This window comes from Chionomys nivalis, chromosome 5 (assembly GCF_950005125.1).
Source record: "Chionomys nivalis chromosome 5, mChiNiv1.1, whole genome shotgun sequence".
Taxonomy (NCBI): Eukaryota; Metazoa; Chordata; class Mammalia; order Rodentia; family Cricetidae; genus Chionomys; species Chionomys nivalis.
The window spans coordinates 31,844,640-32,104,494 of record NC_080090.1 but is presented as its reverse complement, the minus strand read 5'-3'; the positions used below and the strand labels follow the sequence as shown (position 1 = coordinate 32,104,494).

The window sequence follows — 259,855 nt, the reverse complement described above, 5'->3', positions numbered from 1 at the left end:
AGTCCTTGAATCTCAGTGTTAACTTTCTAGTTTTGCTAGAATAGCAAAAGTGATGTCTTATTATTATTTTAATCTGTACTTCTTTTATTATTAGTGATTTGCAGCTCAAGGTGTTTGTCAGTTTGGGTTTTTTCCTGTTGTAGTTCTGTCTGTTTTGGTTTTTTTGATCGGGTTCGGCTTCATTTATTAGCAGGTGGTCCTGGGGCTGGATTCAAATGCTGTATACCTGTGCCCTGAAACGCCATCAGCTGGACTTTACAGAGCTGTTACTGTAACAGCCCCTCACTGGCTTCTGTGTTCGCGTCCCTGAATCCTAATTCAGCATAGCAGCCATAGATTTCCTTGTAGCGCACAACTTCATGCTACTGCTCAATTCAAAACCCTCCAATGACTCCCCATTTCACTAAGATGAAAGGCCAGAATCCTTACATCAGGCATACTGCCGTGTACCGCTGTCTGGGGAACCAGCCTCCAGCAGCACAGGGCTTTGGCAGGAATCCACAGTGAGGCTAAACTTTTCTCTCTGAGGAGGGCGAGTGAAAGAGGCACTCACAAACTGTCTTGGTAGTTTCCTTCTTGATTCTCTTTTGCCATCTCATGTTGTTTCACAGCTTTTATACCCCAGAAGAATCTTCCAGGCAGTGGAAGAGTCAAAACAGTTGTGTTCCACTTTCCAAGTGAATGATTAGAAGTCAAAACATGTTTTTCATCTCCCTCACATGATTAAACATTTTATGTATTACAGGTGAAAGACAAATTATCCCAAGAACCCACATGCATTCATACCCAAGCAACGTGTTGTAGATTAACTACATGGCAAGCAAGGTGTTCTTGTCAGGTCTTTCACTGGCAGGCTACATTCTGCAGTTACAAAGAGTGGGCCAATTACTTTATTACTTATCTTGAAAGGAATCTTTAAGAAATCACAAACCTAAGCTTCTTTATATGACAAAGAATCAGTCAGTTTTACTTAAATCTTTAGGATACATATCCAGTCGTTAATAGTTTTTTATATTAGGAGATTGAGGACATAAATGGGTATAAAGAATTAATCATCATCTTTGGTCATCAACCAAATCTAGCAAGAAAAGTACATCAGCCAATAATAATTGGGTTGCCTTGTTCTTGTTCCCTGACCTTAAAGAATTTCACATTCAATTATGTTCCTGTCTAAGACTTTAGATTGTCTTCTTGGGTTTTTCACCACAAAGTTACTTAACAAAAACATCTTAGTCTAACTTTGCTATTTCCACAGCTTTGTTTAAGCTGTGATGCACTCTGAGACCTGTGACCATGTCTCCCAACATTTAAGCCAGACTATTGGGACTCAATTGTTAGTCATTAACTTGAGGTCCAATCCATGCAGCTCCTTAGGTGGGACTCACAGACCTTGGCTGTGAAACATCCTTGTATTTATTTTTATTCATCAAAACACTGTATGAGCCAATATTATTATTATCAAAGTAGACAGTACAGCTTAGGGAGAGGTTATCTTTTTGACAAACCACAGGTAAAAATGCCCAATAGAATGGGATGTTTCCAAGAGATAAACAACACTTACAGGCAGTGGGGATCTCCCCACGTCCACTCACACCATGCTAAACACCAGAGAAAGGGAGCCGCAGCAAACATGTAAAGGCACAGCATAAGCAAAAGACATTCTAGGGTCTGCAGTCCCATGGCCTTGCCTAAACGAGATTGGCCCATCGGAGGATTCCCTTCTGGTGTGCTGACACCTGGAACTTCCATTGCAACTCGCAGCTCCTCTGGCATAACCCATGGCAATCATGATTGAAACAAATGTGTGATGTAATTAAAAGCGCATGCCCACAAAACTACAAAATACATTTCATAAAAAAGAATTAAAACACATGTCAAGTACATTCTTATAGCTGCCTATGAAGGAAAATAGGATGAGATGTGCATATAATAGCTCAGTTATGCAGACCGGTGTCTATAAAGTACTATGAGCAGATGAATTTAATTAACTCTTTCTCTATATCCCAGTAATTATTTGGAGAGAACTGGTGTTCATCTGGCCAAAGGCCACACCTGTTTTCACACAGGCCCAACTCAGCATTATTTATTTTGTTTTGTTGTTGGGTTTTGTTGTTGTTGTTGCTGTTTGTTTCCCAAGTCAGGGTTTATATAACATTGGCTGTCCTGGAACTCATGCTGTAGACCAAATTGGCCCTGAACTCACAGAGATCCACCTGCCTCTACCTCCCAAGTGCTGAGATTAAAGTTGTGTGTCACCACTGCCCAGCCCAATTCAGTATCATTTTAGAAAATACTTGTTGACTGAAAAAACCAAGTTAGTAGACACTAGACTTGTGTCTTAGGGTTTGTATTGTTGCAAAGAGACACCATGACCATGGCAACTCTTATAAAGGAAAACATTTCATTGGGGTTGGCTTACAGTTTAGAGATTTAGTCTATTATCATCATGGCAAGAATCATACAGGCATACAGGCAGACACAGTGCTGGAACAGGAGACTGTACCACACTGGCTGTAGTTTGAGCATATAAGACTTCAAGCCCACCCCGGCAGTGACGTATTTCCTCCAACAAGGCTACACCTCCTAATAGTGCCACCCCCTATGGGCCAAGCATTCAAACACATGAGTCTATGGGGCCATACCTATTCAAACCACTACAACTTGGGTTCTTAAAAATAAGCAGAATTTTATTTCGTGTGGATGAGGGTATGTGTCCAGCATTTGTGAGGCTCTGGATTTTGATCTCCAGAAAATTTGACATGGAGAAAGAAACTCTTTGGGAATTCTTTTACTATGCATTCTCACAATAAGCCAGCTTGCTTAAACCCAAAGAGGAGTTGATATAAAGGTCATGTGGAAGTCAATCACGGAATAAGAAAGCTGAAGAAATTCCGGCCAGGACTTAGCCAGAGAAGAACTGTCTCTTCACAGCTCTTAGACTGCTTAAGTTCAAAATCCAGAGCCTCCTGTTTGCTTGTAGCCCCTCTGCAAAGGCGTAAGTGAGACATGAGGGAGAGGAGTCACTCACAGAATGGGATGCTGAAGAGGCTGCCAGGGACAGGAACCACTGCCTAGGGAGCCTGCTGGCGGACCAACCTCCCGGCTTAATTGTTGCTCTGCTAATCATAGCAATTGAAACAATCATTTGGGAGCAATCAAGGCTCCCGTGAAGGTGGCCATCATTCTTAGAAGCCTAAAAACTTGTGGTAAAAGAGGCTGAAGCTTCACAAAAAATAGTGGGAGCAGATGCCTGTCTTTTCTTCATCAGGTTTGGGGTACAGTCACGTGTGTTGATTTTTTTCTGGTAGTAAGAACTAGTTAATTCAGGAAATATGAAGCTAGAGAAGTAAAAGTCTTCCTTTTCTTGTTCTGACCTCCATTTCCCTTCCAGCAGTACCCCTGGCTAGTCTGGTGAACATCTTCCTAAATTGTTTCATATATTTGCATACATGTACGTGCATACATAAACACACAATAAAAACATAATTATCGCCGGGCGGTGGTGGCGCACGCCTTTAATCCCAGCACTCGGGAGGCAGAGGCAGGCGGATCTCTGTGAGTTCGAGACCAGCCTGGTCTACAAGAGCTAGTTCCAGGACAGGCTCCAAAACCACAGAGAAACCCTGTCTTGAAAAACCAAAAAAAAAAAAAAACAAAAAACAAAAAAAAAAAAAAAAAAAAAAAAAAAAAACATAATTATCACTAGAATGTAAGTCAACAAATATTCCTTCTGCCTTTTTTTGAGGATCTTTATTATTTAAATCTTAACACATACAGGACGCCCCCAATTTTTAGTGGATATTGAACTCATTGTATAATGACTGCATTTTACTTCTCATTGACTAAACATTTCCTTTTTTTCCACTTATAAATAGAGAAAAGTGTGTAATATTTAACCGTGTTCTGACAATAAAGCCTGCTTTGAATCAGAGGAAAGAGCTAGCCACGAGCTGATCAGAATTAACCTAAGATGTTTTGGAGGACTGAGGACAGACAGACAGGATGTAGTAAGGTAGGGCTTAGAGAGGATCTCACTCCTTTTAGAAGGAGTGGAAGAGAGAGGAAGTCACTGGTGGCTTCTCCACCACTTCTCTGATCATTCAGGCTCTTACCCTGATATCTGACTCCTGATCTTTTATTGATAAAGAATAATTAGATAATGCATCATCTGGTGTCCAACTTGGGGGCATGACATCACGAGATAGCTGCTTGCCCCTGACTTTGCAGCCACCACAGCAGCCACCTCCGGTTGGCGTTTCTTCCCTTGGCCCAAACCCTCTGAGGAAGTTTGAGATTTTTTTATTGCAATCTCTACAACATCCTCCAGCTACAGCCCAAACTGCAGGGGCACCAAACTCTGCAGGCGCTTGGGCTCCAAATGCGATTGGGGGGGGGGGGGGGGGTTACCAGCCCAATGCCAGCTGACTCTGCCTTCAGGCAGGCAGTGTCCTCACTTCCCAAAACACGTGCTTCTTCTACTCAGTCCCGTGTATGCTTTTCAGGCAACTAACTCCTCACTGCGGGCTGTGGTCTTCCCCTGGTCTCCCTCCTCAGGGCCGTTGAAAATAGACATGTGGTTTTCCGGTCTTCCTTTCCTGTCTCCTCTCTGGGGGTCTGGAAAATCATCCGAGAAGCATTGTATTCTTTAAACCTAGGCTTTTTCTAATTCGATTTGATTTGGTCTGATTTGGATTATGGCATCGGCCGAGAGGCTTATCGGGGCACAGAAACCTCCAGGGCATGCGCTATACCGCCTTCTAAAAGGAAAGCCCTTCTCACCCTCTCTTTCCTTCTGCTCTCGCTCAGAGGAGCCACCTCTGAACCTCTCTCAATAGACCTCCCATGCGAGCTGTGTTGCATGGTGTGGTTTTGTGGTGCCCCTTGGCTCCAACTGCCAAAGATGCCTTCTGCCATTAAACTATTCCATTTATTGGTGCCAAGACTCAATCGGCACTCCTGGCACTTCCTCCTGCCCACCGGCAATCTGAGGCACACCAGGACTCTGTATATAGTCTACCTACAACAGGCTCAATTTCCATGGTCCTACAAGCCTTCCACTGAGTCAGTGGATTCTGTATTCTTCTTTCATACATTCACATAGAGAAATTCATGAGCTCTTGGGTTATTTCATAGTCCTCTGGTATCTAGTTGACCTTGGAGGGCAAGGGACAAAACACCCAGGCACCTACCAGTCCCTTGTTCAGTTTCTAGCTTTTTCTGTGTCTTTTTAATTTTGAAAAAAATCTAATGATCTTTCTCTCTCTCTCTCTCTCTTTTTCTTTTTTTGGTTTTTTGAGACAGGGTCTCTCTGTAGCTTTGGAGCCTGTCCTGGAACTAGCTCTTGTAGACCAGGCTGGCTTCGAACTCACAGAGATCCACCTGCCTCTGCCTCCCAAGTGCTGGGATTAAAGGCGTGCACCACCACCACCCGGGCAAAAAGTCTAGTGATCTTAATTCAGGTCAAAGATATCTTTATTTCTATATCCTTTTAATATTTCCTTCTTTTATTTATTGGTTCCTTTTTGTTCCTAGGAATGACACCTCCACAGTGAACTGGCCCCTCCCACATCAATTAGCAACCAAAAAAAAAAAAATCCCAAAGACAAGTCCACAGGCTAATTTGATGGAGGCGAGGTTTCAATTTTTGTTCCATCTTTATCGGTATGTCTAGGTTTGTGTCAAGTTGACAATAAAACACTAAACAGCACACACACACACACACACACACACACACCTAGACCTGTCTCCTGACATCCAGTACGCTTTTTTAGAGACACATCAGGGTTGTGGTATGTTTGAGTTGTTTATCTGCTTGGTGGATGAGCAATACTTCACAGTATGCGCCACAGATGGTTGGGCATTCACTGATAAAGGACAGCAACATCATTTCCTGCTGTTGACCTAAGGCCTCATTTCACAAAGAATAAATGCATAAGTGATTAATGGCTGGGTCGTATCAGATAATCATATGATTAATTTTTTAAGGAACTTCTCATTTCTTTTCCAGAATCTGTTCCATTTTACATCCTCACGGACCAAATATGTGGGTGACTCAGTTTCTTGGCATCTTTGCCAAGATATATGTGTGTGTGTGTGTGTGTGTGTTTACTACCCATCCTGATGAATGTGTCACAATATTTTATCCTGGCTCTAATTTGACTTTACTGAATGGCTAACAAGTATCTTTTCATACACTTGTTTGTCATCTATATGACCTCTTCAAAAGAATGTCTGTTTGTGTCTTCTAGCCTTTTCTAATCAAATTGCCCTTGTTCCTTGTTTTTCTTTCCGGTGGAGTTGAGAGTTCTGTGGATAACCCAGACATTGTTCCCTGTCAGACACACTTCTCACTTGTCTCTTCGTCCTCTTAAAGGGTCTAATGCGGCTAATTCTAATGTGACCAACTTGTCACTTATTCCATGGTTTGCATTTCTGATGCCTGCAGAAGGTTTCTTTATTAGGGGATTATCAGTGCAAGTGGAGTACCTGGGAGGGAGGAGGATGCACCAAAGAGACCTGTGTCTCTCACCCTAGCATCTAGACTACTGAAACAAGGTACACCCCACCCCGTCCCAGGAAGTGGAACTGGAATTTCCCCTAGGAACATCCTGCTGGGAGAAAGAAAGTATTGAAACCTGGTGCCAGTTTGAGGGCTCCCATCTGCTGGGAAGACCATGATGGATGAGACCACACACAACTCAAGAGCCTAATTATGCATTCAAATGCCTTCTATTTAATCCTCACACTGGGATCCAGAAGATGGACTGGAGTGTGTGGGGGTGTGGGTGTCACTGCATCTATTTTGACCTCTTTCCTCTATCCTGTGTGACCACATTGGCTAAGTCTCCTTTTCACTCTTAATTTGGCTCTTTTATTGGCTTATCAAGGATGGGTGAGCAATCTTGATGTGCCGGAGCAGTCAAAATCCAATAACACCATGTCCTTGTACTTGCTGTGCTAGGCAAATGTTCTGCTACCATGTGCTGGACCCACCCCATCTAGGAAATTTTCACATCACTGTATACTCTGAATGTTTCCTCCCAGTTTTCTCTGGAAGGCTGTATTATTTTACATTTAAACCCCATCATCAATTTTGAGCTAATATTTGTATAGGGAGTGAGCCTCAGGTTGAGCCTTTTCTTGTCTTTCTAGGCATACCAACACTCCATCACCATTTGTGCAAAGAAATAACCGCCTTTCCTGCACTGAGTTACTTTTGTGCCTTATCAATAACTTATCCGGGCATTTTGTATGGTCCTTTTTCTCTGACCACATTATAGAGATATAATTCACATTCTAGTCATGTCATCTGTTTAAAATGTGCCTCTGGTGGTTGTTGTTGTAATAGCCTCAGAATTGTGAGAACACACTAACCCTACTACAACGATTCGAGGGTGCCCAAGACCAGTGGCCACAGGAAATTTGGGGGTGTCTTTGAGTCAGAAAAGGCCTCTCCTCTTGTCTCAGGTAGGTTTGACTGGAGTTAGGGTGTCAGATGTTGACAGTCACACAAAATGTCTATAGAGTCAGTGGCTTCTAGGTGCTTGTGAAAATGTGAGGAGTGAAATTCATGGACCGTAAAAGGCTTGGTTTGGTTTGGTTTCATTTGTTTTTTGTTTTCTTTTTTGGTTTTTCAAGACAGAGTTTCTCTGTGTAACAGTCCTACCCGTCCTAGGTGTTGCTCTATAGACCCGACTGGCCTCAAACTCAAGAGATTCACCTGCCTCTGCTTCCCGAGTGCTGGGATCAAAGGTGTGCGCCACTACACCCAACTATGGGTGAGTTTTATAAGGAGTTTATTAGTTCATTACAGAGTCACAGGCTGGAGTTTAAGGGGTCCAGGGCTCCTGTACAGCAGAAGGAAGTCCCAAGAAATAGGGTATCATGGCATTGCTAGCCTGGGGTCTTTTTAAAGAACTTAGGCAGAAACCGAGGAGAAACACGGGTGGGGGTTTGAGCTGACCAGTCTGGTCGGCACAACCACAGGCATCCGGGTGTCTCCTCTCAGCTTTGGTCACATCCTCATGTAGAGCTTCCAGACAGGGGTGAGAGAAGAGACAGGACCTGGAATCAGAACACTTGTCTGGCACACTGGCTTCCAGCAAGGCATTGTCTCTGCTGCTGCTTTGGGGTCTCTGCCCTACCTGACCAGTGACTATGTCCTGTTCTCACCAGAGTGTGGTCCTCAGCTGACAGGCCTGTGATGTGAGGAGATGAGCTCCACCTGAAGGCTCTAAAGTTCCCTGACAAGTTCTCCAGGCCACCACTGCCATCCACAGGCCTCATCAGCCATTAGCATTGGTCTTGGCCACTAAACTCCAGAGAGCATGTATGAGTTAGGTTTCTGTAAGTCCAAAAATACCCAAGACACTCAGCTCAGAGAGAGAGAATACGTTCTTTGGCTAGTGGCTTCGGTGCTTCTCCATATGGTGGGGCTGTGTGATGGGTCCTGTGGCAGTCCATCTCATGTGCAGGGGCACAGCACACCTCATGGCGAGGAAAGAGAGGAAGAGGCATGGTCAGGGTCCCATTATCCTCTTCACGGGCATCCCCAGCCATCTCTAAGACCTCCAAGTAAGCCCACCATCTCTTAAATTTTTAACTACCTCCCAATAGCACCATGGGAAGGAGGCCAAACAATTCAAAACCATTGTAAGATGGACCAAGGGTCCCCTCCCTAGAAGATGGATGTCCCCTTGCCAGCCCCAATTCTTCGCAGACTTCCAAAGACTAGTCAGTGCTGGGAAACAGTGACTGCCGACCGGGTAGGTATCTGTTCAGAGGCTCAGAGGTTGCTCATCTCCAACAGTTCGCAGATGGATACCAGCATTCCCATTACTTGGGCCCCTGGTGGCTTACCTTACAGGCTTCGGAATTTTCTGGTCCCTCTGAGATAATGTGGGTTCATGACTCCCTGCGTTGCTTTCATGGAAGGAAGCATCCCTGCTTGTAGCCTGGGGGCTAGTCCTGGTCTCTCCGGAGAGGCCCAGTTCTCAGCGGTCTCCTGGTCCTTACCTCTAGCTTTACCGCTTTCCAACACCTAGGAGGTAGGATTCCATGTGGCCGGGCATCTTGTAGGTGATCCCTCTCATTCCAGAACAACTCCTTGACTGCATCTGTACCTGGTCTGGCCTAGGGTGAGGGGTGGGGGTGCCATCATCAGTCTCTCGGACATCCAGGGCTCAGGAGACACTCCGCCGGAAGAGGCGTGGCAACTGTGTAAATTAACGGCCTATGGCCTGGAGTCCTGTAGTGCGAAGGAGAGTTTTCGGGTGGACGTTAGAGTGTGCAGGCAGAAGTAGTCTGAAGGAAGTGCCCTGAGGAGGTTGAAGGGCTGGGCTGCCAGGAGTTTTTTGGAAGAACAGGGCCTGAGGGGCTGTGCGGGTTTTGAGACGTACTGTACCAGGGTTCCCGCCTTGGGCTGCCCTTGGGCCCCCTCTAGCAGGAGTTCCTCAGAGTGCCCTGGGGCGCCCTGTCCCACCTCAGTGCAGAAAGACTCTCCAGGCTCTGCTCCTCCCAGCCCAGGGTGACAGTCAATGCCCAGTGCAGTTAATCCTCCCTCGACACAATTACCCAGCTACAGCTGCACCCATGGGTGGTGGTAGACGGTTGTATGAGAGCGGGTGCTGGCAAGACAGCCATCCTGCTGCATCCTCAGAGTTCGATAACTTTCTAGAATGAAGGTTCTGCAGGCAATGAGAAAAAGCTAACAGGTCTTAGTGGGGTTCCTGAAAAATGGAGAGAAGCCGGAGGAGTCCCATCCTGCACAAGAGCAGCTGGATAGCCAGCCTGACAGCCCACGCCTTTGTCTGATCTCTTCAGCACGGCAAATGGACCAGGCAGGGACTTCCTGGACCAGAGGGAGTGTTGATGACAAAGGCCTGGAGGCAGCAAGAATCTGATATTCTGGGAGGCCGGGAGTCTTACCCAGACATCAGGTGCTCGAGTTAGCCAGGTCCAACCAGGGATCTTGGGAGTGCTCAGAGCTCTAAAGAGCCCCTTCAGGGTTCAAGTGAAGGACCAGTCAGTCTATTTTGGAAAAGTCATTCTGGAAGTTGTTTAAAGACTGGTAGGAGGTCCAATGAAGGTCAAGAAGAGGCTTCCCTCAAGGGAAAAAAGGTATCCGCGGGGCAGGAAGGGGGAATGGGAAGAGTTACAAGGGGGGGTGGTAAGACTGGGAGCACCTTAATGGTGGGTACTGAGAGGGTAAGAGTCAGCATGCCTTCAGGGAGCCTAGAGGTGCATTCAACACCGCTGCCCCTGTATGGGGGGCAGGGTGCAGCGATGAGCCCTATCATGCATTTCAGACCAAAATAACTATTTGCTCAGGACCCTTGGAGTGCAACCCAAGTACTCGGCCAAGGAGGCCTTGCTTTGGGGACTGGTTCAGGGTGTGGCTCACTCACTTGTAGCTAGTTCCAGGAGAGTTTTAAGCCCTGCAGAGGCTCTAAACAACACGAAGACATGGGAAGAGAATTGAAGGAACGCTGAAGTGACCAGCAAAGCAGTCAGAAGCTGGGTCTCTTCTTTTCTCTCTCTCTCTCTCTCTCTCTCTCTCTCTCTCTCTCTCTCTCTCTCTCTCTCTCTCCCCCCCCCCTCGTTGTTGTTGTTGTTATTTGGCTTTTCAAGATAGTGTTTCTCTGTGTAACAGCCCTAGCTGTTCTGGAACTTGGCTCTATAGACCAGGCTGGCCTCAAACTCAGAGATCTGCCTGCCCTGCCTCCCATCTGTTGGGATTAAAGGTGTTCAAGCACCACTGTTCAGCAAGACTTTCTTTTTGTTGTTGTTGCTATTTTGCCTTTTCAAGTCATGGTTTCTCTGTAACAGCCCTGGCTGTCGTGGAACTCACTCTGTAGACCAGGCTGGTCTTGAACTCACAGAGATCTGCCTGCCTCTACTTCCCAAATGCTGGGGTTAAAGGCCTGCGCCACCACCGCCCACGAAGACTTTTTAAATTGCATCAGGACATGTTTGTTATAGAAGTTGAAAGGCACAGGAAACTATAAAAGAAAAATTTTCATCATCTCACTCCAACTCAATCAGTTGAATTTATAATGTAAAATTTTCTGTTGTCTCTGTTGTGCTTTTCAAATGTTTGACAAAACTGTAGATGTTATCTTCACAATTTCAGTTTCCCTTCTCTTACAATGGCCAGAGGCGTTCTCACTGTGTAATGATCTCCTGGGTCAGCTGTACATCAGCACTGAAGAGGTCACTCAACATCTGACCTGCCAGGTTTAATATAGGTCCTGAGCCTCAAATTCCAGTGAATCTACAAACTGCAAATGCAAGTGCCACCTGGTTCACTTGCTGTAACAGAAGCTAAGGCTGGCTCCCTTACACTTAAAACCCTATTCTTTTCTGAAATCTCCTCAGGCAATTGTACACAGAATAACTTAGAAACCCCGGCAGGATAATTAACTTCCAGTAGAAGCAAGGAGGAAGTGTGGGCCGCGGTTAGTTAATAAGACTGGGCTAGGCTCCTGTATTATATGAAGTGTGTGGGCTGGAGATGAGGGCCTTAGGGAATAATCAATGTCATTGTTGTTTGAGCTTAGAGTTTTTCATACACAAGAACTGAGCTCTTGAAATATCAGATAGAGCCACCACCTTGCTGTTTAAGAAAAGACTAATTCATTCTCTATGGTTGTTCCATAAGAGAGGTAAAGACATGTCTGCCATCATTCACATCGGGATGACAGCAAGAAGGACAATCTCTGTGGACCCCTCAGGAGATACTGCCCCAGAGACACAGGAGTGGATTGCCTGGCATCTTCCGTGAGTTCAGCTGCATCGCTGTCTGTATGCTAGCTGTAGAGGAGATGATCCAGAAGCCTGGCACCCTGGCATTACATGGGAGCCTGTCAGCAACACAGGATCTCAGTCTAGACTTACCAAAGTAGAGTCCACATTTCTGTAGCATTCCCATTAATGTACCCATTAGACGCCATATTTCTTTTTTTGTAGACAGTGGTCTGCCTGCATATGCCTGCAGGCCAGAAGAAGGCACCAGATCTCATTATAGATGGTTGCAAGCCCCCCACCATGTGGTTGCTGGGAATTGAACTCAGGACTTCTGAAAGAGTGGCCAGTGCTCTTAGCCGCTGAGCCATCTCTCCAGCCTCATGTGCAGCATTTTGGATCATGACTTTTATGAAAGATCACAGGTGCGAAGGTCTTGCCTGTGTGTGAGTCCCAGGCAAGCCATTTCTTCTTAGGAAGAAACGTGTATTAATGTGATTGTACGTTTTAATTTGAAATGAAGCTTTAGACATAGCTGTGCACATATGTGCAAGTCATCCTGAAAGCCACGGAGGTGACTTCCAGGTTTGGAGTCCTGAAGCCTTACAGACTGTGCAGCATGTCACTTAGAGATTAAATGTGAGGTAAGAGACTCTTGACTTCTGGCTGGGCTGGAACAAGAGTTTCACACTCTAACAACACAATGCGCCTGGATGAATGGAAAGACAATTGAGAAAGGATGAAATTAGAAGGAAACTTCTGGAGTTCTACCAATTCCAGGATCTTTAGATAGATACAACTGGTTGGTAGCAATCTGTCATTATGTCCACTGTTCAAAGGCCCTGTGGCTGGGGTTAACAATTGTCTCCAGTGACAATTTGTGATTAACTTATTGTTTTTGTTTTTTTGAGACAGAGTTTTTCTGTGTAGCCCTGTCTGTTCCAGAACTCACTCTGTAGACCAATCTGGCCTCGAACTCAGAGATCTGCCTGCCTCTGCCTCCTGAGTGCTGGGTGGCATTAAAGGCGTGTGCCACTACCACCCAGTTTGTGATTAATTTTTTTTAAGCTTCCAGTTTTATTCTTTGTTTTTATTGAGCTACACATCTTCCCCCTCCCCTTTACCCCTCTGTCGCGGCCCCCCTCGTCCAGCAAGGATGACGCGACCACCAGAGCTCTTCTCACTGCAGTTTATTCCAGGACTTTATTCACAGCAATCTTTTCCCTTCTCTTTCTCTCCTTCTCTCTTCCTCTCTCCCTGGGCAAACCTCTCCCAGCCCTTAAGTAGGCATGGGCAACCAACCCCGGATTGCCAGGTGGGCACTGCCCATAGGTCCATGCATATGCAAGCAGCTGACAATCATTGCGTGATAATAGCATAAGTCAGGCCTAGTTGATATTAGGAGTTGATTATCACAGAGAGCACTCGCTTTCGGGATTGCGGAGGGCGGGAGCCAGCACCATCATGTGCGACTCCACGCAGCTCTCTACATTGCCATCAGGTGTGGCTTCACGCAGCTCACTACACCCCTCACACTCCCAATTTACTCGGGAGATCTTGTCTTTTTCTCCTTCCTAAGGGAATCCATGTATGTCTCTCTTAGGAGCCTCTTCATTTTCTAGGTTCTCTGGGGTTGTAGACTGTAGTCTGGTTATCCTTTGCTTTATGTCTAATATGTGCTTATGGGTGAGTACATATTATATTTGTCTTTCTAGGTCTAAGTTGCCTTACTCTGTATGTTTATTTTTATTTATTTATTTATTTATTTATTTATTTATTTATTTATTTATTTATTGGATTTTTCGAGACAGGGTTTCTCCGTAGCTTTTGGTTCCTGTCCTGGAACTAGCTCTTGTAGACCAGGCTGGCCTTGAACTCACAGAGATCCGCCTGCCTCTGCCCCCCCCCCCCCCCCCGAGTGCTGGGATTAAAGGCGTGCGCCACCACCGCCCGGCCCCATATGTTTATTTTTATTCTGTCCATTTGCCTGCAAATTTCAAGAAGTCATTATTTATTTTTTTTTACAGCTCAGTGGTACTCCATTGTGCAAATATACCACATTTTCCTTATCCATTCTTTGGTTGAGGGGCATCTACAATGTTTCCAGCTTCTGGCTATTATGGACAATACTGCTATGAACATAGTTGTGGTATGATTGAGCATCCTTTGGGCATATGCCCAAAAGTGGTATTGCTGGATTGAGGTAGATTGATTCCTAATTTTCTGAGAAACCACAATACTGATTTCCAATGTGACTGTACAAAGTTTGCAATCCCACCAGCAATGGAGGAGTGTTCCCCTTGCTCCACATCCTCTCCAGCATAAGCTGTCATCAGTGTTTTTGATCTTGGCCATTCTGACAGGTGTAAGATGGAATCTCAGAGTTGTTTTGATTTGCATTTCCCTCATGAGTAAGTGTTGCGGGAGCACCTACCGCTCCTTCAGTCAATAGCCGCTGAGATACCAGCCTATTGGGGTGTGGTCTCTCTCTAAATCAACCAATTTATTTCAAAGATGTGCTGACCTCTCAATGGAAGCCAGGAGATGTGCTACGTTGGGGAAGGGGTTTTGCTCTTGTTTCCACAGGAGAAAAAAAAAATGTGGAAACCATCAAAATTAATAAAGTTTCAATTTAAAGAGGAAAAACCTCTTGAAAAGGAGAAATGGCAGCTCATCCACAATGATGAAATTCATACAGGTGGTAAGAAAAACATATAGAATGGGGGCAGGGTTCTCTTCTTATCTCTGCAGGAAAACACTCATCTTCAAAAAATTCAAGGGACTCTGGATGTTTGAATACTAACAGATGGAAACTATTTACAACCCAATAAGAATCGGCAAGAAAATCAAATAGGTCCCGTAAGTAAAATTATTCTACACTTATCTTTAAATATGTATTAATGTGAATTTATTTATAAATATATAGAGCTGGTTTTGAAGTTGGACTCTGGCTCAGTCCCTCTCCAATTCCAAGCCTGTTGGTAAGAGAAAAACCCAAAGTTTCTGGAGTTTCTGTCTCATGTCAAGAGCCATGTGATGGGACAAAAAAAAAAAAATATGAGTTTAGAAAACATCTTTGCTTTTCTTCATATCTATCATACCTTTCATTAAATATATCTATCATGCCTTTCATTGAATATATGTATGTCTATATATGTCTATATGATTAATGTTTAAGTTTTTCACAATGAACAATGAGTTTTTCCTGCAGTGACATTTAAAGTTTCCAGGAAAAAGATGGGGCCCCATAACAACAACTCCACCTGGTTGATATGACGTCATGATACTGATAGCGCTACTACAAGACCTGTTTTGGGTACCAGCTGCACAAGATGGTTCCAACTTGGTTAGCTGAAATGGTGCACATCTTGTACAACATTCTGGCCAGACCTCCACAAAATACTCAGAGACTATTTACAATTTTAAAAGACATTGATCTTAAAATTTAACCATCATTTTACTTTCACAGGATCCCCCAGAAAGAATGTTGCCCCCATGACAGCTGGAAGTAATTCTAGAGGACGACGTCCCTTCTCCCAGTAAAGTTTTCCCTTAGGTTTAGGGACATCAATTAGGGGTTTATTATAATTAGTATACGGTTGAGGGTTGGGGGGTTGGGGAGTTGGAGGAGGAATTTTATAAGCTCAGGGATCATTTTTTTTTTAAAAAAAGAGGGATAATTGGATGATGGGATAATAGATTGGTACTTGTTGGTACTTATGAGTTATTGTTTTGAGACAAATATATTGGTATCGATTCTTGTATATTGATACAAAGTTAAATTATATTGACTATTGTATGCATGATGCTTCTACCTATGTTTAAAATATTTTCTATGTATTGATATCTACATTGTATTGATATTGTATATTTACCATATTGCAGTGTTTCTGCACATTTCTACCTCTGATTAAGATACTTATATATTGTTTGTGTATTGATATATATTTATCATATTGCAATGTATATTTGTACATTGTTTATATTTGGAGGTCATTGTCCTCATTTGTTGCACAGTTGTTTACTGTCTTAGTCTTTAAGTTAGATAGGTTATAAGAATTATATAGATCAATAGTCATCTAAGTTTGTCATTTATAATTAGACTAATCAGGTTCTTTAGATACATAGAGATTATACTCAGTATAGATAATCTTCAACCTCTTCAAAGAGCTGTAGAAAATGGCCTTTAATCTAACTCAGAGTTTTGTGGTAGTGAGACACAATTGCTCCTGGCAACACTGATCTATTCCCGTGAGAATGTTGAGCACCAAAGACACTCCACCTGGAGCCTTTCTTTTTGGCAGAACTGGCCTTTGGGCAAAGAAATGCCCATACCTCAACCACTGACAGAGATATAAAGTATCCATGAATGGAAAAAACAGGACTGTCATATCCTGCCAAGACAGGGTAAGATAGTTTTGAGAAGTTTCTTGCCTTTGAAAATGGTATGTCAGTTATGTTAGGCCTTAGCCAAAGTTGGTTGCTTCAACGCTGCATACGTGACCTTGGGTGATTGCCCAGGTGCTAGTTGTCTCTGTGATTTGTTGCATGTTTTGGAAGTTGTTTGATTGCACATCCTAATTACTCAGGTAACATTCTTTCCCTTCTCAGATCTTTGATGGGGTTAAAGACTATATAAATGTAGTTACTTTCCACTCATGACTTGGCCAAGCTATTTATTATATAAGATAGTTAGAATAGGATATTTGTACTTATTGTACATAATTTCATAGTAGGTTTAGAACTCTCTTACTTAAACAAAAGGGGGAGGTGTTGCGGGAGCTCCTTCCACTCCTTCAGCCAATAGCTGCTGAGATACCAGCCCATTGGGGTGTGGTCTCTCTCCCTTTAAAAAAGTGGCCACTTCCCTCTCCTCTCTCTCTTGCTTCCTGCTCCGCTTCCGGCGACTAGACTCCTTTCCTGATTGTGCAGAGGGGTGTTGTCTGGGACGGTGATCTGTAAGTTTTCCCCTTTAAATAAATAACCATTCTATTAATCATAATTCCAAACTGGTGTAGGATTGTTTGTGACTTACGACTTCAAGTAAGGATGTTGAACATGTTCTTAAGTGTCTTTCAGCCATTTGAGATTCTTCTGTTGAGAGCACTCTGTTTATGTCTGTACCATTTTTAAAAAATGGATTATTTGTTCTTTTAATATCTATCTTCTTTAGTTCTTTTTATATTTTGGAGATCAGCCCTCTGTCAGATGTGGGATTGGTGAAGATATTTTCCCACTCTATAGGTTGCCTTTTTGTCTTGTTGACCATGACATTTTCTTTACAGAAGCTTCACAGTTTCAGGAGGTCCCATGTATTAACTGTTTCTCTCAGTGTCTGTGGTACTGGGTTTATATTTTGGAGGTAGTCTCCTGTGCCAATGCATTCAAGTGTACTTCTCACTTTCTCTTCTATCAGGTTCAGTGTGGCTGGTTTTATGCTGAGATCTTTGATCCACTTGGACTTGAGTTGTATGAATGAAGATAGATATGGATCTATTTACATTCTTCTACATGTTGGCATCCAGTTATGCCAGCACTATTTGTTGAAGATGTTTTCTTTTTTTTTCCATTTTAAAATTTTAGCTTCTTTGTCAAAAATCAAGTGTTCATAGGTGTGTAGATTGATATCCAGGTCTTCGATTCGATTCCATTGGTCCACCTGTCTGGTTTTTTTTTTTAAAAAATATTTATTTATTATGTATACAATATTCTGTCTGTGTGTATGCCTACAGGCCAGAAGAGGGCACCAGACCTCATTACAGATGGCTGTGAGCCACCATGTGGTTGCTGGGAATTGAACTCAGGACTTTTGGAAGAGCAGGCAATGCTCTTAACCTCTGAGCCATCTCTCCAGCCCCACCTGTCTGTTTTTATGCCAATACCAAGCTGTTTTCATTACTATAGCTCTATAATAAAGCTTGAAGTCAGGGATGGTGATGCCTCCAGATGTTCCTTTATTATACAGGATTGTTTGGCTATCCTGTTTTATTTCCCCCCACATGAAGTTGAGTATTGTTCCTTCGAGGTCTGTGAAGAACTTTTTCTGGGATTTTGATGAGCATTGCATTGAATCTGTAGATTGCTTTTGGTAAGATTGACATTTTTACTATGTTAATTTTACCTACCCAAGAACTTGTGAGATCTTTCCATTTTCTGGTGTATTCTTCATTTAAAAAAAGATTATTTTTATTTTATGTGTATTAATGTTTGCTTGCATCTATGTATGTGCACCATATTTGTGCTGTGCCCGTGGAGGCCAGAACAGGGTGTTGGATCACCTGGAAACAAGGAGTTAGAGATAGCTATGAACCGCCATGTGGGTGCTGGAAACTGAACTCAGGTCCTCAGCAAAAATGACAAATATTCATAACCATAAATCCACCCCTCTGGCCCCATAATCACTCCTTTAATGATTATTTTCTAACCAAGTTGGCAGAGGGAACCAATGGGCAGAGATAAGATTTGTGTTTGGCTCCTCCTCGCCAGTGTCATGTCTGTGACATGGATTGTTACTCCTCATGTGTCACGTCTATAACATGGATTGTTAGTCCTCGTCAGTGTCACGTCTGTGACATAGATTGTTACTCCTCATGTGTCACGTCTGTAACATGGACTGTGACTCACTGGCAGCAGCCCCTTTTCCCCGTATGTGTGATGCTTTGCAGGAGCATACATTATTTTTTGCCCTTTCTACTCTAGTTGAAATTTTGATTCCATGATATTATAAATAATGGATCTAGAACATTATAGTGCATATCTATTATACTCTAGTATGAGTAATAGACACATTCCCATGAGGTATATCCAAGAGCATGGTAGATGCTGCTAAAGTTTTCTGAAAGTGGTTGTACCAATTTACAATTGTATTCTGCTTCTTTATTTTTGTATACATTTCCTGTTTATTTAAGTGTGTGAGTATATGTGTGTGCGTGCATGCTTGTGTGTGTGCATGCATGCTTGTGTGTGTGCATGGGTGCCTTGTGTGTGCATGCATGCCCATGTGTGTACATATACGTACACATGCAAAAAGAAGTGGAAAGCAGAATAAAATGCTAGCCTTGCCATGGAGTTAGCCATGTATTATCCAGAAAGCAGGAAATCTCTGAATTTCCTTGTCTCACAAAGGGATGAAGGAGGCTGGTGGTCACATGACACCCCACCACATAAAGCTGTCCCCTCTGTAGTGAGACTATATTGTATTGTCACCTCCACACTGCTAGATGCTCACCGTCAATCAATGCCACACTACCTTATCACAGAAGAGAAGCCAGATCTGTCACAGAGTCGCTCTGGTCACCCCTTGTGTGTAAATCACGGGGTGAGCAAGCCCTGCTGTGCCTACGGAGTGGGATGAAGGTGTATAAATGTCCTACAAGCCACTGTTTTCAGTCATTAGGATTAGGATGAGGAGGCGGCAGATGCACAGTGGCTTTCATTTTGATGAATTATGGTTTTCTTTTCCATTTCTGAAACCAGTGTCATGTCACTGACTCTGAACCCCAGCAACGATTTATGACATGTATGCATCATCACGGGAGAGACAGAGAAGAGCAGGGCCTAAGAGAGACACCTCTGGGTCACAGTTCGATAGTGTTCAAAGGGATGAGCTAAGTCTGCAGTGGCTGCCAAAGCAGTCTGGATGCAAATGTGGAGGCCACTCAGATGTCAAAGGCTCTCCTTGTCGTGACCGGTTGATTCTGACTCCACTGAGACTGTGTAACACGCACTCTGCTCAGGATGCGGTGCCTGCTATTAGGAGTCTAACGATCTGCACAACAGACACAGGCGAGTAAATGGGGAAGGAAGGTCAAGTGGATGTCAGGGTTGATGGCAAGTGTAGGGCTTGGGGCTTGAGAAGCAAGAACTCCACCTACCTCCTGGATCTAAAATCCACAGAATGTAAGTTAAAAAGAACAAGAAAGAGGAGCGGTGGGGCTTTGGAGAAAGTAGCAACGATGTCACTGGATCGTTAAAAATGAGCCAACGACTTCAGGCTGGAGTGGAAACCAGCGGTAGAATACTTGCCTCATGTGTGCAGGACCCGATGCCAACAACATCAGAAACTTACTGGGAGGATCTAGTCCTTAAACTTGAAGTTGAAAAGTCTTTCCAAAACCAGGGCTGGCTTCTGATCCTAGCTTAGCTGCTCTCTGCTAGTGGGTCCCTATCTACAGAGAGGGAGGGAGTTTGGAAATATGGATGAGTGGGCTCGAGTGCTTGCTGTTCTTACAGAGGACTCGGGTTTGAGTCCCAGGACCCACATCAGATGACTCACAACTGCCTGTAACTCCAGCTCCCAGGAGTTTGTCGCCCTCTAAGAGCGCGTACACACATGCACACAACATTTTTAAAAAGTCTTTCATTAGAAAAAAGGAAAGAGTTAGGATTTCTGCAAGCTTCTTAACATCTCAGAGTGGTATCAGCTCCATCACGTCGAATGCTTACACAGGTCACCTCCATGATGAGGGTTATCACGCTACAGAGCCCAGGCTGCTCTCTGCACCCCAGGCTGACATCTCCAGACTCACCAACTGTCAATCAAAAGCATCCAGAAAAGCGCTGTTGTTAGCTCTGTGGTCAGAGCTAGAATCAGAGACTAAAAGTTGGTCACTGATGCTGTTGAAGCAGGAAGAGGACACACAGGCGAGGACAGTATGCATCATGTGACCCCAGTGCAGCACCCGCAGAGGTGCATTGGGCAGGAGGTTGTTAGAGATGCAGCCCAGGGCTCCAGGTGAGAGTGGACACACTCTCCACGTGGTGCCAGGCCATGGGCAGCATGAGGTAGGCAGAAGGGCTGTCTGGAGTCAGGAAGGCCTCGCCAGGGAAGCTGCACTTGGAGTCTTGTAAGATGCCAGGGAACTTACTGGTTTGAGACAGACAGGAAGAAATCCTCAGCAGAGGAACGCTGAATACGAAGAGAAGAGCTGACTTTGGCGATATGGATCTACTATATTAAGGAATTTAAGTTTTCTTTCCTTTCCTGAGCACAGGTCAGGCAGTGCATTACAGATGTGCCAGTGACCCTGTTCTGAGTGGAATTTTGTTTGCAAGGGGGGAAAAAGTCAGTGTCCTTCAAGATTGCTCCAGAGGGTGGGAAGGCCCATGACTTTGAAAGGAAACATACAAACATGAATTCCCACCCAAGGCAAGGAAGATCACAAAGGTAAAAGAATTACTAACTGTTCTCAATAGTATGACAAAATAGGGCAGTCATTTTTCTTGGAGGCAAAGTAGCAACTGACCCTTCTCTCTGATCTTCGGGCAAGCTTTTAGGAATGGCAGAAGATAACAGTCCTATTCTGCTATTATAATATTATTGGTTTTTTTTTTTTGAGACAGCGTTTCTTGTAGTGATATTTCAATTGTATTTTAATAAAACTCGTCCAAAGATCAGAGAGTAAAACAGCTGCACTGGTCAGCTTTACAGACCGGGCAGTGGTGACACACACCTTTAATCCCAGTAGCCACACTAGTTGCTATAGAAACTGGGCAGTAGTGGTGCACACCTTAACTCCAGCACTAGAGAGGAATATAAAATGGGAGGAGACAGGGGCTGGAGAGATGGCTCAGAGGTTAAGAGCATTGCCTCCTCTTCCAAAGGTCCTGAGTTCAATTCCCAGCAACCACATGGTGGCTCATAACCATCTGTAATGGGGTCTGGTGCCCTCTTCTGGCCTGCAGGCATACATACAGACAGAATATTGTATACATAATAAATAAATAAATATTTTTAAAAAAATGGGAGGAGACAGTTCCCACACACAGTCTCATTCTAAGATTCCTGGAGGCAGGATCGCCATTTCGGACTGAGATAGAGGTAAGAGCCAGTGACTGGCTGTTTTGCTTTTCTGATCTTCAGGCTGAACCCCAATATCTGTGTCTGGGTTTTTATCAGTCATGCTAAAGTTTCTCTGTGTAACAGCCCTGGCTGTCCTGGAACTCACTCTGTGGACCAGGCTGGCCTCAAACTCATAGATCCACCTGTCACTCACAGAGATCCACCTGTCCTGCCTCCCAAGTGCTGGGATTAAAGGTGTGCATCACCACTGCCTGGGAACATTACTGATTCCTTAAGTGGGTGTATGTGTCTGGAAAATTCAGCCATTCAATCCAGCATGGGTAACTCAGAGACGGCCAGCATCCAAATATGTCTTGCTGCAACACATCCTTGTCAGAGCGAGGAAGCCCAGATAAGTCCTCAAAACGTCACGGCTCCACCTGCTCTTGGTTACTTGCTTTTGGTTGACTTTTCACATCACCCATTTATGTGGCAGACTAATACCTCCGAGGGGCGAGGACAGTGATGGCGAGGACGGCTTGCACATGCAGGAACCCTGTACTACTTCCTGCTCCCCACTCACCTTTCCTACACCTTGGCTCATGAGGATCCCCAAACTCCCTCTGTAGAGAGATGAATTTCGACATATTCTCCTATCTGGGCTTGGAGCCTCCTTGCGAGAAAATTCTCTTCTTCAAAACTGGCCATGTTAGTGACCTGGGCATGTGGCATAACAGGCAAAATGCACCTGTCTCAGTGATACATCAGCCATTGGGAGTGTGAACTTGGAGCAGGGTGCATGAACTTAAAAGTGAAGTATTTGCCATCAGGATGAAAGTACATTTCAGTGTGTACAGGGGCAAAAAGAAAGGGAAAAGGGGAAGGAAAACTGGTGAGAAAAAGGAGGCCTTTAATATTAGTACCTGCTAGATGCTGCACCCTCCCGCCACGCTCATTAATGGTAGTACATGTAGATGCTGCCTTTTAAGGCCCTCTTTGCCCAGGATGCAGGATTTGCATGGTGGTCCCTTTCTCCTTGATATGCTATCCCTTTCTATGGATGGAAAGTATGGATTGGCAGGGCTCTGGGGTACCACACGGCTGTGTATGGCTGCGTACAGTTATGTATGAAATGGAAAGAACTAAGTTTCCTTAGTATATGTTTAAAACAATTGACTAAGAAATAGAAAATAGAGGTCAGAGTGACATCTAAAATGTCCAGAGTTCCAGGAAGGGAATATCCTGGTACAGATTAGTGAAGCAGCAGGGTCAGGAAAGCTAACATACACTGAGCAGAATGGACAGAAACGAAGCCAAATAAGCTGCCGAGAAGCGGGGCGGACGCAGATCTTAGCAGCAGAGAGGAAGGCCTCAAGAACAAGACTGATGCTGCCATAGCCAGGAGTCTGTTCCCCCCTCCCCTACCCTCTGCCCTGTTTCCCTTCTACTGTTGACTCCACGTTTCAGTGTGGCACATTTCTAATGAGCCAGTCTTGATATATTAGGATTCAACAAATACTTACGCCATGAATCTATTATTATAAACTTACATAGAATTATGGTCTCATCAGTTGAAAATCCCCACTATCAGCTTTTTAGCCTTACCCCGTGTCTCTCTCTACCCTAAACCTCTAATGCATAGCTATCAATTATAAATCATCTACCCAATTTATCATCTCTATATTTCACCATTTCCAGAAGTCATATAATTTGAAACACACAGTATAAGCCTTCTCAGACTTGCTTCTTCTACTTAGCAATATGCGTTTTAGATTCTTTCATGGCTTTTAGTGATTTTATAACTTTCTCCCCCCGAATAACATTCTAGTCCGTGGATGTATTACAATTCGTTTGTCATTCACCTAGTGAAGGACACTTACTGTAAGGATAGCATCATACCTATGAACAAAGGTGTTGAGATGAAATGTTCTTTGCCTCTGTTTAATCCATAGGTCAAATCAGGGAAGATGGTACTTCAACAATATTGAGTCATGCTATTCGTGAGCATGGCATAACTCGATAGTGCTCCCCTGCCACCCCTGGCCCTGAGACAGGGTTTCTCTGTGGACCAGGCTGGCCCAAAATCACAGAGATCCACGTGCCTCTGCCTCCCCAGTGCTGAGATTGAAGGCGTGTACCTCCATGTCTGGCAATAGCTCTCCTTTGATAGCACTTTGACTATGTACGGTTTCTCATAGCAATCTTAATACATAATTTGTTAGACTTCTGTTTCGTTTTTAAAGACACTAACATAATGTTCTAATTTTAAATTATACCTGTACATTGTTGGTATATGAGTGATTTGTGTGTGTGTATTAGTATTGCATTCTGCAACTTTACACAACTGTTTATGCTGGTATATGAGTGATGTGTGTGTGTGTGCATATTAGCACTGCATTCTGCAACCTTACACAACTGCTTATTAGTTACAGGTTTGTTTTCAGAGTTTGCAAAATGTACGATTTTCATAACATTTATTTACAGGTGCACACACATGCTGTAGTATGTAAAATTCAGAGGACAGCTTGTGGTGCTAGGTTCTCTTCCTCTGCTGTGGGTTCTAGGGATTAAATTTAGTGTGCTTTAGTTCACGGAGTCATCTTCCTAGCCCATTAACATGCCATTATTATTTTTTAATTTTAATTTAACTTAGATGTGTATTTGCTTGCATGTGCACCATGTGTGTGCTTGGTGCCTGAAGAGGTCAGGACAGGGGTCCGCATCCCCTGCAAGAGCAGCAAGTACTTTTCACTGAGCCATCTCTCCAGCCCTCTAAACATGTGACTTTAAAGTAGTTTTATCTTATTTTCTTTATTCTCATGCAGTAGCTAGAACTAGTATTGAAATGGGGCATACCTGTCTTCTTTCTGATTGTAGCAGAAAGGTTTTTGGCCCCTCCCACTGAACATGATCTAACACTTTTTGTATATAGGTAGGAAGTTCCCTTCCTAGTCCTAGTTTCCCAGAGGTTTTGAACTGCGAACAGAAACTCGATTTTATCAAATGCCTTTTCTTCACCTGTTGATGTGATCGTGTTACCTTCCTTCTTCCTGGCAGTGCTAGGGACCAAACCCAGGACCTGGCATATGGCAAGTCTGTCACAGGAGCTTATATGCCCAACCCCTATTTAGCCTGTTAGTATGATGGATTGATCTATGAATCTAAAAAAAAAAATAATCACCTCAGTCTGATGGAGGAAGGTCATTGGTTAAATAACAAAGAAACTGCTTGGCCCTCATAGGTTAGAACATAAGTGGGTGGAGTAAACAGAACAGAATGCTGGGAGGCAGTGAGCTCAGATGCCATGCAGCTGTTCCCCAGGGCAGACGTGATGAAGCTCCAACCCAGGATGGACGTAGGCTAGAATCTTCCCAGTAAGCGCACCTTGGGGTGCCACACACATTAGAAATGGGCTAAATTAATACGTGAGAATTGGCCTAGAAGAGGCTAGATATAATGGGCCAAGCAGTGTTTAAATGAATACAGTTTGTGTGTTGTTATTTCAGGGTATAAGCTAGCCAGGCAGCCCAGGGAGCTGGGTGGCAGGAACTCAGCCCACAGCTCCTACTACATCAGTCTTACATACCTGGGATGAATTCCATTTGGTAATGATGTCCATCTCAAACTATGCTGCTAGATTCAAGCAGCTAACACTCTCTTCAAAACGCTTGCATCTAAGTCAAGACACACTGGTCTGCAGTCTGTTCTCTTTAAAGGGCTTTGCCTGGCTTTTGTCCTTGAGGGTGGTGTTGCCCTCACAGCATGAGTTGGGTGCATTCCCTTGGCTTTATCCTAGGACACAGACTGTAGATGATTGCTGAGTTCTCCATTTTATAGGATCCATTAGGAACCATGTAGGTGGGAGCTTTCTGTTTGGAAGGCCATTAGCTACTGATTTTTTTTAAAGGTAGGCCCATTTAGATTCTTTCTGTAATTTGTGGCAGATGTTTTTCTTTTTAAAACAATTGGTCTGTTTTTTTTTTTAGTGTATCAAATTTGTGAGCACTAAGTTCAGAATATTATCTGTTATGTCTTAGGATAGACAGTGACACCCCTTTTCCATTTCTGATACTAACATAAATTTACTTTTTTTCTGTAGCTGGATTAAAGGCTTATTAGTTCTATTGATCGTTTTGAACACTGAACTTTTTTCTTTTTTTTTTTTTTTAATTTGCTTTATTTTCTGAGATGTTTATTGAAAAGTGTGTACAACCACCACCTGGCTTTCCTGCCTTCTTATAGGTTAATGCAGCACTCTTCAGAATCCCAGTCACAGAAAGACAGCAGTTGCAAGTGTATCTCTTCTGGTGGTTGCCATATGTTTGCCACCATGCGCCACCCACAGCTTGTCACTGTGTCCCAGCGTTGCGTTTTACCTGTTTGTGTGATACAGAAACTCTCTCTTCATGCTTCTGACCCTCAATATTGACAACTGAGTCATTGCTTCATTTCTACACACAATAAAACCACTTTTAACTTCAATAAACATTTGGGAATCTTGAGGTTTACCATACTCACCCACACTTCAACTTTCTATCCTTCCTTTCTGATCTTCTAATATCTTTTTTTTGAAAACCACTCCATCTCTTTTGAGAGCTTCAGTTAAGCTCTTGGATAAGCTAGGTTTATTAGTCAGTTCAACTAGCTCCCTTGGCTTTCCCACATCTCACACTGTCATGGTGACCTCTATCCCTGAATTATGTTTTTGCTGAATTCTTCTTCTTTTTTTTTTTCTTTTGGCAACCACACAGAATGTAGCATTTACTTCCAGGCTTCATGAATTTTGAAAAGAAATCCAATCAATTGAACTGTTTGTCTTAGAATGTGTCCTTCCTTGCTCATTATTTTCAAGGTTTTTTTTTTCCTTTAGTTTTCAGAAGTTTAACTCTATTAGTTATGGATTTCGGACCCCCCCCATTTCCTTCTGCATTCAGCATTTCCGAGTAGTTGGCTTCCCCAGTAAGAGCATGGCGTCTCGGAAGCAGTAAGAAAACCCACAGGAACCTCTGTGTTGTAGACCCCCAGGCCCCTAGTAGTCCGCCTTCCCTTCTGCTATCTCTCAGTCATCCAGTTGTTGCTGTTGCTTTACTATAATGGCCATGGCTTTACTTGTACTTAACAGGGACACTGGAAAGTATGTCCACTACTAATGCTACCCTTTAGAAGTAGAAGTCCTTCCCTTACTTCAGTGTGTGTGTGTGATATTGTGGGTACATCTTTTTAAGATATACTGGCTACAGATGAAATGTCTTGGGTGAACTTCATAATTCAGAGGTAGGTAATGGGTTGGAATATAGTGAAGGTAAAAAGTACAAATTAATTGTTGAAAATTAATTTAATAAAGAGGGGTGATATACTGAAGTTCATTTTTCTAGTTTTAATGTATGTATAAAATTCTTTTAAAAAACATAATTTCCTAACTACCTAGTCTAAGTAACAGGCAGAACTTTACGAGACTAGTGACCATCTGCATTCTTTCTAGAGCATAACCTTGCTAATGGGGGCTCCACTGCTCAGTTACACTTATAGTACCCAGAGCTTAAGTGACCGGCATATGGTCGCCACTAAGATTACCACAGTTCCTCAAAAATGAGATTCCCTGGATTATAAACTATAAAAGACTCCCTTAATCTTATGTATCATTAAGAAAAAGCACTGTATGCTCAATGTCCTTTATTTATGGCTAGAAACCAATTATGAGTGAGTACATCCCAAGTTCCTCTCTTTGGGTCTGGGATACCTCACTCAGGATAGTATTTTCTATTTCCATCCATTTGCACGCAAAATTCGAGAAGTCATTGTTTTTTACCGCTGAGTAGTACTCTAATATGTATATATTCCACACTTTCTTCATCCATTCCTCCATTGAAGGGCATCTAGGTTGTTTCCAGGTTCTGGCTATTACAAACAATGCTGCTATGAACATAGTTGAACAGATACTTTTGTCATATGATAGGGCGTCTCTTGGGTATATTCCCAAGAGTGGTATTACTGGATCTTGGGGTAGGTTGATCCCAAATTTCCTGAGAAATCGCCACACTGATTTCCAAAGTGGTTGCACTAGTTTGCATTCCCACCAGCAATGGATGGTTGAAACTGGACTCTCTGAACATGGCGGACAATGAAGGCTGATGAGAAGCCAAGGACAATGGCACTAGGTTTCGATCCTAATACATGAACTGGCTATGTGGGAACTTAGCCTGTTTGGACGATCACCTTCATGGACCTAGATAGAAGTGGGAGGACCTTGGTCTTCCCACAGGGCAGGGAATTTGTACTGCTCTTCAGTATCGAGAGGGAGAGGGAATGGAGTGGGGGAAGGAAGAGTGGGGATAGGGAAAGGGGAGTGGGGGGAGGGGCAATATTTGGGAGGAGGGGGAGGGAAATGGGAAAGGGGACAGGTGGAAATTTTATTTAAAAAAAGAATAAAAAAAGGCACTTGAACTGTCAAAATTTTAACACACAATAAAATAAGAGATACTTTTTATTATAAAAAAAAAGAAAAAGCACTGTATACTTTTAAAAAGTATTCTGACGTTAGAGATGCTGTAATATGGAGAAAAAAAGGATGACTGGTTCACGGGAATGAATTCTGTCTTCACACATGCTCAAGACAAGAGGCTGCCAGCTCTAGAAAACACGCTTTGATCGGCACACTGAAATTTTACATCCCAGCTTATAGTGTGTTCTTACAACCTTAACAGAAGACATCTGTCATGCTGGTCTATCTTTTCATCTAGGGTGACCCCCCCTGGTACCTTCTAACCCACAGACCCCCACAATTTGAATACTGTGCTATTACATGAACTTCATCTGTTAATTTTCACCTTTTAATGATGAAATTCATACTGTTTAGATCAACTGAGATGATGTAAATCCAGCCAAAGCAAAAGAAGCTTAACCTTTATCCAGGGTGTTTGGACCCACTCCAGGGAAACGAGCATTCCCAGTAGAAAATTACTTTTAAAAACTAGTTACTTAATTAGCACACAAAGTAGTAGGGTGCATTCGGGCATTTTTAGAAACAACTGAGCTGTTGTTGTACAGCTCCCTGAGCCCCACTGTCCCTTCCACTCCCAGAAGATACCTTCCGGAAGGGTTCCTTCAGACCACGTGCATTCTGTCATCCTCAGTACCTTTCTGTCCTCAGAGCGGCTTCCTTGGCGTTCAGGGCCCACTGAAGGCAGGATGTGAGCCTGCTGAGGCATCCAGACAGCCGGCCTCACGTGACGTCTGAGATCATTTGCTACACAACTCTTCAAATCAGAGCTCTGCTGGGCTCCTATTTAGTTTTCAAGCTGATAGCAAAGAGATTCAACGGGTTCAACTGGAATAAGGCCGTAAAAATAAAATGTCATTTGTGGGTTTCAGGTCATTTAGCCTCACTCTGCCTCAACTTAGAGCTGAATATAGACACAAGTCACTTGTCTTTGCTTCTGAGCAGAATACAACAGCTGGCCCCAAGAAAGCTCTTAGTACCTATGAATTTGTGGATGGCCCAGGCCACGGTCCCTGACTCAAGCTCTCTTACAGGTATGAAAATAACAAGGGATTAAACACTAGGCAATGTGACTCCAAAAGCCTAAGATGGAAGAAAAACAAACGTACCTAGAATGCTTGTCATGTGTGAAATGACACATGTCCACAAAATCTCAGACAGTGAATAATTACTGGAGGGAAAAGAAGGCCACAGCAAACAGGTGCTGGAATTTCATATTACTGTCCTTATAAAAACTCCTAAGACCTCTCCTGTTCCCCAAACTTAGAATCTTCACAACACATTAATCATGTATGTAAGATAAAACATAAATAAATAAAACAAAATAGAAACAGTCATTAGATAAAAATACGCAGTTCCTCTGACCAGTTTGGGAAATCTGCCACCATTAGCTCCAAAGATTCTTGTGGCATCTAGGGAACAGGAACTCGGACACTTTGCTATAGGCAGTAGACTGTGATGGGAAATGGTTTTGAGCAGTTTGGTCAAAGTGCACGGATTATTGTGGGCTCCTATTCTAGCAACAACTGGACTTGTGTCTGTGTCGTTCCCCCTTCCAACACACACACACACACACACACACACACACACGCACGCGCGCGCGCGCACAGTGGTGGGTGGTGTCTACAGGTTTCAGAGTTCAGGCTTTTTTGAGCTTTCTCTTTAAAATGATACTCTAGACCAGGCCTTTCTTTGCATCAGGAAGTCACAAGAGTAAAGTTACAGATACTAGAGAAGGGGAAGGAAGCAGGTAAGGATCTACACAGACCTCACTTTTACTTAAGGTTTCAAGAAACTCTCAGTTCTACCACAGCCCAACCTTTTAAGTATATTCTGGAGTGGGACTGGACATTTGGTTTCTAGACCATTACATATGAGAGATAAATTATCTGTTTGCTACTGTAAACACCAGGCTTCGTTACATTTCCTCTTCAAGTTACAGATGTAACTGTAGCCAGCAAGTATAAATACACCCACGGCAAAGCATAACTGTTTAGTTTCAGCATCCTTCATTTGAAAACGCCATATCTGAATTGGTCCCAAATCAAAACTTTAGGGGTACAACCCTGATGCACCAGTGAAAAATCTCACATCTGAAGTCATGTAATATGCCCTGACTGAAATGGGGCACACCGAACCCACTTTCTAAAAGGAGCCTTAGGTGTGTGGGTAGGCATAGAATGAAACACCAAGGACCTCTGTTGGGAGACTGACCCGGTTGCATCTGGAGGGTGCAGGGCACAAACTCAGTGCTCGAGCACCCGCCGTGCCAAGTTCCACCCTCAGTAGGGGTGATGAGGCAGGTCCCCTTTGTAAGAAAGATGTCAGTGGGGGAAAATGAAAACACAGACTCAGTTTAACCTCAAAATGACAAGAGCAAACTCTGATTGGCTTGAGATGCTGATGCCTCCAAATCTTGTGACTTGGTACTTGAGGGTCCAGGAGAACACATCGTGTACAGCTGAGAAGGGTTTCTGTAGTGCTTAGGGAAGGGCAGGGCATAGCTTTGTTAGACCCAAGAAACTGGTTTTTATTTTTGTTTTAATTGCAGGGTGGGTCAGAGTCTGCCTGTTTTTGTGACCTCCAGGTTTCAGGGCATGAGGTGAGGTGGGCTGCTTTCTGGAATTCTACGGGGGGCAGATTTCTTGAAGCCTTGGGCCTTTTTTCTGGCCCTGGTTGGAGATGGGGGTGGGGTCCTTTACCCTTTCATAATGAACTCCTAAAGGCAGAGCTGGCATCACATCTGCTAGCGCACTCAAGGAGTGCACTACACTGTGTAGAGCAACTAGCAGATGCTAGACACTATACTGCCGGCTTTATGCTTAGTTCCCGGCAGGTTACTAGTTTATTTGCCAGCTCAATGAGGTAAGAGACTCAGAGACAAATTTAAACTGTTAACTCAATTCTCTTGATTTGATGCCCTACCTGTTACTGCACATTGTTTTCTTAAGTGGGTTAGAAATTAAAAATGAGCTTTATTAAAAATTTAAGATTTCCAAACTTGGTAAATTAAAGGAGGAAAGAGTCAACAATACGAAATAAAACAACAAATGCTACATGAAAGAGAATAAGAAGGTGCCATTAAACACAATAGATAAGGATGCTAATTACACCCCTCCCGCTTTAAAAGGCAGAGGCTCTTCAAGGATAGAGTAATAGTGTTCTCTGCATGATACCCCTCCTCAGTCTGCTCAGCTTCATTAACCTGTGCACACTCATCAGGACACGCCGACATCAACATACGCTGATACACACTCATCAGGACACGCCGACATCAACATACGCTGATACACACTCATCAGCCTTAATTCCTGGCACCCCACAAAAGGCAGCTATAGATGGCCACGTCCTGCATCTCCACAGGAGGCAGCTATAGAATGCTGTGCTAACCCTGCACAGCACTAAAGCTGGATCTCAGCTTCTGCACTCTGGGGTACTAGGCTGGGTGGGTGGGCTTTTAGCCTGATCTACAGTTTCCATATCGTCTGACTGCCTAAGAGGGAAAGGTGTGAGAATGGAAAAAGAAGGGAATGAAATATATCCACAAGTCCTCAGGAAAGCACAGAACAGCTGGAAGGGAAAGAGATTTTATTTAGTATCACTGAGGATAAGGTCAGAATCCTCTACATTTGAGATCTGATCAAACAGTCTTAGTTGTTGCAGTAAAGAGCTTCATCACTGACGAGCGGTGGCCTTCATGTGCCAAAGCCCGTTATCCTCCCAATCTCTACACAAAAGGACAGAGCCGAGACACTGGCCCAGGCCCCATGTTCCTACCAGTCAGTGATGGCAAAGGAGTTTAGAGCATGGAACAAGAGCTTCTTAGAAACAGGACTGACTTCAACTGGGCCGGTCCGGCAGCCAGACTGCACACCAGAACCCCAACAGTTTAAGACTACTTAGGAAATCCGGAAAAGTGTTTTTGTCATTAAACTGTAACCAGTCAATGCGAGATTGGCTTTGGTTTCCAAATAAACCTCACAAAAACATCAGTTACCATTTACCCCGTTGGTGGTTTTAAAAATACAAATCTGAATAACACATTTTGAACAGAGCTCTGATAAAGCCCGAATCTAGTTGCCCCCCCCCCCCATAGCTGTTGGATCTTATGTGTTCCCACAGACACAATTAAGAAGCACATGTTTATATGGATAAATAAAATATAGGTGATATGAGATTTTCTGACAAATGATTTATTAATGAAAACGTATTAACTCTAAGCTTTACTGCCAGAGAAACTTCAATATGTACAAATCAGCATGAAGTTTCCAGTCCCCAACCTTTGGTTACATCAATAAGCCGTAAGTGCCACAGAACAAACATCGATCCTAATTGCAAAAGAAAAACAAACAAAAACCCAGTGACTCTCCTGAACCTGGTTTCTTTACACTGTATGAGGAAGACTTTGATTCTACAGCTTCTTTCCTCTTGATTAGCTTCTAAAATAGTGTCAAAAAAATGGAGCTGGGGAAAAGGACGAATAAACCATTGCTATAGAGATGATGTTTCAAAAGAGTAACTGGAAATTAGTCTGTCTTAAATAAAAAACAGATTTAGCCTAAGATCCTGACATTAAGTAACATAAGAAAAACATTAACTCTTAATTTTCAAAATTCAAAATGTAGACAATGCAAGGCTCCCAGGAACTCTGTAGCAGTCTCCACTTTAGTCCAGGGTTTGAACTTCCTCCAGGTGCAATGGCATCTGCTAGCCACCAAAGCAGCCTGGGGAAGATCAGACAAGGAAGTGACCTCAAAGCTGAGTGCAACCTTTCATGGGATTTCACAAGAAATCTGATTGGCAAAATAAAGAAAAGTCAAAGAATAAGGACTGAAGGAGACGATAATGGAAGAAAACATCTAAGCCCACGTCAGTAAGTTGAAAGGGGCTCAGATGTACAAATGACAACTGCATACAGAGAAGGGGTGCATCCTTGATTACAAATGTGGATTATATACACACGTATACCAGCTTAAGTCAGTTCATACATTACATCCCACAGTTCAAACAGGAAGTCTTTGAGACGTGAGAGGAAGGTCCTATTTACTTGGTTCCTCAGGTCTCTGTCTTTTGTCCTGGTTGCTCAGTGGTCTCTGCATTTGACTCAACAGCATGGTATATGAAAGAATAAAGCTTCATGTCTGGTCCAGGAGTGGAACAGTTTCTGCATTCTTCATTGTAGTATCGTAGTAACAACTTATACACTTTTCCTAGAGTGAAAGGCCAGAACAATTTGCATATTAAGTTATATTGATGGGAAAACTTCAAAAACAAAAATAATCAATTAAACAAACAAACAAACAAACAAACACACTGTTATTTTAACTTAGCTTAAATAGTATAAGCTTAGATTTGGCTTCTAAAAATATAGTATGAATTTCTAATGCCTAGAAGGCTTTCCTGGACATAAACTTTAACATTTAAAAAACACTCTAAGGAGCTTAGGCTATGATTATAGGCTGTTCATAATCCATTGTCCATGCATTGTCTATAGAGTTCACTGCAACCCCAGTTACACACCCAGCTCCCAGAGGAGCAACATACTTGATGAGCACACTGCATTCTCATAAATTTGACAGACTGAGGACTTGAGGACTGTCAGGTTTGAATTTATCTCCCCCCTCCTCCACCCCCTTCCATCCCTTCCTTGAATATGTGTTTTTATGCACTATGTATACCCTCATATTCCCTTTTAGATTTTTCTAAAAATAAAAGTAAAAATGGACATTGATTCTAGTTTTCATATATATATATTTAGGTGACAGAGCTCGCTATTATCCTATTATTCCAGATTGGCCTGGAACTAATGAGCCTTTCAATTGGCTGGGATTCTAGGCACATACCACCATGCCTGGCTAGAGACCTCACTCTAAGATGACAAACTTAAGTCAATATCATGACTGAAACTCTTCCAGGAAAAAAAAAACCAAAGCTCTGCAGAACCTGCCTGCTTAAATGCTGTGCTACTTCCCCAGCTCCAGGCAGACCTTTCTTACTATGATGCACCAGACTTAGCAAGTGTTCCCCTGGACCGTACTCATCCATCTAGATACTAAGTGTCAAGACTATCTCCTACTCACCAACATTCAGTTTCCTCTCAGTAAGGAAAGTGTGCATGTTGTAAATGTCTCTCATCAATTCTGCATCCCCAAAGGTGAAATAAACCACATCACGTTCAGCAGCAGCAGCTGCCAGTATCTGTATTAAGGCTGCAGCAAAAAGAACAGGCAGTTATGTCATGGCGCTTCCTATCAATATACCAGTAACTCTTTCAACCAGCTACAGAAGCTGGTATGGCACAGATTTATCCTGGATTAAGGATTTACAAACCCAATGTGTATGTTATCAGGTACAGTGAACACAAGATAACACAAATTATGACTCCTAAGTATGCTTTGAGAATAACATTCAACTGCAGTTATCTTCTTTGGACCATAAAAAAAAGCACACTTGAAGCAGCAAACCAAGGCATAAAGGTAGTATTTATAATTACTTCTATTAATCTTGAATTATTTTTCTTTTTGCACAATTTAATAATTTTGTCACATTACACACTCACTGGTCTTTTGCATCACAGTCCCACTTGGGAGGTTCTGATGAAGTCACTGTTATAGGCTCTTCCCATACAGGCTAAGCATCCTGCATCCCTCCAGCACTCACTCACACCACCCCGCATCCCTCCAGCACTCACTCACACCACCCCGCATCCCTCCAGCACTCACACCACCCCGCATCCCTCCAGCACTCACTCACACCACCCCACATCCCTCCAGCACTCACACCACCCTGCATCCCTCCAGCACTCACTCACACCACCCTGGATCCCTCCAGCACTCACATCCATCTGTCCCACCACAGCAACAGAGTGTTCCTGAAGATGCTGAAATGAGTAGCCCCTGGTGCATTAGAACAAAAAAACAACCGAGAGCCACTACCTCAATCAAGGCTACAAATCTGCTATATTTAAGGAAGAGGAGAAACATTAACTATGCTCAAATGGTCCACTAGGTAAATGCAGTTGCTGCCAAGCCTAACAGTCTGAATTCAATCCCCGCCCAGATGGTAGAAGTAAAAACTGGATTCCCACAAGCTGTTCTCTGTCCTCTACATGTAGTGTATGCACACACACATAATTATTTAAAATTATAAACGAGTGTGCTATTTTTATCTTTTAAAAAAGTAAGGTCTTACTTTGTAGGTTCAGGCAGGCCTTGAACTCACAATCCTCTGCCTCAGTGACTTGCATGAGTGCTGGGATTAGAACAGTGTGCTACTATGCCTACTGCTATTATTTTTGCCAAGGCATGCGAGGTTCTAAAATACCATCCAAATCCTGTCCTGCTTTTTAAACCATATTTACTGAGCATCTACAACCTGGAGATACCATGACTAGGTTTCATTAATCTTATAATGTTGAAAGTAATTAATTTCAAGTTTTAATTAAAATTGCTCAACCAACTTATACATACATTAAAGCTTCAGAAGGCCCAGTTTTAAAAGGTTCTTAATTAACCTTAAAGTACATATAAAAAATGAAAACTAATGAATTGCCATCTTCCTCATGACATGTTTTCCTTTTTAGAGAGAATGAAAAGCTGGCTTAACATGCTAGGAAAGGGCCCATCAGTCGGTCTTGACCGCACAACTGCCTCTGTTCTAGTCATCCTATTGAGCAGACATACGCTGGACCAGACAGGCATCCATGTCAGTCCTCACCTCTGCTAGCTGTACTCAGCCACTTTGGCTTGGCTCTCTTGGTCTTGTTTTCTCAGTTACACAAAGGAGCTGAACTAAATGATCCTTAGAAACTCTCAGTTAGGATTCTCTAATTACTGTTAGAATTTTTCTGCCTGTATCAGATGTTAAGACTGTAACTACACAAATGAAATTTCCAGGAAGATAAATTAATCTCAAATACATCATTAAGTCATTGACAAAGCATTTTAAATCTTTTCATTGTTTATTTAATGTGCATTTAGTGTTGCCTGCATGTATGTCTGTGTGAGAGAGTCGGAGCCTCTGGAACTGGAGTTACAGATAGTTGTAAGCTGCTATGTAAGTGCTGGGAATTGAATTTGTGGTCCTTTGGAAGAGCAGTCAATGCTCTTAACCACTAAGCCATCTCTCCAGTATTTTAAATTACTGCACCCGCTGTCTATGACATCTCTAAGGTCTTTGCAAACCTCTAGAATTAAACATTATGATTTAAGCGAATTCTCTTGCATTAGAAGTTAGATGAGAATAAATTTAATGGGATATGGGACAGATGCCAAGTCTGTTATAAAAGCTGATAATTCTAGCTCAAGCATACATAGGTGCCAAAATAATCACTTAAATTAACCAAGGGAGCTTGGTTTTAATTTTCTTTTTGGCAACCATGTTATACCACGAGGAAAACACAAATATGAATAAGCTTAAAAAGTAATTTACTGCATCCTGTTACAGCAAACGAACCAAGCAAATATGGGTAAGATAGGGCCAGGTGTAGAGGTACATACCTTTAATCCCAGCACTAGGGAGGGAGAGTCAGGTGGTCCTTAGGTTCAAGGCCAGCCTGGTCTACAGAGCAAATTCCCAGACAGCCAGTGCTATAGAGAGAGACCCTGTCTCACTGGAAGGTGTCAGGTAATGAAAACTCGTCCATAGGTGGTGTCTGAGACTATCACATGTAGTATTAGTAGTATGCTCCTACTCATATGGAGCATATAGCAGATGAAGTCTACTAAGGATAAGCTCATTTAATTTTTACAGAATAGAACAAGATAATTAGTATTACTGTCATTTTGAAAAAGGCTAAGAATGTCCAAAGACACCTAGAAAGAATGCAGCAGAGCTGAGATTTGTACCTTGTACTCTGATTCAAAACCCCATGTCTTACCCATTCTGCTTTTTCCAAGCTGCAACACAAAATCATTCTGCATGATATCAAGCAGACTTCACCATACGTCAGACACAAGGTTTCCTTAACCTGCTTATTTGCATTCTGAGTGTACTCTGGCAAGAAGGTTCAACTAGGACAGTGTAGAAGTACTGCCCACGCCTTCCTACTAAACTCAGTCTTCTGAGCTCACACCCTTGGCTGCTCTGACAATCTCCATCCAGCTCTGCTTGTTAAACCCCAAGGCACATATGGTGTTTACACCAAAAAGCACTCTTGTAGACCACCTCTTACCTCCTGAGTCTTCCTGTCCCTGGCTACTACTGTGCTTAGTCTCGCCTTACCCGCCATCTTCCTACAGACATCACCAAGTTCAACCTCTACAGTCCACTGCTTTCAACAGGCCTTCTTCAAGCCCGCCACGCTACGCAGGGCTGCAGCAGTTTCCTCACTCTCGCATAAGACACCTAACAAAAGCAGCTGAAGGACAGAAAGACTCACGTGGCTCCCAGGCTGACAGTACAGCCAGCCCATCACAGTAGGGAAGGCAGGGGAGCGGCTGGTCACTCTGTATACTCGGCTGCTCTCCTTTGTAGTCAGCCCAGCACCCTGGCCCACTGATCAGAACTGCCCATATTTAGGGTAGGTTTTCCACCTTAATTGACCTCAACTAGAAACCCCAAATAGATATGCCTAGAGGCTTCCATGGGGACCCTAAATCCCATCAAGGTTAACCATCACAAATGTCAGCTCTCATATTTAGATCCAAATCCAATGCAGATTAAATAAAAAGTGTACACACTGGTCTTAAATCTGGTTAGAATACGGAACTGGTAAGTTGATAGCTGTGTGATGTCAAGCTTACTACCCACTCTCTATGCCTTAGTATGTCACCTATAAAAACAAAAAGTCTTCCTAATAGGTTGTTGTGGGCTTATACAACAAATGACTAACTTATTGCCAAGTCTGGTGACCCATTAATACACCTAGTACATCTCCTAGCACACAGAATACACTCAATATATCACCTTACCTCACAATAAAAATATAATGATAATGTCTTTGGAGGAAGACAACTTCACCAGTCCTAACATATCCCTGCTGTGTTCCTTTGTGAGTCTGTCTACCAACCATGGCTTCCCAGTTTTACGAAGAGGGTTACAAGAGTAGCTATGCAAACACAAAGAGACAATGCAATGGTTCTTACACCTGACTGATGGATCACCTTCAACTTGGACTATGAAACAGTGTGCAAGCCATTTCCAGACCCAGAAACGCAGTAGCATCTCTTATAACTGATAACAAACACTCCACTCATTCTTGACCTTGCACTATCATATAAAACAATGGGCCACAAAAAGAACAATGCAGGAATGTTACATGTATTCTTACTCAGGGGAAACTGAGACAGAAAAAGAAGTGTGGTCTATTCCCATAGAGGGAGCAAAGTACGAAGGAACCTGAGACGACAAAGCGAGGTGACCTGCTCTACAATATACTTTCAGGATTCATCTTTCTGATGTTTACACCATAATTTCCACAACCCTCAGTTAAAGGGTTTTCAGGACAAGTTAACCATAGCCTAGCAGAAAAAGACTCACTGGCACTATCTCTTTACCATTCTCGATTATTAATTTTTCTAGAGGTTAGCTTTTTGTTGTTGTTTGTGTTTTAAGACAAAGTCTTCTATGTAGCTTAGGCTTACTGATTCACAGGCCATAGCTGCTCGAGTACTGGGATTAGAGACATGTATGTCCCTTCATGACTGTCTTGAGTTTAGCCATATCGATTCTAAAACAGCAAAGAAATTAATAAAGACATTATTAAGGTTTTATTTAAATGGACATAAGGATAGTCAAATAGAAAATAAATGTATACCAAGTTTTTGTATCTCACCAATCTTTCATTTAATATGTCAAGAAGAGACCCACTGGAAATCCCAGCTAATGAATAATATACTGGGTATGTTCACTTGGTCTCATGAGTGGAAGAGTATCCAAGTTGGTCTGATTAGAGTATTTCTATGGGATTTTTTTTTTTTAATCTTGGGCTATTCAACTGCACTGCTTATTAAGTCTGTAACTATTTAGTTCTAGTTCCTGCTGTGTAGACACAACCTGATGAAAACTAGAGGATGTGACTACCACCCTGAGTTCCCTGCAGGAGGGAACCAATACACGTGTTGCAGAGACAGAGAAGCTGATCCCAGGATCTAATCGTTTATAAGGCCAATTCCATGAGGGCTTCAGCAGACAAGTTATTTAATAAGCCCTTCTAGGTGGAAAGAAAGGCCCATGGTCAAATGGAAAGATCCTTCCCTCCTTTCTGGTAGAAGGAATAGCCTCCATTAGAGTCAGGATTCTTTTCTTCTTCACTCTACCACTGATCAACACAGCATTTGTAGAGGAGATGGGATCCTCTGATGTAGCTAAGACTCAAGTGGAGACTGAAAGGGGTGGAAGGAACTAGTCAGGTACAGATAAGCGTTTAGAATGTGCAGAGTCTTAGAGTAAAGACAGGTCCCCAGAGGCTGCTGAGTAATAAACAGCTGTGCAGAAACACTGGTACACATCTTATTTGTGAGTCACTTACTAGGCAAGGCTCAGGGATAGAAAAGAAACTGCACAGGACTATGGCATCAAGACACTCTTTAGTATAGTAAGCTAGCAATGGCATAATCTTTTAGGAGGCAAGTAAATACCTTATGGAGATAGTAAAAAATAAACTAGGAGGGAATCATAAGGAAACATTGACAAAAAAACCACAAGCACGTTTGTTATGAAGCAAACAGAGCAGAAGGATGGGGGTTTCATTGACAGAATCCTTCAGGCATGGGTAAGTTCTATGTTCTTCAGAGATGCCTTTTCAGGTGCCAACGTGTCAGCAATAGTTAAGTCCCACAGAGACGCTAAAATAAACTCTTAAAGTAGACATGTCCTTATTCTTCAATTCTAATGCATTAAGTCTAGGAAGAAACAAACTTACCTTTACTTAGAAATATCTTACAGAGCCCAGGCTCAGTGAACAGATAACTCTCTTCATTTCTCTCCTGCCTTACTTGAGTAAGAATACTCTAACATTCTGGCAATGGTCTTTTTGTGGCCCTCATGTTTAGACAACATCTTAAATGATAATTATGTTCCGAGATGGCTAGAGTATTTGTTATCAGAAACCCACTCAGTCTGTTCTAGTGGGGTATTAAAACAAACAAACAACAACAACAACACACCACCACCAACAACAACAACAAAACCACACCAAAAACAAAACAGCAAAAAAAGTTCTGCATGGTGGCACATACTCAAATCCTAACAGAGGCAGATGGATCTCTGTGAGTTCTGGGCTAGCCTGTTCCACACAGTGAGTTTCAGGTCAGGTAGGGTTTTGAGACCCTATATCAAACCAAAAAGTCACAAAAGGTTTATAAAGCAAACGCACAAAGCTGCTTCAAGATCCAACAAAGATAAAAGACCAAATAATCTACAAAATTATAAAGTGTGACCAGATATACTAATGACACAAAATACACAAACTGTTTTACCTTTGAAAGAGCATTGGTGAAAGACAGGAACACCATACAAGTGGGGACAAATAAATCAGCTAAAACTTTAACAAAAGTGTAACAGCTAAGTGGGCACTCCAAGGTTAGGGGCACTTTAGGATACTGACTATACCCTACTTATGATGGCCTATGTCTCAATAAACTCATTTCTGTTGAAAACATCCTAAAATGCACTTACTCATCCACTCTACTGAACACCCTAGCCTAGTGCCACAGCACTGTGGAGTTTCAGGTGCCACTGCTCATGACCGCAGTGCCTGGCAGCTGTGGCACCCTGCTGTTGTCCAGCACCATGAGATGCTGTGGGACAATGGTTTTATGCTGTAAAGATTTGTTTCTCGTACTTGTTTAATAAAATGCTGATTGGCCAGTAGCCAGGCAGGAAGTAGAGGAAGGCAATGAGAAAAGGAGAATTCTGGAAAGAGGAAAAGTCAGTCTGGAGTTGTTACCCAGCTGCAGAGGAAGCAAGATGAGATGAGAATGCCTTGCTGAAAAAGGTACCAAGCCACGTGGCTAACATAAATAAGAATAATGGGCTAACTTAAGATGTAAGAATTAATTAATAAGAAGCCTGAGCTATTAGGCCAACTGGTTTATGATTAATATAGACCTCTGTGTGTTTGAGACTGAATGGCTGCGAGACCAGACTGAGACAGAAACCTCAAGTCAACAATGAGTACTATTAGATCACATATCCTCAGCCTAGGAAATGATCAGATTCGAGATTTGAAGCCTATTTTCTACTGAATGCCTGAAGAAACACTGTGAGTCAGAGACCATCAGGGGAGTTCAGACTCACAGGCTCTTTCCTGAATCTTCCAGAAAAAGAAAAAAAACAGGCCCCAGCAGGCAGGAGGGCATACAGCCTCACTATTGGGACACAGTACAGCAGGTTATCTGCTGCTTGGGGGTTAGCATAGAGCCCTCTGCTCTCCTAAGTCCTAAGGCCGCTGGTTGCCTGGGGCAGCAGTTGTAATAAATGACAGTGGATGAATTAAGAAATGAAAGTCTTCTCTTTATATTTTTCACAACAGATCAGGTGTGGTGGAGTATGTCTGTAACATCAGCACTTGGAAGCTGAGGCCAGATCCTTAGTTCAAGACCTGCCTGGGCTACACAGTGAATTCAAGATATGCTGCTAGGGTACACAGGAAAACCTTGTCTCAAAAAACAAACAAAAACCCACTGACTAAACAAATAAAAGATTATACTAATGTACAATTAGAAAAGCTAATATTAAGAAGCTTGACAGTAAACAAAAACTTTCACAGTAAACTGTAAAACTTGTGTATTATTAGGCAACATATACCTCAAAAATACTTGCTTCTAGTTTTAAGATATAAAGGCTTAAGGATTTGTATACACCTGTATTCTCCATAAAATGTCTGGTAAGTTTTTGTTTTTACAAAAACAATATAATATATATATAACAACCAAAAAAAAAACCCATACCAAAAAGCAAATATGTTATGTCTCTATTACTGCTTAGAGGAAACTGTGGTTATTTGTTATTGCACATATAGAGATAAACATAAAGAACCACAGAGTATATGTGCACTTTTTTATATGCATACATAATTTAATTTTTAAAATGATTCACATAGTATGTTTGTTCACTTTCCATCTACATATGAATATTCCAAAAACAACTTTCCATTTCAGCAGATGTATTTCTGTAATGGTTTAATGCGTAATATTTTATTTCATAAAAATCAAAGTGTAAGTAGTGATATAGTACTTGCCTAACATGCAAAAGGCCCTGGGTTTGATCCACAGCATGGTAAGCAAACAACACTGAACAAAATCATGGTGTAGGTGACCAATATCCTACTGCAGGGCCTAATGACAAGTATTCTAATGACATTCAAGCAAGTGCACGGGAGAGAGAATAACTCCTAAGACTGAATCTCAGTAACTGAGAAAATGAATCACAAGAGAAACCTCTGCACACTACCCTGAGGGACAAGCAAGGCTGCAGTGAGAGAAAGGATTTTTAAGCCACAAAGAAAAGGAAATAGATGAACACGTTTATAAAGCTTTCTACTGTCCAGCACAAATGACTACGGTTTATGGCAAACCAGGTGTCTGGATTGATGACATGAATCTGGTCATTCATTTTATTTAAGAGAAAAACAGAAAAAAGAAGTATCTGTCACAAGATCAATAAGTCCAGAGTGAAAAACTGGTTTTCTCAAATAAATTCAGGAGGATAAAGAATTTCATAAAATAAATTTCACGAATTCTTTCTTTTGTCAATTTTTAAACATCAGAAAAATATGCCAGGTAATTTGTGTTTGAACTTGAAATGAGAGGACAAGAAAGGGTATTCGAAAGATACCACAAAAACGTGGACACCTAAAATTAACTCAATGTGGCATTTAACCAAAAATATGGGGAAAAAAAAAACCTGAGAAAAATGCCTGTAACATAGGCAATGAACACTTAACATTTTAAATTTATTTTTTGTTTTTTGAGACAGGTTTTTTCGCTGGCTGTCCCAGAACTAACTCTGTAGACCAGACTGGCTTTGAACTCAAGAGAATCGCCTGCCTCTGCCTTCCAAGTGCTGGGATTAAAGGTGTATGCCTTTTTTTAAAGTATCAGAATTGTTACTAACTAGAGGAAGAACAACTATCTCAAGAATATATGAGGAGGCATAAAAAACAATTCACAAAACCAAAAACGTACAATAAACAGGAAAACTGCTGAACAGCAGAGTGGCTGGAGACTGATACACCTCACCTCCTGAGGTTCACAGACCTTCAGGGACAAGCTACATCAAGTACCAAAATATAACGGACACATGTTCTAGGAGGTAATCTTACTTGAAAAAAATTTATCCTGAGAAAGTAATTATGTGCAACTTAAAATAAAATTGTGCACAAACCAATCGTACTGAGTAGAGAATCTCTGATCTATGATATATATGTACACAGAACAGAATAATGTGGGACCATTCAAATAACTGACAATAAGTCTATACTTTTTGGTATTAAAAACTATCAGAGTGCAGGTTTTAAAAAGGGGGCTATTGAGTGAAATTACGGTGTGAATGCACTCATGTCAGATGGATACACCAAATTTTTTCATATTTTCAATTTTTTCCTGTAGACCAGGCTGGCCTGGAACTCACAGATCCGCCTGCCTCTGCCTCCCAAGTGCTGGGATTAAAGGTGTGTGCCACCACCGCCCTCATAAAGCTTTTCAAATGGATGGCCACCAAAATGTTGCTAGTGAGTTTGGCGATGTTTATATACCTGATGGTACTTTTCTGGGTTTCAGAACAGTGACTGTCACTTTTATGAAAATAAGCTTGTCATTGTGGGGATGATTCTGCTGAGACACACCTGTTTCCTTCCTAATAAGCTTGTCATTGTGGGGATGATTCTGCTGCGACACACACCTGTTTCCTTCCTAATAAGTTTGTCATTGTGGGGATGATTCTGCTGCAACACACACATCTGTTTCCTTCCTGATAAGCTGGGTTTTACCTGTGCCTAGTTTGGCTGTCATGGTCGGCTACTCCTTATGTTTGCCATGACTGTTCCTACTGCTTCCTGACGATTCCCAGCTGGCTCTTAGTACTATGTTCCTGGAGGAAGCACAGAAGACACTAAGAACTGCTTTAGGTTAGTTTTTGTGGTACTAATGAGGTGATTCAGATAACCCCAACTGTCTTGATTAGTTCTTTGTCAATTTGAGACAAGCTAGAGTCAAGAAAAGAGGGAACCTCAGTTGAGAAAATGCCTTCACCAAACTGGCCTATGGGCAAGCCTGTTGGGCATTTAAAAAAAAAAAAAAGATTGATGTGTGAGGGTCTAGCTCATTGTGGGCACAACCACTCCTGAGCAGCTGGATGCTATAGGAAATCAGGCTAAGCAAACCATGGGAAACAAGCCAGGAAGCAGCACCCCTCCTTGGCCTCTGCCTCAAGGTTCTTGCCTTGGGTTTCCACCCTGAGTTCCTTCACCAATGGATTGAGATGTGGAAGTGTAAGCTGAAACAAACCTCTCCTCCCCAAGCTGCTTTTGGTCAGTGTTTTATCACAGCATAGAAATCTTAACTAAGACACCAACCCCCTAGAGACACCGAGTTCAGCCATATGGGCAATGATTTAACCAGCACGCCTATGTAATGAAAACCCACTCTAAGCACCAAAAGTGAACAGAATTTTACGGCTGAACACATTGATTTAAGTTGTCAAAGTTCCCAACTGTCTCCCAGGCTTTATCCTAAGCATATCTTTTCTGTTCAAAGTATGGCACTTAACAATTCTGTGTGTTATTCCAGTGAATTTTCAAACTTGAAGGGATCAGGAGGCAAAATGCAGGTAGCCTGGGACCCCCCACCCCCAGCCTATGGCTATGGTCTGAATAAAGGCAGCATGTAGAAGAGGATGCCCTAGCCTGTACTCATTCCAGGGAGGTAAGTGTCAGAACGTAATGTGGAACTTCTAGTTTCTGTCAGACCAGCTGGGATGAATGGAGTAGTGTTCACCCTTAGCTAATGACACGACTACCTGCTACATTTGATGCTTTCAAATCTAGTAGATGTAGACGCTATCACTGTAAAGGGCCAGTAGCTTTGCCAACAGTGTTCTGCAATGTCTCATCCTTCGTGGGTATCCAAATGCCTCCTGGTCTGTGCTACTCATGCAGCTCCCCTAGGCTGTATTCCCACTGTGCTGAATGTATCAGAGTATCAGTCACCACATCCACATTTCCCCTTGCCTTCCTGTTGTAAACTGGGCTGTGACTGTCAAGAAGAAGGACCACGTCTTATTTACCTTGTATTCTCAGTACTCACAGCATGGCAGATGGTCCATCTGGCTAGTGAGTGAGGAAGTTCAGTGAACAGCAATGCCCATACAAATCACCCCAGTGAACAAAGCACTGCAGTGGGCGGGCATTTGGTTTGAAACTTCAGAGTTGGTGTCACAGTTTTCTTTCCCATGACCTTTCTACAATGCAGCTAAACACTATGGGATCTGGTTGACCAAAGAGATAAGCAACCTCTGCATGGAAATAGTAACCGGAGCTAAGAATTCCTTCTAACACAGCAAAAAAAAGAGGATGATGCCAAACATTCTTTTTCATCCTTAGACTTCTATAGTCTCCAGTGACACAACACTAGATTGGGCTTCCGAGACAGATTAACTCCTCTCTCCAGCCCTCTTACTCTAGTCAGCAAGCTGCTGCTTTTGTCTACAGTGACTGACTTACCTTTTAATCGAGCATCACCCCCAAAGGCACCACAACCCCAGTTTCCTGTGGCCACTGCAGAAAGATTCTCGGGAGGAACTCCAGGACGGAGAAATCCACAGTAAGCCTACAGGACAAAGAAATACCACAGTCCATGAGCAACCAGACACCAGCAGCACCCACCACGGGAAGGGCTGCCATCAGCATCCACTGTCAAGTTTTTATTCTCATTCCCACTTTTCTTAGGACCAAAATAAAAGGGAAAAATAGAAAAGGAGTAAGATGGGGAAGACAGTAAAGTGAAAAATTCTAGGTTTTTTTTAATGTAACTGTTTTGATGTTGAGCAAAACAAATCCCTCACACTAATAAAAGTCTTAGTTGCTCTATCCAACTGAAATGAGTAGAAATGGGACTACTAGATATATTTCAAGAACCCCTTGACAAAGCACCAGGAATGAAAACTCCCAACAAGTCCTTATTCCACACTTTTGTCCACTTCTATCGGTGCTTTCGACTTCCATGGAGTCAGAGTTAATTAAGTGCTTCCCTGGCCTTGGAGTATCAGAGTCAGTTTTATAGGTTCCGCCTTTCTACACCCCGCTAAATAGGGTTAGACTAAGACCACAGCTTTAAAAGGGATTCTTATATTCCGAGAAGAGAACAAAATGGCCTTTAAATCTCCCTCAGTCCCAGTCTCCAGTTTCACAGCTCTATTCTAAGCTAGACTACTTAAAAATCTGCCAGTAACCCCCCCACCCACAAAGCACCATGTATCCTAAGGGTGTTGGAAAAGTAGTAATTAAATGAAAAGCTCATTTTGGATACAAGAAGACCCTAGTTTAAGGTCTCTAAGTTTCTGCTTTTTATTTCTTTGCTATCAGTCATGTCAGTCTTCCTACCTCAGATGAGGTAGAGGCTTAACAAAACAAATCTCTAGGTTGTCTCAGGTATCAACCAAAGACAAAAACATTTCAACTGAAAGAATGCTCTGTGACAAATGTCCCTAGAGAAAAAGCAAGGATAAAGAGAGTCGCTTCTGTGAAGCCTGTATGAAGAAATACAGTAAACACTCTCTTAAGTCTCCATGAAGGTAAAAAATGTATCTTACACACTGTCTGGACGGATTAACAAGACTATTCCTTCTGTTCCTTCGAGGCTATAAATCCTGATGGTTATTAACTATACGTTGTTGTTAAAGCGTTATTCAATACCAAGGTACAGAGCCCATAGAAGAACACACACAGATTACATACATAACCAGATGGACTGAATCTCTGAAATCACTTCCAGGTCAACATTATGAGAAAGCACCATTTGTTTTCGGCAGGTTCTTCAAAGATGAAGAATCTGACATTCACTACATGAATGCAAGGGAGAACAACCCTGTCAGACTAAACAGAGCTGCCACTGTTTCCTGTCATTTTGTCCTAACATGCCCAAACAAAGATGAGTTCTCGGTCTCTCAAGTTTTTGTTTTTGTCTTCTTTACTGAGTGGTTTCAGTCTCTTCCCGGCTATAACCATCCTGCAGGAGAGATAACACTAAAGACAGACACTTGTGTTTCTCCCTTTGGCCATTAGAATATTCAAACAATGGACCCTAAAGTCCTCCAACTTCTCCAGGAATCTCATGCTGAAGGAAGGAAAGGGCTAAAGCCCAGTTACAGCTAGAGGAGGAACTTGCCTCCCAGAAGATTTTGCACACTTCTAATAACTTATTGGACAACTCTGAAGGGCAGATGAGCAATGACAATAATGGACAATGATGAGTGGAACCCCCTGCTCTATTTAAAACTAAACCTCGTATCAAAACCCTTATTTATTTCTCTTCCCAACATGGCTACATTCAACACATTTTTTTTTTCCCACTATAATCTTTCTCTCTTTCTTTCTCTTTAGTTTTGTTTTCAAGACAGGGTTTCTCTGGCTACATTCAACACATTTTTTTTTCCACTACAATCTTTCTCTCTTTCTTTCTCTTTAGTTTTGTTTTCAAGACAGGGTTTCTCTGTGTAGCTTTGGTGCCTGTCCTGGCAATCTCTCTGTAGACCAGGCTGGCCTTGAACTCACAGAGATCCTCCCTATCTCTGGCTCCTGAGTGCTAGGATTAAAGGTGGGCACCACCACCGTCTAGCTGAAGCTGTCTTTTTAGAGTACTGGAGATGGAGGTTTGAACCTAGCGTGTCTAGACTGGCAGACAGTGGTTCTCAACCTTCTTAATGCTATGACCCTTTAATACAGTTCCTCATGTTGTGGTGACCCCCAACCATAAAATTATTTTTGTAGCTATTCTTAACTAATTTTGATACTGTTATGAATCATAATGCAAATGTCTGTGCTTTCTGATGGTCTTAGGTGATTCCTGAGAAAGGGTCTTTCAACACCAGAGGCTGCAATCCACAGGTTGACAGCCACTGCCTTAGAAACTCTAAAACTGCCTCTAAATAACTGGGGGTTAAGTCATTTCAATGAGCAAAAATAGCTTAGTTTAGTGATTAACAATGGAGAGTTTAAAACACTTAAATTATTAGAAGTAACAGCTAACATAAAATATTGTATTTTCTTGAAAAGTACTCTTGAAAAAAATGGCCACAACAAAAACTCTGAAACTGAAATTAAAAGGCATTTAATGATTTTTATCAAATACTATCAGATAAAACTTATGAAAAATAATTAGATAGAAACTAGATGATTTAGAATTACATACTGGTATATACAAAGGACTGGTTAGAATGACTAAATGTAAATGCTTTCACTTTGCTAAGTCAAGCATTTGTAAATCCAGTAGTACTGTAGTTTCCCAATAAGAATGCTGCACTGAGAAAAGATATCAAGCCACATAGCTAAACACAGATAAGAATTACGGGTTAAGTTGTAAGAGCTAGTTTGTAATAAGCCTAAGCTAAAAGGTCAAATAGTTTATAATTATTACAAGCCTCGTGTGTTTTCTTTGGGACTAAACGGCTATGGGACAGGGCAGGATAGAAACTTCTGTCTACAGACACATTTTATGTTTCACTATCATCTAAACATATACTTTCCTCTAGATTAATAATTATTGTTCCTGGAGAATTTCTTATTTATATGAAATTAACCTATCATACTACTTTAATCTAAACTAATGAACAGTTGATATAGAGGTTTTTGGTATTCTGTGGTTTTTAAAAAGACTTAATTTTTTGGAAAAGAGAATAAACTTATATTACTAAAGAGCCTTAAAATCATTCTCTCCTCAGTCATAATACACTCTGTAAAGCTCTGAGTATCCGGGTGTATAAAGACACTGATTGGTATGTTACATCACAGAGCAAACTGGGAAGTCAGTAAACTATTTAGAACTAGGAAAGTTTTTAAGCCAGAGCTTATCAACCCGAACAATTATAAACATTTTTTCATGATGATAAGGAAACATGAGAGATTCCAATACAGTCAGATGAAATAGATGATAAAATAGGAGATTATAGGTAATTTTTGGGTACATTTATATGACTACATTTTATGTGGAAAGACCTACTACAAAAAACTGTTAGAAAGGGAGAATTATGGATGGCTTTTTAATCTTTGAAATAACTATATGGTAGCAGACAGTTTATCCTACTTCTCATTTATTTTGTCTATGTGTACATGCCAGTGAGCATCAAGTATGCCTGTGGAGTTTGAGGACAAATGGGGAAAATCAGTTCCCTCATTCTACCATGTGGACTCTAGGGCTCCAACTCAGGCCACTGGAACTGGTGGCCAGTGTCTTTACCTCAAGACTTCTTACCAGTCCAGTTTCTCGTATTTTTTAAATGAATATAAAATGAAAGAAGTCAGTTGAGTTCAGTTTTCTTATTTGTAAAATAATAAAAAAAATGGATCAGATATCTTCATGGTTTTTTGGTTCTACGTACTAAGAAAGCTAAAGGAAAGCTTTCTAGATGATACATTTCAAACTAAGATTCTAAAAAAAGAATATGACATAGACTTTGAGATTATCAATGATCAGATACTAAACTTCTTAGAAATATCAGCAGAAAGTACTGATTAGTTTTGTTAGAAAGCTTTGATTTAGTAATAATCCCACTCTGAATATGGATCCCAATAAGAATCAATAAAATAGGAAATAGTGGCAATCAACTTCTATCCCAGAAGGCTCCAGGAAATGTATTCATAGTGTAACCTCACCTAAACAAGTCTATGAGGACACATACAACATCTCATTGGCATTTCATTCTTCCCTTACAGATATATCTGACATTTTTACAAGCTGGAGTCACAAATCTCTCCATCATCAGTGTCTAAAATGTCAACCAGCTGATCTCTTCCAGAATTAAAAATACCTTCCCAGTATCATCTGGACAAAGTGAGACTGATTCCTGTTTTTCACAGAGCAACTCTTCTTGCGGGTCCTGATATAGGTCTAATAGGACAGGTGGAGCCTGCGTGGAGTGCCCTATTCTAGAGGTTTCTATTTCAGGGATCATCTGCTCAACAACACCTAGTGGCAAACAGGATGCTAGAGGTAGGACGTACACACTGCATTCTGGTTGCAGACTTTGATGCTTGATTAGAAGATGCACTACTCTCCTACCCTATCTTCCATAACGGATGCAAAAGATTTATGCAAATTATCACTATTGTGATCTAATATGTTTGTTCTAAACATAAGTTCACAAAACATAATGAAATATAATACATTATTTCCTCCAACTTTAACCTCCCCCCCCCCTTTTTTTTTTGGTTTTTCAAGACAGGGTTTCTCTGTAGCTTTGGAGCCTGTCCTGGAACTAGCTCTTGTAGACAGGCTGGTCTCGAACTCACAGAGATCTGCCTGCCTCTGCCTCTCGAGTGCTGGTATTAAAGGCGTGCACCACCACCACCCGGTTGTACTTTCCTTTCATGTGATTGTTGATGCTTGTGTCAAAATTCATAAGTCTGTTTAAAATATAAGTGTGATCAATGAGGAACAGAATTTAATTTAGAAAGCCCATAGTTTCTTTTCTTTTCTTTTTTTAATGTGTGTGTATGTGTGAGAGTCTGTGTGTGGTGGCCTGAGGTGCTGCTAGGTGAATTCCTCTATTGATACATTCTATTTTTTGAGACAAGGTATTAACTAACTGTAGAGCTTGCTGTTTTAGCTAGATGGCTGAGCACCAGGAATCCAAGTCTCTGCCTCCCCATCACTAGGGTTACAGGCACATGTCAATTTTTATAAAGGTCTTATGTAGGTACTGGGGATCTAAACTCAGGCTTCATGCTACAAGGCACTGTGCCCACAGAGCCACCTTCGGGTCCCTGTGTTAGTTTTTCAGATTAAAATGTTGGGCTGGTGAGATGGCTCAGTGGGTAAAGGTACTTGCTACCAAGCCTGACAACGTGAAGTCAGTCCCCGGAACCTATATAACAGAAGAGAGGAGTGACTCTTGTAAGCTGTCCTATAACCTCTGCAAATACACTGTGGACACTGTGGCAATACATGTCCTACCACACATATAAAATAAATGAATAAAAATATAACAATATTTCTTTTAAATATGATGACAATGACATTTAACAAAATTATTTGTTGCTTTTCTCTTTTTCAGCGAGAGAAACAATTTTGTTGAAATGACAAATTTTGTGACCATAGTAATTAATAAAAGAACATACATCTAACTCAGGTATGGTGACACAAGCCTGTAATCTCAACACTCAGGCCAGTCTGCACTATAATAAAACCCTGTCTCAAAAGGGGGAAGAAAAAGGAACACACATTTATCAATTGGCTCCCACATGACAGGCCCTGAACCAGGTGCTTTCTCGATATTAGTTTACAAGTCGATCAGCTGTATTAAATCTGCAGTATTTTTCTTGTTGTGTGGTAATTTAATAAATATGTTAGAAGATGACCTTACATTTCCTTTAAAAGTAAATCAGATGGAAAAGAACACTGGGAAGATCCACTGAGTACACCGACGCAGTCCAAGTTTCTGAGAACAGAAAGGGGTAGCTTGGCACATAACTGGAGGACAGCAAGGCAGAGAAGATTCTAAGTCATGAAGACTTAGAATAAGGTGGACAGTCTAGAGCATCAGATCTGCTAACTATTTTTTTGTGGGAAAGATCTACATTTTATGAATTTTGACACAAGCATCAACAATAAAAAAGAAGTACAGCCAGATGGTGGTGGAGCACGCCTTTACTCCTAGCACTTGAGAGGCAGAGGCAGGCGGATCTGAAGGCTTAAGATCTAGGTCAGTGGTAGGATACTTGCCCAGCACATGCAAGGCCCTGTGATCTCCTTAGCACCACGAGACAAAGAAAAAGAAAGGAAGTAGGAAAGGCAAAGGAGGAGAGGGGAAGAGAGAAAAGAGAAAAAACAAAAGTAAGCAGAAGTCAGAAGAACAAGGATTTAAACCCTGGCTCAGTCACTGGCCAGCTCTGGGCATGGAGCAAGTTACTCATGTCCCAGGGCTCCGTCTATCTCTAACTAGAGGTGAGAACAGCACGGCTTGTCTTTTGCAGTGGTTGGGATTGAAGCAGACCATTTGGTCTTGTATGTATAGTAAGATGGAAGGCCACTTGAGCCTGGGAGTTCAAGAACTCCTGTGTGGCACAGCAATACATCTCAAGAGGAGGAAAGAACTCTGACTTCCTGGCAAGTGCTAAGTGGAATGCCTAGTACACAGTAAAGAATCACTTCATTACCTTTACTGCTCTTGGTTATATTAATTGAAAAACAATTGCAATTGACTGAAAAGAATCTTTTTGTAAGTGAAAAGTGAGACTTAACTGCATATTGACATAAATATTTGCAGGTGGAAAACAAATACAAAACTGGGTCACTGTATTTAACAAAGACGGCACATCTGTTTATCAGCTGTCTTCTCTGCTCTACCTGGCACTGGATAACTAGGATTAACTTAGTATTTAAAAATATCTAGAAAGTGGTTAATTTGTAATGTTCTGAGAAAACATATAATTTCTAAGATATTTAATTTATGCTTAATTATTATAAAGTCATCTGAAAAATTCTTTCTGAAATACTTCCATAAGGCAGGCAGTGTGCCAGTCACAACTGACCTGAATGAAACATAACTCCCCTGTTACAAGGTTATTTCAAGATTCATTCTTTGTATATAGGGTGTATCTTATAAGCAGTCTATATTCTATAGAAGCAGTTCTCTGATGTAGGATGTCCTTCTGTATGCTGTGACTATGTGTTTCTCTTATTGGTTGATGACTAAAGCTGTTTCAGCCAATGGTCAGGCAGAATATAGCTAAGCAGGAAATCCAAACAATGATAGGGAGAGAAGTAAGGTGGAGTAAAGGAGACACAATGTAGCTACTGGGAAAGTGAGATACCAGAGCTTCACCAGTAAGCCACAACCACATGGTGATACATAGATTAATAGGAATGGGTTAATTTAAAAGAGAGAGCTAGCCAGTAAGAAGCCCAAGCCATTGGCCAAACAACTGTAACTGATATTAAGCTTCAGAATGATATTAAGCCTCTATCACAAAACATCTTAGACTGGAAGGCAATTGCTTCAAGGTCAAAATTTAGAACAGTAAAAACAAGTTATCTTTGTTGTTGTTGTTTGTTTTTTGCTTTGGAGTATCAGGATGTAATCCAGGGCCTCACACACGCTAGGCAAGTACTACATCATTAAGCTCCATACTAGCCCAGAGCATTTAAAATGTACACAACTACCTTTGAAATAGACTCCTCAGTGCCAGCCTGACCTGCAGTGTCAGGAAAGCAGAGAACTGTTAGCACACAGAAGAATGGGCTTTCTTCACAGCTGTACTCAGGAGACCCATTTTAAACAAATGTCAAAATTGACATCTGCTAGACAGGTTCAACTCTGCTGGCAACATATTATTGAAACACTTTATGAGATTTATTTAAGAACACTAAACAGCTGGGTGGCGCACACTTTTAATCCCAGCACTCGGGAGGCAGAGGCAGGTGGATTTCTATGAGTTCGAGGCCAGCCTGGTCTACAAGAGCTAGTTCCAGGACAGGACAAGACAGGCTCCAAACCCTGTCTCAAAAAACCAAAACCCAAACAAACAATCATCATCAACAACAACAACAACAACAACAAAAAACCCAAAACCCAAAAACCCACTTGTAGATGGAGCGGCGGGCTGCATTCTGCCACCCGGCTAGCTTTACCCGAAATAATTACACGGAAACTGTATTCTTTTAAACACTGCTTGGCCCATTAGTTCTAGCCTCTTACTGGCTAACTCTCTCATCTTGCTTTAACCCATATTTAGTAATCTGTGTAGCACCACGAGATAGTGTCTTACCGGTAATATTCTTAACCTGTGTCTGTCTCGGAGAGGAGAGTCATGGCGATTGCCTGACCCAGCTTCTTTCTCCCAGCATTCTGTTTACTCCGCCTACCTAATTTTCTGTCCTATTAAAGGCCAAGGCAGTCTCTTTATTAACCAATGAAAGTAACACAAAAGACTCTCCCACATCACCCATTAAATATTCAAACAACCTAATAAGTTGTACATTAGAAAACAATTGTGCCAATAAATTAGCTGTTCAAATGGCCCAGGAAATAATATCAAATTCTATTTTAAATGCTTAGTAAGCTTTAAGGGCTGGAAAACCGTGGTGACTTGTCTCTACCCAGGCTGACTTCACTGTTGAGTGTCCTTGTAAGGTTTCTGCAGAGGTAGCCAGGCTAAATCACAAAAGCTGTTACCTTAATAAATAACACACTAACCAAAATCCTACACTGGCAGGAATAAAGAAGGGTCTGCAGAACAGAGTTAATTTCCTTAGCTATGAGAGTAATTTGAGAAATTAAAGAACATCTTAGCTGTTTTTCTTAGACTCCAAATGCGCAGAATAGAATCAGCACTCTATTTCATGAGGGAATATATTCATTATAGCACACAGTAGTGAAGATTTGAACAAACGAGGTATAGCTCACTTTTTATTTCTGAGATAACAAAAGAAAAAAATGATTAGGCAGAACTATACATTATAGACTATCATAGTTTTCATTATAAATATGTCAGATTACTAAACCAATAAATAACATGTTTACTGTCCAAGATAGGAACATAATTTGGGAGGTTTTAAAATATGCTTTAATCCTGATATCTGTGCACCTTGTAGAGAAAAAGTCACATGACCGATGCAAAACAAAACAAAAATACCAAAACATAATAACAGCTTATTCCTTTCTATATATTTTACAATGATAATGTTCTGAAGCCATTAAAAGTACCTGAGGAGATAAATGCATGTGTGGGATTTAACACTAAGCAACAGTCTATCTGGCAACCCTGGCTAGTAATCAAACAATTACAAAATGGAAAGTACATCTTGTACAAGCTGACAGAACTATTAAATCAGAGGAGCTAAGAGGAGATGCACTGACACTGTAAGAATTACCAGAAAGCATTAATTTCAGCATTAATAAAATGGCAGTAAACAGATGACAGCTGCCAGATGAACTCAGAAATAAGGTTACTGACCTTGTTAAGCTCACGTCTCATTTTCTCAGGCACAAACTGATCGAGGTAGCGTCGGAAGTGAAGAGCATCAATGGCAACGATCTCTGTGCAGCGTCGCTGCCAGTCGTCTCTGTGAAGGGACAGAAAGGAAACAGAGGTAAGGAACAGGTAGAATCCTTCAAATGAGACCCCTGTAGGAGTCATGTTGTTGACATTTTGGCAGTGTTATGATATTAAAAACAAACAAACCATAATCACAGGTCCCAGCAAAGCAGGAGGGCAGGAAACCATTATAGTTTTGGATTCAGAGGTATGCATATTGCAGACTGTTGAGCAGCAAAATGAAAAATCAAGAGACAACATGAGGTGACATATTGTAAACAAGTACAACATTTACAGTGAGCCTCAGAGGTTAAAGGATTTGGGAGAAAACCAAAGAATATTGGTCTTTGTTTTCCCCTAATACTACAGACATAGTATTTACTCTGCTTTTGTTTCCAGAGATCTGTACTAAATCACTGGTGTGATTACCCCATACTGCACAAGAAATAATCCTGAGAAGTCAAGTGTCATAAAAAATATGTACTCATACCTACTGTGCAACTGTCAGCTACAAAAACTCTCTGTAAAAACTCACAGAAGCAGACAAGACACACTGCCCACAGAAATGAAGGCCTACCTGAGGTGCTGAGTTTGGAAACCCAGAAAATTGAAAACAGATCATATTGGTAGCCAAGCAGGTTTTAATACTAAAGATAGGAAACCTCAAAGCTAGTCTGTGGGTAATTATGGAGATCACACAGAAAACTGTATCACACAGGTATATGAGGCATAGTTAGCTTCAGCTGTCAACGTAATACACGTGGGAAGAGGGAACGTACCCCAGTGGATTGGCTGGTGGGCATATCTGTGGGCCATTTTCTTAATTGCTAATTGATATACAAGAACCTAGCCCGCTGTGGGCAGTGTCATTTCTGGGTAGGTGGTCCTGAGTCATGTAAGGAAGGTAGCAGAACAAGACAGTAAGCAGGATTGCTAACAAGACAGTAAGCAGGATTGCTCCATGGTCTTTTAGCTACTTTAGCTCCTGCCTCTAGGTTCCTGCCTCAAGTTTCCCTTTGCTTCCCTTGATGATGAACTATAAACTGTGAGCCAACTAAATAAACCCCTTTTTACCACACCAGAGAACCCAAACAAGAACATATTTTATAAAATAAAAAGAAACTACAGCCTGGACTTGACAGTAGGACTGTGACATAGATACAGGTACCTCCTTTTGCCAGAATGGGAGCAGGGAAGAAGATATCTTAATTAAGGGAGCCATTTTAGGGTTGGCAAGAGACTTGACTCTAGAGGGGTTCCCAGGTATCCATGGAGATGTCCCCAGCTAGGTCCTTGGGCAGCTGAGGAGAGGGAGCCTGAAATGGCCCTATCCTATAGCCATACTGATGAATATCTTGCATATCACCATAGAAGCTTCATCTGGCGATGGATGGAGACAGAGACAGAGACCCATATTGGAGCGCTGGACTGAGCTCCCAAGGCCCAAATGAGGAGCTGAAGGAGGGAGAACATGAGCCAGGAAGTCAGGACTGCAAGGGGTGTGCCCACCCACTGAGACAGTGGGACTGATCTAATGGGAGCTCACCAAGGCCAGCTCGACTACTGGAAGTGAAAAAGCATGGGATCAAACTGGACTCTCTGAACACGGCGGACAATGAGGGCTGACTGAGAAGCCAAGGACAATGGCACTGGGTTTTGATCCTACTGCATGTACTGGCTTTGAGGGAACCTAGTCTGTTGCGCACCATCCTGGATGGAGCAGGGAGGACCTTGGACTTCCCACAGGGCAGGGAACCCTGACTGCTCTTTGGACTGGAGAGGGAGGGGGAGGGAAGTGGAGGGAGGGGGGAGGGAAATGGGAGGTGGGGAGGAGGCGGAAATTTTTAATAATAAAAATAAATAAATAATAAAAAGTCAGCGGGGGAAAAAAAGCGAACACAAAGTGATCTTCCTCCCCAGCTGGCATAGTAAAGTTTCTATATCATTTAGTGAGTAAGTAAAGATGCTAACATATGAAGTCTATTTCAAGAAGAAAGGAAACAGCAGCAGCAATATTCACTGTAGACTTTGCTGTCAAGTAGTATGTGGCATTAGGTAAATTGTCTCAACATACATTCCCCCATGTATCTGATAACATGGAACATTTAAGGACAGCTAAGTGATAGTCAAAGGCTCAAACTCCAATTACAAATCATTCTAAGTTTGGGACTGGAAGTTAACCTCTATGCTTAGAGACAAAGAGCTGCAGAACTATGCCCTGATGGTTTTTGCCTCAAACTTGAATTTTTATTCTTCTTTTTGATGTTTGGGACATGACAATAGTGTTTTGCCTTCCAAAAAAAAAAAAAAAAATTCTGTGATGCTAAATTTAAAAATAATTTTAATTTAAATAATTTAAATCCCTCCTCACCTAGACATCTTATGCCACCAAGTAAAACCTCCAGTGCCAGGTATGGGTTAGAGGTTGTTGAGTTGTTGAGTTGTTGTCTAAAGGGTCCCACAGACTCCCCACAAACATACAAGCTGTTGCTGAGGACAACATTTACTTATGTCATCAATCATAGAGAAATCAAGCTGGTGCCCAACTAGGAGATTCACCCTTACTGATGAGTGATCATGGTGCTGGAAGGTGCTCTGCACACTATCGGAGGAGAAAAATAATCATCAATATCGCCCGGCTACAAACCCTGAGACCTACAACAGCAAGCTGCCTGCAAGATATATATTGGTACAGCAGTGGCAGAAATGTTACAGGATCAACCAATCACTTTCTGACTGGATTTAAGGCCCACTTCCATGAAATGGAACCTATAGTTGACAAGACACCACTAAAGTGGCCAAGAACCTGAGACCAGATTATGTCACAGGTCTCGGGGAAAATCTACTATTATTATTCTGCTAAAGGAACACAACAATAAAATTACTCCTAATGACACGATACTAGAACCGTAGGTCAGTGCTTTGCTCAAACCTTATCAGAGAAGCCGCTCCTTTCAGTGCATGGTAATTAACATAGGAAACCCCCAACTGGACAACCTGCAGTGAGTAAGAGACTTTGGAACACTCAGTTCCAAATGGGATGTCTTCACCAAACCCCTCTCAAATCTTAGGGATCTATATAGAAAAGGAGCCAGAACGAATGAATGACTTCAAGGAAACTGTTTTCCAGAGACAAAAGGATTGATAAACATATGAACTCACAGAGATTGTCATAATATATATAAGACTACAAAGTCAAATCAGACAAAATCCCAGCAGTGAGAAGGGGAGGTGGACACAAAGTCCTAACCCTCATCAAGAACTCTTTGCAACTGATGCCTGCTGAGAATGGGAAAATCAGTTTTCTTTGATGGAGTGTTACTGGTCTATCAGCTACACTACCTATGGCCTATGCGCAGTAGTAGCCGACAAACAGAAGTGGATTTCATGGGTTTTTGTTGTTTTTGTGGGCTTTATGGAGAGAGAGAGAGAGAGAGAGAGAGAGAGAGAGAGAGAGAGAGAGAGAGCGCACACGAGAGAGCACCTAAACAAGAAGTTGGGTAGGTAAAAGGAGAAAACATATGATCAAAATATACTGTATGAAAAGTATTTTAAATGAAAAAAATAATAAATTTCTGGAAAGCGCAGAGTGTACCAGAGTCACACACCCTCCTTCAGTTTCAGTCACACAACACTAAAATCAGAAACACTCACTTTTCACTCCCATCTTCATGACTCCGGGCCCAACGGTAAGTTTCAGCATAGCCTGTATATTCACTGTACTGTTCAGTACCTGCAACAAATAATCTATTAATGGTGAAAGCATTCTACCAAAGGTGCTCAATTAGGTGAGAGTACTGTTCCTTTCTTCCCTTTTCTTTTCGGTATCTTGAGACAGGGTCTCTACACAGCCCTGGCTGTCCCGGACTCACTACCCAGACCAGACTGGAGAGCTCTGTTCTTCTTTCTATTTAGCACTGTGCCCGAAGGATAATCCAGGCCATGAGCCCACCAACCCTGCTGTCACCAGAGCAATAGACACAAGAAAAGAAATAAATAGTGGAAAACATACAAGCAGGGTTGCGGAAGTAGGGCCATGGCAGATCATGAACAGGGCCCTGGGTTTGACCCCAACACAAAATCACACAAAGATAAAGTAAAATGTAAAACTGTCTTGCAAATGTCATCATTGTTTATACAGCAAATCCCAAGGAACTGCTGAGAGTGGGAAGAAAGTAGGAAAAACTCATAACTAGGAGTTAAATCAAAGATGTCTCTCTCTATACACCTGCAGTAAATAATGAGAAAACAAAACACCAAACATCCATTAAACAGTGACAAAACCCCACAAATTATCCCTGAGTAAACTAAGTAACAGATGTAGAATACTAAAGAGAAATAAAGACCCAAACAGATAGAGAAAGAGAACATTCCTTTGAAGTAGAAAATTCAATATTACCACAAGGTTAATTCTTGATCTATATATCCATCTCCAAACAACCTTTTCTTCCGTACACATCCCCCACATCCCCTTCCTGACTCAGGGTATTGTTATATTGCCCAGACTGAACTTAAACTCGGGGGGTCAAGTGAGTCTTACACAACAGCCTCTAAGTAGCTGGGGCTACAGGTAAAGCAGCACATGTTTAAAAAAACACTAATTAAACTGGGTGTGGTTGTGCCATGACTTCATGGTCATCAAAGAAGAAAACGAAGAACAAAATAAAACAAAAGAAACAAAAAACAAAATCTGGAGTGTTCAACTATCTGAATTCAACAGTTTCTAGATTTTGGCCTAAAAATAGATGTGGGAAAAATCTATGAAACAAAATAGAGGCTATAGGACACCTGACTGTCAGTAAAGGAAGCTATAATAAAGCATCCAGGAAACTAATACTGTTGAAACATGTAGATATTCATATAAAAATACAGACCCAGACTGCTACCTCATGTTATGAATACACATTTGAGACAGATGAGCGACATAAACATAAAACTATAAAATTCCCAGAGAAAACAGGAGGAGACACCCTAACCTCAGCATGAACAGTGGGGCTGGGACATCAGGAGTTCAAGATGGGTATCATGAGACCCTATCTCAAAAACAAACTTATACAAATGCTTTACTGCATTTAGCCAAAGATTTCTTTAACTGGATAAAGAAATGCAGTGACCACAAAACTTACAAATGAAACAAAAGCCACACGGGACCAACATTCAACAGTCAGTGTCAGGAAAACCAGATGTAGGGGAAAGGCACCCACGTGACAAGCGTCTCACAAAGGACCTGTATTCAGAACAGGTGACAAGGTCTCAATAACAAAAATAAGCAGGAGCTGAGGAACTAGAGTTTAGTGACAGAACCCTTTCCAGCATTTGTAAGCCCCATGTTTAGACCCTAGTTCAGCAAAATGACACAAAATAAGTTTAAAAAAAAGAAACCCACACAACTTAATTTACAAAAATGGACAGAAATCATGAACACACATCTCATATCGGAAGTACACAGTTGGCTAACAATTATGAAACAATGTTTAACATTATCAGTCATTAGCGATCACACTAAAACCACAGTGAGATACTGTAATAAATCTCAATGTATGGCTAAAATAAAAGTGGCCACAATAAGGGCTAGGTGTGGTGAACATTATTTTTAATCTCTGTACTTGGAAGGCCCACGTAAGTGGATCTTTATAAGTTCCAGGTCACCCAGAGTTACATGGTGAGGCCCTGTCTTAAACAACAACAAGGCCACACTAAGGGCTGACAAGGAAATAGAATAAATAGAAGTCTCATATACTTCTGGTGAAACAACATGGCACAATAATTTTGAAAAATAGTTTGACAATTTCTTATAAAATTAAACATGAACAGTTTGATCTGGAAATGTTATTTGTGGGTATTTATCTAATAGAAAACAAAAAGCAGTATACCAATAAAAACTGTACAGAAGGGGCCAGAGAGATGGCTCAATGGTTAAGAGCACTGGCTGTTCGTCTAGAAGACTCAGATTCAATTTGTAACACCCACATAGCATCTCACAACCATCTGTAACTCCAGTTCTAGGGCACCAGTGCCCTCTCCTGGCCTTGACAGGCAGCAGGCATACAAATGGACAGACAGATTTAGGTGAAACACCCAAACACATAAAATAAAAATGAATTCATCTTAAGAAAAAATTGCTCAGAAGAATGCTCATAGCAGTTTTACTCATGATAGTTGCATATCAGTCACAGACCAACCACAGGGCCAGAAGGAATGAGACCCCTATATGAATAGATTACCATAAGGACTAGGTTCACATGACTGTGGGAATGAATAAGCAGGTTTAATAAGCAGGCTGGGACTCTTAGACATGGGCAGCAGCAGCTGTCCACAGAAGGATTCCTTCTGGGAAGACTGCCTTTTAACTGACTGAACCAAACCCTCACAGATTAAGGCAAATAATCTCCCTTCTTAACTGTTAACTACTATGGACTTTTAATCACAGCCACAAATTATCTTCACAGCAAACATAAATTCAGTGTTTGACTGAATACATGGGGGCTGTGGTTGAGCCAAGCTAACATATACCCATTGTAACTTGGCCTGTATTGTGTCTCATATGGAAGCTGGAAGAACACAAGTATGGGGCTACCTAGACTACAGATTGAGACTCTTTCTGAAAACAAACAAACAAGAAAAAAGGAGGGAGGTCCCAAAGACTAAACAGTCCAAAAGTAAATTAACAAGAAAATGCACAGCCAGTGGGGCTCACACAGAGCGGTGGATGCTACTTAGTATAAAGCAGAGCCAGTGCACACCCAGAACCACGACAAGTTTAGGTAGGTGGATTCACTAGTCCTGAGGAAATATATGATGAAATACTTAGGAGTAAAAGGGGCCAATGTCTCTAACACACTCTTAAATATTAGAGGGAAAGGAAAGGGAGAAGAAAAAAGGTAAGCTGGTAAATCTTGACAAAGACTATGGGAAGCTGGTATGGTGACACGCACCTGTAATCCTAACTCAGGAATCTAAGGCATAAGGATCATGAATTCAAGGATAGCCTGAGTTATAAAATAATAAATTTTGTTTCTTCCAAATACATTATATGCATGTCAGTATATATTTATATATTTACATTTATATTTATGCAGCATTATGAAAAGTACTCTATTTTGGGTATACAATTTATAATTTCCCATAATAAAGGTTAAATACTACAATTTCCAACTTATTGTTTAGCACACTGCCTCTTTTTTTTTTTTTAAATATTTTATTTATTATGCATACAATATTCTGTCTGTGTGTATATCTGCAGGCCAGACCTCATTACAGATGGTTGTGAGCCACCATGTGGTTGCCGGGAATTGAACTCAGGACCTTTGGAAGAGCAGGCAATGCTCTTAACCACTGAGCCATCTCTCCAGCCCCAGCACACTGCCTCTTAAAATAATTTTAAAGTAATTTTTATCTTAATTGCCATAAATTTTGAATTTTTTATGCTGCAAACCAAGAAAACAACTCTAATGGTCTTGCTATTTCTTGTGAAGAGCCTTCCTAGACTGTGGTACAGCTGGATGTTCTCGTGTGTACAACAGCCACACGTGCAAGCCTAACAAGTGAAACAGAAAGTGCAGTATTGACTGAAGTTACAATAGTAACAGAACAGAAATACTCTGCACGGACTACATAACGGACTCTCAGACTCACATCTGCAGCCGGGCACAGTGGCTCAGGAGACAGAGGCAAGGCTGGGACTGAGTGCTGCCTGGATGACACTGTAAGACCATGTCTCAGGAAAATAAAGCAGATCTTCAAAGAGCACTCTGTGGTGAAAAAGCACCACACTGACATTAGGAAACACGGGACCCCAAGAGACGCTTCACTGGTCATATGACCTTGACCAACCAGCATCATCTGAAACTCTGGGTTATTAATATTTGCTTATTGTTTTACTTCATGGGATCACTTAGAAAACCAAGTAAACCAAATTAAAACTCCTTCAAAACCATGTCAATGAACTTAACTTTGCAAAGCACTAGAGGAAACAAAGCATTAGCAATAACACTGTTTGGTCTACTGCCTAAAGGGAACTGAGGGCTAGCCAGGAACACTCTTGTTTTCTGTTTTCTGCCTCGCAGTAGACAACTCTCACTTTCCTGTTTAAAAACAAAACAAACAAACAAACAAACAAAAACCAACCACCCTTGCCTACTCTGATCTCTTAATTTAATGCAAATACCTGCTTTGTCTTTTAAAATTGAAATGGTTGAAGACTATAAAATAGCAATTGTATGTTCCTGCCCCAGTGAGGACACTACCAGCCTTCTTTTCACAGAGGCAGAGGGCAGATATAGCTCCTTTGCAATGCGGAAATAAATGCTTCCTTCCGCTCTAAGCAAATTAAACCTTAGGTTTTCTAGGTAGACAAGTGATAAATCACTGTCTTTTGAAAAATGAATGCTTTTAATGTATTCAAATTCAAACTTATTAATGAGCAGTGATGGAAATGTAAAAGGGAATGGTGGGACGAGCCATGAGTTAGTCAGATGGTCTGTAACAATTCAGGTGAGGCAGACCTTCACTGCAGGAAAAACCTTTCCAGTGTTCATGGCAGTATTGTGAGCTTTAGACTTAGTAAGAAATATATCTAGTTTCTCTTACTATTAATAGACATTTATAGTGAGCTGGGGAAAATATTAGTAAATTAACAAATTCTACTTGGCTGTGGGTTGTGCCCTGGGATAGGGAGTGCACATGAAAGTCATACACCCTACTCCATTTATCATCATTCATATAAAAGCAACTATGGAGTAGATGAGACGCTCTTGTCTTCATTATTCACGGCTAGGAAATATTTTGTAAAGATAAGCAGCATAAAAACATTTGATTTCTAAACACTCTGGAAAACTCCAAATGAACTCAGCTCTTTCTCAATAGTCTAGAGACATTAGCAATGGGCTGTTTCTGTAGGGATGGTGCCCGTACTTTCTATCTCACCAAGATGGCACAGAATCCTTAACCATGGTTTACTTTTGGTTAGTCTTAGCACTTCTGCTAACCGAGTAGACACCCGTGTAGACACTCCTGAAGGTCTAAATTCACTGTTAGGAGGGTCTTATGCTCACTGATTCACCTCTAGGAGGGTCCCATGTAAATTACTATTCTACTCATAAGTTTCATCTGTAGGTATGTGTAGGCATCTGCAGTATGTGCTCACCAAACAGAAGCAAGAAGAGAACACTGTAGAGCCCCTCCACACTTGCTACTGAAGCTATCTGGAAGATATTTAATTCTTTCACTCCATTTACACTTAACAAAAGGTCTCAGCTACTATGGGTGAATCACAGCAAACGGAAATAACACTGAATAAAAGTATTTGCCTGTTTGTATGACCTGTTTCATATTCACTTAAAAGTCTGATAGCAACCAGATGCCCCACACTGATGACAAATTTAATTTATTTCCAATTTCTCAAAACTCTTCTACAGATTCAGGCAGCACAGTCACAGCCATTAGGTCACTGAGCTTAGCTGCATCACTAAAGGGATGGAATTGATCAGGCAGATAAATTGCAGTGCATGGTTAAGAGTCTCCTAAGAAGGGGGATGGCAGAAATCCAGATACAAAATAGATGATGAAATGGTCATTTCCATTAAGGAAACATCACATCACAGATATTAATTAGGAAGCACTGTAATAAAGTTAAGTGCATGTGGGGGAAAATGCTGAGTTAAAAGTCACCCCAAGTGTCCTTAGCTTGAGGTCATCACCAATCTGAAGACAGCCACAGATCTGCTATTTTCCACTCCCTTTCCAATTGCTGCAGCTAAGTCAGATCATGGACAATCCCAGAAGGATTCTTTTTCAGGAGACAAACAATCTTCAGGGGAGAGTGATGGAACCAAGAAGGACAGAGGCAGAGACACATACTAATGTTTTCCTTCTAATATTCCCAGGGAAAGTAATATCCCTTATTTACTATAAAATTAATAGCAGATAAGATTCTTTTCATACCATAAGGGAATTAAAGGAAATAAAAAAAGAACTAGCTTTGGATTTAAATGCTCAGCATTTTACCAAGGTTTATTAATCTATGTTCTTTAAAGATAAAAATCCTTTTTGAAAATTGATGGGATATTTCGTTGCTAGTCTTCAGTTCAAATCCTCTGAATGATGAAGGAAGGTCATTGGTTAAAAATAAAGAAACTGCTTGGCCCTCATAGGTTAGAACATAGGTGGGTGGAGTAAACAGAACAGAATGCTGGGAGGAAGAGGAAGTGAGCTCAGATGCAGGGCAACTCCTCTGAGAGACAGACGTCATGCTCTCCTCTCCAGAGCAGATGCGATGCCGCTCCTCTCCAGGGCAGACGCAATGAAGCAAGCCGCCAGGTCGGACATGCTGAATCTTTCCCGGTAAGACTGATGCTACACAGATTATTAGAGATGGGTTGATCAGGATATGAGAATTAGCCAGTAAGGGCTAGAGCTAATGGGCCAAGCAGTGTTTAAAAGAATACAGTTTGTGTGTTGTTATTTTGGGGTATAAGCTAGCCAGGCGATCAGGAGCTGGGGCGGCAGGAACACAGCCCGCAGCTCCCACTACATCTGAATACTAAAAATATTTAAAATTTGTCATTTCTATACACAATGGGAACAGTAACAGCCAGGACTTCCAGAGTTCATGTAAAGAGCATAGTACAAGTGTTCAAATGGTTTAGCTGCCAACAGTGGGTATTCACCAGTCCTTCCCCCACTTTTCATTCTGTAATCTGTGCGCTCTCACCTCCCCCTACGCTAACTTCCTCACCTTCATGCACCTCACGTTCCTACACGAGGATCAGCAGCTACCAACAGTCAAGCACTATGGGAGCTGACAATGCTGAGAACAAAGGGTGTATCTTTCCAGTTCAATACAATTTTGGAAACAACTTCAGAATTATAGAAATTCTTCATGTTATTAACTGAAAAGTCACAAACTAAGGATCTAAGAGAAATTCCTTTGCTGAGATTCTAATTTTAATTTGGCACATAAGCTACATAAATTTTGTTGTTTGCTTTACCTTACCAAACCATGAGATCATGTGGGTAAGAATGTCTAAACAACATGAAGCCATTCTCCCAAGCAGCAAGATAACTTTAAAACCTTAACTACTATGGAAAGCAGCAGTCCAGTAGCCGCTAGAGCAGACACAAGAGTGCTGAAGCTCCTCCAAAGCTCGACTTCCTGAGAACAGTCATTAGACCTTTCCCCTGGGGAGATCTCACACAGAAGGCTGTCTTGACTTTACAAACCTGGAGCTTGTCCAGTGTGAGAAGCCTAGTGTCCAAGAGTTGTACGAGATCAGCACATGTCCCTGCCTGCTTACCATGGAGACTGCCTAAGGTAGTGTGTCGCGGTCCCCCTTGTCCAGCAAGGATGACGCGACCACTGGAGCTCTTCTCACTGCAGGACCTTTAGACAATTGTAAAATTTCTCTCTCTTTTCCTCTCTGGGCAAACCTCTCCCAGCCCTTAAGTAGGCCTGGGCTGCCAACCCCAGAGTGCCAGGTGGGCATTGCCCATAGGTCCACGCATATGCAAGCAGCTGACAATCATTGCGTGATAATAGCATAAGTCAGGCTTTAGCCATAGGAGTTGATTATCACAGAGAGCACTCGCTTTCGGGATCGCGGAGGGCGGGAGCCAGCACCATCAGTTGCGACTCCACTCAGCTCTCTACATATAGCCAACAGGTGTGACTCCACACGGCTCTCTACAGTGGTGGTCACCACATGGGGCAAGCATCCAAGAAAAGCTGACAACAAGATGTCAACAAGGAGCTTAGGAAAATTCTAGCACATTCCTGGGAGTGCAGAACACTATGTGCTACAAATGCCCAGGAAAAACCTGAGCTTTCCATACTGTCCAACCTTGAAGCTTTATGGAAGTGGCAAGGTATGGTTAAGCAGTCATGGGGACCTAGTGGAAGGCTGATAGTGCCAGCAATGCACACAGAGCACTTCAGAAAAGTGAGAGCCTACTGACTCCACTCATCTAAGAAATCTGTACACTCATCAGCTAACCACTAAAAAACTGAACAGAAACCTCTGTGATGACACTCAAGAAACAGTAAAGATTCCACAGAATTTGTTCAAGAAAGGAAGTGATCAATCCAAGCTAATAACAATAATTCTGATTGGGGAATACAGTTTCTAGGGTTGCCATATTATTTAAAATATTCAGATCTCATTATCTGAATATGGACCTGTGTAAAGAATGAGACAAGTGTGCCCCACATCCGGGAATAAGTAGTCAACAGTAAACCAGTAAACTGATGCTGGACTTAGTAGAAAAATGCAAACGTATCTTAAATATGTTGAAAGAACTGAAAAGAACTATGTCTCACTTAGTACTAAAGCAAAGTAAGTATGAGAATGATAATTCTCACAGATATATTAGGGCCTGCCAGTGAGTAAAAGCACGGGCCATCAAACCTGACAACCTGAATTTGATCCCCATAACCCATAGTGGAAAGAGATATCTGATTCCTGAAAATTGTTCTCTGATCTCCAAACCATACTGTGGCATGTACAATAAACAAACAAGCAAACAAACAAACAAAATATAATAAAAATTAAAAAATGGAAAAATTCTTTTAAAAGACACATTAACATAGAGACAAATGGGGGAGGACAGAAAAGAAATTCTGGAACTGAAAAGTACAATAATAGAAATAAAAAATTTACTAGAAGAATTTAAGAGCAGATTAAGCTGGTAAATGAACCAGTGAATTAGATCAAAAATCAATTGAGTCTGAAGAAGAGAAAAAATAAATAATGAAGAAAATGAACAGAGGTCCAAAGACTGGTACACTACTAAGTGTACCAACATCTATATATTTGGAGAGAAAAGAATATTTTAAGACATAAGGGCTTAGGGCTGGGGTTTGGCTCAACTGGTAAAAAGATTGCTAGAAAGGGCTCCTGTAATCCCATCCTGGTGCTGGGGAGGACAGACTAGAGGATTTCAGAGGCTTACTGGCTAGGCAGCCCATCTAATGAGTGAGCCGCAGATCAGTGACAGGCTGTCAGAAAGGAGGTAGAGAGCTCTCCTGAGGGCAACATTCAAAGCTGTCCTCTAGCTTCCACATGCACACGAGCACACATGTAAATGCACCCCTTATATCTGTACCTGCACAACACAAACAAACATTACATAAGACATGATGGCCAAACAATTAATGAATTTGATGACAAAAATAGATCTAAGCATTCCAGAAGCTAATGAATTACAAGTAAAGTAAAAATCAAAGAGATTCATACCCAGAGAAATCATAATAAAACTGTTAAAAAATGAAGACTCCTACGAGAAAAACAAAGGGGAAAATCAAATACTCTCTTGAAGGTTGTCTGAAAATTATCAGAGGCCAAGAGTGCGACATCAAGACCAGAGCTCAGTCTTAACTTTATCATGCACCTCTCTGCATACACTTTAGTTGTATATACTTCTGATATAAGTCAGAGGAGACACTTTAATAACAATAACCCAAATTCTCCCATCCAAGGAACCACCAATCTAATCTAATCTCAAAGCAACAACAGAAAAGAAATTCAGTTTTACAGGCTTAGAAAAAAAACCCAAAAGTCCCAGTAACTGGTGAAATGTTTTGTCTTCCTGTAGCTATGTTCTTTCAGTCACTCACATGGAGGGTGCCACCTGGATATGCCAACAGCTAAAAGATGGGGGATAAAATGTACTCAAGATATTTGTAAGAAAAAAGATAATAATAAAAAAGTATAAATAATAAATTTAAACTACTGGGTCTGGGGCCAGAAAAATGGTTCAGTGAATGGAGGTGCCATCAAGTCTGATGGCCTGAGTTCAATCCCTGGAACCCATACTGTAGGAGAGAAACAACACCCCAAGTTGTTCTCTGACTTCCACATGAGCTGGAGGAAGCAAGCGACCCTTCTTCAACAAATAAAGAAAATGTAATAAAAATAAAATATTGGGTCTATCGCTCAAAGAAGAGAAAAGTCTTGTCTGGGCAGTTTTTGGGGATTCTAGACCATTGTGCAGACACACACATTCACACTGACCTGTGATAATAAGACACTCATTGTGATCCAGCACCTCAGTGAAGAGACGTGAAACAATCAACTCAGGATTGATTAAAAAGCGGATTTCTTCTTGTACAAGTCCTGCACCAGTTACACCACCTCCAACAAAACGATTTGCAAAATCCACCTATTGGAGAAAATGTAGTGTGTAAAACAGTGTTTAGAACACCTACAAACATTACAAAGAAACACTTACTCAATGGGATCAAAATTTTTTCTTTCCTGTGAAAACCAGACCCCCATCTTCCTAAGGAGTGGCTATAGTTGCTTACATATCTTCCTTCTCAGGACAGCTAACACCTCTTCTTTGGGACTTAAACTTCCCAAGAAACCTGGAAAATTCAGCTTTTAGATAAAATATCAAATAAAAACCTTATCTGTGTCCTTCTAGTCCTAAATCAAGATTAGTCTTGCTCTGGGATTTCAAGATCATCTCCCTACATCTAGTTACTGTTCAACCTCCCTCTGTGTATTTTAAGTGATTTTTAAACAATCAAACTTTTATTTTCAGGAGTTGTTTTGCTTCTGTGGAAAAATAAAGGGATAGAATTTTTGTTCCAAATTGAACCCCCAATTTGAATGAATACTACCAACAATTTCTAAAAATACACCCAATGGAGGGAGGAAATGAAAATCCAGTATAAGAACAAAGATTTAACTCCATTAATATTTGCAATTTAGTCTGTAAGTCTACGTCAGCATTTCTTTTTTCTTTTTCTTTTCTTTTCTTTCTTTCTTTTTTTTTTTTTTTTTTGCTTTTTCAAGACAGGGTTTCTCTGTGGTTTTGGAGCTCTTGTAGACCAGGCTGGTCTCAAACTCACAGAGATCCGCCTGCCTCTGCCTCCCAAGTGCTGGGATTAAAGACGTGCGCCATCACCGCCCGGCCTACGTCAGGATTTCTGATTCTGTTCCAGGGTGTGGGCTTGATTCCCGACTGAAGAGCCACGATCCTCAAAGGAGCTCAAGTGGCCTGTCACATTACTTCAGTTTTAGAAAGAGAGATCATGTCTTCAATTAGATTGTTTAGATTATTCTAGAGAGTCCGATTACACAGATTTACACAAGTTAAATATATATATATACCCAAACATACAAGAAAAACAATTTATTACAAACTGTAAGAAGTTTTTCAATTATTATAAAATGTAAGATCTCCCAATAGGCAAGAATACAAATATTATGTTCACCAAAAATGTGAAAAGACAAAAATTAATAAAGGGCAACATATTCTTATTTTACCCATAAGATCTTAGAAAGTACTAAAACCTACTATTGACAAATTATTGAAAAAAATACATATTTGGGTTTGTGCACCAGAGTACTATTGAGATTAAAACTCCAGAATAGTTACTTCTCACATATCTCAATAATGAAATGAGTAAAAGCTGAGCACAGAGGAGGACAATGCAGCTTTTCAAAAGGAGGCGGCATTCGATCCTGAGTTGGCTGGCAGACTAGGGAAAATGGAAAACCTTGTGAACAACTGTTAGAAAGGACTATAAACAGTGTCCCACTATCCCTGCAATGTAGATGACATCACATGGGAGTTACAGGTGATGAGAAGGTGGTCTAGGGTATAGAGAAGTTTGTATTCAAATCTTGAGGTTCTGGGAAAGATTCATTTAGCAACTTGGACCAGGGTTAAGATAACTCAGGGCAGAGTTTTAGTTTCAAGAATACACTAAAAGGATAGGATGCATAATTAACAGCAAAGAGGTAGGCTAGATAACTACTGAATAACTAATAGGCCTCAGGGCTGTGGTAGAGTATAGGAAAATCCAGAAATGAAATAGATAGCATTTGAGAAATGTGGCTATCATTGTGATGCTTCTATGAATTACAAACAGGATTTGAGAGCAACATAACTTGATTTTTACTGGAATCAGGTACATAACTGAAATAAAAAGGTCTGATTTATCAAACTTATACACTACTTGATAATAATTATGAAAAAAACCACACGATATTATTGTGCACTTTTTGATAAAAAGACCCTTGACAGTCATTACTTGAAAAGTGGACACAGAAATACACTGTGAAAGCAAGAGCTTAAAAAAGAAAAGGAAATCCAAAGCTTCTAGTTTTTACAAAAGTACTTATAAAGGGCTCTCTAACAGGTGGAAATCCGCTTCAGTACACGAATATAAGCACATGAGTGTCTTTTTACTTTTAGCCACTCATTTTCCAAGTCTTTTACTTTAAAGGTACTTGCTCATACTACTCAGTTTCTGCATTATGACTTGATAAAAAGAGAAATGATAACACTCCTTATGGAGGTTTTGTTGTTGCCATTCACTATAATATAATTTATTCGCTACATAATGAGCTTTTGGAGCACTGCAATACAATATTCCCTGACCTCCTGGGGAGATGTGGAATGGGTACAAAGAGCAATTAATAAGAGTTAGAAGCCTTTATGGAAGTCTTTTAACTTACCATATTTCATATATAATATAATGCAGGCAAGCGGGGAGAATCTCAACCCTGACTGTTGGTAAATGATTCCTTGTTGAATTGTTCTGTAATGAGAGGTCAGCATTCCTGTGGTGCTAACTAGCAATAGCTTTGCTTAGTTCTTAGGTACATTATGCCTCCCTCATTTTATCTAAGACTTTAATGCAGGAAAGAACCGCATAAAGGAAGAAATGCAACAGAAAGTGATATCCATTTGGAACAATTTTAAGCACACTGAAAAATATTTTTTAAGAAGAAAAAAGTAAGATAATCAGTTTTTCTTCAAATATAAAGAATAGATTACCAATTTAGTTATTTTAAGTGTTTTTGTTTGCAAGTTCAAGGAATCATTGGAAGAATGTGATTTGAGGTAGAAGTGTGTGAGGACATGTGAGCGTGTGCGTGTGTGTGTGTGTGTGTGTGTGAGAGAGAGAGAGAGAGAGAGAGAGAGAGAGAGAGAGAGAGAGAGAGAGAAAGAGAGAGAGAAAGAGAGAGAGAGAAACAGACAGAGAGAGAGAGAGACAGAGAGAGAGAGAGACAGAGAGAGCGATCGCACCATGCTACATCTCAAGCAGACCCTGAAAATGAACTTTGAACTTGTAGCAATCCTAAATGCTGGGGTTACAAGCTGTGCTACCACATCCATCTGGAAAGTGATTTATAACAAAACATAACTGGACAATGAGGAGCATGCCTATAGCCCTGGTACTCAAAAGGCTGAGGCAGGAGGATCATAAGGCTGAAAAGTACATTGGATAATGGAGTGAGTCCAAGGTCAGCCTGAGAAACAAATGAGAAGCTGTTTTACATAACCCAAAATAAATAAAGAGCAAAGAGAACATGCTTCTTTTCAGATTTTATTTATAATTATGCCTACGTGAAAGATTGTTCTAGAAAAAATAAGGTTTTTTAGTTACTTTGGAACTTATGTCCTTGACCTCAAGCTTCTGCCTTGGACTCTCAAATGTTAGGATTACAGCGTGTGACACCGTATCTAGCTTCTTAATTCTCAGATTTTGGAAAAAAATTCTCTCAGATTTTGGAAAAAAGTAATGATAGTAACAACTTCATAGCAAGGATTAAGTACTAGAGAGGATTACCTGCTTTCAACAGAGAAAAGACAGTACAAATAGCTACAACATGTGCTCTGAGAGTTATCCATGGGGAAGAAGCCTGTTTCATCCATCAGTCTTAAATGTCTGCCTCCTACACCCAAACAAGGCTTCTGCTGGCATAAAAACATCTCAAGCTAGTCATGATTTGGGGCAAAAACAAACCCTTAAAGAAAAAGAACAAAACTGCCTGCTGACAGCTTGTCAAGACCAGGCCCCGGGAACTTCATCCTCTGTCAATTCACAATCAGTGTCTGAACCAAGAGGACTGATGTTGTCCAGATCTTGGGACTTTTCTGTCAAAAGCTTTTATAATAGGCACATGAGCATACATGGGCAAATAGCAGCTGTCAAAGTGATCTGTTCTGTGTTTTCTTCCATCCTTTTTTGCATTAGACAAATTTAGGAGACAAACAAGTTTTCAAATATCCTTTTCTGTCAGAAACCTGGCAAGAGGCATCTTAATGTACATATACTTCTGATATTTACCTACCTGTAGCATGCCTCGGCCATTACCTTCTATGGTACCCTCGTAAGTGACATGTAATCGTGTCAGGGCTTTTTCACATCTACAAAGTAGAAGGTATTTTCTTAGATAAGTAATTCACACACATCTGAAAATACAAGTGACAATGAACAAACAAACAAACAAAACCACCCCGAATCTCAAGAACCAGAAATAATGTTAACAATCATGATATTTTTCCTCACTCAAATATGCATATTTTCATTAAAATGAGAAAGAATATAATTTTCACCTATATGGAATTAAGAATTAAAAAATTTCTCAAGACACAAAAATGAGAATATTTGAAACCTTATTATCATGCTGGAGTTTGCAATTGCCTGGTTCTTAGAGGAACCCTATTTTCACTAGTTTGATAACTAGTGTTTAGAGAGGGGTGCCAATGGGATTCTGACCTATGGAATTTTTATATTAACAATGTTGACAGATAAACCTAACATTTGTAAGTAAGTATTCAGGAGGCACAATCATTTTCTTTTTTTCCATAATCTATGGGTACTGAGATACTGCCCTTTGTTACATTGGGTTGATAATTTCATTGCATTAACAACGTTTAAAGATGTTATTCTTTTTTCTTAGTAGATTCACCTCCCCCAATTGATATATTGAATAAAAAAGCTATATTAAATTATAATAAATATGACATACCTATTATAACATATGGATGTTAACCTAAATAGTACTCTTATACTGTTTTTGGAGTAGGTGGTGAATAAGTACACAAACAAAATACACTCGTGTGAGTTCTAGGAATGGAATGCAATTAGATAACTTTAAAATTCCCTCTCATGGTCCTAGCTTCCTAGTCATTTTATTCAAAGGGGATATGAGGGCATATGATATATGGCTATAGGGATACAACTGAAAGACAAAGGGGCATGAGCCAGGAATCTGTGAACTGTCAACTGGGACTAGTTTGGTTGGCAACATTTCTCCAAAGCGGAAGCTGGCAACCATGGGCATTGGTTCTCAACTAATTAGGGAATAGGTACAAACTCGGTGTGGCTCGCCTGAAAAATCCTTTAACCTCCTAGTAGCTCTCCACTCTTGCCCCAAGCACGGCTAAAGTACCGCTAACAGTCAAAGGGCTACCTGGAATATGCCAGAAACAGACCTAGGAAAGCCTTTGATTGATCCCATGGCACCCATGCAGTCACATACTCTTGGCAGTATCAACAATCTTTATTTATCCTTCATTCTCCCTCTTTATTTATTTATTTATTATTATTATTTGGTTTTTCAAGACAGTGTTTCACTGTGTAACAGTCTTAGTTATCTTAGAACTAGTTCTATAGACCAGACTGGTTTTGAACTCACAGGAATCCACCTGCCTCTGCCTCCCAAGTACTGGGATTAAAGGTATGTGCCACCATGCCAGGCTATCATCCCTCTTTAAGTGCATGCATTTTTCTAGTCCTGTGGAGCCTGGGAGACTGATTTTAACTACATTTCCCAGCTCACTCATGAAGCAGCTAAAACAAACAAGACACCAATAAAGTAAAATTAAGTTAGAAAAGTACTAAGTTAGGTTCTGCTTATCAGAGTTAAAGGGACAATTGGTCTCACATAGGGACAGTTACTATATTCCTTTCACAAAGCATCCACGTCAGTGTCTGCATTTCCACCTGTCCAGGGGGATGTTGGGTGCCCTTTATGTTAGTGCAGGCCAAACTAATACCAAAGTGACATGAATAAAACATACGTGTTCCTCAATTCCTGTTTCAGCATAGTAGAGGAGCAAAGAAAAGAAACGCTCCCCACTCTAGTCTGGATGGGAGACACAGTAGGATGTTTAGTTCGAGGCAACACATTTTAATAGAAATTAATGAAATCAAGGTATGTCAAAGGAAAGTTTATGATCCAAAAATGAGTTATATACACCTGTGTGAAAGTTAGAAGTAGAGGTCAAGAAGGCAATTTTAAGGTATGTAAAAGGTCAAATGTTGAAGAACTTAACAAATCATATTCACTAATTGTAGTGTCAGAAAAATAATCAAGAGTGGGGGAAGAGACTTAAAGACGACAGATGATTTTGGTGAACTACTGTGTTAGGTACCTCATAGCTAACAATGGAATGGACTGTGCTAAAACAATGAATTTCCCAGCAACGCGCCTGTCTGGTCTGCATCTATTGAAGGGATGGCAGAGTCACTGGCATTCTAGTGGGCTTCCTGGTCCACCTTCGTATCTAACTGCCATGGATCTAAGCACACATCTTTCCTGGCTCATGTCCTCTCTGTTCATGCTGTTTATTTCTGCCCACTTCTCTCTAGTACGAATCATTTAATTTTTCTATTTTTTATATTTATTTATTTTTTTTTTTTGGTTTTTCAAGACAGGGTTTCTCTGTGGTTTTGGAACCTGTCCTGGAACTAGCTCTTGTAGACCAGGCTGGTCTCGAACTCACAAAGATCTGCCTGCCTCTGCCTCCCAAGTGCTGGGATTAAAGGCGTGCACCACCACCGCCCGGCTAGTACGAATCATTTCAATCATGCACTCAGTCCGCTCAAGTTCTCCTTTCACAAACAAACATCTGTGATAACCACAGCATCACCTAGGCAGATAGGTCCCTTCAAGGTGACCACCATAAGGGTTATTCTTCTTCACCAAATCTGAACAAAAATACAAACAATGAAAAAAAAGCCAGAAATAAGAAACATTTCTTAACATGAACTATATACCGAAATGTGCACACAATAAGTGTTATCATATCTTTTGTATTTAAAAAGCTGGCCCATATTTATTTAACCAGTTACCATTGGGAACTTGCTCTAGATTAGGAAACGTATGAAAAACTTCAGAGTAGTAAAAATCTTACAATTGTGGATTAACTCAGACTGGCTATTACTCTCCTCAGCTTTTCCAGATAAAACTTGAAAAACAAACTGTATTAAATGCGAAATCAATCGAATCTCAAAATTCCTGACCTGCCAATTCTAAAACACAGTAAATGAGATGTTTCTGTGTCCTGTCCTCTAAGAGAAGAATCCATGAAAATATAAAGGCTGACTGCACAGGGTGCCAGGGAGAACACTGATGTTCACTTGGCAGCATCTTTGTATAGAGAAACCTCTCAGCCCTGAACAAAATGTGCTTCAGAAGTCTAGACGAGGTCAAAAGATGAGAATTTTATTTAAAAGACACATTCTTATAATTAGAAGCAAGGATGAATCATTTATGGGAAGAGACTCCTTGGATGCAGGGCAGTTAAGGGCTGAAAACCCATCTTTCCAAGAGATGTCAAAAATAATCCTCTCATGATCAAATAGACTTTGTAATTCTAAGGTTGAATTTTGTTGTTGTTGTTTTGTTTCTTTGAGGCAAGATCTATTAATATTGCCCTGGCTGTCCTGGAGTTTGCCTTGTAGACCAGGCTGGCCTCGAACTCCCAGAGATCTGCCTGTGGCGCCCAACGTGGGGCACTGAATCTACAGAAAGCCTGAAAAAGCTTGGGAAAGAATAGAGTAAAGCATGTTTTCTTGGTAACAACAATTTCTCGGGTCTGCTCTGCCTGCTAGAGGCAAGCAAGCGCTCTCATCTAAGAGAGGCTTCCTGACTCAGCTTCAGCTGCAAAACCCTGCAGCTCATTAAGAGGTCCTGCCACAAAACACTTAAATGGTATTGATAAAAGCTGACTACTGAATGCTTGTTTGTTTTCGGCCGTAGCAAAAAAAAAAAAAAAAAAAAAAAAAAAAAGTTGTGCTGTTTTAAAATGCTGACATGCTGACATTCTGGTCCATCCTCCCAGGGCAAACTCTGACTGTTTGAGGCAGGAGGGCCGACTACAGAGAAAGGACTTGATTGTTGTCTGTGGATGTAATGCTACAGTTTGCTTGTTGGCAAAGACCTTGAAACGCCACAGAGTTATGGTGGTAAACATGGCTACAGCCGGTACCTCCGCCATGAGGCTGGAAAGCTAAGGAATGGCCTAGATTTAGCTGGCAAAGCCACGGCTTTAATCCTACCCATATTGCTCAATAATTTAAAGGCTCGTGTGGTCAAAAAAAGAGAGATATACAATAAAGAGAGATTCAAAAACAAAAAAAACTTTAAATAATTTACAGTGTGTTTAAAAATATATCCAGGCTAAAAATTAAAGTTCTTAAAAATAAAATAAAAAAAAAGAGAGTAGTTGGGTGTGATAGTACACACCTTTAATCCCAACACTTAGGAGACAGAGGGAGATTGACCTCTGTGACTTCAAGGTGTGGTAGCACACGCCTTTAATCCCAATGCCTGGGAGGCAGAGACAGGCGGATCTCTGAGAGTTCAAGGACAGTCTGGTCTACAGAGTTATTCCAGAACAAATATATACAGAGAATATAAAAGAAAAATAAAGAAAAATAAGCCACGTAAAAATGGAAAATTCACAGAGAGTCTGGATTCTTTGTACTATTGTATTTTCTTTAAAATTTTTGACTGTGAAGGAGCTAAGTACAGAGAGACATTTCATTATATGGGCTGCCAAGCTAAACCAGAATGGATACAAGGGTATTATGATTTCAGAATATGGGTCTAAGGATATGATGCTTTGGAGAGGGTCTTCTTTTGTTTTCACAGAGGATGAGACTCTGTGGATTGTGTCTCTACCAATATGGTATGATAGACCACGCCCTCCTGAAAGGTTGCTGTGAACACCTTCAGAAAATTACTTCACTCAACTGCCGACTGAGATGACCCTGACACACAGGTTACACCATGAAAGATCTGAATACAGCGCCCCCATTCAGCAGGAAGCAGTTTGGAGAAAAAAACTGCGCCCATGTTCCCAAATATTGTTTATAAATGTTCTTTTACATTTAAAGGGGGATATGATATAGATATGAATAATTTGCATTGGTGTGGATTTGAAGGTCAATTTTGTTATATGTATATGCATATTTCTAATCTTGATTAAGGTATTGTGATTGTATAGTTCATTTAAAAATGTAATGTATAGGGGCTGGAGAGATGGCTCAGCGGTTAAGAACATGGACTGTTCTTCCGGAGGTCCTGAGTTCAATTCCCAGCAACCACATGGTGGCTCACACCATCTGTAATGAGATCTGGTGCCTTCTTCTGGGGTGCAGGTATACACACAGGCAGAACACTGTATACATAATAAATAAATAAATCTTTAAAAAAATGTAATGTATAATTAGGAAATATAGGTTGTTAATGGATAATCATCAATAATAGTCAAGCTTGTAGTCATGTTATTTAGATTTTCTAGATGTGCATAGATATATTTTAGATAGGCATTCTTCATATCTTTCAAAGGCTACAGAATATGGCATTTGAATGTTTTAATAACTTAGGACTCTTCATGACAATGAGACACGTCTGCTCCTGGCAGCACCAATCTACTTCAAGAGGAAGATGGGCATCGAAGAGGCTCCTTATGGAGTTTGATAGCCATTTGGGCAAGAAACTGCTCTTGCCTGGACTGTTGCATAAACTGGACACAGAGAACCCGCAGAAAGAGGACTGCTGAACTTGGCTAAAGGTGAGATGGTTTTTCGGGGTTCCTGACTCATAAAAGAGTCTGCGAGACATTCTGCAGGACACAGCAAAAAATGACTGAACAACTGTCTTTAGAATTTCCTGCTTGATGAAAATGTCTGCTGGATACTATGGGCCTGTAGGCCGAAGATGGATGCCCCAACAGTACAAAAGAACTTTGGGTGACTGTCCAGGCAGCAAGATGTCTCTGTCATTTCTAGAGTTTGAAGTTTCTTAGTTCTTGTTTACTTAGGTAATATTATATCCTTCTGGAGTCTTTGATGGAGCTGAAGAATAAATAGATAGTTATAGTTTTCCTTAGTTATGATAAAAGATAAAATAGATGTAAATATTGTAACTGTAATTCTTACTTGATAACTGTTTTGCTATATGTAATTGTACTATGTTAAAATGAAAGCCTTCTTTTTTTGTTTAAACAGAATAAGGGGAAATGATGTGGGAGTGATATCTTTCTATCTTTTGTTTCATTGGTTAAGTAATAAAGAAACTGCCTAGGCCCATTTGATAGGCCAACCCTTAGGTGGGTGGAGTAAACAGAAGAGAATGCTGGGAGAAAGAAGCCTAGTAAGGAGTCGCCATGATTCTCCCACTCCAGACAGATGCAGGTTAAGATCATTCCTGGTAAGCCAGCTCGTGGTACTACACAGAATATTAGAAATGGGTTAGATCAATATGTAAGAGCTAGCCAATAAGAGGCTGGAACTAATGGGCTAGGCAGTGTTCAAAAGAATACAGTTTCCGTGTAATTATTTTGGGGCATAAGCCATGCGGGCGGCCGGGTGCCGGGGACGCAGCCCCACCGCTCTTATATCAACAGAGTGGCGCCCAATTATTGATATTAATTTAAGGTCAATTTTATTATATGTATATGTATTTCTGATATTTATTAAGGTATTGTGATTGTGTAGTTCACTTAAAAATGTAATGTATGTAGGTTGTTAATGGATAATTATCAATAATAGTCAAGTTTGTAGTCATGTTAGTTAGATTTTCTAGATGTGCATGCATATATTTCAGATAGGCATTCATCATATCTTTCAAAGGCTAGAGAATATGGTATTTTAAATGTTTTAATAACTTAGGGTTTTTCATGACAATGAGACACTCTGCTCCTGGCAGCACCAATCTACTTCATCGAAGAGGCACCTTATGGAGTTTGATAGCCACTTGGGCAAGAAACTGCTCTTGCCTGGACTGTTGCATAAACTGGACACAGAGAACCCACAGAGAGAGGACTACTGAACTTGCCTAAGGTGAGATGATCTTTCGGGGTACCTGATTCATGAAAGAGTCTGCAAGACATTCTGCAGGATACAGCAGATAGTGACTGAGTTGCCTTTAAAATTTCCTGCTTCATGGAAATGTCTGCTGGACACTATGGACCTGTAAGCCGAAGATGGATGCCCCAACAGTACAGACGAACTTTGGGTGGCTGTCCAGGCAGCAAGATGTCTCTATCATTTCTAGAGTTTGAAAGTTGCTTATTTCTTGTTTGCTTAGGTAATATTATATCCTTCTGGAGTCTTTGAGGGAGTTAAAAAAAATATATATATAGTTATAGTTTTCCTTAGTTATGATAAAGATAAAATAGATATAAATATTGTAATTTTTACTTAATAACTGTTTTGTTATATATAATTTTGTTATGTTAAAGTTAAAGCCTTCCTTTTTTTGTTTAAACAGAAAAAGGGGAAGTGATGTGGGAGTGTCATATATCAATCTGTTGATTTCATTGGTTAAGTAATAAAGAAACTGCTTGGCCCTCATAGGTTAAAACATAGGTGGGTGGAGTAAACAGAACAGAATGCTGGGAGGAAGAGGAAGTGAGCTCAGACTCGACAGCTCTGCTCTCTGGAGCAGACGCCATGCTCCCCTCTCCCCAGCAGACGCAATAAAGCTCCGTCCCAGGATGGACGTAGGCTAGAATCTTCCCGGTAAGCACACCTTGGGGTGCTACACACCTGAATAAAAATGGGCCAAGCAGTGTTTAAAAGAATACAATGCATGTGTTGTTATTTCGGGGCATAAGCTAGCTAGGCAGCCATGAGCCGGGCTGTGGGAAGAGGCCCACAGCTCCCACTACATGCCTGCCTCTGCCTCCTGAGTGCTGGGAATAAAGGAGTGTGCCACCACCACCCGGCTTGATCATTAATTTTATTATTACCTTTCCCATTCTGGAAAATCTTCAAGACTCTGTCTTGTAAACGTCACTAATCCGGTAGGTTCTACAGAAGTCATAAAAGAAAACAAACACACAAAGTATTAATTTTGAGTTGACATACTCAACAAAAGAATCTCACTAACAGTATCTAAAACATAAGTAGAACAGGCTCAGTGATTACACCTGCAATCACACCACTCAGGCAGGGCTGGAGGCAGGAGGATCAAAAGTTTAAACTCATCTTTAGATGTTCATTCTGTGACATACTGAATCTGCAGACAGGACACAGAGCTTAAAATAATGACTAAAAATGCTACCTTCTTACCATTAGGATCTCCTTCTATAAAACAGTACTCCTCACTGAAGAGAACTGTGAAGAGCAATGCAGTAGTGTGATCTGAGAGCTGGCACTTTGTGGCTTTAAAAACTAAAAAGTAAGAATTTAGGGAAAAGATGATCTATTTTTGAATGTAGCCAATAATTTTGGAGAAAAATATTTTTTTGGCTATATTTACTGTTTTTTTCTCTTTCTTTCTTTCTTTTTGCTTTGTTTGTTTTTAGTCAAAAGCAAAAAATAAGTCAGCTGGCCAGAAGTAATCTGTCTGCTTCAGACCAAAGAATAAGCTAAAAGGCTGATGCCATGTCTGCTGTCTTCTGAGGGAAAAAGGCTCTTAAGCCTAAGAAAGAGATGTCAGAAACTATTAGTGGTAATGGCATTGAGTGCAATAACAGTTCAGCGATAATGTCATTCTCTCATTCTTGTGGACAATTCTGCATTTCTTTACTCCCAGCAACATACAGAACAACTCAAATATTATACAGGTCAGCAGTATTAGAACCAGAACTTTTTGTTAATATGGATATTAAAATGGTCTTTGGATTATCTAAGATAAATGCACAGCAATTTGTCAAATCAAATATCCAAACACAAGAGAAGCACTGAATATACATAAGAAACCAAGGTCTAGCTTGTCATTCAATTACCTAGCAGAGAAATGAGGTCATTAAATGTCATTTACACGTAAAAGAGACTAAGAGAAATTGGTAAACACTGCGGGCAAGGCAAAAGAAGGAAGAGAAGGGGGAGAATAACAGGGCTATCCAGATAGAAACAGTAACGCATCTTTTTTGTTTGTTTGTTCTTTCAAGACAGGGTTTCTCTGCAGCTTTGGAGCCTGTCCTGGAACCAGCTCTTGTAGACCAGTCTGGCCTTGAACTCACAGAGATCCGAGTGCTGGGATTAAAGGCGTGCACCACCACGGCCTGGCAACACAACATCTTGAGAGCATGTTTAAGTCATCAAGTTTTAAATATTTAACCTATAATATTCTTTATTTCTGAAGTTATATAAACTAATTTAATTCAGAAAACTTTTACATTTTATAGTTCTGAAGTCCTTATCATGAATATTAAATACATATGTTTAACAAAACTGAGAAGTAGGTCCTGCTAGAATTATGTCTTATCTATTCTAAAACTATGTTTTGGTTTCGTTTCTTTCTGAAACTAGTTTCTGAAAGCAGTATACTATTTTACAGTGGTGCTACCGAGGTATGGGTCTGGATTAAAATACAATTTTCCCCCAAAAGACTGGCGTCTGCTTTAATAATCAGCTTGAGGCATCACTGGCTTGAAATTGGATTAAATCCTGTTGCAGGCCTTTGCAGACCACACTGGCAGTAAGATTGTAGGTCTGGCACTTGAAGCTTCTCCCTCTTCCTCTATCCAGAGTCACAGTTGAGATGTATAAGTCTCTGCTGTCTGCCTCTGCACAGCCAGGTTCATTTCTCCTTTATCCTTGACTAAGTACACAGATGTGTGATGTGACAGTTCTGTGTGGCAGCTCACCTATGACAGTCCTCCATTTCTGAGTATCTTCTCTTCTTAGAGAAATACAGTGTGATGGAACCTCCTACCATACATGGTGTCTTGGAGCGTAATGCAATATGGTACTTTAAGCCAATTTCTGCAGTCTCTCCACAGCAGACTCCAGAAACTCTGCTTTCCCTTTCGTATTATTTCCCTCACCAGAGTCACACCAAGACCTAGAGTAACATTGTGCTGTATTTCTACAGAAGTAAATTACTATACACAGTAATTTATACAGTAATGGGGGATGGGCAGAAAAGAAGCAACTTTCGTTTATATAAATTTATTTATTTATATTAATTTCTTCAACCTAAGTTCCAAAGCTTATGAGGGTTTATACATTTCTAGGTAAAAAAACAAAAGCTTTTAAATTTTTCCTCAAAGTAAATGAAGTCTTAAAACTTAGAAAAATCAATTAGCTTTTAGAAAAGGATTAGGATTTGACCTTCAGAATACAAAAGTCAGCTTTCAATAACTTATTTATATCTAAAACATGTTAGTAAAAATAATAGCTTGACCTCTCTTTTTCCTCCCCCCCTCCCCCCGTGTAAGTCAGAGAATGTTAGGGCATTCCTCAGGTATTACCAACTTTCTTTCTTTCATTCATTCATTCATTCATTCACCCATTTGCTTATCTCACTGGCCTAGTAGGCTAGTTTGGTAGCTTGTCAAGTAGGTTAGGCTGGCTGGCCAGAGAATACAGGTACTAGCCCATCTCTGTTATTCCAATGCAGAGATTACAAATGCCCACCATCACGCCTGACTTTTTTTCACTAGGGAATCAACCTAAGGTCTTTGCCTGAACTTTACCAACTCAACTCCCCAGCCCAAAGGTCACATTTTTAACAAATCATTCTAAATTCTAATTTAATTGTGTTTCTTATAAGCCTGAACAACCCTGCATCTTCCTTAACATTTCTTTCAGTATAGGGTGCAAAACTAAATTAAGTAAACTATAAATACTATTTTATTAAGAATACGGCTTTCCCCTTAAATATCAAAATCTTCTTCACCAGACTTCTTTCTAAAAATCTGACCAATATTTAGCAACATTACATTGAAAGGGGTAAATGACCTTATAATGATTTCAAGACCTGACTTAAGACAATCCTCTAAGCTGAAGACTAGAAAAGAAGAAAGCTCATTTCACTTGACCAACCAGACCTGACTTACTTAGCAAGTCTTTTGGCTTTCTTGTACTTTGTAGGAAAGTCTACCTACTGGTGATAGCTAACATATTAAGTATGCATCCTCTTGCTTCATATCTGCAACTACCCTAGAGGTAATTATAATTATCTTTCTATCTCACAGATGAGAATCTGCTTTAGGGACAGTAAGATAGTAAGGTCCTACAGAGGAAGACAGATATGTATACCTAAGTTTGACTCAATCTCATAAAAATCCTATGACAGGCTTAGTGGATATACTGGTCAGTTTTTACTATCAACTTGTCACAATCTAGAGTCACCTTGGGAGAAGGAATATCAGTTGGGGAATTGTCCAGATCAAATTGGTCTATGGCCATGTCTGTGAGAGACTACTTTGCCTGATGACTGACTGGGAGGGGCCAGTCTATTTTGGGCAGTACCATCCCTGGGCAGGTGAGCCTGAGCTGTGTAAGATGAGGGAGTAAGTAGCGATCCGTCATAGTGTCTGCTTCAGCTCCTGCTTGAACTCCTGCCGTGATTTCCCTTAGCAATAAGCTGTCACCTGAAAGGGGAAGCTAAAGTAACCCTCTCTCCAAGCTGCTTTTTTATCATTCTGTTTATCATGGTTACAAACTAGGACAATGGGGCAGGAAAGAGGAATGAGAGGAAAATCAAATGATTTTATCTATAAAAGGTACGCCTGCAATTTTTTTTTTTTTTCTCGAGACAGGGTTTCTCCGTAGCTTTTGGTTCCTGTCCTGGAACTAGCTCTTGTAGACCAGGCTGGCCTCGAACTCACAGAGATCCACATGCCTCTGCCTCCCGAGTGCTGGGATTAAAGGCATGCGCCACCACCGCCCGGCTTGCAAATTTTTCTTTAAATAAGAAGCATCCTAATGTATTTTCTGGTCATTATACTTTCTTTTGAAAGTCATATTGGGTCACTACAACCCTTGGGTATTTATTTCAAAGTACATAGGACTAATTTGAGATATTACAGTATACATTTATGTCTATACATGAACAGTATAAATCTAAGATATTATATTAAATATTATTATTTAAATGTATTTGAACAAGCAAGTATACTTCAAAATACAAAACATTTTTTCAGATTATTTGAGTTGAATTTTTACCATCAGCAAGAAAAATTATAGTTATGAATGAAAGGAATTTACTTTTCTCTGTGACTCTTCGGAAGTAGCAGAAGAGTGTTTTCAGTTTCTCTGGTTTCCTTGATGAACGTCCTTCAAACAACCTGAAAAAGACCAGAAGTAAAAGGATTAAAATGCCTTTGTAATTCATAAACACCAAATCTCTATTTTTAATTCAATACTAAAAACAAATTCTTCCAGAATCTGTCCTGGGACTTTGGAGAAGCAGAAAGCTGATGCGGATACCAAGGGCATCAAGCGAGCATTCAACCTGCCTGTAACTAGGCTCCTTCATGGCCAGCTGAATCAACAGCAGTGCTCGTCTCCCAGCTAGTCCTCCAGCCCAAACAAGGCACTGTTCTGTACCAGGGACAATTCAAGCCACGCAGTTAATGTCTTCATGGCAAATACTATTTATAATGCATAATATTACTAAGTAGTTATGTACCTAAACAAACGGTATCTCAGAAAAATCCTCATTTTGAGTATTTGTAATAAAAGACACAGACAGCTATGACAAGACACTGGGACTGAATAAGCAGTCATTGGTAATTAAACAAATCTTGTTCTGGACTAGATGTTTCTGTCTTCCAAATATTTGTGTTGACTACAAAATCCCCAACAAGGTTCTATTTGGAGATAAGGTTTATAAGGCTGTGGAGAAGGCTAAGTGAGGTCAGATGAGAAGATCTAAGTCCTACAGGGTTGGGTTCCTAAGAAGAGGATGCAGCGGGTGAGACAGTGAGAAGACACAGTCTATAAGACACGAGGAACTCTCACCTCACACCGAATCACTAGCCCTCAAAACTGTCAAAAGATAAGCTTTGCTGTTTGAGCCACCAAGCCCGTGCTGTTTTTTCTAGCAGTCTGAGTTAACACAGATCCTTTGCTTGGTAATAAAACCCAAGTCTTCTCTATGCTGCCCAGTATCCAGCAATCTCGATATGCACTGCGTGATTCTATTTTCTTTGTAATGGCATGACATTGTTATTGTTAACATGTAATGCAATTTATCCAGAGGAAAAAAATGCAGGGCTTTAGAAGTGAATGACCTGGGTAAGTAGTTCATTATAAGATTTCACACACAAAAGCACTTTTGGGCCTAAGACCTAGCTTTCCAAAGGCATTTAAAAAGCATGTGAAGATTCAGTGGCTATAAATAATGAAGATTTCCTGCCCCTAGTCATATATTCTGCCTTTAAATCCAAAAAGCCTTCAAGTAAAAGTCTTCTTTAGTAAGTGGCAAAATGGGTACCATTTTTCATGATTAGAAGAACAATCTTATGTAAGAAAGGGGAAAGGCAATTTACAGAAAATCCTACAACTAAAATGAATTAGAAAATGGAAAGGAAATACAGCAAAGGATGCTGTGTAGATGGATCTGAAATCAGAGTCAACTTCTGGAAAAACATGTATGATCATTACCTAAAAGGAATGCCAATACTGCACAGTATTTTAATCTACCATATGCTCTACCTAAAAAAATAGTTTAACAGTACCTATAAGGTTAGTTTTACTCACTTCAGATTTGCTGTTCTAAAATAGTTACTACAAACATGTTTAAATCTAGCTGCCAGCTAAAAAAGAGACTATAAAAACAAAGGTTTCCTCTTGATCTACTCTTAATATGCCAACTAGGACAAAGTCTGTATAAATAAAAATGACGATGAGAAGGAAAAAATCACATGGCAGTTTAATTAAACATCCTACATCAATAAGCATGATTTACTAAAGAAATACCTTGATCTCTATACAAAATCCCTTTCTAAAATTACTACTTAACAGAAGAAAGGATAATGATGGAGGAAGGTCATTGGTTAAAAAATAAACTGTTTGGCCCTCATAGGTTAGAACATAGGTGGGTGGAGTAAACAGAACAGAATGCTGGGAGGAAGAGGAAGTGAGCTCAGATGCAGGGCAGCTCCTCTCAGGGCCAGATGTCATGAAGCAAGCTGCCAGGAACCCTTGGCCCAGGCAGAGAGAGATTGACCTCTGTGACTTCAAGGTGTGGTAACACACACCTTTAATCCCAGTGCCTAAAAGGCAGAGACAAACAGATCTCTGTGAGTTCAAGGTGTAGTAACACACACCTTTAATCCCAATGCCTGGGAGGCAGAGACAGGTGGATCTCTGAGAGGTCAAGGACAGCCTGGTCTACAGAGTTATTCCAGGTCAAAGATACAAAAAACCTGTCTCAAAAAACAAAAAATAAAAGTAAAAATGAACAAAATAGAGGTTAAAATAAAGCACACAAAAATGAAAAATACACAGAAAAATTTTGATACTGTATGCTATTATGCTCTGTTTAAATTGTTTAAATGCTGAGGAAGGAGCGACAGCTGCTAAAAGATATTTGTTTATAAATACTGCTAAACTAATCTAAGATAGATATTTTCAAGACACCTTGACTTTAAAATTTAAATCTAAGGACATGATGCTTTGAAAAAGAGTTTCTTCTTTTGTTTTCACAGAGGATGAGACACTGTGTATTGCTTCTATTCCAATATGGTATGATGGACCACGCCCTCCTGAAAGGTTGCTGTAAACACCCTCAAAAAATTACTTTGCTCAACTGCCAATTGAGATGAACCTAGCAGACAGGTTACAACATAAAAGACCCAAATAACAGGGCCCCCATTCAACAGAAAGCAGTATGGAGAAAAAAAAACTGCGTCCATGTTCCCAAATATTGTTTATAAATGTTCTTTTACATTTAAAGGGGGAGATGATATAGGTATGAATAATTTGCATTACTATAGATTTTAAGGTCGATTTTGTTATATGTATATGTATTTCTGATACTGATTAAGGTATTGTGATTGTGTAGTTCATTTAAAAATGTAACGTATATAGGTTGTTAATGGATAATCATCAATAATAGTCAAGCTTGTAGTCATGTTAGTTAGATTTTCAAGATGTGCATAGATATATTTTAGATAGGCATTCTTCATATCTTTCAAAGACTGCAGAATATGGCATTTAAAATATTTTAATAACTTAGGGGTTTTCATGACAATGAGACACATCTGCTCCTGGCAGAACCAATCTACTTCAAGAGGAAGATGGGCATCAAAGAGGCTCCTTATGGAGTTGGTTAGCCATTTGGGCAAGAAACTGCTCTTGCCTGGACTGTTGCATAAACTGGACACAAAGAACCCGCAGAGAGAGGACTGCTGAACTTGCCTAAAGGTGAGATGATCTTTCGGGGTACCTGATTCATGAAAGAGTCTGCGAGACATTCTGCAGGACACAGCAGATAGTGACTGAACTGCCTTTAAAATTTCCTGCTTCATGGAAATGTCTGCTGGAAACTATGGGCCTGTAGGCCGAAGATGGATGCCCCAACGGTACAGAGAAACTTTGGGTGACTGTCAAGGCAGTGAGATGTCTCTGTCATTTCTAGAGTTTGAAAGTTGCTTATTTCTTGTTTGTTTAGGTAATATTGTATCTTTCTGGAGTCTTTGATGGAGTTGAAAAATAGTTAGTTATAGTTATAGTTTTCCTTAGTTATGATAAAGATAAAATAGATGTAAATATTGTAATTCTTACTTGATAACTGTTTTGTTATATGTAATTTTGCTATGTTAAAGTTAAAGCCTTCCTTTTTTTGTTTAAACAGAAAAAGGGGAAATAATGATGGAGGAAGGTCATTGGTTAAAAATTAAAGAAACTGTTTGGCCCTCATAGGTTAGAACATAGGTGGGTGGAGTAAACAGAACAGAATGCTGGGAGGAAGAGGAAGTGAGCTCAGATGCAGGGAAGCTCCTCTCAGGGCCAGACGTGATGAAGCAAGCTGCCAGGTCAGACATGCTAAATCTTTCCTGGTAAGACTGGTGCTACACAAATTATTAGAGATGGGTTGATCGGGATATGAGAATTAGCCAGTAAGGGCTAGAGCTAATGGGCCAAGCAGTGTTTAAAAGAATACAGTTTGTTGTTATTTCGGAGCATAAGCTAGCCAGGCGACCAGGCGCTGGGGCGGCAGAAACACAGCCCGCAGCTCCTTCTACAAAATGAGTATAAATAGAAAACACAGCCTCATTTTTTTAGGGATGATCTGATGTACTATACAATTCAACTAAGGAGGAAATTCTTTAATATGACTATCACAGAAAGAGGAGAAAATGACTATTGTCCTTAAAGAATTTTCCCAAAAGGAAAAATGATCCATATATGATCAGCTACTTTTAAAACCACATAAACGCCCTCATATTTCATAACCATAATCGCAAATTATTACCTTAGGCGCTCTTTGGGATTACAGACTTATTAGCCCAGCAATATGGATTTTTCTAGAACATTATATGGCTATTATTATCACTATAAATGAGAGTAACTATTTTATTTTACATTTAAATCTTAAAGGTACAGAGCTGGGCATGGTACACATGTCTACAATCCTGGGACTTGGGATGTTGAGGCAGAAAGATCAGGAGTTCAAGGTCAACCTCAGCTAGTCAAATTCAAGGCTAGCCTGAACTACATCACACTGTCTCAAAAGAACCAACCAATCAGCTAAACAGTCAAGCAAAAATACTCCCAGATTTTTATAAATCAAGCAGCACTTGTACATATTGTGTTCATTTAATATTCCAAGCCCAATTTCAAATTACTGTGTAACCAAATAAGATTTCTCAGATTCTTTTTTATGTAAACGTCAGTTTCTTTTTTAAAGTTAATTTTTATGTGTCTGCATATGTGTTGTGTCAAGGTGAATGTGTAGAGGTTCGAGGAACGCTGTTGGAAGCTAGTTCCTAACTCCCTAGGGATGTAATTCATATATCAGAACTGTGTGACAAGCACCTTTTTGCTGAGCCATTCACCAGCCTTTTCTCCCCACCATCATGCTCACTGCTGACAGCCCTGGCTGGCCTACAACTTGCGAAGTAGACCAGGCTCACCTTAAATTCAGAGGTCCACCTGTCTCTGCCTCAGAGTGCTGGAATTAAAAGAGGGTACCATTATGTTCCACATTCTTCATATTCTTTACAGAGCCAAGAAGGATCTCTCTCTCCTCACTCTCTTTCTGTGTGTGTGTGTGCACGCGCGCATGCATGTCTATAAATGCAGTCATCAAGAGAAATAGGTTTAAATCGTCATGACGATTTTTCACTTTGGTTCCACTATGCATAACCACCGAAATAAAATGAATTAATCTATTTTTGTATCATGTAAAAATAGCAGAGTTCACTGGAAATAAACATGAAAATGTTAATATGAGATGATACACAATCTAAGGAGAGACTCTTGGGGATAAAGAGAAAAAACAAGGAGCTGCAGATGGAGCAGGGAGGGAAGAGTGGGCTGACACACACGGGTCTGGGAGCAGAGAGGGCATAAGATAGACACAACAGACTTCAAGGAGAGAGGAGGGGGCAACCAAGTTACCAAGTATCACTGATTTTAAACTTCCTAACACCTTTCTTTTTTAATGTAGAATTTTCAAAACCCTGGGTGTGTATATATTTGAAGAACATTTTTCAGTCAGCAACATGTATACAAATTTGTACATAAGCCAGGTCATAACAACACTTGCCCATGTAGGGAAGCTATTTACACATTTCACTATGTGATAATTACAGATTAGTTTTAGAAGACAATAGAAAAAACTAGCTAAGCAACCACACTTTGTACTAAACAAAACAATTTGCATTGTCAAGAGAAGAAGTCAGTAAAGGGTCAGGGAGTTACTAATGTGTGTTTTTCCTTCCATGCTTACAGAGAAACATGGTTAACTAAAATCTTCCCCTGAGTGGAACTGTTGAAAACATTACTAGAATTAGATTTACACACACACACACACACACACACACACACACACACACACACACACCTTTAAGTATCAATCCCACTGGTATATAGTAAATCAAGTTCAAAATAAAATTCACTTTAAAACAGAAGCAAGTGATAATATGGGATCTAGCCAGAAAGTCGTTCTTGGCTCCTTTGTGAAACACTGCCATATGGCCCCAGCAGCAATTTCAATTCAGGGAAGAGGCAGATGTAAAAGCCTCCTGGGCTGCTCACTGCTGAGACCCACAATTTATCTCTGACCATCTAGTTTCCATGTGATTTCAGAAGCATCAATGCTAATCACATTGGAAGCCTTTATATAAATGTTCAGGCTGAGAAAGGCAAGCAGGGGAAAAAGGTCAGAGGTATTTAACATAACTAAGCAGGCCTGGAAGAACACAACAATAAATAAAAGAAGGAAGGCTTATTCAATTTATTGACGTCAGCCTCCCACCACATACTTTTACCATTTTTTTTATTCAATCAAGTAGCTAGCCCTATCTCACTTGAGACTGAATACAGAAACACACACACACACTTTCTCTGTCTCCTGAATTGTCAGAAGTTATAAACATAAATACAAACCAGCAAGCAAGCAAGGAGGGAGGGAGGGAGGGAGGGAGGGAGGGAGGGAGGGAGGGAGGGAGGGAGGGAGGGAGGGAGGGAGGGAGGGAAGAAAGGAAGGAAAAATACTATATTACTGGTTAACAAATGGCTTATTGTCCTCAATCTCCTAGAAATGGGGTGTGAGGTGTGGGGGAATGGTGTGTGTGTGTGTGTGTGTGTGTGTGTGTGTGTGTGTGTGTGTATGAGAGAGAGAGAGAGAGGAGAGAGGAGAGAGGAGAGAGGAGAGAGAGAGAGAGAGAGAGAGAGAGAGAGAATACTCTGCTTTGACAAGGTAGTCAGACATGAAAAGCACCACATCTGAGCATAAGACAGTGTTTAGGCCTCATTTCTATAGTTGAGGCAGATGCTCTCTGAAACATATGCAATCTTCCCTGCCTGGAAACTCCCACAAAGAGGACAACAGTGAGCCACAACAGACACATCAGTCGGTAGAAATAGTCATCATTCTTGTTGCTTGTTAGGTTAGAGTCATTAGGGGCAGGAGAGATGACTCTGGTTAAGAGAAGTGATTGCTCTTCTAGAGGACCCAGGTTCAATTCCCAGCACCCACATGGCAGCTGACAACTGTCCAGTTTCACGGCATCTGATACTCTTACACCAATACACATAAAATAAAATGAAGACAACAACTACCACCAAACAAAAACCACAGCACCTCTTAAGAGGAGGCAGGTATACACTGCTGAAGAGGACTGTCCAGCAGACAGCTGAAGAGGACTGTCCAGCAGACAGCTGAAAATTTGACATGTGAACTGAATCTTGAAGGAGGAATAAAAACCACATGAAAAGAAGGGCAATCCAGAAAGTTATAGGGTTTAAAAAACAGACAATTTCTACTAGGAACAAAGGATTTAGCCTGCCTGGTCTCTATAACTAGTGCACTTAACACATAGTGAGGAATACAGTGGCTGTTTGCTGTCTATTGAGCTACACAGAATGTATACATTTTTTTGTTTGCTAATGTTCCCCTTTGTGTTGATAGTATAGACTAATTGTATGACAGGGATTTCCCTTCATTTTTTAATGTTTGCAAGCCCTTAATATAACTTGAAAATTATGGTAGCCTGAGAGTATTCTTTTTGTTTTTAGAGACAGATTTTCTGTATCATCCAGTAGACCAGGCTGGCCTCAGACTCACAGTTCCCACCTGCTTCTGCTTACCATATGAGATTAAAGGTGTGTGTTACCTGGCTGAGTATTCTTATATTTAAATAATTTCATACTTTGTATTTGCTTTAAAAATCCTATAAATGTACTTAAGTCTTAATTTTTATTTTTTTTAATTAAAAAAATTGCATCAGCTCCTAATCAGCTGTATTCTAGAATTTTTCTCATCTCCAGGGAGAGAAGGATTTTGTAACTGTAAGATTTAACAGAGGCCTTTGAAATTAGCACTATGGTACTGGGGAGATTTATGAATATATTTCTGCACTGTCATGTCGAGCTGTCAGAAATTCTGCCTATATAAAAATAAGCTGCACTAAAAACAATGAGCAAACCCACTACCCAGATCTCAGTCTCTAAATGAAAGGAATCAAGGACTCTTAGAAAACGGTTGGTTTCAGGGCTGGGGAATGGATAATATAAGCCTAAAATAGGTTATGACTCTAAAAGGAAGGTAATGCTCAAAAAGATGATGGGAACTTGCCAAAAGTACTCAAGAGCATATGTTTAAATAACTCTAATGACCAAAGAAAAATATAAATAGCAAAATGAATAATAATTGCATTAAATTTTATGATGTACAATAAAGATCATTAGTCTATTGGAATATAAAAGTATAGGAGTTATGGAATGGATCTTCCTTATATAACAGAATTTCAGTTAATAAACACAGAAAATAAAATAGAAAAATTACAATAGGCAAATACTATCATAATAAATGCAGAAAAGACCAACCAACAGATGCTAAAACTAGTGTGGAAAAATGTGAGCTCATCTGCAGTATTTCACCTTTCCTAAGAAAGTGAGCTCTTTTTCAGTGGGAGAACCCAGGAGACCCAGCTGGACCAACCCTAAGATGAATTACAAGCCCATCAATGTGAAGAGCTGAGGACAATTTTGTGATATTTCTTCCCAAGACCATGGTCTAGTCCTGTGACATAGCTTACACATATAATCTTAGCAGCAGGAAGACTGAGGAAGGAAAACCACTGAGAATTTGAGGTCAGCCTGGACCATAGAGTAAGAAAGATCTTGTCTCAAAAAAAAGAAGAAAAAAGAAAAAAAAAAAGCATGACCTCATTCTCATTGTGAAATAACATTAGCCAAGTTCAGATGGAAAACGTTTTACAAGATAACTAATGAGTAGTCTTCAAGGAGGCCAAAGTCATAAAAGGAAGGAAAAATTCTAAGGAACAGATGAAGGAATCTAAGCAGACAATATGGTGCTAGGTATGAGCTGGATCAGAAAAAAGGTACAGAAAAATTGTAAGAATTCATAAGGCCACAGGTCAGAAAAGTGCTAGATCAATATTACTGCCTAGTTGTGATTATTTTTATTATAGTACAAAAGGTGTTAAAGCAAAACTGCATGAACTCTACACAGAAACTCTTGGGTTCTATTTCTGTACCTTTTGTTTAAATCTCAAAGTAAGTTTTTAAGAAACTACACTACATAACAAAATGGTAAATTAAAATAAAAAGTTCCAGTGTAAGATTCTACTTCAAAGATAAAAAGTGACTGAGATGTGGGTTTGTACTTACGTTAAGGCTGTTCCTAACTGGTGCACTGCCTACAGTTAAACACCCTCAGAACCCTGGAACTTGCTGTGTAGACCAGGCTGGCCTTGAACTAACAGAGATCCACTTGCCTGTGACCCCTGTCAAGTGCTGGATTAAAGGCATGTGCCACCATGTCTAGTGACTTTATATTTTTATGCAGGGTCTTTACAGATGAGGGCTTTTATTTCCATTTTTAAAATTGCTTCATCATAAGATTATAATATGTAATAAAAGTTCCTGTGAATAATCAAACTGAGCAACAGATGGAACACAAACATCCAGACGAGGACAGTCTAAGAGCATGGAGAAGACACAGGCACAGGGTAACTGAGATGAAGCCTCGTTGTGACTGACTGACTCTAGGATTCTGATCAAGCTCTTTACCTCTGTGAACTTTAATTATTATGTCTGAAATATGGTCAAAACATCACCTGAACAAATGTTTATTAACTCTAGAATATTCATTTCTTCCACCCTTCACAAGGTACTCTCTGAAAACATACCGATTGAAGTTAATGTCTGGGTAACTAGAATACTCCGATTTCATCTTGGCATTCCGTCGGGGGAATGTGCAGAAGAAAGCATTAGCTAAAAGACTAGCAATCTGTTCCTGCGACATGGTGATAGAATGATTCATCTTCTGTTTCAGAAGCGGTATTGGCTGATGAAGGAAACAAAAATACAGATGAGAAAAGCAATAATTAATTTAGCAATTTTGAAGACAGAGGTACCAAACTGCATTTTCTAAATTAAAGCAAGAATAATTTCGAGCCATTCTTGAGTCCTTAAATCAGGAATACTATTAAAGTCAAGGGCTGATTATCGGAGACTCATTTGACACGGTGTGGATTTCTAATCAATAATGATACTAAAGAGAACACAAGATAGTACTTACCAGGGAAAACTAAGACACCTCAGCAAATAAACATTAACAAATTACCCTTGTAGTGAAAATTAAAACAAGCTGGAAAAAAATGCAATACTGAGTTTAACTATTATTGTATATGTTATGTTCTTGCATTAAAAATGGTGGGATGCAGTACTTTTTCTAAGTCCCAAACAAAATTATTAATATGACTGAATGCATAAGTCATTTTCCTCCTATTCTAAACCACACTGCATAGTGCTAATTTTTTTATGAGAACCAAAACTAATTTTACAAAAGCATTTAACAGAACACATGAAAACTTGCCAAACAGAACTATGTATAACTTGTAAAAATAAAGGCCTTTTCTACATTATAAAACACACGAAGTCAAGGAAGACACAGGACAGTTTCCTTCAGTCTTTTTGTGGCAACACAAACACCACGACCTGTAAGTACCTGAGCATTGCGTTCAATGTGTTTTGCTCTAATTCAAACGCTTAAATTGCAGTTTTAAAGACACCCTGGTGAAACAAAACAGCACTGACCACCATTTGTTAAGTTTAAAATAGTCCCCTTTCTCCCTCTCAGCTGCACTCAGAACAAGTGTGCTGGTGTCCACACACATCTCAGCAGCTGCCTCCTGTAAAGCATCCTGATCACACCCCAGGCACCACCACCCCAAAAGCATTCAACGGAAGGCAGCCGAGACAGCAGGACTGCATTTCCTAGTAACAGAAAACACACCAGGGTGAGAGCAACAGTCTGATGGCAAGAAGAAAAAATTCAACTGACAATTCAACTATTTCTACTGAAGAAATTCAAAGGTAAGCAACTGGGGAAAAGTAAAGAAATTGTTTTTCTGCACCAGACTGTAGGTGTCATCTCTTATAAGGCAGAGGAACCAAGAAGTTCACATTCGTCTCTATTTTCTCTCCAAAGCATTATTTCAAGTCAGCTTTGAGGTCAGGTCAGGCAGCAAACAGAGTGGGGATGGCTTAGAACACAATCTTTTTTTTTATTGATTTTTATTGAGCTTTACATTTTTCTCTGCTCCCCTCCCTGCCTCTCCCCTCCCCCAAGGTCCCCCATACTCCCAATTACTCAGGAGATCTTGTCTTTTTCTACTTTCTACTTCCCATGTAGATTGTATCTATGCGAGTCTCTCTTAGTGTCCACATTGTTGTCTAAGTTCTCTGGGATTGTGAATTGTAGGCTGGTTTTCTTTGCTTTATGTTTAAAAATCACTCATGAGTGTATGTGATAACTGTCTTTCTGTGTCTGGGTTACCTCACTCAAAATCATGTTTTCTAGCTCCATCCATTTTCCTGCAAAATTCAAGATGTCATTATTTTTTCTGTTGTGTCGTACTCCATTGTGTAAATGTATCACATTTTCCTTATCCATTCTTTGGTCGACGGGCATTTAGGTTGTTTCCAGGTTCTGGCTATGACAAACAAAGCTGCTATGAACATAGTTGAGCATGTGTCCTTGTGGCACAATTGAGCATCCTTTGGATATATAGAACACAATCTTGATTGGTTTTAACTTTTAACTCTAATTTTGCACTGAGGAAGGTGGCAACCAAGTCCTGAGGGCCTACTCAGTGTATGGAAAGGCCCACATGAGACCTCCTGCAAAGGTGTAGGTGAAGCTCCAGTCAAACCTCCAGATGGCCACAGTCCTCGCTGACATCCTGACTGCAACCACAGGAGAGACAGTGAGCCACAACTTAGCAAGCTGCCAACAAATTCATGACCAACAGAAACTAAGCCTGCACAAGTCTGCTGTTCAAGTCACTAAATTCTGAGGTTATCTGTTGGGAGCAATATGTAATTTAGGCATTCCAAACAAAATTATGTTTACACAATAGTTTTTCTTTTAGTTTTAAAAGTTAAGAAAATACCATGACTGCAGCTGCTATAGTAATGTATCACTTTGTAGGAAGGTGAGGGAGATGTAGGAAGTATTAAGTCATCTTAAAAAATAAACCAAACCCACTAGTTTGCTTTAAAATAATTATTTTTAGAAGACATTGTTTAAATAAATGGAGGAAGAGGAGTCTGAGTAAACAAACTGCAGCAATGGAAAAGGAAGCTTGAAACTGAATCCTGCATTTGTGATGGGTTTTGGTAGTGTCCTTCCTCTCAGGTCACTAGCCTTTGTGTGACACAGCAGAGGTGCCCTGTTCTTTAGCAGAACCCCCTTTCCCATCATAGCCATTTGAGTCCAAAGAACACACTAAGGAAGTTACATTTACTAACCTGGGTACAAACATTTGGCAGACAGAGTGCAATTTTCACCATGTCAGGTAAAATGGACTGATACAAATGTTGAGCCTCTGCTTCTTCAAGTACCTGAAAAACAATGAAATATATTACATGACTAACAGTTGCGAATAGCAACCATGTGTTAATTTTGAATCCCCACTGTAAAGCACAGTGTCATAACCAACAAACACATGTAGAAACAAACCAGCAGGTTCACCAATAAACTTACCAATTCATATCATTCACCTAAATGTCTTCCACAAACAAAGTAGCCCCAAAGTCCCTCTCACACTAACAATATTTACCAAAAAAAAAAAAAAGTAATATTTGTAAAACCAGCAAGCTGGCTCAGCAGGGTACTTTCTACCAAGTCTAATGACATGAGTTCACTGCCCAAGATGTCCTCTGCTCATTTGTGTGACATATACACACAAATGAACAAACAAATAAATGATTTTTAATGTAATACTTGTAAAGAAAAAACAGCACACTCTACCCTTGGTTATGTCAGCTGAAAACTGAACACCAAGGGCTCTCTCATAATCCCTAAAGGACCCATTTAATTTCAACAGTCACTAGCATAAGACATCACCATAATTATGAAGAAAGCTCCATAATTACTCTGAAGCATACTATCTGTGCCCAGACTAAACCACTGACTAAGAGACAATGAGGTTCCTTATGATCTTTAATTCTCCCTTGTTGGGTACATTTGGGAAGGTAAAACCATGTTTCCTGTATCACACCCGAAAGCACACCAAGATGAGACTTGTGGGCCATGTTCATCTAGTTTCCAATGCTATAGCAAGTAACACAAGATGATTATTAGTTTTGGGGGGGAAACAACAAGTTGCACAAAATATAAGTATTGTTTATTAACACCCACTGTAAAAGAACAGGACTGATGAAACTAAAATGAACTTGATACTATAGCAGGAAAATGAGGAGGAAGTAAGAGGCTTCCAATCGAGATGATGGGGAATCAGAACACAAGCCAAGTTCTAAAGTCCCTACAGAGGTTCTACAAAAGAGAAAGTCACGATATAGTAGCTGACCACCAAAACCCCTGCACTCCTGAGGTAAGGCCAGCCTGGGCTACAGAGTGAAGCCCTGACCAGTTCAGAACAGTTAAGTGACTATATGCTTATAATAAACCTCTTTTAGTATGCTAAACATAAAAGCTTAAAGGTATGCATCCGTAGTGGATATTCATTTCTTGGTAGCTCTAAAGTAAAGACAATTGCTTTCCTATATCTGAAAATGTTACGAGCATATCAATGACTTGTTTACAACACTCAGACTCTTCTAGCTCATAACTTCTTTGTGTTTTGTAAACCCTTTTTATTTTTGAAGCAATTATTGATAGGATATCACAAAAATAGCATGACAAAGTTCATTATACCTTTTATGCATTTTCCCTCAATAATCCCATTTGATACGCCCTATACTACACTATTAGAACTAGTACATGTGTCATGGGATGTCAGCTGATCACATAACTCTGTGTAACAACACTAATGAAGACACAGAACTGTTCACTACAGAACTTCTACTATCCATTTACAGTAAACCCTTCATCTCACTGACCCTAGCATTAGCAACTACTAATGCATTTCTTCATTTCCGAACTTTTGTGTCATGTAAATAAACTCATACAGTTTGTGGGTTTTCTGTTTGTTTCGTCTTTTGAGACAGGGTTTCTCTGTGTAGCCTTGGTTGTCCTGGAACTAGCTCTGTAGACCAGGCAGGTCTTGAACTCAGAGATCTGCCTGCCTCTGCCTCTGCCTCCCAAAAGCCAAGTCAGTTGGTGTTTCTTCAGGTTGACTTTTCATTTAAAACAAACCTCTGAGACTCAGTAGGCTGCTGTAGGTTCCCTCTTTCTCATGATTGTTACTAAGTGCTAGTATGTGACTTAAACACACCATCAAGGAACATTTTGCTTTCCAGCTTTTGGAGCCATGAACTGCTATGGATTGAATGCACCTCCAAGGGTTTGTGTGTTGGGCGACTGTCCCCAGTTAGGCACTGATGGGAGGTCATATGCAAGTATCAGGAGGTCACTGTGCGTATTGTTCTTGGGAGGCACCAGCGTATTCTCCCGAGTTCTTAGCTAATTCTCAGAAGAGGGTTATTACAGAAATGCCCTTTCAGTCTCTGGCTTCTTGTCTCACTATGTGATCTCTCTCTTCCTCTCCCTTCCATAATACCATTTTCATGACTGAGTCTAGAGGGCTTTGAACCTCCTGAACTGTGGGCTAAAACAATTGTCTTTTCTTTATAAAGTAACATTCATTTCTAATTTTATCTGTTTTCCTTCCCATTTTTATGGGTTACTTTAGGACAGTAGAGAATTTCATTTGTATATCAAGAACAGAATACGTCTTCAGATTACATCTTTTTAAATAGAAAAATTAAAACTATATACAGAACACTCAAATGCATGTTTAGTTTCTATATTAATCTTTTATTACATTTGCTTCTATCATATATCTATCTGCTCTTCTATAATCCAAGAATCCACTTTAAATGTATTTCAAGTTACACCATTACATTTCTGTCTGTTCATCCATAAAATAACTGTAGTTCTTGCAGAATTACGAGGTTTTCAACAAATAACAGGCATAATTATGATATGTTATGTAACCCCCTGCCTTGTTTACATTTTATACTGCCACTAGTTAAATTTTGGGAATTCATTCTCATCTCTGTGTGACATTTTCTCCCATGTTTAATGATCCTCCCTCCATGACTGTATAGCTCAACACACACACTTGTAAGAGCAGTTATTAAAGTTTATAATTATTTTATTAGTTTTTCTCCCCTCTTCTCAAATGTATGAAACGTTAAACATATAAGGATTGTGCTGTAAATATCTAATGTCCTCACTACCAAGCACAGTATGTAAGATTCACCATTTACTGAGGAAGAGTTGGTTAACCATGAAAAAGCTGAGGAGGTACTCAATGGTGGAGTCCTTGTTTAACAAGCACAAGGTCATTGATTTGCCTCCCCCCCTCCCCCAGTACCATAGTAAAACAAAGTCAGTGGGGCTTGGGAGTTTACTATAGCTCTGTCAGTAAAGTGCACACTGTACCCATAATGAACTGAGTTGAATACCCGGCAACCAAGTTTAAAATTAAAAAAAAAAAAAAAAAAAAAGGCAACAAAAGTAGCGCAGGAGAGGCAGAGAGATAGGTGGAACCCTGGGGTTTGCGAGACAGTTAGACAAGCCCAGCTGTCAAGTCCCGGGTACCTGTGAGATAGCCTATCTCAACAAAACAGATCAAAACAACAGAACAAACCACTAAAGTGGGTTATGCCTGAGGAATGGCACCTGAGTTCTACCCCCAGCCCCATGTACACACATTTGCATACACACGAAGACCAAAACCAAACAGAATTACACACCAACACACAACTGGTGATAACAAAAGCACAGTTTATCCTGAAAGAGCCTTATAAGAGAGAAAGTATAAGAACGCTCAGAAGTTAAAGTTCAAAAATAAAGCAGTTAGTTGTCTTTATACTCAAAACCAGAGTAGCAGGCATTAAGACTGGAGGTGTGGAGTTTTTTTTCCAGATCATAAGCAGGGGTACTTGCTGGCCAGGAAACTGGAAAACGAGTTACAGAGCCAGATGTACATAAAGGAAAATCTTAAATTCTTCCTTTTCTTATCCATACCATAGACAATCCTATGACTCTGCTTAATACCAGTTTTGAAGGTTTGTATATAATAGTGTTTGAGGGATCTACAACTCCATGCACAAATGCAAAGTGTATTAGGTAATGGGCCAGTAATTCACAACTGTTCTGAAGCCTCTTCCTCATTAAAAAGAATAAAACACAACAATCCCACTGACTAGTTTTCAACAGGAGCTCCTGTATTCATTACCCCTCTTAACCACTAAGCTTTGACTCAGGCCCTCATCTACTCTTACCAGGAATACTGCATGATCTAACTGCTGGCCTTTGCTTTCTGCCCAAGTACATCCTAGTACGTCCCTGCCCTACCTGAAACCATCTCAATGGCTTTTATCACCCTTTCAATACAGTACAAACTCCATGAATTAAGATATCTATGTATCTACATAATATCAAATATTAATATTAAATAATTAAGCTTTAGTTGTCTACCTAAATATTAAAATATTTAGCCTATCTTGACCTATATGCTTATCTTATTTAGTATATCATAAAAATGATATCCATACAGATACATACACACCCACCTTTCATTGTACATACCTGGCAGCTCAACTACTCAGTCTTCTACAGCACCTACTTGTACTACCACAGACTTTATTTGTTCCGACTGCAATGTCTTTCCTTAATGCCTAAACCTGCGTCATTTTCTCGGTATTGTTCAAGTACTATTTTGCTTCAAAGTCCATCCATTTCTCCTTTCTAGTTTTCTATAGCAATCTTTCTGCGCTTAAAAAGACCCTTAAAATTTTCTGCTTTCTGTTGTTATTTATGGACACGCTTTCTAGCGCTTACTAGAAGTCCCTCTAAGACAAGATTAACGACTGATTCACCATGTCTGGAACAGGGGGTGTTCATATATAACAGCGTTAATAAAAATACTTTAACAGTCATCTATCTCACTTAGCTAGCTTATTTTACAAAGCTCATTCTCCTTTCCAGAATCTCTACTGCTTAGCAAAATGACTCTGGCAGGCTCTTAAGAGATGACTGGACTGTACAGGGCTCAGCTTCTATAATCTATCTTAAGCCTACTGGAAATTCCACTAGCATATCACAAGTCCCTAAAGGAGCAAAGTTCCCATTTCAAAAATTAAAAGAAGTAAGATCTTTCATGTCAACTTATTCTTTAGGCATGTTTTCAGAGAACAGAAAAATTAAACATTAGAGGGAAAAGAAAAATTGTATCACTAAATTATGTAAGAGTAAAGAATCAGCTAAAGAAGGTGAATGTTTCTAACATTTATCTGTGTACCGCTCGGGCTGACACTTTGAAGAGAGCAATGTGACAGCTTACAAGAAAACAAACTCACTTATTCTCCTTAATTTCTGAAGGCTCATGAAAGTTTGACAGGCCAGCCACAGGGTGATCTCTCATGTGTATCAGCCATCACAATTATGGCTTCCATAACAACGCTCTCCACATTTTAATACAGTACAACTGGCTTTTGGGAAATACTCAATCTAATATTTTCATATTTAAGAAGGCATGCTTTACAAATTAGTAGCTAACTAATCTGAAGCTCTAAATAAGACCGTTCTTTCATAACACCAAAAGAAGTACAAAACGAATGCAACGGCAGAGGGCAGATAATGTGAAGGGCCAATGACTTCAGGTCTGCATAGAGACAAGCAAAGGCTCCTACCAAGCCACTCTGATGCTAAGTGCATGTGCTCTCTTTCTCTTTCTCTCTCCCTCCCTCTCTTAGAACAAGTTATGCAGGATTTCCCTATGACTTGTGAAAATACCATGACTCATATCTGGGAAATACTGATAAAAATCATAATACATTAAAATATCTGAAATGATACAGTTTAAAGATAAAAGAAATTTTCTGAGTTTTAAAATATTTTTCTTTTAATTTGTACTAGGTATAATCTACATTTGTCCTTTGATTAATTTGACAGTTATTTGACTGGAAATATCACTGTTCAGACACTGTTCTTTTTTCTAGCTTGGGGTTGGAGTGGGATGAAGAGGGCATGGCAGGCAATGGAATCTTTCTATTTTTAACTGGTAAATGCTTTATCTTTGTTAGTACAATTACATTCATTACTGCCATTTGACTTACTGTGTAGTGTAAGAGAGTTATTTACTAAACGTGGTATATGTTAGAAATACTAAACATTAGACAAAGGCAGAAGGGGTTTGTGCTGGCTAGCTTTACATAAACTTGACACAAGTTAGAATCATCTTAAAGGAGGAAGCCTCAGTTAAGAAAACTTCGCCATAAGGTCGGGCTCCAGACAAGAAAACCTATATAATCAGCTAATTTGGGCTCACAGAGACTCAACTGACAACCAGGGAGCCTGCATGGGACTGACGTAGGCCCTCTGCATATCTGTTACAACTATATAATTTGCTTTTTTATTTTTTATTTTGGGGGGGGCGGTTCGAGACAGGGTTTCTCTGTAGCTTTGGAGCCTGTCCTGGAACTAGCTCTTGTAGACCAGGCTGGTCTCGAACTCACGAAGATCCGCCTGCCTCTGCCTCCCTAGTGCTGGGATTAATGGCGTGCGTCACCACTGCCCAGCTTAATTTGGTCTTCTTGTGAGACTCTTAATAGCTAGAGCAGGGGCTGACTCTATAGCCTGCTTTTGGGAATCTGCTCTTCCTACTGGATTGCTCTTCCAACATTAATAGAAGAGGATGTACCTAGTCTCATGGCAACTTGATATGGCTGGCTGATATCCATGGGAGAATATCCAACCCATATCTAAAGAGGAACAGAAGAGGAGAAATGGATGGGGACTTGGTTGGGGGAGAGAAGGGTAGGGAAACTTTGGCTGACATGTAAAAACAAAAAACAAAAAAAACAAACAACCAAAAACAGGTCTGTTGCCAGGGCATTTTCTTAATTAGTGGTTGATGGGGGAGGGCCCAGCCCATGGTGGGTGGTGCCATCCCTGGGCTGGCAATCTTGGGTTCTATAAAAAAAAGTTGGCTGAGCAAGCTATGAGGAGCAAGTCTGTAAGCAGCACCCCTCCATGGCCTCTGCATCAGCTCCTGCCTCCAGGTTCCTGCCATTTGAGTTCCTCTCCTGACTTTCTTCAGTGATGGACTAAGATGTGTAAGTGGAACCAAATAAACCCTTTCCTCCCCAAGTTGCTTTAGTTGTGCTTTTTTCATAATAGTAACAGAAACCCTAACTAAGCAGAATTATATAAAGAAGGAGAGGAACTCTGGGAGAGCATGAGAGCTTGGCAACCTCATTACCAATACAATAATAACTACAGAAAATTAGCAGCCTGATCAGATAAAACACATATACCAACATCCCAAAAAGGCTTTCAAAAAACACATCCATTTAAAAAATGGAAAAGGTATACATAGGACCTAACTTAACACACAGTGCAAAAGCACAGACGGGATCAGGTAAAGCATCATGTGCACACTGCTATCCCTAGGGAAAAAGCTCATACTCAGAAAGCTGTGTTGCTCTGGGATATAAAAATATAGGCAGGTCTTCCATAGAATTCATCAGAAGGGGGCTTCTTATGGCTGGGCTCAAGGAATCTCTTAATTGTATGAATACTACTCAGTTTCATTTTCTACTCCTAGAGGAAAAAAAAAGTTAGATAGAATATTAGGGATTTCCTTTCCTAAAGTCAAGATAAGGTTTGTAGTTGAATTATGTCTGCAAGGTTCAGCTGACTAACAAGAAGGTCCATGGTCCCTAAAAATCTTTTAAAACATGAGAAATGAATCAAAGCCTTCACACCATGCTAGCTAATTTCTTTTATTGACATCCAGTTTTTAAGAAAAAGCAGGTGATAAGCAGCTCTAGCAGACCCAGGGTCTTCTACATGCGTGTCAATATGGTTCTTGCCTTCAAGCACTCACCAAATAGGTGATGGTTTCTACTATGCAGTGGAGAGTGATTCTGTTTGTGCTAACTTTATCCTGTCAGTTTCAACCATGTGCCTTTTGTAACAAAGGTAGCTATCCCCCTACAACTTACACCACTGTTCTTTTGCATCTAAACAGTCTTCATCAAACTATTCCAATGGCATCTAATTTTAACCCATCTCATGTATTTTTGTGGCCTCCTCTGGATGGAAATTCAGATGGTTGACCTTGGGCCTTGATGGCGCATGGTATTTCTGGCTTTTTTGGAGTCTAATTAGAGCGCCAATGTTGTACAGCTATTCACCACCAGATGATACATTTCATTTTGCAGGAAAGTGCATTAAACTTAGGAAGAAAACAACTCAACAGCTTCAGCAAGTTCCTGAAACAGACCAGACTAACCAGGCCCCTCTCCCCTATGCTTGTATAAACAGAAGGGACAGCTCAGAGAGTATGCTCTCAGATAAGCCCAGTTGCATTGCCTGGAAAAGACACTTTACCAACATACTCAGCTGCCTGCAAGCTGTGTAGTGAGCTTCAAGTTTCCAACTTTTGTGAAAAGTCACCCATGCTAAGGTGGACTTTTGGAGATCTATCTTTGAATCACTCCTGTTCATGTAAATGACCCCAATAAAACTCACTGACTCACCAAGCTAGACTTTGGTGGTATTTTACTTTTGGGGACCCTATATGGGGGTGAGTAGATGTTTATACCAGTTTCACCAAGAATAGTGCCATGCATCACCCAAGCTGCTGAACAAAGACTTAGACTATCCTCCACTCATACCAACAAATTCTCATCAGCCACGACAAGGAGAGGAGGGAGAAATAAAGGAAGAAAGACTTCCTTCCAGACCTCACTAAAGCCCCATTTACCAGCACTCCTAATCACAGCTGCTTCTAGTGAGCTTCTCATTGGCATCAATTTCTCACTTTAGAAAATGAGCCATCAGAGGCTTAAAGTTCTCAAAATTCAAGACTTCTGTGGATAGATGAATTTCACTATTATGCTACCTTAATTCTAATTAACAACCAATCTGGAAACATTTTTAGTTAGAGAAAAATATTGCCACCCCAGTTCTTGAGACAGAATATGCCCCTTATCAAAAAGTCACATTATTTCTAAGACCCAATTCATTGAATATGAAATCTTTTGTAGTTTCATAAACCATGAAAGTCTTCCCTATGTCATATTTTCTGTATGATCATTACTTTTCATGCTAGTAAAATGCATAGTTTGTTCTTTTAAGATTTTTTTATACTCTAAGAAATACTTTGAATTTTTAATTAAAGAGAATTCAATGAAAGCTTACCAAACTTATTAATACAATAAAAATTCCATACAAATCAAGAACTGTACATACACAGAGTACTTCATTCTTGATAACTTAGTATTAATAAACAAAACTACAATATGAATTTCACTTTAATTAAATCTGAAAGAAACCTAATTCTCAAAAGGTTTATGGGCACCCCCTGGTGGCAGATTCTTTAGAAGAAGAAAAATTTATTAGCAATTAAGAAAAGTACTACTACAAAAAAAATATTTCTAATTCAATTTCAAATTCTACTTAGGAACTCAATTATTTCAAGTAATATACAGTCTAAGAAAAATTCAAAATGTGATAAAAAATGCTAAGAAGTTAAGAGAAATCTCGAGTGGGAGGATGTGACCTCTCTACAGCTTTTACCTAAGCAGCATCCTCAGTCAGGGTGGCATTAACTAACTACAGGGAGTAAGTGGAACCTAAGCAGCCCTAATCTAACAGCCCATTCCAAAAGGTTCCCTAACATGCTTGTAACAGCTACTCAAAGGCCAAGAAATCTCAGGGATGAGCTAGTACAGTAGTTTCTAGTGAACTGCAGCCATAAGAAGTGGCCTGGGTCACCTATCCACCACATGTTGTGACCCAGCATCTGAAGTTTGAATCTGAATGTAATGACGACTTAAGTTTCACCTCATTTCAGTCACAAGTGGCCACTGGCCACTATCTGAGCAGCATGGATTTTGTTCCACTTGCTATCAATTCTAAAGAAATGCTCACCTGAGTATCCAGGGAAGAATTAGAGGCTCTCAGTCAAATGTGTAGTTAATTATAAACCACACAAACTAAATCATCAGCTTTGTACTTAAGTTTTTAAAATTCAATTGCATCAGGCTTAATTCATTTTTGTGTTTAAAAATGGTCAGATAATTTCTTCCTAAAAATAGTTTTGGCTCTATAGCTTATACAAGACAGAAGATGAAAAGATCAGGGTAGTACTTCAATGTTCAAGAAAACCAGATTAGAGTTTAGGTTTAAGCTATCATTCAGGCATGTAGTCTTTTTCTGCCATGTTGGGAATTAAAGAAGTAAATAGGCTCAAAGCGGGTTTGCTGCACTCAGGAATCTCAGAGAACAAAAGGCTGGTTTCCCCTTAAATCTAGTCACAGGTTGCGAATGTGCACTGTTCACCTCCTCTGTCTAGACCATCAAGTTGAGCTTTGGGAGGAATGACCATGAACACTGCCAAGCCTTTCCTCTAGAGAGATACACTTCACCATAAACACGTATTCAACAATCCTAAGGTATATCTACTGGCTCCTTCTCTACTTGTTGTCAATCTGAGGCCAACTGTCACCTTACACAGTTACTCTGAAATGGGTCAGAGATTGTGGTTCAAAGCTCACACTAGAGGTCCTACCTGGAAGCAGCTTAGTCTTAGGGAAAATACAGACGTTCAAACAGAACACGAGAGACAAAGTGCAGAGAGGAGAAGACAGAACTGTGAGGACACTGAAGAACAGGGAGGAGGGACTGGAAGGAAGAGACACCAAACCTGAGCTGAGCCTAAGGATGGAAGGGAAACAAACAGCTTGCCAGAGAACCACAATGAGAGTTTTAGACTAAGAGGCCAGAAACAGTAAGTAGTGTGAAGCAACGCCAGAGAGGTGGGCAGAGACAACATAAAATAATTTCATAAATTATCGACCAAGAGAACTGAAAATAGGAGAATGTTCTAGAAGGCTTCAGAACATATGCTTCAGACAGCCCACTGTGTAACTCAAAGAGGAACTCAGAGAGCAGCACAGCTCACGGGGTCAGCTGAGCAGTGACGGCAGTACACCTGCTGTGCTGTTACTAATATGGAGGAGACTGCGCTGTAAAGACAGAGGTGAGCTTCAGAAAGCTCAGGAAGGAAAGTTACAGCATCTGATAAGATGGGGGAAGGACAGCTGACTGGAAGTAGTGGCTTGGGGCAGCTAAAATGATTAACAAATTCTAATTTCATGTTGTTTCTTCAACTCTCAAGAAAGGCACAGAAGTGCACACCTTTAATTCCAGCATTTGGGAAGCAGAAGGAGATAGATCTCTGTGAGTTTAAGGCCAGACTGGCCTACATAGTGAGTCCCAGGCCAGCCAGGGCCACACAGTGTGACCCTGCCTCTAGAAACAAAACAAAACATCTACCACTAACAACAAAAACTCTTCTATACACCCTGGTTTTCAGTTGTAAAACAGAAATGCTTTAACAATGTCTAGCTATGGGGGCAGGGCTATGAGAATTAGAAAAGGGGTACTGCTTATACTGTACAAAGTAAAGCTCTCAAAAGTAAGGACCACCACTGTCTCCATCAGATAGCCACAGAGGATGCTCCAGCAAAGAAAAAAATATATAAGGAATTTCTTCCAATACAGGCAAATCTTGGAGGAACTTGAGCTAAAATTGAACCTGAAATGTTCTGTGATTCTTGGGCAAAAGGCATGAAAGAAGAAAAGATCTCTTGCAGGAGATAGAAAACATAGCCAAGAAAGGGTTGTGTATAGCAGAGACTGAGAAGCTTCAATATTCCACTACCAGAGAAAGATGCCTGTTGTTTATCTTTGAGCTGCTCTTCCCATGGCTCTGGAAATACCCCATATTTTACTATGCTGGAAATGGTTCTTGCTTCGGAAAATGTCTTTTTATAATACTCTTCTTATAACCAAGGAACAGTTGTGGAAACTAGGGACTAAGGCATTCCACTTACAAAAACAAGGGTTATGAAAGATTCATTCTTAATGGGTCACAACATATAATATTAAATGAAAATTAATTTAATAGGAATTAAAGCATCACATCAAATTGGGTACATAAAATGCCAAACGCCCAAAAAAGTAGCATAGTTCAAAGACAGATGCTGAGAGATGTAAGCCACAGGGGAGATTAAAGCACCGAATTATTGCACTCTAACAGAGTAGGCATCTGAATAATGAAGTCAATACTAAAGTCACATTTAAAAGGAACAGCTACTTACTATTTAATTCAAATAAATAAATGAAAGGCTGGCAGCTAAAGGACATTAATACACTAGATTAATTTCATTATTAGAATACAGAACAAACTCTACTGAATCGATTCCCACTCTTGAATACCCATAACATCTGACATCTTTGTGTGCCAAGTGATAAATACAATCTAGTATTTCATAATCAAAAGATAACTCTAACTTCATCAATGACATCAATGGCACATAGAGGGCTCCACTAAGAATGAGCTTCCACAACTTGATAAGTCTTTCAAAGCAAAGTGCCTCATTCCAGTTGTAGCAATGTGTCCTATGGGATATGAACTACATTTAGAAGAACCATGAATATAAATCTTAAACATATGCCCCAATACAATAATGCACATAAACCAAGTGGAAGTGATGATGGAACATGACATATTTCATGTAAACCTACAAGTCACAATTTATCTGTTTTAATATTTTAGTGACTCTGATTAGATGCCTTTTGGCTTCCACAGTTCTCATGAATTAAATTAGCTTGTGCTATAAAGAAATGCAGGCCTTATTGATTCCAGAGACTGTGAGTCACCAAGGGAAGAAGTCCAAAAAGGTTAAGTTTCCACAGAACTCCAAGTCAGAGGCTCAAAAGCTACAGAGATAAAGGAATTAGCTGCAGTCTTATGAAACATCCAAGGCTGCTTTCATTTGATTAGGGATTTGCTACAGGTTCTTCATAACAAATACAAGGACATTTACAATTTTTTAAGCTTTCAGGAGAGACCCAGGAAATAAATTATCTATTAATAATTCTAAACCAGAAGCTATAAAGTATGTATTCATTAGCAAAACCATACTTCTGTAGTACTAAACCCCCACAATACCAAAGGGCTACACTGGAGAAACATCTTTATTGAATACAGAAGTCTGTTTAGGTTTGAAACAGTGGTCACCACAACTACTTGCCTTAGATTAGTTTTCTTCAAACTAGTCTAAAGAATATTATCATTGAGTAAAATGTTTATAGAGAACCAGCTGGGAGGAAGGGCAAATTAACTTCAACATACAGATGTTGCTAAGTATCTTTGATATAGTTACAATCATGATAATGTTATATTATGGAAGGCTAGGCAGTCTACAATATACCCTGTGATGCATAAGTATATTGAAGCTCAAGTGATACAGATGCTCACACTACTGTCTTTTATGTTCTTTAATGATAACTTTTATGCTGAATTTTTTCTAATCATTTTAAGATTTTGTCACATAATACAGATGTTAATCAAAACTTAAAGCCATTAATTTCCCCATGTGAGAACTTTGCAAACTACTTTAATATTAGTTATGTTGTTTTTCTGGGTTTATATTCTTGCTCTGCTAGTACATTATAATTTTAAGCTTCTCATAATCACAAAACTTTAAGAAATCTTATTTAAATATAGGTTTAACAGTACAACAATACATACTTTACCCTGGGACATAATAAATTGTGTTGTCCTGTAAGAATGGCCAAAATCAAAAACACTGATGACAACTGATGCTGGAGAGGTTGTGGGGAAAAGGGAACACTTCTGCATTGCTGCTGGGAATGCAAGCTGGTACAACCCCTTTGGAAATTAAGAAACAACCTTTCTCAAGACCCAGTAATACCACTTTTGGGTATATATCCAAAGGATGCTCAATCGTGCCACAAGGACATGTGCTCAACTATGTTCACAGCAGCTTTGTTTGTCATAGCCAGAACCTGGAAACAATCTAAATACCCCTCGACCAAAGAATGGATAAGGAAAATGTGGTATATTTACACAATGGAGTACTACACAGCAGAAAAAAGTAACAACAGCTGGAATTTTGCAGGAAAATGGATGGAGCTAGAAAACATTATTTTGAGTGAGGTAACCCAGACACAGAAAGACAATTATCACATGTACTCACTCATGAGTGGTTTTTAAACATAAAGCAAAGAAAGCAGCCTACAAACCACAATTCCAGAGAACCTAGACAACAATGAGGACACTAAGAGAGACTCACATAGATATAACCTACATGGAATGTAGAAAGTAGAAAAAGACAAGATCTCCTGAGTAAATTGGGAGCATGGGGACCTTGTGGGAGGATTGAAGGGGGAAGGGAGAGGCAGGGAGGGGAGCAGAGAAAAATGTAGAGCTCAATAAAAATCAATAAAAAAGTTTGTTACATAAATCAATTTAGAATTTAAGGCTGTCTATATCAAATATTTTTGCACATTATCATGAAATATATAGTCATTAAATTTATAGATATCAAACAAACTATTTTTTAATAAAAGCCTTTTGTTTCATTTGGCATTTTTTGTCATTAGCTTTTTGCTTGTTTTGATTTTTGTTTTTGTTTTTGCCAAGAAGGAAAAGAACATTGTATTTGGGTAAGTGGTGGTGAGGAGGGGACGTGGGAGGAGGTGGGGGATGGGAAACATGCTCAAAATATATTGTATGAAAATTCTAAATTTAAAAATATGTGTGCAGATTAATGAATAATTATAAAGCACTCTAGACCCACCATCCACTCCTGCAACAGAAAGAGCTCCTCTTAAACATACATTCATGCTCCTCCTCGGTCTCTGGCTTTAATGTATGAAATAAACCTCAAGTTCAGTAATTAATTAAGAATGAAATGAAATAATGCCACAGGTGCTAAAAGACGGAAATGTTTAAAGCTCCTTTATAATGCATTAAAACAAGAGAGCATTCACTAACATATAAGGCATGCCGTTTAAACCTCCTGTGAAAAATGCCCAGAGTAAGAATATTGATCTATTTGGAATATAAATTATTGAAGTGCTTGGGTTTAATTTTGTGGAACGCCACACAGGAGGACTATAAAAAACATGATTTGTTCCCAATACTTCTAACAGCTGGCAGTAAAGAAGGCCACTAGCACTCAAGATGCAAAACCATTAAATAACTGCAATTTCAACATGGTGTACCTAATATAAATAACTATAAATTACAAATTAATAGATTGATCTCTGTAATTTTTACTGGCTCTTGACAAAGTAATGACAGTTTCAGCAATACTCCTACTTCTATTCCAAAGCAGGATGGTCGTGTGTCACGACTGGAACTATGGGTCCCGTGATTCTAACAAAGACATAAGTCTGAAGGTAATAACAGTAATGTGGAATCAAGCTTTATTACTAATGCAAGTATGATATTAAATTTCACTGGATATTTTCTCCTTAACAAAGCACAGCACTCAGCATTCAATGTGATAATTAAATAAAGAGTTAGTGTAGCAAGGTGACCAAAAGATGACAATAATATACTATATATTTCTAAAAGTTAAGTTCTTCAATGTTTTCTCTATAAAGAAATGAATGTTTTAGAAAATCAATGTTTAACTTGATTTAAATATTATACAGTATAAATATGTACTGAAATATCACATTGGTATCTATACATACAGTTTTTAATTCTTATAGTTTTTAATTCTTATCAGTTAAAAAATATAAATTAAAAAACCTAATTCAAAATCCTTTAAGAAAACAATATTTATGAACTCTTTAGACTGAAAAGCATTCCTACTCCAGAAGGTAGATACAGGTAACACAAAACATACATAACTCACTTTCTATTTCAAACCTAGCCAAACAACTATTCCCCTTGCACTAACTCACTCCTTTTCCATTACCACTGCCATTTTTAATGCCTGACACTCACTTCTCACTAACTGTGGAAGGCCTGGGCAGCACTGTCCCCGCGGGCTATGACTTAATAAAGTTCTATATTAATCTTCCAAGATGTGACAGATAAGTAAACATACAAACATCTTAAACATCTAAATTTTTTTGTTAACTACAGGAACAATGACAGAATAGCCATTCTATCACAGCAGAGAAACTACCCTAAGCCTCTAGCTATTCTACATGGATATTCTCAAATCTCTAACACTGCAATAGCTGAGAAAATGATGTCAATTTAATAGATTACTATGCAATTATTAATACTAAAAACTATACATCTGTAACAGAAAAATTTTTAATATACAATAAGCAAGACATTTAAGCATATACTTAGATGAAAATATAATTATATGAGACAAATATAATATTTAAAACATATGCGCAGGCAAACTTAAGAATACAGTAAGAGAAGGGGGGGACAGAAGAGGAGCAGGGAAAAATGCATAGCACATACCTTTTAAAACAATCAAAATAAGGATATTTTAAAAAAAGAATTCAGTAAGAAAGAAGAAGGAAAGTATTTTCTCTGTTTTAAGTTCTTTTATTCCTCTGCATGTTGACAAGGTAAATTAAAATGGAAAGGAATCCTTTCCCTAAAGAGCTATAAAACTATCATCAGCACCTTGGTAATCACATGTATTTACGACCTACACTAAACCTACACAAACTTGCTAGATATATATATATGATATATATATCTGATCCTTTGTGTGTGCCAGGGGCAAGGTCTCCAGATAAAGAGGGAAGCCCTAGCTGAGCACTCTGATTAGGAGAGGAAGGGGAAGAATGAAAGGATGAAATAATTACTACCCAGCGAGGTCAAAGAAGTACCAGTGGGATGTTTTACTGCCATCTCAAGGTATCAAATTTAATATTAGTTTAAGGAAGTTATCCACTTAAAGCCAAGAAGATTACAAAATACAAATGTTATATTCAATAACTAAGTGACAAAGAAAAAACTGTATCAATTTGGTTAACTTTTCATTGCATCAGAAATTAAATCTCTCTAAGAACTAGACTCATTAAGATTCAAGGATACTGAGACATCCAATTTCCTGTCAGAGGAACAGATAAGGAATCAATTACTTTATGGCTGTCATGGGTCAAAAGCTCAATAAAGCAACCCTGAAATTCTGGCACTAACTCACAAAGTGCAATTAATTTTGATTCTAACATGATTATAAAAGCTGCCTACTGAAGCTTTCTTTTTGCATAAATTAACAAACATCCTAAAATTCATATCCAAATGCAAAAGATCCAACAAAGCCAAATAAACAGAGAAAAAAATCAAGTTAAAAGATACATGCTTCCTGATTGTAAAGCTGACTACAAAGGTACAGTAATCAAGACTGAAGCCTAGGATAAACTTCCACACATAAAGAAACTTGGGTTTTGAGAAGGGAACCAAGAGAATTAGAGAACACGCTTCTCACAAATGGTGTTTGGACAACTGACTAGCTATAACCACAATAATGAAGCTGGACCCCTATTTCTTACAATAAATACCCAAAAATTAACTGGAAATGGATGCTCACATAGAAAATAATAAACCAAGGGCTGGCCAAATAGTTTAGCAGATAAAGGAACCTTTCAAAAGCTTGATGATCTGGGCTCCATTCCCAGAGTCCACATGGTGGACGAGAACTGACTCTGAAAGGGGTTTTCTGACCTCCACATTATGTTCGTGTGTAGATGTGTCCCTGTATACACACACAGCACACTAAATATTTCTTTTTTTAGATTTAGAGTATAATAAAACTGAGCTCTTAATTCATATTATATGCAAAATTTAATGTAAAATGAGTAAAGTAAAGCCAAGTGTAGTGGTGTATGCCTTTAGGCAGGTGGAACTCTGTGCTTTGGAGATCAGTCTGGTCTACAAAGTGAGTTCCAGGACAGCCAGGGCTACAAAGTGAGACCCTGCTTCAAAACCAAAAATACATTTTAAAAAATGAGTAATGTACATGAGCATGAGTGCAAATACGCAAAGTTCTTAGAAAAGGACTGGAGACATCCCAGCAGTTAAGAGCACTTGGTGTTCTTGCAAAGACCCTGTACTTGGTTCCTAGCACCCATACAGTGGCTCACAATCCTCTCTAATGCTAATTCCAGGGGAATTGGATGCCCTCTTCTGAACTCTGCAAGGTTACTACCTTGTCAGGCATTGCTAGGCCTCAGGCATTTTCTGGAACTGTGGCATAGAAGATTTCTATGAACCTCAGCCCTCCCCACCCCAAATCTTACATAGCTCATGGTTAAAAAAACTAGTACCAAAAGGTCAATGTTGTCAAGTTCTGTTGCCAGCTTGGGAGAAGGCCTGGCCCACCGGAGCACTGCTGCATTAGCTGCTGTGTGCTGACTCTGGGTAGTCAGGGAGAGAAAACAGGTTTGCACTTCACATGTGCCTTAGGTGGGAGTCTTATCCTTGGGACACTTTTCCTGTAGTTAAAGAAACTTATCTTCTTAACAATTACAGATCTTCTTCATCTGCACTTTCCTTGTTCAAAAAGTTAAACTTCCACCCGGCGGTGGTGGCGCACGCCTTTAATCCCAGCACTTGGGAGGCAGAGGCAGGCAGATCTCTGTGAGTTCGAGACCAGCCTGGTCTACAAGAGCTAGTTCCAGGACAGGCTCCAAAACCACAGAGAAACCCTGTCTCGAAAAACCAAAAAAAAAAAAAAAAAAAAAAAAAGTTAAACTTCCATTCCTTGACAAACTTCATTTTTCTTGTTTTCCTGATCTACTTTTTTTTTTTTTTTTTTTTTTTTTTAAAGTTTTTCCAAACAGGGTTTCTCTGGTTTTGGAGCCTGTCCTGGAACTAGCTCTTGTAGACCAGGCTGGTCTCGAACTCACAGAGATCCACCTGCCTCTGCCTCCCAAGTGCTGGGATTAAAGGCGTGCACCACCACCGCCCGGCTTTCCTGATCTACTTTATACTCTATCACAGACCTAGTAAGACAGTGAGCTGTAACCATGCCACAAACTGAAGGCTATCCTTTCTTCAAATTGTCTTTGCCAAACAAACTAGCACATTACCTTTAAATTCAGCCTTACTCGGCCTCTCAGGACTCACGATGAGCACAGGCAGAATCATTATCAGAACACCTATTTCCCTAACCCAGTCAGTACAGTCTTTGTTCCCTGCTGAGACTTCATGAGCCAGCCCTACACGGTGGGTGCACATTTCACATTTTTGTCTCCAAAGCTCCAAAGAATGACCCATTAAGCTCTGTTAATCATTGTAGCCAAGGGTTTTCCAGTTCAAAGTTCCAAACTCTTCACATTTCTCCTGCAAAGCAATTCCAATGGCCTAAGAACCACATGGTCAATTCTATCAGCAACAGCCCCAAGGTCTCCTCCATACCGCTTTCCTCTGTTACCTGCCTTGCTGCCTAACAAAGGCAGCTTGAGGAAAGAAGTGCTTATTTTGGCTCACAGTCAGGATACAGTCCATCATGATGGGGCAGTAATCAGGGAAGCAGTCCTCAGACACATCACTATACTGCAGTCACAGTCAAAACAGATGTTACTGCTTCATTTGCTTTTTCTCTTATTCAGTCCAGAACCCATGAGATAGTGCCACCCAAGGTTAAAGTGGCTATTCCCCCAAGAACTAACCTAAAGTAACTAATCTAATCCTTCACAAGCATGACCAGAGGCATGTTTCTAGGTGATTCTAAACGCTGCCAAAATAGACAATGACGCCACCAAACCAACCTGTTATTCACTTAATAGATGTATTTCCTTTAACTGTATTTTTATACATACTCTCAACCAAGAGGTATATCTTCTATGCTTTTGTCCACTGACCCTAAATATAATCCTTTTGTCCTTCCGTGGCATACCAGGCCCTATCAGAATATTTCTTCTGCTATGCTACTTAATTATTATACTCATTTATGGACATGTCCAACGTCCCTTTCTAATGATAAAGCTGACAAGCAACTCTTTATCTTGCATAATAAAGTGTATTATGTACAGAGGTATTTAGTGTTCTTTAGGGGAAAACATTGTAGTAGTCTGAATGTAACTGGCTCCCATAATCATAGGGAAAAGCACTATTAGGAGGTATGGCTTTGTTGGAGTGGGTATGGCCTTGTTAGAGGAAGTGTGTCACTGTGGGGTGGGCTTTGAGGTTTCCTATGCTCAGGACACCACCCAGTGTTTCACTTGAATTCCTGTTGCCTCCAAGATATAAGTAAGACTCTCAGCTACTTTTCCGGCACCATGTCTGCCAGCTTGCCACTATGTTCCCCACCATGATGATAACGAACTAAACTTTGAACTATAAGCTGATTTCTTCAATTAAATGTTTTCTTTAGAAGAGTTGCCGTGGTCATGGTTGTCTCTTCACAGCAATAAAACCAAAGACAAACATCATTACAACAGAAAGCATACAGGTTTTGGAGTCTAATAATCTTTCCTATATCCAGTAAATAGTTACGTTTACCTACTTGCTTAGGAAATGATCAAATTCAAATCTATTTCCATTTCAAGTATATATCTTTAAAACTATTTACAATTTTCTCTCTGAATTGGATATTAGATTTAAATTTCAGAAAAGTAAGGATACAATAAGCAGCAATTCCTTTTTGATATATGGAGGTCTTCTCGTCAATAAATAATATAAAAAGTTTCTTTTTCTTCTTTCCTTAAAAGCAACTGAAGAATTTCTTAGGTCTGTAAAAATTATAGTACATAGAAGATATACACAGGAAAGAATCTCAAATTATAAAAGGCAAGTTGTCAACCTTATAATCTAATTATAAATCCCAATAATATTAAAATTATTTAGTCTGAGAAGTCATGTTATTTAAATCAGAAGTTTCATATCACACTGATATCATAACTGATAAAATTCTGTTATATATATTTATTTAATAATTTATTTTACTTTATTTTATTGCATTGGTGTGAAGATATCAGATCCCCTGGATCTGGAGTTACAGACAGTTGTAAGCTACCATGTGGGTGCTGGGAATTGAACCTGGGTCCTCTGTAAAGACAACCAGGACTCTTACCAGCTCAGCCAAAAAGCCTATTGAAGATGGGTGGCCAAGTTTGGGTTGCCAGGGCTACCAGCACTGAGGTTTTGATTCTAACAATTCTGGAATCACACTTAATGCCTAGCGTCAACAATATACCTCCACTACATACAGGCTATCAGGACATCCAGGCAGGGAGTCTGACTGCTACATCGCTAGCTAAGCAGGTTTTCTGGAACCTTCATGTATCTCTCCACAACCCTCTAGCATTTGCATCTTGCATGCCTACAAAAGTAGCTCCACGCAGAAAACACTAAGTTATGCTCCTAGCTAAAAATGTAGCTGGGTCCCTTCTATCACAAGCTGCAGTGGCATTTAAATACTTCCCCGGATGAACCTGAGAAAAATATGGCCCTGGGGAGTACTGGGCAAACAGGATGCCCAGAAAATTCTCTTTGGGAATTCTCCTTTGAAATGAATTTGCATTTTTATAAGCTGAAACATCAACAGCTGGGGTCTTGCCCTCCAGGTATCTTTACTATTGTCCCAAGATAAACTATAGTTAATTATACTAAGATTTTAATAATACAGACTCTACATTATCTTCTATGACTCTAACCCAATTCACTCTTTTCCTACACATTTTTTCACATCTTTCTGCTCCGTATTTTGTTTTGAATTTTATTATAAACCCCACCAAACACATTGAGCAATAATTATACCACAACCTGAATGCTATGCTGTCTTGAAATTTCCTTAGTTGACTATTTTTGAATTTCTTCACTCAGTTTTCAGGACACAACAGAAAGTAGTCAATTTGTTTTGCCTAGCTCTAATAAAAATGGCTTCTCTAGTCCAGATCCCACATGAATCCCATTTCCCCTATAACTTCAGGACTGCACTTCTATCAGCATTCTGGTCTTTTGCACCAGCACTAGAATGCTCCATTAGAAGCATACCAGGGCCCACAGCTTCAAACTTTTTCATTTCTCCTACAAATGATTTCAAAGGCCTCACGGTCCAATTTATAGTACTAATGACACCATTTCTAGAGCCAGTGTTCTGCATTAGTTACTTTTCTCAACACTAAAATCAAATATATAACAAGACACAACTTAAGAGAAGGTTTATTTTGGCTTATGGTTTCAGAGGGTATTATACCTATCATGGCAGGGAACGCATGGATGGCTAAAATCGGCTCATACAGCCAGATGGTGGTGGCACACGCCTAATTTAATCCCATCACTCGGGAGGCAGAGGCAGGTGAATCTCTGTGAGTTTGAGGTCAGCCGGGTCTACAAGAGCTAGTTCCAGGACAGGCTCTAAAACTACAGCGAAACCTTGTATCGAAAAACAAAAACAACAACAACAAAAAAGATCAGCTCATATTTGTAGCCCCCAGAAGTATAAAACACGACATGTGACCATCTCCATGCCTCTAAGTACCACCTCTGCCAGCCAACTTCACACCCAAAAGGTTCCACAACCTTTTAAGACAGGGCTATCAGCTAGAAACCAAGTATTCAAAACAAATCTTTGCAGACATTTCACATTGAAATCACAATACACTTTGACCTGATAATTTTATTACTAGGATCTATTCTATAAAAATAGCCAATGATGTAGAATTTAGGAATCAACATATTTATTTGTTCATTTTAAAGTATTAAAACATTAAAACTGCACATTCAATGTACCTAGGGGGGTGGAGAGATGGCTCAGTGGTTAAGAGCACTGGCTGTTCTTCCAGAGGTCCTGAGTTCAATTCCCAGCAACCATATGGTGGCTTACAACCATCTGTAATGAGATCTGGCGCCCTCTTCTGGCGTGTGAGCAGACATGGAGGCAGAATGTTGTACACATAATAAATAAATAAATCTTTTAAAAAAATAAAACAATATTGGATTGGAATTCTAGAAATTTTTTTTTCTTTTTTTCACTGTGTCCCCAGGAAGGTACATTGCTCCTGATAGACAGAGGCAGCCACAGCACCCCAGAATATTTCTCTAAATAGACAGAAAAAAGTACCAGACAGGAGCTGCAGCCAGGTGCAGAATGAATCTGCAAATATTCTAGAATTTTAAAGAGTGGCTTCAGATATAACGCTTAGCTTAGATCCTTAAAATATACCTACACAGTAATCAAAGAAAGTATTTGACCCCTTGCATACAAAAGAATAAGATAACTTGTCTAGTACTATAGAGCCATCAGGGGTCTAATGTGACCTCTGGAACCTGATACAAACATACAGTTTTAAGTCCCCAGGCTCACTTTCGAAGTTGGAACCATAGAGAGGGCAGTGGGCAGCATTCTATATTTTAATAAGGCCTCCATGATCCAGATATACAATAAATCTGAAAGCACAAAAGCGCAACATTCAGTCTTACAAATAATGCTTGTGAATTCAACACTGGAAATGAAAAGATAGCAGTGCAATGTCTCCTACGTCAACTGCATTTTCATGTTTCAGGTCTCTTCCCAACCAAAATGCATTATTAATATGAAGTTTGAAATAATATTCCTGTCTGGCACCTGACAAAGCAGAAGTCCTAGAGAACAGAGATTCCTTGTTTATTTGTTTGTTTTGTTGTTGTTTTTGAGACAGGGTTTCTCTGTAGCTTTGGAGCCTGTTCTGGAACTCGTTCTATAGATCAGGCTGGCCTTGAACTCAGAGACTCAGAGATCTGCCTGTCTCTGCCTCCCAAGTGCTGGGATTAAACAACGAATTTGCTGCCTCTGTGAGAACAGAGATTCTTAACCTATCAATGTGAAAGGAAATGTCAGAAATGTCACAGAAATTGTGCTTGAGGGCACTGTGTGTTTGGGACGGATTGGTAACAGACATCACAAACATCTCATTACTCAACACATTTCTCATCTAGTATTCTCCTGATTTGCTAACTCTGAAAGCCAGTCTGACTACCAGGCCACATCTAAAGCCAAGACCATGAGTATTTAGAGTGCCTGGTAGACACAAAGGTCAAGACCTTCAAGTCTCTACCAGGAATGCTTTAACCTGCTAGATCATGCCAAGAGTTCAAAAATAAAGTTAAGAGAGTTCCAAAAGACAACTTAAGGCACCTGTCACAGAAATAAAAAGGGGGTGTGACCTCATTTTAGAGGAGGTCAGCAGAGACCTCTAGGTCTAGAGAAACAAAATGTTAAAAGAAAGGTGGAAGGAACTTTATCAGCTCTCAGAAAATAATCACAGGACAACTACAGTACATGTGACTGGGCTAGACTGTTTCCACTAGGGACACCTTCGCTCAACAAGCCCATCTCAAAAATCACAGCTACTTATTTATGAAATGGAAAAATAGTAATGATTTTAATTACCTCAAAATTATTTCCTGAAAGACAGCTAGGGAGAAAAAGGCATGAAGTAATAATGTAGCCATGCTCACAGTTCAACAACTATTCTCTCTTACATAACCAAACTGTAGAATATTAAACACTGCAATTTATAATGTTCTAAAATAATTTTGTTTCTATTATTAACAAATGAAGCATAAATGATTGAAAGGATTCAAAATAACATGAGAAATATACACAACTCAAATTGTAATTTTTAAAAGATTATATATAAAAGTACCTATTCTTGGGTAGAAACTTAGTCACTTTGTAAAAGCATATTGTCATTTTTGGGACAGCTCTTTTTGGTAAGTAGTTTGGCAATTTCTTCTAAAACTAAAAAATACACTTAAAAACATTTTGGGATATTTACCTCAAAGGAACAAAAACTCATGTTCATGTAAAAATGTACTAAGGTCAAAGCAATTTTAATTGAAAAAACAAAAAAAGGTTAGGGTTAGGGTTACTATTACTGCATAGTTCGGAATCAACTAGATCTCTCTGTGTTCACCCAGGCTGTTCTTAACTGGCTATCCTCCTGCCTGCTTCAGCCTTGTTACTGCTAGGATGATAAGCATGCACCATCATACCACACTCCAAAATGCAATGTTAAAAGACGTTTCCTCCCATTTTTTACAAAGAGATGCTGCTATTCATCTTGCTGGTACTTCTAACGTGATGCTCTTACCACACTGAGGACATAGGAAGCTGCAGTAGGTCCGGAAAATTACTTTACAGCATGCATGCAGACTACCAAGAGATACGTGCTTCTGTATCTCTTCACCTCAACATCTAATTTCTGGGATTATCTAAAGAAATATTCTGATATAAACATAGACACATACTTATAACATGACATGTTACTACTGTATGTGTGTACACATACACACATTACTATAGTGCAGATGATAACAAGGTAAAATTTCACAGCCTACATATATGCATAATAGTGATTTCATACATAAATCACAACACCTTTGTGCTGGCTCATATTTGTAATCCCAGCATTCAGGAGATAGGCAACAGTGTCAGGAGTTTGAGGGCAGCCCAGACTAAAAAATTTTGAGACATTGTCTAAAAACCCAAAAGAGGAAAACATCTAGTCATGGAACAGATACATACATTGATAATAATGATATCAGTATTAACGATGTAAAAAAAATACTATAACAAGGGAATAAAATAAAATTCAGTACCAAATTATCTACCTAAATCAAGCATTTGGAAAACCATTAAGTAAAATAAAATTTTGTTGGTAATGAAGAATTCTATGTACTTTTCTCAGACCTTTTTAAAAAGTAGTACCATTTACAGTCAAAGAAATAAGCACACTTTTACCTTATCCCAGAAATCAACCAAAGCTGTAAAGTCCCATTTCTTAGAATATGCCACATTGTATTTCAGAATAGCATCCTAGGAAAAAACAGAGACAAAAAGCTCATGACACAGTCATGTAAGTTATCTTTTACAATTTGCTTCCAGCAAATTTCTTAATGCTTAAGCAAGCTTCCTTCTGAATGCACACTAATTTATTACTCACGTAAGAAAAATGAGATTAGGTATGTTAAGCAATGGGAAGAAAACATAATTACCCTAAAACATGCATTCTAAATGGGGACAACGTACTCCAACTGGACAAAAATCAGACTTTAAGGGATTAAAAAAACAGAGATTACAATGTTTTGTGGTTGAGATCATATGTCGTGTGTGTATATATGTGTTATCTATATCTCTGTGTGCATACACACATATGTATAAGGTACACAACATCACATGCATAGAGTTATATATACTTTATATATTTACATATTCTTACACAGAGATATATAGCTACTTGAAACACTAAAATAACATAGGCAGGGAATAAAGAAAGAAGTGTTTAAAAGGAAAAGATTGAAAAACTGTGTCTTTAAGTGTGTGTGTGTGCGCGCTCTTGATTGTGTGTGTTCATTATGTTCCTGTGCATGGGTATATAGGCCAGAGGTCCATGTCTTTCAGAGTTGTTCTTCACCTTATTTTTTGAGACAGGGTCTCTCTGACCCAGAACTAATTGACTAGATGGCTGGGAAAAGTTCCGGGGATCTGCTCGTCTCCATCTCCCTAAGCACTAGAGTTACAGACACACACTCAGATTTTTTTTTTCCTTTTGGTTTTTTTGAGACAAGGTTTCTCTGTAGCTTTGGAGCCTGTCCTGGACTAGCTCTTGTAGACCAGGCTGGCCTTGAACTCACAGAGATTCACCTGCCTCTGTCTCCCGAGTGCTGGGATTAAAGGAGTGTGCCACCACTACCTGGTCCATACTGGGCTTTTTTAAATGGGCGCCAGGGATCCAGATTCACTTGATCCCTCATGTTTGCACAGCAAATACTTTACTGACTGAGCCAACTCTCTAGGCCCTACTCTCCACTATTTTCATAAATTATAAAATATAACTTTGTTAGTATAGAAAAATTATATTTACTTTTCTCAAACTCTGTGACAATTGAATTATTTTACAGCTAAAAAAGTAAGCACACTTTTACCTTATCCCAGAAATTAACAGCCACAGATGTAGAGAACATGACATGGTGGCACAAAGCCTAGCAGTTCACACCAGTAATATACTTATATGGAATGGCAAGTCAAACTATGCCATCTACTGGCTTAAGTTTTCACTATTGGAGTAAATAATGCTACACACCGTGCTCCCACAGTTAAGATATTCATAAAGCAATCCATTAGTTGGCGCAGAAAAAACTATTATTTATAATTAGATCTTATCCCATTTTTCTCATCTACTTCATCGTATTTTATATTATTAATAAATTAATAAGTAGAATTTATAAACAATTATAATAATTCAATATTATTCTGAAGAAATATACAAGTCTAAAATCCACTGTGTTAAATTATTAATATAAAGGTTCTAAGCTGCTTTATTACTAAAAAGATATAAAAAGCTCCCTGGAAAAAACTTCATGATACACAATGAACAAGTACCTACATTAAAGCCTGAACCTATAAAAAACATACCAGATTTACTTGGAATCAAAGGATATCCAAGTTCCTTCAGAAAAACATAAACCATAGGATAAAAAGTAAAAGCTTTTATTTTTTTTCTTAAGCCATAAAGTAACATTTTTGTTAAGAGTTAAAAGACGTTTAAAGAATTATTTCCAGTGTTTGGTATCTAGTTTCAAAATGTTATATAATATGGTAAATAGCAATGTCTACAAACAAATAAATAGACAAATGATACAGGCATATACTTTATCACATAGGTGAATCTCAAAATTCTTAATTTAAATCAAATACTGCAGCACACATATTATGAGGCTCCTCATGTGTAAATTATAAACAAATCTATAGTGGAAAAAAGGGCAAACTACTTGAGGTCAGAGCAGAAGGCGAAGGCAATGATAAAGGGGCAAGGAAAATCTTTGGGTATGACGGAAATGGGAAGTATCTTGACTGGTAGAGACGTTAACAGTAGATACAAACGTCACAATTGATCAAATTAAACACATCAAAAGAATGTGCTTTTTATGATTCCTTAAAGTTGATAAAGAAAAACATATTAAAAAGTGTTTATTTTCTAATTCCTTCAACAACTTTTATAATTAGATTAACTCCAGTAACGTTATTGCATGACATCTGTGGAAGATTAGTTCAAGCCTCCTTCAGGATAGCAAAATCTGAGTATTCTCAACTCTCTTACATAGTATTTGCATATAATTAGGCACACTCTCCTTTACATTTGGTTTCTTTACAATCGATAAATCAGTGTAAATGCTATTTAGATAGGCATACTCTGTTGTTTAAGATCTAACTGTAAGAAAAAAAACTGAGCATGTTCAATTATACCCACAATTTTCTCTTCTTTCTTTTTTTTGAAGCAGGATCTCACACTGTGATTCAGGCTAGTCTGGAAATCATTTTGTAGCTCATGCTAGTTTCAAACATCACAGCAAACTTCATATCACACTTGAGTGCTGGGACTAGAGCCACAAAGAGTGGTGCCATGCCTGACTCACAGATTATTTTCCACCACAGCTGGAAAAACATCTGAATGGATTTACTTTTACTCTAGTCTTCAACCCTCAAAGTATCTGCCATAAGTTCTTCACTAGAAGAGCTGGGGGCTAGTTTGCAGTTAGCAGTCAACTACTCTAGTTCTTTTTAGCTCACAATAATAAACATAAGGACCTATCTGCACAAATTATCCAGCACACTATTAACAGAAATAGTACCGAGGATACCGTTTCTCTTTTAAACTTTGAACATCTGAACTCTCCAAATCTACCACTGAATGAGTGAATAGCAAAAAGATTGTATCAACCACAAGGCTTACTCTTTACTTCTTCCTTTTAGGTTATCATTCTCTGAACAAAGAAATTAAAGCAGATATAAGAAATTCTGACAGATTACCTTGTTCTGTTGCTAAGATAAACTAAAGGGAATACCATATTAAATCAATTACCCCTTCCTAGAGTAATCAAGGTGCACCAAGAAACTGCTGAAGAGACAAGCAGACTAATTCAGAATGCTCTGATAACTGTGTAAAGAAAAAATATGAAAATTCTAAAAACTAGGCCTATCAGAAGGACAAAAAGAACCTAACACAGTGTTTTCAAATAGCACTCAAGCAGTGTCCTCAGAAAGTGTTTGTAAGGCCGGACACGTCTTTAATCCCAGCACTTGGGAGGCAGAGGCAGGTGGATCTCTGTGAATTCCAGGACAGCCAAGGCTGTTACATAGAGAACCCCGAATAGAAAAACAAACGAACCAAAAGAAAAAAGAAAAAGAAAAGCTTTTTGAAAGGGATAAAATGTTAAAAATACATACTTGTACACATATCAATGCTTTTTATATAAAGAAAATAGGAAGAAAACCCACAAACTCTTAACAAGCTTAAATTAATTTGATAGAAAACAAGAAATCCAAGAGTGTCCCTAACAAATCAGGACTCTGAAAGGAAACGAGTAACACCATTTTCACAAAGCACAGGCACCTGTGCCACAATTCATATACGCTTTATGCTTTTTTTTGGCTATTTCTCTAACAAAACACGCATGTTTATGCCTACTGTAGATATTAGGGGGAAAAAAATCTAATGATTATCCTAGGCTCTTAAATAAAAAATTAAATTACTGCTCATATGTAAAACTAATAAATAATTAAACTCCTAAAGTAATACTGGCAATAAAAATAGAATATTTAATGTATATTTTAATCATTGGCAGGTACAGTTTTCCTTTAGGCAAAAGTGCCAAGATCATAATTCTTTCTTGATTTCCTATTAAATACATTGTAATAGCATGATAATTTTAAAACAAACAAAAAGAGGCTTAAGCTGAGGGAAATTGGACAGAGAATCAAGAAACTGAAGTCTTATTGCTGGTTTACCAAATTACCCTATGCAGCTCTAGGCAAGTCATTTACAACCTCAACTCTGCTACTCTATTACTATTACTATGGAAACCAAGAATTCTACCAAGCCTTCCTAAGTGACAGGAAACAAACACTGCATATGAAGACTGCTGTCATCTGGGTCCAGGCCATTATGATCGAAAACTGTCTGAGGGATAAATTAAAGAACCTATCTCTCAGAGCTATGTAGGAGACAGGACTGGAAAAGAACGTACCTTCAGGTTCTGGGGTCGTGTGAATTTGTTGAGAAGTGCAGTCTGAATGAGCTCCCACCGGCTCCCTGCAGTTCTCTCACCATTCTTACAGAAGAAGAAAATAGGCAAGATCAAAGCATTTGAAACTGTTCTGCATCACAATCCAAAAGCCAAACAAGTGCTAAACTATGGCCCTGAGACTAAAACACTTCTGTTTTTATACTTACCTCATCTTCCACAGGGTACAGGTTTTGCTCAGAACAAGGCATTTTAACATGCTTGTTATCCCACAAATCTTTATAATGTGTTGGAAAAGGTTTCGGGACATCTCCTGCTCTCAGAAGGTCTACCTGAGATACAGAGTAAATAGGAAAACCGTAAGTACACAGAAACTAAGCTCTGTTTACAAAGCAGCCTAAATAAATGCTGCAGTGGAGACCAGTTTCCGGGCAAGAAACGCCACGAGTCCCTCTTAAGTTGCCACACCTCACCTCTCACAATCATCACGTCCTGAGAAGTTTTACCTGCACTCTTAGACTCTGACATGCCCACACTTCCTATCTCCCTCCTCCCACTCCAGCAGCTCCAGATACTGACTCCCTCGAAATCCCTTCTCCATCTTTGAAAATAGCCTGAGTTTTAGAGTTTTTGCTCAAGTTCTCACCAAAATGCCATTTATTTGAGACAAGTCAGAAACCTAAGTCCAGAAGCAGCAAATTCTTCCATATCACATGTTTGCATATATACTATCTTCTCTCTTTTAATACAGTTAATAGCAGTTCCTTTATCGATTTAAACCTGAATTTTCATCTTTATTTTCCTCACCACTGTGAAGTCTTTAGGAACTTTTAAATAAGAAGTTAATATAGTTCTTTATTAAACCACTATCATACTGGACAACACTTGGTTTTTTTTTTCTTGGTGTGTGTGTGTGTTTGTTAGTGTTCACAAGAGGACAGATTGCATGTGCAGGAATGTGCACATGCATGTAAAGGCCAGAGGCCATAGGTCAATATTACGTGTCTTCCTCTGCCACTATGCACTTTACTTAAACGCTAGTAATCACTATTGTGTGTGGGGGTGAGTGTGTATGTATGATACATGTATGTGGGCACATATGTGCCACAAGTGGGTATAGAGAACAGAAGGAAACCTTACTTACATTGGTTTTTGGGGATCAAAGGCAGGTTGTCAGGCTTGCGCAGCCCGCTGAGCCATCTACCTGAGTTCAGTCTCTTACTGAACCTAGAGCTGACTGATTTGGCTAGAATGGTTGCCTGGCCAGTTAACCCCAAGAATCCTCCTGTTTCTACCTCTCCGTCCCCCACTGACAGGATTACAGGTAAGCACTGTCACACCAAACTTTGCTTTTTTAAGATTTAAGTTTCATTTATGTGTGAATGTTCTGTGTCTATATGCCATATGTTTAAGAGTGTCTCAGGAGGCCTGAGGAGGGCATCAGATCCCCCAGAACTGGAGTTGTAAGCCGCTGTGAGCTGCCCAGTGCGGTGCTGGGAAGCAAACAGGTCTTCTGTAAGAGCACGTGCACTTGCTGCTGAACCCTTTCTCTAGATCTCACCTAGTTGTTATGAGTGTTGGGATCCAAACAGGTCCTCATGCTTATGTGTCAAGCACTTTAACAACTGTTTCCATCTCCCTAGCCCCAATACAGGTATTTCCTTTCGTTACGAAAATTAAATTTCTTGAGAAATAACTATTTAATTTTTTTCCACTAGAAAATGTAAGGTAGAACCTGGCATGCACATATATATGTGTGCCACTGTAAACATACACAAAGCTGTCACAATCAGCATTAAATAAATCTTTGAGGAATAGAACAGATTTTCATTTTGCCTATTCTAGCTATTTCAAATAAATGGAAACATACAACATATAGGTTTTTTGGTCTGTCATCTTCACTTATCAGAATGTTTTCTAGGTTTATCCAAATGTTATATTTCACTGCAGAAAATAATCACATAAAACTTTTTTAAAATATAATATGCTATTAATGAGAGGTATGTGGTATTATAATGACCTATTCTAGAAAGATGCAATCAGGTGAGCTGAGAGATTTAAGGTAGTGACAGTACAGCCGAATGCTAAGGAAGAAAAGGAAGCTAACTGACGGTAGAAAGGCACTGGTCACATAGTATTATTTCTGTTCATTCTGACCTGGAGCACCACCCAAAGGACCATGTATTAAAGGCTTAACACCCAGATCCCAGTACTATGGAAGGTGGTGGAACTTTGGATACCAGTCCTAGTGGAAGTAAGTCTCTGATTTCTTCCTATCTCTTCTTGGCTTCCAGGATGCCAAGAGATTAACAGATCTCCTTCATGCTTTCTTACTGTGACGTTCTAAACAGCCACAGGCCTGCAGCAACAGATAAAAGCAACCACACTGAAGACTCTGAAACCCTGAGCCAAAATAAACCCTGCTTCCTATAAGTTTATCATCTCAAGTATTTTGTCATACTCACAGAAATCTGACCACAAAAGAAAGTTGGTACCAAGAAGTGCAGTATCTCATAATGCGGTTCAGAAACTCTTTTAGTTTGTTTATGGACAAAGTCTGGAGACACAAGCTAGAGAAAACTTAAGAGTTCTATAAATGGCTCAGCGGGTAAGTCTGGTAGTTCAGAAGACCAGAAAGCTGATTGATAGGGGTGTGGACAGTAGAAGCTGTATTGATGAATCCAGACAGAAATAAGGACTCTCCTGCAAATCGGCCTAGAAGCCATTTGTGTTTAATTCCGGTAAATAACTTGTTTCTATTTCCTAAGGCTTTCTCTGAGCTTGAGTTTTAAAATGGCAAGACTGATTTATCAAATGATAAATGAAATTTTAAGGCAGCAGAACAATGAGGCTGTGGCATGAGTCATGCTGGCTGCATTAACCATACTTACAGTAAGAACAGAGAACAAAAGGATCTGAAAAGCTAATAATTTAGGCAAAAATAGCACATAGAAAATTGGGGACAGGAATGTATTGCTACTAAAGTACCATCACTAAAAAGAAGCCAGGTACTTTGTCCTTGGACAATAAGGAAGATACCCAAGGGCTTCTCAAAAAATGTAAGGCCTTATCTAGCCAAGATATCATCTACCACAAGCTCAAAGATTCAAAACAAACAAACCAACCAACCACAACAGAGAGTTTTCCAAGATGGCTGCTGGTGAAGGGAGACCCAGAGTTCCTGCCTGCACAAGGTCACTAGTGAATCGCTTTCCTTTGTTAAGTCAGAGGATTCAAAGCTGCTAAATATAGTTCAGGGTAATACCGTGCATCTCTCGCCAGCAACAGACCTCGGCACTGTCAATGACTTCACATGCACGTACTATCCAAGTTATAATCATGGTAGGGTTTCTACTGAGGTTTCAAACCAAAGCCTGAAAGTCAAGCAGTACTGACAAGGTCAGAGTTCCTGCAAGCTTCCTATGACAAATGAAGATAATGAACCAAAAGCTGCAATGTAGACCCTGGGAAATATGCCACAGAAGATGCAAAAGTAGATACAGAGCTACAATAAGCAGGAGTTGTTGCTTTACAGAAACAGAATTCCTATTTGGGAAGACAAAAAGTCTGGGAATGGGTATCAGTGATGGTTGTACAACACTGTCAATATACTTAATGTCACTGAATCACAAACATAAAAATCACTACAGTGGTAAGCTTTGTGCTATGTGCATTTTACCACAACTTAACAAAAAGTGAGATTGGTTTTAGACATGCTGAGTCTAAATACTTCTGAGGTGGTGATAGGGAATGACCAGAGAATCTAAGAAAAGACCAAGATGGAGAATGCACTAAACCATAAACAATTTTGAACTTTTTTATTTTACAAAATAATAATAACTAACATATAGTGAGAAGTCAACTGGAAAGAAAAAAAATGAAACAAAAAGTTTTGCTCACAGGTAAGAATCAATACCCACCCGAACAGTCACTGTGTGGTTAGCAGATGGTCTTAAGAGAGGCAAGCGGACCCCACACCGAGGCATTTTCCTCATTTCCTCAATAGGAGTTCCCAGCCACTTCTTGTCTGGAGGAAGGTGAGGGGGAACGTATTTAGGAATCTTCCTTTCTGTTCTTTGATGTCTGACTTCACATTGTTCTTTTCTAAGGTTAAGAAAAATATGGACTGTTTCAGTTTTCTTAGATATACAAGCACAAAACTTACAAAGAATATTACTGTCTAAAGTGTGCTATACTCGCTTTACAAGGACCACTTTAAAACCTTATATTAAAACCCAAGATCTTAAGAAACTTTCAAACATACAAATCTCCTTTTAAAACAGAAATGAGGGGCTGGAGAGATAGATCAGAGGTTAAGAGCACTGGCTATTCTTCCAAAGGTTCTGAGTTCAATTCCCAGCAACCACATGGTGGCTTATAACCACCTGTAATAAGGTCTGGTGTCCTTTTCTGGTCTGCAGGCATACATGCATTCTGTATATATAATAAATAAATATTTAAAAAAAACAGAAATGAGTCACAGATCAGAGACTCAGTTACTTCTCTGGTCTTCATATAACCATTTCAAAAAAGTAAACTTAGTATCATAAGCTACAAAACACATCTTAGAAAACCGAGCAGGGTTTAAAATTCCTCATGGAATAATGGCAAAAATACAAGGCTGTACTCAAATATACATGAAAAAATATCCTTATAGGATTTTAGTGAATTTTCTAACCTAAATCTCAGCTTTCTCATTTATAAAACAGAGTATTACCTGTTTTTCTGTCAGAGCATTAGAGAAACTATTACATTAAAAAAAAACCTAAACAAATATTAAATAACAGTTATAGTCAATCCATATTTTCATCTAATAATTTTCATAAATTCCATAAGAAAGTTCATGAAACTAAAACTGACTACCAATACAAATCTCTTCTTGTTTTCTGCTTCTGGCCTTTTTAGAATTTCTACTTTGAAATCTAGACTTTAGCCAAGCGGTGGTGGGGCACGCCTACAATTTCAACGCTCAGGAGGCAGGCAGATCTCTGTGAGTTCAAGGCCAGGTAGTTCTGGTCTACCAGAGCTAGTTCCAGGACAGGCTCCAAAGTTACAGAAAAACCTCGTCTCGTCTTGAAAAACCAAAAATAAATAAACAAACAAACAAATAAATAAAAATTGAAAAAAGAAATCTAGACTTTAATTTGTATAGTTAACAAAAGGCAACTATTTAATTAACAGTAGTTACTTTCTTAATTCCCTCTACAAAATTTAAAAACATACCACACTATTGGAGGGAAACTCCTAAATGGGAGGGAGGGGAATTACCTTCTGTCGTCTGATTTGGGAATTCTCATGAAATGATCTGTGATTTTAGAATCCTTCTTTCCATGCTGCTTGGAACTTCTACATTCTACATTAAGGCTAGAAGTGTTTCCAGATGGCTTGGCATTTAAATCACTGGTTCCAGCACGAGTCTCTCCTTCAAATTGGAAATGTAACCTATTTTCCCTTCCCTTAGTCAAATGCCGTTTCTTAAGATCGCAGTCGGCTTCTCTGGCTTGGCAACTTGAAAGCTGATTTGCTGTTTGAGAGGAACTATCTTCTTGCTCATCAAAGCCTGGACTTGGTTCTTCATCAGCTTCTGAGTCTTGACAACTGTTTTTTGAATTGTCTACATCCATTGGTGACTCCGGCTCGCTGTCTTTCTCAAATGGAGGAGAATCACCTAGACTACTTTCTTGTCTAATCAATTTGTTGTCAGTGTTTGGCCCAGTTCCAATGTCCTCAGCACCAACATCTGACAAAGGGCTCTCGGGTACCACATCCACCTCCTGCTGACAGCCTGTGCAGTCTTTCAAGGAGTGGCAAGACCCACTGCACTTACAGCAGCTTCTGGCTTGCTCATCTCCCACTGTCTGCTCTGTGTTTCCCAGCTTTACAGGTGTAGGAAACTGCTGACTGTCTCTATCTTCTCCATTATCTGTGTCACTGTGGTCATCAGCTTGGGGTGACTGCTCAATGTTAGCATTACTAAGCTGCTTTGGTACCAGGGTTACTGTTGGAGGCTCACTTGCCAAAAGCTGTTCTGCATGCTTCCCTTCATTTTGCCACTTACACATACTTGCATTCTGCTGCTGGCTTAAATACTGTGTGTTCTTTTCAATTGGTGATTTATCAAGATTTAGCTGAGGAACATTTTCCAATTTTTCCATCTTATGTTGGTAAAAGTTATCTTTCTGCAGAGAACTCATCATGGAGTCTATCCTTGTATTGTTGTTTTCTTTACTACAAGAGAACAGAAAGAACTAAAACCAATTTATTAAAAAAAATCAAAGTAGCTAAACTATCAAACACCATAATGAAAATTTACTCTTGAGATGGCTAAACAAGCAGTGTGTCATTTCACTGCTCTGCACTTTTGCTCAAGCACCCACAATGCCCTTCCTCAGCGCTGTGCCTGATAAACACCCACCCTTCTTCAAATCTTAACGTTACCTTCTGTTTAATCCTTTGTTCCTTCAAAGACCAGCCAAAGCTGGTGACTTCTTTCTTCTACATGCTGGCCACCACTCATATCTTTACTTGCTCACACCTTCATGATGTATTTACCTCATGAAGCAGTGATTATGTGTTTTGTGTCTATAACCACTACTGTATATGAGTATCTTAAAAGTCAGAAACCATTTAACTTTAATCTCTTTATCTCACAAATAAATGAAGGTCTCTACGTATTAAAATCCTAAAAAATAAACAAACTTTAAAAAATTAAGGGCTGGGCAGTGGTGGTGCATGCCTTTAATCCCAGCACTTGGGAGTCAGAGGCAGGTGGATGTCTGTGAGTTTGAGGCCAGCCTGGTCTACAAGAGCTAGTTAGGGGATAGGCTCCAAAGCCACAGAGAGACCCTGTCTCAAAAAACCAAAAAGAAAAAAAGAAAAAAAAAGTTAATAAAGGTAGATGAAGAAAAATACAAAGAAATTAAAAACAAAAAGCAAGATAAAACAACCCCACCATTTCACTATGCACTTATCCATATAGAAATGTCTTTGTGCCGGGCGATGGTGGCGCACGCCTTTAATCCCAGCACTCGGGAGGCAGAGGCAGGCGGATCTCTGTGAGTTCGAGACCAGCCTGGTCTACAGAGCTAGTTCCAGGACAGGCTCCAAAGCCACAGAGAAACCCTGTCTCGAAAAACCAAAAAACAAAAAAACAAAACAAAAAAAAAAATACAAATTAATAAAAAAAAATATATATATATATATATAAAAAAAAGAAATGTCTTTGTACTGGGCTGGAGAGATGGTTCATAAGAGCACTGACTGCTCTTCCAGAGGTCCTGAGTTCAAATCCCAGCAACCACATGGCAGCTCACAACCATCTGGTGCCCTCTTCTGGCATGCAAGCATACATGCAGGCAGAACATTGTATACATAATAAATAAATAAAATCTTAAAAAAAAATTTTGTTTATACCTTTCTGACTCAATTGTCTTGGTTCCTTTAGTATCCATCCAAGTGGTAATTGTCTTCTGTTTAAAAACTATAAGAAATTAAAATTAAAAGTTAAATATATATACAAATTCAAATAGAAAACATATAGCCTATTATACATATTAGGCCTTTTGCTAGACTGCAGGTTAAACAGAGCAGCTACTTTTTCCAACTTCAAGCATTAAAAGATAAGACAGGAACAGCTAATATGCACAGTGCAGATTTGAAAGTGGTCTCCTAAACTGAGCAATGGTGGTGCACATCTGTAATCCTGGCACTTGGGAGGCAGAGGCAGGCAGATCTCTGTGAGTTCAAGGCCAGTCTGGTCTACAAAAGCGCTACAGAGAAACCCTGTCTCAAAAAAACCAAAACCAAAACCAAAAAAAAGGTAAAATGATCTAAGATCACAGGCTCTGAACTCAGAACATCTGGATTCAAATCACTGCTACCTCACTGGCTTTCTTTGTGACTGAGTGAAAGAACCTTTTTTCCAACTGAGATTTTTCACCTGGAAACTATGTACATGAACAGCATCTTCCATGAAGTTACCATGAAGTTTAAATTATTAATAATTTATGTAAGGTATTAGGACACTATGTGGTATATGTTTAAAAAAATGTTAGACCTTAAAAACTATTAAAAGAGGTCTTGATCAAGAATTATAGTATTTCTGGCTGGGCGGTGGTGGCGCACGCCTTTAATCCCAGCTCTAGGGAGGCAGAGGCAGGGGGATCTCTGTGAGTTTGAGGCCAGCCTGGTCTACAAGAGCTAGTTCCAGGATAGGCTCCAAAGCTACAGAGAAATCCTGTCACAAAAAAAACAAAAAGAATTACAGCGTTTCCAGAAAAAAAAAATTCAGGACAATAAAAAGTGAAACTAATCATTTAAGATTTCTTAAAAGAGGTAGTGCTAGATTTATCTTGAAAAATAAAGACATTGACATAAAAGGAAACTCCTAAGGAAAGTCACCAATGGCAAATAAATATAAAGAATTGAAAAGGAATAGAAAATATAATTCAAAAGTCAACTAAGACCATAGAGAGGCACAAAAGGATGGTCAGAAGTCACACTTAGAGCCATGATTCCAGCATTCAAAGTTAAGAAGCCTATCGTCATTCATAATGGAAAACCTGGAGGCAAAGAGAGTGCTCACCAAGGGACACCAGAGAGAGAGCTACTGGTCTGAGTCAGGAGTTCCCAGTCACCTGAGTCATGAGAAGCAAAAAATGGATCCTAGGACCATGCCCAAACCTACTAAATCAGAATCTCTGTGAGCGTGATGGAAGAATGAGAACTGAAATTCTTAAAAAGGAAGAAAATAAAAAGAAAAAAATTTAAAAATCAACTAGATTGAAAAATTACTGATTGAGGCACAAAATAACTTCCTATGAGGGAGGCAGAGGCAGGCGGATCTCTGTGAGTTCGAGACCAGCCTGGTCTACAAGAGCTAGTTCCAGGACAGGCTCCAAAACCACAGAGAAACCCTGTCTCGAAAAACAAAAAAAACAAAAAAATAAAAAAAATAAAAAATAAATAAATAAATAAAAAATAACTTCTTATGAGATAAACAAAACTGAGTAGTCATTACAGACTTCAAGCTTGAAGCTTCAAAGACCTAAATGGTCATAACAATACTGAGTAGAAATATGGGAAATAGGAGAATTAGGTATGGGGGGGTATGATTAGGAAATTCTGCAGATACTAAATTTGAGATGCCAGAAAAATGACTAAATAGATATGACCAGCAGCAAAAATAAAAATGATTAGCTTAGGAGTGGGGATGCAATCGCATTTTATATAACCATTAGAAACACGTGCCCTTTCAGGTTTTAATGTACTGGACATGAACTGCATGTGTCACTTTGCATTAAATCTTAAACATTCTCAGTTCTCAAAGTTGTAATATTAAGAATCTAAACACTTAAGTCATAGATGCATTTGTATTTTTCTTTTATTTTTTTCCCTTTTGGTTATTTGAGACAGAGTCTCTCTGTAGCTTCGGAGCCTGTCCTGGAACTAGCTCTTGTAGACCAGGCTGGCCTTGAACTCAACAGAGATCCACCAGTCTCTGCCTCCGAGTGCTGGGATTAAAGGCGTGCGCCACCACCGCCTGACTGCATTCTTATTTTTCTATTTTACCCTAATAGCCTAATTAGGGTAAAACAGAACAAAACAGAAGCAGGCCTAAATAATTCACTTATCTATCACAGGCTACAACATAAGTGAAAGACATTCAGGTGTGAGAACTTGAGATGCAAGTATTTGGGTTTCATAATTTTTCTCTTCCACAAAAGTATTCAAGTGTCAAATACTTTCCACAAAACAGTAAAAGTCTAATTAATAAAATCTTTGTGATTAGTATTCTTTTTTTGTTTGTTAGATTTTGGTTTTTCGAGACAGGGTTTCTTTGTAGCTTTGGAGCCTGTCCTGGAACTAGCTCTTGTAGACCAGACTAGCCTCGAACTCAGAGAGATCCACCTGCCTCTGCCTCCCAAGTGCTGGGATTAAAGACGTGCGCTACCACCGCCCAGCTCTGATTAGTATTCTGTTTGTTTATTTATTTATTTATTTATTTATTTATTATGTATGCAACATTCTGTCTGTGCGCTGGGATTAAAGACGTGCGCTACCACCGCCCAGCTCTGATTAGTATTCTATTTATTTGTTTGTTTGTTTGTTTATTATGTATGCAATATTCTGTCTGTGTGTATGCCTGCAGACCAGAAGAGGGCACCAGACCTCATTACAGATGGTTGTGAGCCACCATGCAGGACCTTTGGAAGAGCAGGCAATGCTCTTAACCTCTGAGCCATCTCTTCAGCTCCCTGATTAGTACTCTTTAAATGGTTTCCCTTACAAAAAGTAATTTACAGACAGGAGATGCTAGTGCGCACCTTTAATCCCAGCACTCAGAACTTTGTGAGTTCGAGGCCAGTCTGGTCTACAAGCTAGGGTTGTTACACAGAGAAGCCCTGTCTCAAACAAAACAAAACAAAACAAAACAAAAAAACAAAAAAAACAAAAACAAGCAAAAAACATACACACACAAAAAAGAAAACCCACAAAAAGTAATTTACATAAATCCTTCTTTCATTAAGTCACTCTGTGATTTATCACTGCCAGCGAGCAAGAGGATGATCTGAAGATGAAACTTTCTCTAGTGCTCTCTTTTCTATTTAATTCTGTCAAATGGGTTCAGTGTCCCTGATCTTCAAAATCCAACTTTTGAGCTCTAGTGCTAATTTTGAAACACTTCAGATTTTAAAATTTTCAGATTAGATTAACCAGTTTGGTCTATGCAATTCTTCCAAAATCTTAAAAACTCCATCTGAATCATTTCTTACCGCAAGCATTCCAGGTATGGGACACTAAGTCTACACAAACCATAGAATGGACAGTTTAGAAAATCCTCAAATTTCAAACCAGCAAACTGCTGAAACACCATTTTTGGAACCAGTCTAGAATTTAAAACCTTCTGTAATATTAGGATTAAATGTGAGGCTGCGATAGCTAGGCTCCTAGTGGTGGTTTGAATAAAAATGGTCACAACAATCTTATATATATGAATGCTTAATCATTAGGTAGTTTGAATAAAAATGGTCACCAGAATCTCATATATTTAAATATTTAATCATCATGGCACTATTTGAGAAATTTAGAAGGACAAGAGGGGGTGTGGTCTTGTTGGAGCAGGTGTCACTGGAGATGGGCTTTTGAAACCTCAAAGTTCACCTCCGGGCCCGATGTCTCTATCTGCCTGCATCACGATATAACTCTCAGCTACTGTTCTAGTGCCATGCTCCCCTCCATGATGATAATGGACTATGCCTCTGAGGCTGTAGGCAAATCCCCAGTTAAATGCTCTCTTTTAAAGGCGCTGCCTTCGTCATGGTGTCTCTTCACAGCAATAGAACAGTGACTAAGACACTCTTCTCATCCACATGAAGTAGTCCACAGAACCCAAACTTCAAGTGATGAAAGCCCAGGAGGCCTGTTCCAGAGAAGCTGAAGACAGCTCTCTGCCTCCTGAAGCCCAGCATGGAAAGTATATCCTCCTAGCTTCAGGATTCCAATTATGATTCCTGGAGCCTGCCAAAAGGATGAATGGGGAAAGGAAAGTGAAGAAGTAACAATATATCCTGCGAATCAAATGTTCCCCAGTCCTTGTTTGAACCCTAGAGAAAGGACAAGCCTCACTCTTTCCAATACTACCACTGGCTGCTAAGTTTCTTTTCCAACACATCACAGGACTGTTAAGAGCTTAACCCAAGCTGGACGGTGGTAGGAGTGGTACACACCTTTAATGCCAGCACTCCAGAGGCAGAGTAGGCAGATCTGAGTTCAAGGCCAGTCTAGTACACGGAGTAAGTTCCAGGACAGCCAGGGCTACATAAAGAAACCCTGTCTTGAGAAACGAAAAACAAAAATACAAACAAACAAACAAAAAAAACCAACAACTTACTTCTTCTTCTACTTAAGGAAGCACAAAATGTTGCTTTTCTTTCATTTTACTAGAAATAACCATAACAAACAAGGGACAAAAAAAGGACATGTGCATCTAGTTATCTATAGTTATCCAGTTTCATGTCAACGTGACACAGCTAGAGACAAACTAGAGTCATCTGGAAGAAGGGGGCCGCAAGCCACACTTGAGGAAACGCTTCCATAAGCTCAGGCTGCAGGTAAACCCATAGGGCATTTTCTTAATTAATGATTGGTGCAGGAGGGCCCAGCCCATTGTGGGTGATGCCATCCCTGGGCTGGTGATCCTGAGTAAGCTATGAAATCAGGCTGAGTAAGCTATGGTAAGTAAGCAAGCCAGTAAGTAAGCAGCACCCTCCATGGCCCCTGCATCAGCTCCTGCCTCCAGGTTCCTGCTGTTTGAGTTCCTGCCCTGACTTCCTTCAATGATGAACTAAGATGTGAAAGTATAAGTAAGCCACATAAACCCTTTCCTCCCTAGCTTCTGGTCATGGTGTCTCATCAAAGCAAGAGTAACCCTGACTAGGACAACAAAGATGTACAATGCGCCCTTTCAGTTCTGAACTATCCAGAACTTATCTACCAGCATTATCTTGGTCAAGTTATTTCAGTTCTTGGAGTCTGTTTACTTACCTAGAAAATACAGTTGTCTATTCTGAGGGACAGGCAATTCTCTCTGAGCTCCAGACTAACTCAGGGCTACACAGTGAGATCTTGTTTCACAAACACACACACACACACACACACACACACAAAACAAAAGCAAAAAAATCCAAAAAAGTTGATTCAAGTCTGCTCCCTAGAGGTCCCAAGACCAAGGGCAGAGCCTTTGAGCACACCAGCATTTTAGGGGAGGCTTACTCCTGATGACTGCTCAGCCCCGTACACTGTGGGTCTTTCCGCAATGTTGTTGGCCCTGGGTTAAAGACCACAAGCTAGGTTTTTTCTCCTCCTACGCACTGCGCTTAAGCCTCCCCTAAAATGCTGGTGTGCTCAAAGGCTCTGCCCTTGGTCGTCTTACTTTCTCTATTTTTTTGCATGCTCTATCCATACTTGGAGCTCCTGTTATTATTTTTATGCCAAGAACTGCTCTACTGCCTGCGTCATAGTCTAAGTTCAAATCATCCAGACCAACTCCTTAAGTCGTGGGGTTTCAAGCAATTTTTCTTTTCCATTTTCTATACACCAACCAACTATATCACGGGTTCAAGAAACAAGTTTAATCTAGAGTCCCCCACACACAGACACACACTGTTTAGGGCCTCTAACTACCCTGAAAACATAAACTTTAAAGTCCTTAGTAAAGTCCACGGTAGTGCCTATGCTTCATAGCAGTAGGATCACTTTTTTCCTGTATCTCCACAGCTCATCTCTCACTCTTTCACCATTTATTCTATGCATCAGCTGCACTTCTGAAATACTGTTTTATTATTCTTCATCACGGTATCTAGTACTCATAGTAAGTACCAAATCGTCTGGACTACTCTCTTTGGTCTCCTAACAAGGTTACCACACTTAACTCCTACCAAAACAATCGCGCCCTCACGAACAAGTAAATCCATGACTCTTTGTTACACGTATTGATTGGACTTGTGCCATTGTTGATCTGGCCTCATAGATTTCGAGTAGGAAGGCAGAGACCAAGTTCATGTTCAACATCGTGAGCCAGAGACAAGTACAATGCCAGCAAGCTAAGACTAACTGCTCTGCACTCTGGGAGATGGCACTTGCACTTGACCGTGTAAATTGCAACAGCTTTCGTTATGTGTTCTGGAGACTGAAGCGCCCTTATGCTTCATGCACACAACTAGACACTCTCTATCCAAGCTGAGGAAAACATACAGGTGCGGTCCACCCGGTTAGCAACTGGCCCCAAGTTTTCCACACCACAAATGTCGCTAGAAACTGTAGCTCCTCTCCCCTACGAGTGGCTTCTAGTGATTGAATAAGGGGACATCAGAGTGGTGATTAGATAAGAGAGACAGGAGTCCCATGGTCCTCAGACTGACATGAAACAAGGACAAAGATTGTTTTATTTTCCCACGTACCAAATGAGGTGGCGCTGCCTCTGTGCGGTCCCGCCCGCCCCGGGACGCAGGCTGGCGAAGACGGTGGGACCCTGAACTGTACGGGAGCGTCCTCGGGGTCGAGAACGCGCCTCTGCCTGCCGGGGAAGCTCCGGGAGTCCGAGGCAGCCGACGCAGAGGTTCCAGCGGCGTCCCAGCGGGGCCGCTTGGTGCAGGGCTCACAGCCGGGGCCCGCACTCATGCTGGGACCCGCAGCGCACTGTCCCCGGGCCGGCCAGGGCGGAGAGCCTCATTCACTAACCCTGACGGGGACAGACTGCGCCTCCTCCTCGGCGCCCCCCGCACCATTCCCACTCTGCGGCGGCCCGCTCCTGCGGCTGCTGCTCCTCAGGCCTCCGAGCCAGCCCTTCCCTGCGCAGCCGCTGGCCTCCGCTCGATCGCAGGGAGCCCACCTGCCCCGGACGCGCCGCTTCCACTCGGGTTAGGGTTCCGGCTCACTTTCCCACCACCGGAAAGCAGTCGTCCCTCCCGCGCGCCGGACTTCCGGGTCGTACACGGCCGCAAAGCGGAAACGTGGTGCTTCACGGGAGCCGGCGCCCGGAAGGTCAGCGTGTGAAGGTGGCAGTAGCAACGCGGGTCTTCCCGCTGTTGCTGTGGGGACCACGGCCGAGCACACAACGCCGGCCTGAGGTGGTAGTGGGAAGCCCACCGCAGTTTGCTGCGACGTCATGGAGGGTGGCGGGGGAAGTGGCAACAAAACCACCGGCGGGTTGGCCGGCTTCTTCGGAGCGGGAGGAGCGGGTTACTCGCACGCTGATTTGGCCGGCGTTCCGCGTGAGTATCAGGCCTGCCTTTGCTACCTTCTCTGACGGCGTCCTGGAACAACTAGAAATTTGCCCCGGTCCTAGTCGCTTTTCCCGCTCGCGTTCACAGGGTTCACCGCCAGGGATGGGGTTTCAAGACTGAGCGAATTTGGGGGTTGGGGATGAGTGGCACGAATCACCGGAAGCTCGTTTATTGTCCTAGTTTCGGGAGGACACAAAATGTCTTCCTTTAGCACCCTTGTCCCTTCTTTTCTCTCGTCGCACGCTTTCCTGTGTTCCTAGTTCTGGAAATAAACATATTTCATATAACAAGCCCATAGTTATTTTTTTCACATGGTCTCTAAAAATATTTCTAAAGTCTAAATAACGTTAGGCGAAAATCCTCTTTTTGAGACAGTTCAGGGAACCAGGAGGAGCTGGGAAATGAGCTAAACTTTAAGAGACTTATAAACAAGAAAGAAGCCAACCAAATTTTGAAAAGGAAGTAAGCAAATGCAAAGCTACAGAGGCATGGATATCATTCTCATAAGTACGTATTTCAGGCTTTTAAGGTTTGGTAATTTTAGAAACTGAGCTGGATATATAAAACTTGGGCCTGAAAGTAACAGGGAGTTGTGAGCGGCCTTTTCTTAAAGTGGGTGTTTCTTCTTGCTAATCCTTGTAGTATTTCTCAAAATCCTTTATACTTAAGAACATAAAGAAAGCCCTTTGTCCTTAATGTCGACACTGAGTCCAGAACGCAGTTTGTGTGTGTCTTAGGTTTTCTCTGTGTAAAGTGGAGGGCACTGCTTAATGTGACAAAGTAATTGCTGCGTGTGTGTGTGTGTGTGTGTGTGTGTGTGTGTGTGTGTGTGTATGAATACTGCTGAGGTGAGCCAGATAACATAAAAAGATGGCCGTTAGTGATAGATGTCATGAAGGAAATAGGACCCTGAGATGATGGTGGAAGGAGGTTATTTGAGAACAGATCAAGAAAACAACTTGGGAGTTGACATTTGAGCTGCGACCTGAATTTAGCAACAAATGTTTGAAAGATGGGACAAACTTGATGGGTTACTTGAACTCATGTTGGGTCCATGTGTCTTTAGCTTTCCAAGGGAGTAAAGTGATAAAAGATTGTAAAAGCAGAGAGGCAGGAAACAGCAGTAAGGAGAAGCGCTTAGAAGCAGGGGTAAGGGGATTGTATTTGATCCAAAGTGTGGATGGAAGCCATTAGGGCTGATTTCCTAGCATCCACAGAGTGAGTTGAGGGGGTAAGAGAAAGTAAGTTAAGAAGCGCTGGTATGAGTGAGATGTGATGCTTGCACTAGGATGCTAGTGTAACAATGGAAAGGCTGGAGTAATAGGACTTCGACTTGGTGGGCAGTCATGGTGAGATACAGAAGGACTCAAATACTAGATTTTAAATCTGTGAAAATTAATTTTTTTTGCTACCTTTTTCCCCTGAAGTTGGTAGAGTTAAAGTTTAACCCTCTGGAAGTTTATATTTTCCATAAGCTTTCTCCTTGTGGTAACTACAAGCAGAATTGTCAATAGTGTGATCTGAAGGCGCTGACTTGATGGACTTATCCACAATCAAAAACGCCAGCCCTACCACTGTTTCCCTGAGAGACTGAGAACTCTTTTGCAATTTGCTTGATCGTCTTGCTAGTTAAAGAAACTACTTTTATGCATGATCTGGGAGAGCAAGTGGATATGGGCACTTTCTGCTGAGCCTGGTGACGTGAGTTGGATCCCTAGAAGCAGACTGGTAGAAGGAAGGGGCTCCAGATGGACCATATGCACTCCAGCACACACAGACACACAAACTCGTAAGGAAATGAGTACATGTTTTTTTAAAAATAAATAAATAATAAAAATAAATAAATAAATAAAAATAAACCAAAACTAATTTTCTGGGAGTGTGATGATCTGACCTGTCAGTGCCAATGTCTTAGGAAAGTGTAGGGCATCAGTGCAGGGAATAGTTCCTCAAGACAATTTCACTTTTATTGAATTTCAAGAAATGTAACAATCAACTGAATCAATCCTATAGGAAATAGTTTAAGGTTTTGTGTGATATGACATTTTGTTTTTTCTCTAGTAACTGGTATGAACCCCCTGTCTCCGTATTTAAATGTGGATCCACGCTATCTTGTTCAGGTAAGATAGAGGTTTTACTGGTTTGATTTGGTGCCCTACTCTACCACCAAGGTCGCACTTAGTGCTGACAAGCGGGAGGTACTCCTGGAGGGCTGGCCTTCCAGTCTCCATGCACTCCTCCACGCCACAGACTCGGGTTTGTCTTGTGCTTCTTCCTGAAACCATTGGTGCTTCTCCTAAGGTGTCTGTTTTATGTAGTGAAAAGAATCACAGTAAAAGTAATCTTTGATTTTTTTTTTCCTTTTTTGTTTTTTTGAGACAAGGATTTTCTGTGTAACCCTAGTTGTCCTGAAAATCATTCTGTAGAGGAAGCTTGTAGGGAGTCTTTCTCTCACCAGCCAGCTTCCAAATAACCACACAGAGATTATTATTAGTTATGGAAGCTTGGCCAATAGCTTAGGCTTGATTCTAACATGTTCTTATAACTTAAATTAACCCGTTTCTATTACTTTATGTGTTGCCATGTGGCTCATGGCTTGTTACTGCATCTCCTACACGTTATGCTTTTTCTGCATCTCTTCGTGATTCTACCCTTCTTCCCAGCATCCTCTGTGCCTGAAAATCCTGCCTAGCCGTTGGCTGTTCAGCTCTTCATAAACCAACCAGAATGACACATCTTCACAGTGTATGAAAAGATTATTCTACAATAGAAACCGCCCTTGAACTCAAAGATCTCATCTGCCTCTGCCTCCTGAATTCTGGGACTAAAGGTGTGCACCACCACTGTCACCGCCCAGTGTAATCTTTGTTTTTAAAGTTTAATCTGAAGTATCAAGGTCCTGAACTAATTACCAAAAGTTGAAAGACCAGTGTTTGGATCTTTCAGGGAACTGAAGTTGATTTAACATCTAAAAATAAATTTTCTATAGTGTTTCCTGTTAAATGGCATTTACAGAATATCTAATGTAATGTCATACTTAGTATATTAAAAAAAAAAGAATGGGTAAATTCTTCAAGGTCAGGAGATCAGGGACAATAGAGGCATGTCCACTTTCTTTACTCCTGAGGATCAGGAACAATACAGGCATGTTCACTGTCTTTACTTACCCTCAGAATTGTCTAGCCAGCACAACAAAAGAAGTGGATTCTGGCCAGCCTTGCTGTGTGTACCTTTAATTCCAGTACTTGGGAGTCAGACAGAGCTGGTTGAAGCTACCTATATAATAAGTCCTTGTCTTTTCAAAAAAGGGGGGGGGGGCACAAAGTGGTGGTATATGCCTTTAGTCTCAGCACAGGGAAGTAAGAGGCAGGTGGGTCTCTTGAGTTCAAGGCAAACTTGGTCCATAGAGTGCATTCTAGGACACCCAGGACTACACAGAGATGCCCTATCTGGAAAAACCCAAAAGGAAAGAAATGTTATCTAGAATGAGAAAGAATCAAAACTGTTTGTAAATAATGCAAGATTCTTAACTACAGTAATTTAAAGAAAAATAAGCAAATCTATTAAAATTAATAAATGAATTTAGCATAGTTGTAGAATGTGAGAGCTATAGACATAAATTAGTCCTGATTCTATACAGTAGCAATGAACACTTCAAAAATAGAATTAGGAAAATGGTTCCTTTTCATTTAGTGTGAAGTGTTCCAGGTCAGTGAGGACTACTTGTAGATAACTAAAAAGAGAGAGAATGGGAAACAGAAGAAAGGAGAAATGACAGGGAAGTCTGGAAACTGGGAGAAAATATTTGTAAAGCACTGAATAGAGGACTTAAAATTCTTACATTTAAGATAAAAGATATGAGTTATAAAATTGCCTTGGGTTGGAATAGATGTTTTCATGAAACCATACAAATGTCCAATTAAATGTAATCACAAATGAGATGCCACTTCATATATATCGAAAAATGCATGTCCTTAACATAGGCTGCCACCAGAAGGTGTGACCCAATTAAAAGTGGGTCTTCCCACTTCAAATGATTTAATTAAGAAAAAAAAATCCCTCCCAGGTATACCCATCTGCTTGGGTTTTAGTTAATTCCAGGTGTAGTCAGTTGACAACCAAGAATAGCCATATCATCATTTATGATTTATAGGCTGGCTATTAGTGCAGACAGTTTTCATTTTGTTTGAATATGATAGCTGAGTTTGCATTAATTATTTACTTATTTTAAAACTAAAATGTTGAAGAACCTGTAATTCGAGGATTTGGAAGGCTGTGGTGGGAATAATTGTAAGTTTCAGGCCAGCCTAGGCTACATAATGAGACTGCCTAAATCTGAAAGAGAAAAGTAGGAAGAAAGTTACAGCTTGAAGCATGATTCATAAAAACTCAGAGACAGATGTTGGGGTTTAACCTAAAGACCAGAAAAACAAAACATCCAGCCATGGCCTCTTAATCTCAACCTCAGTCCAAAAATGGCAATCCTGCCTCCAGGAATCTCAGAATGAGACCGAGATCTGTCTCCTCCCATTTTATATTCCTCTCTACTTCTGGGATTAAGGTTGTGCACCACTGCCACCTGGTTTCTATGGCAAGCTAATTAAAAGTGTGTCACCACTACCTGGTCTGTGCTGGCCAGTGTGGCTGTTTTATTAGAATACAATAGCTGTCCGAGTGCTGTCTTCAGGGAGCACTTATCTTGGTTTTCCTTTTTACCCTTTAGGATACTGATGAGTTCATTTTGCCAACTGGCGCTAACAAAACCCGAGGCCGATTTGAGCTAGCTTTCTTTACCATTGGAGGATGTTGCATGACAGGTGGGTAGTATATTTTTTTTAATGTCCTTATATCCAAGTAGTTAATGGTCCTTAATGTGAAAAATAACTAGAATATTGTTTTCAACTTAAAACATGTATCACATTTTTTATTATATAAAAAAACAAACCAGAAATATAAAGCCTTTTTTTTTTCTTTGGGCTGAATTGTTATGATTCAGGGGCTGCATTTGGGGCGATGAACGGTCTTCGGCTAGGATTGAAGGAAACCCAGAGCATGGCCTGGTCCAAACCAAGAAATGTACAGTAAGTCTATGAAATCTTTTGATCAATTGATGTTTGCATATTAGCTTCTGCTTTGTTGTTTGGTGATTACCACCCTGTGTTAATAAAATGCTTAGAGCTGGAGAGATAGCTCAGAGGTTAAGAGCACTGGCTATTCTTCCAGAGGTCCTTAATTCAATTCCCACCAACCACATGGTGGCTTGCAACATCTGTGATGAAATCTGGTGCCCTCTTCTGGTGTGCAGGCATACATGCAGGTAGAATTCTGTATACATAATAAGTAAATCTTTAAAAAAATAAAATGCTTAGAGAATTCCTCCCGCTTTTTATAGTTGGTTTGGTTTTGTCTTTCTAAAATATAAGAAACCAGATTTCTGTGTGCTTTTCAGAAGAGTAAATTTTGAGATGGTGTCTTCATTCAGCTGAACTATCCCAACCTGGTTTCTTGGCTCATATGTGTTCTGTTCTCCAAACTTGTATGGCATGCTTTTTAAATTGTTGAGTTGCTAATTGGGAAGTTTGATTGGGGGGGGCGGGGCTGTAGCAGTAGAATACTTGATGAAATTAAAGCCATACCTAGCTTTATTAGCTCCTTGTTGACATGCTTCAATTCTGAAACTCTTAAATAAAATTTCTAGATCTTCAAGGTTGTGTGTGTGTCTGTCTGTCTGTCTGTCTGTCTGTCCGTCCATGTGTCCATGTGGATGGGGGTGGGTGCATGTGAAGGCCAGAGGTAAGCCCTAAGGTCTCTCTTCTCAGGAAGCCTGCCCATTACTGAGCTCCGACTTGCAAATGTAATGCTCTGCCAGAAGATGGCAGCATGTGTGCTGGAGTTAGACCTAGGAGACCTTAAAGGCACCAGCATTTTCCCTGTTCCTGTCACTGCTTAAATCCCTGCATCAACAAGCCAAAATAGTGTGATACCTGTGAACCCTAACTCTTCTACAACAACCGTCAGCCATGACCAGTCATACCCAGTTCTTCTCTTGTATTGTTTTGAAACAAATCCCCAACCAATGTTATATATGAATTTAGAAGTAAGAAATATCTTAGAAAAAGATACTGTACTTCAGTTTTGAAAACAATAGCAATATGATCTTTCTTGTCTTCCCATATTGGAAAACAGCATTTAATAGTAGAAAAAAGGTAAAATTTACAGCCAAGAACATTGTGTATAGCTTCAGAATCCTAGTTTAATGACTTAGGATTTTGTGATTTTGAGTAAACTTCTCTACTTTGTGCCTTGCAGAGTTGTGGAGAGATGATAGAAGTGAGAACTAGGTAAAGACTCAATAAATGGAAATGTACCAGTGTAGTAATGAAAAATAATAGTTTTTAAGCTTGTTATAGATTATGTACTAAACTTATGATGTGTTAGTAACTATATAACTAATTAGAAAATACATTTCTCTGGGCTGGAGAAGATGGCTCAGAGGTTAAGAGCACTGGCTGCTCTTCCAGAGGTTCAAGTCCCTCACAACCACCTATGAGATCTGGTGTCCTATTCTAGCATGCAGGCAGACAGAACACTGTGTATATATAATAAATAAGTAAATCTTAAAAAAAAAAAAAAGAAAAGAAAATACATTTCTCCATAGCCATTCTAAATAACATTTTGAAAGCAAACACATTTTTATTGCTATGTATCTTTGAATTCTTACTGTTTGTGGTTATAGTCTGTCAGTTCCAGTAGTAGTCAGCCATCGCAGACACATTCCTGTAATGGTGTTACACTGCTGGGAGAGTAATATGTGGTCTTCACCTGGTTGCTGCATTGCTGTTCTGGTGGGCTGTGACTCTGGTGTAAGACGCAACTGTGCTTCCTTGAGAGTGTGCTAAGCATTCATTTTGACTGCTTAGTTCTAGTGCGGGAGCAGACAATACTTTCTCCGTGTATTCTGGGAGTGAAGCCGTTCCCTCTCTTCAAGTTGGCTTTGCATTGTATACACTCCTGTCCTTTCCCTTGATTCTACTTGATATTCTGAAAATATATTCTCTTTCCCAAGAGAAAATCAAACCCTTGTCAGTTTCAGTGACAGTTTAGTTTTACATAGATCAGTTTGTAAAATGCATTTCAGGCTGTAATTCAAAGCCTTTGTATTTAATCTGTCTTGAATAACTTTATATCTTTACTTACAGGACTTTAGTCATTGCCCAGAGTGTTGGAAACTTTTTATTATGACCCTCATATATGTAAAGTAACAGCCATTTTTATTAAAATCTTAGGTAATATTAACGTGTACCTTAAAGTTACAAAAACAGGGAGGCTTGGGTCTAGGTGTTTTAAATAGTTACTATTATGATTTATAAATACCATAATAGCGAATATAATGATCTAGAGAAATAATGATCCTAAATACATTTTTTTCTTGTTCTTCCTTGGTAGGATTTTGAATATGGTGACTAGGCAAGGGGCACTTTGGGCTAATACTCTAGGTTCCCTGGGTAAGTATAAATCTTGTTCAATGAATCTTTTGTTTTGAGACAAGGTATCATGTGGCTGAGTCTGAAACTTGTCTATATAACAAGTCTCAAGCTTGTTATCTAGTTGAGGATAAACTTGGAATTCTGATCCTCCTGGTCCTCCTTCCAAGTTTTGAAATTACAGGTATGCACTCGGGATACTGCATACCCAGGGCTGCATGCATGCTAGGCAAACACTTTACCACCACAAAGAAAGAATGTGTAGTTATGAGCAATTTGGTCACCCAAAATTTTGGTTCTAGGCTAAACAATTAACGTTTAAATCCACTCTGGTAATTATTTTAGCTATCATCTGTGAAAAGATTTGTAAGTGCTGCTTTACTTGTCTAAATAGTGTGCTAAGTAAAACCCTGTTTTAAACTGAATGATGTCCAAGGCATAGGGTTGTACCTGCTAAGAAAGGCTCGAAGTCCTGCAGTGAGACGTGACAGATCTGCACAGACCTTTTGCTTTGTTTCCTAATAGCCTGTTGAGTGGCCTGTAGATTCCAGAACCTGAATGGCAGGGCTGCAGTAAGCCTTTGTAAATAAGGAAAGCAGTCTCAGTTACAGGCAGGGTAATTTAGTGCTGCTTAGTCAGAGTCTGGTGCCTTCATTACCTGTTAATTATGAGTAGTTTGTTCTTTTGATTGCTGGTGACTTACCTGTGGCCCATATGCCTTACCATCTGAGGTTTATAGTGTACAGACAAGCTGACCTTATGGTGCTCTTCCTACTTGCTGCAGAGTAAGAGAAAGTGCAGACAAGATTGTTGAAAACACAAAGGCCTCCATTGTAACCTTGTAACATTGTAACCAAGTAAGATTCTAACCTTGACTATGGTATTTGGAAGCAGTACATTTTGACACCATAAAGCCAAATTCACACTTTTTATTCTGACAGATGGCAGCTTTGATGTTCTGCTTATGTCTACAACCATGAAATACCTGCTTACACACACAAGTCATGGTCCTCTGCTCTTTTGTAATTGCTTATATACTTGGGAAACTCAGCAGTCCATGCCTGTATTACAACTTTCTCGTTTTTAGCACTGAAAATTCTACATTCGATAAAACCCCACGTTCCTAGACAAAGTGGAATAGATGGTCATTCTGTTGGTTACTGTTTTTCAATTGTAATGTCATATGACTAGTCACAATGGTATTACATGATCAGTTTCAGTTGAATATGCTTAACAAAAAGACAGCTTTCATAAAAGTAGAGAGAAGTTGCACAACAGGCAAAGGATAAGACTGTGTTTGATGGATTGTTGGAAAGGCAAGTATAACTAGGTTTGTTTTGAGCCAGGATCTCTCTTTAGTTTTAGTTAGCTTGCTATGTTGTTGATGCTGGCCTGAACACAAGAGATTTACCTGTCTCTGCCTTTAGTAAGTATACTCCTTTGGTATTAAAGGAGTATACTACCCATGTAGCAATGATTTTGAAACATGGTAAGAAAGTGTTATAGCATTGTGCCTGATAAATGTAGGTAAAGTACATGTAAAGGTTTGAATGAAGGTACTGTAAAACTTAAGGGTTTTGTATCATGTGGAAGTCAGACCTCAAATTCTTTTATTGATCTTGTGTGCGAGGTTTTTGTTCATTTGGGGAGCAGGTGACAGAATTTTACTGGGTGGACTAGGATGTGGCGTGTAGACTAGGCTGGCCTCTAACTCATGGAGATCTGCTTTCCTCTGCCTCGTAAGTGCTAGTATTAAAGATGTGTCACTGTTGGCTATATTGTTTTCCTATAATAGAAACATATAAGTGTTTTAATTAAAAAATATAACAGCTACTTGAGGTCGAGCATAAGTAAAATTTTGAAATATTTTTCTTGGACTCTACAGTAATATTTTCTAAAAATAGCATTTATTCTACATCTTTGTATAATCAGTCAGTTGTGTGCTACTATATATATGTGCCAGCTTTATGTATCAGTGAATGTAGGTCTTCCTGGCTTTTTTGTTTGTTTTGTTTTTGAGACGGGATTTCTCTGTGTAGCCCCGGCTATCCTAGAACTTGCTTCATAGTCCAGGCTGTCTTTGAACACAAGAGATCCGCGTACTTCTGCCTCCCTAGTTCTGGGATTAAAGGTGCACCACCATTGCTGGCATATTCATAGCTGTCACTGTGGTCTTCTGTATTATGGAAAGTTCTTGTCTGGATCAGTGCAATGATGCAGATGTTTTTGGGGGACATTTTGTTTTTAGATTTTTTTTTTCTATTAGAAGCAGTGATCCAGTGATGTATGTGTTTGGGTGTGCATACCTACTATGATTATCATGTTAACTTTTACCACTGATCTGTTTCTGCTGTAGCCTTGCTCTATAGTGCATTTGGTGTTATCATTGAGAAAACACGGGGTGCAGAAGATGACCTCAACACAATAGCAGCCGGAACCATGACGGGAATGTTGTATAAATGTACAGGTAGGCAGTACTGAATGAAGAAGTGAAATTTGTTTTTATCTATAATATTCAGAGAAAATTATGTGTAATATAAATGTGTGTATGTGTTTGTTTACAACGCAACCTAGTACACTAACCTTATGGTTATTAAGGGTTTTATTGTTTTCTTGTTGGTTTAACCTTGTAAGCTGACCTCGAATTTAACCATCCTGCCTTACCCTCCTGAGTACTAGAATTACAGGCTGTACTACACTATGCTCGGTATTTGTCCCTCCCCAGCTCCTGGCAATCTCATACTCTACCTTTGTTATCTCGTAATTGTACCTGACTAGGAACGCTACAGTCTTTGTCCTTTTATGACTGCCATACTGTTTAACTGAGCGTTCTTCGTGACATCCATGTTATATTGTGCTTCTAAATTTCCTCCTTTCTGCCTCTGTCCCCCATCAGATAATGAAGGGCTCTGTCTGTGAGTCATCTAATTTACAAACCTGAAGAGAGTAAGATCACAGTACCTTTTTCTGTAAACAAGGTGAAATTAAGGCAAGATAAGCTGTCTTTACCTGCTGCCTTTCTTTTATGATGTACGCAAAGCAAATCCTAATCTGACTCAAAAGTCCCATTGCTTTTTGCTTTTTTTTTTTCTTTTTCTGTACCACATTGTTTCTTGGATAGAGTAATAATGGAAATTTTTTAAAAAAGAAAGGGGTAATAGTTGAGCGGGGCCTGAAAAATCGACTGAATTTCAGATGTATCTCTTAGTCACATACCCATGAAAAAGGTGTAGGACCCAAGTCTGGAAGAGAGTTTTAGGTTTGGAACATAGGAAGCCATAATTTAGGTTAAAAGTCACGAGAGATGTTTGAATAAAGAATTACTAGAATTGGTCTGGAGAGATGACTTGACACTTGACTGCTCTTCCAAAGGACCTGGGTTTGAGTCTCAGCTCCCGCAAGTGGCTCACAGCCATCTGTAACACAGCCAGTCCTCTATAGTTACTGCTTACATGTCATGTGCGTACTCACATGCAAGCAAAACACTAGTATACAATCAGTGGAAGAATTATTATAGTCATGCTGTGGGAGGTTGATAGAAATGTGGTTAGAAGGTAGAAGCATAAAGTCAAAGTAGAGCTGGGCGGTGTTGGTGTTGGCGCACACCTTTAATCCCAACACCGGGGAGGCAGAGGAAGGCGGACCTCTCTGAGTTCAAGGCCAGCTGTGTGAGTGCCAGGACAGTTTCCAATGCTACACAGAGAAACCTTGTCTCAAAAAACCCAATTATATAAATAAGTAAAGTCAAAATAGTTAAAGAATACTACTAATGATGTTTAAGGTTTATGATATTAGCCTCAACTCAAACGACAGGCGATAAACTTCACAACTGATGAAGAAGTGAGGGAAAGGCACATATTAAAGACGGTTGGATTATGCTGGAAGTGTAACTTAGTTGTCTGAGTACTTGCCTAGCATACATGAAGTTTTGCTGGGTTAGATTTTCAGTGCTGCATAAAACCGGATGTCATATACAAGTGTAATCAAAGTACTCAAGGTGGAGAATCAAAAGTTCAAGGTCATTTTTAGCTGTTTAGGGAATTTGAGATCAAGCTTACCTCAAGACATTGTCAAAAAACAAAGCAAATAAAAATCTAGTTTGTAACATGGTAAAAAAAAAAATTGTATTATTAGTTGACTTGCTTTGCTGACCGAAATGTCTGACAAAAACAACGTGAAGGAGGGAGTGTTTATTTGAATTGAATGTTGCTGAGTGGGTAAGGCCTGTAGCAGCAGAGCAGTTCGTGTTATAGCTTGCCAGGAACAAAGGAACAGTGGCAAACAACTGGCTTTCTCCTTTTCTCCTTTTCTTTTGTCTAGCTCCCTGCCTATGGGATGGTGCCACTGTCCTTCAGGATAGAATTTTCCTCTTCACTTAATCCTCTGCAATGCCCTTAGAATCAGTCAAATTGACAGTAAAAAATTAACCATCACAGTGTGACTTTGAATGGCACATATTCTGGCTCGCTCAGCACCGTACCTTATATGTATACAGTCTCTTTAAGGCAAGAGAAAACTCAATAAAGTATGTCAACTGTTTTTTACTCCCATAGTACTGCGTCCTTTTAGAAAAGTGATGTTTTGTCTCATTTTATGTCTCCCAGTGATTCTTGGTCATTCGGGCAACTTTCCTGTAGACATTGCTTTTATTTAGTGGAGTGAGTTGTATAGTAGAACCCTGTTCAGATCTTGTGAAAGTTTTTATAAATCCTAATTAATGTCTGGTATATTATAAACTACTTGGGAGAAAGGTGAACACTTAATTCTGCAAGTTAAAATAGGCACATTCAAGCTTATGATGAAATGGGAATACCATTTAGAAGCTAAGACTTAGAAGTCCAGTTAATTCTTAGCTGTTAACTGATCCTTGAGGCTCACTCTTCTACTTGATTTGATCTCTTGATACTTTGAAGACTCCAGAGTAGACCATTCTTTCATCTGACTTTTACTTCTCATTTAAGGGTCTTTATTTTTCATGTGCCCTTTTTTTCACATGCTCTTTCCAATTTTTTTTTTTTTTTTACAAATTCTCACCTGTTTCTGTTTATATGTGGCTTTCTTGAGACCTCCCTTAAACACTGTAGCACATGAAAGTTCTGTCCTGCAGAGTAAGTTGATGAATGCCAGATTACTTAAGAAAAACATCTGTATATTAAAAGTGATAATAGCTATTGTCAAAGTGACCTTTGAAGAGTTTATGTACCATTATCAGTTTGAAGTATCATCTACCCATTTTAAGCTTTATTTTTATTATTTTAGTTAATGTGTACTATGTTAATGCCTGCATGGGCATATGGAAGACACCCTAGGTGTTAAAACCCCTAAAGCTGGAGTTACAGGTGGTTGTGGCTGCCTGCTGTAGATGGTGGGAGTCTAACTCCATCCTCTGGAAGTTGATGAACTCTACAAGTGTTCTTAATCATTAAGCCATGTCTCCAGCCCTACCATTGCTTTGAAATGAATGTAAACTGGTGAAAGATATTTTTGTTGTTATTGTTAGGTTTAGTTTCAAGACAGTGTCTAGCTCTGTGAACGAGGCTGGCTTCAGACTTATGGGAACACCCCACATGTAAGCCAAAAATAGTGTCTTGTGTCTCACTTTGTTTTTCCCTAGTTGGTGATAAGATTGAGCAACTTCTGTTATTTATTACCATTGTAATTTCCCTGAAGCTCTTTCTTCTTTCTTACTGGGTGTGCCTTTAATTGATTTTAAACATTATGGCGATTAGCCTTTTACCTATTACATATTACGTATGATATGTGAAATTTTACCTACTTTTAAGCTGGGCTTAAGACATTTCTGTTCAACTACTATCTATCTCAGGGCACTGAGATTGTCAAGGCCAACCTGGACAATTTCTTTATTTCAAAAAGTAAAGATAGGATCAGGTTATCACTCATGGGTAGAATGCTTGCCTGTCATTCATGAGACTCTAGGTTCAATTTCCAGTTCCTCGGGGGTAAAAAATCTTTTTAATTTGATACTTTAAAACGACAGTAATGGAAAAGGTCATTAAGGGGTACTTTGGAGTGTGCATTTGAATTCTGTAGGTCTCACGTTTAGTTTTGACATTGGTAAAGAGAACCATTAACTAATGGTAACCCTGATACTTCTAAATTTGAGGTACTGACTTTGAATATCCTTTCACTAATGTTACTTTATGAACTGACACTGTTATGGAAAGCTAAGACTAACAGAAGGCATTAGCAAAGAAAGCAGACTCACTCTTCGTTGACTTCTTTGGCTTCTCAAGTACAAGCTCACTCTAAGATGTGTGCTTGTTGATAGCGAATTAGCTGTTCTTATCACGGTAGAATGTGATCATTATTGAATGCTTTCTTGTGTTACATGGAATCTAACTCCCAAACTTTAGGAAAAAATAGCACAAACATTAGACTAGGTTAAAATTATGATCCCCTCCCCCAATCTTTTTGAAACTATATCTCTTGTAGCCAAGGCTGGTCCCCAGCTCACTCTGTATCCAAAGATAGACTTGACCTCCTGATCCTCTAGCCTCTGCTTCCCAGGTGCTAGATTTTCAGGCCCGTGTCACCATGCTTAGCTTGAGTTTTTCCTTCTGCTCTAGGAGCTCCATAATGATTTACACACTACACTAAAAGTGTTTTTACACTGAGTGTCGAGTCCTTGAATCTAAGAAGTTGAAGTTCTGTGTGTTTTCTGCCACACAAAGCTTGTTCCTGTGGTCGGTCCTCCTGAGTTTAATCAGAAATTAAACTCTTGTTGTAGTGACTTCAATGTGAACTGATATTGAGATTTTTGGTCAGCAGATATCATCAACTGTTCCACAATTGCAGTTGCTCAGTTTCACAATTGGCAATTCTTGTCACTTGACATAGTATTTGTCTTAAAGCAAATTTGGTACATTTTTAGGTTTAAGGTTACCAGCAAACAGGAAATAGCATGGTGTTGTACCTTGTTTGAGAAGATGAAGACCGTATGTGGGTGACTTGGAGCTTCCACACCCCCTCCCTTTGGACTAGGAAGTAACTCTTACTCACTTTGAGATCTATGTGTCATGAGTAGTAACACTGGTCTTGAGTTTTGTGTGAGCTCCTATTTTTACTTATTTAAAGCCTAGTGTGGTGGTTTGTACATGTGATCTCAGCACTGGAAATACCAGGCCTTTGGGAGGTATAATGCTGGGATTATAACCTTGGATTAGAGAAATGTGCTACTCTACCCAATTTATGGGGTTTCATATTCTAGGCAACTAACTACACTGCCAACTGAGTTGTATCTCCCAGCCCCCCGGGAGCTCTGTTTGTGTATCTGTGTATGTAAAACAATCTGTTTTGAATATAGAAAGCTGCTCTTATTCACACACATCTCGGGAAGACATGGAATTCTATGATTCTTTTGAAGTTTTATGTGTGTGGAGTAAAGTACAACTTGATATTTGAAATGAATGAACAACTAGAACTCAAAGTAGTGTATCATGCACAGTAAAGCAGTCATATAAACAAAGGTACCTTTCAGAGGCATAAATGTAGAACATATGTTGTTATTTAATCTGTTCAAACAGAAATGCATTAATAGTGAATTCATCTATTGAGTCTGGATGTGATAGTTAACCATTTTAAAAATTATAGGGCAGGACCACAACATGGCTCAGTAGGCAAAGGCATTTGCTGCTAAACCCAGTGACCTAAATTGAATCTCTGGGACATACATAGTGAAGGAGAAAACTAGCTCCTACAAGTTTCCCCTTTGACCGACACACAAACCATAGCACATGCACACCTGCATCCAATAAGTAAATGTATTGCTTCATTAAAGATTGTGATATATCTTACAGAACATATTGCTCAATGAACTGTGTCCTAGCAGAATTTGATGTTTTCTCTTTACCCAAACAGTTTTTATCTAACTCTTGGGACTTTGATTTGTATATTTATTTTCTCTGTGTGTATATACCTAAGCACTCGGAGGTCAGAAGATGACTTCGGGAAATTGGCTTTTTCTCTTTCTACCATTTGAGTCCTAAGAATCGATTTCTAGTTGTCAGGCTCAGAAGCAAACACCTCTACCTGCTGAGGTATCTTTCTGACCCTTATTTGTATTTGAATCTTGTTTCATATACCTATGTTTATAACATTCAGAATTCTCAAAAGATAAAAGTAAAGTAACCCAAGTATCTATTAATGGGTGAATGGATACCCAATGAACTGTATTATTAAGCCTTTGAAAAGCAAGGGAATGCTGACATAGACAATAGCATGGATGAATTAAGAACATTGTACTAATTAAGGTAAGACGATCACAAAAGGACAAATACTGGGTGACTCTATTTAATAAATTACCTACGAAGAATAGTCAAAATCACTGAGATAAAACAGTAAAGGGGCAGGAAATGAGGAGTTACTCTTTAATACTTTGTTTTGCAAGGTGAAAAAATTCCAGATGTGGATATTGTTGTAAGTAACACAATATGGGGCAAGAGAAACAGCTCAGCAGTTAAGACCACTATGGCAGAGAGCCTGGGTTCAGTTCCTAGCACCTGCCTTGGGTGTTTTACAATTGCCTGTAATTCTAGCTTCAGGGTGACTCTCTGGCCTCTGAGGGTACCTACATGGGCTAGGATACTATACTGAGGGTATGCATGTGCACATACACAATTTAAAATAAACTTATTTTAAAAACTATGCAAATGTTTATTATCATTGAGCTGTATACTATATGCATGCCCCACAATTTTATTTACTTTTTCAGTGCTGGAGATTGTCCCTAGTACTTGTACATGGTAAGCATTGACTTTTCCACTGAGCAACACCCTTAGTCACTGTACCAATTTCTGGTGGGAGGCAAGTGAAGGCAAGATCTCCTGTAGACCACGCTAACCCCATACTTCCTGTGTAACCAAGGAGGGATGGCATTGAACTGCTGGTTTTCTTCAACTACTAGAATGCTGAGATTATAGGCATGTACACCATACTAATTGTATATGGTATTGGGTATGGAATACATGGTTTTATTGATGCTGCCGCTAGGCAAGCATTTGTCAGCTGAACTATACCCCCAGCCTTCTTTACCAGTTTTTAAAATGAATATTTTAAATGAAACTTCCAAAAGCCAAAAAAAAAAAATGCATGTAAATTAATTTTGTTCCTCTAAAGCAGGAATCAGCTAAAACTGTTTCACCAGGGCTGGAGAGCTGGCTCAGCGGTGAGCCATTAAGAGCTCTGGCTGTTTTTCCATAGGACCTAGATTCAATTCCCAGCACCCACATGGCAGCTTATGATTGTCTGCAACTCCAGTTTCAGGGGAGTTGCACATCAATGCACATGACGTTTACCTTTTTTAAAAATTGTTGTTAAAGTACCTATATAATGAATGGCCTTTGCCCTTCAGAGCCTAAAATTTCTTACTATCTGCCTGTTAAAGAGTTACAATTCTTTGTTATAAATTGACATTTTAATAAATTAGCTCTGCTGTTAACCAGTTCTGTATCCCAGAAACAAGGCACTTAAGTGTTCTGACCCATGTTTTCCTGTCTCTTCAGAAGAACTGGGTAAGAAGTGATCAGAAGATGGGAAGTAAATGAAACACAAATCTTCATGTTTGTTTTACTTCATTGAACAATGGTATTGTTTACTTTGTTGTTAGCAAGTGTATTGCTGACCAACTTCCTGGTCTGAGCTAGACAGCTTCTCAGTTTTAAAAAAGTCTAAAATAGGGGTCCCTTAGTTTGTTATTGTTGTTCTGTTTTGGTTTTTTAGCAGCCATTTGGTAAAACCCAAAATTTAAAGTGTTAAAAATTAGAACTTGGGGAGCTATGTGTGGTGGTGTATGGCCTGAACCACAGCATTTGGGAGCCTTAGACTGGCAGATCTCTTGAGTTTGAGGCCAGCCTAGTCTGGTGTGTGTGATAAAAGACTGCTCTTAAGCTAGGGTTGGGTATGTGACTCATGCATGCTGCCTGTGTTTGCTGTCCTCTTAGGTTTTTTTCCCCTACCTTTAAAGAATGAATGTTATTAGTTTGAACTAAACTTTTGTTTTTTGTTAGAAAATGAATGTTTTCTGGGGAATCAGTTATTTTTAAGTCACACTTATTGTGCATTGGTATCCAAAGATCTTAAAGCTTTATAGGTCCCATTGAAGTTTTGTAGTCCCTAATATATAAACTAAGAACATCCCCAGGGAAGATTGTTGTTTTAAATTTGAAAAATAGTGTGGAATCTCTTGCACAGAGGTCACTCAGAAACCATGTTCTTAGAGCACATAGTCAATTGTCAGAAATGATTTACAGCGGTTTTTTTTTCCAGCCCAGTGGCTGGCCATGTATGCAGCTACACCCCAGCACTAAGTGAATAGACAACCTTTTGGATCAAAAAGGCCTTGGAGGGTGTTGGGAGGCAACTTGTACAGAATTAAATGTTTGGTTATATGAAGTAGTTACTTTCCATTACCTGCCCTTTGTCATTTCTCTACTAACTGGGAAGAGCACCTTTGCTTTATCTTGATTTTGAGTGGGGTTTTGAGATTTGTATTTTGGTTGCCTACTTAGAGAGCCTTCATTAAACCCAAATTTAGATCTAATAACTGTTTTTTCTTGTAGATACCTTTATTTTTCTATGTGTGTATTTCCGTTATATGATTTTGTTCTAATAAAAGTTAGTGTCCAGCTCTACAGCTTTTTCTTAATTTATTAGCCAAAGACACAACATTGGACCTTATTAAGCTAAGTGGATTAAGTTGACAAGATAAGTATGTTATTTTCCAAATTTTATCGATTCTAAACCACGCTGAATGGTTGTACGTTCAACTTCAGTGTTACAATCCAAATACAAGATGGCAGAGACGGGAACTTAGAAATGTCTCCCTTGACTTGACAATTTTAACTGTTTTTGTGTGTGGGTTTTGTACCTGCATGTGTGCATGTGAACCATGTGTGTGCCTGGTGCCTGACATGGCTATGAGCCACCATGTGGGTGCTGGAAATTGAACCCAGGTTAATAAGCCGTCTTTCCACCTCCCTTCCCCCATTTACTTTGATTTTTTTTTTCTTGTTTTTTAATCCCTCCCACACATTTGACAGCAGCTAGAGGTGTCTGCACTTTCTCTTTAAGGGGGACATTTCAAGCATTTCCATGGAAGCCTGACAATCTAAGTAGGTCAGCTATCATAGCCTTCAGACCAGAGACTCTGGAGGGGTGTAGCCCTCTATCAGCTGAGGCCATCTGGTAGGCCCAGTGAAAGAGGGTTAGTTCTGCCATTCTAACTGAACCAAATTGTCACTGAAATGATAGAGTTGACGGTTGTTGAGCTCCTCTACTATTTCCATTTTTTTGGTGCCAAGGCACATGTGGAGGTCAAAGAACAGTTTTCTCCCACCATGTGGGCTCTGAAAACCAAATTCAAGTCAGGTGCCTTTAAAGCCCACTGAGCCATCTCCCTGGGCCCCCTCACCTTTGTCTTCTTAAGACAGGACTCAGACAGACACCTGTAAGCTCCCTGAGATTTGGGTATCTAGTTATTGTGCAGCTGCACCATGCCTTGGTCTCTTTAAGTGTCTTTGGGAAACCCCATTCTGGTGGAGTTTCTTCTCTTTACTATATAAAAGTTATATAATCCTGAATGATTGGGTCATTTCCTATTTTTAAGAAACTTCTGAGTCACTTTCTCTTAATAGATTTGAGGGTTATTTTCAAACAACTGAAACTTTATTTCTGCATTTCAGATTAAATACCTATGATAATTTTTCCCCCACATGAAAACTTTGTTGACAAGTACAAATAGCTCAAAAAGTCTAATCCTGAATTCTTTCTCAACTAGTCTGTTATGGTCAGTGCTTAGGTTAATGAGATTGACACATCAGTGCAGGGGGGAGGTTGTCCCTGTGTGTGGGCTCAAAGCTTATTTTTATCACTACTGCTTGAGTCCTCAAATATTTAAGGACCTGTCCAGAGTCCGAATGCTGACGATACAGTTTCCACATAGGCTGTTCCCCTTGTTTACAGTCTTAGATCCAGTGGCGGTGCTTGTGACAACGTAAACTCTTAACGAGGAGATGGAATGACTGATGTGTTTGAATTCCCGTGGTTACTGGTTGGATTGGAAAGCACATCATCAGTCTTGAGGATCTTGGGTACAAATCATGAAAAGTATGAACAAGTCATCAATTCTAAAATACAAAAGATGCATTGTATGATTTGGGAAGTTATATCCTGAATTTAGTAATGGCTTAAAACTTTACTCCTGCTTGGAGTAGAGTTTCTCCATGATAGCTTTATATTTTACGACACTTTATCCCACTTTTATTTATTCCACTTTTCTAACCCTTGATGCTAGGACATGAAATATATAAGGTTGTTTGTTTTCCTCCTCTCCCCAGGTGGTCTTCGAGGAATGGCACGCGGTGGCCTGGCAGGACTGACACTCACCAGTCTCTATGCGCTGTATCACAACTGGGAGCACATGAAAGGGTCCCTGCTCCAACAATCACTCTGAAGACCTTGCCACCTCAGGATCCGGGGGACATTTCACAGTCATCCAGACAGACTAATAAGTCAGTCTGGAGTAGCTTTCTCTCTTGTACTACAATTACTTTGAACAATTGGAGACTCTGATTTGCTGTGACAAAGATCATGGATGGTTAGCCTGGACTGCACTGCGTGCCCTTAGTGAGTGGAAGCCAAACCCTTTGGTGGCTCACTGAGTATGTGTTCTCCTTTGGAGATGGTCTTACACCTGTTTCTCTCCTGCCCCCAAATTGGAAAGCCACTTACTCTCCAAATTCAGGCTGTACTTATTTTCAGTGCTTTTATCACCATGTTTATCAGTTAAAAATCTAAAGCGAATGTTGCCCTGTATTCCAAATAAAAGGTGAAAATAGAACCAAAGTCATAATTGTGAAAGGAGATGGCTTATTGGGTAAATCACTTGCTGCACAAGTGTGAAGACCTGAGTTTGGATCCCCAGTAGGTCTGGCAGCCTGCCTATGACCTACCCCAGTGCTCAGGAGGCAGTGACAGGATCCTTGGAACAAGCTGACTAGCTAGGTTCAAGTGAGATTTGGCTCCTGGTACCTAAGGTAAAGAGTACCTGAGAAAAACCCTACTGTTGACATCTGGCAAGAGAACACACGTGCACAGATAACTGCTGGAGTCTAAAGCGACAGCCTTTTTTTCCTGCTAGAATTGGCCCAAAACAACGTGTCTTTGTGTTTCTGGTGAAATGAAGGACTACTGACAGCTAAAATGAGATTTTTCTCCCAAGGGCTACTGACAGCTAAAATGAGATTTTTCTCCCAACCTAGCTGACATTAAACAACCTCAAGATACTTTAAGTTAATCATTAGAGTTGTGGTATGCTAGAAAGAACACTCTGTCCCAACAGCTGACCTTCACTCTATATGGTAACTCTTGGGGAATAAATAAGGGCTGGAAGGTTTCTAAGAAGCCTGGGAAAACTAAAGTGGAAAAGTGACAACCACATAACTGTGCTGCAGGGTACATACCGTGATAAATTACTAAGTAACCTCTGGCTACATGGTTGAGAAAAATACACTAGGACCTTTTTTTTTGGTTTTTTGTTTGTTTGTTTGTTTTTCGAGACAGGGTTTCTCTGTAGCTTTGGTGCCTGTCCTGGAACTAGCTCTTGTAGACCAGGCTGGCCTCGAACTCTCAGAGATCCACCTGCTTCTGCCTCCTGAGTGCTGGGATTAAAGGCGTGCGCCACCACCGCCCGGCTACACTAGGACCTTTTTGAAGTACTAAACCAGTGGCCAGATTGCACTGTTGTATGCATGTGTGCTTCTAAATAAATATGTTTTTTAGGGAAAGGCTGAAAATGATAGGGCTCATAAGCTCCTTGTATAGTTATGCTGTTTATTGCACCCTTACCAAACTTAACATTTTGAGCTTTACAGATAACACAAACAACTGTGATGTGGCCATTATGATTTTAATGGAGATATAAAATTTATCAATGCAAAAGAATGGTTTATGTATCATTAGCATAGTGATTAACTTAAATTACATTTTAATAATGTAAAATACAGTGTGTTAGACCTCAAAAGAGAAACTACAAAGTTCCCTGCAACTTAAGATGTTGGGAAGGCTCTTTAAATTGTTTTTACCCACCAACTTAATACTCAGTGGTATCTGGGGGGACATAAAATATGAGGCTCTTTTCAGCTGTGATCCAGAGCTGTATGGTAATGTCACTATGAGACCGTAAAATTTTCCCACAAGTACTTCCAATAGGCAGTTCAAAGGCTTAAAGTTATCCTGGAGAATTGTAAAACATAAATCCTGCTACTCTCCTACAGAGAAACTTTCTAAAATGTAAGCATCATAACTCAAGGACGTCAGTTCTATGAAGATTCAATAAACACTCCAAGGCACAAGTGTTGAGCACAGCCTGTTGATCAAGATGTCACTGCACTGTACTTTTGGAGGTTCAGGATGCTGTGCTTGAAGTGACAGGACATTGACTTTATCCCTAGTTAAGAGCACCAGGTGTCAAGCTCAGCTTCCATTTACACAGGGTGACAGGTGGTCAGTACTGCATTCCTAACACATCTTGCCTTTCTGTTTTTGTTGGCCTGGGGCTCTTTAAAGCAAGGTTTGTAGAACTTCAGGGGCTCTGACTGCCCTAAAAGTGGTCTTGAAGCAATAAAGGGCTTAGTAGATACTTGGAAAGGAATAAAGGCAGCAATTGTTGTAGCTTAATTTCTTTTGAATGAAAAATGTTAGAAATGACATGTAGCCTAAACATCTGATTAATATAAAAAATTGCAATATAACTAATAGACATTTAGTAGAGGGAAATATACTGTATTGGCAAGGTTAATTCTGTGAAATATTCTATATATCAACTGAACAGAAAAATTTCAAACCACTAGAAGTTCATAGCAAGAGAAACAGCTAAAAGGCAATCAAAAGGAAAGTTTACTAGTTTTAGAACACATTAACACACTTGATATAGAAATATTTCACTTTTAAAACTAGTGTTTGCCGTTGAAGCTGCTAAAGGCCAATGTTCCGAAAGGCTGTTTCTAGTAAGGGAGTCAGTGTGGTAGTGCTTCCATAAGAAGGAACTGCAATACCTTAGCATTAAGCCTCTTTCACACACTAGCTCATAATTCAATGATTTCTGTTTACTAGTCCAAAACTAAGCACGAGAGGAATGAAGCTGACTAGTCAGGCCTGGAATAAACAATGGCTTGGCAGGTCATAGTCGCTCAGCTCAAGGATGTGGTGATCTGCAGGAAAGCTGCTCAGTTCTAGTAGTCCATTGCTTCACATCTGCAAAAAGAGAGAGAAATAAAAGCCCATAGAAATCTCCATTCACTGCAGACAGCAAAATTCTTTCCACTTTGAAATGGACTCAGTTCTTAAGATAACACAATCTGAGTCTGGATAGATGGCTCAGCAGTTAAGAGCACTGAGACTGCTCTTCCAGGGGACACAGGTTCAATTCCCAGCACCCACGTGGCAGCTCATAACTAACTCCAGTTTTAGGGAATCTGGCATCCTCACACAGACATACATGGAGGCAAAGCATGAATGCATATAAAAATAAATCTTTAAAAAAAAAAATCACAATCCATGAGGGGACAAGAAAATTACAGGCAGTTAACAGATTTAAAAAGTTACTTAAGTATAATCAAGTAAGTTCAAGTGCATAAGATTTTAATAGTTTTCATATACTACTCTGTATGTGTGTGTGTTTGGTGCACACGGGGCATTTGTGCTATGGTGTGGATATAGGAGGTCAAAGGGCAATTCTGTGGAGTCAGTTCTTCTATATGTTCCAGGGATTGAACTCAGGTTGTCAGGCACTTTTATTTTGCTAGCCCACAGTACCATAAAATTTTAAAGTACTTCTATTCATATACAAATTAACAGGAAAATGGTTGGGGAAAGCCTAAGTTGGTAAGAAAGGGGAAACATGAGCAGCTATGATAACAATGTGGTGCAGGTACCCACCTGTAGAGGAGTTCTATACAGCCATTTGTCTTTATCAACTTTAAGCTGCATACAAGCAAAAAGATCACACACTGCAGGGAGGCCACGGAAGTTATGTTCTTCTTGCAGGGGTGAATTCAGAAATACTTCCTGCAAGAAGATAACAAAGATGACTACTAAGAGGTCAAGAACAGAGGTACCAACTGTTGCTATAAAACAGGCTGAACTTTCTTCTTTACTGCAACATGGAGGCTAAGGACCTGGGAAATTCACAAAAACAGTGGATTATGCCAGGCGGTGGTGGCGCACGCCTTTAATCCCAGCACTCGGGAGGCAGAGGCAGGGATCTCTGGGAGTTCGAGGCCAGCCTGGTCTACAAGAGCTAGTTCCAGGACAGGCTCCAAAGCTACAGAGAAACCCTGTCTCGAAACACCCCCCCCCCCAAAAAAAAACCAGTGGATTATAAAATCATCCATCCTGTTTATGACTTGGGAAAATTACTACCTTGGCCAAATTTAGCATAAATTAAAGCAGATTCAAATGGGGTAAATTTTGATGTCTGCTCACCTGGGCCTTCTTTCGAAGTAGCCACTTATCTTCTCCAGAGGAGAACTGGCTGAGGTTTCCCACTTTCTTTCCTGGTAAGACCCAGTCAGCAGTATTAAAAGGATGCCAGGAAGTGGTCATAGGGCCTTTAAGCATTTCTTTACCAGCTCTCTCCTCGGTACTGGGCACTTCCTTAGGGTTTCTTCCTTTGCATGTGGGCCGAATAAGCCACTCTGACAGGCAACTGTTCCTTATGACTTGGAAGGGATCAGCAATTCTAGCAGGAGCCATTGCCTTGGGTGCCTTAGCTTGTTCTATTAGCTCATTTCTGGAAGTGCAGAGCCACAGATTGAGGAACTCTTTGCGTTTCTCAGACTCAGATTTGGGATCCATGGGCATTCCATTCTTATCTTTTCCTTCGTTCTTCAGAAGCCATTTATACACAGCTTCCTTCTCACAGTTGTCATCACATACACATTCTGCAAAGCTTGTGCAGGGTTCGTTGGCTTTGCATACTTCCTCTACTCTACATGTGTCCTGATGGTTCTGGACAAGCCAGCCCTCGGTGTTTATGCCGGGGACCGTAAGTGGTTTTTTGGCCTCCAAGTGGTCATTCAGGCATTTCAAATTACCCAGGTTCTCAATCTCCACACCTCTGGGCTGGTTACCCTGACAGTTGGTACAGGAGTCAGGCTTGACAAGCCAATCATTCACATTGTAGGGCTCTTTGAACACCTGGAATAAGAGGTTAAACTTCTCACTGGTTTCACAGCTGCCATTCTCAGGCTTCTCCAGTTCACAGGGTTCTTGGGGAGTCACCAACCAATCCGACAGGTCCAGTTCTTCTTGATCAAGGAGCTCTATATCTTGGACCTTTTCAGCTTCAGTAGAGAAAGAGCTGGTGCTGCAATGGCTGTTAGACTTTGAGGAACTTGGTTTTCCAGGACTATCTTGATGACTGTTGAGGAGCCAGTTCTCTAAGCCCTTTAGATTGCCCCAGGCATTGTTGAAGAAACTACAGGCTCTGGCAGAAGTCTATACAGAAGTAACCAAAGATTAATGTTGAATTTGCCAGAAAAAAAAAAATAAAATACATATTTACATGAAAACTCCATATTCTATAATCTTTTTAGAAAAGGAAACTAGTTTTTATATAATGCCAGTATGATAGGTCAGACACATTCAAAGTCTAACAAGCATAAAAAGATTCAACTGCTGTAAAAGCAAAACTGATACTGTGAAAATGAAAGAAACTAACTTGTAAACGATGACTGAGAGGTTGGGTGGTTGTGGCAGTCTGAATGAGAATGACCTCACAGGCTCATAGATTTGAATGTTTGGTTTCCAGGTAATGGGCTATTTAGGAAAGGGGGTGTGGAATTGCTGGATGAGGTGTATTCAATGGGTGTGAACTTTGAGTTTTCAAAAGTCCATGCCAGGTCCAGTGTCTGTCTGTCTGTTTCTTTACTTCTAATTTATAGATGTAAGCTCTCACCCTGCTCCAGCAACCTGCCTGCCTGCCACCATACTCCTAGCCTGATGGGTCATGGACTCACCCTTTTAAACTGTAAGCAAGCACCCACTTAAATGTTTTCTTTTATAAGTTGCCTTGGACCTGGTGTTTCTTCACAGCACACAGAAGAAGTAACTAAGACAGTGGTGAATACTCCACTGATAACTTCCTAGAAAGCCATATTAGCACAATGTAACAAAAGTCCAAAGGGTACTATGCAGAATTTAGGAAACCAATTTATAGGAATTTACTCCTAAGGAACTAATTAGCTCTAAAGTATAGGGGACAGAATCTTAAGTTCCAGCCAACCAATGAATTCTATGTGATCAATCAAATGCATTCTGTATTTACCAAAATACTATTTACAGAATGATTTTTATTTACATATATGTACAGAAAATGCTGTAAACAAAAAATGTTTTAATAGGCTGAAGAGATTGCTCAGTGGTTAAGAGCCCTGACTGCCCTTCCAGAGGACCCAGGTTTGGTCCCCAGCACCCACATGGCAGCTCACAACTGTCTGCAACTCCAGTTCCAGGGCACCCAACACCTTCACCCAGACATACATGCAAAAAATCAATACAAATAAATATAAATAAAAAATTTAAAATGTCTTAATGTCACTTCACTAGGAATTATGGACTTGTATTTTGAAAGATATTTTTCTTTTCTAAACTTTCTACCTATAGTGATTCAGTCTTGTAATTAAAAACATGACCTAAAAAATGCTAAAAAAAACAAAACAAAACAAACAAACAAACAAAAAAACAAAGACATAAACTACTGTTAACCCAATCTACCTCAGAAACAATAAAGGCAGTCACACACCTGACTGTTCTCCAAGGTCTGTTTTGGGGTAAGCCAGTCCTGTGGGTTGGTACTAGGTACATAAGGAGCCTGATGACCGATAACAGCAGGTTTGCTCACAAGAAGCCATTCACTGAGAGAAGCAACTGTGCTACTGGATGCTGACTTCTACAAGCCATGAAAAAAAAGCAAAAGAAAAACTTTGCTGCTTAATAAAGAAGCACCAAACACAGGAGAAAATTTACCAGAAACAGGAGACCCAAACACTCTTTACTTTGGGTTACTTAAGGTCACATGTCTTCCCTAAATCAATTTAAGTTTTTGTTTTTGCTTTTTTTCTTATTGGCCAAGTGAGATAGATCAGTGGGTAAGGGCACCTGTCACAAAGCATAACTGACCGAATTTAATCCCCTGATCTACATGGTCCTCTGACCTCCACACAGGCACCATGGCCTGTGTTATCTCCTGCCCCATACCCATACATACACAAACATAATTTTTAAAACTTACTGTGTGAGAGGGCACACATGCTATGGCATGTGTACGGAGGTCAAATGACAACTCTGTAGAGCTGAACTTCTCCTTCCAACTTTATGCAGGTTCAACAGATTGAACTCAGGTAACCTGCAGGGTAAGCCTTTATCCCCTGAGCCACCTTACCAGTCCCAATCTTCACAATTACAAAATAAGACCAGGAATGGTGGTTGCACATCTACAATCTCAGCAGTCTGGGAGGCCACGGCAGGAGGGCTCCAAATTGAAGCTAGCTTGAGCTATATAACTATTCTAAGTCTGACTTGCCATATGGTTAGAGCCTGTCTCAAAACAACACAGCTGACTGCTAGAGTTCTTCTAACTTTCATGTCTTCAATCTTTTATTCACTTGCTTTTTTTTTTACAAACACATCTATCTGAATTATAGACTACCAAGGAAGAACCCATATCAGTAACGTTTTTTTTTTAATATTTTATTTATTTATTATGAATACAATTTTTGTCTGTGTGTATGCCTGCAAGCCAGAGAGCACCAGACCTCATTATAGATGGCTGTGAGCCACCATGTGGTTGCTGGGAATTGAACTCAGGACCTTTGGAAGAACAGGCAATGCTCTTAACCACTGAGCCATCTCTCCAGCCCCCCAGTAACAATGTTAATGATTTCCATTGAGCTGATTATTTTTCTCATTAAATCTATAAAACAACTAAACATGACATCTGGTGCTTCAAGAGAAGCATTCAAGTGGATGCCTTTTACAAATAACAGCAAATAAAAATGGTTATCAAGACACAAAAGAATTCATAAATAACCCAGTTACTAAAAGCAAAACTGCAGTTTACCTGCTCTGGCACCTGGATATAGCCTCTTTTCTCTAGGAAAGGCCCAGTATTTGAAGAGCTAGCATGAGCCATCAGGTGCTCAGGAATTTGCTATCAAGAAGAAGAGAATCACATTATTTATGCTTTTCTACCAAATAATAGTAGTATTATCCCTAAATTTCAAAATCATTGAGCAAAGCATTCTATTTTCATTGAGGTACTATTCACTGTAACTCCAATGGGCTATAATATAAGCTAATGATCAGTTTGAGTTATTTATGTCATCATAAGAAATCTATACTTGACTGTAGTCTGATTTAAACAAGACCCAAATGATACTAAACCATTCAAACCATAACACTTATTTTTAAATGTATCAGAATATTTTTAAAGACAGAGGATGAGCCTTAAGTATCCTCAGTGAATCAGTAACAATCTCCACCTGCCAACCTACAGTTCTGATCATCCAGAAGGCTACTGACTTGAGTACCCTAGGAAATAGCTGAAATTAACACCACTTACAATTGTCTTAAGGGATCCAAATGTGGTGATGGTCTGGCGCAGAGCAGATGTGTCTGCTTCAAAGAGCAGGACAGTTGAATCTTCAGGCTTAAGAGTCAAACTACCCAGTCTACGGAAGTGATAAAATTTAGATATTTTCTGAGGAATACCAGTATTAGCAAGTGTAACATTGTATACAAAAAAACTAGGATGGTTTTACACAAGAATAGAAAGTCAAGTTAAATCCAACTTGCAAATCTGACTTGTTTTTATGCCTACGAGAGTAGAACAAAGTCAAAACAAGTAAAAGGTCCTTTACCTCTCTAGGCACAGAGAAACTTGATTGGCGAGATCTTTGTTCTGGGTGTGCTCCAGCTGATGAATAAGACAACTGAACTGGCCCATTAGCTACATGAAACATGAAACCATCTATTTACAATTCAAAGTATCCAAGCTGATAACTAACAGATTAAACTTTTATCTGGCATATTAATAATACAAAGCAGATAAAGCATTGTCTGGAATCTAGAACATATGCCTAATGCAGTTTAGCCACGTAGTCCCCTTACCCAGTAAAGCTGCTGAGCCTGTTGCTGTAGTGTCTCCTCTTTAAGCTGATAGATGAGATCTACCTGCTCACTGAGCCACACCTCACGGCTCCGGAGGCATTCTAGATGGCGACTTATGCAACTGTGGATCTGAGCTTTGACCTAGGAAATGCATGGGAGCAGAAACTAGTGTTATAAGCCAAGGAATGACAATTCCCATAAAATACTAATGCTCTTAAATTTTTCAGCATACATTCAAAAATTTGCCTACAATTACAGTAATCCCATGAAGTCCTATGAATCCTAGTTAAAGAATCCAAGGCTAAAAGGTATACCTAACTTCTAAAATCCATCTTCATTCCTCCTCTTCAGAGAATCAGGCTTATTTTGCATATCAGCAATCAAAAGAAAAAGATACAGCAGGGATACTAATCCTGACAACTTTAAGCTTTCTACGTGATGCGAACCTTTAATCCCAGCGCTCAGAAGGCAGAGGCAGGTGGATCTCTGAGAGTCCAAGCCAGCCTGGTCTACAGAGCTAGTTGCAGTTCAGTCAAGGCTACAAAGAAACCCTGTCTCAAACCACCCTCTCCACCAAAAGAAAAGAAGAGGAGAGGGGAGGAGAAGGAAGTGGGGAGAAGGGAGAAGAGCAAGGAAAGGAAAGAACAGATACTCTCTATCTAGCTGGTCTGTGTTCTTTGTCCTATCTGCGTGGAATAAGCAGTCCATTTATAGTAAGCAAGTTTAAAGTTTAATACAGGCATGAACCATCTCATCAAAAGCAAGGAGACCATTAGGGTGGATAGTTTAGGTAAATTATAAACTAATGTTCCCTCTATTCCCTATGGTGGGATGCTTCACTCAGCCTTGATTTGGGGGGGAGTCATGGTCCTGCCTCAACTTGATAAGTCATGCTTTGTTGACTTCCATGGGAGACCTTCCCCTTTCTGAGATACGGATGGGCAGGGCATGGGGGGGGGGAATAGAGAAGGGTGGGGAAACTGGTTGGTATGTAAAATAAATTTTAAAATTTAATTAAAAAATGAATAAACTAATGTTCCTAAGAGTATATACAATGATTCACATTTTGTCTATACACAAACATTTTGAGGGAAAAATTCAGGATAGCTATAAATCATTCATGGGCATTCACATAAGTATATCAGCATATCATAAAAGTTCCCCTTTGGTGGCCGGGTGGTGGTGGCGGTGGCGCACGCCTTTAATCCCAGCACTCGGGAGGCAGAGGCAGGCAGATCTCTGTGAGTTCAAGGCCAGCCTGGTCTACAAGAGCTAGTTCCCGGACGAACCAAAAAAAAAAAAAAAGCTACGGAGAAACCCTGTCTCGAAAATCAAAAAAAAAAAAGTTCCCCTTTGGAAAAAGTTGTTTTCTGTGTCATATATTACTTGAAGTGTTCACCAGAAGAATGCTTTTGGAACTAACATATTTCACTCTGACTTGCAGAATGAGAGTCATTTAGAGACTATACAACTTAAATCATGCTACCAACAAGTTAAATGGGGACATAACAAAGTGCCATTTTATATATCAAAAAGGTACAGCCATATCAGGCACCATAGCACACACTTTTAATCCCAGTACTCGAGAGGCAGCAAATCTCTGTGAGTTCCTGGCCAGTCTGATCTACACAGTGAGTTCCAAGACAGCCAAGTCTACATAAGCAGAATACTGCTTACTGCTCACTCTGTTACTCTGCATGACTGCAAGACTGGGTACAAGAGTCACACAAAGGAGCAATCAAAACACATGTTGAATAGCAAATCCCCAAGTAGATTCTCAGATTCTTTCAGCAGCTGACTTATTTCCCTGTGGGATCAAAAGCCCCAACATGCCAGAGAGAGAATTAATTAGGGTTCAGAAACTACAGGATACAGAAGCAAACTTTCTGGATGGCACAGAGAAGTTAAATCCTTAGAAGCTGAGTGCTCTAAACCAGCCTTGTGCTGCATCCAGATCAAGGAAGAGGAAGCACACAGCATACCTCTCGTAAGTTATCTTTAATTTGCTGTTCAGCCCGGAGCACTCCACCGATAGCGAGCTCCAGCTCCCTCCGTGCATCACTGCACCTGAGAAGGGTCTCTCTGTTACTGTGGCAGCCGCTCTGTTCCAGGGAAGTATTCATTCTGCTCACTGCTCCTTTAAAGAAAGAAGGAAATACAAATAGCACCATAATTACAACCCCCAAACCACATTTTGATTGTGGTTCAAATGGTTACCCCAACCAGCTCTCACTACTAACAACTTTGGTGATTTCCACACATACTCAATACATACATACTGCCTGTCTTCCTTACCTAACCTGTTTCTGCTAGAAAACTCTAGCATACGCCTTTAATCCCGGCATTCAGGAGACAGAGGCAGGCATGATCTCTGTGAGTTCGAGGCCAGCCTGGTCTAGAGAGTTCCAGGATAGCCAGAGCTACAAAGAGAAACCCTATCTCAAGAAAGGAGGAGGGGAGAGAAGTGAAGAAAGAAAATTCTGATTTCTTTGGAGGAAACTTTACATGTGAACATAATATCTGAGGAAATACAGCAATAGTGCTGAATTAAAAGCCACATGCTGCTGAAAGTGTTAAACCACTCTGGTACTAAGGGGCTGTAATCCAGCACTGGGTGGGTGAGGGACTCATACATACATGACCCCGTCTCAAAAGACAACAAAACAAAAACACCCACCATTAATAGGATTCTAGACTACAGATGTGGCTCAAAGTAGAAATAACTCTGCTACCATGTGTGATTCCCTGGGTTTTATCCCCGTAACTATAAAAATATAATAAATGACAAAAAATGGACTTGAGATATAAAAGAGAATATAAAGCTAATTGTTCTTCAGGTTCAAATTCTGTCATGGATGTTTGTTCTAGTGATAAACTTAAGTGCATAAAAATATGATAGTAAATCGTATACAATCCAACATGATCCACAACCGCGTCAGAAGTGCTATTCAAACGGTTCACTAAAGATAACAGGGACTTTGGGTCTGGTTAACTTTAGTGTGTAATTCTGTAGATTTCCAACTTCTTTTTATAATAAAGTTTATAAAGATACTGGAGAGATTGTCCAGTAGTTAAGAGTGCTTAGTCCTCGTTCAATTCCCAGCACCCACCTCAGGTAGCTTACAACCACCTGTGACTACAACTCCAGGAGATCCGACACCTTCCAGCCTCTTTGACACCCACATCAACAGGAAAGCCAGACACACAAAAGTATCTTTTTAAAAACAGTATTACAGGGTGTTGGAGAGAGTTCAATGGTTAAGAGCACTGCTGTTCTTCCAGAGGCCCTGGGTTCAATTCCCAGCACCCACATGGCGACTCACAACTAACTGTCTAACTCCAGTTCCAGAAGACCTAACACCCTCACACAGATATACACGGAGGCAAAACATCAATAGCCAGAAAGTTTTCCCGAGTATAAATCTGACACAATAATTCCATGCAATTTAGACATAAAATATTTTTTAAAAAGAATTTAGTGTAGGTTGGTACCAAGGGTTCTCTGAGATTAGGAGAGCCGCACAAGCGGAAAGAAAAGCAAATGATGTAATGAGATGAGCAACGACGAAGCAGACTTGACACAGCTCAAAGCTGGTGTTTAACCGGGATAGATTTAGAATTAAGATATGGTTTATAAACACTTAGAAAAAGCAAGCACAGGAGTGCGCTGTAGCTCCAATGGCAGACCGCGTGCCTAGCACAAAGCCCTTGGTTTGATTGACACTACGTAAAGCATAAAGGGTTGCACCTGAAACCCAAGAACTCCTGAAGTAGAGGCCAGAAGATTAGAAATTCAAGGCCACCAGATTATCCTCAGCTGGACAGTAAGAAAAGGCAGTGAATAGTCAGGAGTCCAAAAGGGGGTCAACCAAGCTTCTGTGTAGGTTTTTTTATTTGATTATCTGTTCTCTAATTACTGGGATTGAAAACAGAAGGCAGATATTAGAAACAATCTAGATCTGTGACAGAAACAGATCCCAAAACTATTTCATGTAGCTTTAAACCTAATAAAGCAAATAGTTTTGTTTACACTTTCATGGTGACAATTAGAAGAGAATTTAAAAAAAAAAAAAAAGATGGCGATCTTGTTGAAAGCAAATTCTGAGTTGGTACTCTACTGGAAATACGCAGAATTTAATTTGGATGTTATTTGGATGTATTTGTCACAAGACTACTTTGCCCCGTGATTATGAGGCTAAAAATTATTTCTGAGTAACATGCTATGGAGACATTTAGAAAACGGAAGGAGGCCTCAAAAGCATGGACGGAAAAACAGAACACAAAAAAACATCTCCAAACAGGAAGGCTGTTTGACCTAGATAAGTAACTCTCTGGGAGGCCATGATTACTACTCTCCACTACTTGGGGACCTGTCTAGTAGGATCAGACTTCTTCAGAATCGCCCCAGGGAGAGGAATGGTTTAGCAGACTGCCCAACAGTTCAAAGGCAATGACTCTGGCTCAGCAGCAGCATCCTGCTCAGAGGGATCACAATGGCCGGCTGCCCATTCGAGGCAAAGGGACGTTCTGGGCTTGCCTTGACAGCATCCCCAAGACTAGGTTTCAGATTAGGCTGAAAGCCGGTTAGGGCCAGTACTCAGAAATAAACTGGGGGACTGGAGAGATGGCTCTGCAGTTAAACACTCTGGCTGCTCTTCCAGAGGACCAGGTTCAATTTCCAGCATCCACAGGGTGGCTCGCAAATGTTTGTAACTACAGCCTCAGGGGCCCTCAGACACTATCCACATAAGTCATACAGAGATACAAATGCAGACACATAACATAATTTTTTAAAAAGAAAGAAGAAACTCGTAAGAAGATGAGGCCCAGTAGGCTTTCTTACCCCACTTCAGCAAAGGATTCAGATCGAGGAACTTCTGAGTTCCTACCAAAAACTCAAAGTTCAGTAAATTTCCAACTTCCCACTTGCTGACTCTGTACCTCAGTCTGTTTACCCACAACGACCTACAGAAGGAAGGACTTCCTCAATTGCATTTGTCAGAAGCCCCTGTGGAATTTCCTAACCCTGGAAACAGCAGCTGCATTAATTCGTGTTTCCATCTCATATTATAACTGGGCTTCACGGGTACTGGAAAGCCCTGCGGAGGCCACATCACCATCGGGTGTTCCACATGCATGACCTGTGGATATTTTCCCAACAGTCTTCGCTTGTACCAAGCTTCTCAGGCCCTCACTTGTGTGGAATGCTCCAATGCTTGGCACTATGAAAATTTTAATTAAAATATTGCTTTATAGTGTAAAAACCCCACAATTCTAGAACAAGCCAGAAACACTCAAATACAACTATAGCAGGCTGTACTACTTGATCCGTAATGGGAATCTTTTCAATCTAATCACAGGCATGTTCAAGTGCCCAGGAGTGGACACAGACAAAACACACAGTGGCTCATAATTGAGATCTCAGCGCTCAGGGACTAAGGCAAGACTGCAGCGAGTTCAAAGACAGCATTTGTTACACAGTGAATTCCAAGACATCCTGGGCTACAACAAAACAAAAGGTTCCTAGGTGACTGTTTTCTTGTCACCAATGACATGTTTTACCACAGTTATATATTTTTTTTTAAATATTTATTTATTTATTATGTGTACAGCATTCCTTCCATGTATGCCCGCAAGTCAGAAGGGGGCGCCAGGTCTCATTATAGATGGCTGTGAGCCACCATGTGGTTGCTGGGAATTGAACTCAGGACCTCTGGAAGAGCAGTCAGTGCTCTTAACCACTGAGCCATATCTCCAGCCCCACAGTTATATTTTTTTAACTTAAAATGGATACTGTCTTTCAAACACAGTCATCCTGTTAAAACTCACAACTGTACGATCTCAGCCTCTGAACACTTAGATTACAGGCATGCCTCCTCCTGGTGTAAAGAATGAGGCCATTACAGCTTGGCAGTGATAGGGCACATTTTTAATCCCAGTACTTGGGATGCCGAGGCAGGTGGATCGCTGTGAATTTGAGGCCAGCCTGATCTACAGAGCAAGTTCTAAGACAGTTGGAGCTACACAGAGAAACCCTGTCTAAAAAAAACAAAAATAAAATAAAATAAATAAGTAAATAAGTAAATAAATAGAAAGAAAAGACCATTACAAACAACTACTCATGGAAGACTGAACTAGGCTAAAGTGGGAGGTATCTGTGTATGAGGACTGACTTTTTTTGCTTGTTTGTTTGTTTGTTTTTCAAGACAGGGTTTCTCTATAGCTTTGGAGCCTGTCCTGGAACTAGCTCTTGTAGACCAGGCTGGCCTCGAACTCACAGAGATCCGCCTGCCTCTGCCTCCCAAGTGCTCCGACTAAAGGCGCGTGTGCAACCATCGCCTGGTGAGACTGACCTTTGTCACTGTCTGTGGTTCTGAGACAGGGTCTGGCAGGCCTGGAACTCTGTACATAAACCAGGCTGATCTCTAACTCACAGAACGCCACCTGTCTCTGTTTCTCAAGTGCTAGGATTAAAAGCACTTGGTCACTTTTTACCACTGCAGTTAATACTGTTAGCAGGTTTAGCTGCGTGATGGAAACCTTAAAAACCTCCACCTCTTGAGTGCAGATATCAGTTCAGAAGTCCAGCAGCAGCGGCGAGTTAAGTGGAGACTATGTAATCTATGCAAACTTAGGTAGCACTTGTTTAATAGCTCCCCATTTAATCTTTCACTATACAAAAGCAAAATCTTAACAGTCTAACCATAAATATAAATACAGTTTAGATATACATATAATTTTGACATATAAGATATATATATATACACATATATGTATATGTACGTGTATATATCTATCATCTTAATTTTGCAAACTACTGCCCCGGCACTTTCAAACAAGAATTAAATTACATTAGTTTTCCCCACAGTTGTGTGTCTAAGTGTGTGTGTTGTTTTTGTTTTAACTTCCTTGTTTCTAAGATCCCTGCACTAAGTTTTAGAGTACTGGAAAATGTGAAGGAAACACATTCAATCCTTAACCACCACTGTCCCTCACCAAAATAAAATCCTCAAGTTTGTGGAGGTGGAGTATCTATATGCAACACACATATCTAGTTATTAAGTCCAAACATCTTTGAATCAGTATTGAGCAACCAACCCCAAACTAAAGATAATTTGGTATCATATGCTTTGACCCTAAGATTTCCAAAAAGCTGTAATTCTCATGATCCACATTAACCACAAACTGAAAGATAGAAAGGTTTACTGTGGTCACAGCTCAGTGGGAAGTGTTTAACAGGCTTGGGGTCCTGCGTTCAACTCTCAATATCAATAACACAGTTAAATAAAACCTTTGCTAGCTTAGTACAGTACCCACATTTCATGAAGCCAAAGGCCTACAGAGTATAAATGACATACCCATCCATACACACAAACATATGTATGTACGTACATACGTGTATACACATGTCTGTAGAATGAGCCTGGTATCCTTTCTTTAAGATTTATTTTTATTTTATGTGTATGAGTTTTGTTTGCATAAAGAAAGTGTACTACATGTGTGCCTGGTACCTTGGAGGGCAAAAGGCGTCTGATCCCTGGAACTGTAGTGACTTATTGAGCAATGTAGGTGCTGAGAACCAAGCTGGTTGCCAGCAAGACAAACAAGTGCTTGTACATGTCAAATCATTTCTCCTAAATGATCCTTTTAAAGGGTCACAAGCACAGGAAGGGATGTGGATTCAGAACTAGTGTTCTCCAGGTCTGGTCCTGTGTTAGCTAGTCTACTTTCGAGTCTTTACCCATGAATTACGTTTACCAAAATTAGAGTTTAAAATTAATGTTTTTAAGGGTTTACTATTAATTTTCATAGAGTCTCAATAAATTCTAAGCCGAGTTTCAGAAGCATCAACTTTGGACGACAACCACAAAAATACACAGCACTGTCATGGCAGGGTCAGAGTGATCAAAATACTACCAAGTCCCAGCAGGAGGAAATGAAGAAAAAGCTTTCAGTTCCAGTATCTGTATATAATTATAACTAGTCCAAGGTTTAAAATACATTTGTTTTGTTTTGTTTTTCAAGACCGGGTTTCTCTGTAGCTTTGGAGCCTGTTCTGAAACTCGCTCTGTGGACCAGGCTGATCTCGAGCTCAAGAGATCCACCTGCCTCTGCCTCCCGAGTGCTGAGATTAAAGGCGTGCGCCACCACTGCCCAGCTTGATCATCTTTTTATTAAACATGGGACTTACTAAGTAGGCCAAGCCTGCCTCTGCTTCCAGAGTGCGAAGATTAAAGGCGGGTGCCCCACGCCTGGTTAGAGGAGATTATCTCTAACACTCCCCTCCAGCTCTCACTGTCTCAGCTTGCTCTCTGCCTCCAAGAAAGCCCTCCACTTTTTACTGATTTTCCTGGCAGTTGAGTCAATAAAGCAGAGAAGATCATAATGGACCCACAGAAGATATATGTGTTCTATGGGTCACAAGACTGAAATACTGTCAACTGTGTTATCTTTGAAGAGGCAACCTACATGAGACCATTTGTAAAATTTTCAGTGAAAAACTATCAGTTTAGTAACGGTAAGTGGGATTTTGCAACTTCACTTTGAGCCATTTCTTGGCCTGTTTTTTCTTCTCTGTCAGTGAAAAGGGGTTTTCGAGTCACATTATCTCAAAGATTATCCACTTCAAATTCTTTACCTTCGGCAGTGCTCTAATTGACCAGTTTCCACACGCAGCTGCTAGACCCCCAGCATTACTCTAAGCAGTAACCGAAAAGGGGCCGCAAAATTCTGTCACTTAATAGCAAAACTAAATAAGGTTTTTCTGGTTCAAAAAACTTTAAACTAACGGTAAAATTAAGCTGGAGCAGTAGTGACTCAAACAGCTTTCTAGGCTTCCCGTTGCCCTTTCTAGGAGCGGCTGTGAAACCGCTCTCAGGGTTCCCCGCCGCACGCATGCGCGCTGTACTGGCCCAAGAAGCAGACTTACCTCGCAGTAGGGCCCGCGACACCAACTGCTGCGTGACCGCGGTCCGCCACCTTTTACCCTGGGGGCGATCAGGTGCCCGGCCAGATGGTGCCCCGCCCTGCACACGTCACGTCGCCCCTCCCGCCCGCCACTCCACCCACTGCAGCGGCCTCCGGGGACCCGAAAGCAGCTAGCTCCTCCCGCAGCCTCTCCAGGCTGCAGGCCTAGAGCTCAGCTGCAAATCAATAACCAGACGAAAAAAGATGGGCCGGCAGCGGATTGCAAACCGGTCCACCAGCCGGCTGGGGTTCACCCCAGAGCTATTTTGATTTGGTTTGGTGGTTAGCTTTGTTTTGGGTTTTGTTGTTGTTATTTATTTATTTTTATTTTTTTAGAGCTTAGAAAAGCTCTTGCTGCCGGATTGTGGTGGCCCGCGCCTTTAATCCCAGCACTCAGGAGGTAATGGCAGGCAGAACTCTGTAAATTTGAGGCCAGCCTGGTGTACAAGAGCTAGTTCCAGGACAGGCTCCAAAGCTACAGAGAAACCCCGTCTCGAAAAACCAAAAGAAAAAAAAGAAAAAGCTCTTGCTAGCCGGGTGGTACACGCCTTTAATCCCAGCAGAGGCAGGCTCTATGAGTTTAAGGCCAGCCTGGTCTACACAAAAACCCAGTCTTGAAATAAAACAAACACCAGAAAAGCTTTTGCTATGTAACTAAGACCGGCCTGAGGTTCCAGAGTACTGGGACTGGCAGGATACAAAAAGGGGGGAAATGAACCAGGACATATGTGAAAGGGAAAAATGTGTCTCACTCTGGGATCTACTTCATATCTTCTGCTGTCTGAGTAAAACTTCAACATAACTGGTAAAACCAAGCTCGTTTTCCTAAAGACGTTTCAGAAAAAAAAGATACCAAAAACAACCAATTGCAAAGAGCGTGGTGCTCAAATCTGTAATCTCGTGGACCAGGAGGAAATAGGACTGAGAGTCAAAGGGAGTGTCAACCACAGCAGAACTGAAGGTCTATCCAGGACACCAAATGAACAAACGCTCCTGCTTACTTAAGGCCAGAATGTCCAGACCTTGAGTTGAACTGTCTAAACTCCCCTCAGGCCCTAGCCCCAAACAATACACCTCAGAAAATCAGCAGTTTCCTGTCCAAACATCAATTTTTTAGCAGCTTACATCCTTTCTTACTTAATGTCTGAAACTTACTTAACTTTTAAACTTTGCTTAATCTTTAAACCTTGCTGTAAATAACAACTTTTGAGTACCGTGACATAAAAAGCATGGTAGACACTTGAGCACAAAGCTCAGCACACGGGCACCCCCCACCCCGTGTCTACTGGGACTCGGCTGGAGTAAGTACCTCTCAAAACTCTACTTAATAAACTTTGCTTCAGGGGACTAGTGCAGACATTCTTTCCTGGGGTGTGGCCAGGGCCAAGCCAAGGGCAGTGTGAGCTGACTCAGCAGGACACCGGAGGTAGTGAAGAGTACAGTTAAGGACCTGTTTTCTCTTTTCTATGCATATGAAGTGACTTTAGTGAACACCAAGAGGAAAACGAGCCTCCCTAGCCACCAAGCCCCAGGCACCGGCAGCAGTTCACCAGCACGGTTTCTGAGATCCCAATTCGAACCTTCGTTAGAAAGAAAACAACTAATTCCAAATATCCTTTTTGATAAGATATTTGGTGAAGATAAAAAACTAGATGAATGAAAAATGTACGGTTCTCTTCTTCATGGCAATCGCTGATCCCTAGTATATTAAAGAAAAACTGATGTTAATCAGGTAATCCCAGCACTCGGGAGGCTACAGCAGGAGATTCATCCTTGCCATCCTGGGCTACACTATGAATTCAGACTACATATATAAACCAAGACCGTTCAAAACCGAGGGCGGGGGAGGAGCACACCTAATCAGTGTGTGGGACTGCTGGGATTCTTGACACTGCCATTTTAATAAACTAAAAATTCCCTCTTTCCATCCATTCCCTCTGCTCTGTCCAGCTTGGTTCTCCAGTTCTCCAGCAATGCTAACCCCTTCAAGCTGTCCACAGCGCAAGTCGCAAACACTAGAAAGCCTTTCCTAAAGAAATCCATCATTCTTGGATACTGCCTGCCCACAGAACTGCCCCGCTGCCTTCTTGTGCCTACTCACATCTACACAGGTTTCCAGTAGGAACTCTAACACAAAGGCGACCCTTTAACAACAGCTCCTCATGTTGGTGACCCCAACCATAAAATTATTTTCATGGCTACTTCATAGCTGCAATTTTCCTACTGTTACGAATCCTAATGTAAATATCTGTGTTTTCCGGTGGTCCTAGGCGATCCCTGTGAAAGGGCCATTCAGCACCCGCAAAGGGGTGGAGACTACGGGTGAGAACTGCTGCTTTAACACATGATGTTCTTGTTAGCTCTGCTTTCTTAGCGTGAGGTTCACTCAGCCGTGGACATCCGGGCACTGTACACACACCTGGTATCATCCGCACCTTGGCATTAAGAACATGCTGTATGTTGGACAGAGTTGGTCTAATGAGAAAGGTACCAATTGTACCAATGCTTGTCTTTAACTTACCAGTGGTTTTAATACATCTTTTACTAAGGGATAGATAAATAATGTACTAATGATCAAATTCAGAGCAGCCACGATAACATATATTTCTGTTATAAACATAATCAACTTGATGTTGCTCCATTAAGGAGTATAGTATAAATTTAGGAAAGTAATTCAGAAGAGGAAAGTGTTTCTAACACAACTGTTCTCTTTTTTCCCAGTTCTGGGAAACGCCCGGCCTTGTGAATGCTAGGCAACACTTAAGCTACACCCTAGCTAGCCCTTGGTTTCTGACAGAGCTTCACAAAGTTCAAGCTGGCCTTGAATTCGGTATTCTAACCTCTCGCCTGGGTTCCCAGAACACTGGCAATAACACCCAGATGAATTTAGTTCCTTGTTTTGAAACAAAACAGAACTGGTGAGGGTGTCAGCACAGAAATCAAAATCCCAGGGTAAGTACTGAGAAAGACTTTTTAAATGGCCAGGTCCAAAAAGCTTCATTCCGTAGACTCAGAACAACAACGGGTTTGAGAGGAAAAATGTGCACTATATTTACAAACCAACTCAACATCTTTCCCCTCTGACTTTGCAGTACCACAGAAACTCCAGGTAGACTTTCATTCTAGGGCTGTACCCTATGTTCAGCTTGAACTTCTTCCCCAAGAGAGCCAAGGATAGGAAAATGGGCTACTCATCTGCACCACTATGAATACCACTTTAGTTCCAACACTCAGGAGGCAGAGGCAGGCGAATCTGAATTCGAGGCCAGCCTGGTCTACAGTGAGTTCCAGTACAGTCAGAGTTGTTATACAGAGAAACTCATTCTTGAAAAAAACAAACAAACAAAAAATCTTATCTCTGTTTTTATATTTTAACTATCGTGTGTTTTTCCTACAGAAGCAAACAAGAGATCATTTTTCCCTTCCTAAAGCCTGAGAGACTAGCAATAAAGCCAAAATAAAACTCAAACCTTATCTGAGGGATTGCTTCGGAAGCTGTAATTGTCCATGTATGGAAAGACTGTTACTTACTGACAAAACAAACCTCATTAACCAATTTTGTTAGCTACTCACCCAACACTGAGCCAAACTGCTAGTTCTGTAGGGCAATCGAGGTCATGCCAAATGAACTATAAGCTCAAAAGTCCCAAGCAGAATCCTAGTCCTCCAGAAAAACACCTGGGTTCTACTGCACAATCAAGCCAAGCAAAGCCAGGAATGCCTGCGCTGGTCTAAGAGTGGTCATGAGCACAGTGAGTCAGCCATGCTAGAGGGAAGATAAGTCAACAGAGTACCTACACCATAATTATTTAGCTCACTTGCCTGCGAGCCCATCTAATTCCGCGAGAATGTACGACAAGCTAGGATCTGGGGTATACTGACTGTAAGCTAACAAATGACAGCTGAAATGTTAGTTTTAACAATTACAGAAGACTTGCTGAGGAGAACAATATGGCGGCTCCTCTGTCAGACAGGCATACAAAGTTCTACTGGTGATACTCTCCAGAACCAAAGTGCTCAGCTTGGCAGCTATCATAGACTTGACAGCTATACACTATAGATCACAAGCTCGCAGGTCCAAAAGTCTGAGTCTGACTGCTTCTAGCCTTTTGACTAAGATCCAGAGTAAGTCTAGAACACTGAGCTGTATTTTGAAGGGGCCATTTAAGGCTTATGTAGTTATAAGGGAGTCAGGCAGTTCCTGAGGCTACAATGGTGAGACTGCCATCTAGTGGAGACTTTGTGCCACTGGTTCATTGACAACACTAAATTTCTGAAATAAAAGGCACAGTTAAAAGGTAAAAAGCAGGTTCAGTGACTATCTCTAAGCGCCTACCAGTGTGTTAACACTGTATGGACAAAGCACCAGAAAACACTAGCCAAGAGACTCTCAGATGGAGAAGGGACATGTGCCACAATACTCAGAGGAACCCTGAGGTTTCTAGTAGTCTATGCTGATTTAATAAACTGGAGAGGAATTAAGTTCCGTGCACTTATAAAATTAGACACAAACTCCCCTTTAAGAAGCAATTCTCGGCCGGGCGGTGGTGGCGCACGCCTTTAATCCCAGCACTCGGGAGGCAGAGGCAGGCGGATCTCTGTGAGTTCGAGGCCAGCCTGGTCTACAGAGGGAGTTCCAGGATAGGCTCCAAAGCTACAGAGAAACCCTGTCTCGAAAAACCAAAAAAAAAAAAAAAACAAAACCAAAACCAAGAAGCAATTCTCACTGGGCGGTGGTGGTGCATGCCTTTAATCCCAGCATTTGGGAGGCAAAGGGAGGCAAATGTCTGTGAGTTCAAGGTCAGCCTGGTCCACAGAGCTAGTTCCAGGACAGCTAGGACTGTGACACAGAGAAACCCCATCTCAGGGGAAAATAATTCTCCCTTCTGTAGTTCAGTGATTTCCACTTTTGAAAACCTTCCCTCAAAGGAATGATGTAACTGGAGAGATATTAAATCATGATAAAACCTTAGTCACTAACCCCTACCCCTAACTTTAAATGTCTAGGTTCTTTTCCTAGAGACTCAAAGAACTAATGAAGAGGTAAAAGGGAGAGTGAACGCGAGGGCTGTTAAGGGTGCCGGAGGCTACACATCTGCGAGTTAGCAAACCTCCTTTCCTAACAGCCGAGCAGCTGGGTGTGGTGGCATGCACCTGGTGATCCCAGCAGAGATCCACGAGGATTCCTGCAGCCCAACCTGCCTCAAACAAGCAAAACAGGACTGGAGAGATGGCTCAGGGGCCAGAGTCCAGTTCTCAGGACACACATTAGGTGGCTTCCAAAGGCTTGTACCTCCAGGTGTTAAGCGGATGTGACACCCTCTTCTTAAACAAACAAAAAATCCAAAGAGCAAATCATATAGCTTGCTGAGCAGTACAAATGAAATAAATCTCCATGGTGAATTTCTTTCCAAGATTCTGGTGTACTTTAAAGTTCAGAAATATCGCAGTGGGATCCTAACAGAGAACCAACTGACTTACCCGTCCCAAACACACTCAGGGAAATAACTCAAGAGCCCTACAACAATATTCCAAATTCCCAAGCGGGTGGTAGAAAGTCAAGTCCTTCCAAAAGGAAGCCGCGATGGTGAGCAGGTCCTATTGAAACCTGTGTGTGCTGAGGGTCAGGTAACTCTAGCCCTCTGCCTTGTCATTATCGATCCATCCTCCCAAGTTCCAGCCTGTAGCTTTTAAGACGGCATTGTTTCCACAAGACTTAGTTACATCAGAGCCAGGAGCATGTCCATTTCTTACACTGCTATGTCCTCGACAGTCTGAGCACACAGCATTTTATAAATGAGTGCCTGAGCAATGAATCAACAACCCCGCAAGCTCTTTCTTCTGATCAGCCCAAGGGAGAAATCAAGCTACTTTGTGGGGGCTGCTGGGAGAATTAACTGGGATGTTAAGTAATACTATGTTCACGACACAAACAGCCTCCAACATCCCACCTTGCCAAAACCCAAGGAATAGGAGCAAATATGCTCTGAATGAATAATAAAAAACGGGTCCACCTGGGACCGGAGACCCAGACAAGACATAGAAACAGGGTTGTCACCACTGAAAAAGCTGGGACTGTCGGGAGAGGGTAGGAAAGGGATGGAAGAGAAGCTTCTCCAAGGCTGCGGGCTGCAAATCGGGGCCCAGGGAGGGAGCATGTCGACATGGGGGCGGGGAGGGGGGCACACGGACACAGGCCCAGCCCTGGGCAAGAAGGAAGAGGTGGTGACTCCGGATCGCGGGGGAGGGAGAGGAGTCCAGGCCTGCGATGACGCGGGGAAGGAAGAGGCGACTGGGCCCGGTATGATGGTGGCCCGGGACCCCGCGTGGGCCGGGGAGAAAGCGCAGGACAGGCCACAGGCCGGGGCGAGGAGGGCAGCAATAGGAAGCGCGCCCGCCGGCCGCGCTCGTCCTTACCAGCTGGCAGGGCTTCTTCCGGTGACCCGAGCGCACCTTGGACCGACCCAGACACCCAGCCACGAAAGAATCCGGCCCCGGCACCCAGAGTTCTCGCGATATGTGGCCTCCCTACCACGCCTCTCGCTAGCGTTCTGACAGTTTCGCGAGATTTCCTTCCGCACCTGCGCAAAGCCTCTTTAGGGCTCAACGTGGAGGTGTGTGATAATTTTCACTGCCCATAATCTGGGTCCTTTTCATGCCGATCAGTAAATCAATTAAGTATTTTGAAGATGTGCTATGCTGAATGGAGAAGTACGCCAAGGGAGCCCCTCGCACCAAATGCTCGCACAAAGTAGATTTTATTTAGCTATAACATTCATATGCAAGAATACATGTCAGAAGACACAAAAGATCATATATCACATGACTCCGTTATTATAGAAATCAAGGCAAATCCTTTTATTAAAAAATTTAGAATCGATGCATAGTAATTTACATATCCTTGAGGTGCTAACTTTCAATGCATGTAAACAGTGTGGAGGTCAGATGTGGGCGATCGCTGTATTTATCATTTCTTTGTATTGTTAATTTAGAAAATTCTATCAACTAATTATTTTTTTGAAATAGTTAATCTGGGTATGGCGGCACCTGGTTGCAATTCCAGCGCTTAGGAGGATAGGAGTTCAAGGCCAACCTCCACTGCTGAGCCTTTGAGAGAGGAGGGAGACTGAGATATCAGATGATTATTATCAGTATAGCTGTCCTACTGTGCTGTAGAATATTAGCTACTGTTTCTCCTACCCAACTCTACCCTTGCTAATAGGGCAGTCAAATTCTTTTTTTTCTAAGTTTTAATTAATTAATTAATTTTGTATACAGTGTTCTTCTGTATGTATGCCTGTAGACCAGAAGAGGGCACCAGATATCATTACAGATGGTGTGAGACATCATGTGTTTGAACTCAGGACCTCTGGAAGAGCCAGTGCTCTTAACCTCTGAGCCATCTCTCCAGCCCCAGCAGTCAAATTCTTAAGGACCGAAAAGGAAAAAAAGAGAGAGAGAAAAATGATGCATAGCAGGCTGGAGCCAAGGCTGAGTGGAGAGTTAGAGTTGAATAAGTTTCCTTGTGGTTGAGGGCTGGAGAGACAGTGCAGAGGTTAAAAGCACTTACTGCTTTTGCAGATGGCCCAGTTTTGGTTCCAAGCACCTATATAGTGGCTCACAGCCATCCATAACTTCTGTCCCAGGGATCCAGTGCCTTCTGACCTCCAAAGGCACCAGGCATGCACACGTGTATATGTGCAGGCAAAACAGTCATATAAATAAAATCTCTTTCCTTCGGGGCTGTGGTTTGAATAAGAGTGTTGCTCATAGGCTTATCTATTTGCCTTAGGAAGCAAGGAGTGGAGCTACTTAGAAGTGCTAGCAGGTGTGCATCCTCTCTGGAGGAAGTGTGTCACTGGGGGGTGGACTTTGAGGCTCCTGAAGCCCAAGGCTGACCCAGTGGCTTACTCTTTTTTTCCCCTGCTGCCTGTGAACCTGGATGTAGAAATCTCAGCTCCTTCTGCCTGCATCCCTCCAACATGACAATAATGAACTAAACCACTGAAGCTGTAAGTCAGCCCCAATTAAATGCTCTCTCATAAGAGTTGCTGTGGTCATGGTGTCTCTTCACAGCAATAGAACCGAAGCTAAGACGGCTGATGGAGAGCTCTGAGGTTAGATGCAGAGGACAGCTGCAGAGCAATCTGTCTCCACTGAAGGAACACTAACAAATGCTGGGTGATACATTTTAACTTAGGGGAAGTGATACAATGTTTTACACAGTATGGAGAAGATAAATGTCAGAGTCAGCGTTGTCACCCTCTCAAGTCAATTTTAGGTGGGCTGTGCGTGGCACACAGAACTGATCCTAGAGCTAGTCCCCACCATCTGCAGGAGTCTGGCATCTGATTTGCTGGCAGCCAATAAGAGGTCTGGAGGGCACCTTCTCTGGCTGTCTCTAACCTGTCCCAACCTTATGCAAACACAGAGGGATGTGGGGACACGCCTGAGAGGAGATGCCTGAGTGAGTGGAAAGAAGGATGCACGGGAGTACCGAGGGCAGAGAAGAAGGCCGGTTTCGTCATGAACACATGCTTTTTTTCCCATTATAAATGGGCAGCAGGAGACAGTCAGAAGAACTCAACACTGCAGAAGTGGTAGAAATGGACATGGGCCCCAGAGGGAAGCACTGTGCTTGTAACCCATTTGAGCCCAGGGAAAAGACTGTAATTTGTAACTGGTGTTGTTGAGTTGATTGTTTTAAAACATGCTTGGTTTTCTTTTTGTCTCCTTTATGTGTTTGTTTGCTTTATAACATGCATTAAGTTCATACAAACATAATTGGCAAATTTATTTATTTATTTGCATTTTTGAAGACAGGGTTTCTCTGTGCGGCCCTCCATAGACCAGGCTGGCCTGAGATCTGCCTGCCTCTGCTTCCGAGCGCTGGGATGATGAGCCACCACCACCCAGCCTATAACTGATACATTTACATCATACAAATATTCAAATGTGGCTCAACGTTTGGGCCCACAGGAAGCTCATTTACAGTACCCAGGCAGGAACAGGACAGGACTTTCCTGGGTTCGTCTTCTCCACTACACTGTAGGTGCAATTCTCTGGGTGGAAAACCTGCTGACACTTCTCTTTGTCGTAGCCTTGGGGTATACTGGTTCTGTAATGAGACAAGACAAGACCTGTTAATTAGAAGGGGGAAATTCATTTATTCACCCAGCCCTGCCGCTCACACACGGTCTGTGCAAGAAGCAGATGATACACATTCAAATTGCCTAGGGCTCCCCTCACCAGATTGAGGGCTTCCTTGAACTGGAAGACCCAAAGTGTAGAATCCGGGCATCTTTACCTGCCTGTGCCATGGAGTCAGAGAGACAGTCCCTGACATGGGTCTTACATTCTACTCTGCATACACTGAAAGGCACTGGGAAGGTCTGACAGGCCCAGAGGCAGCTCTGGGTGATTCTGGGGGCAGCAAAGCTTTTACTAGCCTTGCCCTTCCCACCCTCCCTGTTCAGGGAGGGGTCCACAATAGTGGGGGACTGTGGAAACGGAAAGGTGGTCCTGACCCTGTCTGGTGTCTGGTTAGAAGAGGAGTTCACTCACCCTACAGGGGCAGAGAGCCATCCCAAACCAGGGTCAAGGGACCCAGGGAGAAGCCCCTGGAAGCAAACATTCCTGGGAAAACCCACCCATCGGGGCACACACAATTTAGGAGTCATTGTCCTCAAAGCCCATTTAGAGGCTTGGGATTTAAGTTGCCCTGCCAGAAGCAGACATGGTGCCATGCAGCACTTGTAGGTAGAGGCAGGAAGATCAGAGTTGAAGACCAGCCTCAGCTACACAGTGAGTTTGAGGCCAGTCTAGGTTTCAGGAGCCCTTGTCTCAGAAAAGAAATCTGAAGGCTAGAGAAATATTCAGTGGTTAAAAGTGCTTGCTTCTCCTTCAGAGGATGGGAGTTCGGTTCTCAGCACCCAACTCCAATTCCAGGGGAGTCAACACCTTTTTCTGGCCTTCCTGGGTAATTGCATATATGTGTATATACAGCCACACAGACATCTACACACACATACATATAATTAATAAAATGAATCTCTTTTTTCCCATTTTTGGGTTGGCTTTTATTTTTTTAGTTTTTTTTTGTTTGTTTGTTCATTTGTTTGTTTGCTTGAGACATGGTTTCTCTGTGTAGACCTGGCTGTCCTGGAACTTGCTTTGTAGACCAGGCTGGCCTTGAACTCGGAGATTCTCCTGCCTCTGCCTCCCAAGTGCTGGATTAAAGTCTTGTACCACTACATCCAGTGAAATGAAATCTTTTTTAAAAACCAAAGAATAAAATAAGCTGCCCTACCCAGAGTGTATAAGCAGCCATTTCCGTGCTCTCTGTAACAATGTCTCAGTATCAAGGTCTGGAATTGTATCCTAAAGGGAAAAGACATTCCTCTTCCCCAAGTTATTTTACTGTTCTTTTGTTTGTTTGTTTGTTTGTTTGTTTGTTTGTTTATCGAGACAGGGTTTCTCTGTGGTTTTGGAGCCGGTCCTGGAACTAGCTCTTGTAGACCAGGCTGGTCTCGAACTCACAGAGATCCGCCTGCCTCTGCCTCCCAAGTGCTGGGATTAAAGGCGTGCGCCACCACCGCCTGGCCCCCAAGTTATTTTAAACCATTCATGGATCTCAATTTTCTGGTCCCCAGGACATCTAAATTAGTAGCCCTCGGTGGTACATGCAGGGAGAAGATAACACCACATCTTCTCACAGTTGAACAGGGCACTGAGCCCTCAACTAAAACCTTCATGGCCCAAAACCCATGTGAACATTGCCCTGTGGGTGGAAGTCCCTGTCACATGGAAGTATGCCTTTGACTGTACGGTTCTGGTTTGATTCTTTTTAAGACTAACTGCTGATCACTTGTAGCCTCTGACATTTTGAAGATGTTTGTTCACATACACATGTGTACACCAATAATGTTTATTTTAAAGGGGAGGCTGAAAGAGAACCCCTAACTCTCCCAGGGGCTTTCGTTTGTCTCGGTTCCTGCTGCTCAAACAGCTGGCAACCCTTTCACCTGTTGGTCCATCTAGACCCCGTGCTGTATTAGCCTGTATGGCTTCAGTAGTCCAACTCCTCAACTGGGAGGCTCAACTTGGCCCTGAGGTTCCACTCTAGGTGCACCTCCAACAGATTCTGCATGTCTATCATATTTCTTCAACTCTTCCAACTCTGCTGTACTATCAGCTTTTATAGCCATGTATATATACATGTATATATACACACATACACACATATATACATACACATATACATGTATACATACATTTACTGTGTTATGTATAAAGTATGATCTTAAAGTTCATTGTAGTAGTTAAAGTTATAATAAAGAAAAATCTGTTTGCCAGTGACTAGGCATCATGGAAAATTGGGACTGCTTAACAAACTGTAGCCCCCCAAAACCAAACACACACACAAATGAATGTAATTTTTTGTTAAAAAGAACTCAAGGTAGCTTATGAATTTGCTATTATTCAAGCAGTTCTGACCTTGTGGGTAGATGCAAACATGTCTGTCTATGCTTCTGACATACGCTCACATCACTCCTGGCTCACAAGGAGGTAGTAGGATCTCTTGAGCCCTGGAGTTTGACGGCAGGGCAACTTAAAAAGACTGTTTCAAAACCAAACGTAAAACAAAAGAAAGCAGAACCCATATAGAGTGGTGGTTTGGGACCCTCAGAATCAGTGGTTGAGACTTACAGGCTGCAGCAGCTGATTGAATCTGGTCCACAGAAACACCTATTACAGTCCTTCACCCAGTAAGAGTCCAGGGGGTGTTTGGTACCATCAGGATCCACGCAGTCTAAAACAATGCAAATTCCCAGGTCACGTAACAGAAACGAAGCTTGTAGGGACACTGAGCCAGTCACTGGCGCATGACTGCAAGCAATTGTAGAGGTGGCCGGGACAGTGCTTTTGTATTCAAGATGGCTAAAATCTAGCACGCTGTGGCACCTGCCTCTGGTGATGGCTTTGTTTTTGTTTGCTTGTCTTTTTAGACAAGGTATTGCTATGCAGCCTTGGCTAGCCTGGAGGTCACTGTGTAGACCAGGTTGTCTTCCAGTTTACATAGATTCAACTGCCCCTGCTGGGATTAAAGGCCTGAGCCTCCTTGCCCAGTGTTCTGATAATGTTTCTTTTTTTTTTTTTTTTTTTTTTTTTGGTTTTTCGAGACAGGGTTTCTCTGTGGTTTTGGAGCCTGTCCTGGAACTAGCTCTGTAGACCAGGCTGGTCTCGAACTCACAGAGATCCGCCTGCCTCTGCCTCCCAAGTGCTGGGATTAAAGGCGTGCGCCACCACCGCCCGGCTTGATAATGTTTCTTAAGCAAGTTTAAATCTTTCTAGATTTTATTTCAGAACAGGTATTGAAAAATAAATAAACCCTTCCTTTGGAATCTAGTAGCTATTAGGAGTGGCTGGGGTCCAGTTAGTTTTCCCTCTAGTTGTCCTGAACAAAACGGTCACTTCCCTGCTACCATTGCTTTGTACCAGTTGAGTCTCAAGGCTGGGTGCAAATGGGGAGCACTGTGGGTAGTTAAAATCCACCCACAGACTGGGGAGTCGCTCAGTGGAGAACAGGTATTGGGCATGCACAGAGCCCTGGGTTTAATTCCCAACACCAAAATAAACAAACAAGCCTTCTATCCCTAATCCCCACCAACGAACAACAAATCAGAATCTGTGGGTGGAGTCCAGACTTTCTTGTTTACTTCGGGTTTTGTTTGGTTTTCTTTTGGGGGGTGTTGAGGTGTGTGCATCTTGTATTTCCGGCTGGTATTGAACTTCCCATTTACCCAAAGATTGTATTGAACTTTTTTTAAGATTTATTTTTATTTTATGTGTATGTATGTATGTAAGGCTACTGCATCATATCTTCAGAGACCAGAGGAGGGCACTAGATGTCCCGGAACTAGAATTGTCAATAGCTGTAAGCAGCCATGTGGATGCTAGCAACTGCACTTGGGTCTTCTATTAGAATAACCAGTGCTCTTCACCACTAAGCCCTCTCTCGAGGCCCTGCATTGGACCCTTAACCCTCCTGTCCCTGCTCTTGAGCACAGGGATTACTAAAATGTGTCATCACCCTTGCTCTGTGCGGTGCTGGAATTGATCTCTGTATCCCATACATACTAGGCAAGCCCTCTACCAAGGCAGCTGCATCCCTAGCCCTCTGCCTTATTTTTAAGAATGTTCAGCCAGGGTGAGAGTTGCTGCCTTAGATCCAAGTGACACATGCTTGAAGGACCACAGCATCAGCACCCCTGGGACTGCACTGTACATTAGATTTTCATACCTGCTATCAGATCCCGTGAATTAGACTTGACGGGATAAGAGATGTAGCTTAATGGTTATCATATTTAGTTGTTAGCTGTTTTTTTATGTATTATTATTTATTTATTTAAACTTTTTATTTATTGTGTATTGGTGTTTTGCCTGCATGCATATTTGTGTAAGGATGTTAGATTCACTAGAATTGGAGTTACAGACAGTTGTGCGCCACCCTGTAGGTGCTGAGAATTGAACTCGGGTCCTCTAGAAGAGCAGCCAGTGCTCTTAACCCTCAGCCATCTCTCTAGCCCCATCATATATAGTTTTAATTGTCAATTTGACACAGCCTCATGTCATCCGAGGAATACTTTTCAAGTTCTTGCTTGCTTGAGCTTTGCCCCGACTTCTCTCAACAGTGGACTGTGGTCTAGAGGTGACCTTTCCTTCCATAAATTTCTTCTGATAATAGCATTTCATCAGAGTAGCAGAATGTAACAGCATTAAAGTGTTTCTTTGGTGTATTTGGGCATCTCCAGTAACATTCACTCCCCCCGTACACACACACACACACACACACACACACACACACACACACAGCATTTAAACAAGATTACAATGATGATCATGTACATTAAAATTCAAATGCTGCTTCTTAACCCTGACTGCATGTGAAAATCAAAGCGTTTTTAATGTGCAACTCCAGCCCAAAGGTTCCTATTCAGCTGTTCTTAAATGGGACTTGATTGTGGTGCATTTTGAGCTCATCTAGCTAGAGTTGAGAACAGCCTTCTCACTCTGTTTCTGTGTCCACCCAAATCCTTCTTCCAGTGTACATCCCAAGGTGTCCCCATCTGCCATAGGTCATAGGCAGGTCATATCCACAGGTTGTATCTAGCAGGCTCCCCATCTGCCCTATAAGTCATATCTACCAGGCTATAGTGGCATTTAAAATACTGGAAAACCCAGGACTTACCACCAGGCGGTTGTTCTGGAAGTCCCTTACGTGGTTCGAGAAAGCACACTGCCTTGCAAGCCATCACCAAGGTGGCAAGGAACAGCAGACTGCCCAGCAGAGCTTTCTGCAATGCAGGAAAAGGTTAGAAGTGAAGAATGAGTGATTCACGAAGGTCTTACTTGACTGAGTATCCTATACTGGCAGAAGGGCAGAGTGTGGAGCAACTCCCAGGTACCCCCAACCTAGCAGTCAGGGACTAAGACATAAATCAGTCACATAAAAAGAAATTTCTGCTGGGGGTGATGGCACACACCTCTAATTCCAGTACTCGGGAGGCAGAGGCAAGCAAATCTCTGAGTCCAAGGCCAGCCTGGTCTACAGAGTGAGCACCACCAGGATAGACAGAACTGACTACAGTGAGAAACCCTGTCTCAAAAAACCAATCCCAGAGTTCACTGTGAGAGTGGCTGGCTGTGGGAATAGGAAGGATTATGGTAGGAGCCTCATCATTGGCTGTAGCAGGGACTTCTTGAAACAGCAGCTCTGTCCTGGCTTGTTCTCGGCGCCCTGAGGGCTCATGTCCCAGGTGCTCATCCTCCTTGCGCCCTGTGACATGAGAAGAGCCATCTCCATCTCCGTAGTTTTTCCCATGAACCCTCTGCCCTGGTTTTTCCTCTTTCTATAGTTCGCAAATTGTCTTGGGAAAGTGGTGTTTGTGGGGAAAACATAGAGTCTGTACTAAGCTAACTTAAATGTTTCCTTAATAAGATCATAAAGAACAGAAAGTTATATCATCTTAAGGATAAAAGAGATTTTAGTGTTTACATGAGTAAATAAATAAAGCTAAGACTATATCGAATTTAAAAATAATACATGAAATAGTTTCACTATAACAAAGAAAAACATAAAGTACAGTATAAAAGTAGCAAGAGCAATAAAGAGAGATCGCATGTGCGTGCGCACATACACACACACACACACACAAACATGAAAACAGAGCAATACAGAGTTGTCAATGGATACAAAAACATAAATAAAGAGACATCTCTCATACACACAGACACAGACACATACACACACACACACATGAAAATAGAGAAAGGATCAATAAACACCTGGGAAGCCGGGCAGTGGTGGCGCACGCCTTTAATCCCAGCACTTGGGAGGCAGAGGCAGGCAGATCTCTGTGAGTTCGAGACCAGCCTGGTCTACAAGAGCTAGTTCCAGGACAGGCTCCAAAACCACAGAGAAACCCTGTCTCAAAAAACCAAAAAAATAAAAATAAATAAATAAATAAATAAATGAATAAATAAATAAATAAAAATAAACACCTGGGAAATTCAACTTACCCAAAGCAAAAGAAATGTGAACGTAGATGAAGGAGGATGGAGTGACCATGCCCTTTAGAATCTGCAGAGGGAAACGGGCCCACAGGGGAGGTGATGAGCACAAGGGCCGTTCCCATGGGAACAGGGTCTATGGAGCAATTGGAAGTGTAACCACTCGCATTTCCCTCTAACAGGACCCTGAGAACAGCACAGAGGTGAAGACAAACCTAAAAGGCAGCTCAGCTCACTGCACTGTGGAAATGGAAAACCATACGACACCCAAGCAAAGAGCTGACTGAGAACACAGTGGCTCGCAATAAAAACAACAACAAAACTCAAACAAAGCACGAGGACCTAACAAAGCGGGGAGAGAAAAGCAGGGCAAGGACCCTCTATGCACTGTGAGGTGCAACCCTGCAGGCTGCACAACACAACGGCCTGGGTAGCTCTGACTACTGCGACACAGAGAGAGCTGCAGCCCAGGCTGACCTGGAACTCACTATGTAGCCCAGGCTAGCTCTGAGCTCAGAGCAGACCTCTTGCCCCAGCCTCTCAAGTGCTGGGATAACAGGCTTGAGCTACCACACCGGCTAAGAAGGCATTCTGTGACTTGTGACACCTTTCTTTGGGCTCTTCCTTTTTCCTTCCACAGTGACATTCATCCAGCTTAAAACTACAAAGAATACGTAAATCTTTCCAAAAGAAGGAAAGAATGAAAGAGAAAAGAAAAAGAAACCAAAACAATCACCAAAAAATACTGCTCAATATATTTAACACACACCAACAATTATCATTTACTTTTTCTTCTTCTTTTTTTTTCAGTCTTTAGCTCACAGTCAATTCTGCCAGTTGATAGGGTTCGGCGCCCTTAGATGGAAAGCCTACTTTTCCATGCTAAGGCGGTCATGGAAGTTTAGAGTCTTCTTTTACTGAGTCACAGTAAGGGAACCGAGGAGCCAGAGCTGCTCCCAAGGCTTGTGGGTTGTGCAAGACACCAGAGACTTCTGCAGGATATACAGGACTGAGACGCTGGTGGACGGACCTCAGGCTCACGTGTTCTCCTTTCCTCCCTCCCCTCCACTCTCTCCATCTGCCCCCTCTGTGTCTTTGTCTCTGCTCCCATGATGGCAGGGTGCAGACTTTCAGATTAAGTTCACTGATAACAGACAGGACTGTTGTGTCCTCTGCTCTCCCATGTGAGCCCCACAGGAAGTGATTCATGCTGGCTGCTCGCTGCTGCTTTCAGGGAGACCGTGATGAAGAGCACGCTTGAAGATTCTGCTTCAGTGGTCCTCAGGCTTATGATCAAAGCTCCCAGGTAGGTGATGTTGAGATCCCAGTCTGAGGATCTCCCCTGTATTCTGTTCTGCCCGCCTCCCTTGCTGCAGACAGTAGCCATGTGCCCCTGATGCATGAGGGCAGGAGAGTAAAGGAAACTAGCTCTTACTGGGGCTTCTAGGTGGTGTGGCTTTGTGACCAGCTTGGGTGAAGCAGATTGGCAGTGTCCCCTTAATTGTGTCCCCTTTGTTAAGTATCTGTTCCTGGAAAGGAGGGCCCCGCTCTCCATAACCAAGGGTCAGGGTCTTCAGACTCTTAGTCAAGAAAGGGTACTGGCAGTTCTGCAGGTACCCGAGTTGACTCCCAGGCCTCATGGGAGATGGGTGGGAGGAGGGGTCTGAGTGCAGACAGGGAGGGCACTATCCACCACTATTGTACCCCTCCAGCTCTGTCTGAGGAGGGTTCCATAGAGAACATTTCTCCTGAGGTGGGTCAAGGGTCCCTTCCTGAGGGCCTCTCCACCCTCATATAGGCTCTCTTCTCCAGCTCCTGTTTCCTTCCTCTTATCCTCCCGTGGGGAGCCACAGTTATTCCCTGATATTGGCTCGTAGAAAAGACACTGTAAGGAAAGACCCACTTCCAACTAAAGACAGAAAGAAGTCTTGTGTATGAGGTCAGTCACCCACCATTGTGAGAAGCAGGACTCCTGACAGGCAGGCACCTCCAGCGAAGCCTCAGCAAGAGCGAGTGCTGGTTCCCTATTTATACAGGTGAGAGTGGCCACACCTGGATCTTCTTGGAAAGGCTTTGTGCCAAGAACACAGTAAATATTTACAGAGGGTTGAGCAGGAAGTTATTATTTCAGTTGATTTAAACTTTTCATCTGTTAAGCCTCTACCCTAAGGTGTTCACCATTTCCTCACCCTTGACAAGCTCTTGGTCTTGGTGAGAGCAGAGAGGGAAAGAACTTTCCTTGGAAGCCTTCATCCTGTGCTGGCAGACTGCTAGACACCCTCTGTGCTCTTACCTGGTTCATCGACAAAGAAATGAGCATTCAGAAATACGATTCACAGCAGCCAAGTGCCGAGGCTGTGTTTGGGAAGGCATAAGGTTAGCCCAGTAGGTCAGCCTGGCTGGCTAGGGAGCTGAGGCCCAGGAGATGAGGGTCCAGCGTGGGAAAGCACAGTGCATGAACCATCTTCCCTCCAGCCTAGGTTTCTTTTGACAGGTCACATGCTTACATCTCTCAAACAGCCAACATCCTCCTGAATGTTTAGTCTTTTGTCTGCTTCCTCAAGTGAGCCCTCCTTCTCCCTGTTCAACAGTAATCTCCGGTGTGGGAAGCAGTAAGGAGTTTCCATGAGCAATGAAAACCTGAAGTGCCTTAGAGTCCAGCAATCCCACCCTGAGGACATCTGCGCTCCAGCTTTTTTATAGCTCTGTTCACAGCTGCCAGGTGATGAAGAGCAAACATCACCACCCCCGTGTCCAGAGCTGATGAATGCATAAGGAAATAGGCGGTCAGAAAAGGTCAGCGCGGGGCTGAGATGGAGCTCAGTTTGCGGAATGTTTGTCTAGCATGTGAAGCCCTCAGTCTGATCCCCAGTGCCGTATAAAACCAGACAAGGGATAAGGCAAGAAGGCATCCTTGCCAGTGAAGTCCTTGGCTGTGGCCCTGAGGACCTAACCTAAAAAGGCTATTCACAGCACCAATGATGCTGAAATCGGTGGGTTCCTGGGATGATGGGCAGCAAGCGTAGTCAAGTTCTGGTGAGTTCTGGACTAGCGGCCAGTCCTGTCTCAAAAGCTAATGTGGATGGTGTCTGAAGAACAAGTGAGGTTGTTCTGCCCTCCTCTTATACAGCAGGTTCCTCCAAATGGAAGCATTGCCCTAAGGAAGGAGATGGGAGGTTCATGAGACTCAGAAAGTAAACGAATTTCAACCTGGAGCCCAGGAAGCTGAGACCGTAAGACTCACCAGGGTCCCTCCTGACCATTATAGGAGCAGTTAGCAACTGTTGCTGGAGACTCTCATGAGTCGCCTGTTGATCTGCCTGTAAGCCACGTAAAGAGATTCAGTGTTGCAGCTGGAGTTGCACCCCTGCTTGCAGGGCTTTCAGCTAATGTGCTGCCTTTGTGTCATCCCTACTTCTGCATGTAACCCCTCAACCATTCACATGGAACTAGCCACTAAATGCCAGGCTTCACCATGGTTGTCTTTGATGAAACTGTTAATTTGGTTTGTACTTCACTCCCTATGTGGAGTAAATAGTTGTGTGTTCATGTCTCCCTAGGAATAGTGCCACCAACATCTCCACATGCATGCCCTCTCTGTCTCTGTCTCCGTCTGTCTCCCCCCCCACACACACACACACCCACACACAAACTCACACAGTTGACTGGTGGTGCACACTTGTGATCCCAACACTGAAGAGGTGAAGGCAGGAAGATGAATCATCTCAGTAATGTAAACATGTTAATGCTCTCATAGTTCCCCGTTAGTACAGACCATTTTATAATTTTCCTCTCCTAATATCCTTACACAGGGAAATCAGATTTCAACCTGTGATTAGGGGTAACAACACATCAACATTCTGTGCATCGTATCTTCCTTTAGAAGATGCCACCTTCACAGATGCACACATGCAGAATTGCTGCAGGCTAGGTTCATGCAGAGGCTGAGGCAGATGTGGGCTCACATCCAAATCCTTCCTTGAAGAGCTGTGTGAACCTGAGGCAATCTCTTAACATCTTTGACTCTTTGTTTACTTATTAATGATTATGGAGAGAATGATTCCCCACCTCCAAGGACTGACATGAAAGATAAGGGGGAATGTGTCTAACTCTTTTAGCTCAGGGCCTGATAAATAGTTGTAGGGAAGGGCACACTTTTACCATTGCTATCTTACTGTTTTTATCTGGGCCTAATAATTAAATAGACCCAAGATAAACAGTAGAAGTAAATTACACATATATTTACTTAAAAAAAGTTTTACATGGTGCAGGATCACATGGGAGAGTCAAAGAAGCAAGGTTTAAATATACAGTGACTTAGAGAAAGAATCTTTGAAAATGCGTCAAGGCTGAGGCATGGGAGGGCTAATTCTGTAGAGAAGCAATGAGGGCCACAAGGGTTAGCTTAACACGTTTATTTATATAAATTTCTCTCTGTTCAGAGTTCCCACCCTCACTGGTAAGATTGTTAATGTTTTCCAGTGTGGAGGATATATAAGAGAAAAGCCTTAGTTGCTTTTCTCTTGCTGTGCTAAGACACCATGACCAAGGTAACTTTTAGACAACAGTGTTTGTTAGAAGCTTACAACTTCAGAGGGTGAGTTTATGACCATCATGGCAGGGAGCATGAATAGGGAGGAAGGTGTGATGCTGGAGCAATAGCTAAGAGTGCAAATCTTTGTCCGTAGGCACAAGGGAGAGAATGAACGAACTAAGAATGATGCACATCCTCCAAAAAGGCCACACCTCCTAGTCCTTCCCAAACAGTTCTTAACGGGGTACTAAGTAGCCAAACATGCAAGTCTATGGGGGCCATTCTCGTTCACCCCCACAGTCATGGTGCTTTGTCACAGCAGTAGAAGAGTAACTTAAGACACAGGGATTTCAAAGAAGGATTACAAGTGCCCCCCACTTTTTGGGTGGTGTCAGGGAGCAAAGATAGATCTTCCTTCACACATGCTAGTCAAGCCCTATACCATTTGCCCCAAATATAACTTGCTATTTTAAAATTTTACTTCAGCAGGACTGAAGAGATGGCTCAGTGGTTAAGAGCTTTGCCTGCTCTTCCAAAGGTCCTGAATTCAATTTCCAGCAACCATATGGTGGCTCAAAGCCATCTGTAATGAGACTTGGTACCCTCTTCTGGCCTGTACTGTATACATAATAAATAAATAACTTTATTTAAAAAATTTTTACTTCGGTTCAAAATAATCCTTCTTCTAAAATGGCATATTACTATAGTTTGTGTTCTGGTGGAAGTTCCACCTGAGCCCCTGACACTCATATACCCAAAGAGTCTAGGATTATTAGGTGGAAGCCCACTTCTCTCTCTCCCCAGACCCTGCCCTTCAGAAAGCCCTCAAAACAGTGGCCTCTTCCCGCAGAAAGCCAGCCAAGAGTTAATCCCTCCCCAGGGCTGCTCAAGACCACACCTATAAGCTACTTAAGACCATTTGTCACGTGATTCCTCTCCTGCCCTCCTGAGGGTCATCCAGGAGTTCTTTGCTCTTTCCATTAAACCTGGATTTATTAACTCAGTTTGATTGACTTATTACATCAGCAGTGGTGGATATTCAATAACTGGTTTCTGTCCTCTCACCAGGTCCCACAGCCATTTAGCCCCAAAGAAATCACACAGAGGTCTATATTTTACAAACTGATTGGCCCATTAGCTCAGGCTTCTTATTAATTCTTATAATTTATATTAGCCCATTATTCTAGTATATGTTAGCCACATGGCTTGGTACCTTTTTCAGCAGAGCAGGTCACATCTTCCTTCTTCAGTGTCTGAACAGGGCTGCGGAGGGAGCTCCGAAGTTATTCTTTTATAAGGGAACATGACTGAATAGGTAAGAGACAGACTCTCCATTGTGGGTTTCCCCTGATGGCTTCTGTAAGGATCATGGAGATGTCAATCACCTGTATTTTGGAGCAGGATTTTATCTTATCCTCCCGAGGAAGACTACGGCTGCTTCAAATCATGCATTTGTTGATGCTAGAAATGGCTGGGCCAGAAAAGATTGCATGAGTCAAGATGGCATAAACTCTGGTAGCTCCAGCTGAGAGAAGTTTGTCAGCGGCATGACAGATTTGTACCACAGCATCAGTCATGTCATCCACAAGAATAGTCACCCAATCCTCACACCTCCTGCTAGCATCTTGGGGTCCACTTGATTGGCCTTCTTCCGTTCCTTGTGAAGCAAGGCAAAATCCACATCCAATCGGTCTGCAATGGAGGTCGCTCACTTGGCTCCACCAGCATCAGGTGAGACAGTAGTACAGTTTCTCCACCCAGGTAGATTCTCCTTTATCCGCTTGAGGACAGCTGGCTCTGCATATAAATTGTCCACTGGTCTATCAGAAAAGCCCTGAATCTGAGATGCATGTAGATCCATGGTGATAACATGATCTGCTCCTGCGACAGAGGATTTGCAACAAGCTCAGCTGAGACGGGAGCCGGCTCTTATCTTTCTTATCTTGGTGGGCATAAGGAAACTTGGAATGACTGTGGTAACCCGGCTGGCTGAAGCAATCTTGCAAGCATTAATCATAATCAGAAGCTCCATTAGATTGTATTTATCTCACCACACCCACTCCGAACGATGTAGACACCCTCTCCATGCACACGTTCTCCAATTTCCACACAGCTCTCCCGGTTGCTGAATTTCTTAGTCAACACCTTGCCTAGCTCCAGGCCCAGGCGGTCACCAATTTTCTTGGATAGGTTCTGGTGGGAATTTCCACTGAAGATTTTGATATTCGGCATCTTAGGCAACTGCACAACGTGTTCTTCACTTAGTGGTCACCCCTGCTGCAGAGACTGGTTCTGAAGTCAGTCTGTAGCCTGAACACCTACAGTGCCTGTCGCTCCACCATCTTACAGTCCTGCCCAGAGCGTCTCTCAAGCCCTTTATCCTTATATGCCAATTATCTCAGGCCTTTTGACATCGTGAGGGAAAGCTAACTCTTATACATGTTCTGGAGCTGGTGTTATGGATGGTTGGGACATGCTATGTCCCACACTTCTTCATCATCTTATTTTATCATGACTGATACCATCAAGCCACAGGAGCTGGCAACATTTGCCCTCCCAGGAGTTGGATGGCCGAAGCCTCTTCTAGAAGACTGTGGGGAGGGCTACCAGTAGCCTCCTCACTTCTGTCTCTGATGTGGCCTCTGTCTCCACACAAATAAGAGACCACCTGTCACTGGCCTCACACTTCCCATTGTGAGGCTGTAACTGGGTTTGGAGAATAAGTGACAGTCAGCAGTGGCTTTTCATAGGTGGTTGATCTCATTACAAGGAACAGAGCTGTCTGTTGTATTCTTGGGAAATTGCCTCCATGCTCCCTGGGAAAACCAAACTCCATGGATTTTCAAATCATCTATATACAATGACATAGTATTTGCAGATAATTTAAGTACATCTTTAGTTCCAGTTTGTTTTCTTTTGCTGAGACAAATGCCATAACCAAAAAGTAACTTGTGGAAGGAAAGGGTTTGTTTATCTTAGAATTCCAGGCCGTTGAGGGGAGTCAGGGCAAGCACTCAATCAGGAACTTGGAGGCAGGAACTGGCCATGGGGAGCACTGATAACAGGCTTGCTGCCCAGTTTTTGCTCAGCCAGTTTACTCCCTCCCTCTGTCCCTCCTTCCTCCCTCTGTCCCTCCTTCCTCCCTCTGCCCCTCCTTCCTCCCTCTACCCCTCCCCCCTCCCTTTTTTTCCTTCCTCCCACCCATTTTCCATTTGTTTGTTTGTTTGTTTTTGAGACAGGGCTCACTGCAGAGCCTTGGCTGTTACAGCACTTACTGTGTAAATCAGGCTGGGTTGAGTTCCTAGCACTCACATGGTGACTCACAATCGTGCGTAACTCCAGTTCCAGGCCATCGGATGCTCTCCTCTGATCTTCAGAGGCACCAGGCATGCACATGTGTATGAACACAACATGCAGGCAAGTACTCATACACATAAAAGTAAATAAATCTAAAACTGTATTTGACAAGGATTCTATTCTGCTTCTGCATGCTGGTGTTTTTGCTGACATGCAGCATGCACTTCAGTGTTCCGGTCACATAGTTTAGTGACTACACTGGAACAGCATGGGGGATTCTCTTCAGTCACTGTGTGATCAAGGATTCCTGCTCCGTGTCTGGACTGGAGTGAGGGGCGCAGAGTTCTGGACCGGGAAACTCGACTTCCCTTTTCCCGGATCCTAGCACTACCTATCATTTGCAGCTGCGAATGGAATAGATTTTATTCTCAGGTCACAGGGTTTGTTCTCTGGCTTAATAGCACTTAGTGTTCTGTTCAGGGTTTCATTTGTTTGTCCTGCCCCCCACTTCCTGGTTCGCAGGCTCTTGGCCTGTGGTTTAAAGGAATTGTTCTGTGGATCTTCTGGTCTACTTCCAAGCTCTGTCTGTGGAATGCACGGCACAGCTCCATTCCTGACCAAGGTCTTTGGAGCATGTCCTAACAAATTGGTCCAATGATGGTTATGACGCTACAAAGAAGAAAAGAAAAGGTGTATTCTTTTGTTGTTGTTTGTGACAGGGTTGCTCTGGGTTGCCCTGGCTGTCCTGGAACTAGCTCTGTAGACCAGGCTGACCTCGGACTCACAGAAAACCGCCTGCCTCTGCCTCTAGAGTGCTGGGATTAAAGGTGTGCGCCACCATGCCACAGCTTGAATAGGTGCATTCTTGCAATAGTTTGGCTGCTCATGTTTTGGGTTGTGGGGAAATGGCCACAATGATGAATCTCTCTGTTGCATTATTTCCAACTAGAGTTGTTCTGCAAAGCACTGGGGAAGTAGGGAAAGATTCACCTCAGGTTTATGTCATAAGCTTCATCCTGCATCTTGTCCTTTCATTAATCAAGATCTAGGAGATGCAGATCTCCTTCCTCTCTTCTACTGAGGCTGCACTGTGAAAGGATTTAAACACAAAACAGGAAGGCACCAAAGGGCTGACACATGGAGAGAGATTTCTGCATGATTTCCATATGAAATATACACGGATTTTGTCAGCACTGAGCTGGTCTGTTTCAAGGATTGGAAAGGAACCTGTCACTTAAGCTGGTAATACAGTCATTGTGTCCCACTTCCTAGGCAGGCTTTCACTGTGTAGCCCTGGCTATTCTAGAACTCACTCTGTAGACCAGGCTGGCCTCGAACTCAAATAGACCTACCTCCCTCTGCCTCGAGAGTGCTGGGATTAAAGACGTGCGCCACCACTGTCCCACAAGACATTGTTTTATAATGTTGAGGCTAGATGTTTTAATATATGATTTGGTATGCATGTGTGCTATAAAAATATCAAGATAAAATCAGCATTGCTCACAATGTGACAGGACAAGGCACGCAGTGGGCCTTCCATCTGGTATTCTTGCTGAGGCCATTTCAGGTTTAACTAGAATCTGATCTCCGTGATGGAAAATTCCATGGAAAATTACCCAATTCTCTTCTAGGAACCAGAGATCAGGATGTCCTACCTAACTTAGAGCCCTTGTTAGTTCCTTGTTTGTGGGTAAATCTCACCCAGCTAACCATTCGTCTTTGCTGCCTGTTTGTGCAGAACCCTCCTCTGCCTGGCTAGCTGCTCCTCTCAGCTTCTGTTAACACTGCTTTCTTTACACTGTTCACTCTGTGAAGCCCTCTGCAGCTGCTGAGCAAGATGCTTCAGCAAGATCTCTGTCCTTAGACACCCCATTATCTGGACAATCAGGGCCATACCTAGATCCCCCAAACACTTAGGTGTGGTCCCAGCCGGATGTAATAAAGACCTTTTAATTTATTTTAATTAATAATTTAATTTATTTTTAAAGTCTATACACTGTGTAATGACCGCTCAGACACAAACTGACCCAAGAAAGAGACAATCTAAGTAGGCCTAAATAATGAAAGGAGCTCTCACTGAAATGGAGCTCACGGATTGGCTACACTGGGCTGGCCATCCAGTCTCTAGGATCTTGCTGGGTCCACCTTCCAGTGGATAACAGTGCTCCCCATGCTAGGATATCAGGGGCACACTGCCATGAGAGCTATTTATGTGGGTGTTGGAGACCCATGCTCAGGTTCTCATGCCTGCTCAGGAAGTATTTTACCTGCGGAGTCATCTCCTGGGCCAAAAATTCAGCTGCCTTTCTACATGCGAGCAACGAACAATCTGAAAACAACGTTGAAGAAGCAAACCTGTTCACAACAGCCTCCAGAAGAACAAAATACTAAAGAAGTGCAGGAGCTTTTACATGACAGGCTACCATTTACAGACCTCAACCGAACACTTCACTGTTGCAGGGGATTCAGAGGCCATGCAGCAGACACGCGATCTAAAACAGCATTCTTTAATTTCTGATATTTTGTGAGATTATGATGATTTTTTAAAAATAAACTAAGTCTCTGCCATGTTACTTCACATGTATGTCAACACCTCCCTTTTCACTACAAGGACAGGGTTGGATATGGTCCACAAAACCAAAAATGGTGGCTATCTGGCTTTGCTGAATGCTTCTGACCTCCTGATTTAAATAATCCTGTGCTCAGAGATTCAAAGACTCCCATATCCACCCAAATGTATCTGGAAAATTCTATGTCATTTCTAATTAATACGTAAATCAGTGCAGTGGACTGTTTGAAGGATCTGCCAAAATCCACACTGGCATCAGATTACCTAGAACAGACAATATAAGCTTGAAAAAGAAAAACAAACTGAAATGACTACCCAATTCCAAAACTTACTACCACTTAAGTGCATCATACAGTTGGTAAAAGTAGCAAGCAATTTTACAGGAAAAACAGCTCAGTTCTATCATATAAAATAAAATCAGACAGCCTTTTAAACAAGTGAGCATAAATTAATTGTACATATTAATGGACGTCAGGGGTACATTTCCATACACGCATGCAATGTACATAATCAAATCCGATTGCCCCCCTTCCGTCCTCCCCATCTCGTCTTTCCACTTCCACTATTCACTCTTCGGTCGTCTAGCCAACATTTTTTAGTTTCCATATATGAGAGAGAAGAGAAAATATAGCTCTTGCCTTTCTGCGTTTCTCTCCTTTGGCTTAACATAGAATCACTGGTTCCATCCATTTGGCAGCAAATAACAGGACTCCATTCTTTTTTATAGCCAAACACTGTACTGTGCTTCTAAAAAGCCAGGTGCTTGTTTGGACACTGCTATGGCGCAGTTGAACACAGCCTACAAAGTCAAAAGCAATGACTGTCTGACCCGCTGCAGAAAGTCTGTCCCCTTCCGATCTAAATTATCCCACGTGCAGAGGTTAAAAGAAGGAAGAGCCTTAGCTGGGGAAGTTTGATCACTGTGTCTGGGCCATCTGTGTTTGCTATTGATACCCCACACTGTGAGAATTCCTACTCCAACACAGACTGGACACAGTGGCCTTCTTCCTGATGATTACAGTTCAAAGGAAAGAAAGACAACCTTGGGCACTAGATGTATTGGGTATTTGCAACTTCAAAATTTCTAAATAAAGGTTTTAAGACAAAGAGAGGTAGGGGCCTCTAGTCAGGTTATGCATAGCCTCTAAATGGCAGCCATAGCACTTACAGATTCTCATGTCCTAGAACAAAGAATCGGAGCAGGCCCCCATGGCTATTGGCAGAAATAGAGGTTGTGTGTTAAGAAGGAGAAAAACATTCCTGGAAGTGGAAGTGGCTAGAGCTGGGGGAAGAACCAGATGATCCTTGCTGCTAAATCCACCCTCTTTTACTGAGAACGCCCAACTTTTTCTTTCTCTGGTTCTGTTGCCTTTTCCAGACACTAACTGAATTCTTACTTTGCTTGTTGAGATAAAATACACAACCATAGCAGTTTAAAGAAGGGAGGGTTTCCTTTGGCTCACAGCTTAAGGGCATAAGCTCATCTTGGTGCAGACGGCAGGGTGAGAGGAGCATGAAGCATCCAGTCATCACCAGGAAGAAGAAATGCAGGAATGCAGATGCTCGGGTCATTTTCTCCTTTTTAAACGATCCAGGATCCCACCCATAGAATGGTGCCATCCACATTTGGGGTGGGTCTTGTCTTTAACCTAATCTAGAAACTACATCACAGATATGCCCAGAAGTTTGTTTTCAATGGTGATTACAAATCTCAACAAGACTAAGCATAAACGCAGGCCCAAATCCTAAACCTTCTCGTCCTGACTCTTTGAAAGGTCCTATCAGTCCACACAGCTGTTCACAGACACTCATCTCTAACTCAAAAATGCAACTCCCTCTCACCCATCTCCCTGCTCCTGGCAGGTGCTCGGATTCACAGCTGGCCTGCTCTCTTGTTTTCCTCTCAGATTCTTACAGACCTTGAGTTTCCTTTTGATTCTGTTTTAAAAGTCTGTGATCTTGAAGACTGAGAACTTGCAAAAGGAAGCCCAGCCTTACCAGAAATCAAGCATGCTGTTAAGTCCTGTCTTCAATTATTCTTAGCTCTGTGAGGACCATATTTTATTTTGTTTTTGAGACAACGTCTCACTATGCAGCCCTGGTTGGTCTGGAATTCTCTATGAATGTTAGACTGGCCTGAAAATTGGTGTGATCCACCTGCCTCTGCCATTGGATCTTTGGAATTTAAGGTCTGTGCCACAATACCTGGCCCAAGAAACACATTTCATGTTAAGAGAATCATAGCAGAGTACCAAATGCCTTCTATAGTGGTATAGTATTTGTGCTTTAATAAAGTTTGCTTGAAGATCAGAGTGAAAAGCTAGCCACACTAGTCAGCCATACAGGGTAGTCAGTGGTGGCAGACTAGTTGGCCATAGAGACTGGGTGGCGGTGCACGCCTTTAACCCCAGCACTAGAGAGGATTATAAGATGGGAGGAGATGGGTCTCAGTCTCAGTCTGAGGATTTGTGGGGGCAGGATTGCCCATTTCAGTCCTAGGTAGAGGTAAGAGCTAGTGGCTGGCCACTTTGCTTTTCTGATCTTTAGCTTGAACACCAATATCTGTCTGGGTTTTTATCATTCATGCTACGGCCTTCAGTCTGACTTTCGTTTTCCCATTGACAGAGTGAGGAAACTATCAGGTAAGGGGTGCAGGCCTGCAAGTTCTGAAGGAAACCGAGGCAGCAAGATTCCAACTCAGTGCTATCTGGACCTCACAATGAGCTCTGTCTACCACATACGTTGTAGCAGTTTCCCGCTGGCCCTGTGCCAGAGTTAGCAACCAGCAGCCACACCTGGCCTAGCTCCAGAGTTAGCACCTAGCCCTAATCCCTCCTCTGTTACAGATAGCTTTTGACACCCTCTGTGAGGGTTGGCTTCCCATGGATACAAAGCCTATGCAAACTTTGGCTATGGGGCAACCTGGAAAACAGTGGTAACTCCTGAATCAGGTATTTGCACTTGGCATCATATTTTTGGAAGCTTCATTCAGGTTGTTTTGAGCATATGGAAATCAACAGACTAAAGCGTAAATACTGGAAAAAAATAAAAACTGCCCTGGGCAGAAGGAAAGTACTTCAGTCCACCGAGGCTGCAGAGTCTAAGTCCATTCTCAAGTGTCTCTGAGACCCGCGTGAACCCACACACCCGTGCCATGCCAGCTGTGACCTTTTGGTGCCCAGTGCGTGGCTTGAAGAAGGACAAAGGATCTGCTGAAGAAGGACAGAGAAGGGGCTGGAGAGATGGCTCAGAGGTTAAGAGCATTTCCTGATCTTCTAAAGGTCCTGAGTTCAATTCCCAGCAACCACATGGTGGCTCACAACCATCTGTAATGAGGTCTGGTGCCCTCTTCTGACCTGCAGGCATACACGAATATTTTATAATAAATAAATATTTAAAAAAAGGACAGAGAAGCAGGCTACTTTGAGAACTGGAAGGAGCGCTCTCAGGGTAAGAGGACCCCAGGATCGGCAGGGTCATGGGGAATTCAAACCCCCCAACTCAGGAGCAACAAAATGTACAGTCGCTAAAATGCTTCTCAAATGAAAAGGCTCCTGAGACGGAAAATAAATCCTTCTCAATAGAGAAGGAGAAAGGAAATTTCTCAATAGAAAAGGGAAAAATATTTAACCAAGAAAAAAAGGATTTTCCTGGGGAAAAAGGGGGGAGGGAGAATATTGATTCAAGGCCTAAAAATTAAAAGGCCCCATTAAAAAAAAAAAAAAAAAAAGGAAAGAAAAAAACCTTTTCTCAGTAGAAATAGAGGATCTTTCCAATATAAGAAATTAAACACAGTTAAAAATCAGAGCTCTGCTTTAAGAAGACCTGGGTTTGATTTCTAGCATCCACACTGACCGGCTCACAACTACTTACAACTCCAGCTTTGCAGGGGCAGGGGGACCGATGCCCTCTTCTGGCTTCTGTGGTTACTGTACACATCTATGTGTGCCCAGACATTAATGAAGCAAAGCACCTGCATACATAAAATAAAAATAAATAAAAATTTAAAAATGGAAAAAATAAAACCTCAGAGCTCTGTCTCTCTAGCTGCAGGCTGCCTGTCGGCTCTTTCTGAGGTCAGTACAGAACTGCAGCGCCTGAAAACAGGTGGGTCTCATTGCCGCAGCCTCAGGGAGCACAACAAGCCCAGAGCTTAGAATTCTCTTGTATTCGCTTAACATTGGTTAAAATTTTGTTGTTATTGTTTTTCTCTCAGAGTGGGAATAACTCAATATTAGAGGTCCCTTCATGGGAAATTTTTCCCCCCTAATTGTGGGAATAACTCATTATTAATGGTCCCTTTGTGGGAGAAAGAAGGATTTAAAACAAGCCCAGCTTCTTTTAAGAACAATTGGGATCAGGGCATTAAGTCAATTGCTGTTTAAATTTCCAAAGATAGCCTGGCAGTGGTGGCGCACGCCTTTAATCCCAGCACTTGGGAGGCAGAGGCAGTCGGATCTCTGTGAGTTTGAGACCAGCCTGGTCTACAAGAGCTAGTTCCAGGACAGGCTCCAAAACCACAGAGAAACCCTGTCTCGAAAAACCAAAAAATAAATAAATAAATAAATAAACAAATAAATAAATTTCCAAAGATATTAGTAATTCATTGTTTGGGAGACGTTCTCTTTTCTTGATTGTCTAATTACTGTTTAAATGAAAGTTTAATTTGGCTCTGCTCTTTAACTTGCTTTTTAAAAACTCATGGTTAAATTCTATAAAAATGTAACCCCTGAAACAGTTTGGGTTGTTAGGTTACTAGATAATATAGCTACCAAGTTAAAAGCTCTCATAGAAGTAATCTTTTACTGATAAAGAGATTACAGAATTGTTTCTTCATGAAATAAAACAGATAAATTGTTTGATCCACACTGTTAATAACTGGCAAGTTGCATTAACATGCTACTTGGGATCTTTTTAAAAAGATGCTTTTTAAAAGATTTTATCAAAATGCTCCATGAGTATTGCCCCATGTTGCCTCTAAAATCCTACAGAGATTGACTTTAATGCATTTTAGATGGCTTATGTGAAGGAGATTATACAGGTAGAAGCTGATGAGAGAGTTGTCCAACTGTGATTACTCCCATATTTTAAAGGTAAAACAGCTCCAATTACACGATAGAAGGTTTTAGACATCTGTGATAATACATCACACATGCGTGCACATGCAACAGTGAGGAAACTGGATGAAAGCGTTCTTCTGGGATACTAGAAGAGAGAAGAACCAGCTGGAGACATTTGGACAGGATATTCTTAGGCTCCTTCACCAAAGGGTGCAGTTCTACACTAAGAGGTCCCCAAGTCAATCTGGCTAGGCCTAGCACTTGGTTCTAATGCAACAGACCCTACAGCAATAAAGGATTGCTTGAGATATCATGTTTGATTTTTATTTTTTATTTTTTTTTTGGTTTTTCGAGACAGGGTTTCTCTGTGGTTTTGGAGCCTGTCCTGGAACTAGCTCTTGTAGACCAGGCTGGTCTCGAACTCCCAGAGATCCGCCTGCCTCTGCCTCCCGAGTGCTGGGATTAAAGGCGTGCGCCACCACCGCCCGGCCATGTTTGATTTTTAATGGTCTGTGATGGAATGGTTCTTCAAAAATTAAGTCAGAAGCAATAGATATAAACAAAATTAAATACAAGCATTTACCTTTTAGCTGTGTTGGTAAACATGTGGCAAATGTAAATGCCAGAATGATTTTAAAACCATTTCTGTAGGCAAAGACTTAAATTTAAAGAAAGGAGGAGGAGGAGGGAGGGAGGGAGGGAGGATATTCTCTACATACCCATCTGCAAAGAACTGGTTAAAGAAACTGTGAGTTGTCCCAGGACTACCAATATCTCTTTTAATAGAACAGCCTCTCTCTCTTTGTTTTGATTTTTTTAGAAAGCTCCACATAAATATTTAAGTAAAAAGCAAGGTGTACAACTGCTTGTATTCTGCAGTGAAGGCCAAAGCCATGTCTGTTCTTCCGTAGTGTGACCTGGTTTCCCCATCACCAGGAGCAAAGACAATCAATCGCCTTCCCTCAAAGTCTGAGGTGGTCTCATATCGCAGAGACAAGGGAAGGTGGCAGCTTCCAGGACTTCTAGGTTCTTGTGTGATGGAACAAGAAACTGGACAGAGACATGCACAGTAGTAGAAACGGACCATTTATCCAAAAAGAGAAACTTCCGAAGGAACGTGGGGGGAAAGCTTAGATGCCTAATGGCACCCCTGCCCCTGTGCCCTCAGGTAGAACCTTTGTAGGTCATGTGTATAACCTGTGCTTGTGTGCACGTCAGCCTTCGTGGAGGGCGTTTCCGGTTTGTACATGTTAGCCTTGGTGGAGAGGCATTTCCGATTTTGCTTTTTTTGTGTGTTAATTTTTATCTCAGTCCCCATTCCACATTCCTGACAATATATCCTGAGATCTGTAGACCCACGAAGCTGAAGGATAATATCAGTCTTCTTATCTCTTCCTTGCTCGTGCAAGGCCCAGTCCCTGTCTGACTGGGACCACAGAACTCTCTAGTTCTAGCTCTCTGGTGGGGAGGAACATTTGACAGCTGGTGACATTCTGAGCATACAGCCTCATCTGAATGTCCTCTAGCTTCCTCCCAGGGCCTCTGCTTCTCCCTAGAGGCACAGCAAGAAACCTGAGATAAGTACAGATGTACAGCATTTGTACTGAAATGCTAAAGGTTGGGTCTTACTGGAAATGGGCATAGGTCCTTGTCTTTGCTTTGGCGCTCAGCTTTCGTTCTGTTGATATCCGTTCTCTTCATTTCTAGCCTCAAGCTTTTACAATGAAGGTGTGCTGGATACTGTCAAAGACCTTTTCTGCGTCCCTTACTACAATCACGTGATTTCCATTCCTGAGCCTATTTGTATGATGTTTTACTGCTAAGGTTTTGAAAGTGGTAGGTGGTTCAAGAGGACACTGAGATGGAACGGGAGACTAAGGCCGCGTGCCTGACATCTAAGATGAGGTCCGAGAAAGCATCCATAAAATGGGACTGGAAAGAAGATGCTGTTCTCTAGAGAAGATCCCCTGCCCATCATGTTGGGTGTAGAGCAAATACCCCTACAGAGATAAACTTTGAAGACACATCTCCCTTCTCTCTCCAGTTAACTATACATCAGTTAGTCAGCACAGGTCCATGTCCCACCCATTAGGAAAGTTTTTTTTCTTTCTCCTCTGGGCCCAGGCAACACCGTTCTTCCCAAGGCACATTCCATTCCAAAATTTAGCCATCTCTTGCTTTTCCCAGCTAGCTTTACTTTGTCTTCGCATCCTTCCCCTTGTATCCTTGCTGCACTCAAAGGAAAAAAATAGACTAAAAATGTCAATAAAGATATTTTCTAATCTGATTTGTTTTAAAAACCAGAAGGAATTATGAGAGCTTATAAATATATAATAAATATTTAATTTGTACTGTACACAAAGGAGAAGTGATAATGATAGCTTATGTCAATATTTAAGTAGATAACAATAATGTTTTAGATAGCTAATATTTAAGGTAGGTAAACACATTGTGTTTATTTCCTTCGAATTAACTCTGGACTCCATGACATATATAAGTATTACAGACAGATCTACACACACACGCACCCCCGTCCTTTATTACTTTATTACTCTGTTTCTGGGCTCAGGAAGGATGCTTCCCACAATAATTCAGAGAGAACCCAGTGCTCTAGGGAAGAGAGGCTTTAAGCCTCAGCTAATCCACTTCTTTCTTTTCTTTGTTTAATTATTTGCTTTTATTTTAAGTTAATTGGTGGTTTCCCTGCATGCATGTCTGTGTGTGTGATGGTGTTGGATCTCCTGGAGCGGGAGTTACAGAGATTTGTGAGCTGCCATGTGGGTGCTGGGAATTGAACTCAGGCCTCTGGAAGAGCAGCCAGTGCCAGCTAATCCTCTTCCTAGCCCTAAAAGACACATAAAACCTTTTAAAGCTTACTCAGACTAGATAATGATGCAAGAGGCCAAGTGTGTGTGTGTGTGTGGGGGGGAGCTAGATATGGGATATTGTTTATTTTTGGTTTGTTTTGTTTTTTTGAGACAGGATTTCTATGTAGCCCTGACTAGCCTGGAACTTGAAATAAAGACCAGGATGGCTTCAAATTCACAGAGACCTGCCTGCCTCAGCCTTCCAAGTGCTCGAATTACAGGCACATGACACCACATCCAGCCCGATATGGGACTATTGTGAGTTAGCTATGCTGGTCCCTGACAGCATATTGCTGGGGTGGGTGTTAGAAGAAAGCCCAGGCAGCGGGATATAAGTAGAGACTGCTCATTCATTTTCCAGCTGCCCAGACCCAAATAACCACACAAAACTATATTAATTACAACACTGGCCAATAGCTTAGGCATATCCTTAGCTGGCTCTTACATCTTAAACTAACCCATTTCTATTAATCTGTGTATCACCACGATGCTGTGGCATACCAGTAAGGTTATGACGGAGTATTTTTCCTTCGGCAGTGACATGGCATCTCTCTGACTCCACCTGCTCTCTCTCTCTATCTCTGTTCAGATTTCCTGCCTGGCTCTGCTCTACTAAGTCATTGGCCGAAACAGCTTTATTCATCAACCCATAAAAGCAATACATAGACAGAAGGACATGCCACATCAGTGGGATCTCAAATGGCAGTAGGAAAAAATAGTTTTACCTCCTGTGGGGCCTTGAGAAGCCAAGAAATCTTGCAGCATCCCCACACCACCAAACGTAGTACCAATACCCATCTGGAGCAGACACACCAGTACAGACCCCTGAGCTCGAAGGCAAGACTTGAACTGAGGATGTGGCTACTGGAACTGGTGATGTGTTCATGCCCTCTAGTACCTAGAACAGAAAGGCCAGGTAGAGCAAGCACAACCACTGCCAAACCCGCAAGCCACACCCTCTGCAGACCACACCCCTAGAGACCACACCCTCCTCAGGCCACACCCTCCCTTCTGGGGAGAGAGCAGCACAGAGATAAGCACTGGAGGGGAAATATCGCAAAGCTTCTGCTCTCATTAGAAGACAGCAGCCCAAATCTTCACTGAAGGAAAAGCAAGATGGAGTGGAGCAAGCTCTGCTCCCCCTGGAACCTCCAGGCCAGTGGCATACCTGGCGGATGAGAGACCTGCCCTTTTCACTTTTATTATTTTTTATTATGGTTGTGTTTGCTTTTATTACCTGTTTTGTTTTGACATTTCCAATGTACATAGTATCCGGTGTTATAAGAACATTTTCATTGAGGGGCTAGTTCCTTTTTTTTTTTTTTAATTTGTTTCCTCTCCACCCCCAGGTGCTGGGGACCAGTCCCAGGGCATTGTATGTGTGTTTGCTAGGCAAGTGCCCCTCCACTGAACTAATTTCCTCACCCTTTATACAAGTTTAAAATGTCTTTGGGTATATTTTTCTCCATGCGCCTCTGTCCTTTTATGTGCTTCCTTCTGTTAGTTCCTTCATTACACTAGGAAATTTTGCACCTATTTCCATTATATGTCTGCATGTGTTATATATAAGTGGTGTGTATATATATATATATAAAATCACTTTATGTATCTATATAAAATCTATAATTTACAGATAGAAGAGATACTAATATTTTAGGCACTGAATTAATTCACTTAAGGTGGGGAATCATCTTCTTGTAGAGGACATAATTTCATTCTTCTTTACAACTGAACTAAATTCCATTGTGTGTATGCCATGTTTTCTGTACCCATTCCTCTGCTGATGGATGCTTAGGTTGGTTCCATGGGTGTGAAATTCTAGGATAGGTTGACAGAATCCTTTGAGTAAATATCTAAGAATGGTGTACCATATTACATGGTCTATCTATTTAGTTGGAAGAACCACCTTCTGGTTTCCAGAGTAACTACATTAATTTAAATTCCCATCTGAATATAAGAATTTATATTAATATAAATTCCCATCTTTATATCCTCATCAGAATCACTTTTCCTTTTAAAAACCATAAAATTTTAAATAATTCTTAGAGAATTTCTAACAATGTATTTTACCATAATCATCCTTTCTACTCTCCCCAACTCCTCCCAGCTTCAAATCCTCTGGGTTTTTTTTTTTTTAATCTGAATGTGATGTGCAAGATTTCAATCCCACCACTCATGGGGCAGGGAAGATGACTTTCTGTGGATTCCAGACCAACCAGGGCTACATAGTGAGACCTTGTCTCCAAAACCACTTAAAAAACAACCCACCTGAGTTTAAGTGCCACTTCCCATGTGCTCAGGAGTATGGGGCCATCCAGTAGAGGATGGTTTACCTACAGGGGCTACACCCTTAAAGGAAACTGACTCTCCTTATCCTGACTCTCCTTTCCCAGAAACTGTGTGTCAATAGCTCAGCTGTTAAGAGGTGGGAGCCCTTCCCACCTCCGGGATAGAACGCTGACTGACTGGATCTTCGGTAGGTCTGTGCCAGCACCACAGCTGCTGTGGTCTGTGAGGGCAGCAGTCCTGCTGGGTCCACAAGATGCCACTTCGCTCCAGTCCTTCTGGCTCTTACGGTTTCTCCTTCCCCTCTCCCTTGACATTTTCTCAGTCTTCAGGGGTGCATTTTGACTTGGCACTCCACTGACACTTATTTTCTGCTTTTTTTTTAAAAAAAATTATATTGATTTTTATTGAGCTCTACATTTTTCTCTGCTCCCCTCCCTGCCTCTCTCCTCCCCTTCAGCCCTCTCCCATGGTCCCCATGCTCCCAATTTACTCGGGAGATCTTGTCTTTTTTCTACTTCCCATGCAGATTAGATCTATGTATGTCTCTCTTAGGGTCTTCATTGTTGTCTAGGATTGTGGGATTGTGATTTGTAGGCTGGTTTTCTTTGCTTTATATTTAAAAACCACTTATGAGTGAGTAAATGTGGTAATTGTCTTTCTGTGTCTGGGTTACCTCACCCAAAATGATGTTTTCTAGCTCCATTCATTTTCCTGAAAAATTCAAGGTGTCATTATTTTTTTCAGCCATTTTAGATTCCTCTGTTGAGAGTTCTCTGTTTAGGTCTGTACTCCATTTTTTTATTGGATTATTTGTTCTTTTGATGACCAATTTCTTGAGTTCTTTTTTTTAATATTTTTTTAATATTTATTTATTATTTATACAATATTCTGTCTGTGTCTATGCCTGCAGGCCAGAAGAGGGCACCAGACCCCATTACAGATGGTTGTGAGCCACCATGTGGTTGCTAGGAATTAAACTCAGGACCTTTGGTAGAGCAGGCGATGCTCTTAACCTCTGAGCCATCTCTCCAGCCCCTCTTGAGTTCTTTGTATATTTTGGAGATCAGACCTCTGTCTGATGTGGGGTTAGTGAAGATCTTTTCCCATTCTGTAGGCTGTTGTTTTGTCTTGTTGACCAGGTCCTTTGCTTTACAGGTTTTCAGTTTCAGGAAGTCCCATTTATTAACTGTTCCTCTCAGTGTCTATGCTACTGGGGTTATAGTTAGGAAATGGTTCCCTGTGCCAACACGTTCAAGTGTACTTTCCACTTTCTCTTCTATCAGGTTCAGTGTGGCTGGCTTTATGTTGAGGTCTTTGATCCATTTGGACTTGAGTATGGTGATAGATATGGGTCTATTTTTATTCATCTACATGTTGAAATCCAGTTATGCCAGCACCATTTGCTAAATATGCTTTCTTTTTTCCATTTGATATATTTTGCTTCTTTGTCAAAAATCAGGTGTTCAAAGGTGTATGGATTAATATCCAGGTCTTCAATTCTGTAATTTCTGCCTCTTTATTAATTATTACTTTGTGTGTTAACCACAGTCCACAGCAGGAAGAAATGTTTCTGATGAAGACCAAGGATCTCTGAAACAATATAGCCTATTCCACAGAACTATTGCTGAAGATAGACCACTTTGGACACAGGACTTAGAGAACTGAGCTGGCACTGACCAGGAGCTTCCTCCCTCCTGACTGTCTTTCATAGTACTAAAAGGTGCTGTACAGACTGCTGGGGATGGGGGAAAGTCCCCAGCTGTCTTACCCAGTTGTGAACCCTGAGGACTACAGTAATGATCACTATGATGGAGTCTTGGTTGTCACCTTGACAGCATCAGGAACTAAAACCCCCAAATAGAATACACACCTGTAAGGGGGACGTTGCTTCATTTGAAATAAGACATACCTTTAACCCAGATCATTTGAGCCGGGAAAACCATGGCTTTAATCCAGATCTATAAGGACATGAATGAAGGAAGCTTTTACTCTGCCTGCCTGCCCTCACCTTACTAGCAATCCATTCCTTCATTGGCATTAGAACCTACTTCTTCAGGGTTCCTGAGTATACTGAAGACCAGCTGAGACATCCAGACTGGCGGACTGAGCAAATACTGGGTTCTTGGACTTTCTGTTCACAGCCAGCATTGTTGGGTTAGCTGGACCGCACCATGTATGTCATTCTAACAAAGCCCCTTTCTATATAGTGACTGTATGCATTGCATGATGTCACCCAGATGGCAAGGGTCATGAGACTGCACAGCAGAGGCTGGAAAATGAATGATTCTCGATTGAGTGCCACATACAAAGGTGCCTGATGGGTTCTGGAAACAAGCACTGAGTGTGATGCTTCCACCTTCAGGTATCCCAGGCTAGGAATAAGATACATACAGATTAACAAGAGGGAGATATAGAAAACCGAGTCATGTGTCCCAGAGAAATAATGTCAGTGTGCTGTTTATTGAAGAGTAAGTTTGTGAAACCGTTGCTGACAAGATGGCTTTTGGAAAAAATATTTATTTTATGGAATGGGTGTTTTGCCTACATGTAACTATGTGCACCACTTGCAGAGGCTGGAAGAGGGCTTTGTATCCCTTGGAATAGGAGTTTCAGACAGTTGTAAGCTGCCATGTGTCCTGGGAATGGAGCTTCGATCCTCTGGAAGAGCAGACAACACTTTTAACCACTGAGCCATCGCTCCAGCCCAGATAAAGCAATTTTAAAGGGTGTTTTACAGAATACTTGGAATTAAATGGACAGAAATTAGGATGGGAAAGGAAGGTGTATAAAGAGAAGAAAACATGAACAAAAGCATAGACAAGTAAAATCCAGCTGGAGGCCTTCACTGGGGCTGAGTTAGCTGCAGATGTGACTGGAACACAGGTAAACGGCGATGACCTGCAGGGGCAGCCACTGGGACAGCACTGCCAGGGCCCGCCTGCCTGCTGGTTCTAAAGGGATCTGGACCGCCAGGGTCCCAATCACAGGAGCCTTGATTAAGGCTATTTAAATAACAAGCAAAGCAAGGAAGGGATCACACTTACAAAACAACATATGAAGAATTTCTCTGTAACAATGGAAAACATGAAGCCTTAGAAATATAATAGGTTCAATAAAGAGACAAACACACACACAAAAACAGAGAAAGGATCAATAAACACCTGGGAAATTCAACTTGCCCAAAACAAAAGAAATGTGAATGTAGATGAAGGAGGATGGAGTGACCGTGCCCTTTAGAATCTGCAGAGGGAAACAGGCCCACAGGGGAGGGATGAGCTTTCCTCGGAAGCCTTATCCTGTGCTGGCAGACTGCTAGACACCCTCTGTGCTCTTTCCTGGTTCGTTGACAAAGAAATGAGGGCTCAGAAATACGATTCACAGCAGCCAAGTGCCGAGGCTGTGTTGGAAAGGCATAAGGTTAGCCCTAGGGAGCTGAGGCCCAGGAGATGAGGGTCCAGCGTGGGAAAGCACAGTGCATAAGCCATCTTCCCTCCAGCCTAGGTTTCTTTTGACAGGTCACATGCTTACATCTCTCAAACAGCCATCATCCTCCTGAATGTTTAGTCTTTTGTCTGCTTCCTCAAGTGAGCCCTCCTCCTTGTTCAACAGTAATCTCCGGTGTGGGAAGCAGTAAGGAGTTCCCATGAGCAATGAAAACCTGAAGTGCCTTAGAGTCCAGCAATCCCACCCTGAGGACATCTGCACTCCAGCTTTTTTACAGCTCTGTTCATAGCTGCCAGGTGATGAAGAGCAAACATCACCACCCCGCGTCCAGAGCTGATGAATACATAAGGAAATAGGTGGCCAGAAAAGGTCAACGTGGGTCAGGGATGGAGCTCAGTTTGTAGAGTTCTTGCCTGCCATGCATACAGCACTGGATTGGCTCCTCTGCACTACGAGCAACTGGGCCTGTTAATAGACTGAGGAATAGACCCACATACAGTACAGGTCAAGGTAACGTAACTTCTCTCTCTCCCAACACTTCTTGTAAAGTGATAAGGGAAAGGTGTGAAGGGCAGATAAGGACGTTTTCATGTCCAACATTATAGTGAACTCCATTCCACAAAAAAGGATCCCACATCCGTGTTATTCAAAATGTAGCATGTGTAGGCCAGGACAACTCTGTGTTACCTCTCCGGCCCAGGTGGGACTTGGGCACTGCAGAATTGGTGCTAAGGGGCACTAACTAGACTGAACCAGGTATCCAGAAATATGATGACCAGGGCGAGGTACAAGGGGGAGAAAGAGAGGCAGAGACATCACAGACCTCGGGCGTGGGGCTGACCGGCTGACCAGAAGAGCAATACTCTAGAATGAGGACACTCTGCCTCCCTCCCTATAAAGCCTGCTGGCAGAGGCTCTCTGGGTGACTCTGCAGAAAAAGGCACTTGCCACCAAGCAGGGTGACCTGAGCTTGATACTCAGAATCCACGCTGTGAAATGAGACAACTGACTACTTCAAGTTGTTCACACACACACACACACACACACACACACAGTCAAAGAGTTATAGAGACAGAGATACACACCGAGAAAGAACAACACACATACACACACACAGTCAAAGACAGTCACAGAGACAGATACACACAGAGAGAAAGAACAACAACACAGACACACAATATATGAAAGTAACAAAAAAATTTTAAAAACACTGTTGGGTGACGATGTGCTGCTCAGAGGGCCTTTCACCTTCTCAGAACTCTGAATAAAGTCCATCTTAGAGGATCAATGCTTGTTCCTGCTCCTGACCTTTGTGTTGACAGGGAGCACGGCTCTAGTATTAGTTACATATTTTTTTTTTTTTGGTTTTTCGAGACAGGGTCTCTCTGTAGCTTTGGTGCCTGTCCCGGAACTAGCTCTTGTAGACCAGGCTGGCCTCGAACTCCCAGAGATCCGCCTGCCTCTGCCTCCCGGGTGCTGGGATTAAAGGCGTGCGCCACCACCGCCCGGCTATTAGTTACATATTATGGTGATGTCTGGGATGATTCTGGGACTTTCTCTCATTCAGCTCCTGAGGAAACTCCCCAAAGGACTACGTGATTTCACCTGAAGCACTCCGTTTCCCCAGCTCCCACACTCGGTCACGCCCCTCAACAGACTGCATCATTGCACCTTTTGGATTTGGGCCTGGGAACAGTTTGATTTCTGGCTTAAACACAGTTCCATCTTGTTCCTGTTTTGTGTTTTCCACCTCTGGTTCATGACTGCTGGCCTGTGGTTTAAAAGTTCTGTTTGTTTTACTCCAGATCTCTGGAATTCATGGCGTAGTTCCATTCCTGGCAATGGGTCTTTGGGGAATGTCCTAACAAATTGGTCCAACTATGGTTTTGACCCTACAAAGAAGCAAAGAAAAAGGTGCATTTTTGCAATAGTTTGGCTGCTCATGTTTTGGGTTGTGGGGAAATGGCCACAATGATGAATCTCTCTGTTGCATTATTTTCAACTACAGTTGTTCTGCAAAGCACTGGGGAAGTAGGGAAAGATTCACCTCAGGTTTATGTCATAAGCTTCATCCTGCATCTTGTCCTTTCATTAATGAAGATCCAGGAGATGCAGATCTCCTTCCTCTCTTCTACTGAGGCTGCACTGTGAAAGGATTTAAACACAAAACAGGAAGGCACCAAAGGGCTGACACGTGGAGAGAGATTTCTGCATGATTTCCATATGAAATATACATGTATTTTTTTGGTGTTGAGTTTGGCTATTTTTGCTTTAAGATGAAGCTATTGCGAAATGAATTTGTTGCCAATGGGCAATGCGTTGTTTTGAGACTAGTTACTTTAATATCTAATTTTGTGTGCCTGTGTATTATAAAGTCATGAGGAGAACGTTTTGTTCACAAGAAGGTGATATACTAGGGTCTCTCTGTTCATGGAATCATTAGACTCAATAGTCATGTTTGGAACAGAAAACATTCTTTTTTTTTAAATCTTTTTTTAATGTTTTTATATTTATATTTTTATTATGTATACAATGTTCTGTCTGTGTATATGCCTGCAGGCCAGAAGAGGGCACCAAACCTCATTCCAGATGGTTGTGTGCCACCATGTGGTTGCTGGGAATTGAACTCAGGCAATGCTCTTAACTGCTGAGCCATCTCTCCAGCCCAGAAAACATTCTTATATGTAATAATAGTGATACAGAAATAAATCTGATAGATGTCACAATATTATTTGAAACTTTGTTCATGTTTTATGGTTTTCACATATTTTATGGTTTGTTTTTTGAGAACCACTGGGGTAGGCAGAGCCTTCTGGTTTAGTAGTGTGTTTGGAACATGTATACGCCATAAACGTTGTTAATTAGGGGCTTATCCTGTGCAGCCCTGGCTCTTCTGAAACTCGTTCTGTAGACCAGGCTGACCTTGAACTCAGAGACCTGCCTGCCTCTGCTTCCCCGGTGCTGGGATTAAATTCATGTGCCACCACTGCCTGCCTTATTTTGTTTTTTAAAATAAACATATGAGTGCTTTGTGTTTAGAATGCCATTCTTGGTCCTGCAGAAAGTCTCCTATCCAGCCCGCAGTACTGGAAATTCCACATTTCTTTCCCTTTCTACCTGTTAGAAAAGCAACCATTGCACTCTCTCTGTTCTTCAGGGGGCTGCCCAGTGCCTTTTCTATAAAAACTTGGAACTACAGGATTTACATGGAAAGATTTTCAGCTCTGTATATAGTGTCTCTCCTGCTTTTTCTTGCTAACTTCACTATCCAAGGTCATTGGAAGCTTTGTTATCTTGGTGAGCTCTTTCTGGAGTCTAGAATTCCATCTCTCAGGTTCTTATGTAACCAAGGACAAAAATGTGTAAAAGAACCTTTTCTTAGAAGTTCAGGTGGCAATGAAGTCTGTATAGATTCAATTCTCCTACTACTGGTGAATTTGTTAGGTTGCTTTGTCATTTGAGATACAAAACGGAAATAAAGAAAAAAGGAACCTGACCTGTAGATAGGAATGAGAGAGAAGTGTGAAGAATGATATGGACATGAGAATTACAACAAAAATTGGCTTTAAAAATCTATGTTTAATCAAGATATGTTCTCTCCTGTTTGTCAAGCTTTCCATTACTTAGGGAACCAAGTCTCAACAAGGTCCAAGTTTCATTTAAATACTGATGTTAGAGACTTCTAAGTGAGTACTCTATAGACAACTGTTCATGTAGGGTGATTCTAGTGCACTGCATATCCACAGATAGAAAAATGGACATGTGTAGACTCTGGACTATGAAAACAAACAGGCAAAGGTCAGGAAAACATTTAACCAAGCTGGTGTCCTCGAGAAACCAGGATGATCTGTAATACTAACCTTTTCAGGAAGAGGTTCGTCTGCTTCTAACTGTATCACGACTATAATCTTTGAGTCAGTGGTTCTCAACCTGTGGATGGCGACCCCTTTGGAGTTGAACGTCCATTTCAGGGTCACCTAAGACCATAAGAAAACACAGATATTTACATTTTGATTCATAACAGCAGCAAAATTACAGTGATGAAGTGGCAATGACAATTTTATGGCCGTGGGTCACAGCATGAGGAACTGTCCTAAAGGGTCCCGGAATTAAGAGAACCTCTGCTTTAAGGTAACTAGAGAGGCTTGCAGAGACAAGAACCAAAGCAGTTAGTAAAGGAATAACCACAAGTATGTCAGGAGATCCATGAAGTCTTGAATTAATTTTGATATAAATTTGTTGAGAGGGGGCAGATAATCGAAGAGTTATAATGACAGAACAATCTCCATTGCAGGAGGGAGTGCCCAGAATAAGCATTAGCTCTTTGAAAAATATACATACATATATACATATAAAATACTATATTTAAGATCGGTTAGGTTAGGGGAATATGGGAGCCCACAAGTGACTCAGTTTCCATTTGGAGTCCACTCTGGCTCAACAGTCATTTGAATTCAAGTTTGACTGTTCTGCTTGTTCCAGTACCCTTGTGGGCTATGAGAAAGCTCTGATTAAGCCCAAGGGAAAGAGCCTTTTGCCCATGAGAAAAGAATACACTTTCTAGTAGAAAGAATACTGCTGATGCTAAACTTTAGGGACATCCAGACTGAAGAAACTGCTTCCTCAAGGACAGGAACAGCCTTCCTTGTGTTAGGTACTGTCTGTGCTGTGCTTTGTTCTGCTTTTGTGTATAAGCCGGCTCTGAAATAAACTCGGAACTGTCAGAGTAATCTGGCAGTCTCCCAAATCTACCCTGTGTTTTCTGCCTCAATTTCTCTCAATCTAACATTTCTTTAGCCTCATGGCCCACTCCCAGGTACCCCAGCTGACTTTGTTGGAGCAGGCTCTGACAGGGGAGTGTGATGGCTAGTTTCAAATGACAACTTGATGTAACCTGTAGTCACTTGAAAAGGGAGTCTTAAGGAGAGGCTGTCTACATTAGGCTCCTTGTGTGTCTAACTGTGGGAGACCATCTTGATGATGGTGACTGAGAAGGGAAGGCCTGCCTCCTGCGGTGTAGGTGGCTCTATGATCTCTAAGCGTGAGAAAGCGAGCTGAGCACCAGCATCTACATGTCTGACTGTAGTTTTTAAATTTTATTTAAAAATTGTACATTGTATTTTGATCACATTCTTTCTTTTCCCTTAACCCCTCCCATTCTCTCAAGTTCTTGCCACTGTGCTATCCTGCCACAACAGACTAGAATTTCGAATTTCAGGCCCCAGACACCTTTATATCCCGTTTTCTCTGTGAAAGTCTGGAAGTTACAGAATTTACACACCTATTTTAGCCGTTTAAAAAGTGAACAATCAGGAAGCAAGTGAACACGTTTCTTTCTTTGGATTCTTGAGAAGTAATACATTTTTTTGGATGAGTTGCCTTCCCCACTTCCACTCTTTTCAGATGGGCTTCTGGAGCCATCCACACGCCTGCAGACGTCATGCTGGCCAATGCTTCCTAATTGTCAAGGCCCGTGAGCACAAACCATCCGAAAAATGTCAATCTGTTTCCTGGCAAGTCTGGTACTTGTAGTAACAGTTAAGATTAAAGAAAGTCTCATCTGTCATTTTGACTTAGTCCCTTGTGAGAACACTTTAAACAAACTCACAGGCAGAGGATTCTTACCCAGCCCTTTAATCCAGCTCACCTGCTCAGGATAAGCCCCTAGTTAACAACGATTATGGCGTATACATGTTCCAAACACACTGCTAAATCAGAAGATTCTGCCTACCCCAGTGGTTCTCAACCTGTGGCTTGCCAACCCAGGATGTCAAATGACCCTGTCACAGGGGTCACCTAAGACCATCAGAAAACACAGGTATTTATATTATGATTCATAACAGCAGCAAAATTACAGTTATGAAGTAGCAACAAAATAATTTTATGGTTGGGGGGGTCACTACAACATGCAGAATGGTATTAAGGGGTCAACAGCATTAGGAAGGTTAAGAACTACTGGTCTACCCACATGAAGGACCAAGTCAGTGCACAATGTCAACTCTGCTCAGCCTCCTGAAATCCTTTCTGAGTAGGACAAAGAACAAATGAGCAATGATAACACATCCATTCAGTGTTATTCATATAACTGCATTTAACCCCTTAAAAGGACGTAAAAAGGGTCAGTACTTATTTTTACTCAGGTACAAGTGGAAAATTTACATGAAGCAAAAACCAGCCAAGAAACTTGACCAAAGTCAAGTCCCCAGGATATGCACAACAGCTCTGCAGAATCTCCACAGGCTGTACCCCTGCTGCAGCCTAAACTGCATGCCACACGGCTGAAGCTTGCTCAGACTGAACACCAGAGATATGGACTGGCCTGGCAGCAAGCACACAGGGGTGTTCCTGGCCCGTAGACTAGAATATGCCATGCAGCATTTAGTACCAGAAAAGAACCAGAAAGAATAACAGTACAGGCAAATGAAGATCAGAGCTTGGCCCACTGCAGCAGTTCCCAACAGTGTCAGCAAGTAGGTGCAGGGTGGACGCCACAGCTGGGTCTCCAGACAGGAAGCCCTTGTCCTCTGACAACAGGAACACAGCATGATGCTGGCAGGACAGAGGAAGGATGGCCCCGAAGCTGCCATCTCACACTGCTCTGAGAATGCTCCCTAGGTACAGCCACTCTTTCACAGAGGCTTTGGATGGACTCTTCCTGTCCTCTGTTCCCTCCACTGCAGTTGGAGGAGTCCTTTGCCGACTCCACACTCCTGTATCTTAGTACTGCATCCTACGCTTTTTTTTTTTTTTTTTTTTTTTTTTGGCTTTTCGAGACAGGGTTTCTCTGTGGTTTTGGAGCCTGTCCTGGAACTAGCTCTTGTAGACCAGGCTGGTCTCAAACTCACAGAGATCCGCCTGCCTCTGCCTCCCGAGTGCTGGGATTAAAGGCGTGCGCCACCACCGCCCGGCTCTACGCCTTTTTTTAAAAATTAATTTTGTGTGTAGGGTGTTCTGTCTGCATCTATGTGGGAGCACCACATTTATGCAGTGCCCAAGAAAGAATGAAGAGGCCGTCATATATCCTGGGACTGAAGTTACAGATGGTTGGGAGCCACCATATGGGTGCTGGGAATTGAATCTGGGTCCTTTGGAAGAATAGTGAGTGCTCTTAATCACTGCGTCATCTCTTCAGCACCTCCCATGCCTCTGAGAGCTCAGCTCTGGAGTTCATCCCTCAGCATGGTCACTTTGGAGATCAATCAGTCAAGTCCCAGTTCATTGTGGCTGCTCAGAACTTCTCCCAAGCCTCTTTCCTCCGAAGGCAGATGTCCACTTTCTGAGGTGAACAATACCGCCCTCAGACCCATCTCTCTCACTGAATATGAGATATAAGAGACCAATAGTGTTCGGTCAATGACACAGGTCATACAACAGGGATCTCATAAGACTATACCACCTAGTGACACCTCAAGTTTGTGGTGTGCACTTTATAATGTCTGCACAATGCTAAAGTTCAGAATGTGCCCCAGCCATTGGTGACACATGACTCAGCTCAGAGTCTCTTAAAACCTGACAAAACTTCAATTAAAGCAGAGGTTAAACGGTGTTTGTCCCCCCAACCCTGAACTACTCTAGGCCGGGAAGCTCTAGGGCTGTGTGCAGCAACAGAGACTAGAGCAAGCTGCCTCTCTCACCTGCTCAAGAACAGACTCTCAGCTGGGCTTCCTGGGTCTTCAGCACTGGGCTTGCCTACGGTCTTTTTATCTCCCATATTCTCTGAGCTGATGCCATGGGCCCTAGCCTTTTTTGCTATGAGTGTATGAACTTTGGACATTTCCCTCCAAATGTAAAGAGGTAGACGCGCTTTCCACCTTTGGCAGTTTCACCAGGGCAGCTGGGGACGACAATCTGGCCATGTCTGTGGATCTGGGGATCTAGCCTGCAACTGGAGAGAACCATCCAGTGAGCATGTACAACCCACGCGCTGGAGCCAGGAACAACCCTAAAAAGGAGGGACGGGAAAAGCAGACAAGCAGGACTCGAAAATGGCTCCACACCTCTTAGCCAATCCTAAGAACATTTGCACAGCCAGCTAGGCCAGCCGCTGAAGGAATGAAAGAACAATTACCAACACCTATGCCCCAAATAAGAAGCCAGCTCCTCAGTGGTAAGTGCAGAAAGGTTTCGTTACAGAAGAATTAATAATAATTACTCAGGGTAGTCAACACCAAGAAGAAAAACAGGATATTCAACCTACTAAAGCGGTTTTCTTAATGAGTTTTCATTTCCTGATGCAACACTGGGGGTTCACATGGGGCTACAGGCCATCCAAAGTAAAAACAAAAAAACAACAACAACAACAAAAAAATAACATTAAATATTAAAACTTTTCAAACTAAAATTAAGAATGTATTTAAAATTATAAATTCACCAAACACAAGATTCATGAATCTCTGTCCAATAATTTAAACACAAAACTCATATTTTCCTTTAACGTAAATAGACCATTTTTCTTCCTAATGGCAAAGAAAAATTTGTATTCATCAGTTCATGGTGTAAAGGTCAGCCAGAGAAACCATTTTGTGCTAGACCTCCATCTTAATACCTAATGACTGCTTGCCTTAGACTCAAAACTCCATAAAGACAGGTTCCCAGAAAACAGCCTTGATTCAGTGACCCCTAATCAGAAATACACAGCAGGGACCCTCCACTCGTGACGACGACTAACTACTTTCTGCTTTGGCTTCTGTAACTTGTTTACAGATAGATACACAGATTGTTTTGAGTCACACTGACCACTTGACAGAACAGACCAGATTTTGCTTGCTTGTGTAGATGTTGAAAGTCTTCATGTGCTTTTCGCCCTTAATAAACCCTTCCCAATACCCCTCCTTCAGGGCAATCTCAAACTTGGCTCATAGACTGTCATCCTGCTAGTAGGTAATCAATAAGTCTTTTCATTATAATTGGACTGAGTGTACGGTCTTTTCCCAGGGGTCAGAAACTCCATAACAATGAACTATCATGAGATGGTTAAATAGGTATTAATGAAAGAAAAAAATCAGGATAGTCAAGAAAAGCTTGACTAACGAGTTGACAGCATGTTTATTGTGTAAATCTGTTGCTGGTTTTTCTTTTAGTCTTGGGTTGGTCACTTAGTTCACAGCTTTAAAAAAGATAGCTCAGGCGGAGGCAGATCCACAAACCCTAAACAGTCTCACTCTCCTGAGTGGCTCTCAGGTCTGGGTCGGCTCCCTACCACCACTTCTCAAAGCAAATGTGTTCCTTGGGAACATGGCTGCTCTCCAGTTGCTTAGAGAAAAAGTCCGTCATTGGAGGCGGGCCACAGATATAGAACAGAGTCTCTGCTGAAACGTGGTGTCGTATCTCCTTCTCCGTTATTCTTCCTTCTACCAAAAAAAAAAAGAAACACCAATCAGGTTAGGCACGTTTGTATTCTGACCTACCACAGATGGGTGGCAGAGGTCACCTGCAGCACTGTGGGCCTGATCTGCACCATGGTTCACTGTGTGCTGCGTCTCTTCAGGCTTCCCAGGCCTACGCAAGCAAAGCAGGAGGCTCATCATTGCCAGTTGCTCTTTAGAGAGAGCCCACAAGCTTACTCGCCTTTGTAGAGATGAAAACTGCCTTCAGCCAAGTAAGTGGCTATTTTATTAAGAAATAAATAAAATCCTTTCAGGAAGGTAAGATGGCCCAGCACGTAGAGGCTTCTACCAAGTCTGATGACCTGAGCTGGATCCCTGAGACTCACAGATGGAAAGAGAGAACCAAGCTCCAAATGTTAAATGTTGTCCTCTGATATCCATACAGAACTGCAAACACATACACACACATACACACACACACAGACACACACACACACACTTAAAATAACTTTAGCAAGGTGTGATGGCTCAAACCTTTAATCTCAGCATTTGGAGAGAAGAGGCAGGTGGATCTTCATGAGTTCCAGGTCAGTCAAGGCTACACAGTAAGACCTTATTCCCAAAACAGTAAAACAAGCAAAAAGTAAATAAAAAAAACTTTAAGGACTCCTTCCAAATAGAGAAACTGAGTAATTTAAATAACCATAGGTGGCAAATGGAACTGATTCAAGCAAAGCAGGAGTAGAATTTATTTGTTTGTTTATTATAGTCACAATGCCAGGATCTGCTAAAAATTGTGAAAAGTACAATTTTAATACGGGCAGTAAGAAACCTATCTATACTAAGCAAATCACAAGTAAGTATTTCTATATGAACTGTCTCAATTCCCCTGGAAATGACATTCCCAGCAGGTGACCCCTAACAGTAAAGTATCTGTGCTTAACCAATTGGCCTGTCTATCCAATAACTGCATAGCTAGCCAATCTCTTTAGAGGACTCACCTGTGATGAATGGTTTAAGTTCTGCACTGATTTGTGCCGTCTGTTTTGTAACATGCAAACTGCATGTAATCTTCTCAGGAAATTCATTTACTAAATCGAGGATATTTTTCTGGAATGTCAAAGAAATTGGGTCAAACTACAATTAAAAAAAAAAATCAAACCACAGCTGGGTAGAACAGTAGAATGCCTTTAATCCCAGCACTTGGCAGCCAGAGATAGGTGGGTCTCTATGAGTTCAAGGGCAGTCGGGTCTACATAGCAAATTTCAGGCCAGTAAGGGCTAATGTCTTAAAACCACCACCATTCCCCTCTTCTTCTTCCTCCTCCACCACCTCCTCTATCTCTGCCTCCTCCTGGTTTTTGAGAGTCTCATGTGGTCCAGGTTAACCCTGAATTTGCTATGGAGCTGGATTTAGCCAGGAATGCCCAATCTTGCAGCCTCACATGTCCAGGGCTGGGATTACAGGTGTGAGACACCTTGCCTGGCCCTAGTGTTTTTTCTGTTCCATTAACTTCTAGATTTTAGCCCACTGTGGTGATCTGAATGAGAATGGCCCCAGGCTTAGTTTGAATACTTGGTCCCCAGTTGGTAGAATTGTTTGAAAAGGGTTGGAAGTGTAGCTCTGTTAGATGAGTGTCACTGGGGAGGACTCTGAGGGTTCAAAAGACTCATGCCCTTCACAGGTAGCCCTCGCTACCTCCTGCTTGTGTCTCAAGATGTGAGATTTTGGCTACTGCTTCAGCACCAAGTCTGCCTGCCTGCTGCACGACGTTCACGGACTCTAACCCTCTGAAACCAGAACCTCCATGTTAAACACTTTCTTTTATAGGTTAACTTGGTCAGAGCGTTATATCACAGTAACAGAAGAATAAGATGCCCACTAAGACTCATCTTACCCTGACACTTAACTGGAAACATGTTTAACTGCCCTGGGTGAAATGGCCTGTTAATTCTCACATGAATTGATTAAGCCTTGACAATTATTTTATGTGAACCTTTGTATAGAAATCTGAACCTAAGAAAAAAAATTCCCATTTATATGCATGCCTATTTATTGTTATCGGTATATATTCATTGTTTAGTGATGGGCATCATAAAGACACTTTCATTGGCATGCACCAAGCACTTCAGCCATATTCACCCCATCCTTCTCCCTTTACTCCCTTTCAATCCCCTAGGCAGTTTCACTTCTTTCTTGTCCTGTATGCCTGAATGAGTTTTCATTGTTTAATTAGCATACAAAGTAACAGGTTTCATGATAGCATTTTTATACACAGTTTATTTTGATCACCCCACCCACACATACACTCCTCTCCTTCTGTCTTGAGCTCGTGTCCTTAAGCCTCAGTTGTCCCTTTGCACGTATCATTTCACGTCACCTGCTGTTTATGGATTATACAATTTCCCACACTTGCTTACAGCACCCTGTAAACGTATCTCCCCCTTACCTTAAACAGGAGTTCATTGGTGTTCTTGGCACTGTAGAACAGCTTTATTGCTCCTATCTCATAGCCTCTTCCTCTGCCTGCTTGGTCTCGGTGGAGATCTGCTGAGTGGCGCAGGATGGAAAGCAGGGGGTTAATCCCAACCCCTCCAGCAATCAACACGAGGTTTCGAGGGGCATCTGTGGGCTGAGGGTCAAAGAAGAACTCTCCACCCACTCTGAGCGCCACTTCAGAGTCAAGTGTGCACTGAAGCAAGAAAGAAAAGATTCTTTGGTCCTGTGTAGCACAAGTCTCAGACCAAACATCCTGTTTAAGGGAAGCCACCAGGCTGACCCTCAGCCTGTATTTCAGTATTTAGGACAATCTGCACAACTTGTTTTCAATTCTCCCAGAGCCTGGGACTTCTAGGGTTTGATTCTACTTGTTTAACATGTAGGCTGCTCACTATCCCAACTTTGACCCACACAACACAGCCATTCTGGTATTAAAAAAGGGGGACTTGCTTCAGAGATTTTGCCATTAACTTCACAGGTGAGGAGCTAAGCTAACAAAAATGGCAATGGACCCAGGCAGGCAGGCAGGCACTCTGGGGTATGCACCCTGCACCCCTTCAAAGTCCTATTCCATGCTCTGACCCAGGCTGAGAAATGAGCTCCCTCCTCAGATGAGCGCTGCAGGCTTGCACTGGCACTGTGGTACCAGCTGTGACTGTTCATACCTCCTTCCAGCAGCCAGAAAAGCAGCAGGAGGCTGTTCATGCTGGGAATTGAACCGGGTCCTCTGGAAGATCAGTCAGTGGTCTTAACCACTGAGCCATCGCTCCAGTCCACTAATTAATTTTTTTTTTTTTTTTTTTTTTTTTTGGTGTTTTCGAGACAGGGTTTCTCTGTGGTTTTGGAGCCTGTCCTGGAACTAGCTCTGTAGACCAGGCTGGTCTCGAACTCACAGAGATCCACCTGCCTCTGCCTCTCAAGTGCTGGGATTAAAGGCGTGCGCCACCACCGCCCGGCCCTCCACTAATTAATTTTGCACTCTCTTCTCTATCATACCCACAATCAAGATGAACCTGAACAATGACTCATCTTACAAATAAATTCAGATAGCTTTGCACAGATCTAAGTTGACCCGAATTTTCCAGAATGTGACAAGTGTGTAAACTATACTTGGGTGTGTTCACTGTTCTAGAAGATCACATCCCAGGTGGTGACAGGAGTGTCCTTCTGTCACCCACACAGCAAGCCCACACCAGCTGCATTTGCAGACCACATACTGTGGTAACTGTTTTTAGAAGTCCTCTGACTGCTTCACTCTTCCTTGTAAAGAGTGAAGCTTTCACATGTCCAAACTTGAGTGTGGAAATAAATAGTCTTTGATTATGGGTCCCTTTCTTTCCTCTCCTCGGGGGGCAGGGGATTCCTGCTAGCATCGGGTTGTGTATGAAAAGATGTCTGGATTATTGTGGCTCTTGGAAAGATGCGGTGCTGGGTATGTGTGCCTCCTTGCCTCCTTCTGAAACCAGTATCTGGAAACACAGCCATTTAAACAGTGAAAGCACAGTTCTGTCTCGCTGTGAGTTCCTGGCACAGATGGACAGAATTTAGTCACATATCACATGCCTTTGGAGGCTCAAAACCTTGGCATTCAGGCCTTGGCTCCTCTCATACCAGGTGAGCAGTGGACACTTCTGAGCAGGGATTTAATTAGAGGTTCAACAACTTAAATGACCAAACTTATCCCTTGAATTCACAAATTAAGTCTCTTATTGGTGAAGAATTGTTAAATGAATGGAAATCCTTTCTCAAAGGGAAGAATACCTAACCTTGACTGTGTTGAATATGTAGGAGAGAGTCACAGCTAGCGAGTGGGCTTTCCTTTTGACAGCAAGGGGGCCGCTGGGTCAGAAGAGTGTAACTGTAGCCATGGCTGCACTGGTGACTGCAGTGCTAAACATGCTCCTCCATCTCAAGCCTTAGAAGAATCCTAAACCTGGGAGGCCCTGCCCTTGCTGCAACCCTGTCACTGGCATAGACACTTCTCTCCTGTCATGAGAACCTGGAGCAAAAGAAACTGAGAAAAGAGAGAGAAACCTTGTGTGGGACAGTGCCACGTGTCTATCCCCTATGCATTTTTGCTGGTGTTCTGTTCAGATCTGCTACTACTGGCTTCCCTCCTTGCCTTACTTGTAGTTCCCACACACGAGAGTACTCTGCAACCTTTACAAACACAGCAATGAGAATAAAGTTAGTTCTTGCTTTCTGTTCTCTTTTTGTGACTGTCAATGATTTCCAGAAAAAGAATGAAACGGTACTGAGTTTCCGGGTACATTTGGTAAGCAAGAAAACCCTGAAATAGGATGGAGGTTGTGGGTCAATATAAAAGATATACTATGGTATTGAAAGAAGGGGCAACGAAAAGAAAGAAGGGTCAAAAACTAAAGTTCACTTTGTTCCTGGCGTCCTAGTGGGTAATGGCAGGAGGTGTACGCAGGCATGGGGGTAAACCTTGCGAGACAGCATGAGTTACAAGCAACAGTTAGAACTGGATCCTCTCAGAATCCCAGATGAAGAGCCTGTGGTGATCAGTGTAGAGCACCAAAGACTCAGCATTAATGACCCCTGAGCACTACTCTGTAACTGCAGGAGATTCCCCTCCAGACAGTAGGCAGAGTCAGTTCCTTCCTTTAGGATGGTCATAGTGAGATTGTTTATGTAACAGGTAATTTTCAAACGTTTGTATAGAATGCTTCCAATCCTTTTAAAACACAGTTCACCAACAAGGTTCTGTTTCTCCACCCTTCCTGGAGAACTCAGTGTGAGTTTGCTCACTGCAAGTTCCCGGTCCTCCCACTGGATGTCTTCCATTCAGGACCCTATTCTTGCGGGTCTGGGTTACAACTGAACACACATTTAATGGAGGCAGATGGAGATGCTCAGATCTCCAACTTTAAAAGTTAGTTGAGGGGCTAGAGAGAAGCTCAGCAGTTTAGAGCACTCGCCACTCTTACAGAGGCCTCAGGTTCCATTCCCAACACCCACATGGTGACCCACAATCATCAGTAACTCTGAGAGAAACAGATATGCACATGGTGTGGAGGCCAAAAAATGCAGGCCCATTTCCACCTCGTCTGCTGGTCAGGTCAGAGAGTTTGGAGATTGACAAGCACAGTTGCTCCTCCTAGCTCAGGAGACAACTGCTTGGTTCTTTTGAAATTAAGAGAGCTCATTCTAGTAGGTCCATGCCATCCTGCCAGGCGGTCAGGAAATGCAAATGTACTTCTGCTCCTTCTTTAGTAACTATGAGGTCACCTCGGGAAGGGTGGTCTTCTTTGCTACCTAGACAACAGAATGCTAATGATTTGATGTCTCAAAGTAATAAAGCCACTGACTGAGTGAGTTATCCTTTGTATTACGTTAATAAAGTCTATGTTGGGTATAAAAACCGTGGAAAAATAAACTCGGGTAGAATTTCAGGATTTCAGTAACTGGAATGCCCTCCGGATACTTTCTATGTTTTCTGTCTTATTATTTCTATGCATCTTCATATTCTTTACTTATATGTCTTCAATTTCCATGCCCCTACTCTGGTAAGAAGTATGTCTGTCGAGGTCAGTCCTCAACAACATGATACACAAACAAGCATGCAGGTAAAATATTCATACCATAAAATTAAATAAATCTAAGAAAAGGTTTTTCTTAAAAGGTCTTTGCTTACCTTCTTGTGAACCCAGATAGCAGGAGGGTGGTCTGTGTATTTCACTGCCAACTCTATTATTCTCTCTCGTTCTAGCAGTTGGGGACTGGAGCAAATTGAAAACCCACCAACGACGGAGACTCCTGGGATAAAGAAATCAACCCTGAAAAGACAGACAAACAAACCATTCCTGTTGTAGTAGCTAAGAAAACTGTCAACAGCAGGCAAAAAAACAAATGGACAAGATTTTAGTTAGACTGAAAAATATAAACTACTAACTTAATAAAAGATTTGTAACCAATCTTAAACAAAATAAAGAGAATTCTTCAGGAATTTTCTGAAGAACTGTTATGCTAAAAGCTAACTTACATGAGCCACATATTACTTAAAAAGACATCAACTATCAAAAATGGCACAAGAAGAAACAGAAAAACCTCATCAGATCTACATAAACTCAAAGGACTGAATTAATAAAACGTGACAAAGGAGAGTTCTGGTTCGGATGGCAAACCTGGTGAGCTGCACTACACACTTAAAGTAGAACTGATGCCAATCCTCCAGAAACCACCCCAAACAAGAGAACAGACACGTTGGAACTTACTCTAATGAAGCTGCTATCACCCTTATATCAAAGACACTAAAAACTACAGACCCAGTGGTTCTCAACCTTCTTGTTGCCGTGGCCCTTTAACACAATTCCTCAGGTTGTGATGACCCCAACCATAAAATTATTTTGTTGCTACTTCATAACTGTAATTTTGCTACTGTTATAAATTGTAATGTAAATATCTGGGTTTTCTGATGTTCTTAGCAATCCCTGTTAAGGGTCCTGACCCACTGCTATGGACCACTGTCTATTCAAATAAAGAAAAATTCCAAGACTACAAGGTTGGCTTAACATCTGTCCTCATCACTTTTTTTTTTTTTTTTTGTATTTTCGAGACAGGGTTTCTCCGTAGCTTTTTGGTTCCTGTCCTGGAACTAGCTCTTGTAGACCAGGCTGGCCTCGAACTCACAGAGATCCGCCTGCCTCTGCCTCCCAAGTGCTGGGATTAAAGGCGTGCGCCACCACCGCCCAGCCTCATCACTTTTTAAAAAATCATCTTGAGAGCTACATTCAATGAGCGACTCTTCTCAAATAGATATGCCCAAACTGAAATGAGCCAGAATCCTTCTCTTCTAGTGGGGGACAGGTAAGATGGCCCAGCACGTAGAGGCTTCTACCAAGTCTGATGACCTGAGCTGGATCCCTGAGACTCACAGATGGAAAGAGAGAACCAAGCTCCAAATGTTAAATGTTGTACCCACAGAAGTCCTATCCAGAAGAAAATGTGACACCTCTTATCTTACAGGGAAAGGGAGCCACCACTCACCACTGGCCAGCCTTAAAAGAGAAGTCTTTATCAGCGACAAGCAAACGGAGGCTCTTCACTGATGGAGACTCCTGGGCAATTTCACACACCTTAGCTGTAGCCATGACCTGAATCAGCAAAGAGGTTCGGGGCTTAGAAACACGGTGTTTTGGAAAACTGCCCAACAAGGCAAAGCACACACTGCTCTGCTCTGCCTTCTATCAGGTGGTAAACCACACGAACTCTGAGACCTCCTACAACACTATTTTATTCTGAATACAAAAATCATCCTTAAAGGTACTGTGTAACTAGTATCCATCTGAGCATTGGGCTAGGTACCCTGAAGAGCACTGTGAGTGGGAAGCCCTCAGCCACCCTGCTCGGCATCTACTATCCCCCTCAGTAGTGGGCGAGGTGAGGCCATAGTTGCTTCTGAGGAAGAAGTCCATAGATGCTAACAGCAGACTTTCACAGAAAGCAGCTAGCACTGTTTAAAGAGCAAAGAACCAGTAAGCTGGGTCTGTACTCATGCACTTCCAGCTTTGTGAGCCAGGGACTCACTTTGTAGCTCTAACAGGCCTGGGACTACTTAGGTCAGGTTGGCCTTGAACTCACCCACCTTGCCTTGGGCTGTGATTAAGGTGTGTACCACCACTCCTTGCTTGAATGTTTATTTCTTAAATTTTTTCTAATTTATCATATTTTTCCAAAATATAAGCAGTTCATGACCTTAAAGCAAGAACACAGAGCCCTTTCCTACTGGGAGCTTGGGAAGCATCGTTCTCAATGCACTTTCTGAAAACTTCCAAGCGGAGTGACTTGGGAACTAGTCGTGAAGGATAATTCGTGCCTTAGCACCCATCAACTGCAAAAATGTCTCCACTTCCTTTATTCCACCTCTGCTCTGCACCTCTCTTTCTCCCTTAAAGCTGGGACACTGTTCGAAGGGTCGAAGACAGACACAGCTCCCCTTAGATTCCTTCTCTGCAATGCCCCCTGGGCAGTAGGCGGATGATCAAATGCAGTCAGTCCCTTCAACAGAGGACTCCCAACTAGCTCCACCAGGAGATGCTCTGGAAACTTCCTACTCTGATGCTAGCTCACTTTGGCCTTTTTTTCAACCGGACTTCCAGGCCCAACCAACTCTCAATGGGGAGATGACTTTTCACAATGCAGTAGAAAAGTCTCACTATCTCAACATAGCTCAAAAATTTCCATCCTTTGCTGTAAAATGCCTTGCCTCTCTTTCTTCGCGTTGTAGCTAATCCCTTCTTCTTCCTGTCTTGGAGAATAAGTGGGTGATTTTCTATGGCAGCCCCAAGGACTATACCAAAAAAAAAAAGGGACAAGGTCTCTCTACACAGCACAGGCTGGCCTGGAACTTGCTATGTCTACCTCAGCGCTATGATTACAGATGTGTGCCACCAGGCAATGTCCTTTCTACATATACTGTTGATCCTAACCCTATCTGTGCCCTATACTACTCTCTAAGCAGCTACCAGCTAGCCCTTTCTTCACATCAATCTTTTCTTTAGCACCTTCCTGTTCATCAGACATGATATACGATGCCACTGGCTTTATCTTGAGCAGCTTAGAAAGAAACTATGGAAAGAAGAGAACACAGCTGCTAACAGAATAGACTCTGCAGCAAGATGGCCCCCACTTTAATTTGGCAACACCATTGACGACCATGTAACACAGGGCAAATGTCCCAGTCACTTTCAAACTAGGAACTGAAACCAGTAACACCCCTGCCTCACAGTGCTACTGGGGGCACTGACGTAGCAAATACAAACAAAAGCACTTCTAATGTTGCTGGCTCATAGTAAGTGCATATTGTTTGTTACTTACTTTATTGCATTAATTTATTTTATATCATATATAGTGCTTCATCCATTTATTATTATATATGCCACTGCACAGCACATCCCAGGGGAACTGTGGGCATGGATGACAAGGACCAGTACAACGTGGTGGACTGGAACCACGTATCCATTGTAGCCTATCAATTATTCTATGGGAGCAAACTAGAAAGTCTTTAAAGTATTGCGAAACCTTGCCTTCCATTCCTTCCTCTCCTGAAACGAGTTCCCTTAGCCTACACAATCTTCCTGTCCTTGCTGCTCTTCTGAATCATAGGTAGCCTGGTTTCGGTTTAGTGATGAAATTGCTAACAACCTAGACCTTTGAATAAAGTTTGCCAATATCACTCTAATTTATCTACCCATCTCCAAATGCCACAAGAGTACATACATGTTTGCGATCAAAACCATTTTTAATTTACAACTGATGGGGATCTCACTTTCAAGAAGAAATCATTAACAAGCTTCACATTTATACAGCCAACACTTTTTGTGTGTTGAAAATCTTTTCAGATTTATCAATGGGAAAAGGATAGTTTTCTATATACCTATAAATTTACTCTGATGAACTCATTCTACATCTCAAAAAGAAGACAATAAAGGAATCAGCGATCACCTTTAGCACCGAGGCAACTCTAAAGGAGAACTAAGTTTTCAAAGTAGGGCCTAGCAACATACCTGTATGTTAAAGAGTCTCCTGGTATTAACACACACAACTATGGAGGCAATATGCCTGATCACATTTGTGGAAGTGCATAAAAACAGGATTTATCTTGCCTCACATGGACTTCTAATACTAAACTAAATACAGCTGACTATTGCGAAACAACTGAAAAAGTAGAGTCAAGTGTTCACTGCGTGTTTTTACGTGGAAACAGGGTTACTCACTGAGGTAAAGGGTGAGGATCCTCGGCACCCTTCAGCTGGCAGGTTAGCTTTCTATAGCCTGAGTATGACTGACAGTCTGCAGGGGAAGGGCAGTGAGCTCGTCCACCTTCCTGTCTCAACTGTCAGTGCTGCTCTGACGAGCTAGGAGGTGCTTCTACAGTGGGGCGAACAAGGACTTTGAGACATGATGGCAAAAAAAGAAAAAAAGGTAAGCCATTCGTCATGTGTAGAGGCCTTACAGTTCCCTCTCCTACAGCAGGCCCTCAATGTGCCTCTGTGGAGGGCGCCTAGTCCCGTCTGTGCCCCCTGACCAAAACAGCCCGTCCACACCAAACTTAGTGGAAAATCTTAATGCCGCTCAGCCACTGCTTCCAAATCAGCTATCCTATCCCCTGCTGAGGACATTCCAGGGGAGGAAAATAAAATTTCCCTGATTGTCCCACCATGCCCCAGGGATACAGACCTCCCGTCGGAGGACACTTGCAGTTCTCTCCAAGTGATCAGCCTTCCTTTTGGATTTCATTATGCTTTTTAAAAGAAGGTAAAATTAGATTAGTAAGCATTATCCTCATAACATAACAAAACTAGCTTCCCCTGCCAAAAACCATGGCTATCAAAAATGTGATTAATTGTGGATTTTATAAAATAGCAAACCTCTGCCAGTGCTAAAATGCCCACTCATTTCCGATCTGAAGCCAGGATGCTGCCTCTCTTAAAGGACCTCCCAAATCACCAGGAGATCAGGGTTCGAGAATCAACCCAAATGGCAGCAAAGGCCAACAACTCACCTGGTTAGAGTAAGGTGCCGCCAAGTGCTGGCTATCAATCTCCACGAAGCAGCCTGCGTGCAGATGGCTCCCACAGTGCTACGAGTCAACCCAGGAATCAAGAAAACATGGGCCATGGCGCTCCTGAACAAATGGAACTGAAATTTCAAATCATTTTCAGAGAAAAGTAGAGAAATGCCAGACTATGTTAGGGGCAGTGGCAAAAGACTGTGGGGGCTGGAGAGATGGCTCAGTGGTTAAGAACACTGGCTATTCTTCCAGAGGACCTGAGTTCTATTCCTAGTGCCTATACGGCAAGTAACTCCAGTTACAGGTTATCTGATGCCCTCTTCCGACCTTTGCAGGTACCAACACACGGTACACAAATACACAGGCAAAACACCCATACACATAAAATCAAAGCGCCTACCCACACAATGGAAGAAGAAAATCGATTCCTACAAATTATCCTTTGATTTCCATGTGTATCCCCAGTGTCCCCTCACAAATAAAGAATGAAAGAAATGTAATGAAAAATTTAAATAAAATTGCTTAAGGTTTTGGAATGAGTATGGCAGAACATGCCTTTAGTCCTAACACTTGGGAAGCAGAGGCAGGAGGATCTCTGTGTGTTTGAGACCAGTTTGGTCTACATACTGAGTTCCAGGGCATACAGGGCTATATAGACCCTGTCTCCAAAACAAAACAAAACAAAAAAACATGTATTGCTCTTCTAGAAGACCCAATTCCCAACAACTCTATCACACGGTTCACATCTACTTGCAACTCCAGGAATCCAACTCCTCTGGCCTCCACACTCACACACACATACACACACCCACACCACATATAATTAAAAATGAAAATAAGTCTTTTTTGCGGGGGTGAGGTACAGATTTTCAAGACAGGATTTCTCTGCGTAGTCCTGGCTGCCCTGGAACTCGCTCTGTAGACTAGGCTGTCCTAGAACCCAGAGAACTGCTTGCCTCTGCCTTCCAAGTGCTGGGATTAAAGGCATATGCCACTACTGCCCAGCTAAAAATAAAGCTTTTAAGAATTATTATTTATAAAAGCTTACGGTTCCTTTAATCCCAGCACTTGGGAGGCAGAGGCAGGTGGATCTCTGTGAGTTCGAGACCAGCCTGGTCTACAAGAGCTAGCTCCAGGACAGGCTCCAAAACCACAGAGAAACCCTGTCTCGAAAAACCAAAAAAAAAAAAAAAAAAAAAAAAAAAAAAAAAAAAAAAAAAAAACTTACGGTTCACAAATATTTAAAACAAATAGATAATACCATTTATAACAGACCAAACTAGGAACTATCCAAAAGAAACAACAGTAGGCAAAGTGTGATATATTCATGCACTATACACAGCATCAATGACAAAGAATACATTTTACTTACATGCAGTAATATTCATATAGGCTGCAGGTATCAAATGGCATCAAAGTAGCTAGACTCCAAAGAGTCTAGACAAAAATAACCTAGAATGTTAGAAATCAGTCTTGGAAAGTGTATGGCTGCTGAGTGCCTCAGTAGGTCCACTTTGCAAAATCTTCAAACTGTCCTTGTAGCTAGATACTTTCTGTCTGTATGATACACTTCAATAAAAATGAAATAAAGACTCTCAACACTTTACTCTTGTTTTCTTTTTGGTTTTATGAAATCAGCCCAGGCTGGCCTATGAACTTACTGTGTTCCCTAATCTGGCCTCAAACGTGGACTCCTCCTGCCTTGCACTGGGTACAAGCATGTGCCACCACCCTACCACTTTATGTCTTAAAGTCACAAGATGAGTGGGTATGGCACTGATTAAGAGTCAGGCCATTTACTGTGTGGCTCCCATACCACTTTCTTGTGCCATTTAAAAAATACTTCTAGCTGGGCGGTGGTGGTGCAGGCCTTTAATCCCAGCCTTCTGGAGGCAGAGGCAGGTGTATCTCTGTGAGTTCGAGGCCAGCCTGGTCTACAAAAGCGAGTTCCAGGATAAGCTCTAAAGCTACAGAGAAACCCTGTCTCAAAAAACCAGAAAAATAAGAAACAAACAAACAAACAAATATTTCTTAGCCTAAGACACCCACATTTTCCATACTATACCATCACATTGGTTGGCTCTCTCCTAGGGGCTCTGATAATGAAGTGAATAAAACATGTCTCTCCCAAGCATTTTAGAAGGTGCTAATTGATTGATTAGAAATAGTTTAGTGTTACAATATTTAAGCCAACAATGAAGCTTTTGCAGTTTTTCATTCAATGAAATTTATTAATGGCCAAGCATGAGGCAGGCACTTGCATAAGCTTTGGCGGGGCAGGTTGGAAGAAAGCTTCTGGGAATTTAGGTTCTAATAGGTAGAGATAAAACTAAATCAAGGCATATACCAGGTGGCGATGGAAATGAGAATTTCTCAAAAGCCACAGCCCCCAAAGTAGTCTGCAGACAGATGGCCTTCTTCCTGTCCCGGCCCCTTCAGCAGTGAGGAACAGCTGTGCTACTGGCTATGTTCCCAGTGAGTAGGAGAGGTGGAAGGCTTCTGCCACCTCATGAACTTCCCTTAAATATGCTAAACCAAAAGCAGTGTGTTAGTCACTGAAAGCAAACAAGCAGAACTTACTTAGAAACCCATGGGATTCTGGGGGTCCTCAGCTGGCTGACACAATATTTTGGTCCTGGTATGATACTAAGACCTCTGGATTCACACCAGCTGGAACAGAGCAATTTTCCATATACCAAAATTCCCACAAAGTTCCTGCAATGGCAGAGACAATAAATGGGTAAGTATAAAGACAGGAAACAGAAAAGGCCCCATCAAGTCTCTCTTGCAAAAGAAAAGACTCATTTAGATTTGACGTGTGAATCCCCATAGTAGTGTTTACTTGACACACACACAGACCCTGGGTTTGAGCCCCAGCACCAAACTGAAGGGAGAGACTTTCATTGCGATGAGAAGTCCTCACTCTCAACTACTCCCTGCCATCAACCCTTCCCCCTTTGTGACCATTTCTTTTTATTCCTCACCTGTTGCTTCTTGATATTTCATGGTCTAAGTTCAACTCCTGCAACTTAGGGGACCCACCCCATGAGATACCCTCCACACGGCTGCATCTAACTGTCTGATCTCAGGTAGTTCTTAGGGGACCCACCCCACGAGATACCCTCCACATGGCTGCATCTAACTGTCTGATCTCAGGTAGTCCTCTTATGGTTCTGCCCAGCTTGAGCTGGTGCTGTGCTGAAGAAAGTAAAATTTTAGTCAACAGCTAGAAAAACAGTTATAAGACACTTAGGATCAAAGTCTCCATCATTAAGTTCATTCTCCGGTGAAAGGAGAATTATTGTTCCACTAATATTTTAGACAACAAAGCTAAAAAAATGCTTTTACAATACAGTATAACTTTAAAACAGTCTGCTTTGACAGATTCAACATAATGCCCATCAAAATCCTAGCAAAATTCTTCAAAGACCTTGAAAGAATGGTACTCAAAGGCTGGGCGGTGGTGGCGCACGCCTTTAATCCCAGCACTCAGGAGGCAGAGGCAGGAGGATCTCTGTGAGTTCGAGGCCAGCCTGGTCTACAAGAGCTAGTTCCAGGACAGGCACCAAAAACTACAGAGAAACCCTGTCTTGAAAAAAAAAAAAAAAAAAAGAATGGTACTCAATTTCATTTGGAAAAGCAAAAGACCCATGATAGACAAAACAATCCTGTATATCCTGGAGGCATCATAACCCTGACTTCAAACTCTACTACAGAGCTACAGTACTGAAAACAGCCGCCTGGTACTGGCATAAGAACAGACAGGAGAACCAATGGAACCAAATAGAAGACCCAGATATCAATCCACACATCCTCCTCAAACACCTATCTTTGATAAAGAAGCAAAACCTATCAAATGGAAAAAAGAAAGCATATTTAACAAATGGTGCTGGCATAACTGGATATCAACATGTAGAAGAATGAAAATAGACCCATATCTATCACCATGCACAAAACTCAAGTCCAAATGGATCAAAGATCTCATCATAAAGGCAGTCACACTGAACCTTATAGAAGAGAAAGTGGAAAGTACACTTGAACGCATTGGCACAGGGAACCATTTCCTAAATATAACCCCAGCAGCACAGACACTGAGAGAAACAATTAATAAATGGGACCTCCTGAAACTGAAAAGCTCTGTAAAGCAAAGGACCCAGTCAACAAGACAAAACGACAGCCTACAGAATGGGAAAAGATCTTCACTAACCCCACATCAGACAGAGGTCTGATCTCCAAAATATACAAGGAACTCAAGAAAATGGACACCAAAAGATCACATAATCCAATAAAAAAAAAAAATGGAGTACAGAACTAAACAGAGAACTCTCAACAGAGGAATCTAAAAGGGCTGAAAGACACTTAACAAAATGTTCAACATCATTAGTCATCAGAGAAATGCAAATTAAAACAACTCTGAGATTCCATCTTACACCTGTAAGAATGGCCAAGATCAAAACCACTGATGACAACTTATGCTGGAGAGGTTGTGGGGACAAGGGAACACTTCTGCATTGCTGGTGGGAATGCAAGCTGGTACAACCCCTTTGGATGTCAGTGTGGCGATTTCTCAGAAAATTAGGAAACAACCTTCCTCAAGACTTAGTAATACCACTTTTGGGTATATATCCAAAGGATGCTCAACTGTGCCACAAGGACATGTGCTCAACTATGTTCATAGCAGCTTTGTTTGTCATAGCCAGAACCTGGAAACAACCTAAATGCTCCTCGACCGAAGAATGGATAACGAAAATGTGATACATTTACACAAGGGAGTACTACACAGCAGAAAAAATAATGACAGCTTGAACTTTGCAGGAAAATGGATGGAGCTAGAAAACATTACTTTGAGTGAGGTAACCCAGACACAGAAGGACAATTATCACATGTACTCACTCATAGGTGGTTTTTAAACATAAAGCAAAGAAAGCCAGCCTACAAACCACAATCCCAGAGAATTTAGACAACAATGTGAACAATACTGTAAGAGAGTCTTACATAGATCTAATCTACATGGGAAGTAGAAAGTAGAAAAAGACAAGATCTCCTGAGTAAACTGGGATCATGGGGACCTAGTGGGAGGACTGAAGGGGAGAAGGGAGAGGATGGGAGGGGAGCAGAGAAAAATGTAGAGCTCAATAAATATCAATAAAAAAGAATATAAATTTAAAAAGCCAGTCTACTCCACACAGCTGGCAAACTAAAGAAAGTTAATTTTCAAAAGCTGCTCTTTATCAAAGACTGATTTGTTAACAGTACCATGATCAACAGTGTCACCTACTGGCAAATAAAGGCATTTTTATAAAACTGTGCTCAACTTGCCTTCTAAGCTTTATTCTAGTCCTTAGAGTGTGTGTGTGTGTGTGTGTGCGTGCGCACGCACACGTGTGTGTATTTATTTAAATCAGACTGGCAACCCGGTTCTTTATAAAATTGTGTTCAATTCACCTTCTAAGCTTTATTCTAGTCCTTAAACTAAAGTGTATTTGTGTGTGTGTATTTATCTAAATCACACTGGCAGGCTGGTTTAGTGGGGAAAGGTGCCTGCTGCCAAGCCCGAGGAGCTGAGCACGAGATGGGTACTGCCACAATTAAAGGGATGGGGGATGAATATGACAGGATAGGAGCGATGAAATGTGTGGGTGGGGGGTCTTCGTAGAGGCCTCTCGGGGTGAGGACCACTGAGCCCAGAGCAGCACCCAGAGGCAGCTGGGCAGACATGAAGGAGCGAACACTACGGCAGAGATCTTGGCAAGAACAAAGCCTAAGAAGAGCCAGGGCCAGTGTACCTGAAGAACAAGCTGGGAGACAGTGACAGGGAAATGTCTACCTAAGTGTGTCCTGGGTCACAGCAGGCCAATGTAAAGGTATAAACCTCACCTGACAGGCACGAGAAGCAACTGAAGAACACCAGTCAACCAGAACAATGACATGATGTGAGGTAAGTGATTAGGTTTTTACGACTGCCTGGGCTGGAGCAGGAAGTTGGACTTAGTCTCTAAGGTTCTGGTGGAGCAGTAGTAGCGGAGCTGGCAGAATGGACAGCATAGAAAATGTCTGGATATCTGGCCCTACAACGTCCTGTAGGAACATCCCTGCTGGCTTCCTCTCATTCTGCTTGAACTGGATCATACATAGCAGAGTTGTTCATTAAGAGTCTGGTTTTAGGATCAGAAGGATCCAACTCGATGCCATGACTTTCCAGCTTTGCCTTAGCTAATTCTTCAGCCCATAAACCTCATTTCCCAATGCTAAAGGTACAGCCTATCTGTACCCTACTGTGTTATTTGAATGACACAATATGCATAAGCATTTCAGAAACACAGCATCAACTACCATAATCAGCTCATTACTTTTTCTTTTTAAAATAACATATATGCAAATGAATAGTTGAGAAATTACAAAGAAAAGCTAGCTGGCCCCTGGCGGTGTTATGAATAGCTATGGCCTCCATAAACTCATGTGTTTTGAATAGTTGGCCCATAGGGAGTAGCACTATTATGAGGTGTGTCCTTGCTGGAAGTGTCACTGTGGGGGAAGACTTTGAGGTCTGATATGCTCAAGCTACACCCAGTGTGTCTCACAACTACACTCGCTGTGGCTCAGCCTCCTTCTGCTGCCAGCAGATCAAGATGTAGAACTCTCAGCTCCTCCAGCACCATGTTTGCCTGCATGCCGCCATGCCGATAATGGACTAAATCTCAATTAAATGTCTTCCTTTATAAGAGTTGCCACGGTCATGGTGTCTCTTCACAGCAATTAAACCGTAGCTAAGACACCCCTGTAACTTCAGGTTTTAAGATGACCAAGAAAATTGTTTTGATGGGTCTGAATTGATTTCTAAAAGATCAAGACCTGGGGTGTAGCTAAGTCAGAAGAGCATGTATCTAGCATGCATAAGACCCAAGGTTTGATTTCCAGTACCAGTAAAAAAAAAATGTTTTTAACATTTATTTTATTATTTAAGTAATTTTATTATTTTATGTGTATGAGTGTTTGCCTACATGTCTTATGTGTACCATGTGTGTACCTGATGCTTATGGAGGTCCTAAGAGGAAGTTGGATCCATTGGGACTGGAGTTACAGACAGCTGTATGCCTCAATGTGGGTACTGGGAATGAAACCCAGGTCCTCTAGCAGAGCAGTGAGTCTATTAACCACTGTGCCAACTGTCCAGCCTCATTTTCTTACTGTTTTCCTGTATATGGGTGTTTTCCCTGCATGTACAGCTGTGCCCCCTTCCTGGTGCCCTCAGAGGCCAGAAAAGGGTGGTGGAGGTCCTGGAACCGGAGCTACAGTTACGAGCTTAAGTGCAGGTGCTGAGAATTGAACCCGGGTCCTCAGGAAGAGCAGCTAGTGCTCTTAACTGATGAACCAGCCGTTAGTCCTTTGTTTGTTTAAAAAATAGGCCTAACAATTTATACATACTATGAGCCAAATATGGATATAGCCAATCATGTGTATGCCTGTGTGTGTTCATTCTCCACCGTATTGTTTGAGCTAGTCTCTCCCTGGACCTGGCATTCACCAATTGGTTGGCCACTGTGCTCCAGAGATCCACCTGTCTCTGTGCTTGGGCCCCTCTTCCCATCGGTGCTGGAGATACACATACCTTACCTGCCAAGTCGTCTCCCAACCCACAACTACATCCATTTCTGCACATTCGAGAATGCTCATAAGAACTAAAGATGGCTTCCAACCATGATCATCTGAACTAAAAATAGACACTGGAAAGTCAGTTATTTCCTGTGTCCCAGAGGCTACCTGGGAAATATTTGTGTTTATAAAGATACAAGACTGCCCCAGAATTTCTCCTTTGCCCAGACAAGCTACAGTTAACCCTCAACAGACTACAAATATCTCCTAATTGCTATGTAAGTCTCTAGTTATGAAAAAAAGAAGTGAGATCTTTGAAACAACCTCCCATATACTCATTTAATGCAACGCCTGTATTTTACCTCCCAAAGCCTTCTCTGCCTTCAGAACTTCAAAATGTAATGTCCTTTCAATGTGCACAAGGTTGGTAGCTTACGTACACCGTATGTACTTAAAAGTTAAGTGTAAGTTATAGAAATGTAGGCTACATAAGCTATACATGAGTATAGCATAACTATATAAGTATATTGTATAACTATTAATTCCCGCGCAAAACAATAGTAGATTTCAATCTTTTCTCAGAAAGGAAGAACCAAAGAATGCAAATTTCCAACTCCGAGAGCCCATCAAGTCAGACTCGGGTCCAGGATCATCTTCTGCCACAGTGGTTTTTCACCACACTGCACTCCTCCAGTGAGACCTGAGTGAGTGAGATCCTAGTAATACAGCGATGCTCCAAAGTCCCTGGTTGGAACCAAAACAGGCCCAGCACTGCTTTCAGGACAGAGGTCTATCCATTTGCATTTCGCTTCTACCTTCAAGGAAGAGGCTGCATGCTGACAACACTTCTACCTTCAAGGAAGAGGCTGCATGCTGACAACACTACCAGGAAAACCATTCATTTCTCCTTCCTTCCTTCCTTCCTTCCTTCCTTCCTTCCTTCCTTCCTCCCTCCCTCCCTCCCTCCCTCCCTCCCTCCCTCCCTCCCTCCCTCCCTCCTCCCTCCCTCCCTCCCTCCCTCCCTTCCTTAATACCAAGAACTAAAGTTCACATAAATAATTTGTTCCTGGACTTTGGAGACGGCCAGGTCCCTCATTATGCCTAGATATGTAATCTTGGGCAAGATGCCTAGTCTCTGAATCTGGGTTAAAGATAAATAAAATGGAGTTTTGAACCCCAGGATCAATAGAATTACATTTAGCGCATTGGGTGACCCGCTAAAATCCCCAATAATTAAAAGTGATATTATTATCGCTACTGCACCTATCACTGTAGTGCATATTGAAAATAAGGCGAGAACTCGTTCCTGTCTTACAGATCTCGATGCCCTACAACACAGCTCAGGGTGTCTGAAGGTGGCCTGGGTGAGACAGGCAGCGAAGTACCTGCAGGCAGGAACTACTTCAGGCCGGGCGTCCCTCTGCGCTCAAGGTCGCCTGAAACGCAATTCCAGGAGCAGAGTAGTGTGTCAACCACCGCGGAGGGCTGGAGAGGCGCCCCCCTCTAATAAGGGCTGCAGCTTCCAGCCAACTCTTGAAAGATTCTCTGAAGTCAGCGATGGAGGACGAGACTCCAGAGGCCAGGAAACTAACTACTGGTTCATAGCCCAGGCCCAAACTCCCCGGGCCCCGGAGTGACGTAGCAGCCGCGCGCGAGACCCCTCATACTATTGGTCACTGCCACCCAGTGGGCGGAGCGATGCGCAACCCTGCTGCGCAGGACGCACCATCTTCGGGGACTTAAGCTCCCAAGCTCGGCTATCTCCAAGGCGACCGCGACCCGGTCACCCATTTGGCCGCGGCGTCGGAGGTACGTCATCGCCTTGCGTCCTCCCGGAAGTGATTGTCCCTGCTGCCGGGTGGGTCGGGACGCCAGACATTCTGTGCCCCGGCGGAGTTAGGGGCACTGATGCAGTTTCTGCTCGGTGACCATGGCGGTGTTTCACGACGAAGTGGAGATCGAGGACTTTCAATATGACGAGGACTCGGAGACTTATTTCTACCCCTGTCCCTGTGGGGATAACTTCTCCATCACCAAGGTATCCTTAGGGCCCGCCGGCGACTCCGTGCTTGCGCATTTTCGCTTCCGGTGTCTCTGGCAAGCCTCAGTCTCTCACGTGTTCTTCTGAACCCCCGCCCCTAAAGTAGTGACAAGCTGTCAGGGGTACACGGTCTGGCTGGGGGCGCAGTTCTCCCTAGCCCCATCCTTAAAATCTCCGCCGCCCCCCCCCCCCCAGGAGCTTCTTTGAGAAAGGAACTCGATCTTGTACCCTAGGGTTTTGGAGTAGATCGAATCAATCTAATCTACCTGGTTGTTTTCCGAGGTGACACTTGGGGAAAAGTTCTTTGCGTTATTACCCAACCCAAGACTTGCACATAGACATGGGAGAGGTTTGTGGGAAGATGACGGAAGGGAGGCTATGCTGACCGTACGTTGATTTCGTTGTAGGAAGACTTGGAGAATGGAGAAGACGTGGCCACGTGTCCTAGCTGCTCTCTCATTATAAAAGTGATTTATGACAAAGTAAGGGATACATTAAGGGGGGGGGGGGGTGAGATGATGACAAAACCTTAAAGCAGCCTGTCTGATATAAAAGTGCAGAAGAGTATTAGGGTTTTGGTTTTTTTGGGGGGTGGGGGTGGGATTATTGTTGTTTGTTGGTTTGTTGAGACAGGGTCTTTATGTAGCCCTGGCTTTCCTGGAACTCGCTATGTAGACCAGGCTGATTTTGAACTCATAGGGCTCCCCCTCCCTTTGATTCCCAGTGCTGTGTTTAGAGGTGTGAGCCATCACGCCCGGCCTGGAAGAGTGTTTTCTTAACTTTATGCTAGACCAAGGGCTATTTTTAAAAAGCTTTAAAAATGGTCAGTACGCAGCTGTATGATAATGTTGTTCAAGTTTAAATTATGTAACGTGTTCACTTTGGAAAGGCAATTGCTCTATAATGAAAATCTAATGAAAAAGACTTAATCAGGAGTGAAAAAATATGAAGGTATTTTAGTCGATGTTCTTTCTTTTAACATTTCCCTTGTGTTTAATATTTAGTTGTTTAGAGCTGCAGGACATTTCGAAAGACTGCATTTTATTGCTTGGCTGGTTTACGCATACAATCAAAATTATCTTGTTTGAGATATCTCAGATTTCTAGCTGTGATTTTACAGTTTCATGTTAAATTTGTTCCTTCATACCCAATGAGAATGACTGTAGGAAGGGGTAAATGCTTTTATGCCCCACCCGAAGTGCAGTTACTGTTTTGGAGTCTTAAATAAGGAGCTTAACAGTCTTAAGGATGAACTCTAAAATGAGTGTAGGGTGGATTAGCCCAGAGCGCAGAGCTCTGTGAGAGACAGGCTTTAGTTTAGACAATAATGTAGAACTTTAATGATTCATTCTTTTTGTTTTGTTTTGTTTTGTTTTTTGTTTGTTTGTTTGTTTTCGAGACAGGGTTTCTCTGTAGCTTTGGAGCCTGTCCTGGAACTCCCTTTGTAGACCAGGCTGGCCTCGAACTCACAGAGATCCGCCTGCCTCTGCCTCCCGAGTGCTGGGATTAAAGGCGTGAGCCACCACCGCCCGGCTAATGATTCATTCTTGAATTAAAATGGTCTCTGGTATGAAGAGCAACAAGGACAGACTAGGGGCTGACTCCTTGGGAATCACACTGTGCAGAGTTCTTGTGGTAGCTGGCATCAACCAGGATAAAAGACCAGAGACTGAGCTGGGGGTCGTGGTCCATACCTTTAATCCCAGCATTCAGGGGGCAGAGGCAGATGGAGGTCTGTAAGTTTGAGGTCAGCCTGCTCTATAAAGAGAGTTCTAGAAAGGCTGGGATTGTTAAATAGAGAAACTGTCCTGAAAAATCCAAAAAACAAAAAGCCAGCTCCCTGCAAAAAAGCAAAAGCAACAAAAACAAACCCAAAATAAAGATCACAGATTGAACCTCATTTTCAAATTAGATATTATTTCAGGTCTGTGTTGAGAAACACAGAGACCTATTTTTATTTTATTTTATTTTATTTTATTTTATTTTTGGTTTTTCAAGACAGGGTTTCTCTGTGGTTTTGGAGCCTGTCCTGGAACTAGCTCTTGTAGACCAGGCTGGTCTTGAACTCACAGAGATCCACCTGCCTCTGCCTCCCGAGTGCTGGGATTAAAGGCGTGCGCCACCACCGCCCGGCAGAGACCTATTTGTAAAGAGGTTACATATTTGAAGATCAGACAGATATTGAACTGATTAATGTAAAACCTTAAAGGATGTGACATGTTAATTTCTGGGAAGTGGTTGCTTTCTAGGAAGATGAGCATGTTTATAAGACACTGCTTATTAAATAATGAGTTTAGGACTAAACTTCAACATGCTCTTAATTCTTATTCTAGTGCTGACACCAGTTTTTTTTTTTTTTTTTTTTTTTTTTTTTTTTTTGGTTTTTTCGAGACAGGGTTTCTCGTGGTTTTGGAGCCTGTCCTGGAACTAGCTCTTGTAGACCAGGCTGGTCTCGAACTCACAGAGATCCGCCTGCCTCTGCCTTCGAGTGCTGGGATTAAAGGCGTGCGCCACCACTGCCCGACTGACACCAGTTTCTTGAACAAAAATGAAATGCTATTGGGTCTGGAGAGATGGTTAGTGGCTAAGAGCTTCTGAAAAGGCCTGGAGTTCCATTTCTGTCACCCACTCTGGTGGCTCAGAGCCACCTGTAACTCTAGCTCCAGGGAATCTGATGATCTCTTCTTTGCCCCGCCCACATACATGGGGTAGGACTTATACATAAGTGAAAATAAAATAAATCTTTAAGGTGTTCCTTTGCCTCAAGTTGTGTCACAGAGGTGGCTACTAATATCTAGTGTAGAGCAAGGGTCCTGCTAACGCTGTACAATAGACAACAGTTTTTAATCTGAAGTCTTAGACTTTTTAAATTTTTTTGTTGCCATTTTTCTAATACTATAAATGGATTTTTCCTAAATTTTACATTTGATGTTTTTATTGCTAGCATATAATAATAATAGTAATAATAATAATAGAAACAAATGATATAGCAGTGAAGAAGATGTTAATGCATTTGTGCGACAGACACCTAGTGGCTAATAGCCTTTCTTCTTCTGTCTTAGGATCAGTTTATGTCTGGAGAAACAGTCCCAGCACCTTCAACCAACAAAGAGTTAGTTAAATGCTGAAGAAGCCCTCAGGGACCCATATTCTGGGCAGCAGGCAATGAGCCCAGGTGAACGGATCAAGTGCTGAGTGAGCCCCCTCTCTCTCCACAGGACAGCTCTCTGGGGCTTGCTCTTCCGTGGGTGGGCATCATCATCAGCTGCTGAATTCTTCATAAGAAATGAGCCCGTGACATCAGCCCTGCATTTCGTGCTTACACAACATTGGAAGGATTCCTAATTGTCCATCTGAATTTAAAGGAAGAGCCTTATGAACTGGCACTTTTTCTTTCTCCTGGTTACACCATTTGAACATCTTAAAACTAACTCATTTTTCTAAAAACAACATCATCCACTTCAATCCTGAGGCTTTTTATTTTTTTTAAAGATTTACTGTTTTATTTTTAGTGTGTGTGTGTGTGTGTGTTCATTTGTGTCGGGGCATGTGTGTGTTGAGTGCACCTGCTCAGGAATGCTGGAGGTATCGGATCTCCTGGAACAGGAGTCACAAATGGTTGTGAGCCACCGACATGGGTGCTGGGACCCAGACTTGGGTCCTTGGAAAGCACTACACGGTCTCAATCTCTGAGCCATCTTTGTAGCCTGCAGGCTCCTTATTTTAAAAGATTACATTTTGATGGAGCTGCGGAGCTGATTCGGATGAGGCCTTTCTCTGTCATTTGCTTTGTTGGAAACCTAGGGGAATCTGTGCCTTTCCTGCTGCTGCGCTCTGGCTCCTTTGGCAGCCAGCTGCCCTGACCTTGCTGAGACTGCATTGTTCGTGTTTGCAGTCATTCCTGCTGCTCTTCATGCACAGAGTTCAGTCATGGTATTGACTGTGAGGCCACGGTTTCTCTGTAGCTTCCAGTTAGTGACTGAGGAGGGGCAAGCTAGAGGGAAATGGTAAAAGGAACAGCTCCTGATACTTGGTGCATCCCTTACGTTAGGACAGCCACATGGAGGAAAACTGTGAGGCGTGAAGTCTGCCAACTTGGCAAATGAAAGTACATGAATAATTGTTCCAGGCTGGAGCAAGTGTTTCTGTATCTGGGCCTTTATTTCTGGAGATGACTGAGGGACCGCATTTCAGACGGGTTAGCTTGAGTCTTCACATAGCAGCAGTTGTAACATGTCACAGCCTGTGTGACCGCTAGTCCTCATAAGTGACACCTCCACAGCAGAGCGTGAGGGCACGCCTAATAAGCCTGCACATGATGAGAAGGAGAAACGAGAAAAACTTCCCTCGCTACGGTCTGAGAGTTTCTGTAAACACAGCTTTGTTGTGAATGCATAGACTTGAAAGTGCACTGGTGTCCAGCAGATTGGGGCATGACTCCCACAACTGAAAAAGCCAGTAGGGACAGGAGAGAAGGCTCATGGGTGGGTTAAGAGCACAGGCCCAAGAGGACCTGTGTTCAGTTCCCAGCACTCGCATAGTTCACAGCTGTCTGTTACTCCAGTTCCTGGGGTTCTCATGCTTTCTTCTGACCTCTGTGGACACCAGGCATGCATGTGATACACAGACAAAACACCTATACAACTAAATAAAATTCTCTTTTAAAAAGAAAATAGCCAATAAATATGTTGTACCCACTCAATGGAGGCTTAAATTAAAATATGTATCCAGTGAGTTTTTTTAACCAGTGAGTAATGTACAGTTCTAGGTAGCCATTAGGCTGAGACAGAGTAAGTTAAAAGCTTCCAGAAGTGTGTTGTACATCTTATGTTACATTTCTTTGTTTTTTGTTAGAGGTGGGGATGTGTTGAACCTCAAGCCTTGCACGTACTCGGCAGGTGCTCTAGTCCTGGTTTGGATCTCCAGCCGGCACATCTTTAACAGGATAGGAAATCTTACCGCTCTTTGATGCTCCCCAAGTGATCTTAGGAAGCAAAGCCACTGCTCAGATGGACAGAGCAGGGTACTGGTGAGCATGAGCTACACGGAGACTGTCCTGTGCTCAGATCAGTGGTTGTGGAAATTCCACTAACAGACTTTCTCAGCTGTGAACACAGTGTAGCAGAACAGTGTCTGATTTGAGACACCTCAGGAGAGAAAAGCATGAGCAGACTGCCGGCCAGTGATTGGTTGAAGTGGGTGTGGTTTTGTCCTTGAAGCAACTGAGCAAGTCTGAAAACTACCAAAGGAATACCAGCTATTAGTCCTGTATTAAACAGAAAAAACTAAGGCTATTCAGATATGACTGGACTCCCAAACATTTCCGAAGCTCCGTAAGTGGACCAGCTGTGTCTTGAGCTCTGTAGGCTTCGCCAGTGCCTACAGATTTCTAGTCTGTGCAGTTAGGATAGTCAGGTGATCTCTCAGCCATCAGTTCTCATTGCCAGGACTCAAACCTTTATAAACTCCGAAGCATCATGAATCACAGCCGATGGAAGCTCCACTCTTCTCCCATAGCATTATACTTGAGAGCTTGAAAAGTTTTAAGTCAAGCCAGGCGGTGGTGGCGCACACCTTTAATCCCAGCACTCGGGAGGCAGAGGCAGGTACATCTCTGTGAGTTTGAGGCCAGCCTGGTCTACAAGAGCTAGTTCCAGGACAGGCTACAGAGAAACCTTGTCTTGAAAAAAACAAAACAAAAAAATGTTTTAAATCAGTTTTTCAAAGGATTCTGCACATATGTTTGCAACACATATACAGTCAACAATTTTTTAGATTTGTATATATTAATTAGAATGACATATTGCTAGGCTAATAAAATGAGATAATGCAAATTCATGTTTTCGTGAAACTCTTTTTTTCCTCCAAATACCAAAATTTTACATTCAAGGTTTTTGATGTCATGATTTTACTTAAGATAGAACTCTTAACTTTGGGCCATTGTAAGTGGATTATGGATGTTATGGTGATTGAAGTCTGGGCTGGTTTTTGAGGTTTTTGGCCTCTTCAAGGAACTGAAGTAAAGGCTCAAACATCCAAAAGTACCCAGGAAACTCACTTTAAAGAGAAGCCACTGTCCTGATTAGAAAGGAGGCCCCTTGGGAGAACGTACTCGGGCTCCAGGTCATTGTTGGCTTCTTTTCATGGGGTCTTAGAAGGAGTTAGGCGGGTTGTAGTTTGGATGGTTCTCCATTTTGACTGACAGACTAAATTACATAACACTTGTATACTGTGCTTGCACCCAACATGCATATGATTTGAATCCTGCACACTGCATGCTCCGCAGACAGTAAAAAAGGGGGTTATCCCCTACAGTTTACTTGGAGGACAGTCTATTTTATTGTGCATCCAAAACTAGTGTAGGCAATGTTGGCCTTGTTGTAGGGTAGAGACTAAAAGACAACTCAGTAGCTGAAGTCAGAATTGAGTCTGCATTAGCAAGAAGCTGAGAGATATTATCTTAAACCACAAACTCAATAAGCAGAGTGAGCTGGAAGTGGGACTCTCAAAGCCTGTCACCACGGCAGTGACACACTTCCTCCATCAAGGCCAAAGCACCACCAGCTGAGGACCAAGTGCCTGTTCAAATGCCTGGGGCAAAAACAAAACAAAAAAACCCAAAACAATCGAAACAAGGTATTCTTTGTCTTCTTGGCTCTTTGGTTGTTTTTCAGAAAGAAAAAGGACGTGAAATTAAGTGGGTAAAAAAGTGGGAAGAGCTGGGAGGAGTTGGGGGAGGGAACATCACGATCAAAATATAGTGTGTAAATATTTTTCATTAAAAACAGAAAATAATAGCCCGGTGGTGGTGTAATGAATTAATTAAAATTGCTGCGGATCCCCAAGTGGCTGCAGAAACACTACAAGTCAAGAGCCGGGCGTGGTGGCGCACGCCTTTAATCCCAGCACTCGGGAGGCAGAGGCAGGCGGATCTCTGTGAGTTCGAGACCAGCCTGGTCTACAGAGCTAGTTCCAGGACAGGCTCCAAAGCCACAGAGAAACCCTGGCTCGAAAAACCAAAAAAAAAAAAAAAAAAAAAAAAAAAAAAAAAAGAGGCAGCAGTGGGTAGCGGGTCCAGAGAGCAATCAGTCTCAGGGAAGGATGGCACATGAGACCACGCTGCAGGTCTCCGAAGGCAGCTGGTTCTGGCCAGGGAACCACACAGCTGGCGAGAGACAGAGACATGGATAGGTATGCCATGCAGAGTGAGGTTATTTTTAAATGGTCACACCTGCTTTGCACGTGGAACAATCACATGGCCTCAGCCACACATATTACATGTCGGCCTGCAATGGAGCTTTACCAAGAGCCAGCAGGACCACTGAGGCTGACCTGATGTTCACAGTGGGAGAGTCTCTAGCTGAGTGACCTCTGGCTCACGTCCTTAGGTGCCATTTGTCAGGGATCAGCCTCAACAAAAATACCTCTCGCCAGGGTAGAGGCGTGGGATTTAGAAATCACACATGCACAAGGGCACAAAGCTGGGCATCACCTCCACAATACACAGTAATAAGTTAATAATTCCAATGTCTGCCGTAAGTATCCATAGGAAGGTATTCACATCAAAACTGAGATGCAATACGCGGGGTGGGGGGACCTAGGCCAAGCTCCTGCTCTTCTTCCTAGTTGCTGGATGCGTCACTTCCAGGGTTTGTTGCCCTGATCCCCTGATGTGTCTCATTTGTGTCTAACAATGTCCTATCTAGATGCTTTCAGGAAGGCAGCTCACACTTTGGTGTAGCAGATTCCACCATAGCTACAATCTTGAACTTTTGATCTTGAACAAACGTCTTCTAACGCGTAGTTTAGATGCTCCTAGCGGAGTGTGATCTACTGATGTTTGGTCCATCTGGCTTGATTAAGTGTCCTCCACACTATGCTGAGTTACAGGAGGTAGGGGGCAAAAACTAATGAAATTGGAGGCAGAGACCTTTCTGAAAGCTTGATAAAGTATCAGACGTTAATAGTTACCCCCGAATGGATAAACAGTATCCATCTAGTCAGTCAAGAAGCAGAAAGCGTTTTGTTGCTGTTGATAAACACTAACCCTAATTAATGCACAGGGCAGTCTGGGATTTTGTTCTGAGGCAGCGTCTCCCTGGGTAGCCGGAAACTCTACCGACACCCGCTTCCCACTTCCTCCCGGGCGTTTTAATTAAAAGGTGCGCACCAGCGCCGCCACTCATGGCTTTCTAGTTACTATTTTCTTGACAGAATCTCACTATTTACTTTTCTTTCCCCAACGGAGAGTTTCCAAAAACTAGAACTATATTACAGAAATCTTAAAGGACAAACGAAGTGGGAGTGATATTCTCGACAAAGTGACCCAAAGAGCCCCGTGGCTCCTTAACGGATGGAGATTTTGTTCTCTATCCCCAACGCTCGCCTTACTCGTCAGCAATTTTAAGGAATTACCGCGTGGTCATAAAGAGGCAGAAGGAAGGCCTGATCTTGAACAGGAACCATTTGTTCCTGTTTTTGCTCACAAGCTTCTAGCCCACCTGTGGGCTCAACAGGTCAGACAGAGCCAGGGGCAAAGAGGCCAAAGAAACACCGGTCACTTCGGTTAGCCTAGGTTTCTCTATTGAGGAACAGTGATAGGGGCGTCGAAGAAATGATTTTTAAGGCCCCCTTCTGCTCTGTTCAGATGTAGAACATCTTTGAATAGGCTATTTCTAGCTGATTTCTGCGCTTGGGTGAAATTCTCCCTTGTTTGCCTGAGGAGCCAGGAGAGAGTAAGTGAAGTGGAGGCAATTCTCACTCGGCCTGTAGGGGGAGCCAGAGTTCAGCTGTGTTGACAGCTCAAGGCCCAGCTCAAGGCCAGGCCAGCTTGCAGCAAGGCCTGCACAGCCAAAAGGATCTCTGGGTCCATGTGTTCTCATTCCCAAGGGGCAGCCTATTAATGTCTGGAGCAACTGACATTTGCTGGACCTTCATCCAGAGGTCTGGAGCAAACACAGTTGTTTGTAACTTCTGGTCTCAGTGATATTTCCCATGGTCTGTGTCTCAAAGTCCCAGAGGCTATCAAGGGCTTCGGTGTCATAAACTGGCTCTGCCCAACATGGTGGCCCTAAGTACATGTGGCCTTTACCACTCAAATGATGTGTAAGAAATCAGTTCCTCCATAGTCATGTCATCGCTTTTCAAGTGTGTCCATATACATAAACTATGCCTTGTGGCAGCTTCTGTGGCTTGCAGGGGGCCTCTCTCTCTCCCTGGGAGGCCAGGGAAACCTTTGCACATGGAGTGTGGTTGGAGAAAGAACACCAGAGCATGTTCTCAGAGAGGTTCTTTTTCTGCCCCTCCCCTTTTCTGGCTGCTCCTGTCATGATGTTCTGCTTTAACCACAGACTCAGAAACAAGAGCCAGATGACCATGAACTAAACCCTCCGAACCCATGAGCCTAAAGAAACCTTCCCTTCTTTTAAATTGTTTCAAGTGTTCGTCACAGAGACGAGTGTGCCCTCACAAGCACATGTGGAACGTGGTGAGAGACGGTGAGAGGGGCTGAGGAAACTGTGTCTGTTATTAATGCTGACGGCTCCCACAGGGGTACAGAGAGTTCTGTCATGCCCTGATATTGTTCTCTCTCTCTCTCTCTCTCTCTCTCTCTCTCTCTCTCTCTCTCTCTCTCTCACACACACACACACACACACACACAGGCACATTCTCTCTCTCTCTCATGCACACACACACACACCCAGAGACAGACAGACAGACAGACATATAGACCCTCACACACATACACATCTATACACATACACACAGACACATAAACACTCTCACACATACACACTCTCACACACAGACAGACAAACACATAGACACTATCACACACATATACATTCACACACAGACATATAGACCCTCACACACAAATAAACACATACACATAGAGACACATAAACACTCTCTCACACACATATACACACAGACACAGACATTATGTCACACAGACAGACATAGACCCTCACACACACACATATATACATATACACATAGACACATAAATACTCTCACACACACAGACAGACACATAAACATTCTCATAAACATATACACTCACACACAGACATACAGACAGACACTCTCTTACACACACACACACACACACTGTTTTGAAAACCAGTGGTCTTTGGTATCTATCATTTCATCCCAGAACAGGAGACTGATTTCAGGGTTGGTGTCTAATATGCGATGGAGAAGCTGTGCTGCGGTCACAGCCTCACAGAAGAGAATAATTCAGCTGTCAGAGTTCACAGGGACACCAGAGCAGCTGGTCACAAATCCCAGAATGAATTCTGGCCTGGTGGAGGGAAGCATTTGAAAAAGCCTGCCCTTGCTGCAAACATAGACAGGCCTCCCATTCCCATCTATCCTGCTCACTGGGATCTGTGTGCCATTTTTCACAGCTCCAAGGAGCTGAAGGTTCCACTGACCTAGGGTGGTGAATGTCCCACACTGTGCCCCAGCTTGGTGATCCTCATATGAAATGTTCCCCCAGCTTCAGATGCTGAGGGCTTGGTAGCCAATGGTTCTAATCAATGGAGTGGTCCTTGATGAGTGATTGGGAGTGGTGAAGAGGGGCTGTGGCAGAAGTGGGGGTGGTAGAGGCTGCATCTTGCCCTGGCCCTTTGCTAGAAGGCTCTTTCCTCTGCTTCCTGTCTGCGATGAGGTGAACAAGCTCCTCCGTCACACACTGCGTTGGGTGGATGTTCTGCCAAGCACACGGGATAGGACCCTCTAGAACTATGAACCAAGTACACCCCTCTCTCCCTAACACCTTTCCATCAGAGTGATGAGTGAGAGGGGTGATGAAAACAGGGCCTCACCCTCAATGTTCTCTTCCTGCTCCTCTGCCTAGCTTCACAAACAATGG

At 41.4% G+C, this 259,855-nt stretch overlaps 6 protein-coding genes, 2 non-coding genes and 1 pseudogene across 18 annotated transcripts; 3 read left to right on the top strand and 6 right to left on the bottom strand.

The window, feature by feature from the left end:
• Nucleotides 1–31,608: 31,608 nt before the first annotated feature.
• Nucleotides 31,609–141,382, bottom strand: Parg (poly(ADP-ribose) glycohydrolase). 2 transcript variants are annotated; one of them, XM_057770781.1, is made up of 18 exons: nt 140,886–141,382; nt 134,338–134,404; nt 132,193–133,152; nt 130,845–131,028; nt 127,134–127,256; nt 126,928–127,011; nt 122,642–122,716; nt 97,439–97,531; nt 94,813–94,970; nt 85,190–85,269; nt 80,998–81,058; nt 73,299–73,374; nt 69,219–69,366; nt 58,867–58,945; nt 55,132–55,240; nt 45,685–45,790; nt 34,103–34,231; nt 31,609–33,232 (listed from the first exon to the last, which is right to left on the bottom strand). In XM_057770781.1, exons 1-18 carry the CDS (start codon nt 141,103–141,105, stop codon nt 33,078–33,080), a joined length of 2,907 nt encoding a protein of 968 aa, XP_057626764.1. In that variant the 5' UTR covers nt 141,106–141,382; the 3' UTR covers nt 31,609–33,077. The 2 variants fall into 2 exon arrangements, with proteins under 2 accessions (XP_057626764.1, XP_057626765.1); XM_057770782.1 differs by lacking the exon at nt 140,886–141,382 and having other exon boundaries at nt 132,193–133,172; nt 134,338–134,371.
• On the bottom strand, nt 119,890–120,017 carry LOC130875252 (small nucleolar RNA SNORA77). The gene has a single exon (XR_009057187.1). It is a non-coding gene; the product is annotated as a small nucleolar RNA SNORA77 (small nucleolar RNA).
• Nucleotides 141,383–141,457: 75 nt separating the features above from the next.
• LOC130875105 (mitochondrial import inner membrane translocase subunit Tim23) lies at nt 141,458–162,735 on the top strand. Of its 2 annotated transcripts, none has more exons than XM_057770788.1 (7): nt 141,458–141,698; nt 143,772–143,830; nt 146,434–146,527; nt 146,707–146,791; nt 149,157–149,215; nt 151,551–151,661; nt 153,515–153,616. In XM_057770788.1, the coding sequence occupies exons 1-7, from the start codon at nt 141,593–141,595 to the stop codon at nt 153,571–153,573; spliced, it is 573 nt and encodes a 190-aa protein (XP_057626771.1). In that variant the 5' UTR covers nt 141,458–141,592; the 3' UTR covers nt 153,574–153,616. The 2 variants fall into 2 exon arrangements, with proteins under 2 accessions (XP_057626771.1, XP_057626770.1); XM_057770787.1 differs by lacking the exon at nt 153,515–153,616 and adding an exon at nt 161,548–162,735 and having other exon boundaries at nt 141,462–141,698.
• LOC130875295 (small nucleolar RNA SNORA74) lies at nt 148,456–148,652 on the top strand. Its single transcript, XR_009057221.1, has one exon. It is a non-coding gene; the product is annotated as a small nucleolar RNA SNORA74 (small nucleolar RNA).
• Nucleotides 162,736–163,087: 352 nt separating the features above from the next.
• On the bottom strand, nt 163,088–185,885 carry Ncoa4 (nuclear receptor coactivator 4). 3 transcript variants are annotated; one of them, XM_057770783.1, is made up of 10 exons: nt 185,765–185,885; nt 172,363–172,517; nt 170,381–170,521; nt 170,131–170,219; nt 169,833–169,941; nt 169,332–169,421; nt 168,015–168,161; nt 165,695–166,708; nt 165,149–165,277; nt 163,088–164,464 (listed from the first exon to the last, which is right to left on the bottom strand). In XM_057770783.1, the coding sequence occupies exons 2-10, from the start codon at nt 172,501–172,503 to the stop codon at nt 164,459–164,461; spliced, it is 1,866 nt and encodes a 621-aa protein (XP_057626766.1). In that variant the 5' UTR covers nt 172,504–172,517; nt 185,765–185,885; the 3' UTR covers nt 163,088–164,458. The 3 variants fall into 3 exon arrangements, with proteins under 3 accessions (XP_057626766.1, XP_057626767.1, XP_057626768.1); XM_057770784.1 differs by lacking the exon at nt 185,765–185,885 and adding an exon at nt 179,310–179,349; XM_057770785.1 differs by lacking the exon at nt 168,015–168,161.
• Nucleotides 185,886–188,124: 2,239 nt separating this feature from the next.
• On the bottom strand, nt 188,125–196,957 carry Msmb (microseminoprotein beta). The gene is made up of 4 exons (XM_057770090.1): nt 196,873–196,957; nt 193,599–193,704; nt 191,057–191,159; nt 188,125–188,465 (listed from the first exon to the last, which is right to left on the bottom strand). Exons 1-4 carry the CDS (start codon nt 196,873–196,875, stop codon nt 188,336–188,338), a joined length of 342 nt encoding a protein of 113 aa, XP_057626073.1. The 5' UTR covers nt 196,876–196,957; the 3' UTR covers nt 188,125–188,335.
• A 3,788-nt stretch (nt 196,958–200,745) lies between these two features.
• On the bottom strand, nt 200,746–201,686 carry LOC130874848 (ribose-phosphate pyrophosphokinase 1-like; annotated as a pseudogene).
• Nucleotides 201,687–227,167: 25,481 nt separating this feature from the next.
• On the bottom strand, nt 227,168–248,698 carry Oxnad1 (oxidoreductase NAD binding domain containing 1). 6 transcript variants are annotated; one of them, XM_057769621.1, is made up of 10 exons: nt 248,321–248,698; nt 241,923–242,057; nt 240,715–240,794; nt 239,334–239,470; nt 239,009–239,072; nt 235,817–235,923; nt 234,465–234,606; nt 230,757–230,999; nt 229,308–229,416; nt 227,168–228,330 (listed from the first exon to the last, which is right to left on the bottom strand). In XM_057769621.1, the coding sequence occupies exons 4-10, from the start codon at nt 239,447–239,449 to the stop codon at nt 228,176–228,178; spliced, it is 936 nt and encodes a 311-aa protein (XP_057625604.1). In that variant the 5' UTR covers nt 239,450–239,470; nt 240,715–240,794; nt 241,923–242,057; nt 248,321–248,698; the 3' UTR covers nt 227,168–228,175. The 6 variants fall into 6 exon arrangements, with proteins under 6 accessions (XP_057625604.1, XP_057625603.1, XP_057625605.1 ...); XM_057769620.1 differs by lacking the exon at nt 240,715–240,794; XM_057769622.1 differs by lacking the exon at nt 240,715–240,794 and having other exon boundaries at nt 239,334–239,456.
• Nucleotides 248,699–248,779: 81 nt separating this feature from the next.
• On the top strand, nt 248,780–254,790 carry Dph3 (diphthamide biosynthesis 3). Of its 2 annotated transcripts, none has more exons than XM_057769628.1 (3): nt 248,780–248,973; nt 249,384–249,458; nt 252,195–254,790. In XM_057769628.1, the coding sequence occupies exons 1-3, from the start codon at nt 248,866–248,868 to the stop codon at nt 252,246–252,248; spliced, it is 237 nt and encodes a 78-aa protein (XP_057625611.1). In that variant the 5' UTR covers nt 248,780–248,865; the 3' UTR covers nt 252,249–254,790. The 2 variants fall into 2 exon arrangements, with proteins under 2 accessions (XP_057625611.1, XP_057625610.1); XM_057769627.1 differs by having other exon boundaries at nt 248,782–248,973; nt 252,039–254,790.
• Nucleotides 254,791–259,855: the final 5,065 nt, after the last annotated feature.

What these genes read in the sequence shown, in the direction of transcription:
- Msmb (XM_057770090.1), bottom strand. An exon ending in TCCAGAACAACCGCCTGGTG is followed by an intron (nt 191,160 to 193,598) that starts GTAAGTCCTGGG and finishes GCATTGTTTTAG; the next exon opens with ACTGCGTGGATCCTGATGGT. An exon ending in TCAATCAGCTGCTGCAGCCT is followed by an intron (nt 188,466 to 191,056) that starts GTAAGTCTCAAC and finishes GTCTCATTACAG; the next exon opens with AACCAGTATACCCCAAGGCT.
- Parg (XM_057770781.1), bottom strand. Translation starts at nt 141,105, where the DNA reads ATGAGTGCGGGCCCCGGCTGTGAGCCCTGCACCAAGCGGCCCCGCTGG. An exon ending in TGCCAAATGTTTGTACCCAG is followed by an intron (nt 94,971 to 97,438) that starts GTTAGTAAATGT and finishes TTCCTTCATCAG; the next exon opens with CCAATACCGCTTCTGAAACA. An exon ending in ATGGCCGAGGCATGCTACAG is followed by an intron (nt 69,367 to 73,298) that starts GTAGGTAAATAT and finishes TTTCTCCAATAG; the next exon opens with GTGGATTTTGCAAATCGTTT.
- Ncoa4 (XM_057770783.1), bottom strand. Translation starts at nt 172,503, where the DNA reads ATGAATACTTCCCTGGAACAGAGCGGCTGCCACAGTAACAGAGAGACC. An exon ending in TTGGATCCCTTAAGACAATT is followed by an intron (nt 169,422 to 169,832) that starts GTAAGTGGTGTT and finishes TCTTCTTGATAG; the next exon opens with CAAATTCCTGAGCACCTGAT. An exon ending in ATATCCAGGTGCCAGAGCAG is followed by an intron (nt 168,162 to 169,331) that starts GTAAACTGCAGT and finishes CATGGCTTGTAG; the next exon opens with AAGTCAGCATCCAGTAGCAC.
- LOC130875105 (XM_057770787.1), top strand. Translation starts at nt 141,593, where the DNA reads ATGGAGGGTGGCGGGGGAAGTGGCAACAAAACCACCGGCGGGTTGGCC. An exon ending in TGGAGGATGTTGCATGACAG is followed by an intron (nt 146,528 to 146,706) that starts GTGGGTAGTATA and finishes GTTATGATTCAG; the next exon opens with GGGCTGCATTTGGGGCGATG. An exon ending in AATGTTGTATAAATGTACAG is followed by an intron (nt 151,662 to 161,547) that starts GTAGGCAGTACT and finishes TCCTCTCCCCAG; the next exon opens with GTGGTCTTCGAGGAATGGCA.
- Oxnad1 (XM_057769621.1), bottom strand. Translation starts at nt 239,449, where the DNA reads ATGGCCCATGTTTTCTTGATTCCTGGGTTGACTCGTAGCACTGTGGGA. An exon ending in CAAGTGTCCTCCGACGGGAG is followed by an intron (nt 235,924 to 239,008) that starts GTCTGTATCCCT and finishes TTGCTGATTCAG; the next exon opens with GTCATGGCTACAGCTAAGGT. An exon ending in ACTTAAACCATTCATCACAG is followed by an intron (nt 228,331 to 229,307) that starts GTGAGTCCTCTA and finishes TTTTTTTGGTAG; the next exon opens with AAGGAAGAATAACGGAGAAG.
- Dph3 (XM_057769627.1), top strand. Translation starts at nt 248,866, where the DNA reads ATGGCGGTGTTTCACGACGAAGTGGAGATCGAGGACTTTCAATATGAC. An exon ending in ATAACTTCTCCATCACCAAG is followed by an intron (nt 248,974 to 249,383) that starts GTATCCTTAGGG and finishes ATTTCGTTGTAG; the next exon opens with GAAGACTTGGAGAATGGAGA. An exon ending in TAAAAGTGATTTATGACAAA is followed by an intron (nt 249,459 to 252,038) that starts GTAAGGGATACA and finishes CTTCTGTCTTAG; the next exon opens with GATCAGTTTATGTCTGGAGA.